The sequence below is a fragment of the Cotesia glomerata genome, linkage group LG2, assembly GCF_020080835.1.
Source record: "Cotesia glomerata isolate CgM1 linkage group LG2, MPM_Cglom_v2.3, whole genome shotgun sequence".
Lineage (NCBI taxonomy): Eukaryota > Metazoa > Arthropoda > Insecta > Hymenoptera > Braconidae > Cotesia > Cotesia glomerata.
This window is the reverse complement of record NC_058159.1, coordinates 10,448,806-10,678,197: the sequence shown is the minus strand read 5'-3', so window position 1 is coordinate 10,678,197 and position 229,392 is coordinate 10,448,806. Positions and strand designations below refer to the sequence as shown.

The 229,392-nt window shown below is 30.7% G+C and overlaps 7 protein-coding genes and 2 non-coding genes across 23 annotated transcripts; 6 read left to right on the top strand and 3 right to left on the bottom strand.

The window, feature by feature from the left end:
- Positions 1-3,340: 3,340 nt before the first annotated feature.
- On the top strand, positions 3,341-12,050 carry LOC123259917 (hemocyte protein-glutamine gamma-glutamyltransferase-like). 2 transcript variants are annotated; one of them, XM_044720734.1, is made up of 9 exons: positions 3,374-3,488; positions 6,477-6,550; positions 6,625-7,090; positions 7,182-7,408; positions 9,201-9,826; positions 10,815-10,912; positions 11,007-11,297; positions 11,387-11,547; positions 11,639-12,050. In XM_044720734.1, exons 2-9 carry the CDS (start codon positions 6,533-6,535, stop codon positions 11,918-11,920), a joined length of 2,169 nt encoding a protein of 722 aa, XP_044576669.1. In that variant the 5' UTR covers positions 3,374-3,488; positions 6,477-6,532; the 3' UTR covers positions 11,921-12,050. The 2 variants fall into 2 exon arrangements, with proteins under 2 accessions (XP_044576670.1, XP_044576669.1); XM_044720735.1 differs by lacking the exon at positions 6,477-6,550 and having other exon boundaries at positions 3,341-3,488.
- A 3,185-nt stretch (positions 12,051-15,235) lies between these two features.
- Positions 15,236-16,996, bottom strand: LOC123259920 (40S ribosomal protein S6). The gene is made up of 5 exons (XM_044720739.1): positions 16,881-16,996; positions 16,291-16,495; positions 16,065-16,210; positions 15,584-15,784; positions 15,236-15,483 (listed from the first exon to the last, which is right to left on the bottom strand). The coding sequence occupies exons 1-5, from the start codon at positions 16,884-16,886 to the stop codon at positions 15,286-15,288; spliced, it is 756 nt and encodes a 251-aa protein (XP_044576674.1). The 5' UTR covers positions 16,887-16,996; the 3' UTR covers positions 15,236-15,285.
- An 878-nt stretch (positions 16,997-17,874) lies between these two features.
- Positions 17,875-23,419, top strand: LOC123258571 (importin-11). Of its 3 annotated transcripts, XM_044718661.1 has the most exons (12): positions 17,875-18,328; positions 18,568-18,779; positions 18,861-18,961; positions 19,513-21,019; positions 21,109-21,273; positions 21,368-21,560; positions 21,636-21,879; positions 21,964-22,066; positions 22,181-22,440; positions 22,671-22,824; positions 22,899-23,040; positions 23,100-23,419. In XM_044718661.1, the coding sequence occupies exons 2-11, from the start codon at positions 18,657-18,659 to the stop codon at positions 23,001-23,003; spliced, it is 2,955 nt and encodes a 984-aa protein (XP_044574596.1). In that variant the 5' UTR covers positions 17,875-18,328; positions 18,568-18,656; the 3' UTR covers positions 23,004-23,040; positions 23,100-23,419. The 3 variants fall into 3 exon arrangements, with proteins under 3 accessions (XP_044574596.1, XP_044574593.1, XP_044574595.1); XM_044718658.1 differs by having other exon boundaries at positions 22,899-23,419; XM_044718660.1 differs by lacking the exon at positions 17,875-18,328 and having other exon boundaries at positions 18,501-18,779; positions 22,899-23,419.
- Positions 23,420-24,419: 1,000 nt separating this feature from the next.
- On the top strand, positions 24,420-49,169 carry LOC123258572 (endophilin-A). Of its 11 annotated transcripts, XM_044718664.1 has the most exons (15): positions 24,420-24,535; positions 24,590-24,926; positions 25,018-25,059; positions 28,807-28,906; positions 32,435-32,503; positions 32,574-32,790; positions 32,923-33,056; positions 34,205-34,271; positions 34,533-34,604; positions 35,224-35,324; positions 35,391-35,494; positions 45,154-45,272; positions 45,689-45,781; positions 46,238-46,353; positions 47,628-49,168. In XM_044718664.1, the coding sequence occupies exons 4-15, from the start codon at positions 28,862-28,864 to the stop codon at positions 47,745-47,747; spliced, it is 1,257 nt and encodes a 418-aa protein (XP_044574599.1). In that variant the 5' UTR covers positions 24,420-24,535; positions 24,590-24,926; positions 25,018-25,059; positions 28,807-28,861; the 3' UTR covers positions 47,748-49,168. The 11 variants fall into 11 exon arrangements, with proteins under 11 accessions (XP_044574599.1, XP_044574598.1, XP_044574600.1 ...); XM_044718663.1 differs by lacking the exon at positions 24,590-24,926 and having other exon boundaries at positions 24,430-24,535; XM_044718665.1 differs by lacking the exons at positions 24,420-24,535; positions 24,590-24,926; positions 25,018-25,059 and adding an exon at positions 27,878-27,902.
- Positions 49,170-57,531: 8,362 nt separating this feature from the next.
- LOC123258561 (SKI family transcriptional corepressor 2) lies at positions 57,532-185,526 on the bottom strand. 2 transcript variants are annotated; one of them, XM_044718646.1, is made up of 7 exons: positions 185,321-185,526; positions 160,123-160,219; positions 159,435-159,736; positions 155,304-155,887; positions 154,900-155,234; positions 68,967-69,081; positions 57,532-57,805 (listed from the first exon to the last, which is right to left on the bottom strand). In XM_044718646.1, exons 2-7 carry the CDS (start codon positions 160,216-160,218, stop codon positions 57,705-57,707), a joined length of 1,533 nt encoding a protein of 510 aa, XP_044574581.1. In that variant the 5' UTR covers position 160,219; positions 185,321-185,526; the 3' UTR covers positions 57,532-57,704. The 2 variants fall into 2 exon arrangements, with proteins under 2 accessions (XP_044574581.1, XP_044574582.1); XM_044718647.1 differs by having other exon boundaries at positions 159,435-159,727.
- A 2,269-nt stretch (positions 185,527-187,795) lies between these two features.
- Positions 187,796-187,957, top strand: LOC123260233. The gene has a single exon (XR_006508422.1). It is a non-coding gene; the product is annotated as a U1 spliceosomal RNA (small nuclear RNA).
- Positions 187,958-190,744: 2,787 nt separating this feature from the next.
- LOC123260232 lies at positions 190,745-190,906 on the bottom strand. Its single transcript, XR_006508421.1, has one exon. It is a non-coding gene; the product is annotated as a U1 spliceosomal RNA (small nuclear RNA).
- Positions 190,907-197,202: 6,296 nt separating this feature from the next.
- Positions 197,203-202,571, top strand: LOC123275503. Its single transcript, XM_044743655.1, has 4 exons — positions 197,203-197,726; positions 197,829-199,142; positions 199,280-200,040; positions 202,566-202,571. Exons 1-4 carry the CDS (start codon positions 197,246-197,248, stop codon positions 202,569-202,571), a joined length of 2,562 nt encoding a protein of 853 aa, XP_044599590.1. The 5' UTR covers positions 197,203-197,245.
- Positions 202,572-227,781: 25,210 nt separating this feature from the next.
- Positions 227,782-228,848, top strand: LOC123258565 (piggyBac transposable element-derived protein 4-like). The gene has a single exon (XM_044718653.1). The coding sequence runs from the start codon at positions 227,997-227,999 to the stop codon at positions 228,777-228,779; it is 783 nt and encodes a 260-aa protein (XP_044574588.1). The 5' UTR covers positions 227,782-227,996; the 3' UTR covers positions 228,780-228,848.
- The last annotated feature ends 544 nt before the right edge of the window (positions 228,849-229,392 follow it).

Genomic DNA, 229,392 nt, shown 5'->3' with positions numbered 1-229,392 from the left:
TTTAAAAATATTTTGTAATTAAAAAGAAATTTTTAAGTTTATAATGATACTAAAACATTTTTGAATTAGTTTTCTAAATTTTTAGGAATTTCTCAAGCTTAACTATTATTTTACACAAAACAAAGTAGATAAATTGTTTTTGATTTAATTTTTAAATTGCCATAATATACAAAAATAAATAAGTTAAACAGGGAAAGTTTAATTATATATTTATGATAATTATCGCAGGCATTAATATGTATTTTTTCTTTATTTTTTTAATTGAGAAACACAAATGATAAAGTTGATGATTAACGATATTGATGATAATGATAATAATTATAATCATAAATAATGAATATTGGGAAAGCTGTTTTGACTGTGATAAATAATATGATTGAGAATAATGGTTTAATGAGAGTTGGTTTCATCCATCTAAGAAGTAAATAAAACGATATAAAGATAATTTAATAAATTTTGTTAGTAAGGGATTATAAAATAAAAAAGTGCTGTTATATTAAATAGTTATTATAAGTATATATTATTACTGCAATTTTTTCTCAGATATGCATTGGAAAGTATAATTAATTAATACCTTGTGCGTGGTTTACATACATATTTTTATTATTGTTACATTTTTTAATCGTTGCATGGTCATCGTCTTTGTTTAACTTATAAGCACTTATATTATTCGAAATAATAAATAAATAAATATTAATTATCTATTTTCCCACTAAGCTGGCTTTGTACGATTACTTGAGATCATGCTTTTGCTAAAATTTTAATTAGAAGTATTTAATATACTTATAATAATTTATTGTAATAACGAATAACTTTTAATCGATCTTAGTTTAAAATTTATAAAAATCTGATTTATATCTAAAGAAAAATCAAAAATAAGATTAAAGTATAAAAATTTATATTTTTTTTTGTAAAATATTAAAGTATAAAGTATTAATTTATAACCGTTAAAATTATATTTATTTTTTAAAATCGGTTTGAAGAAAAAAATCCGTTGTGCCAAAATTTAGTTGATTGTAAAAAACCGTTTATACAATTTTTAATAACAACAAAAGTATTAAATTAATAAAAGTAATTCGTTATTGCAATAGACAATTGAATTAATATTTTAATTAAAAATTAGTAATAAATTATTTAAAATGTAAGTCCGACTACTTGCCTTAGTAAAAAAATGATTTAGTATTTAAGAAGAGTGCTCAATTCTCGGTCCATATTTTTAGATTAACACTCTTATTGAATTAAATAATACTTTTACTGTAATAATTACTTATTTTTATTTCAATTGCATTTACTGAGATTCCAATTGCTAAATTTAGTAATTAATACAGTCAATTGTAAACTTATTGCTCATTTATAAAAAAAAACTTATTAATTAGAAAATTATTTTAATCGTCCCCGTAGTGAATCTAAATACAAAAATGTATATTTCTTGAATTAAGGCAACTATAAGGACTAAAAAAATAAATAAACAATAAACGATAAATAATTGAATTAAATCCAACTGTTAATTATTACGTTAAAAAACTCAGAGTTGTGTTTTCATAGTCGTATTATATTATTTAGACACATGGAAAAGATCAATTAAGAGTTGAAAATGAATAGTAATATAAATTTTAAACGAGAGAGTCATCACAGACATACTATGTGTAGCAATGTACATAACACAATAAAGTGTAAAAGAAGTCCTAATTTTATGCATTTTATTTATTATCATCCTTTTTCTTTCAACTTTTTATTTTACTATAACAATAGTCAAAAAAATTCCCACAAAAAATTTAATGAAATAATAAATTTTTAATAAATTAGATAAAACTCACTATATAATTTATTAACAATAATTTGATAAAATTTATATTTTAATTAATATTTAAGTTCTCGTCCATATTTTAAAATATTTAAATGATTAGATCTTGGGAATTGGGACAATAAATGAAGATGTTAAATTATAGAAATTGCAACGTTTCGCTGATTTATTTCAGCTTCATCAGGCAAATCTTATGGTTAACATCCTTGTCTCATTTTTACACAGTCAATAGATGTAATAGAGTAAAACAGCATATTCATAATCTCAAACATTTTTTTAAATTACAATTTCAACAACTTGTTAAGATTTCTCTCAAATACCATTCTAATTAGTAAATTAATTATATAAAATAAACATTCAACAACGTCTAACCGTCAAGCGTGTTTATATTTTAATAATATACCGTACTGTAACATTTTTAAACGATAGGATTTTTAGGATATTTCTTAACAAAAAAATTATTAAAAAAAAAAATTTTTTTTTAATATTTTTTTAGTACACTAATTTATTTGTTGAAAAATAACATATTCTTAATCACTCGGAAGTTTTTTTTTTTATTTTTTATTTTTATTTTTTATTTAATGATTAGACGAATAATTCATAATGCTAAAATAAGGTATGAAAATCAGTGCAGTGATTTATTGGAATTTGCATTTCATTATGAGCATGTAAAATTTATTTTTGAAGTCAATAAGACGACTTATCTTTTCGCTTCCATTGTGCATTATTGACGTGGAAGTTCGCACAATCAGTGTCATTTGTTTTATTAGAACAAATTTTTGTAGTTTTTAACTTTTTCATAAAAAAAATTTATTTATTTAATAAAAGAAAAGTTCTAAGAATAACATATTGGAATCATTAGGCATTTAATATTTAATTTTGAAATGAAAAAAGTCTCGGCTGATTTCGGTATTATTAAAAAATGCGTCATATTTCAAGTGATTTGATTAATAATGAATTTTTTTTTCAAAATAGAATTGAAATTAAGTTGATTAAGTTTACTTAATTGTAATGAGTAAGCGAGTTAATTTCAACTTTTTCTTATCAGTTTTGATTAAAAATTTCGATTACTCAATAATAATTACAATGATGAATTATTATATAAGTTACTTGGCATGATTTCAATTAGTATTACCTTTTCTTTAATACTAACAAGCATCAAAAATAATCGGCCATATGGTTTAAATTTGTATTAGCAAGAGTAAAAAATAAAATTTATAATGCACTCTTTATACAGTACAAATTGAAACTCATATAAGTTTGTAAGATATATGATTAATCAAAGCGTACTTAAAATCTTAAGTTTTTAAAATTATTAGAGTATAACTATTAACTGTTTAATTCGTTAAAGATGTTGATATGTTATAGATCTATAATTAATTCATTATAATGTGATTTAAGCATGCATTTTTGTAAAAATTTGGAGCAGTTGTCATTACTGATTTGTTTGTCGAGAATACAAATTGTCAGTTATTTTATGCTTTAAACATTAGCATTTACTTGTGTGGTGGGGAATTTGCGGTGCCTTTTCGTAGGAAGCTGAAACAAGTATAAAAGCCAACTCTCGTTTCCTGAGGCTTTCAGTGTCATCAAATGCAACGGTGTAAACGATAAACTTTCGGATAATACCTATACTTTTATATTTTATTTTGTGTCACTTACAGAAGGAACATAACTTCTAAAGGTAAGTTAATTTTATTTTCATTCATTTTACTCAAGTGCGATTATTAGTTATATTATTTTAATATTCATTTAAAAAAGAATATATATATTTTTTATCAAATTAATTAAAATTTAGTCGTAAAATCTTATAATAACTTTTCAATAATTGTTAAAAAATTTCGGCACTATAAAAATAAATTACAGTAAATTTTAATAATACTAAAGTTAGCCGACATTTTTTATTTTTTAATTTTTTTTTATTTATTAAATTAGAACTAAAAGATATTTTTAAAAAAATTTCACTTATAGTTTTTCAAGTATTTACAAATGAAAATTTTTTTTTTATTTTTTTGTAATAATTTTTTCCATAAACAAAAATTCTAAAAATTTTTAGATGTCGGCTAACTTAATTTTGATTAAATTTTAAGTTAAATGCACTAATTTGAATAATAATTTATATTATTTGTTTCGATCAAAATAATTTTATGCGAAAAAAAATTAGATTTTAAATATTTAAAACATGATATAAAATTTTCTTAATTTGTAATTAAAAAAAATTGATCTAAAGATTTGATTATTATTTTTAAAGACAACGCTAAAAAAAAAAAACTGGTTTCGATTTAGGAGAAAAAAAATTTAATGTCAATTTTTTGACTTATTTTTAAATTTCTTTTAAAATCGAAAATTGACACAAAAAATTTTTTTAATTATTCTATTTTTTATAAATTAAAAAAATATAATTGTTTGCAAAAAATTCAATTTACAATAAATAACATCAATAAAAAAGCTTTAGCTTTACGTAATAGCTATTATTTGAAATTAAAAATAATGCGTTTGTTATAATTACTTAGGTTGTTATGACAAGTACGGCGCGTGAATTAATAATGTTATGAATAAAAATGAATTATATATAGAAATCGAGTCAGTTTATAATTAAGTCATTTTTGATTAATAGAACATACACTTGAATTAATGTGACAGAATGTATTAATGAAAAATCATACGGTATTTTTTGTTACCTTGGATGGTTTAAGATTTATTTGTAAGCTCGTGATTCATTGTATGTCTACACTGTGATGTCGCGACCATTTGGGGCAAATGATTGTTATTCTTACATACTTACATTACGCGCGTATTTGCCCAATAGTTCGCGAAAGGATTTTCCCATCGAAGGTTTGATGCATCCGTCATCGATGATTCAGTTCCGGATGTGATACATAACATCAATTTGTTAAATTTATATTTATATTATTTATACTTACAGTACCCTTAAAATAATTTATTAATATTATTTTCTTAAAATAACTATGACGTTCTATTTTAAGATAATTATTCCTAATACTACCATCACTATTACAATTATTAAAATAACTATTACATTATTACTTAACTATTTTATTTACTATGAATAATTATTTTTAATTATGCTTCTTTAAATCATTAATCTTTATTTTCATACGATTTGTAATTATTTATTTTTTATTTTTTATCAATAAAAGTTATCTATCATTTTAATTGTTTATTGCTTATAATTATATTTTCTAATTTGTAAAGCTAATAATAGTTATAATTATCGTTAAGATTAATGGTCGATAATATACTTTTAACATTATTCTTAACACATTTTTTATCAAGAATATAAGTGATCAAACAAATCAATGAGATATTATATTCTATGTTATGTGTGGATAAAAATGTTATATAGCATGCTTCAGTCAATATCAATACATCTTTTTTCTTTTTTTTATCAAGGATAAAATATAAGTATCTGACTATGTCATGGTCAATTTAATTTTTTATCTGTTATTTTTAACAAGTTTCGCAAGGGGAAAAAATGTGTATGAAAAATGATTATACCTGAATATGCAAAAAACGGTTTTAAAATTTATTACGCGCAAATTTTTCTTCCACTTTAGAATTTAAAATCATTTAGTCAATAGCAATACTTTGATACAAGTCGTACGTAAAATTTAATTTTACGCCAAGTGTTTAATTATTTAATTGTAAGTTCACAAATATCTTCCTTTTTTTAAATTCGCATTGTATTGAGTCGTTGAAAAATACAATTTTTGATTATTTTTTCAGCTTCTGAATATTTAGAAAAATTTTATCTAATAAATTATAATAGATACTAATTATTATTAATTTAGTATGAAAATTTTTACTTGAAAGAGTTGTTGATATATTTCTCATATTTTGGTTTAATTTCAGCTAAAAAATGTAGTAATTGCATAGTAAATTTTTAAAAAAATTGGTCAAGTCTGAATCAGCAAATTTTAATAGCACTCTATTAAATGAAAAGAAGAATATCAATGAAAAACGAGACAAGCAAGTTTCTTTTTTATTTTCAAACTACGAAAAAAAAATAAAAGTATAAAAGTTTTGTAAATATTAATAAAAGATTCATAAATTCGCTGTAATGAAGAACGAAATCAAAACAAAAAAATTTGTAATACCCTTAAACAATTACTGAATTGCACTAATTATGGTTAATGAACTTACAAATTTTTAATCACAATATACATAATTTAGGTACTTTTAGAAAAATTTTTTAAAAATAATATCTCTAAGACAAGATTAATTTAATCACCGATAATTTAATATAAGATATGATGAAATCGACTTATAGAAGCAAAAAATATTAAAAACTCTTTCAAAAACATATAATAAAATATTAACTAACACTACAAAACATATAAAATAATGCAATGATATAAATCCAAGTCATGAGCATTCTGATGGTACCAAATTTAATGACAAAAACCCAATTTATAAAAAAATATATGCTCATCACATAATTTTCCTTATTTTTTGAACTGTATAGATTGTAAATCTTTTTTTTCCTCAGTAAATTAGAAAATCTTATTTCGAGGATTTAAAAAAAAAAATTAGAAAATCTTATTTCGAGGATTTTTTAAAAGAAATTAGAAAATTTTTTTCTACATAAAGTGGTCTTTTTCTTTCCCTGGTTTTATTAATTCTAAATAAAATAACTTTTTTTTTTTTTTAGATTCGCCATCGGTATACTTATAATACAAGCTTTTAGATTTTTCATAGTAACATACCATGAAATTTACTATAAAAGTTTGTAAAAACTGTAGTTTTTCTATTATTTGTTAATTAGGATTTGTATTTTCAATTACTTTTTTTTTTTTTAGATGGAACCATTAGTTGTTGACACAGTTTACATGTACGAAAAAGATAATGCTAAAATTCACAATACAATAAACTATGAATTAGTTCATCTGGATCCACCGACACCGATTCTTCGTCGTGGACAAACTTTTAACATTGCGATCAGATTTGATCGGGAGTACAATGATGAAACAGATATTGTGAGATTATTATTCAACTTTGGACCGAATCCAAACATTTTTCGCGGAACACAAGGAGTAGATGTTGTAAAATCGCGTGATTCATATTTAACAGACCTTGAAGCCTGGGGTGTCAGGATGATTGGTGTCAGTGAAACAGATTTGTCAGTTGAAGTAAGAAGTCCCGTTGACAGTCCGGTTGGTGTATGGCAACTAAATATTGAAACGACTACTACTGACAGTAAAGATGCACCAAACGTTTATCAGTATGACAATGACATTTACTTGCTTTTCAATCCTTGGATAAAAGGTATAAATAGATATAAAAAAGTTTTAATAACTAATATTTATTACTTTGTAAACACAGTATTACAAATCATAATCTTTTTTTTTTCTTATAGAGGATTTGGTTTACATAAAAGATGAAACTTTACTAGATGAGTATATTTTGAATGACGTCGGTAAAATTTGGATTGGACCACATGGAAGTACTAGAGGAAGAGAATGGATTTTTGGACAATTTGATGCCAGTGTTTTACCAGCTTGTATGTTAATGTTTGAAAAATCAAATACTAAGCCAATATTACGTGGAGATCCTGTTAAAGTCGCACGAATCATTTCGAAAATGGTATAAATTTATTATTCTTATTTATATTAATTCACTGTAAATTCTCGATGATCAAATGAAGTACCCAGGATATAATTTTTTAATTAAATTTAATTAGGCCATTTCTAATTAAAAATTTTATTTAATTTCATTGTTATTTAACTTTCAAGAAAAAAAATAATTTGCAACAAAAAATGTAGAAAAAAAAAACAATGAGAATCAGAGCTTACATTTTATCATAGTAATTGATTAAATATTTGTAAGCAAATTTTGAAATTTTTATTTGATAAAAATTATGGTTATCTGTAACGCCGTTTAAACATGAAATGCTTGGATTCTTATAATTGATTTCTTTTGATTTAAATGAAATAAAAATTTTAATTTAATTTTATCAAATTTTTTGAAATTCAATGGATTTTCATAAAATTTTATGTAATTGAAATTAACAGGCATCTCAAAATTTTTAGGATTTTTTAAACAAATAAATTATGAATGAAAAGTTTTTTTAAAAAGTTGAATATGTAGAAATTTAAAAAATCATGAATAAAAATTTTAAAATAGTATTTTTTAGTACAATGCCTTTCAATGATTCGTACCGGTCAAGAATTTTACGGAAAATGGAAACATCAAAATTTGGCCAACTCTAAATAAAGAGATCACTAAGTAAAAAATTTCCAGGAAGTTGTAGGTTATTTTTGATCGATTGTCTTTTAGACAACCTCTTTTAAACAGAGTAAAATCTCTGTCGGTTTTTAAAATTACAGGACAATCGATCGCAAATAACTTTACAACTTCCTAAGGCAGCGGTGACAGGAGCTGTTGGTAGTTTCGAGTCTACATAAATATTTTTTACCAAGATTAAAAGCAAAATCTTTGTGTATTTTTTAGATTACAGGACAATCGAACGCAAATAACTTTACAACTTCTTGGAGCAGCGGTCACAGGAGCTGTTGGTAGTTCCGAGTCCTTGAAAATATTTTTTACTAAGATTAAAAGCAAAATCTTGGTGTGTTTTAAAAATAACAGGACAATTGATCGCAAATAACTTTATAAGTTCCTGGAGCAGCGGTCACAGGAAAATTAATTAATTTTTAGCTATCTTTTGTATTTTAAATTTCTTAGTACTTATTTTGTATGATTACTATGTTTTTAATCGTCTTTGTTAAAAATTGTAAAAATTTATATTTGTAAATATTTAGAGATGTCCAAAATTAAAGATATCTAAATTTACTGGTCTATATTTAGAGATGGATATTTTTTAAGTTTACGAATAATTAAAACTGTCAATTTTTTTATATTTCTAAATTTTCAGTTGTCTTTTTATTAACTTGTCTAAATTTATTCTTCTTCATTTTTTTAAATATCTGTCATTTCACTTGTTTGTTTTATGATTTGTCTAATTTCATAGATATCTTATTTTTAAATTTTATAATTTTATGCTTATCTTTTTTAAAATAATTCCAATTTTTCTGGTGACTAAATTTTTACATTACTACCTTTATTGATATCGAAATTTTGAATTATCCTTATTTAGACAAATAATTTTTTTATTATTTCTAATATAATATTTATATAAATTTTTTACTTAGTGATTTCTTTATTTAGAGTTGGCCAAATTTTGATGTTTCCATTTTCCGTAAAATTCTTGACCGGTACGAATCATTGAAAAGCATTGTACTAATTTAATTGATAAATAAAACAAAAAAATGATTAGATTTCTGCTGATTTTAGTATCATAAAATTATATAAAATCTTATGAAAAATTTTTTCTTAAGTAATTTGAGACAAGAAAAATAAAGTAAATAATTTACAGGTCAATTGTTACAATATAATAGACGATAAAGAAGTATTTAATGGTATCCTGTTTGGTCGGTGGGACGGTAAATATGAAGATGGGACCGCGCCAGCAGCATGGACTGGAAGTGTACCGATTTTGGAACAATATCTTGAATCAGGCGGCGATTACGTAAAATATGGTCAATGCTGGGTATTTGCCGGAGTTGTTACAACTATTTGTCGTGCTCTGGGATTACCATCACGTGTAATTACCAATCTGGTATCAGCTCACGATGCGAATGCATCGCTTTCGATAGATCGTTATTACGACATTAACATGAAACCGCTAGAACGTGATCCAAACAACTTGACCAATACTGATTCGATATGGAACTATCACGTTTGGAATGATGTATGGATGGCACGCCCAGATTTACCGAAAGGATACGGAGGTTGGCAAGCTATTGACGGAACACCTCAAGAAGCTTCTGATGGATTTTATCGTTGTGGACCGGCATCTGTGGAAGCTATCAAACAAGGAGTCGTTGGATTAAATTACGATATCACTTTCTTAGTTGCTACTGTTAATGCTGATGTAATTGGCTGGAAAGAAGATCCCAATAGCATTATTGGATTTTCACGTATTAATGGTGATACCAAACAGTTAGTATTTTATTTTTTTCATCAATTACTGAATATATGTTTGAAAATTTTTGGAAAAGAACAAACTAATCAATTTTGATACAACTTATGGTTTGGAATTTCAAAAGCTTTTAAATTACAAATAATCATATAGTTATTACAAAAAAAATAACTAAAATTTAAAGTAGATAAATATATTACATGGAAAAATTTATTACTCATAAACATTTCAAATAATAAAATTTCAGTACCAATTTTTAATTGATAACATTCATTATTCGCATGTTAAAATTTAATGAATCCGAAATTAATAGCCATTTTACCATTTTTTGGATTTTATTTTACACATGAATTATCAGAGTGAAAGTTTTAAAGAAATTTTACTTGTTGAAACTTTCAAAAACTATAAATGTTTTTTAAATATTTTCTTAATACTTATTTATTTTTTAAAAAGAACCAAAAAAATTAAAAAAAATTTTTTTTTACTTAAAATTTATATTATGCATTCCAAATTTTTTTGTATTTACAATTTCATTATATTAATTACAATGATTTTTTTCCTATGTTCAATTCATTTTAATTTATAAACAAAAATTGAGTTTTTAACATTTCAATATCTAAAATGTAAATTTACAGTATTTTTTTCCGTGTATAATTTTTAACTGCATTGCTTGCTATTATATGCTATTCCAATTATAATTTATAATTAACAAGTTAATTAATGATTAATGTCTAATTAAATAAGCTTTAATTTTTAAAAAATGTTTTATATTTAATTATGAATAACTATTAAATATTTAATTATATAATTATAAAAATATAATGATTTAAAATTTAATCATCACTATACTGATTTATAAAATTTAGAAATTTTTTTTATAATTCCAAGGCGAGCTATGAAATAAAAAAGTAGTAAATAAAAAAAGAAAACCTAATATAAATTTTATTACTATTAATGGTGTGAAGTAAATAAATTATGCGTTACTAATAAGCATGTAATTTATTACAGTATTGGACGAATGATTCTTACAAAGGCACCTTGGATCTTTGATCCGAATGGTGATAGAGATCGTGAAGACATCACATTACAATACAAATCCCCAGAAGGTAAAGGAACATAATGATAGTGATTATTGATGGAGCATTAATAAATATTCAATTTTTATTTAAGTAATAAAATATCTTGATAATTAAATGTCAGGTTCCGGAGATGAAAGATTAACCTTGTACCGAGCCGTACGTAGCACTCCGACCGCCAAAAGATTTTTTTCAGTACCGGCTCCTGAAAACGAGGACCTTGAATTCAAGCTAGTTGATTTAGAACGAGTTAACATTGGTGAAACATTCTCCATCACCGTGAATATTGTTAACAAAGCAGCTGTACCAAGAACTATTAAAGCTGTACTTTGGGCTGGAAGTGTTTATTACAATGGCGTCAAGGCAAACCTGGTAAAAAGAGCTGAAGGCAATTTCGTTGTGCAACCTAATGCTAGTGAGGATTTTTATAATTACGTCTAATAATTATTAAAATTATTATAATTTATTTACTTTAATTTAAAATTATAATATTTTTATTTTCAGAGGAACAACTTAGATTAAAAGTTACTGTTGATGAATATTTAGATAAATTAGTTGAGTATTCAATTATGAAAATAAATGCCATTGCAACAGTAGAGGAAACCAATCAAACCTGGGCAGATGAAGATGATTTCCAAGTTATTAAGCCAACTATTAAAGTACAGGTATTTTATTTATTAAAAATTATTTTTAAAAGTTTGAATAATATAAAATATCAACTTAGTTTTTTTTTTTATGTATTTTAATTATTTTTAGATCGCGGGAGATCCGATGGTCGGCCAATCATCAACAATTACCTTAAGTTTTAGAAATCCTCTGAAAATAGCTTTAACTAACTGTGTGTTCAATTATGCTGGACCAGGAATTTCGAAAAATAAAACATTGAAATTTCGCGATGTTGGTCCATTAGAAGACATACAAGTGGAACATGAATTAGTACCACAAAAAAGTGGACGACAACAAATTATCGCAACTTTCACATCAGATCAACTTGTCGATGTTACTGGTTCTGCTACGGTCGATGTTTACGAAGAATAAATTTTTTTTTTTATTTTAATCATTATATTACATGTTAGTTTTCTTCATGTATTAAAAAGACATATATTTTTTACCTCTCAAATGAGATGTATCTATCTTTATAAATAAAAATATAAATTTTCTATGTTAATTAATGAAACTTTTTTTATTTAGCTTAATTTATTTCATAGTAAGCAGAAAATTGAAGTGACCAAAATATAAATGAACAAAGTGTCCCGTAAATTATCGGTAAAATTGTTCTTTTGGATATTATGGAATGCATTGAAAGATTTAAATTTTCAGTATTCGATAATGAAGATGATGATGATACTGACAATAATAATTCTGATGAATTACCAGAAGATAGTTCATCTTTATGATTCTTTAATTTATCTTCCTTTACATTTATTGTTTTTTCTTCTATTCCATCTAAAAGTTTTTGTACAATAAATCTTATTTCTTGAATTCCAGAATCAGAAATTTTTTTTTCAATTAAATAATTAGATTTTATTTCTTCACATACAGTACCATTGAGTAAAATTTTTTCCGGGTTATTTTCAACAAGATTATTATCAGATTCTTGTTTATTTTGTTGATATTCTTGGTAAATTTTATATGCTTGATACAAGTTTTGCGCACGTTCAGTTGCTATTTTAAATGCTCTGATCACTTCTGTGGGAATATTATTCAAACTTCCACAACTAACAACATCATAATCTGAAATCTTACTAGTGCACTCTTGTAACGATTTTTGTGATGATATTAATTCACTTGAAAGATTAGAAACAACTTGTTCAAAAGATATCGCGGACGCCGCATTAGATGTTCTATCAAAATCAATACTAGCTAAACAATTTAACTTGCTAACCTGACATTCAACGTCATGAGTCGTGATTTTGAAATCTTCTGATGACAATCCATAAAGATGATTATCTGTATTGATTGATTGCGAATCACAATTGAAATTCTGAATATAAAGTGTATCTCTTCCAGTTGCTGTATCAATTAAAACTACTTGGTCGGTATTTGTATTTTCACATTGATATTTTAATTTTATTGTTTCAATCGAAGCGTCTTTTTTTTTTGCTGAAAAATATTTCAACAATAATGTTTCAGAAGTTTGTGTATCAGCAACGCAGTAAGATTCATGACCAAGTAAATCTTCGAGAGATTCTTCTTTGATTGTATCAATCAACGGAATATTGCAAAAAACTTCAGCATCTATAAATACTTGACTTGATATTTCATTGGTAGAAATTAGAGACTTTAAATTGTCACAAGAAGTTTTTACATCAACTGACTGAGTATTTTTGTGCTCGCAATCAATTAAATCAGTTTCTGTATAAGCATTTATTTGATTTAATTGATTGATTGAAAATTCAGTTTCTGTAAAAGTATCGACTTTACTCAATTGACTAAACCATTTAGTTTCTGTGAAAGTATCAACTTGATGTAATTTATTATCTTTTAATAAAACTGCGGTATTTAATTCTTTTAAATCGTCATTGAAATTTATTTTTTCGTTTTTATTATCATTTAAAAAATCAATTTTTGAATTATTTGCAACTAAATTATTTAATTCATTATCAGAAGTATTTTTTAATGTTTTATTTACTTCAATTAGCTCACAAGAGTATTCTTTTTCAGAAAATATTTCTTCTGATATCAATGAACATTTTGAATTTATAACATCTTCGACATTAATTCCTTCTCTATAATTTTCTTTTTTTAATTCTACACTATCAGTTTTAATTTTTTCATTTACTTCTTTTCTTGCTACCAAGTCTAATTTTTTTTCCATAACAAATGTCTTAGATTTCACTAGTCCAGTTTGTGGTTCATCTTTATTTTTGGTAATTTTTTTATTTTGTGATTTCAATTTTTGAGAGTCACAAACTACAATATTATTTCGTGGAGATATTTTATTTGAAACCGAAGATTTTTGAGTTGGATGCACATGACTATTGACCTTTTGACTTTTTAACTTAAAAGTTTTTAAATTTTCCGGTGATGATTTTAACTTATTATTTTTGTGATTATTACTTACAGTTTCGCGATCTTCTGGAAGATCATTCATATGCATAAAGGATTGAAATAGAGCACGTCCGCGAAAATTTTGAGGAATCAACATTTTTGATGGCTTAGCAGCTGTTTTGAACTGGCCTGTCAGCACTGCGCTCAACTTGTTATTAACGGGATTTGATTTTGAATTATTTATTTTTTTATCCATTACATTATCTGCTGTTTTTAGTTGTTTGGATTTAATTAATTCACTGTATTTTGAATTATTCAAGTTATCAATCATATTTAATTCATCTTTTGATCTGCCAATAATTTTACTTTTAAATCCAATACTTGTTTCAATTTCTTTTTTACAGCTAAATGTTTTCTGTCTATCTATTTTTATTGTGTGAAGTAAATCCTGCTGCACAATATTTTCATGAGTGCTTTTAAATTTTTTTAGTAAGTCGGGTGATTGATAATAATTATTAATTGAAAAATTGATTTGATGGTACTTTTCATTTTTATTTTGTTGGTTAGCGTCTATGTTAAACAAAAATTCGTCTTTTGATGTATCAATTTTTACCGGTATTTCATTGAAGCTTTTATTATCTTCTTGGGCTAGAATATGTTCTACATATTGACGAATTTCTTCTAGTCTTCTTTGATTGAATGGAACTGGTGTTGGATTTTTATCAATAGAACTATCAACTTTCTCATTGGATGATTTAAATTTTTTATGATTATTGATCCACAGTAAATTAACTTTATTCGAAGAAATGTTTGGATGAATCGATTCATCTAAATTTGACTTACCCCCGAGAACAGTATCAAAAGATTCATTACCAATTTGTTGAATATTATTTCTTGATTTTATATCTTTCTTTGCAAAACTATTTTTATAAAAAAATTTACTTCTTGCTTTTGAATTAAGTTTCAACTGCTTACTGACATTATTTAAACTTTTAGGTTTTAATTCTGAATATGTTAAAGAACCCGGTAATTGGTGTTGATTAACATTTATCGATTGGAAAATAGATCTGATAATTTCGATTCCTTGTGACTCCTTAGGTATACTTTTCATATTTGAATTCCACGAATGAACCATTTTTTAAAGTTATTGATTATTCAACAACCTAATTACTATTTTGTGTTAAGTAAGTCACATAACTAAATTTTGACAGTTAAATAATAATAAGATTTAAAATTATTATCATTTGTTTTCAATTATAACTTATAATAAACGAATAACTGAATAATAAATGTTGACTAATAAAAAATATGCATGACTGATATTAAAAAATTAATTTCAATAGATTAAATAACAAAGATTAGTTACGGATAAAAATTATTTTATTTCTTGTAATACATATCCGTTGTTAAATTTACTTGGTAGCAACAGGAGCTGATTGGCTGGATGATTTCGAGTCACGCATTGAAGCGCTGCGTTTTCTCTTGATTTCTTCAGCACGCCTGGCTTTAGCTTCCTTCTGTCTTTGAGCCAAGAGCTTGGCATACTCAGCAGCTTGTTCTTTGCGTTGAACGCAACGTCTCTTCTTCAAAGCAACTCTATGACGTTTGCGCTACAAATTCAAATAAATAATTAGTATACAAATTATCGATAATAAATTCAACAAAAAAAAAAAAAAAAAAAAAAAAACAATGTTAAAAAGTAGTCATTACCTGAAGGGTAACCGGAGTGATGAGACGTTGAATCTTAGGGGCCTTGAAGCACTCTTTTTTGCCTTCTTTTTGAACAGGTCGCTTGACTACGAATTCACGTACATCGTCTTCTTTAGTCAAATTAAACAATTTACGGATTCTTCCGGCTCTTTTTGGTCCCAATCGACGGGGCAAGTTTTTGTCGGTAAGTCCGGGAATGTCCTTTAATTTAAGTTAATAAAAAAAATTAATAATCAACACATAATTTTTTTTTTAAATCATCAATTATTAGTAAAGAAAAAAATGTTAAAATGTCGAATTCCTACACTGAGAGAAAATGTATTAAACTTAGTCTCCCAAATCTTAAAACTCAGATAATCTTCCACGACCATAAACATATCCAAGATTTTAAAATCACACTTGGACACTTGTTGGGTACCATGGAAATCAATAAGTAAATTAATAGTGATAATGAAAAAATAATAATAATTATAAATATTACCTGTTCCCCTTTTTTGACGATTACAAGAGCCAAGACCGAAAGGTTGGCGTCAACAATGCAACCACGAACAGATTTACGTTTACGCTCACCATCACGACGTGGTCTGTAGCAAGAGTGACCCTTGGAAAGTAATAATCGTACACGGCCTAAAGATAAAAAAAATGAATAAATAAAAAGTACGAAACATAATTTAAAAAATAATTATTAAATAAATATTTATACAAACCATTGGTCAAGACTCCTTGTTTCATGGGAAATCCTTGCTTGTCATTTCCACCAGCAATACGTACAACGTATCCTTTCCATTCATCGCCAAGAGAATCAGCTTCTATCTCAGCACCCATACGCTTCTCGTAGAAGATTCTGACTTTGTGCTCGTCAACGATTTCAATCAATTTTTGGCATCCCGTTGCCGGGTAAGAAACGTTAAGCTATAAAAAAAGTTATAAACGTAATAACGATTATTCATTATTATCACTCACAAGCTCTATAGCAAAGTGAGGTTAAGTTAACCTCCAATGATAAGTTGGTAATTAAAATTTAATTTTAGAAAAAGAATATTATAATTATTGACAATGGCTTAGATAAATAATTTATTAGTGGAGTTATTTGTTTGTTTATTTAAAAATTTGATTTTAGTAAATTTAGGAGCGGCAAGTGACACTTATTTGTGAACTCATGCATTTTAAGAACAATAATATTCAACAAAGTATTAAAATATTCACATCAACATATTAAAAATAATTCACTTTTTCCGTTAAACTATTTAGATTTTTATCAATTGTTAAGATTAAATTATTATTTTCGGATTTGTACCTTCATGATGACAACGATGTGAACGTTTCACGAAACTTAGGAAAAAGAACCAACACGCGTTAATTCTTAGCCTCTTGCGCAGCACAACTCACGTTTAGCGGTTTAGATGGAGAAGGTAAAGAAGGTAAAGACTATTTTACGCGGGAACGTATGTTTTTTTTTTAATTTCAACTTCTTGATTACAATTTTCAAATAAATTAAATTTACTTAAAATAATCATTTTTATTAATTTTATTTTTATTTTTATTAAAATTTACTACAAAAATGATTAGAAAAAAATTTTTTTTTATCGTTTATATTTGAAAATTAAGAAAATTTGTATTTATTATTATTAATATACATAAATCATTAATCAAAAACATTTGTAATATTGTTAGGTAAAAATTAAAATAATACTAAAATTTATAGATTTATGATAATTTTTTTAACGAATAAGTTAGAAAAAAAAAAATATAAAAAATTTACCTATAGAAATGTAAAAAATAATCAATACAAATTTTTAATACTAATTGATTTATTAAATGAAATTATAAAATAGTCAGATTTCTGTCCATTCATCCGAAAAGTTGTTTTATCATATATTAGTTTTGTATTCTTTATTTTCAATTGATAATTTTTCGTTAAGTAATTTAAAATTTAAATATTTTTTTTTATTAGATCTTATTAAATTTCAAGTGAATAATCAGATTTAATGAATAGAAATAAATATTATTCAGTATTTATATTTTCATAAAAAAGTTTAGTTTTCTCCAAATTGTTTGCCGGTATTTTTTTTTTTTGTTAATAAATAATTCGAATTAAACAACAGGCGAGTTGTCGGAAAAAATTTATAATTTGCCATGAAAATATTATATTTAAAAACAATAAATGTCGATGTATGTATTTTAAAATAAAAAATAAGTTAATATAAACACAATAAATGAATAACCGGCATATTTACTATGTGCGATATGGGTTACACCTATATCTATATGTATACTTAACTGAGAGTTAAGAGAAACGAGTACACGAGTAGAGCACACTCATGTGCACCTTCATTATCTTCGATCGTTTTATTTTTTCTTATTCCGCAAAGATACATTCATTGTAATATTGCAGTGTGATGATTTTTATATATATTAATGGTGTTGTTTTATTATTATTGTATAATTGACAATTAAGCAAAGAGGCTGTTTGAAAATAAAATAACAACTAGCTTGAAATATATATATATATAAAAAAAAAAAGAAAAAAATATATAATAATTAAAAAGAGACAACACGAGAAGTCAGAGGATATTGCGTATTGAAATGTCGACACAGATTTTCTATATATTTAATTTATTTTTTTAACGTATAACTCATCAAGATTTAATTATTTATCATTTTATTCTGTGGTGTATATATTCATTAATATTAATAAGTTATGTCAATATAGTTTATTCATTTTTTGTGACTAAGCTATTAGTTGTAAGTAATAATAATTTATTGTTTCAACGTGCAGCTGTCTTATAGGTTAAAAATGCTCGAAACCTTTTAAGATATTAGCTTTTATGCTAAAACACTATCAATTATAATGTCAAAGTTATAAAAAATTATTTGAGTTTAATAAAGTTGAAAAAAACTTATAATTAACAAAAAAAAAAATTGAAACTATTTTTAAAATTCAATGTAAGTCCTAATGATTATATTTACTACCGCACTTTTAGTTTAGGTTCAGTTGTGATGGTTGATGTGGATTGAAAATTATATATTCGATGCTTGAAATTTTAATAAATAAATCGTCCGAACGTAAGCCATGAACGCGGCTGTGATTGATGTTCTCCAGCGTGCTGGTAGTCAGGATCCAAGTGTCTTGAAACCAGCTGAACAAATGCTGAGAGAATGGGAAACACAGAGTGGATTTTATACTGCTTTATATGTATGTTGTTTGAACATAAATTGACCAATTAATGAGATCACATATTACTATAATTATTAACTTATTGATCATTATTTTCAGAATGTCTTTTCTAATCATACACTACCTGTTAATGTGAGATGGATGGCTTTATTATGTTTCAAAAACGGTGTCGAGAGATATTGGAGGAAAAACGCCCCAAAGTAAAAATTTTATTTTTTTTATTTTTATTTTAGTTGGATAGTAATAAGCAGTTACCTTTTAACCGACATTTTTGAAAACAACTTTTTTGAGAGTGTATTTATAGTAAACAAGCATTTCTAAAACCAAATTTGCTATCTACAAAATTTCGAAATAAATGTTGGTTAAGGTGTTATTGCTTACTATCATCCAATTATGGTTACATATTTTATATTACTAGTCTAAATAAATTTATTTAGTATTAAAAATATCTTATTTATTTAAACTAGTTTAAATAAATAAAACTTTTGATGTCTGAATTTTAGTTTATAAGATCTTGAAAAACAAAAATCAAAAATTTTAAAGTTTTTTCAAGTAATAAATATTTTAGTAAGAATTAATTTAGAAAATACTCAGTTATTTTTACTGTCAGTACAATTATATTTTGATCATAAATAACTTAATATAATTGAATTTAAATTTTACAATTAATAAAAAATTATCCTAAGCTTATGAAAGTTATTACTCATTGTAAGTAAAGAACCAAATTAATAAAAATATTTAAATATTTCAGCGCAATAGCAGAAGAAGAAAAAGAATTTTTACGACGTAGTCTCATAGCAAGTTTTGATGAGCCAATAAATCAATTAGCAACTCATTTAGCAGTTGTGATTGGAAAAATAGCCAGGCTGGATTGTCCACGTGAATGGGGCACATTAGTACCTACTTTACTGGAAGTGATACGCGGAGAAAATTCAATAGCAAAACATCGTGCGTTGTTAACACTTCATCATGTTGTAAAAACCTTAGCGTCTAAACGTTTGCTAGCGGACATTAAGTTATTTGAACAATTAACGACGAATATGTTTAATTTCATTCTTAATATATGGAATACATATACTGAATCATTTTTTATATTGGCATCGAATGCAGCAGTACCAGAAAATCAAATACAAGAAGCATTAGAAATGGCATTACTGTCCTTAAGAATTTTACGAAAACTAACAGTTAATGGTTTTTACAATATTTCAAAGTCTGAAGATGCAATGATGTTTTTAAAAGTCATCTTTTCAAAAGCGAAAGTTTGTTTAGAGTGTCGCAAAACATTAATGTGCCGCGGATTCCAGGTTGAGTCACTTGAAAAATTTATTATACATTTGACCAAAGTTTTAAATGGAGCATTAAATAATCATCCAAAATGTTATGTTGAATTTATACCAGCTTCATTAGAATTTACATTTTTTTATTGTTTTACCGAGGATGGAAAACCATTGACATTTGAAAAATTTGTTATTCAGTGTTTGAATCTTATGAAAGCTATATTAATTCATTCAGACTACAGAAAAATTACCGCTGCCGACGTTAATTGTCAAAAAGATGATGTTGCCCAGCGCGTACATCAATTAAAACAAGAATTTTTTACTCCAGAAGTATTAAAAGAAATCTGTTCAAAACTAGTTACTCATTACTTTTTACTTACTCAAGAAGATTTACAAATGTGGGATACTGATCCTGAAAATTTTGCTGTTGAAGATTCACGAGAATCATGGAAATATAATTTACGAGTGTGTACACAAACTGTTTTCTTGTCAATATTCCCACAATCGATTAATGTTATGTCATCTGTGTTAATGGATTTAATGCAGAGATATCATCAGCCCGTAGATCCAAATGATTGGCGGGCAATTTTAATGAAAGACGCAGTTTACCTTGCCGTTGGTCTTGTCGCATTCGATCTTTATGATGAAGTTAATTTTGATCAATGGTTCTCGACAACACTTAGACAAGAATTAGAAGTTAAAAGTAATAATTATAGGATTATAAAAAGACGAGTTTGTTGGCTCATTGGTCAATGGACAAGAGTTAAATTGAGCGAAAAATTAATTCCTGAACTTTATAAACTGATGATTAAAGCTTTGAGCTCTGATGAGGATCTGGTTGTGCGATTAGAGGCTAGTAACACATTGAAACAAGCATTAGATGATTTTCAATTTCATATTGATGAATTTATGCCCTTCCTCGAAACGACATTTTTATTACTGTTCAATCTTTTACGAGAGGTTACTGAGTGTGATACCAAAGTATGTTCCATTATTCTTATTTCGTATTACAAAATATTTTAATCTTTTTTATTTAACTTTTTTTTTTTTTTTTTTTTTTTTTTTTTCAGATGCAAGTTTTATATGTGTTGTCATTTGTAATAGAACGAGTTGGTAACGATATTCGGCCTTATGTTGGACCACTTAGTGCTTATTTACCACAACTTTGGGAAATTTCAGAGAAACATAATATGATGAGATGTGCCATAATTTCTACTCTTGTACATTATGTAAAAGTAAGTTGGATTTTTAATAAACTATTTGTGGGAACCACAAGATCCTGAAAAACAAAAATATTTTTTGACAATAATATGATATATGCTATTTTAGGCTTTACGTTCAGAATGTATTATTGTTGAACCAATGATTGTAAGTATGGTGGGCTTAAGTTGTGATCTCAATCAAGATGCTCATGTGTATTTAATGGAAGATGGTTTAGAGTTATGGCTGGCACTTCTTGAAAATATTGCTACGCCTACACCCGGAATTATGGAGCTTGTTCAAAATATGCCGGCTCTTTTAGGTAAATATGATCTTTTTATTTATTTTTAAACTTTTTCATTAAACTTGTTCATCAATAATTTGCTGTAATTTACAGATTTTGGACTAGATCAAGTAACTTTTAAGCCGGCTATTAATATTATTCAAGCGTATATATTATTAAGTCCGCAAGACTTTGTAGGGGAATTAGGAAGTCGTATAATTGGAGGTATCAAATCTATAATGTCTGACTTGAGATCACAAGATGCCTTACCGGTAATGGAATTGTTAGAAACAATATTAAGGGTTGCTCCAGAACAAGGAGCTCAATTGATTAAACCTATCTTAACAAAAATTTTCAAGTTAGTTTTTTTATTGTTTGTATTTTTTTTTCAAATGTTATTATTGATAAAAAAAAAATAATTATTATTTGATATTAATTTCAGACTCGTTTATTTGGGTGAGGAGGATCAAGTTATAATGATGATGAGTATGGGTCTTATCATTACGTCTCGTGTATTACTCAATGCAAGAGATATCTTCGCTCAGGTAAATTCAACATACTTTTTTTTCATCTGTCGAAATATAAAATAATTGTAGAGGTAATTAATCGATTTAAATCTTGAAATTAGTACTATCGATATTAATTTTTTAATGTTATAGGTAATAAGTGAATTAGTTAAAGAAATCGGCGGTGAGGAAAACGAAGAAACAGTAATGGCTCGAATAATAGATGTGTGGCTTGTTCATATGTCATATGTCACTCAATCTGAGGGAATGAAAATTCTTGCATTAGCTTTATGCTCTCTTCTCAATGCCAATAGTCCACCGGTTGTGTTTCAAAATTTTTCAACAATTATTGGCAGTATTGTTGAGGTTTTAAATGATATCATGAGACTTGACGATATGGAGCTTTATATTGAGTAAGGAATATTTATTTTAATCTTAAATTGAAAGATTTTATTTTTTTATTTATTTAAATCTCTAAAAAATCGATTAAATTTAAACAATCTCTAAAAGTACAAGATAGCTCTCGATTGACCAATTAAGAAAATTATCAAACTATTACTCTTACTAAATTTAATCATAAATCATAATATTTAAGATTCATGTATTTATAATTGATAAATAATTTTTTTTTTAATTATTTCAGTTCATTATTATTGGTTAATAATGTAGCAGATGAGCATGCATCATCTGTTGAAGAGAATGGACAGCATAAGACTGAACATCAATTACGATTAAAACGATTAGACTTTGATGATCCAGTTCGTACTGTTTGTCTAAAAGAATTTCTACAAAATCAAGTAAGTAATTTTCGTTAATACAATTTTTTTTATATTAATGTCTACTACAATAGTTAACACATTTGAATTTATAGCTGAACACACTGCGGAGAATCATGAGTAGCAATCAATTTGATCAAATGATTGCTACATTAAGGCCAGAAACCGATCAACAATTACGGGAGTACATTACTCTTTGAATAATATTAATAATCGATCAGGGATCGAATAATGAATGTAAGAAGAAATAATAATAATATTAGTTATAAAAATAATCATTATCATAATAATTACAGATTAAATAATAGTACTACTAATATTAACGAATGATGAGAGAAAGCGATAAACTAAAATTAATTTGATAAAAAAAAAACATTATTAATGTTAATATTCAATTAAACCGTGTAAAAAGCTTCCACGAAACCACTTCACTGTAAAATGGCACTATTTTACTGTACAATAATTGTCTGTTTCACTATATTGATAATGTTGATAATAATAAGAAAAATAATAATAATGAAAATAAAAATAGAATTTCATCACGATTTATGTTTTCTATTACAATCAAATATGTGTATTCAGTAATGCAATCGATTAAAAATCTATTATAGACTTATTTATAAAAACAAAGTTATTTTATAATTTTAACCTATTGTGGTGTTTTGATAACATCTCATTTTTGAAAACAAAAATAACGCAAGAAATTTTTATTTATATAATATAGAATTTGTAATTTATTTGATATCAAAATAAAAATTTTGAATTATTTCTTTTCAGTATTGTTTTGTGTTTTTATTTAAAATTGAACAAAAATGTAACTTAAGGTGACGATGTTAATAAAATTTTATTTACGTTCAATAAATTTAAGGTATTTTAAAAGGATGATTTCCGCAATTGATATAAAAAAGTCATTTTATGAGGTCACAATGTATCTCTTAATATCTTCATTAATATTTTATGGAAAAATATATGGTCTTATAAAGTAGCCATCAGTGTTACTCACATAAACTTTATATCTTCATGATTTTTTTTTATTAAGTATCACAATATTCATTATATATTTTATATTTGGAATTCAACTAAAAATTAAACCTATTTAATAAATATTTTCTCCCGTAAATTTCAAAAAAATACTTAGGAAATCTAATGGTCAAAAATTATTTGTAGTTTCCACTTAGGTTTATCATCCATACTTATAAACAACTGAAATATTGAAAAAAAAAGATGAAAAATGTATCTAATTCAATTCTTTTTCAATCTTTTGAAGTAATTGTCATAGAAATAAAGGAGTGTTTTTAGATATTTCTTCAGTGTTTTAAATTTCAAGAATGAAGTTTTTCTATTGGACATTAAGATACAATGATACGTATTGATTGCCTCCGAATTAAAACCAATTTTAATCTCACGTAATGTTAATACAGCATTTAATTTATATTTTTCAAAGATTAAATAAAATAAAATAGTGGATCAACTTTTCGAAACATTATTCGAGTATAGAAATAAAAACAATATTTTTTTTTAATGTAATAATACAAAGATGTATGTGTAATGTTAATGTATAATGCATCTTTGTTTATTACGTTTAAAAAAACTATCATATATCGACCCCTCACGTCGAAATTTCGAACTTGCGCCAGATGTGTGGAGATTGAGTTTGTGTCAAATCTTTGTGGGAGGTTAAAAGCCATAGTGCATTACTCCAAATATCATACAATTAATACGTTAATTAACAGTAAGTAATTTAATAACAATTATTGTTAAAGGATTAAATATAAATTTATTACAGGGCCTTGTATACGAAAACCATAACAAAAATTAACATCTTCGAACACAAGAGATTTGAAAATACGAATTAATGTTCGAAACTGTTCATTAAAGATACTTTTATTTGATTACAAAATATTTTGTACATCACTCAGTTACTAATTTGCATTACCATCAATTAAATAAAATATTTTATCGCTTAATAAAAATTTATTGATTTTTATTGCAATTTTGATAAATTCGAAAAATGACAAGTTCTGTCATTCATCGTATTGGTTCATTCATCGATTAATGCTGATTGGTTGAAAATTCAACACACACGACCTTGAATTTAAAATCTACAATTACCACATCATATTGTAATTAATTTTTTTTTTTTAACATTCAGATGATCCAAAGAATTTTTTGATGACGAGTTACTACTTTTTATAACAAATTTTTCTGTTTTAGGTTTTTCAAACTAATATTTATTGTGACGCTACGCTAAAGCCGGTGAGTTGAAGTTTTTTGCATTACATTTTTTAGAATTATTAATCTCTTATCAAAATAAATATATTTATATTTATATTTATTAATTTTTAATTTTCATATACTTGCTTCTGCATTTTTCTGTCACATTTTTATCTCTTTCTTTTGAAATATTTATTAACACAATTTGTGTAATAAATTTATACTTTTTTCATGGTTAAATAAAAAATTTTTCTTATTTTTTACTCAATTAAAAAGAAAAAAGTCATCAATGTCAATGAGAAATTTGTTTGAATCAATGATAATAAGAAATGGATGTATTTACAATATGATATATATTTGTTAAATGATAAAAATAAAAAATGCGCGAGCAGACGATCTTATTTTAGATGACAGGATTATTGATTACATATTTAAATTGTTTATTTTCTTTGCTGTTATTTGCCAATTAAATTTTACCGTATTAAGGATAAAATTGTAAATAATGCATGTGTCAATATTAGGAACTATTGATAGAAGTAAATGAATTTATAAACAAGTAATTTTTTGTGAGTTGCATTCGAAAATTTTTTGGCTTTTTTTAACTGATAAATTATCAAAAAAAATTTACTTATTTGTAGAAAAAAATAACTATAAAAAATTAAGGAATGTCTGCTTATTTCGATATCATAAAGTATTACATTATACAAATATAATTTAAAAAATAAAATTATAGTAAAATTAAAAATAATTTAAGTCAGACCACTTCCTTTGGAGTAAAATGATTTATAAGGCGTACAATTACATTTTATATTACCTTCTTCTTCTTAGAATATAATAACTAACAATTGCTCTTTCATGAGGATTTCTTTTTACTAAGGAAAAAAAATACAAGTTCTACGGCAATAAAAATTATTGTGTATTAATAACCTTGAATTTCTTCATTAGAATCGACGAAAATATAATAGTTACGACTATCTATTGTGTGATATCTTTAAATTAGTTTTATTTTAATTAATTTATAGATGTTTTTTTTTTTTCTTTAATTGATACGCTAATTGATTTATTGGATTTATTTTTTAAAGTCGAAAAAAAACTTTTTATAACTCTAAATTATTTATAAACTTTTTGATATTAATTCTAAAAAACTTTTTTCCATCAAAATACGATTAAATTAACAATGACGATCTAGAAACAATGACGGTATTGATGCTTTTACTGAAGAAAATATAAAACGTATTTAAGCGGAAAAGTTAAAAACGGGGTAGAAAAAGAATGTTAAAAATAATACAAAATTTAAACTTCAACTTTAACAAATAATAATTCAATCAAAGTAATACAGCTTTATTTTCTTATTTCTTTGTTAATTTAGATTGTTATTATTATCATCATCGCTATAGAATTTTGATATCAATCGTATTTAGTTTGCCGTTTAACGTTTTATCATAATTGCTATTAATTATAATTAAGTATCATGGGGGAGGGGATTACGGGTTTAATTGTCTTCTATACAAACGGATGTTAAAGTTGATTTCGATGGGGGCGGTGTAGTTTCCAAGAAATGTTATCAGAAGATAGTCAAGTTTATTTAACCATCCGGACGTTTATTTTAAAATTATATTTGAATTATTTATATTTCATCACAAGTTTTTGATTATTATTATTAATCAATGAATATTAAAAAGTTTATTTTTATTTATATATCTTTAATTTTGGTTTGAGAATTTAATTCATCATATTAATAAAAAGTGAAGATTTATAATGATAACTGAAAAGCTTTCGATAATTTTTTGGAAATGGACATTTCCTTATTTTGGCAATAAAAATAGGCATTTTTTAATTTTATTTATTTTTCCAAATTGTTCGTTTTCATGGCATATTTCCAAGATAAATTCCATGAAACTGGTCAGAAATAAATTGTTAAATTAGTTTTGAAATTTTTAATGTTCGAAAAAAGTTAAAAGTTTTTACTTACTGCAAATGGCTGATGAATTTTTTCCTAATAAATGTAGTAGTTTTTAGTATTTTCTTTTATATTTTTCATGTGAAAATAAACACAAAAAATAATTTTTTTAATTTTGGAGTTTTTGCGAGCTTTTTTTTTAATTCAACAATGATATTTTTGTCAATTTTTTTCCTCAAAAAAAAAAAAAAAAAAAAAAGTGTTTGTTCAAAAAAATTCTATCATGTTGATTTTATGGTCGAAAATAGGGTGGTCTCTACTTCAAAACAATAACCGCCTCTTTTCCCAATGAGCTTATTAAAATCAATTAATTGAAAGAATTCATTTCGTTATTAAATTTAGTAAAAAAATTATTTAATCGACTTAATTTATTCTCTTATTATTCATGCGGTCAACGATAAAATTTAATTAATTTTGTTACTCTTGTTAATACATGAGTTAAATTTGTTTTTCAATTTATTTCAAAGCCATTAGCGTTTGTTGATTTACTATAAAAATATATAATTAAATTTAAACATTGCGATAAAAGTATAATGTTATTATATATTATTTCTTGAAAAATTCTCAGTACAATACAATTAGACTAGCATTCTATGAAAACAATAAAAAAAATATGAGCTAGTTTCATGGTGTCTAGTGTTGTAACGTAATTTTTAATGGAACATAAATAACAATATAATACAATTTTTAAAGGTATCATTTATTAGCATATATTTATTTATTATTATTACTTGAATATAAAGTCAGTATAGAATAAACTTTAATAGTAATTTATAGTGTCACCCAGTAAAGCGAGTGAGTAAGCGTGTTTGAGAGGGTTGTTCGCGCGCATAGCAGTCACACAGTCAAAAGAGGGTGGTGAATATAGGAGGTAAAAGCTTGCGTGGGTATCGATCGTTCAGCTAGGAACTACCCTTCGAAGAAAGTAAGGTCGCAGTATTCTATCTTTTATTGTGTGCACAGTACAAGCTCTAGTATCCATTGAGTTACCACGCGGGATAGATTTACTCTCAATTTTTCCTTTAAGCTATTTCCCCCTTTACTTTTTATTATTATTCTTTATTATTTTGTTGGTTATTTTTTGCACGCTAACATCATTTTTGTAATACTCTGCAACACAATAACGATCATCATATTAGTTTACGATCAATATTTCCACAAGTCCCAAGAACAGAAGCAGTCACAGAGTCTTCTGTCGATTTTAAGTGTGTCGCGCGTGTGCAAGCGTTAACAGAAAAATATATTTTTTATTATTTAAGTGTCTGGATAAATTAAGTTTACAAGTGAGACATTTGTTTAATTTCCAATTAATTTATTAGAAAATAATTAATCATTTTTATTTTATTTTATTTTTTTATTTCTTCACTCACTCAATTTCATTGATAATCTAAATAATTCCATTTATTTTTATTTAACTAGTAGATTTATTTTTTTAATAAATCTTTTTTTGCCATACTAAGTGACGCTTTTTTAATAATTTATAATTCTCATTGAACCCATCATCAAACAGATAAATGGGTCGACGTGTGCGTGACATACCACGCGTGGTTCTTTCAATCATATTTCACGATCTTTACAATTAGTTATCATTTTTAATGTTATTATTTTATTAATACCTAAGTTGTTTCTATTTATAGTTAGCATTGTATAAAATATAATTGATAAGCGCAATAAATAGTACAAAAATATATATTTGAGTAAAATTTATTCAAAAAAATTTTTCAAAATCCATTTGCACTTCGTTCATATTGATAATTTTTTAAATAAAATACTAAATCAATCAATTCAGTTTAATAAAAAAATCAAATTGATCATTTTTTTTGTTACAGATTTTATTGAAAGTCTAATTGTTAATTGTTCAGTGAAAAAACAGCAATCGTCAACATGGCGTTCGCGGGACTTAAAAAGCAAATTAACAAAGCTAATCAAGTAAGTATCCCAATTGATATTTTTATATTAATAATTTTTTCACCATTGATTACTATTTTATTTATTATGAAATGATTTGTCAAGATAGATATGACTTAATAATGCTAAATAATAAAAATAGTTGATAAAAATTACTGATTTTTATTGCATTCTATGGACATTGTTCTCACCGCGCAATGTTTTAAAACTTTTTCAATAGCACCATTGTAAGGACATGGGATTATTTCCTGAAAGGAAAGCAAATTACGAATAGAATTACAAGTTTTAGCCAGCCAGTATTTTTCAATTTCCAAATATAAATAAAAAGTGCCATAATAAAAAGTTTTATACAAACAAGATAGTCGTGTTTCGAATGTGGGTTTAATAAGCGTCAGTCATGCGTGGGTTGTACAGCGAGATCATATTCTATATAACGTTCACATTTAAAACATTACCCTTTAGCCTTTGATAATAACTCTGGTGCTAATGAAAGTATCATAAAGTACAATGACTAATCGCCAATGATGAATAAAATAAAAAAACAATAAATAAATAAATGTAAAAAACAGAACTTAGCATTAAAAATATTTTCAAGTTATAAATATAATTATATTTTTCTTTTAATTATCAAGTATTTTATCTAAAATTAAATTGTTAATTATTTTATTTAACATTATTTTAAAAACCAAAGTAAGGACTCGAACCATAAATCTCTAATTGCCGTATTTACATGCATTTGACTTATAATTTGAGATACATTCTAGGGTACGGCATAGTTTTTAGTAATAAAAATATTATAAACAGATGAAAATTTCAATAACCTTGCATTATATTATTTAATGCAATTTGAATTTAGAATAGTTTACACTTTTTTCTCTCTCGATCTCTGTTGGATAAATGGTAGCATCTTTGTTGAACTTGCACAATAAATGAAAATTTTAGGAGTGAACTGCCCATAAATAAAGTAAACTTTCAAAAAAAGCGCTTTATACTTCGATAGATCATTATGTTATCTACTTATAACTTATAATTATGTAGGTTCATATTTGGCGTTCTATTTAGCATGATGTCCTGATTCAAGCGATATCGATAAAAATAAAAGAAATACAAAAAATCGAGACTAATTCTCTATTGATTCTGAATATGAATCAAATAATTAAATTTGTATTTTATAAATTTATAAGTCCAACAGTGGATATATTTTTTCGGCCACTATCAAGAATGTCATTAATCATTTCAATTTTGAGAACAAAGTTATTAATATGGATGTAAGTAAAATTTTGATTTAGAATAAATTGTAAAAACGTGCAGTCTGGCGTTGAATGTAGTGAATCGTATATCAAAATATATATAGGTCAACCTTGAGGGATATCGGTCAAGGTCTGTCTCGTAATGGTGTAGGGAAACAACAAGGGGTGGATTGAGGGATAAAAGAAGATCTGGAAAATGGCCGCTGATATATAAGCGATAAAGTCACTATTATTGATGCTCGGCGTAATTGTTGCTCAATAAAAAGCACAGCTTGACAATAAAAATAGGAGAGTTAATATGAAGAAAAAAAAAAAATTTAAAAAAAAAATGGAAAACTCTTAAATCGTTCTATTGTTAACTTCTTAATGATTTTTTTGTTCAAACTTCTAGCACCGCTGTTATGTAATTTTTCTTTTCATCTATTTTTTTTTTCATGTGTGAAAAAAAAATTCCGGAATAAATTTTTTTTTTCTTTTTTAATTACTAACCGACTTTTTTTCATGTTAATATTTTCGTCCGTAAAAAAATGTTTAATATTTTCATATTTTAAGTTTTTTTTTATGGTAAAGTTATTTTTGAAAACGTAGATTAAAGTTGATCAGTCATAATCATATTTATAAATTATAGCAGACCAACAATAAAGAAATGAGTGCTACTGGCCTGCCAAGACTGTGATTAGTTACAAGATACCAGTTACGTCATTCAAAAGACGCCTTACTGGCGCACCAAAACTTTTAGTAATTTTTTTTTATAAATTTTTCCAATCCTTTGGCCCTTATCCAAGACCTTTAAATATTCACAGTCAAAATAGTTCGTGCTTTAATTTTATCATTGATATTTTATATTTTCCAGTGGTTGAAAAATTTTGTTAAATAACTTTTTTAATAATAAAAAAATGTACCGAAAAGTTTTTTGTTATTTATAATCTGTATTTTCTTAAATTTTATCACTGAAATTATTTATTTAAAATATATAATTTTTAGACTTGCAAAAATGAAAATCCAAGGCGTAAACTAGGCTGTTTTATAATAAGGTCGCATTAAAATTGGTGAAGACCGTGTGAATATTGATCCATTTGCTCTCTGATACTTAATAAATATCTTTACACGTTTTTCATTGCTGGTTGAATCATATTACTAAAAGCTTTCTTGGAATTTATCCATGATAATTCTCGATCTCAAAGATCAGATTTTTATGCCTCAGTGTTGTATATAAATGAGATATAATGTTATTTTAAATTAAAATGCTATTTTACCGTTTTCGTTATCTATATTCCTTTTTTATTTCTAATCAATAATATTAGTTTAGGCTTGTTCAGAAATACTTTTTTTTTCTCTATAAGAAATTGAATTTAAATAAAGATAATTTTAAAAAATACGGTAGTCATATTGGAAAATTTTATTTCGTATTTAAAAAAAAAATTTAATTGATTAAGGGATCATTCTGGTTGTAACTTTTGAAAAAATTAATTTTTCTTTTTACATTTTTCGAAAGTGCATGTATCTACAAGTATTGTGTTAAAATTTTTAAGTGATCGGACCATTGTAACTATAGTACTTTACAAGGTTTATGTGGATTTTCTAGTGAAAGAAAATCAAATTTTCAAACAGGCTGATGGAATTTTGTATAGTGCTGGCATTACTGATTGACTTTAGGTAAGATTTTTTTTTTTTATTAAAAAAACTTTAAACGGGTTTATCTCAAACCTATGTTTTCCTGGTTTACGTAAGTTATATTTCCGGAACCACTGACTCAATTTTAATGAAATTTGAACCACATATTCTACATAGTAGTAGTCATGGCACTATAACCAAATCAAAATGTTAATTTTTATTATTTTTTTAGGACTAAAAACTAGGAAAAAAAGGCTCATTTTTTTTTTTTCATTTTCAGCCATTTTGTTTTTTATCAATAAATATTAATCTCCGTAGTTTCTACCATAACTACTTATATATTAAAGGTATATAATTTTGGATTTTGTGTTTTAGATGAGCCGTTATCAAGTTATCATTTATGTCAGCAACATATCAACTTTTGGAGGAACTTCATTCACCCGCCGTTTATTCATATAAAAAATATTTTAAAAAATAAAGTTAGATATTTTTTGTGTTATTCAAGAGTGTTTGTGATGAGCTGAATAAAGTTAATATCAATATCTATAATAGTTTCTGTATAAAAAAATAATTAATATTTGCTTTTTTTCGAGCGCCAGAACCAGAATGATCCCTTAAGTAGAATTATTAAATAGTGAGATATGCAATGTATGATTTTATTATTATTATTATTATTTTTTTTCAGTATATGACGGAGAAGATGGGCGGGGCTGAAGGAACAAAGCTTGATGTAGATTTTGTTGATATGGAAAGAGTAAGTTAAATTATCTTCAAACTTGAATTAACATTGATTAGAACTTGAGTTGATGAATATTTTTTTATAGAAAACAGATGTTACTTGTGAACTTGTTGAAGAACTACAAATGAAAACAAAAGAATTTTTACAACCGAATCCAACTGCAAGAGCTAAAATGGCAGCAGTTAAAGGAATAAGTAAGCTAAGCGGTCAAGCTAAAGCTTCAACTTATCCACAACCTGAAGGTGTTCTTGGCGATTGCATGCTACTTTACGGCAAAAAAATGGGCGAAGATAGTATTTTTGGTATGCTATAAAATTTTTTTTTTTACTTAATCATATTTACGATTAAAATATTCATAATTATATTTATCATTAAATTATTTTTGGACATCTTTGATTCTATTATTAATGTATCCTAATTCTATTTAAATCTAGCTCAAGCTTTGATAGAGATGGGTGAAGCGATGAAACAAATGGCTGACGTAAAATACTCTCTTGACGATAACATAAAACAAAACTTTTTAGAACCTCTGCACCATCTGCAGACCAAAGATTTGAAGGAAGTTATGGTGAGGTCGATTTATTAAAAAACTTTTGTTCGTATAAGAAATTTTTTCGGTTTTGACTTGTGGCTTGTACTTATGAATTATTAAAAAGAAGAAAAAAAAATCTGGAGAACGTTTGACCCTGCAGGCCATCCTCGGAACTTCCTGCTATGTATAAAACGCTTAAGAAATTATCTATTCCGGGTTGAGCTCTCTGAGCTCGAAAGCAAAACTTTTATTCTTTTTTGAGCTCTTGGAGTTCGAAATTCTAGTGGTTGTTGAGAACATACTTTTTGGAAAATTTTTAAATGCGATATCTTCCGAACGAATCAATCGTTTTTTATGGGACTTGCAACATTCGACGCAGTTTTTCAAGCTCAAAAAAATTACCTACCAAACGATTCGACGTAAAATTTTGAAGTCATGTTAAAATAAAAAAACACTTTTTTGAAATTAAAAAAAATTAAATATCTCTCAAAGGAATAGATCGATTTTGATGCGATCTGCAATAATCGACGCAATCTTTCAAGCATAAATAGATTATTTCTCACAAGCTAAACGATCCGAGAAGAAATTTTGAACATGTAAGAAAAACGATTTTTTCCAAATTTTTTGACGATTTCTCTTGAACGAATGAACCGATTTCGATGCGGTTTACGGCAATCAATGTTGTTTTCTTAGATTAATAGCTGATTAGTTTTTTTTTAATTGATCGACACATTAGTTTAAAAGTTATCTCAAAAAAACATTTTTTTGAAAATTTTATTTTTGAAATTTCTGAAAATCTACCGAGCCGAATTGATTCAAATTTACGTGAAATCTACTGGCAAAGGAACCCTTTTAAATGCTGCCAACCACGTTTTAATCGGTCAAAGCGTTCAAAAGTTATAAGGAGCTATATACATACATACATACATACATACATACATACATACATACATACGAAGAGACATTTTCGCAAGAATAGTCAGATTAGCTTTCTAGGACCTCGAAACGTGGAGATCTGATGAAAACTCGATTTTCAAAAATCGGGGTAAAACCAATAACTTCCCGATTTTTTTTTTTAAATCATTGATTTTCATAGCGGGAAGTTTTTTTATATTTTTATAAATAATAGTTAAAAACTATAGTACGTAAGTAAATAATAATTTAAAAAATGATCTTTTCTTTAGCATCATCGAAAGAAACTTCAAGGACGCCGGTTAGATTTTGATTGTAAGCGTCGACGGCAAGCAAAAGGTAAGGAATAATTTTTTCTTCTTTATTTTGTTTATTTATAATTTAAATTATAACCGATAGAAAAATGATAAATTATAATGCTGAATGATATATTAAAGATATGATTTGTAATGCATGATTGCATAACGATGATTTCATTAGTATAATTTTACTTTATAAATTATTACTGTTTATATACAATTATAATCTATTGACGAAAATGTTATTCATCAATTTATCAATTGACCTTATTATGCATGGCTCACTTGGCACTAATTATAGCTATGGTCAAAAACTCGAGCAGTCCACACTTTGGTAGCCCAGCGAAGTCAAGTTTTACGTCAGCTCACGTGGGTATGTCTACAATACCCGAAAAAATTTTAATTTATTTGATAATAAATGAGAAATAATTAATTATTTTTATAAATTTTAATGAGTACAATATGAAAATTTCTAATTTAAATTATGGGCTACTAAAACTTAAAACTATTTGTTCTTAATAAAACTTAACTATCTGCTATCTAGAAAATTTTATTTAATGTAAAAATATTATTGAGCTGGTTATTCTACTAAACTTTGGTCAAGTTAATTAAAGCATGCTTTTTAATTTAATTGTGTAGTATAAGTAAACTTCTGATAGCTTGTGGAATTTTGTATATTGAATGAGTATTATATTTTAGTTATAGTTCAACTTGTGATATGAATAGAGATCTATCTCTAGAGAGATATATTGAGATATTTATTTTAATAATCATTTAATTTTTATCTTTGCAATGTAATTTTATTATTTTGAGTTATAGTAGAAGCTTATGACTGTAAATGCAAATGCAATTGACCTCAAACTCCCTTAGGCCTCAAGATATTATTTTTAAAATACAAGATAAAAAGTAATTAAGAAAATAGTTTTATAGGACTGAGGCAAGTTGTGTTCCTGTAGTGCATTTTTTAATAAAAGTACGAACGCAACGTACAGGTTCTCATGTTTCAGACGACGAGATTCGTCAAGCTGAAGAGAAATTTGCCGAAAGTCTTCATTTGGCCCAGATGGGGATGTTCAATCTCTTGGAAAATGATGTAAGTTATCGAAAAACTCATCTTTTCATTTTCAGTTAATATTTTTCTTTGATTTATATTTTTTAGGTTGAGCAAGTGGCCCAGTTAGCTACTTTCAGTGAGGGTTTGCTCGAATATCACCAACAGTGCATTGAAATACTTAAAGTTTTAACCGAAACGCTATTAGAAAAGTAAGTTTTACCATTTTATAATAATTATTTATCAATCACAGTAAAATATAAGCGATGGTAAAAAATTATTTTACGATTGAAAAGATTTGCTTTTTAGGCCAATTCGAGGAGGCTCTTCTTTATTTTACTATTATTGTATTATTCAAAATAATCTACTAAGATTCAATAATAAATTAGTACGTTAAATTTTTAAGTAGTAGCTAGCTTACTCTAACGTAAATTCTTTTATGTAGCATAACTATTTTACTACATTATTCATCATACTAATTTAATATTGCTCTAAAACTAGTTCCACTATTTCAAATGAGGTCTTTTGAATAAAACATACAATATAAAGTGTTGAACAACGCACACTTTTAGCAACAATACAATATCACAAAAAACTTAGAAAAATAAGGTTAAAAAGAGCTTTCCCGCCGATATTGATCAGTAATGACAATGACGAATATTTTTGAAGTTAGATAATTAAATTTTATCGAAATTGATTGATAACATGAATTTTAAGATTTATTTTAAGGCGCGCAGTAGCCCTATCGGATCCGGCCCTTGCTTACCAAAGCATTGTATTGTGGTTCGAGTCCAGCGTACACCAATGAATATTTTCAATATTTAAGTGTATTATTCTGCTCAGCCCAAAAAAATGAAACGAGTTCCAATCTCAAAAGTTTACATCCTACCGTAGTCGCTCATGACCTTAGTAGTTTATGCGACTTTAAACAAATAAAAAAAAAAAAAAAAAAAAAAAAAAGATTTATTTTATTATTATTTTCAATAATAATTGTAGTATTTGATTTTTTTTTTTCAAATTTTTTTCTCAACAATAGTGTTTAAACCAGCAATATGATGATTGATTTTGACAGAAATCGAAATAGAATTAAAGAAAACAAAGATTTGAGATACTTTTTAAAAAGTAAAAATATAATATGAATTATTGGAAAACTATGAAAAAAATTATAATTTTCAGATTCTTTTGTCAATCGGTTAACTTTTTTATATGTAACTCTAAAGAGTTAAAATTTCGGAAACGTTCCCGTGTTTTTTTTACTCACACTCATTGAGAGAAAACGTACTATTTTTGTTGCACTTGTAAGGTAAAAGCCCCAATATATGATCATGTACCAGCATATGATCACTCCATGTATTTGTATACCTATATTTGTGAATATAGATATATAAATACATGGAGTGATCATATACTGGTACGTGATCATCTATTGGGGCTTTTACCTTACGGTAAATGGAAACCAAGAAATCAAATGGAAATTTTCCAAAAAATTGCTTCTTTAGGAGGTAGATTTATCCGGAGGCACTGTAGTGCCTCAAGCCAAGTACACGTTCAACAACATATGTAATAATGTGTGTGAACGTGTAGGCGTGAGGCTACAGTGCCTCTATTCTTGAGTCAGATGTCAACATAACCTCACCATATTTTTAACTTGATTTATTTTATTACTACGTTCATATCAACACTTTACACTCGCTTTAAATAGTTTAATTATTAGTTTTTTCTATAAAACACCAAAAACTATATTGTTTTTTTTTCATTATTTAGCGTTATCCTAATTTATAAAATTTTCGCTCCCCCGTTTTTCGATTCTACAAGAGATTTTACTAATTTCGGTCGAATTTTTTATTTCGAAGTTGGTACAGTTTAATTTTCTGCGGATAGTATACTACTGTATAGTGTTGTATAGCCCCGAATTGGCTATAGTAAATTTATTGAGTTCTTTTAATTCGCCCGTTGGAACGTGGTAGGGCGTTCAACTCGCAGTAAATAGATTAAAGCGGGAGAATAGATTTAAATTTGAATAATTTAAAATGAATTATATAAATATTTAATGGATTTAAAACGCTCAGATTATTTTAGTTTAATTTAGATTTGCCTTGCGCGCAAATCTATTATTTATTATTCGATAGGTTACAAAATAAAAAGTACCGACAATAATTTCGAAAAAGAAAAATTTGTGTAGTGTACTACAGTCTTGCTTTTTGATAAGTCCCTTCTTGTTCCTTGGTTTTCGACTCCCCTGGTTGAGATGTTCGTAGCTTTGGAGTGGGAGAGTCCCAGAGGGTAGTGAGGGTAGTTGCGTGCGCCTTTGCGACTCCTGTCTTCAGCAAGCATCCCTTCTCGAGTTGGCAAAAATGGGACTGTGCTGCGATGACGTCACGGCGACTCGAAATTCCCAGACTATATGCAACCCGTATGGATGCTTGGTTTTAATGACCTAGTCTTGAGTACTCGAGCAATCCCTTTTTTAAGCGAACGTTTTGGAAAATAATTTACTTAAAGGATTATGATAATAAAAAGAGTAATAAATAAAGATCTGCGGGGTTTTCCCAGCATTGTAAAGAGTATTTCCAAAACGTTCGGCATCTTATCCTAAGTGACCATTACAATTAACGTAGGTTTATTTTAACAAAGAAATTTTTTCTTAGCATGTCTAAACTAACTGGACAGTACTAAAAGTTTTTATAAGTTTTTCCTTGGGAATTTCCGGTAATTATAAATTCGTCTATACCCTAAAATTTATGATAGAAAATTTCCCATACTTAACAAAAGAATTTAAAATAGAAAGGTTTACAATTTTTTAAAGATTCTTATTTTTCTTACCGATACTATTACAAATAAAATACATATATTTTAAATCTTCCTGGGTTTTTCCCGCTATCATTTATTGCAGCCATCTTTTTTATATGTAATTCTATATTAATATATAGAGAGCGTTGTGATTAATCCTTTCGGATTCACAACAATAGTATCAGAGTTATTCCATTTCCATTGGAAGTCTGACAAAATAGGCGGTTAATTCAAATTTGAATTTATTTAAAATTTTATTGCGGGTATTTGTAAAATAATTGAATGCAATTTTATTCTATTTAACGTATTATTATTATTATTATTATTATTATTATTATTATTATTATTATTATTATCATAATTATTTAATTTAATAATATTATAATGAATATTTGTTGTAGATATTTGATATAAATATTTATTGTGGATTGTTTTCATTACTTTTCCGGCTGTGAACTGTTATGCCCCTAGATTCATCCAGCAGGTGACACTACGTGTAAGAAAGCCGCGAATTTAAATTATTTCAAATATTTTATTAATTTTTCATTCAAATTTATTTTACTTACATTATTTCGTATTACTTGTTCGGTTGTTAACTGTATTGCCTCTAGATGTACCCAGCAAGTCTGACAAATTAGGCGGTTAATTCAAATTTAAATTCATTTACTATTTAATTTCGGGCATTTGTAAAATGATTAAATACAATTTTATTTTATTTAACGTTTCATTATTTTATTATTCACATTATTTGTATATTATTATCATTAGTATTATAATTGTTGTGGAAATATTTCTATAATTATCATTATTACTATTATTATTATTATTATTATTATTATTATTATTATTATTATTATTATTATTATTATTATTATTATAATTATTAATATTATTATTTAAATAATTAAAAAACTGGCTCTCAGTCGAAGTAATATTGAGTAAATACAGCGCAATGACTAACATGAATTATTATAACTATGATTTTAAAAAACGCGCGGCAATTTAAATTCAAAAATTCAATTAAAATTTTATTATTATCAAAACAATAATAATATTAATAGTAATTATTTTTTCTCTTTTAAAAACGATGCGAAATTAAAAGTTATTACTAAAAATTTTTATTTTTATTTTAAAAAGCGTGCGAAAATTCAAATTTCAAAATTTCACTTATAATTTTATTATTTCATTTATAATATATTATTATTCCATCATTATTATTATGATGAATATTATTTAATTAATTAAAGAATTGGCTCTCAGTTGAAGTAATAATGAGTGAATATAGCGCGATTACTAATATGAATTATTATTATCATGATTTCAAAAAACGCACGGCAATTTAAATTCAGAAATTCAATTAAAATTTTATTATTATCATAACAATAATAATAATAGTAATTATTATTTCTTCTCTTTTAGAAACCATACGAAATTAAAAGTTATTACTAAAAATTTTTTATTTTTATTTACAAAAGCGCGCGAAAAATCAAATTTCAAAATTTCACTTATAATTTTATTATTGCATTTATAATATATTATTATTTCATCATTATTGTTATGATTAATATTATTTAATTAATTAAAGAACTGGCCCTCAGTCGAAATAATATTGAGTAAATACAGTGTGATTACTAATATTAATTATTATTATCATGATTTTAAAAAACGCGCGACAATTTAAATTCAAAAATTAAATAAAAATTTTATTATCATAATAATAATAAGAATAATAATAATAGTAACTATTTTTTTTTAACTTCCCGCTAAGAAAATTGAAAATTTTCAAAAATCGGGAAGTTATTGGTTTTACCCCGTTTTTCGAAAATCGAGTTCTCATCATATCTCGAGGTTTGAGGTCCTAGGAAGCTTCCCCGAATGTTTCCGCGATGATGTCCGTATGTCTGTATTTTTTTTTTTTTTTTTTTTTTTTTTATAGAGGAGGTCAAATACATTTACGTATACCAGGACGAGATGTTTGTCCTGGGTATGTCGGACTCGGAAGTCAATATTATTGACAACAATACCGACTAAACATCCTCCTCTCTCTTTCCCCATAGATGTTACGGGGAAGACTGGATCGGGACCGCGTTAGCATTACTTCAATCCAGTCTGTGTTGCGTCTCACGACGGTTGCTCCTAGTTACTAGTCTCTTTCTGCGATTTTTTCCTTCAAAAGACGCTGCGCATAGGCTGCGACAGCTGACCAGTTATCTTCTTTTTTGATCATGCAGGTTACTAAGCTCTCAGGGGAGAGCGTGGTGCCAATAGTTTCATCAGTACTGCTTTTGTAGTCCTTCCACCGGTCACACTCAAAGAACGTGTGCTCGACGTTGTCAATTTTGTCTGGGCAGTATTTGCACGTTGGTGTGCTGTGCAGTCCCATCTTAAGAAGATAGGCATTGAACTGCCCATGTCCCGTCAATAGCTGGGTCAAGAAAAAGTCCGTTTCTCCGTATTCCCGAGAAAGCCAGACGTTGATGTTTGGGATCAGGCGTGCCGTCCATCTGCCCGTCTCTCCCGATGTCCATCGGTCCTGCCACTCTTGTTGCGTTTCCGCCTTTATCCTCGTTCTTGCTTCCTTCATGTTTTCGTCACTGTTTTTAGCGTCATAGAGTTTCGCTCTCTCAAACGCGAGTAGGTCGATGGGTGCGGCTCCCGCAATGACCAATATAGCTGCCTTGGAAACCGTTCGATAGGCGTAGGCAACCCTGAGAGCGCCTCGCCGCTGCACTGCCGCTATTTTTCGTCGGTAGGTCTTCTGTTTCAATATGCCTGCCCATATTTCTGCTCCATAAAGCAGTACCGAGTGGACTACTTCTAGAAGAACTCTTCTCTTTTTGGTTCTTGGTCGCATAGTGTTGGTCATGATTCTTGCTAGGCTAGACACCGTCTTGCTGGCTTTCTTGCATGCACTGTCAAGGTGTTCGCGGAAAGATAGTTTCTCGTCTATCATTACCCCTAGATAGCGCAGGCCCCTTGTTGACGTCAGTGTTGTTCCTTCCATGTCCACAGCGAATGGTTTTGGGAACCATTTTTGACGTGCCAGAACAACCATCTCGGTTTTATGCTTGGCGAGTTTCAGGTGGTGTTTATCAAGCCAGGTCTCGATGGCGTCAATGGTTTCCCGAATCAGTAATTTGGCCTCTTCTACGCTGTCTACTACTATCGTGGCCGCAACGTCGTCTGCAAAGCCCGTTAGCTCTACTTGCTTTGGTAACGAGATTTCAAGAAGCTCGTCGTAGTCCGCATTCCATAGATCGGGCCCCATTATTGAGCCTTGCGGTACGCCAGCCGTTATGGCGTATTCTTGTGGGCCTTCCGTAGTTTCCGCTATTAGCTTTCTTCGTCCAGGTAGTTGTCGACTAGTGCCAGATTCTCTGGCTCCGCGTCAAACTTGTGCTCCAGAGCATCTAAAATGTCTCTCCAATTTGCGCTGTTAAATGCGTTTTTGACATCTAGCGTGAGGAGGAGACATACTTTACGAGCTTTGAGGCTACCAGACCATGCTTGTGTTGCTGTTTTTATAACTTTCTCGATCGCTCCGACTGTCGAACGACCTTTCCGGAAGCCATGCTGGTTGGTGGCAGAATCTCCAGCACGGTCGATGTCGTTGCGAAGTCTCCCTTGTATGAGCTTCTCGAGCAGTTTTCCAGCAATGTCTAGCATACAGAGTGGTCTAAACGACGAAGGTGTTACGGGGGTTCCCTTTCCTTTGTCTAAGAGAACTAATCTCTGCCGCTTCCAGACCGCGGAAAACGTGCCAGTTGCCAAGCATGCGTTGTAGTTATTCAGGAGTATGTCTAGATATTCCAGGGCTACAATCTTGATTACCGCTGCCGGGATGCCATCAGGTCCAGGTGCCTTTCCTATTTTAAATGACTTGGCCACGTCTTGTAGTTCCTTGGTTGTGAAGGGCGTTCCTTCGCTGTTTTTAGCGTAGTGTTTCTTCTCCCGCGGCGGGTGTTTGGGTAAAAGCTCCGCTACAATGCTGTCCATTTAGGCAGGAGACTTCGGCGCTTCTGGTGAAGCCTTTCCAAGTCGTTTGGTGACAATTTGGTAGGCTTTGCCCCAGATGTCCTTGTCGAGATCATTACAGATCTGTTTCCACAATATCGCTTTTCTTGCTTTAATGGCTCGGTTCAGTGTCTTTTTGGCCTGCTTGTACTCTTTTGAATACAAGTCCTGGCTTGGGGAGCGTTTGGCGGCTCTCGTTGCGCGGCGACGTAGTTGATGGCACATTTTGCGAAGTTCCGCTATGTCTGTTGACCACCAGTACGCCGGCCTGCGAAAACTCCGGTTTTTCAACCGCGGCATAGAGGCGTCACATGCGGCGGAAATCTCCTTCATCGTATTTAGTACTGTCCTTTCTGTCTCGCTGCAAGTATCCGGAGTCGGGTTGTTCTGAAGGGTAGACCAGCTCCGTGCAAGTGAAGCTCGCAGTGCCTCTGGATCAAGCTTCCTGACATTCCACTTTCGCTTAGAAAGGTCGTGTTGTGGTACCGGAGCAGATGCCAATCCAACGTTAAATGTCACGAACTGGTGATCACTGCCACTGTATTTTTCGGATACTGTCCAGTTTTCAATCATGTTGGCAATTTTTGGAGTCGCCAACGAAATGTCGAGGATGGACTTTTGGTACCCCGGTCTTCTGAAAGTCGTTGCCTCTGGTGTCGGAGAAATCAGCGCCCCATTCAGCCGATTTAGCATTGAAGTCACCAGCTACGATAACTTCGCCGTCGAACTTAGTGACCGCATCTTCTATATTTGCGAGTTTCTGTCGGAACACACTAATCCCTTCGTTAGGTGAGAGATAGACGCTCATGAAGTAGGTTGTGGGGGTTTGAATCCAGACAAAACCTGCTCCACCTCCGCTGTTGTTGACGGTAACGTTCTTTGTGTTCACAATCCAAATTGCTGCCGTGCCCGTTTCGTCTGCGAACCATATTTTACCTTCGATGTTTAGATATTGCTCGCAGATAAAGCAGACGTCAATTTTATCTTCGAAAACACGCTGGCGCAGCAGGTTTTGCGCCAAGGCGCACCTATTCAGGTTGCCTTGTAGTATGCGTGTCATTTCTGACCTTTCATGGCTTCTGCAAGTGCTTTGCGGAATGCCTTACACGCTCCAGTGCCAGAAATATGGCATAGACTATCCTGGGCATCTTTGTCCGAAGCACAAAGGAAGCATTTTAACTTCTCCGTGCAGTTTACGGCCTTGTGGTTCTCTCCGCCACATTTGTAGCAGCACCTGCTTCTGTCTGGTCCCGCACACTGACGTGTTTGGTGTCCATAACCAAGACATTTAAAACAACGTGTTACTTTTACTACTGGGCGTATACGACAGTTCACCAAACCGATCCGTATACGGGCCTTGTCAAGGGCCTTAATCGCATTGGGCTCGTCTAGTTCGCAGAAGGCTGCCCGATTACCTCGTGGTGTGGGTTTTGTCAAATTTACCCGTTTGACCTCCAGGTTGTCAGTGAATTCACGTTTGAGTGCTTCACGGACTTCGCTCTCGGTAGAGATTTCATCTAAGTCGAGGATCTCGATCGTTGTTGTTGGTGTTAGCGTCTTGACTGTGCCGATGTTTGCAGTGGCTGCCCTTACTGCATCGGTGAATGCCTTGCTGTCTTCGGACTTTCGAGCCATTTCAAGGAGAACGCCTCCGTGTTTCGTCTTTTTAATAGACCTTATGTCTACGCCCGTCTCGACAGGGCTTACCTTGGCCTTGATTTCCTTCAGGAGATCGGCGTATGTTCGCCCTTCAGCTGGTTGGACTAGGACAGCTTTAGTTCTTGTCTTCTTCCTCCTTGGTTTCTTGGAGCCACCGCTGTTTGGCTGGTCTTGGGCTGTAGCAGTTTGAGTCACTGGCTCCTGTTCTTTCTTTTTCTTGTTTTGCCGAGTCACTTTGGTCCAGGTATCATCCCAGGCTGTCTTTTTCTGTGCTGGCTTGTCAATATCTGAGGAAGGGCTGGGCGTGGACAGCGGCCTCTTCTTGTTGCCATCTCCTTGCTGTGGTAATTTCTTAGGAGTGGTCAGAGGTGGCTGTGATTTTTTGTTCAGACTCGGAGATGTTTGAGTCGTTGACGCCGACTTCGTTGGTGATTTGTTGGCCAGCCTATATGCCGTACTAATAGACGAAACCAATTTTCTGATCTCATGGTGGAGATTCTTTTTGTCTTTTATGAAGTCGGCTAACTCATCAATCTTGTTGCCGAGCCTCTCCATTGGTGACTGTTGGCCGGTGACGGTCGGTAGAGAGTTCATTCTTCCTCGGTGGGTTTGATTAGTGGCAGGAGCAAAAGGTCCTCCACTTTTTGAAGGAATGTTGCTCAGCTGTCCGTTCTCTGCCATCTGGGCTGATTTCGTACTCCCTGTAACCTTGCTAGCATTGCTAGACAGTAGAGCCATGGGGTCTACTCCACTGTTCAAACGGTCGCTTGATAACGACAAGTTTAGGCCCGTTTGCACGCCTTCTCTCGCCGGCACTGAGGTATCCATCCTCTGTACTGTAAACGATGTTTGAAAATCTTCTGACATTTCCATATCATCTTTTGCTAGGTTTTGGTCCACCCCGAGTATTCTGTTTCCTCGGTACCCGACGCATCTGACGTGTAGATATGCCGGGCATTCCCCTATCCGCCACCTGAGGAGGCGCCCGATGCGGGACTCAGCAAGCCCGACACGGGGTGTGTGTGTGTGTGTGTGTGTGTGTGTGTGTGTGTGTGTGTGTGTGTGTGTGTGTGTGTGTGTGTGTGTGTGTGTGTGTGTGTGTGTGTGTGTGTGTGTGTGTGTGTGTGAGCCTTCGATCTCGATCACGATCGAGATAAGTGGCGATCCAAAGAGTATCATTGTCTTTTGTTCAGAAATTTAGTTTAGAAACTGTTTTTGTTCAGATCGATAGTTCATCGAATATCAGAGTATTTTTTGGGAAATTTTTATTTGTTTAAAAGAAATGTGAAACTAGACTGTCTTAATAAGAAATACGAAAATTGAACTATAAACATAGACTTTTTTAAAATTTACACTTTTTCAGTAGTAAATCATAAGAAAAATAACATATAATAATTGTTGAATTTAGGAAAGACGAGGCAGCCAATCGACCAAAATTGGAATTTGTTCCCAAAACATTAGCAGATCTACATGTGGAAGGATTGTCCTTGGGAGACGGAATGAACGGTGGGAACTTCTTTCTTCACGGTAAAACAAATATTTACACACTAAATTCGGATAAACTTACAACGCTAATTTACATAATTGTTATACGTGTTGATTTATTTTATTTATATTAATCGTATATCTTTTTCTTGCAATGTCAGTTTGGTGCCCTGGTTTCCTCACTTCTTTGTCAATAAACTTTTTCTTATTAATTAAATAATTAATTCAATTTTCATCAAATTTTTGAACGATTGACACTATCATCAAGCTGATGGATTGTTTTATCATTAAGGTTATTAATCAATAGGAGTATAAGATGCAAAAGAGAAAATAATAATAATATTAATACACTAAACACTCACTCGACATTCTAATTACTTACGTATACTTTTTTTTTTATATCTGTTTTGTGTATTATAATTATCCCATACTTGAATGTCTATCCTGATCCTCTGTAGGAGCAAGTCGAGCTGGGTCTCCGGTTCACGGGGACGGGAAGCGCTCTCAGCTCGAGCTATTTCCGGCCGGAAACCCACCGCAATCTACCAATGGTAAATTTTGCATGGGGATAATTATTTTTTGCATCATTTCACTGTAATATCGCTTCAATTGATTATGTATTAATAATTTAGTAATATGACATTCTTTTAATTTACATTATTTCAGGGTTAATTAATTATTTATCTTTATCATATTCTCGTAAATCCCATTTAAGCTCTAATGTAGATCTTTGGTTCATCTTTGGCATGGAGATTTATTTTAATTCAAATTTTTTTAATTATAGATCATTGATATTTCAATTATTAAATTAAATAGATATACCTTTTATTTGAATAGAAAATTATAATTTAATTTTCAATTCAACCGATGTAGCTTTAATTACGAGACCTCAATTGATGAGTTATTATTTCTACTCTTATTCTTGAGTGCTTTTAAAAATCAGTTAAACCAAAAATAAAATTTATTCTTTATTGTAGATATTTTATTATTTTTTATTTAAATTTCAGCGTCTCCATTGCCATCTCCTAGTAAATCACCAGCAAGAACGCCAATGCCTAAACAGCCTTGTTGCACGGCACTCTATGATTTTGAGCCTGAAAATCCTGGTGAACTTGGATTTAAGGTAAATTTTCAACTATTATTTTATAACTAAATAATATTAATAATATACAACTAAATAATAATAATAATAATATACAACTAAATATTTCATTAAAAATTTATTGTTTTTTAAAAATGTCCGTTAACAAATACGGCCATTCGGTAACTGTAATGAAAGTTGTTTTTTCAATGTTTCATTTTTTACATTCAATTGTAGAGTAAAGTAATGGGAATTTTTATTTTTAGTATTGCCAAATACCTTTTTATAAATAACTTCAATTCTAAAGAAGTAATAAGCAATGTAAAATTTGATATATATTACTACATTTGACATCCTTTCATTTACAAATAAAATAAATGTACTTTCAAGTTATCAACCTTTATTTTAAAGTTATTTGAAAAAAAGTTACAAGTGTAATATATTTTACTAGCCGATCTACGCGAATATTTCGCACAATATCGTGATCAAAGAACGAGTGTTTATTTTATAATGTAGAAATGAGACTGATTTTTATCACTATTCTTGAAAAAAAAAAAAAATTATCCTTCATTGATTTAATTTTCATTTATTCATTTTCTCATTGTAATATGACCATTAGTTTTTTCATCACGATGTTGTAGTAATATTATGTTGATTAATTTATTTAATTATATTAATTTATAAATAAACTTAGTGAATAAAGCTTTTAATACCCTTGTGTTGGCGTACTCAGTTCGCTCATTGCGCCAACAAACCCATAGCCGAAAATCCTATCCGGTTAGATTTTATTATAAAAAGTTATTTTTTATTATTTTTTTGACTGAATTATTTTTACAAATTTTTTCGTCAATAGTGAGAAACATAAGCTTTAACATGGCATTTCAATTTACAGGTTTTATAAAGAATTTAAAGAGATCCAGACGTGTCACGAAAAATACCTTTGAGAAATAATATATATGATTATTTTCAAAATTTTAACCGACAATTTGATTGATTTTTCTTTTCTACTAATTTAATCAAAATAATAATATTACAATCATAATTTTTATAAAATCTTCAAGTAAATAAAATAAAAAAATATTGACAGAATTTGAATTTTGTAATTGACATGTTCATCCAAGTTTTATTTTAGAGAATTTTCGATTATTCTGTTGATCATTTTGCTACCGAATAAAAAATAATTATTCTCCAAGTTCAGCTTTTAATTTTAAGCAGTTTAACAATTTATTATAATTTGTCAATGTCACTATACTATAATTATACCGAAATAAAATTAATAAATAAATGATGGCTAATTTTGAAAATTATTATTTCAGGAAAATGACACAATTACATTAATCCAAAGGATCGATGACAATTGGTTTGAAGGAAGTGTAAATGGTCGTACAGGATTTTTCCCTGTGTCATATGTTCAGATTGTTCAGCCATTGCCATAAATTAAGCACGACTACATCGATGCCAAAGATAGATATTAGTCTAGTGAAATTCCATCTACACTATTGAAAAGAATGTCCAAGATTTAAAATGAAATAATAATTAAAAGTACTAAGGAGTTGATAAATGAAATGACAAATACTCTTAAATAGCCTAAACAGATACTGATTCGCATAATGATTTTAAGCTTCCTTCTTTTCATTAAAGCTTTCGAATGAAAATTTTATGAAATTATATATCAACATAAGTTATTATGATATATCTTTTGCAGATAATCGTTCTATCCATACTTACGTTAATGTACATAAATATATAATATATAAAATATTATAAAATATGTTATCGTGTCATTTATTGAGGTGAATAATTTTTCGATAATCACGCGAGAAAGAACATTTTATTCAATGCATAAGACATATAATAATGATAATAATAATAATATTATATTAAAATAAGTAAGCATGAATTATAAAATTGTAATGTGAGTAATTCTTATTAAGACCGATCAATATTCATTAACGATGCTATTTAATTTAAATTTAATCATTAAAATATAGGAATGAAGATTGATTGGTCAATGTAAGGTCTACGCTCATTACAAAGTAGACCGATCACTGAAATATTAATTGTGAAATCGTAATTACAGATTTATAAATTTCTGTTTAAAAAATCCTATTGATTCTGATTAAGCCAATTTCATGTTAAACTTTCTCTTTCTTTCTTCCACAATATGGCTGTTTATACAGTAAAGATGAAAAGAGACAAATTTAAAAAATACTGACTATATTGAGCATCTGTAAAAAAATTTTATTTATATACAGAATAATAAAAAAAATGTAAATGAATAAAAAAACAGCTTTGAATGGTTTAAATACTTAATAAAAACGAATGTTTGATATAAAAACCACTTTTGTGATGTAATTAAACACTAAAGTATTGAAAAGATAAATGTGTAATTTTTTAGTTTGAATAATTCAAAGAAGTTAGAAAAAAAGTTAATTTTATCTGATATTAATTTTTTACACTAAAAAATCTAGTCAGTATTTCATATCTTGAAGTGAGAAGTAGAAACAATACTAATTATACTCAGTTATTAATAAACATTAACCGTTGGTTTTAATTGGATCTTTTAATCAGGGTTTAGGTTTTTTCTTAAACTTAAAACGTTCGAGTAGTGTACAATTATGATGATTTAAAGTATAATTTAGCAAAATGATTTTTTTTGTACATTTTTTTTAGTTATTAATAAAATGAAATATTGTAATTGTAGGTTGTATATTATAATAGTTTAGAGTGTATCAGCGAGTGAACGACCTAGTAAATTAATGTATATGATTAATTAATCTACAGTGAAAAACTAATTTTTATGTCGATTTTTTTATTTTGATAAAATTTTTTTGTTGTTGAAAATTTGACATAGCCAAAAAAGTTGAATTGTTGAATTTATTTACTCAATTACTTGTTAAATTTTCAAGTATTTTAGTTAATAGAAAATAATTTTTTTTAATTAAATTTACAATTTCTATTTCCAATTACGTAAATTAGTTTTTCTTTTGTTGTAATTTTGTTAGCTTCGTTCGGTAATAGTAGTTGTCTGATTATGATTATTGTAAAAACAAATGAAAAAAATTGTAAATTAGTTGGTCGTTCTGTTAATACGATTTTTATATATTAATAAGTTTTTAGATTGATGATTTTTTTTCTATAAATATTAATTAATACCGTAGAGAGGACGATAAAATTGAAATTAAACTTATTAGTAATCTGATAGATTCTTAAATCAATTGTTGAATTTTACCTTAGATTGTTGATTTCTTTAATTTTTTGTAATCGAAAGAAAGAAAAAGTGAAAGAAAGATTGAGAAACATAATAATGCATACAGAATAAATTTTGAAATTATTAGTTATGCATAAAAATTTTGAAATAATCTAAATAATTAAATTATTATCGTTAACAAAAAAGTATCCAAGTTATTCACCTGAAATTAAATATTAAAAAAATGAAAGTAAATTTATGAATTTGGTTAAAGTAAATCTCTTATCATATGGTTTTAAATCTATCTTTTCAATCAATACATTTCTTAATTGTAAAAAATGAAAAATAAAATGAAGAGCTACTTTAGAGTGCATTTATAAAACATAATATTATAAATATATATGCAGGACGTCATTTACATAATTATATATCATGCTCTATTGAGTCACAAGAAATATTTCTTATATAAAATTGAGAAAAAAAATTTTTGATTACTTTTCCTCTTTATTTATTTAGAGTAACTTTTTATATATCTTGTTTTAATCATTGACATAATATTATAAATAATATTTTATTTTAATTAACTTTTAATTTTTAAACTACAAGATTGATTTAAATGACTGAATTAATAATTTTGATTATACGTAAATTAAAAAAAAAATAAATTAATAATTTTTATTCCGTATTTTATATAAGAAATATACTAGTTAGTTTTTGAACGACGATTTTAGAAATCTGTATCGTGTAACATCGTATATTATGTTATTTATGAATTAGAATTATTTATTCATGAAAATGAAAAAGTGACGATGTTGGCAGTGATGAAATAAATTATCATTCCTAATTAGAAAAATAGTATTATTGTTATACAGAAGTGAAAAATTAGTAAAAAAGGCAGATGATAATTTTAAGTTAATTGGAATAAATATTTACGATTCCATGTGTTTTACGTATATAAATATGTATTATTAATAGTAATAAACTGATTAAAATATAAATGAATTTATGTTGTCGTTAAATTTTTAATTTAATGGATGGAGTGTTATGGCATTTATTAAATTTAAACGAAAAATTAATTTCATTAGTATATAATTGTATTACTATTTATTTTGTTAACTATGTATTACATGTAGAAAAAGTATGAGTTTATAAATGAGTAAAGATGAAAAACAAAAACATTATATGTCTTGAATGATAATTACTTAAGGTGACAGAGATGGGCCCTTTTTATTAAATTTAAAATTCAGTATATTTAATTATTTTGTTAATTTTCTTGAAATCAATAGTTGATGGGTATTTTTTTAATAAAATCATAAATTTCACAAAATTACGTATAGACGTAAGTAATGAAGGTATAATGTAAAAAATATATTAATTGTAAAATGCAAAAATTTTAAATATTGTGATCGTTAAATAAAATTTGTGAAGATAATAAAAACAGAAAAATTGTTTAAAATATTTGAATTTTATAAATAATTTGAAAATAAATTATTTTTGAGTCAATAATTTATAAAAAAAAAAAAAAAAACCTATTGTATTAAAATGATAGAACTTTTCAAATTAACTCAGATAGAATTGTATTTGTTAAAATAATAAAAAAAAAAACAATATAAGTGAAATATTTTTAAACGGTCTAAATATAAACAAAAATGATTAGTTTGTTAAAACTATAAAGTTACAAAATATCTTACACCTTGTTCGGCCCGCCTGTCTTACATCTATAATGTTTTGTGAAAAAAAAAAAAAAAAACCAAGATGAAGTTCATACTCTGTCAATTAAGAATAAAGGTAATATAGAAAATAAACAAAAAAGTGGAAATTCAAATAGTAATAATAAAGAATGAACAGCAATAAGAACTTTGCATTGGAACATTTGCAATTCTGATGAAAAATTACTCATTGTAGTAATGATGAATAGAGCCATTTGCAATTAATGACTCGAATAAATTATCTGGTATATATATTGAAATCAAGTGTGTGGGTAGAAAAAATAATTAACACCTAAATAACAAAATAACGATGTTATTATAAATCTAAAGAAGATTCAATTAAATATAACTAAAAATTGGTATTCTATTCTATAAATGTTGGCTATTGTTAAAATTGTTCAACGCGAAGCTTTGTCGTAATATATAAATAAGTATAAATGAAGAAATAAATAAATAAATAAATAAATAAATACACATTTACACATATATTTATTTATTTACTTATGTCTATTAATATATTCTTATTATTGGAAATTCTCTTTCGCGTTTTACTTTAAAAATATCAATTGAAAGTGGACATATATACATAATATTTACGACTTAAAGCTATTTTTACGTCCAGCGAAAAGTAATTTTGAACGACAAAGTTTCTCGTTATTTTAATTATAATGTAAAATGCATGTTCTATTTATTTGTCGTAATAATTTTATTTATTTAAAAAAAGGAGTATGTACGACAAATTTTTTAGAACATATTTCTACTGTAAGAAAATCGAAAGAACCTAAGTTCATTCGATTTATTGCATAAAAAAATCGACACTCTGTACTTGCGATCGAAATCGAAATGTTTGTCCCGTCACAATGTTAGAACTACATATATGATTTTTAACACTATCACAGGGCAAACTTCATGGCTTCGCTAATAACCAACAACACTTAAGTTTTAATGACTTAAATTTCATTTTGGAATTATAAAATGATTTTGGAATTCAATTCGAAAGTAAATTGCACATTTTTTTGAATATCGCTATCCGTCTTGTTTGTTTACAAATTTACTCTGTTTAATTTGTCATTATATATCTAAAAAAATTAATGATCGCATGATACAAAAGAGTCGCATTTTGAGACAATACTACAATTAGTTACACTTATACTTCTAAATTTAATCTAAATGTAATAATATCAGATTCCGAATAATAAATTATCGGTCAATACTAAAATGAATATTACGATTACAGTAATTTAAAAATAAACTGTACTCTATGTCCATTGTGAATTTTTTATTTTGCCTTCTTTCATTTATTCATTTTAAATTTTATTCTTAATGAGTTTTTTAGAATAATAATATCTTTATAATAAGTAATATTGATCATATATAAATTATTTTAACAATTTGATTTTATTTATTAAAAAGTAGTGGGCCTAACATAATCACTTACAGGGTTCTATTTAGTATCAGAATAGGAATTGAATTTCGATTTAGGTACGGATTAAAAAAAAAAGTTTTTTTTCTCGGATAGATAAAAAAAGTGAAAAATTAACATTCTAATAGGCTAATAGAAAAAATTGAGAGATCGAAAAAAGTAGCCAAATTTTTTTAGTGGACTTTAACAAGGGTTAAAAAAATATTAAAAAATTTTTAACGTCATAGTTTTTGAATCTTTTGTTAATAAAGTTATGTATTATATGAATTATTGCTGAGTTTTATAAGATAAATTTATTTTTCGGTTCAATCGACTGCTTTTGATTGTTCCCTTCCGGAGTAAGTTCTACAAGCCAAATACGATAATTTTATTATGCTAGCAATATGCGAGAATTTTTATTTTATCACATTATTATTATTAATATTATTATTATTATTATTGTTAGTATTGGCCATTTGACAATTTTTAACTCTCAAAATTTTCCGCGCTGCCATTTTAGCGTGATAATAAATGTTTTAATGTGTAAATTTATTTTATCATTAAAATTTTTATTGTTGAAGTTTATAAAATGATATTAATTTTTATAATTTGTTCTTTTCAGTACCTGATGAAGATTAATCTGAAAACTTATCCGATAAACTGTAAACATTATTATTTATTAAAAAATGGTTATGAATAAGATTGATATAATATTTAAGAATAATTAAGTGGCGAAGGATATTGCCGTTTGAAAGTTACGAAATTATTAATCGCACTCGAGGACTGTTGCACTTATGATGTGTAAAAATTGTGTATGTATTAACAAAAATGGCTTGAGAAGAAATAAAAAAAAAAGTTCATTGGTTATGTACAATACAAAAAAGCAATAATAGAATCGTATTCTCGTAATAGAATCCTATTCTATCATTTGTAGAGTTAACCAAGCTTGAGAGTCTGATTCAACTGACAGGGGTATGGAATATGTTGCACAATATATGGCTCTCTCCATTCTTTAGACATAATTGTATCTCATATTACCCATGGGAGTTTGATCACCGACACAGTAACAAGGCATACCATCATCATGTATGATATGACATCACCCTCGTATACTTTATCTAAACATAATCTAAACTACCCTTCCATTTCTGTACGTAATTTTTTTGTAATCTGGTAGATGGCACTGTAGTTATTATGTGATACGTATGACAATCAAACGTTTTAATTCTTAAATTAAAAATTTTACTTTAAAGTATTCTCAAGCGTATAAGTGTAAAAAAGGACTACTTGGACTTACCTTTGATAGAAAGTAAGTTTCATTGAATAAGACTATTTTCATTGTTTTATTGAAATCCACGAGTTTGTCAATTAGAAATATAATAATTTGCTTGTTAATAAAATATCGTGATACTTGAAATAAATTTAAGCCTCCATAAAATTGGTAAGTCGTGATGCAGTACAACTTGAATATACTTACGATATGTTGAAGATAATTTCAACTAGGTCACTGTTTTCTTAAAAAATATGCTATCTCTTTTTATTTAAACATTATTTGAGAAAATAGTGATAATAGTCTAAAGATGAAGAGTTTCAAGTTCCACCAAGATCGATTGAGAATTCTAGGTTCTATTCTGATGACAAGGCCGATTATATTATTTATTTATACTAACGCCCATCGGCAATATACATTAAGACTCACAGAATTTATATCAAGTATCAGGGAAAAATTCGAGTGATTAATTAATTAAATTGTTTATTTAGTGGTAAGTGAGCAGCAAGTTCTTCATGGTAGTGATGAAGTTATTAAACGTTCCTCCGTAGAAATCCAAATCGTTGTGTAGGGAATTTACAAGATTGGCAATGCGATTGTGTGGCCCATTAATGACGTAATTTTTGGTCAATTTAGCAGTCTTGAGCAAGCGTTTACGTCTCAATGGTAGATCAGTGGGTGCAAATTCGAAGCTACTTTTGATTTCAGGCGCGTCGATTATAAGCATACATTTTTTAGTCAATGGTTCTTTTGACTAACTTAACTACATAAGACATATAATGGCAAAACTAGTTAAATTTAATTAAGAGAATAAAATTTACTAGATAAAGTTTTATGAAATCTATCTAAAAAATTAATTTACCGATTGATTAAGAGAAATGTATAAACTTCTTCTTCTTTTTTTTGTGAAGACAAAAAATAATGATTAAAGCTTGACATTATCTCTAATCGATAAAGAATTTGAGTAATTTATTTATAAAAATTTTAAAAAATTTAATTGGTTGTTATTCTATTTGTCTGACGCAATTGAAATAAGTATATTATATAGTGATTAATGATTATATCAATAAGAAATGTAACAAAAAGACTGAGATGATTTCTTTTCGATAAGAGAACCGTTTATTATATCTTTTTTTTTATGTTGAGAGGGTATACTTTTTTAAATGTGCGTCTAACTAGGGGACGGCAAATGCAGAGTCGCGGGAGCATCAATATAAGCGGCTTACCTGCCGCAATCAAAATATTAAATACCCGCTTAGAATGGTTCTATTGTCAAGAGAAACTTTTTATATTTATAAACGTATATTACTATTTATTTCGGTTCTTTTGTCAGATTTAAAAATAACGTATTTGTAATAATTAAAGATAATTCTTTTTTAATTACTCAAATTACTCACTTTTATTTAAATGGTTTTGTATTTACTATGAAAGCAACAATGTGTCAACTTGCCTGGAATTGTTCTAGAATAAGTAATGTTTATATTTGTGAACTCAATTTACCAGAACATTAGTCGTAATACGTTTTTCCAGGGTTTTATACTGTTCAAAGATTTTATTGTCAAGTTCCAATAGTATAGGTGATATATATACCTTTATACTGAAAACTATAGTTCATTTATTTTGATTGATAATTTTATGACTTATTTTTTGATAATTAATTTTCGGGATGTTCTTGTTTACAATGGATATTCTTTTTGCTATAAAAATACGTTATTATTGACATATATTGTAATTAGAAATTGTTTGAATAATTTATTAAAAATAGTTTACTTATATTGCTAGAAAAAGTAAGTGCAAACTTAAGGAAAGGTAGAAAGAGGGACAGCGGATGAGGCAAATAAACCACTCAAATAAACTAATGAAAAAAAAAGTGCGTAACTAGTTTTGTTATATTTTATTTAGTTTTGATTTATTTAACAAATATGAATTTATTTGGTCTCAATTTAGATGTTTCACCAATTTTTCTTTATGTAGAAAAATGAATTCTTGTTATATCGTCATGAAAATGATTTCCATGTTACGATATCGATATCAAGGAGAAAAATAAGTTGGAGTCATGACATTGAGTTCGAGGGATAATATGAGTTCTGAAGCTACCTTAAAAAAAAAGATTAAGAGGAACGAGACGTAATTTTTGTTCTAAGATGGATGCAAAGGATCAAATTGAGTTAAAACAAATTTTTTTAAAACACACTTTTTGTGTTTTTATAGTTATTTAATACATGATATATCTGTTATACGATAACGATTTTATTATAATTTTTATTACATCGATATGAATTATTAACATAAGTGCTATTTATTTATAATGGATGTCTAATATAATGAATAGGTAATAACTATTGAAGATGAATAATAATGATAATAATAATAATAATAATAGTAATAATAATAATAATAATAATAATAATGTATATTTAATATATGAAGATCGGTGTTTTAAATTTAATAAATCAAAGATAGTTAATATTATAAGCCAGCTATCCGATCCAAATTGTTGGAGAATGACTAATTTTTCATTATTAATTGTTCACCATAATATTTTATCGGTATGAAGTCTCAATACCATCAGAGAAAATTTAGGTGACGATAATAATTAAAATTTGTTTAGACAATTATTATTAGAGAAAGATGTAATTTTTTATTCAGTGTAACTTTTTTCAGTGACTGAAAAAATAATTCGGACAGCCCAGACCAGGACTCGAACAGTCATTCTCCAACAATTTGGATCGGGTAGCTGGCTTATAATATTAACTATCTTTTATTTATTAAATTAAAAAAAACCGATCTTCATATATTAAATATACATTAAAAATTCCTGGCCAAATGAAAATTACTCAGTCTAACTTAATAGGTAACTGAATAGTAATTACGGATAGGTCTCGGATAGTTTAACGGGTAGAGCATTTGGCGCGTAACCAAAAGATCCAGGTTCGAGTTCTGGTCTGGGATGTCCGAATTATTTTTTCAGTCACTGAAAAAAGTTACACTGAGTAAAAAATTACATCTTTCTCTAATAATAATTGTCTAAACAAATTTTAATTATTATCGTCACCTAAATTTTCTCTGATGGTATTGAGACTTCATACCGATAAAATATTATGGTGAACAATTAATAATGAAAAATTAGTCATTCTCCAATAATTTGGATCGGGTAGCTGGCTTATAATATTAACTATCTTTGATTTATTAAATAATAATAATAATAATGGTATTTATTCGACTGATTTACCTATACTCGGCAGTTTATCACTTACAATTTGATTGCTAATATGAGCTTGATGAGAACTTATTAAATTCCTCATACGTGTTCATACATTTTTCATAATACTCTGAAGTTTATAATTAATACTATTTATAAATTTTCAATAGGAATTCGACTACTTGTTAGCTCATAAATTTTTTAATAATTTTTTTTATGTATTATCATAGATAAATTGTCTAGAATAAGCTAGAATGAAGATTTAAATTGAATTATTAATAATAATTATTCTTTTCATTACGATTATATCGATAAAATAATATTTACAATAATAAAATATCTACAAGTTAATATATATTGTTTGATAATAATAAATGATCAATGACTAGGATGACTAGAAATCTTGAAAAATTGAATTTTATTTAAAACAATTTGCTTTAGAAAATGCATTGTTTATATAGTAAGAAGTTTTAATTTAACACGCCAATTTTTGAAATTTTGTTTTTTAAAAAATTTGAAATCAACGTTCATGTCTTTCCGGTTAGTATTTTAAAAGTTATATTCAACTTATTTATAATTTACAACGTAACAATAATGATAATTTTCACTAGTATTTTACATTAGTTTGTTGAAGTTGGGTTATTGTTTACTAAGTCATAAAACATTGTTTTTGGTCGACATGCTGAGCAATCTGGAATATTTAGTTCTCGTAGTTCTGTTCCTGTAACAAAACAAGTTCATCAATTAGGGGAGAAGGGAGACAAAATAATAATTAAAAAATAATTTTTAAAGAATGTGGACTCAGTCATTAAGCTGAAAATGAGTTATTTCAGCTCAATTATTGATAAAAATTTTATTTTTTTCAAGCATATTCAAATTTTATGGAAAAATTTTGATTCATTCTTTTAGGGGGTAGGTTATTTTGTCCACAAAAAATGAAAATTTTTTTCTACTACAGCTGAAAATTTGATGAATTTTCTTTAAATAAAATCACGGAAAACCATTTGTAGTGGGAGCAACAGCGACTTTAGTTCCATTTACTACACATTGGAAATCTCCATTGAAGTCTCCCTATTCTATTACATTCTGTAGTAAATGGATACTACAGCCGCTGATGTTTCCACTACAATTTATTTTCCGTGTAATTAAAAAAAAAAAGATTTACTATATTTGGGTCCCGAAAACTGCATTTTCTTAAGTACCCCCTTTACACCCCCTCCCCCACTGTAAATTTTCTTATTTATGTACTTTTAAAAAAACACTTGGCTGAAGTATAAATTATTCATATAAATATTCATAATTCACACACAGTAAAAAATTTTGCGTCATTGCGTCAAAAAATTTTGTGTTAAAAATTTTTATGTTAAATATTTAACACTTTTTTGTGTTAATTTAACATTTTTCTGTGTTAATTTAACACAATTAATGTTAAATTTACACATAAAAGTGTTAAATATTTAACACAAAAATTTTTAACACAAAATTTTTTGACGCAATGACGTAAAATTTTTTACTGTGCAGTTAAGAAAGTTTCATTTAATTGAGGGAAAAATTCTTGGTCTAAAAAACTGCATATTTCATTCGAATGATCAAGACAATTTTAATTTTTAGCAGATTTCTATAGAATCTTACTATTGCATCGGTCCTCATGACGGAATTTTTGAAAAATTTTGCTATATTTCGACTCAGCTCGTCAAGCGGATTCAGAAAATACATATGATTCAAAAGTTTATGTATATATATATATATATATATATATATATATATATATATATATATTTATATACGATATTACCGGCTCTGTCTCTTCTAAAACTCTCTTAATTCTGAACGGATTTTAATGAAACGTAACACATTCATTTTTTGGACAATTTCTGAGGTTAAGTTCTAAAATGAACCAAATTTGTCAATTAGTTTAGAAATGACAGCAATTCAAAAATTTCTTTAAATCGAAAAAATTTTCACTTTTACCGTATTTCCGTACAATAACAATTAAATGCGATATCCTATCAAATTTTTTGTAAATTGCATCTAAAAGCTTATTAAATAAACTTTAATTTGCATACCTCACCATCAGTCTAGGCCAAAAATTACTTACTCTCTTTGTCTATTTAATGGAATTTTACTCTTGCATTCGTTTTGGAAATGATTATTTTAGTATGTTTTCAAGTCAATTTTTAACTTCCCGCTAAGAAAATCGAAGATTTTCAAAAATCGGGAAGTTATTGGTTTTATCCCGTTTTTCGAAAATCGAGTTTTCATCAGATCTCGACGTTTTGAGGTCCTAGGAAGCTTCCCTGAATGTTTTCGCGATGATGTCCGTGTGTGTGTGTGTGTGTGTGTGTTTTTTTTTGGCGAGAGGAGGGAAATCTTCATAAGACACCGGCTAGATGTTGATGATTTGGTTGCCGGTAGTGTGAGATTTTTACTCACTAAAACCCTCTCCTCTCTTGTACCTGATACTGCGGGACCGCGTTAGCATTACTTCGTAGTACCAGGCCCCCTCCAAGCTACTCCTGTAGCTATTTCCTCCTATAGCTATTCCTCCTATATAATCATGTAGCTATTCCCTCCGCTTTTTTTTCCTCTTTCCTTTTCTCCAGCAGGACCTCACGCGTCAGCCTGCAAGGCCTCGACATATGGGATTTTTTACGTCCCACCTACTATTCCCTCCGTTTTGCAGCTGTGGCCGACTTACAGTCTGTACCCGCATTTGCCTGTACCCCGCCCATTAGCACAGGGGTACAGCGACCGAGGAAACCACAGAGACCTGGTCAAAGTACAGTCGGCAAGGAAGCAAGCCCCGGAAAATCGCAGAAAAATTGCGACTGCCAGGGCTCGAATCCACGCCTGAGCGACTGCTGTACGGCAGTTTAAGATTTAAACCGCTCGGCCACGCAGTCGCCTTATGTGTGTGTGTGTGTGTGTGTGTGTGTGTGTGTGTGTGTGTGTGTGTGTGTGTGTAACCCTTTTATAACTTTTGAACGGCTTGACCGATTTCATCGCGGTTGGCGTCATTCGAAAGGGTTTGATCAAACTTAGATTTTGAATACACTTTGGACTGATTCGGACTAGTAGATTTTGAGAAATCTCAAAAAAACTACAAAAAAAATTTTTTCAATTGTGGTTTTTTTGGAATAACTTTTCAACGGCTTTATCGATCGATTCCAAAAACTAATCAGCTCTTAAAATAAAAAAACCACGTCGATTGCCGTCAGTCCGATCAAAATCGGTTGATTCGTTCATGAGTAATCATGAGTAATAAAATTTTCTTTAAAATGAAATCTAACATTATCTACATTACATATACACAAATTCACAAATTCAATATATTTATTCACCCATTTTATTGAGTTTCAATAATGATTTATTAGTTTGTTATGAGTTATAAATATTAAAAAATTATTTAATGACATTATCTTCTCGATAAGACTAAATGTATAATAAATTTATCAGATTGTACCTAACATATAATATTTGGCAGTTGTGGTTGTAGATAATAAATTATTAGTTTTCGAGGTAGGTGCTCAACTATCGGAAGTATAAATGAAACATTTGTATGTATTTAAATTTACGAACGCGTCATTGAACTGTCAATAACAAAACCATAATCTGCGCAAATATTGATTGTAACGTTTGAATTCACTATTTTTCTAATGAAGTCAAGGATTTTTTTGGAACTGTGACATGTATATATATAAAGAGATTTTGGGCGTATCTGTCAGTAGACTTTTTCAAAAGTAAAACGACTACTTTATATTGTTGTCTAATAACAATAATCAAACTAATTATATTTTTTTAAATGAGTTCTAATAATTTTATTAAAAATATAAAAATACTTTGAAGAAAGCAAAATTTTATCTGTCAAAAGTTGAATCTTCAAAACAGGTAAATTGATATTATTTCATTTCTTTATGCATTGAATTTACCAATAATGTGAATATATCATGGATTATATAATTTCAGAATTTAAGATATCATTGAAGATTATTCTTATTTTTGTCGGGAGTCACAAACAACGGAAAATTAAAAAAAAAAACAATGTGCAAGCAATCGAAACTTGGATGTTTCTTTCTTTTGACTATAGTTATGATGACAGTTTTTAATTCAGTGATTTCAATGTCTGTGATGCAGTTAGTTTTTACTATACATTATCATCTATGGATTTTAGTTATTTTTTATTTGTGCTGCAATAAAACTATGTAAATTTTTTTTTTCAGTCAACAAACAAATATACTTCATTCAAGCTTAAATAGTAGTGTCTTAGATAGTTCACAAGCTGAGAATCAAGCTGCTAGAGATGTAAACACTCAGCATGATTTAAAACGAAGGTATTTTGAAAAACATATTTTTGTTATTCCGTGAAAATGCGAAATTATCTACTTCCGGCTTTTTAAATATTTTTCACTCGAGTACAAAGAGAAAAAACCTCAAAAAATTCAACTCATCTTCGAAAATACTCTTGTAATTTTTAATAAAAATCAATAGTATTGCTAACTTTATAAGTAAATTGAAAAAAAAGTGAATATTTTTGAGAATACCGAAGTAATATCTGTCATCAGATAGAAGCAAATTTTAAAAGCAAAAACAATATTAAACATCTACTGAAAAGAGAATATAATAAAAATAAAATTCAAAAAAGTGTCTCAGTATGCAAGTAAATGAATATTTTTATTTTTCGTCTTTTTTAATTAAAAAACTATTTTTTTTTTTTTTTTTTTTTATAGTAAATGTTCATATTCGTACGATTTTGGATTAAATCGAGGTTATACTGGTGCACTCCATAGTAAACAGTTACTCGGAATGAGTGCAGCAAATGATATTTATGGTCCAGGTCGATAGCGCTAACAATTATAGCAGAAAAAAATGATAAATGTAAGATAATTGTTCAGATTAAAAAAAAAGTATTACGATATGATTAAAACATTTTAAAAAAATTTGTGCATAAATTTTATTGGTCGACAATTCTAAGAATTCACGTATTGACTCACTCATTTTTTCAATATAAATTTTTTATTTTTGCTGACACAAAGAGAAAAAAGTATAAGAATATTGAAAAATTAATGTTTCAGTTTCAAATCGTTGAGCATAAGCCAAAATTTAAAAAATTTTGTTAAATTCATAAAAAATGGTTAAATTATGAAATTATGGTATATTTCTAAATTTGTTTAGTTTTACATGATCTTCAAAAAAATAAAATAGCATTTTTACTTTAAAATTGATGTTACAAAATTTTAATAAAAAATGAAGCAGTAAGGAAAGAAAATTATGGAAAGCTTTCCGATGTATTATGAGAATTATTTCAATAATAGTATAGGAATGATTTCTAAAATATTATAGGAATCATTCCCATATAAGGTAAAAGTACCCATTATGAGACAATGTCTTTATTTATGATTCACAGCTGAAATATACGAAAAAAACAAAAAAAATCCCTGAACTGTACTTAAATATAAAATTTTTTATTAGTACATACTTTACTAAGTTGCAAAAATAATCAACAAATTTTGCTGTTTACTTATTAGATATGTTTTTTTTTTAATTTCTAATTGCTGGTTTCATAATCCGAAATCAAATTCACAACTAAAAGGAAAGAATTGATGATGACCATCGAATTTTTCATTTTAACCAAATAACATTGTTTTTTCCGAGAAAAAATAGTTATATATCTATATAAATAAAAATAAAATGCCGCATGTATGTCCACGCATCACTTGAGAACGGCTGGACCGATTGAGCTAAATTTTTTTTTGTTGCCTTTAGAATTGTTAGGAGAAGGTTTGTATGTAAAAAAATTTTTAAAAAATCCTCCCCCAAAGGTGATTGCGGGGGCGTTAACAATGATTAATTCCCGTTTTTGAACTATAGCTCCTATAGTTCCCAAATTTGATAGGAATCTTCTGTAAGAGGTGGATATTAACAATGAAAATTTTTAACTTTCAAATTGTAGGTCCTACAGACGGCAAAGTTAGGTGGAGTCTTCCATATGTGATGCGGAAATGATCTAAGAGCGGATTTTACCCAACCCACCCTCAATAAGGATTGCGGGGGTGGGTGTTAGAATGTTAACTTTTAATTTTCAAACTGTAACTTCTACAGACTCAAAATTTAGTAGGAATCTTCGTGAATGATGTTAAGTTCAGCTAAGAGTGGATTTTATCAATTTCTAACCCTAAAAGAGATTGCGGGGGCGTTGACTATGAAAAACTATCATTTCCAAACGATAGTTTCTATGGAGTCGAAGTTTTGTAGGAATCTTTTCTTTATAATATAAAAATCATCTCGAATAGGATCTTACGAAATTCCTCCCCTATATAAGAGTGCGGAGGTATTAATTGTCAAAAAATTCATATTCTTCAAATACAGTTCCTACAGATATAAAATTTAAAGAATCTCAAGAGATACAGGAAATTACAGGGATGGCCTTCAAGGTCAACCGATTTAAATATTTTTCTTATTCAATGATTTGATTTCAACTAAAAACGGATTTCGTGATAATTCAATTGATATGTAGGTTGTGTCAAAGTGGTGAGTAGAATGTAAACAAATATCCGAACAAAAACAGTTTCACTGTAAAAAAAGTCGCGCCAAGTCCACGTTCATAAGACTATTAGGAAAAAAAAATTTTTTTTTCTTTACAAAAAGATACAAAATAAAAAAATAAAAAAATCCGAGTAACCGATATGATTGTTTATGATTTTCGGAAATTAAAAAAAATTTTATTGTAAATTTAAAAATTAAAAAATTTTAGAACGTATTTAGTGTGCGCGGTTGCAAAATATTTTACTTTTAATGAAATTCGTAAAATCTATTTACTAGGACTTTAAAAAATTGAAATACACAATGATGCACACCAAGTAACGTTCTAAAATTTTTAATTTTTAAATTTACAAAAAATTTTTTAATTTCCGAAAATCATAAACAATCATATCGGTTACTCGGATTTTTATTTTTTATTTTGTATCTTTTGTAAAGAAAAAAATTTTTTTCCTAATAGTCTTATGAACGTGGACTTGGCGCGACTTTTTACAGTGAAACTGTTTTTGTTCGGATTTTAGTATTTTTGTAATTATAATGAAAATTTACAATTGATAACAACTTAAATCTCGTGTTGACTGCATTTTTTACTGCAAACTATCCCCTTGAAGCTACAGTTTATGTAGATGTAATTCCAGTGCACCCTGGCGGCCATAGATGCAAGCTATGAATCACTTTTTTTTACTGTAGTTGCGTGTCTATAAGAAGGATTACTACACATTTTTATTTTATCTAGTCTGTGGCGCTGATATTCCCCATCGAAAAAAAGTCAGGATCGAAATTTCTGGGCTTACTATAGTTTGTGCTGATAAAATTTAATAATTTTAAGTGAATTAAGTGTTATAATTGATTATAATTAATTAATATCAGTAAAATAAAGTATAAATTACTTTTATAATATATCATTTTGGAAAAAGGAGAACCATATAATTAAATAAAATTTTGCAACCTCGAAATACCGTTCTGCTTACAGTAAACACAGTCGGTAGTCTGGCGCTCCGTTTACAACGGATTTGAACGGAACTTGGCGCCAGATTCTACCGAATCTGTGGATTTTTGTTCATAAACTAGGACTTTTTGAACTTTCGAATGAATCGACCGATTTTTACGCTGTTAGCGGCGATCGATGTAATTTTTTGAGCTCTATAAATAATTTGGGACGAAAAAATTGATCTGATGAAACATTTCGGAGTTATTACAAGAAAACACTTTTTTCAATTTTTTTCGACGATATCTCACGAACGCATCAACCGATTCTGACGCTTTTGGTGGCGATCGATGCGGGTTTTAAAGGTTAAGAGCTGATTAGTTTTTGATGTCGATCGGTTCAGCCAATTCGGAGATATTTTAAAAAATAAATCGCTAGGCCAGTCGTTGAAAATTTGCGGAATCAAATCGCAGTTTCTCTGTTTCGTGCATGGGAAATTATACGTCCTGTGTTCGTGATTCGGAAAACCATCATCTTTATATATTTACGCACCGCAAAAAAAAAGATAAAAAATGTAGTCCATCAAAAAGCTTTAAATTGATTAAGTGTATAACTATGTTGCATTGAATGTAAATAAAAATTTTGTATTAAGTTTTGACTATAGTTTTCACAAATATATGTAGATGATACGAAGTTCACCGGGTCGTCTAGTATTTATATATAAATTGGTTATATATGATTATATATGAAAAATGGCCAAATGAATTATGATAAAAGTGATATTAAGGAAGCTTTAAAAGCCATCAAGGACACAGGACTCTCTATAAGAAAAGCTGCTGCTGCATATGGAATTCCAGTAGCTACATTAGGAAGAAAAAAATTTTGCGACCCTGAGAAAATGAAAAGAAGAACAGGCCCTGAAACAATTTTATCAAGAAAAGAAGAAGATGAGATTGTTAAGTGGGTGCTACATCGAGCAGAAATCGGAGCACCAATTACAAAGACTGATTTATTGGATTGCATTCAACAGTACGTCCAAACTAATTCCAAAAAGACGCCCTTCACTGATGATCGTCCTGGCCGCCACTGGTACGAAGCATTCAGAAAATGACATTCTGAACTTTCAATTAGGAAACCTCAACAATTAAGCTCTAGTAGAGTGGAAGTTAGTAAAGAAGAGTTGGAGGATTGGTTTGAAAACACCGAAAAATATTAAAAAAAAAAAGAATTTATTGAATATTTCTCCCAATAGACTCTATAATTGTGATGAAAGTAGCATACTTTTATGTCCCGATGCTGAAAGTGTGCTGGCTGGAAAAGGAACTCAAGCTGTATACACGGTTGTAGATGGAGGTAAAGAGGCTTTAACAGTACTGTTCATGTATAGTGCTGAAGGTGTTCGTGCTCCTCCTATGATTATGTATTCATACAAGAAAAATATACCGAAAAAAGTTGTTAAGAATACTCCAACTGGCTGGGGTATTGGAATGTCAGATAATGGTTGGATGACAACGGAAACATTTTACGAATATATAACAAACGTGTTTTACCCATGGTTAGTCCAATGGTTAGTCCAAGAAAATACCAAGTTTCCTGTCATTCTTTACATGGACAATCACTCATCACACTTGAACTTACCGCTGGTAACTTTTCGTCGAGAAAAGCAGATTGAATTGATTATGTTACCTCCAAACTCCACTCATATTATGTAACCACTCGATACATCTTTTTTCCATCCTTTCAAGGAAACATGGAAAAAATCTGTTCTTAAGTGGAAAAGTCAACAAAGAGTGACACATATTAAAAAAGAAGATTTTCCTCTGGCTCTTCAGTTTACTCTAGAAAATATGAAAAATGCAGAGAAGGTGGTTAAAAGTGGTTTTCGAAGAACAGGACTATATCCATTTGATGCGTGCCGTGAATTATGATGTTTTAAACCAGGGTAAAAAATCGAAGCAAAGACTCGAAACTAATGACACAAAATATTCCGATGAGGCTATTGAAAAAGAAGTTTTTACAACTTTTTGAGAAAAATTTACCAGAGGAGTTAGTTTCTGATTTTAAAGAAGCAGCCATTAATGGATCATGGACCGGTGATATAGAGAAAAAAGCTTTGTTTGATTACTGGTTTGGCATTGACAAAAAATCGACGGGTATTTAAAACGAATAATTGCATAAATTTAATTGACAATTTTCAATTATATACTTATACATTTTTTTTACTATATTTACAATCGATATTTATAAGTAATTTGATCAAATTTAAAAATTACAATTTATTTTTACAATTTATTTTAATACTTACAATTTATTTTTACAATTTTTTTGTACAATTTATAATATTCGAGATCAAACCTAAGTTAAATGAATTCAATTTTTTTTTATTTATTTTTTACTATTGCAAATATTAATTTTTTTTTTTTTTTTTTTTTTTTTTTTTTTTTTTTGTAGATAAGTCGGATGAATAATTTGTTGTTAATTATTTTTATCATAAATGTATACATTTTTTGCAATAGGTGATACTCCGAAGCAAAAGCCAGTAATAAAGAAAATGGAAATTCTATAAATGACCGTAGTATTCTTGATGCTTTCAAAAATAGATCACGCATTAATCGAGGTGATTTATGTACAGATATTGATTCAAGTATTAATACAGGTATTGATTCCGGTATTGATCTTTTTAAAACAAATGATCAAGAAGGTACAAATGATCAAAAAGGTTTAATAGATGTTGAAGTGCACCCTAACTTAGTGAGCAATGATGAAACAATGCAATCTGTTATTATTTTAAACAATAATTTTGATACGTTGAATGGCAAACAAAATGTGATTAGAAATTAATTTAATTATGAAGTTCTATACGAGCTTCCGGTCAAAATCGGTAATGAAGAACCAGTTCAAATAATTAATGAAGAATTGAGTGATACCAATACAACGAAGACTCTGACTACTTGTAACGAAAACGTAACTGATAGCTTTCATGAGACAATTGCTATTGATATCAGTAATGCTCATTTACTCTCTCAGAATGATTCTAGCAATCTACAACTGACAGTTGAAAACCATTCTACTAACCAAAATCATCAGACAGGTATGTAAATTTTATTTTGTGTTAGTTATAATTCAATAACAAAAAATTATAAATTTAAAAATTTTTCAGGACTTATGAAAGAAAATTTGGAAAATGTTTGTGAAAGAAGTAGTGGACAAAGTTCTAGCAGATAGGAAATTTCATCAGTTACTGTAAGAAGAGGTAAAGCAAAATTATTTTTGACAAATTATTCATTATGAAATAAGTTTTTGATGAAATTATTATAATTTCAAATTTTAGATAAAACACCACTCAAAGAGATCTTCACATTGTCGGTAGAATATTTATCTAAAAAAAAAGGACTAGAATTGAAAATTTGGGTAAATCCAAACTACCTTCAGTAGGAACCTCTCATTAATGGTATAACCTTCAATTAGAAAAAGAACATTTAAAAAAAAGCAAGAAGAAAAAAAAACAGAATAAGAAAAAATTACAAGAAGAAAAAAAATTATTAATGGAAAAAGTAAAAGAAATTCAGAAAAGAATAAAAGGAGAAAAATAAAGTTAAATTCAAATTTTTTGTGAGTTAATCGTTTAACTAATGAAAAATTGATAATTTGCTGTTAAGCAAATGTTTTAATCACATATTTTGTAAAAAAAATGATCTCATAGTAATAAAAGCTAAATATAAAAATTGTTTTATTTATTTTTCAGCTGTCTCAAAAATAGGAACCTCTTTTATGAGACACTAGGACCATATGTCTTGAAGCTGTCTCATAAAGGTTGTTCCAAAAAATTGCATATTTTTATTTACTTTTGAGTAAATAAAGAGTATTAACATGAAATATCTATTAATTAATCATAAAATAATCGTATAATGCTCATAAGATTGTATTTTTCTCTGAAATACATTTTTAAATGGTAAAAATGTTCGACCTACTATGAAATACGTCCCATAATGGGTATTTTTATCTTACCATCATAAAAATATTTATTGTTTATTGTGTAGATGCAAAAATACATGAGTGAATTCTCTTTTGACACAGGTTTATTTGAAACGCGTGCGCAGATTAAGAACATTTAATCCCGCCCCTATATAGTAAATTCAAGCTAGAGAGCTGTTCTAAAAGACAGCTCGATGCCTCGTTATCCCTCTACAGCGCTATCAAATGCTCTTATCATCTCTCCAGTAAACACTTCAGTTCTGACTAATTACACCGGTTAAATAGCAACTTGGACATGCTTTCTTGTATCTCTTTGAGTATCAAAATGAGACAGTAGTCAAAGAGAAGATCAGTAATGAAATTCCAATTAGAGCACCTTTTATTTTAATCATTGATTAATTTTAAGTCAGTTCGTTATTTTTTGTTCAATTTATCTACATACCTTTAATTATGTTAATATTTCGGTAAAATGTGTTTGTGTTCCAATTATCTAAAGCTTTTGGTTTTACGTCACGATTTGAGAGATTTTCTTCTGTTATTTTTTCTGCTTCTCGTTCCTGCAAATGAAAGAAAATTTTTTTTTACTAATTTTATTCTTTTAATAGGTAAACGAACAGAAATTTTTTTATATTTTTTAAATACAGCATGCCTTGAATGCAAGAACTGAGGAGTGTTCTACTTTTTCTTTATTAATATAAAATTGAAGGCTCTTATAAGTTGGATTTTCAGATGAATTTTTTTATAATTCCGCCAATTATGGACGATCTCACGTCAAAACTTACAAAAAAGTTTGATGTAATATGTTCTGTTTTGTCAAGTTATGTTAAAGATAGTACGTCTTTAGTTTTTTATGATAATTTATTAACAAACACTTTAGATAATTGATATGAAGTTTAAAACTGTAAATATAGCTTAGATTATTAATTAATTTTATGATACTGAAGTTAATAAACATCTGACAATTTTTAGAATTTCTCGACAAATAAATTATTGTAAAGAAAAATTTGTTTTTAATTTTACATGTAGAAATTAAAAGAAAAAAAAATAATGAAATTTTTTAAGAAATATTTTATTTGCTTAAAAACATAAAAAAATGATCAGATATTTGTTTATTTCAGTATCATTTACTGAGTTGTTTTCTGTCAAATTTTTATAGGATACTAAGGACATTATAGTCGTATTTATACACGTGTATATACATTATACACATCTACATATTTGAATAGAAAAACTCTTAAACAAAGTAATTTTTTTTGGTTTAAGTAAATTTGAGTTGATTCAAGAATTTTACGTCTTGATTCTAGACAATAAAATTCTTTACAATTATTTCTCTTGATTATATGCAGCTGACGGTATATGCTATAAGATAGATCAGTTTTTATTTTTTTATTGTTAACTTCTCGCTACGAAAATTGTAAATTGAAAAAATAAATGTTTGGAAATCATCAATTGCAGTCCGATTTTCTAAAATCTATTTTTTATTAAATCCCGATGTTATTAAACCCTAGGAAGCTGTTTTGACTATTTTTATGATGGTGCCCTGATGTGTATGTGTATGGACGTGAATGTGAAAATAAAAATTTGTCGATCGTCTTTTCAAGAACGAATCAGATTTAAGTTCAAAGAAATAAAATGAAAAAAAAAATTATATGTTGAAATGCCAAATTTCAACTATATATATATTAGCTGTTACCCGCCCGCTCCGCTGGGCATTTATAGAATTGTATTTTTAGATCTAGACTTGAAATTTAATTGACTTACACCGATTCTAAATTCCATCGGATTGGCCTTTACCTTCTATCCATGTGATCATTCTAGCTAATATTTATTGTAACTTTTAATGTGCAATTAATATAACATTCCCGTGGCTTTCTTCAAAAAATGAATAATAATTGATACGAAGAAAAAAATTAGAAATGAGCATTGAAAGTTTCAGTTAAAGTTATTGTAGGTCTCATAAGTGAAATTGAAATCTGCCTAGCTCATAGTGCAGCGAATTTTGCTGTTAATTAAAATTTCCTCCGTAATAAGAGCAATTCATCGGTTAGTGATCAGCAAAAATAAAATGTATTTTAATCTTTTAGTCCGTTGACTGAATAGCTACATGTAAAGTAAAATTTTGGAAACGTTATAATGACTTTTTAGTTGCTGCCAAAGAGACGATTGTTGTAAGAAAATATAATTATTAAGAAAGAAAAATATTTAAATCGGTTGACCTTGGAGGCCATCCCTGTGATTTCCTGTTTCTCTTGAGATTCTATCAAATTTTATATCTGTAGAAACAATATGAATTTTTTGACAATCATCACTCCCGCACTCCCATGTAGGGGAGGAATTTCGTAAGATCCTATTCGAGATGATTTCTACATTATAAACAAAAGTTTCCAACAAAAGTTCGAGGCCATAGAAACTATTGTTTAAAAATAAGAGGTTTTCATTGTTAACGCACTCGCAATCCCTTCTGGATTGGAATTCGAGAAAATCCATTCTTAGCTTAACTTGACATCATACACAAAGATTCCCACCAAATTTGGAGTCTGTAGAAGTTATAATTTGTAAATTAAAATTGTAGATTTTAAAACCCAGCCTCGCAATCCCTATCAGGAGTAGAATTTGTTAAAATCCATTTTGAGATGATCTCTTCATTAGAAATGAAAGATTCCTACCAAATTTATAGTTTTTAGAAGCTATATTTTGGAAATTAAGATTTTTTATCGTCAACACTCACTCTCGCGATCCTCATTAAAGATGATTCGTTGCAAAATCCGCTCTTAGATCATTTCTATATCACATATAAAAGACTCCTACTCAATTTAGAGCATGTAGGAGCTATATTTTGAAAACCAAAATTTTTATTTGTTAAACACCCACTCCTCAATCCATATTTGGATTAAGTTGTCATAAAATCTACTCTTAGATCATTTCTACCACACATATAGCAGATTCTTACCAAATTTGAAACCTATAAGAGCTACAGCTTGGAAATTGAAAATTTTCATTGTTAACACCCACCCCCGCAATTCATATTTGGAGTAAGTTGTCATAAAATCCACTCTTAGATCATTTCTACCACACATATAGCAGATTCTTACCAAATTTGAAACCTATAAGAGCTATAGCTTGGAAATTGAAAATTTTCATTGTTAACACCCACCCCCGCAATTCATATTTGGTGTAAGTTGTCATAAAATCTACTCTTAGATCATTTCTACCACACATATAGCAGATTCTTACTAAATTTGAAACCTATAAGAGCTATAGCTTGGAAATTGAAAATTTTCATTGTTAACACCCGGCCCCGCAATTCATATTTGAAGTAGGTTGTCATTAAATCCGCTCTTAAATCATTTCTACCTCACATGTAGCAGATTCTTATCAAGTTTGAAGTTTATGGGAGCTATAGCTTGGAAATTAAAAATTTGTATTGTTAACACCCACCCCCGTAATTCCCTGTCAAGTGAACTATCGTAAAATTCGTTCATAAATGATTTATACATCACTTACAGAAAATTTCTACCAAATCTGGAGTCTGTAGGAGCTATAGTTTGAAACTTAAAAATTTTCATTGTTAATACCCACCCCCGCAATTCTCTGTGAGGTGACCTATCGTAAAATTCATTCATACATTATTTCTACATCTCTGACAGAAGATTCCTACCAAATTTGGAGTCGATAGGAGCTATAGTTTAAAAACGGGAATTTTTCATTGTTAACGCCCCCGCAAACCCTTTTGGGGGAGGAATTTCTTAAAAACCGTTCTTAGCTGACCTCTACATGGCAATAGTAATATTCCTACCAAATTTCAAGTTTCTAGGTCTGATCGTTTCCGAGATATCGTGATGAGTAACTATATAGATAGGAATCTCTTATAATAATACTAGCTGTTACCCGCCCGCTCCGCTGGGCACTTCATAGAATTGTATTTTTAGAGATCTAGACTTGAAATTTAATGGGAGTATTGTTTAGATTTGTACTGATTTCAAATTTCATCAGATTGGCCCGTACCTTTTATCCCTGTGATTATTCTAGCTAATATTCATTGTAAATTTTAATGTGCAATCACTATGACATTCCAGTGCTTTTTTTCCAAAAATGAATAATGACTGAAACGAAGAAAAAAATTTGAAATGATCATTGAAAGTTTCAGTTAAAGTAATTGCGCATCTCATAAGTGAAGTTGAAATTTGGCTAGCTTAAAGCGTGACGAATTTGGCCGTTAATTTAAATTTCCTCCGTGACATCAATTTTTCATAGAAACTTATTTGTAGATGTTTGTAACGAATTCTCTTAGAATAAATAGCCAAATTCCTTTTTCACATCTCAAGTGCTTAGAAAATGCATTCATTTCAATCTGTTACCTTCACGCGGTCCGGTAATAAGAACAATTCATGGGTTATGTGATCAGCAAAAATAAAATGTATGTAAAATTCTTAGTCCGTTGAGTGAATAGCTACATGTAAAGTTAAATTTTGGAAACCTTACAATGACTTTTTTTGCCGCTACCAAAGAGACGATTGTTGTGAGCAAATATAATTATTAAAAAAGGAAAATATTTAAATCCGTTGGCCTTGGAGGCCATTCCCGTAAGTTCCTATTTCTCTTGAGATTCTATCAAATTCTATATCTGTAGGAACTGTATTTGAAAAGTATAAATTTTTTGACAATTATCACTCCCACACTCTTATATGGGAGAGGAATTTTATAAGATCCTATTCGAGAAAATTTCTACATTATAAACAAAAGGTTTCAACAAAACTTCAAGTCCATAGAAACTTTTGTTTGGAAATGAGAGATTTTCATTGTTAACACCCCCGCAATCCCTTCTAGGGTTAGAATTCGAGAAAATCCATTCTTAGCTGAACTTGATATCATACACGAAGATTCTCACCAAATTTAGAGTCTGTAGAAGTTAGTTTGGAAATTAAAATTTTAGATTTTAGCATCCATCCCCGCAATTCCTATCGGAAATAGTCTTTATTGAAGTTCATTGTGAGATGATCTCTACATGAGAAATAAAAGATTTTTACCAAATTTAGAGTTTTTAGAAGCTATATTTTGGAAATTAAGATTTTTTATTGTTAACACCCACCCCCGCGATCCTTATTGGAGGTAATTCGTTGTAAAGTCCGTTCTTAAATAATTTCTATATTATATGTAGAAGACTCTTACTAAATTTGGGGTCTGTAGGAGCTATAGCTTGGAAAATAAAAATTTTATTTGTTAACAACTACCCCCACAAACCCCTGTGAGGTGAACCATCGTGAAATTCGTTCGTATATTATTTCTACATCTCTTACAGAAAATTCTTACCCAATTTGGAATATATGGGAGCTGTAGTTTACAAACGGGAATTTTTTATTGTTAACGCTCCCGCAATTCTCTTTGAGGTAGAATATCGTAGAATTCGTTCTTAAATTATTTTTCCATCACTTACAGAAAGTTCCTACAAAATTTGGAGTCTGTAAGAGCTACAACTTTAAAATTCAAAATTTTCATTGTTTATACCCATCCCCGCAACCCCTGTGGGGTGAGATATCGTAAAATTCGTTTATAGATTATTTCTATATCTCTTACAGAAGATTCCTACCAAATTTGGAGTCGATAGAAACTATAGTTTAAGAACGGGAATTTTTCATTGTTAACGCCGTCGCAAACCCCTTTGGGGGAGGAATTTAATAAAATCCATTCTTAGCTGAACTTGACAGGAAAATTATACCGGAAGATTTATACCAAATTTAGAGTCTATAAAAGTTACAGTTTGGAAATTGAAATTGAAAATTCTCCCACTCACCCCCGCAATCGCTATTGAAGGTAGAATTTATTGAAATCCTCATTTAGATCACTTCTACATCACACATAGAAGACTCTCACCGAATTTGGAGTCTGTAGGAGCTATAGCTCGGAAATTTAAAATTGTAGGGGAAGGACGGGCAAAACGGATATGTTAATTTAAAAATGAAATAACAAATATATATTATAATCATATCCATTCTTAACTTTGGCTAATAATTTTTTGGGTAATTGAAGTTTATAATTAAAGTAAAATAAAAATAATAACAAAGAAATTCTTCTTCGAAATTAAAAAAAAAAGTCAACATTATCCGTTTTGCCCTACCACGGGCGGGCAAAATGAATACTCAGGTCGCGTAAAACGAATACTGATTGGAAAATACATTTCAATCAAAACAATCGTCGCAAAAATATCAACCGCGTCCTGAATATGAAGAAAAAAAATCAAATCTGCATCGTCCTTAACAACATTAAACTAAGTACTGTATACTTACGATTTAAAATTTTTTTTTTTTCCTAAATTTCAATATTTATAAAAAAAATTCCCACAAGTATGCAAAACCAATGCTTTATCGATAACGGTAAGTGTAGTTACATAATAGATTGATAGATTGCTGTCTAAAATATTTCTATCGACCGACCAGCGATTTAAAACGATTATTCATTTTACCCGCCCTCTCCGTCTTGCCCGTCCGTCCCCTAATTGTTAACACCCACCCCCGAAATCCATATTTGGAGTAAGTTATCATTAAATACGCTCTTAGATAATTTCTACCTCAAATATAGCAGATTCTTACCAAATTTAGAGCCTATGGGAGCTTTAGCTTAGAAATTTAAAATTTTCATTGTTAGCACCCACCCCCGCAATCCATATTTGGAGGAGGTTGTTATAAAATCCACTATTAGATCATTTCTGGATCACATATAAATGATTCTTACCAAATTTGAAACCTATAGGAGCTATAGTTTAGAAATTTTTTATTTTCATTGTTAACCCCTACCCCGCAATCTTTATTGGGGATGAGTTATCATAAAATCCGCTCATAGATAATTTTTACATCACATATAGGAGATTCCTACTAAATTTGGAGTAAATAGGAGCTATAGTTTAAAAATGGGAATTTCCCATTGTCATCGCCCCCGCAACCCCCCTTGTGGGTGGAATTTCGAAAAATCCGTTCTTAGCTGACCTCTACTCGGCGAAAGGAATATTCGTACAAAATTTCAAATCTCTACGCCTTATGGTTCCAGAGATATCGTGATGAGTCAATATATAGGTGGAAATCTCATATATATATATATATTTATATATATATATTATATATATGTATTAGGGCGTTTCAAAAAAAAAAAACATTTTTTTTTTCTTGGAACCAGGCTCAAAGTTTCGTTTAGATGCCAAAATAGGCCTCTGAAAATATGAGCCCTTAATATTAATATTAAGGTGTTCCGCATCGCACTTTTCGATTTCCCATAAGAATAACACAGGAAAAAAGGTTTTTTTTTTTCTGATTTTTGTAACTAATAAACCATAAATTTTTCTGCAATTTCTATTAAATATTTTTGTAGAGAATTGAACGCTCTACAAAAAAGTACTGATATCATTTTTCGATTAATCAACTCATTCAAAAGTTATTCAAGGTCAAAGTTGAATTCATTATCAATTCAGCCGTTTTCTTCATAATCCTCCGAAATTTATTTTTTCTGATTTTTTTAACTCATGAACCATAAATTTTTCTGCAATTCCCATCAAATATTTTTGTAGAGAATTGAACGCTCTACAAAAAAGGTCTGAAGTCAATTTTTGATAAATCAACTCAGTCAAAAGTTATTCAAGATCAAAGTTTAACTTACCCTCAATTCAGCTGTTTTTTTTATAATACTCTCAAATTTATAAGTTTACGGGTTTCAAAACAACCGAAAAGTTTATTTCTAAGTTCTTAGAGTTAAAAAAAATTACAACTATTATTTTTCGTTCTCGAATATTGCGGTAATTTTATTGAAAAAATATTTTTATATAATTTGCGCTTGAAAATAACTGAAATTTTATGTATTTTTTGAAAAGTTATCAGTGTTTTTAAGTTTTTATTGCTTATAACAATTGAGATATATATTTTTTTTAATAAATTTGAAATTTTTTTATCTAACAATAATTTTTATACATTTGCATTAAATTGATCTTGCTGTAGAGTTGTCTTATTATAATTAGGATATCTCAGCCGATGTTCGCGAACTACTTGCAATAAGTATTGCAGTTGTTCTTCATCTTTTGTGAGCCAGTTGTTGTATTCCTCGATCAAAGCGACCCCTCGTTCAGCTACGTCATTTGTCACTTTTAAGGTATTAAAATGTTCTAAACATTCCTTATATGAATCATTACTGCACCATGTTGAAACATCATCTTCCAAAAAATCGCATGGCAAATCGAATTTGCTGAACAACTCTACGGAATTTTTGGAGACAAATTCACTCAAATCTTTTTGCAATAAAGATTCTAGATTTTTTTCAGTAACTTCATACCGTTGACGCATTGGTGAAGAACTTTCTCGATTTTTAATTGCCATAACAATTTTTTTCTTCACATCAACTGATACGTTACTGTCAAATAATGAGAGTATGACCAATTCTTCATTTAAGTACCACAAGTGCTCAATCATTTTCTGACAAGCTCGTTGTAACACCGGTGGATCTACGTTTTTAGAGTGAATCAAATTCTTCATGAACTCTAAGTCATTGTTCGGCGCTTGGATAGCAGAAGTTGAATTATACCATACTCTAATATAAAATGAAATCACAAAAATACAAATTCGGCGTAAATTTTTCTCTTCTTGAGCTAAAAGATTAAACTGATGGCGAAACAAAAATATTTTCAAGCTATAGATGGCCTTTGACATCCATCGCGCATGGTGCATGGCACCAGGTCGTTTAAAGGAAAAATTTTCTTCAGAAAAACTATCAAGGAATACTAAGCATAAGAGTAAAAGCTCTCGATAATCATCTCGAGGCTGTGACATCTGAAAAAAATAAAAAATAAATAATCAACTGAAAGTTAGGGATTAAAAAGTCTCAATAAGAGCAATAAAAAATTTGTACCTGTAAGCAATTGTTAATGAAAGTAACAATTGCAGCTTTTTTTCCTGTCAAAGTATTTGCGATAATTTCATCTTCCATTCCGCTTTTATAATTTGATTGGTCAACCTTGTTCCAGTAACTTTTGAATCTAACGAATATTGGAACATTAGGACCAGATGTCGTTTTCCAAAAAACTTCAAAAACTCCCCTCAAAATAATCTCCATTATATGATGGCGACATGGAAGCCAAACTAATTTTCTGCCAAGTGCTTTTTCGATCATAACACAAGTTCCTTTGTGAATACCTGAATCAAAAAAAGATACAAAGGTAAAATCAAACATCCGAGCTTCATAAAAATTATAAACATTAAATGATTTATACCAGTATTTACAGGTGGCGTATCAAAACACATTGCTTTTACATACGGAGCAACTTCCCACTGGTTCAAAGTGTCAATAACAGCTGAAGCTTGTTTAAGAGCACTTCCATCGTCAGCTTTTGGAACTCCGAGAAGTTGATCAACCCCAGAAACTGATAAGAGAACTGCAATACGGTCTACAGTTTCTGAACCTTTAATATCACTGAGAATTTTTCCATCCCAATGCACCACATAACGATCGTCTTTGTGAAATTCTGATTTAAGATCCTTAGTAATATTTGATCTATATTTATTTCGCGCTCGGTAAATTGTACTGTAACTCAGATTTAGAGTTGACAAATCAATTCCAACACTTTTGTACGCAGCAGCTAAAATGAAAATGGCATTCCTATGAGTGACTTTTTGATCGATCGAGTGCAGCACAGAGTTCAGGTGTCATTACATCAATTTTTGGAATTTGTTTTGGTTGGCTGAGTTGACTTTCAAAATCAGATACATCAGTAGATACATGACTTGTTGTAGCTGACAAGTTCGATCGAAATATTGCAGATTTTTGGGTTGCTAGAGCGACGTTAGGCTCAGGTTCATTTGTATCTGAAAACATTAATTCAAAGTATATGATAATAGTAATAAATGAATAATTAAAGTAGCAGTTGGTTCAGAACTTACCAACAGGCTCTACGTCCATAGCATCGTCAGGATTTTCCTCTGGATTTAATCCAACACTATTATTTATCAAACCAAATCTACTTTTTGAACGTTGACCGGATAAAAACAATTTTTTTTCATCAGTGAGATATTTTTCGACATTTACTTTGGCAATATCGAATAACTTTGTCAATTTTTGATGAAAAACTGCTTCATTTTTTATCTGTGTAGCAGACCGTCTTCGTCGAGAACATTTTTGTAATTTTTTGTCTTCCTCTAATATTTTTTCAAATTTTTTTAAGGCATATTTTTTCCCACACGTTGGGATGCCAGCTTCAGACCATATAAGATCAAGTTTATCAATCGTTATTCGTATACTTTTTTTATAATCTAGTTTAAGAATATTTTTTTGATAAAAAAATACCGCTATAACCTCTTTTATTGTAGGAAGTTTATGTCCAATAAAATTCTCAATTAGATCACCAATAACATTAATCAATTGATTCATTTTTCACGTAATAATGTAATTCACAGTAGAAATGTATATTTTAAAATTATTAATACTCACTAATTACTCACGAATGCCCATAACTTGTGTAAACAATACGTTTAATAAATAAAATAAACATCAAAACAATAAATTAAACTAATGACATGATGACATTTACCCTCAGCGCCATCTAGTTATGGATTTTGAAATGACATCGCCAAAATAATTGTACTACCAATATACTTGACAAATTTAAATCACATTTAAATAAATTTTTCATCGATTAATTATCAAAGAAAAACTTTTGATAATTGATATAACATAGGACACCTGCCGTGAATTATTTTATTAAGAAATGTTTAAGTCGAATTTTTTAAACTGTTGTTTAGTTTAAATAATTTTCAAACTAATTTTGAAAGAAACTTCAAACTAATGTTAACTAATGTTAAAAAAAATGATCTCAATTTAACGATTGATGTTAATTTTCAACAACCAGAATTTTTAAATGTCGGGTTAACTGTCAATGATAATTTGTTTTAAGTACCCTGTCCACATTTACTATAAAGCAGGAAATAAAGATTAACAGTTTTCAGAAGTCTAATTTATATTTTGTAAAATGTTTTGGTTTCAATTTTTCTAAAAACATAATATTTTGCCAAATCAGTCAATAAAACAGCTGAATTGAGGGTAAGTTAAACTTTGATCTTGAATAACTTTTTGACTGAGTTGATTTATCAAAATTGACTTCAGACCTTTTTTGTAGAGCGTTCAATTCTCTACAAAAATATTTGATGGGAATTGCAGAAAAAATTTATGGTTCATGAGTTAAAAAAATCAGAAAAAATAAATTTCGGAGGATTATGAAGAAAACGGCTGAATTGATAATGAATTCAACTTTGACCTTGAATAACTTTTGAATGAGTTGATTAATCGAAAAATGATGTCAGTACTTTTTTGTAGAGCGTTCAATTCTCTACAAAAATATTTAATAGAAATTGCAGAAAAATTTATGGTTTATTAGTTACAAAAATCAGAAAAAAAAAAAACTTTTTTCCTGTGTTATTCTTATGGGAAATCGAAAAGTGCGATGCGGAACACCTTAATATTAATATTAAGGGCTCATATTTTCAGAGGCCTATTTTGGCATCTAAACGAAACTTTTGAGCCTGGTTCCAAGAAAAAAAAAAAAATTTTTTTTTTTTTGAAACGCCCTAATATATATATATATATATATATATATATATAGATTTATTGGCACCAGATGTACAGCTTGTCTAACAAACTCTGATACATCTTTCGCTTAAATCTACTTTTCTTACACTAATTTTATAATTTATTATTTTATTTTAGTATTCCAACTTGATAGTTAATCTATATTTCAATCTATAACGCTAGTAAATACTTTCTTCGACTTTGGGTCGTTTCCTTAGTTTCAGTTTATCGCATATAGCAGATTCTTTTCAAATTTGGAGCTTATAGGAGCTACAGCTCGAAAATTTAAAATTTTAATTGTTAAAACCCACCCCCGCACCCCCCTGTGGGGAGGGATATCGTAAAATTCGTTCATAAATTATTTTTACATTACTTACAGAAAATTCATACAAAATTATGAGTCTGTCGGAGCTGTAGCTCGGAAATTTAAAATTTTCATTGTTAACGCCCACCCCCGCAATCCATATTGGGGGTAGGCTGTCATTAAATCCGCTCTTGAATCATTTCTACATCCCATAGAACAGATTCTTACCAAATTTGGAGCCTATAGGAGCTACAGCTCGGAAATTTAAAATTTTCATTGTTGACCCACCCCCGCACTCCTCTGTGGAGTGGGATATCGTACAATTCGTTCATAAATTATTTTTACATCACTTACACAAAATTCATACAAAATTAGGAGTCTGTAGGAACTAAAAGTCGAAAATTTTTAATTTTCATTGTTAACGTCCACCCCCGCAATCCATATTGGGAGTAGATTGTCATAAAATCGACTCTTAGATCATTTCTACTTCGCATATAGCAGATATTTATCAAATTTTGAGCCTTTAGGAGCTACAGCTAAAAAATTTAAAATTTTCATTGTTAAGACCCACTCCCGCATTCCTCTGTGGAGTGGGATATCGTAAAATTCGTTCATAAATTATTTTTACATCACTTACACAAAATTCATACAAAATTAGGAGTCTATAGGAGCTAGAAGTCGGAAATTTTTAATTTTCATTGTTAACGTCCACCTCCGCAATCCATATTGGGAGTAGATTGTCGTAAAATCCGCTCTTAGATCATTTCTACATCACATATAGGAGATTCCTACCAAATTTAAAGTCGATAGGAGCTATAGGTTAAAAATGGGAATTTTCTATTGTTAACGCCCCCGCAACCCCCCTTGTGGGTGGAATTTCGTAAAATCCGTTCTTAGCTGACCTCTACTCGGCGAAAGGAATATTCCTACCAAATTTCAAGTCGCTACGCCTTATGGTTCCAGAGATATCGTGATGAGTCAATATATAGGTGGGAATCTCTTATATATATATAGATAGATATACATATAGATTTTGAATTTTTTGCAATTTTAATAAGGTTAACACGTAGTTAGACTTATAAAAGTGGATTGACAAAACCGTTGCCATAGACAATAATTCATATCACAATGTTGTAGATGCGTGGGTGGATGCATGGAAGTGCGTGGGTGGATGCGTGGGAGTGCGTGGGTGGATGCATGGGAAGATGTGTGGAAACGCGTTTAAAAACGTTCAAGTGACGTTAGACATTTTGCCGATCTTTATGAGCTCAAATATGAAGAAGAAGAAGTGATGTTCATTTGTTTTATTAACAGAAACAAATGACTATTCACGTAAATTTGAAAAAAAATGGTAAAGGGTTGATGGAATTTAAAAAATTAATAGTCTAAAACATTCTACAATTAATTCTGCGTCGAATGGTCATGGTCCCATGTCGATCGGTCCAGTAGTTTTCAAGTTTACCGCGGTGGAAAAAAAAAAGTTGCTTATATATATTATAATATACATATATTCTTCTATATATATAGAAGACTTTCTATAGATATAGTCACTCATCACGATATCTCTGGAACTATAAGACCTAGAGACTTGAAATTTGGCAGGAATATTCCTTTCGCCAAGTAGAGGTCAGCTAAGAACGGATTTTACGAAATTCCACCTACAAGGGGGGTTGCGGGGGCATTAACAATGAAAAATTCCCGTTTTTAAACTATAGCTTCTATCGACCCCAAATTTGGTAGGAATCTTCTGTAAGAGATGTAGAAATAATCTATAAACGAATTTTACGATATCTCACCCTGCAGAGGGTTGCGGGGGTGGGTATTAACAATGAAAATTATTAATTTTCAAGCTATAGCTCCTACAGACTTCAAATTTTGTAAGAACTTTCTGTAAGGGATGAAAAAATAATTTATGAACGAATTTTACGATATCCTACCTCAAAGAGGATTGCGGGGGCGTTAACAATGAAAAATTCCCGTTTTTAAACTATAGCTCCCATAGACTCCAAATCGGGTAGGAATTTTTTGTAAGAGATGTAGAAATAATATACGAATGAATTTTACGATAGCTTACCTCACAGGGGATTGCGGGGGTGGGTGTTAACAATTATAAAATTTTTTATTTTCAAGTTATAGCTCCTATAGTCTCTAAATTTGGTACACTAAGAAAAAAGTATTTTGATAATCAGGATATCAGGTATTTTGATAATCAAAATTCCACGTCCTGTGATTATCAAAATATAAGTTAGTTAAAGACCTATACACTGATAAAAAAATTGACTTGACTCAAGAGCCAAACTCTTGAACCAAGAATTCCATTTTGAAGAAAATGATTTTCTTGAGTCAAGAGAATAAATTCTTGAGCTAAGAAATTATTCTTGGTCTAAGAAAATTTTCTTGAGTCAAGAATTTATTCTCTTGACTCGAGAAAATCATTTTCTTCAAAATGGAATTCTTGGTTTAAGAGTTTGGCTCTTGAGTCGAGTCAATTTTTTTATCAGTGTACTCTGCGCAGTAATACTATAATATATGCGCTGTCATTTTCATCGACGTTTTAACACTAACAGTTAGTTTATTTGATTTATGCACTGGTAAAAATAGAATTCAACTAATATTTATTATATTAGCTTGAAAAAAATGTATTACTACACTTTTAATTTTAATTTTAATTTGTTTTGTTAGCTTTATAAGTCAATTGATTTGTGACAGTAAAGTGAGGTTATAAACATCTAATAGTCTGTTATATTGGTATACTGATAGTCAGTATACCTAGGTATTGTGATAATCAGTAAACTTATTGTGATGATCAAAATACCACGTTTTCTTAATAGCACAATACCAAGTATTTTGATTATCAAAAAAAATATCTTTAGTAGCAAAATACTTTTTTATCAGTGTAGGAATCTTCTATATGTGATGTAGGAAATAATCTAAGAGCGGATTTTACGACGAACCACCCCTAATAAAGATTGCGGGGGTAGGTGTTAACAATAAAAAATCTTAATTTTCAAAATATAGCTTCTAAAAGCTGTAAATTTGGTAGGAATCTTTTGTTTGTCATGAGAAGATCAACTCAAAACAGATTTAAAAAAATTCTACTTCCGATAGGGATTGCGAGGTCAGGTTTTAAAATCTAAAATTGTAATTTCCAAACTGTAACTTCTGCAGACTCTAAATTTGGTAGGAATCTTCGCATATGATGTCAAGTTCAGCTAAGAATGGATTTTCTCGATTTCTAATCCCAAAAGGGACTGCGGGAGCGTTAACAATGAAAATCTCTCATTTCCAAACAATAGTTTCTATGGACTCGAAGTTTTGTAGGAACCTTTTATTTATAATGTAGAAATTATCTTGAATAGGATCTTACGAAATTCCTCCCCCACATAGGAGTGTGGGAGTGATAATTGTCAAAAAATTCATATTCTTCAAATATAGTTCCTACAGATATAAAATTTGATCGAATCTCAAGAGAAACAAGAAATTACAGGGATTGCCTCCAAGGTCAATAGATTTCAATATTTTTCTTTCTTAATAATTATATTTTCTTACAACAATCATCCTTTTGGCAGCGGCGAAAAAAGTCATTGTAAGGTTTCCAAAATTTAACTTTACATGTAGCCATTCAGTCAACGGACTAAGAATTTTACATACATTTTATTTTTGCTGATCACATAACCGATGAAATGTTCTTATTACGAGATCACGGGAAATGTAACCGATTAAAATGAATGCATTTTCTAAACACTTGAGGTGTGGAAAAGAACTTTGGCTACTTATTTTAAGAGAATTCGTAAAAAACATGTACAATTAATTTTCTATGAAAAATTTATGTCACGGAGGAAATTTTAATTAATGGCAAAATTCGTCGCACTTTAAGCTAGGCAGATTTCAACTTCACTTATGAGATCTGCAATTAGTTTAACTGAAAATTTCAATGCTCATTTGAAATTTTTTTCTTCCTGTCAAATATTATTCATTTTTGGAAGAAAGCTACCGGAATGTTATAGTGATTGCACATTGAAGTTACAGTAAATATTACACGCAAAAAAAAAAAATTGGGGCTGCCACATGATACATTCCTGTGGCAGCCATATGATTTTTTCATGGGTGGTTGCGGGGGCGTTAACAATGAAAAATTCCCGTTTTTAAATTATAGCTTCTATCGACTCTAAATTTGGTAGGAATCTTCTGTAAGAGATGTAGAAATAATCTATAAACAAATATCTCATCCCAGAGAGGGTTGCGGGGGTGGGTACTAACAATGAAAATTTTTAATTTTCAAGCTATAGCTTCTATAGACTCCAATTGGGTAGGAATTTTCTGTAAGAGATGTAGAAATAATATACGAACGAATTTTAAGATAGCTCACCTCACAGGAGTTTGCCGGGGTAGGTGTTAACAATTAAGATTTTTAATTTTCAAGCTATAGCTCCTATAAACTCGAAATTTAGTAGACGTCTTCTATATGTGATATAGAAATGATCTAAGAATGTATTTTACAACGAATCAACTCCAATAATGATCGTGGGAGTGGGTGTTAACAATAAAAAATCTTAATTTCCAAAATATAGCTTCTAAAAACTCTAAATTTGGTGGGAATCTTTTATTTCTCATGTAGAGATAATTTCAAAATGGATTTCAATAAAGTCTACTTCCGATAGGAATTGCGGAGGTAGGTGTTAAATTCTAAAATTTTCACTTTCAAACTGTAACTTCTACAGACTCCAAATTCGGTGAGAATCTTCGTGTATGATGTCCAGTTCAGCTAAGAATGAATTTTATGAAATTCCAATCCCAAAAGAGATTGCGGGGGCGTTGATAATGAAAAATTCCCGTTTGTAAAATATTGCTCTTATAGACTCCAAATTTGGTAAGAACCTTCTATATGTGATGTAGAAATAATCTAAAAGCGGATTTTATGACAACCTACTCCCAATATGGATTACGGAGGTGGGTGTTAATAATGAAAATTTTAAATTTTCAAGCAATAGCTTCTATAAGTTCCAAATTTATTAAGAATCTGTAATATGTGAGGTAGAAATCATCTAAGAGCGGATTTTATGACAACCTACTCCCAATATGGATTGCGGGGTTGGGTGTTAACTATTAAATTTTTTAATTTCCAAGCAACAGCTCTTATAGTCACTAGACTGTGCCAAATAAATCGAAGATTTTTTTTTTTTCGGTTTCATATCAAAATTTCGTTTAGAGTTACGAAAAAAAAATTGTGTCAAAATTTGAGCGCTTTATCTTCATTTTTTAATTCGCGCTCGCAAAAAGATGAATTTTCGCCAAAAAAAGTTTTTTTTCACTTATTTTTTGATTATAGAAAATTCAATATACCAAATATGAAAAAATTCTTGGTATGGTTTTGTAGGAAATTAAATTCTCTACAAAGATGATTTTTTGTCGAATTCAAAGAATCAACAGCTTCTTTTTAATAGCTAATTTAATTAAAATTTGTTCGATAATTTTTGTTTTTAATTATCGATGGACACGTATAAAACTACTTCTTAACGAAAAGAACTGACTTATACAATTTTTTTAGGAATATTTATGATCTAAAAAAATAGTTTTTATGCTTTAATTGATTATAGTATGGTACCATAGAAGTTAAAAATAATTTTATTAACAAAAATAATGAAGATAAAAAAATTAATTTTTTCGTAATTTGTTATTCATAAGTCTCATTGACTTAATTAAAGATTATTCATGCTTCACAATTAATAAAATATATTTTTTTCTGTCATTTTTATTCGTCAAAGGATTCTTCTGTAGCGCTCGTAACTCAAAACGGTAGTTGTAGTCTAGCCAACAAGTGCTTTTTTGGTTAACTTTTTTCAGCAGTCTCCGAAATTATTATTGAGCTGTCATTCGATTCGGAATGGTATCTAGATGATTTTTGAAAAAAAAATGAAGTATTTCGTTTTTTGAAAATATCTCAAAAACTAATGAAGATTTATTAAATTTAAAAAAAGATTCAAAAATAGAAAGAAATTTCCCAAAAAAAAGTCTCGATTCCCAGAACTGTAGGACCAATATTTTAAAAAATTATGTCTATGCAGCTTCTGACAACATAAAAACGGATCATTAAGGAAGTACGAGCACCAAGACAACTTTTGATAAAAGGCTTGATTTTTCTTTAATATAAAGTTTAAATATGTCTAAACAAATTCCGAAAATTTGAAGGAGATTGCCCGATTATTTAAATAAATAATTAACTTTAAAGTTGAGCAATTTAACATTGGTCTTATGGGTAACCTCCAAACATTGATAAAAATAAATATATTAGTGATAAATCTAATTCAAAAAAATTTACACTTGCCCGACTTATTAAAGTGTATTAATTAAAAGAAAAATAAATGCCGTCATTAGCCAATGTTAAATCATTATCTATATATTGAGAAAAATCATATGGTTACTGCTCTCCCCTTACCGCACTAGAGTCGGTACCTATCCCCACCCCGTCTAGCGCTCGTACTTTTTTATTAATATTTTGAAGAAAGAATTTTTTTCGACGATTAATTTAAGTTTTTAATTTTGCTACAACGAAAATTATTGATAAAAAACTGAAAAATGAAATTTTTTCAACGGGGATCTATTCTGAAAACTGCCAAGAATTGCTCCACCCGTGTAAAAAAAAATCGTCTTAAAATTGTCTTAAAACTGTCGTTTGTTTAGGATCTTAAGCGTCACACAAACAAAGACTATTTTAAGACTCTTTTAAGACGCTAAAAAAAATTTCCGAGAACAGATTTTTGAAAATTTGGTTCTCGAATTTGGTGGGAAAATTAATTTTTAGACATTTTTTAGACGATTTAACGACTTTTTAAACGCAATATTTTTGAGTAAGATGTTATTAAATTGAATTTATAAATATTAAAAAATTATATCCGACAATTTTAAGACGTTTCGTTTTAATGTTCCGGGGCTCTATCGCTGTTAGCTCATCTCAAAATAGTCTCAAAATTTCTGTTTAAGATTTTTTTGAGACTAATTTATTTAGATCATTTTAAGACTATTTCAATTAGATCATTTTAAGACTATTTCAATTAGATCATTTTAAGACTAATTTATTTAGATCATTTTAAGACAATTCAAAGACGCTCCATAATTATGTTCCGGAGCTCTGTCGCTGTAAGATTTTTTAAAGACTATTTTAAGATTTTTTCAAGACGATTTTAAGATTTTTTTAAGACTTCTTGAGATATTTTCAAAAAACTAAATCCCCTTTTTTCAGTTAATTGTTAATAACTTTTGCAATTTTTACAAGCGGAACTTCATTTTTTTCAAAAATCATCTAGATGCCATTCCAAATCGAATGACAGCTCAATAATAATTTTCGGAGACTGCTGAAAAAAGTTAACCAAAAAGGCACTTGTTGGCTAGACTACAACTATCGTATTGAGTTACGAGCGCCACAGAAGAATCCATTGACGAATAAAAATGACAAAAAAAGATACATTTTATTAATTTTGAAGCATGAATAATTTTTAAGTCAATGAGACTTATGAATAAAAAATTACGAAAAAATTAATCTTTTAGTCTCCATTATTTTTGTTAATAAAATTATTTTTAACTTCTATGGTACCATACTATAATCAATTAAAGCATAAAAACTATTTTTTTAGATCATAAATATTTCTAAAAAAATTGTATTAGTCAGTTCTTTTCGTTAAGTTAAGAAGTAGTTTTATACGTGTCCATCGATAATTGAAAACAAAAATTATCGAACAAATTTTAATTAAATTAGCTTTTAAAAAGAAGCTGTTGATTCTTTAAATTCGACAAAAAATCATCTTTGTAGAGAGTTTAATTTCCTACAAAACCATACCAAGGGTTTTTTCATATATGGTATATTGAATTTTCTATAACCAAAAAATAAGTGAAAAAAAACTTTTTTTGGCGAAAATTCATCTTTTTGCGAGCGCTAATTGAAAAATGAAGATAAAGCGCTCACATTTTGACACAATTTTTTTTTCGTAACTCTAAACGAAATTTTGATATGGGACCGAAAAAAAAAAAACCTTCGATTTATTTGGCACAGTCTAATAGTCACCTAATTTGGTAGGAGTTTTCTATTTGTGATATGGAAATGATCTAAGAGCGGATTTTACGACGAATCACCCCTAATGAGAATCGCGGGGGTGGGTGTTAACAATAAAAAATCTTAATTTCAAAATATAGCTTCTAAAAACTCCAAATTTGGTAGGGATGTTTTATTTCTCATTTAGAGATCATCTCAAAATGAATTTCAATAAAGTCTACTCCCGATAGGGATGGCGGGAGTGGATGTTAAAATCTAAAATTTTAATTTTCAAACTGTAACTCCTACAGACTCCAAATTTGGTAGAAATCTCCGTGTATAATGTCCAGTTCAGCTAAGAATGAACTTTATGAAATTCCAATCCCAAAGCTGAAAATGGATTTCCTCGAATTCTAACTCCAAAAGGGATTGCGGGGGCGTTAACAATGAAAAGTCCCCTTTTGTAATAGCTCTTATAGACTCCAAATTTGGTAGAAATCTTCTATATGTGATGTAGAAATAATCTAAGCAGATTTTACGATGAACGACTCCTAATAAGAATCGCGGGGGTGGGTGTTAACAATAAATAATCTTAATTTCAAAATATAGATTGCGGGGGTGGGTTAACAATAAAAAAATCTTAATTTCCAAAATATAGCTTCTAAAAGCTGTAAATTTGGTAGGAATCTTTTATTTGTCATGAGGAGATCATCTCAAGACGGATTTCAAAAAATTCTACTTCTGATAGGGATTGCGGGGGTAGGTGTTAAAATAAAAAATTTTCATTTCCTAACTGTAACTTCTATGGACTCCAAATTTAGTAGGAATCTTTGTGGATAATTTCAAGTTTAGCTAAAAATGGATTTTCTCAAATTTTAACCCTAAAAGGGATTGGCAGGGGCGTTAACAATGAAAATCTCCCATTTTCAAACAATAGTTTCTATGGACTCGAAGTTTTGTTGAAACCTTTTATTTATAATGCAGAAATCTTCTCGAATAGGATCTTACGAAATTATTTCCAAACATAGGAGTGCAGGAGTGATAATTGTCGAAAAATTCATATTCTTCAGTTCCTACAGATATAAAATTTGATAGAATCTTAAGAGAAACAGGAAATTACAGGGATGGTCTTCAAGGTAAACCGATTTAAATATTTTTTTCTTCATGTCAATTATTATTCATTTTTGGAAGATAGCTACGGGAATGTTATAGTTATTGCACATCGAAAGCTGCAATAAATATCAGCTAGAATAGTCACATGAATAGAAGGTACAGGGCAATCCGATGGAATTTGGAATTTGTGCAATTCAAAACAATATTTCAATTAAATTTCAAATCTAGATCTAAAAATACAATTCTATTCAATTCTAAATATAATTTTAAGTGCCCAGCGAAGCGGGCGGGTAACAGCTAGTTATATACATGTATATATGAAAAATATATAAAAATGCATGTGGGTACTCAAATGAAAGCTCTTGATGAGTGTAACATCAGGAAGAGCTTATATCTTTAAAAATATCATTAGTTAACAAGATAACAATGTCAGTACTTAATAATTGACATTTTTAAAGATATAAGCTCTCCCTGATATTACACTCATCAAGAACTTTCATTTGAGTACCCACATGCATTTTGATATATTTTTCATATATACATGTATATATAATATATATATATATTAATATATGAAAAATTGATGTGGGTACTCAAATGAAAGGTCTCGATGAGTGTAATGTCGGGATGAGCTTATATCTTTAAAAATGGCAATAGTTCACCAGATGCAAGCTCAATTCTTAATTATATATCTAGAGATAGAGCATTTTCGAATGCAGCCTTAATTCTTATCATAGTAAATTGACTATTAGTGAGAATGATATGAAACCTTGAAAAGGCACAACTCCGGGTCAAGACCTTTCTAATGGTATCAAATTTAACCCTAAAAACCCATTTTATCATATATATATACTGGCCACAAAATTTTTCTTATTCTCTTAATAATATAGATTATTATTATTATCATGATAATTATTATTTTTGTTGTTTTAACTGTTATTATAGTATTGCCTGCCACATGAAAATTATGTTGCTGTTACATGAAAATCATATGGCAGCCACATGAAAAAATCATGTGACTTGCACAGATTCCAAATTTCATTGGAGTGGCCTGTACCTTTTATCCATGTGATTATTCTATATAGCTACACGCAAAAAAAAATTGGGGCTGCCACATGATACATTCCTGTAGCAGCCCCAATTTTTTTTTTGCGTGTAGCTATATAGAATAATCACATGGATAAAAGGTACAGGCCACTTCAATGAAATTTGGAATCTGTGCAAGTCAAAACAATACCCCAATTAAATTTCAAGTCTAGATCTAAAAATACAATTCTATAAAGTGCCCAGCGGACCGGGCGGGTAACAGCTAATATATATATATGATATAACGCGGCTTATCACGACGATAGCGTTGTCAATTTACAACGGATCTTTACCAAACTCAAGATAGATACCGAAGTCAAGTTCGAAGATGAGCTTAATCGGTCAAGTAATTTAGAAATGCCAGGATTTAAAAATTTTCAAAATTATAAAAATTCATATTTCTTCACTTTCTAACTTGAATAACTTTGGAGTAGGATAACTTATTGAATCTCTGTAAATTGCATCTGAAAGCTCTTTAAATAAGCTTCAATTTGAGTATCATATCATTTCTGTAGTCTCAAAATTATGTCTTATTCCGCTATGCTAATTATGAAATTTGCTATTGCATTCGTTTTATAAAATTTTTATTTTATTTTTTTCATTAGAACACTTTTATTGTAATGATTACAATAAAAATCATACGTTAAAATTCAATTGTAATTTTGATTGATAAGTAATAAAATGAAATCTACTTCCATTTCGGCTGCCGAATGGTCTTTTTTATTCTAATTATAATACAGCTAATTATTTTACAGCTATTGAAATTAGGTCAAAAAATAATTATTTTAACAGGTTTATGATTAAATACCATTTGAATTACCCATCGTATATTTATTCTGTAAAATGGATGTTAAAGCTTACATGCAAGGTATAATTGTTTATAGTACTCTATAATAGGGTGGCCAAAAAAAACTTTTAATTTTTTTTTCTTTAGCTACCGCGAAAATATCGTCCAAGATGACGAAAAAAAAATTTTGGTAGAGTTTGAGCTCTTAAGATAGTACGGTTATGAAAGCAATATTTTAAGAAATCCTCGAAACTTTGAATATACTCTCTAAACATGAATTAGTGAAAATTCGCTGGAATAAGTGAATATTCACTTTTTCTAAGTGCCAATCGAACCACTTTGGTTTCAAAGTGGTTCGGGTATGACTAAAGTTACTCGGGTACGACTAAAGTTAACCGTCGGTAAAGTAGAATTCTAGTTTTGGCAAACGCGGCCTAATAACACAAAGCTAATGCCCCCTTCCTGGTGACTCGTCGTCCCCCAGGAGTCCTACACTCTACCCGGGTACGAGCGGATAGTATCCTTCTCGCACCACCTTCTCGAATTTCGTCACAGTACACATGCATAAGGCATAAGCACTGCAGAACGGTTAATCCTGATCAGTGTATGACTAACGTCACAGAAAAACCAAAATTAATCGGTTAATTTAATCAATCTTACCTTACAAATATCCCAGCGGACCAAAGTAAGGAAAGAAAGATAGAGTTTCGTAATCCAGCGACCACAACACTCATAGATACAATCCTAAAGAGGAATGATTTTTCCGTTATCAGTTGCGTTTATAAAAGTACGGAATAAGAATCGTCAAGCGAACGAATAAGTATTTTCGGCGCGCTCTAGCGGTGGGACGGGAACTAAAAATAATGCGCGCGGATTTAATATTAGTTTTAAGATATTTTAATAATTCAAGCAATAATAATGATAGTAAAACAATAGTAATTAATGGTAATAATAATAATAATAATAATAATAATAATAATAATAATTAGTAGCTATAATGATAATATTAATGGTGTTTTCACACAAGTCTGAAACTTACGAGTTTATTTATTTACAATTTTGGTAATGAAATAGCGATAATTGCACCAATTTATATTAACAGCGATATGGACAATTGGGTTGTTGATAAATTACTCGAGTGGAATCTTGAAAAACTCGTGTCGTTTTTTGAAGGTCTAGTAAAAAAATAAATCCTCCTATGTTAACTGTGTTAATGCTGTGTCCGTGGTTATTGTATATAATTCTACTGCGTTGATAAAGAAAAACAATGAACATTATGTATTGTATTAAATAAATAACATTTGTGTTTTCATAAAAGGTTTTTTTAGCATAAACAATTTGATCCCATACTACTTTACGCAAAAATATGTTATTTTTTTTATTAAGTACATGGAGTAATAAAGAAGTAAAAATTCCATTAAAAAATATTTTTCTTATGATAAAAATAATTGTGTATTTTTAATGAATATATCAATAATACAAATTTCTAGACTAATATTTTTAAAAATAAAAAAAAAAGTCATATAAAATAAATTCCAACTGTTGTCAGTCATTATTTAAACATTTTTAAACCTAACCTAATTCTTGACTGTCATATAAACTACACAAAAATTTTAAACTAATCAAGCTATAAAAGGAATTCATATTTATGTTTAAAACAATAATATACGAAAAAACTAAAAAAAAAAAATAATCTGCAATAACATATAATTAACATTTAATCAAAAACAACTAATAATCATCTATAAACTATAGCAATATAGACATTCGATATCCGAATCCATGTGGATCGTGATAATCACGATCCACTAGATTGGACATATGCGCATCTAAAGTATAGTCATACGTGGATCGTGATCATCACTATACTGTATCGTGATAATAGCAACACTTTTTTCTCCGTGTTTTGAATGTATGAACCGATTTTCACGCGGTTGGCGGCATTCGACGCAGTTTTCAAAGCCCCATGAAGGAACATTAAATTTGAATTGATTGAGCCAGTAATTTCGAAGTAATTCTGAAAAAACACTTTTTTCGGTTTATTTTCGACAACGATAATTCACAAACGAATCAACCGATTTTGACCGGGCTTGCGGGGATCGACATGGTTTTTTGATCTTAAGAGCTGATTAGATTTTGGAATTGATCGGTAAAGCCAATTAAAAGTAATTCCAAAAAAATCACATTTCAAAAAAATTTTTTTTGTAGTTTTTTTGAGATTTCTTAAAATCTACTGATTCGAATAGGTCCAAATGGTATTCAAAATCTAAGTTTAGTCAAGTCCTTTCGAATGGCGCCAACCGCGATGAAATCGGTCAAGCCGTTCAAAAGTTATGAGAGGTTTACATACGGCCACACACACACACACACACACACACACACACACATACAGTTGCAAAAGTAACACGCTGTTTTAAATGTCTTGGTTTTGGACACCAAACACGTCAGTGTGCGGGACCAGACAGAAGAAAGTGCTGCTACAAATGTGGCGGAGAGAACCACAAGGCCGTAAACTGCACGAAGAAGCCTAAATGCTTCCTTTGTGCTCCGGACAAAAATGCCCAGGATGGTCTATGCCATATTTCTGACACTGGAGCTTGCAAGGCATTCCGCACAGCACTTGTAGAAGCCACGAGAGGGCAGAAATGACACGCATACTACAAGGCAACCTGAATAGGTGCACCTTGGCGCAAAACCTGCTGCGCCAGCGTGTCTTTGAAGATAAAATCGACGTCTGCTTTATCTGCGAGCAATATCTAAACATCGAAGGTAAAACATGGTTCGCAGACGAAACTGGCATGGCAGCAATTTGGATTGTGGACACAAAGAACGTTACCGTCAACAACAGCGGAAGTGGAGCAGGTTTTGTCTGGATTCAAACCCCCACAACCTACTTCATGAGCGTCTATCTCTCACCTAACGAAGGGATTAGTGTGTTCTGACAGAAACTGGCAAATATAGAAAATGCGGTCACTAAATTCGACGGCGAAGTCATCGTAGCCGGAGACTTCACCGCTAAATCGGCTGACTGGGGCGCTGCTTTCTCCGACACCAGAGGTAACGAGGTCGCTGACGTCGCGGCTAGACTCGACCTTATAGTGCTGAACACCGGGAGCACCACGACCTTTAGAAGACCAGGGTACCAAGAATCCATCCTCGACATCTCGTTGGCGACTCCAAGGACTACCAACATGATCGAAGACTGGACTGTATCCGAAGAATACAGCGGCAGTGATCACCAGTCCGTGACATTCAACGTTGGATTGGCATCTGCTTCGGTTTCACAACACGACCTTTCTAAGCGGAAGTGGAATGCCAAGAGGCTTGATCCAGAAGCATAGCAAGCTTCACTTGCACGAAGCTGGTCTATCCTTCAGAACAACCCGACTCCGGATACCTGCAGCGAGACGGAAAAGGCAGTGCTAAATACGATGAAGGAAATTGCTGCCGCATGTGACGCCTCTATGCCGCGGCTGAAAAATCAGAGTTTCCCTAGGCCGGCGTTCTGGTGGTCAACAGACATAGCAGAACTCCGGAAAAAATGCCACAGACTACGTTGGCTAGCAACGAGAGCTGCGAAACGCTCCCCCAATCAAGATCTACATTTAAGCGAGTATAAGCAGGCCAAAAAGAACCTAAACCGGGCAATCAAAGCAAGCAAAGCGAAATTGTGGCGAGATCTGTAACGAGCTTGATAAAGATATCTGGGGTAAAGCCTACCAAATTATCACCAAACGACTTGGAAAGGCTCCACCAGAGGCGCCGAAGTCTCCAGCCTTAATGGACAGCATTGTAGCGGAGCTTTTCCTTAAACACCCGCCGCGGGAGAAGAAACACTACACTAAAAACAGCGAAGTAACACCCTTCACAACTAAGGAACTACAAGACGCGGCCAAGTCACTCAAAACAGGAAAGGCACCCGGCCCTGATGGCATCCCAACATCGGTGATCAAGACTGTAGCCCTAGAATATCCAGACATACTCCTGAACACTTACAACGCATGCTTGGCATCTGGCACGTTTCCCGCGGTCTGGAAGCGGCAGAGATTGGTTCTGCTAGATAAAGGCAAAGGACATTGCTGGGAAATTGCTCGAAAAGCTTATACAGGGAAGACTACGAAACGACATCGATTGTGCTGGAGGCTTTGCCGCAAACCAACATGGCTTCCGGAAAGGACGTTCAACAGTCGGCGCGATCCAGACAGTCGTAGGGACAGCGAGAGAAGCATGGACTGGTAGCCTCAAAGCTCGTAAAGTATGCATTCTCCTCACGCTAGATGTCAAAAACGCATTTAACAGCGCGAATTGGGGAGATATCCTAGACGCTCTGGAACATAAATTTGACGCAAAGCCAGAGAATTTGGCACTAATCGACAACTACCTTGAAGAAAGAAAGCTAATAGCGGAAACTAAAGAAGGCTCAATAATGGGGCCCGATTTATGGAACGCCGACTATGACGAGCTTCTTAAGATTCTGTTACCAAAGCAAGTAGAGTTAACGGGCTTTGCAGACGACGTCGCGGCCACGATAATAGTAGACAGCGTAGAGAAGGCCGAACTACTAGTTCGGGAAACCATTGATGCCGTCGAGACTTGGCTCGATAAACACCACCTGAAACTCGCCAAGCACAAAACCGAGATGGTCGTTCTGACTCGTCAAAAATGGTTTCCAAAATCATTCGCTGTGGACATGGGAGGAACAACACTAACGTCAACAAGGGCCCTGCGCTATCTGGGGGTAATGATAGACGAGAAACTATCTTTTCGCGAACACCTCGATAATGCATGCCAGAAAGCCAGCAAGACAGTGTCTAGCCTAGCAAGAATTATGACCAACACCATGGGACCAATAACAAAAAAGAGACAAGTTCTTCTAGAAGCAGTCCACTCGGTACTGCTTTATGGAGCTGAGATATGGGCAGACATATTAAAGCAGAAGACCTACCGGCGAAAGATAGCATCAGTACGGCGAGGCGCTCTCAGGGTTGCCTGCACCTACCGCACAGTTTCCGAAGCGGCTGTATTGGTTATTGCGGGAGCCACGCCCATCGACCTATTAGCGTTCGAGAGAGTTAAACTTTATGACGCTAAAGATAGTGACGAAAACATGAAGGACGCAAGAACGAGGATAAAGGCGGAAACGCAGCAAGAGTAGCAGGACCTATGGACATCGGGAGAGACGGGCAGATGGACAGCGCGCCTGATCCCAAACATCAACGTCTGGCTTTCTCGAAAGCACAGAGACACGGACTTCTTCCTGACCCAGCTATTGACGGGACATGGGCAGTTCAATGCCTATCTTTTCAAGATGGGTTTGCACAGCACACCAATGTGCAAATACTGCCCAGACAAAATTGACAACGCCGAGCACACGTTTTTCGAGTGTGATCGGTGGAAGGACGACAGAATCAGCATCGAAGAAACAATAGGCACAACGCTCTCCCCTGAGAGCTTGGTAACCTGCATGATCACAAAAGAAGAAAACTGGTCAGCTGTCGCAGCCTACGCGCAGCGCCTTTTAAACAAAAAAATCGCAGAAAGGGATTAGAAACCAGTAGTAACAAGAAGTAGGTGTCGTGAGACACAACATGGACTGGATCGAAGTAATGCTAACGCGGTCCCGATCCAGTCTTCCCTGTAACATCTATGGGGAAAGGAGAGAGGAGAATGTTTAGTCGGTATTGTTGCAAAATAATATTGACTTCTGAGTCCGACATACCCAGGCACCAACACCTAGTCCTGGCATACGTAAATGTATTTTACCTCCTCTATGAAAAAAAAAAAAAAAAAAAAAAATTATACAGACATACGGACATCATCGCGAAAACATTCAGGGAAGCTTCCTATGACCTCAAAACATCAAAATCTTATAAGAACTCGATTTTCGAAAAACGGGGTAAAACCAATAACTTCCCAATTTTTGAAAATTTTCAATTTTCTTAGCGGGAAGTTAAAAATAAATTTGGCTAATTATTTAAATAGAATTTGTAAAAAACATGTTAAATTTATTTTATATAAAAAATTGATGTCACTGAAAAAATTTTAAATAACAGAAAAATTCTTCGCATTTGAAGCTAGATAGATTTCAACTTCACTTATGAGGCAATGACTTCAACTAAAACTTTTGTTACGTCCGAAAAATCTCTCGATATTTTTTTTTTATTATTTAATTTTCTCAGAAAATAAGTTAAACTTCCGGTGACCATAAGATTTAATCTTCATTCTTTAGACTTAAAATTTTTTTTTAAGAGAAATCTAAAGCAAACAGTTAATGCATCTTTAATGACCTTCATCTGAGACCCTCTTAATAGTATATTACACACCTGTGGCAAGAAAATGAGAAATGTCTCAGAACACATATATGTTGCCCGAGGCGAAGCCGAGGTCGACATATATGTGATCTGAGATATTTATTATTTTGCTGCCATAGGTTTGTATACTATTTTTCTGTCCGACAGAGGCGGAAAGCGGCAATTTCGTTTAGCGCAGCGGGCCGAAAGTTGCCACTTTCCGCCTGGAGGGCAGAAAAAATATTTTTAAGCCCCTAATAAAATTCAAAAATAAAGGCCCCGAAAGACGAAACTCAGAACCTTATCTAATACGGGGTCATAAAAGGCTCAGACTAAAGGGACAGGGTATTACCTCGAAGTAATAAAATCGAGAAAATATCTTATCCAGATGTGCATTTAACAAATAAAAAAAAAAACTAAGACCATTTTTTTTTATTTTTAAGATAAATAATTTTAGTATTTCACTTAAAATAAAATTCTATCTTTTAAAGAATTAATTTCTAAGAAATAACTAAAATAAAATTCTATTTTTAACTTCTAAAAGAATACCTAAAGGAAATTTTATTTTCTAAAGAAAATAATTTAAATAATTTCTATAACCAATTTTAATCTCTAAAACTATCTACGATAAAATTCCATTTTCTAAAAATTTGAAATAATTTCTAAACCAAAATTTCAATTTCTAAAAATAATTGAAATCATCTCTAATTTCTAAAATCATTTCTATAATAAAGATAATTAAAATAAAATTTACACCAAAGATTTTAACTTCTAAAATAATTAAAATTATTTCTCTAGAAAGTTCTAACTCGAAAGATAATTAAAAGAAATTTCTATAAACAAAATTAAAATCATAGAGTCAAAAATAATTATATTCCCGATGACTAAAACTTCACATTCGTTAACAAACGATATCCACCTGTGAAATAAAATGAGGGAGTCATCTAAAACAAATTCTTAGGGAATAAATCTGATAAATTCTCATTTTCTCTTCTTCCTTTCTTAAATAATGAAATTTTATCATTGATTACGAAATAAATTAATTAATAAAGACATGAGACTATGCAATCTTTATTATTAAGATAAAATCAAGTTTGTTGTAAAACCGATTGTCATTAAGGTTGTTGGGATAAAATTTATATCGCTATTGTCATTACGAAATATTTAGATTTAATTTATATTTTTAAGACTATTTTTAAATAAATAAAGTAAAATAACCCGTACATGCCGGTATGTGTGTGGGTGCGCACACACACAGGCCTGCATTAGGGCGTGTCCTATTCGCTTTTCCGAAGGGAATGGGACCAGAGTCCGGAAAACTGCATCCTCATTGGATGGAAGTTCTCCCAGAACATATACAAATTGGGTATGACTACTAAACTATAAAAAGAGACGTTTTTCTCAAAAACGGACTACTAAAATTCTGGAGGGTCCGCTAAACGGATCGACGTCTAATAAATTTTTCGAGTCCTTAGTGAACGGTTCAGTTGCTATAAAAAAAAAAAAAAAAAAAAAAAAAAATATTTGAAGCTCTAGTGAATAATTCAATTGCTATTTTCGAGTTCGATTACAAAAAAAAGATTTCTTTTTTTTTGCTTCTAACGAGTGGTACAATTCATATTAAATTCAAATTTCTCATTGTTCTTTTTAAATTTTACAAAAACGTGGTCATTCCGTTTATATATTTTCAAAAGTTTAATAAGTAATCAGTGTGAATTAAAGGTACTGTACTAGTTGTAAGCTGTTTATTGTTCAATTAGATCAATCTAAATTTTGCCTTTATATACTTTGAATTTCATTAGTTTGTGTTAAATATATTTTATAACCAAAATTCTAATCGTATTAATTAACATAACCTTTCCAGACAAAATTAAAATTAAAATCCCGGTCTATAGGCCGAAAGGCTTGGGCCAAAAATAAATTAATTAATTAAATCCAAAATTGGACGTAACACTTTTAATGCTCCATTTGGAATCTGTGCAAATCAAAACAATACTCCAATTAAATTTCAAGTCTAGATCTAAAAATGCAATTCTACAAAGCGTTCAGCGAAGCAAGCGGGTAACAGCTAATTAATAAATAATAGATATAATCGCATCAAAAATCTTTACAGTACTTCCTACTGAATTGAAATCAGTTTTTCTTGCTCTCCTAGCCGAAAGTACGCTCTTCCTGGCAGCAATTTACTCCAGGAAGAGCAACTTTTATGGCCTGCTCTAACGCATGCGCGCTACGCATATTTTCTGGCTCGGCAGCACAGAACCTCGCTTTCTTTCGCATTTTCGTGGCGCGACCGGCCTATACAGCGAGTTTCAACTGTATATATAAAAAATGTCAAAAAAATAAAAATAATTTTTAACTAGATCATTGTTAATGAACTATTTAATAATAATACTGCACAAATAATTTATATAAAAAGTTTAAAAAATAAAACATAATAGTTTTGTGAATTTTATTTGCTTTTTTTTATATTTTGATAGTTAGTAAAGCAATGTTTATAAAACGATCCATGTACTCTACAAACTTGTAATAATTCAATTTCAATCTTTCTTAGTCGTCGAATTCCAATTAAAAACTAATTTTTAATCAACTTAAAAAAATAAATTCTGTAATTAGAATGAGTTTAAATATTTGTGATAAATTCTGTGCATGATATCACTCAATCAGAGCATTTGTTAGTAAAGTTTAAAATAACAATTTTTTTCAATTTATTAACTTTTATTTTTTTTTTATACCCGCCCCGACCAGCAAAGCCTCGGCTACGCCTCGGCCATCATATCCCATACGCCAGGAAATCCAACTTTCTGGCCTTGGGTTGTAATATACTATTTAACGCTTTTATTCGAATTATGTGCACGGAAAAAAGTAAACTGTAATAAATAACAGTCGATTTATAATAAGTAATGATCAACTGCTAAAAATTACCATTTCAAACAGTAAAATAGTAATTATACTATTCACTTTATAATATTTACCATTTAAAAGTTACAATTTACTCTTTACATGGAAGAAAATACTATTTCAAACAGTAATACTCGCTATGTAAATGTCTAAAATGTTAAAGTATAATAATTAAGAATTCAGACTTTGATATTTATCATTTCGCACCTAAAAAATGATCTTATGATATGTAAAAAGTATAAAATAAAGTTAGTAAATTTCTAATACAAGCAACGTCAATATTTACAAAGTAAAATGGTAAATTTTAAACGCAACGCTAAAAATCAAACTGTAATTATTGACTTGCTTGAATTGGTAAAATGTATATTTTAAAAATATAATTTTTACTGTTTCAAATGTTAAATTTTCCCAGAGTGAGACCCCCTTCTCTTTCATCTGAGTTCCCCTTCTCCTCATAATATGGACTATATATTGAAATGGCAATTTTTACTGATTGAAACTGTAATTTTTTAAGATGAAAGAGTCGTTATTTACTATAGTGACAGCTACTAATCACTTATTTTGGATATTAAATTATAAATTGTGGCTTTTATACTTTATACATTAAGTTGCCACCCCAATGTCCGCTTTACTGTTTGAAACTATAAAAATTAACCGGAATCCGAGTGAATATTACAGTTTACTTTTTACCGTGTGCTTTATAACATAAGTTTTTCTCAATAAATTTGGGAAGAAAAAACGAGAAAAATCACGAAAAATATGTTGTTTTATGATTTTAAGCCGTTTTTTTTGTAAAAAAGTATAAAAAATTGTGAAAAATATCGTATATTATTTTAAGTTGAACTTTAACAGCGAATAACTTTTAACCAAGTTGATTTAGCGAAAAATTATATCAGACCTTTTTGTAGGCCGTCCAATTTCCTACAAAAATATCTATTTATTTTTACCACACAATAACTCGTTGAGATACATCAAAATTAAAAAAAAAAAAAAATTCCTATGTTATTTAAATGGGAAATCAAAAATCACCATGTGACACCTCTAGATATTGATATTAAGAGCTCAAACTCTACCAGAATTTTTTTTTTGTCATCTTGGACGATATTTTTGCGGTAGTTAGAGAAAAAAAAATTAAAAGTTTTTTTTGGCCCACCCTACTCTATAAGTAGCTTTAGCAATTTAATAAAGTTAAATTTGTAATTTCTTCATATCCATTATCTTAATTTAACACTTTATTAAGTATTAAAATTAAGAATTCGATCGATATAAGTCTTATTAAACTTTCATATCAGCTAAATTATCGATGCAAAGTTTTATTAATGTTTTTTTCATTTAAATGTCACTTGAAAGTTTTCAATCGTATTTATGATCAGTTAATTTTCGATTAAATTTACTTCAATAAGGATTACTGATCGGATCCAAAACATAAAATTAGACTTATTAATATTTAATTAACAAATTAACAACTACACGCTTGAGGTTTTGAGATAACGAAATGCTGCTAATAGGTCACCGGGTCAAACTAAAACTTTCAATTCTTCGCATAAAATTAAAATGGTTATGAAAAAAACATTCTAACTCATGAAGCTTAGAGCTTGGAGGTAGACGTTTTGTTGGTAGTAAAATTAAATTTTACTCCAAGTGGTAGAATAGGAGTTGTGATTATTCATTGTTATTTCATTACTAGTATTATTAAAGTTATTTTTTTTTTCATTTCAAAACATTTTGTTATCATCATAGATGTACAGATTATATTATGAATGTTATTTGTCTCTCGGACCTTGTTCGACCATCATTTGAATAAATTACATTATTATTAATATTGAAACTTTTAATTAATTACATGAAGCACTTCATCGATAAAAAGATGTAATTGTGTAATGCATTTTGCTGATTCTTTTATTTACATTAACTGACATAGATAATTGAAGATAATAATGATGGCGAATGATCAGCTTAATTAATCATAAAGTTTATTGTAACATTTTGATTAATCTTTATGCTACGACACGTTAATTTTAAGTAATACTTGAAGGTGCTTACAACTTTTATAGAAAAAAAATATAATTACTTAATGTTTAATTTTCATAACAATTAATTAGTTTAACATTGAATTTGTAAAAAATTAAGAAAATAATATCATGTGAGACAATAAAAGAATGAAATATTATTTAATTATTTTATGTGTTGATTATTTCTTACTGTTGTAAAAATTATTGCCATGAACTTTATTTACGGAATTATAGCTGTGCGTTTGATTGTAGATGTAAAAATGTTAGTGTGGTTACTATGTCCTAAGTATGAATAATAAATAATAGATTGTTCCGGTTTTACTTCAGTCACGCAACGATTCATTTTTAATGAAAACCATCGCGCTTCACAATTGAGTTCATAAAGCTTTCACACAGATATTTGATTTTCAAGCGATTTTTGTTATTAATTTACATTTTTAAAAAACATTCTAAAATTTTTGCTGGAACAAAATATTAATATCGTAAGCATATATTTTTCTGGATTTATTCGTCTGTATTCTTTTTTTCATATGTTTGAAGATTATTATGCTTACTGTGATGCACGAGCAATGATAACGGGGTGGAAACGCTAGTTAAAGCGAATTATGGCCGCAACTTCGGTATCGTTATTAATGATTCAGATATTTGTTATCATACAGATCACTATTTTTTAAGTTTATGATTACACTTTTATTTCGCTTTGGATGAAATTTAACGTCTGGTAAATGGAATTTGTTAATTTTGTCGAGTAATTTTTCAAATTTATTGCTTTTTGATGTAGATTAGATGTAATCTGAACAAAATTTGAATCTTTAAAAGTTGGCTGAAAAAAAATAACCAAGTTGAAAGAATCAAACTTATCACAGCAAAAATTAATAATTAATTCTAAACATCAGAAATATTTCTCTTTTTTTTTTAATTTTTATCAACGATAATTCAATAAAAAATCATTGTACAAAGCTCTATTCCTAATGTCTGCTTCATTTTTTAAACGGACGAAATCATTTAGAAAATCTTTATATATATATATATATATATATATATATATAGGGGAGGGTGGGGTATAATGGCCCCCTGCGGTATAACGGCCCCCCTTCAAAATTTGGTCAAAAAATAATTTTTTTTTTTTTTACCAAATTATCTTAAATCTGATAAGATAAAAGCCCCAATACATGATCATGTACCAGTATATGATCACTCCATGTATTTGTATACCTATATTTGTGAGTATAGATATACAAATACATGGAGTGATCATATACTGGTACATGATCATATATTGGGGCTTTTACCTTATCTAATCTAATATATAAAATTCTCGTGTCACAATGTTCGTTCTCATACTCCTCCGAAACGGCTTGAGCGATTCTCATGAAATTTTTTATGCATATTCAGTAAGCCTGAGAATCGGCTACTATCTATTTTTCTAACCTCTAAGTAATAAGGGGTGTTCACCCCAAAAATTTTTTTTTTTTTAATTTTTTTATTATGTGACATCAAAAAATACATACAACTCTAAATTTGCACTTTTTTATCACCAACACTTGCTTTTTAATAGTCATTTTCACAATTTTATCATTTTCTATCTCGCTCGATAACATCAATTATTATCACTTAGTAAGTTATCCCCTCTATGTGTCTACCGGTGTCACTTCTCACCCTGTAAACAGCACGGAGTAGGGATGTTACCTCTACAGTTTTCGGCTATTATTAGTGTTTATGCTTCAAGCGTAGTAGTTCAACATTTTTACTATCTCAGTGTAACTCTCATATCAAATATATTCTCGATTAACTTTATTATTTATTTATTATATATATATATATATATATATATATATATATATATATATATATATATATATATATTTTTTCTGACTCAGCTCGACAAACTAAGTCAGAAAATGGCTAAATTTTTTAAAAGTTGCGCCATGAAGACGGCTGCAATAGTTAGATTTTTATAAAATCTACTAATTAAACATACGAATTTTCAGTTTTTACATTTTCAGTTCAACATTTTTGCTTAATCATAAAAAAATTATATATAGGGGAGGGTGGGGCAGAGCGGCCCCCCTAAGCCGATTATTAATTTTTGTGGTTTTTTAACATCTTATTAGTTTACCTTTGATCAACGATGAACGAATTTACAAAAATTTTGGAAAAATTCTTGAAAAAAAAATTTTTTTTTTCTTGGGCATAACGGCCCCTACCAAAAAATGATAAAAAAAAAGTTTTAACTTCCCGCTAAGAAAATCGAAGATTTTCAAAAATCGGGAAGTTATTGTTTTCACCTCGTTTTGCAAAAATCGAGTTTTCATCAGATCTCGACGTTTAAAGGTCACAGGAAGTTTCCCTGACTATCCTCGCGAGGTTGTCATTATGTGTGTGTGTGTGTGTGTGTGTGTGTGTGTGTGTGTGTGTGTAAGTATGTGAATCGCTTATAACTTTTGAACGATTGAACCGATCGGAATCTACCAAACGGCGTTCTAAAGAGTTCCCTCAAACTTAGATTTCCTATGAATTTGAATCGATTCGAAAAATTTTTTGTAAAAGTGGTTTTTTTGGAATAACTTTTAAACGGCTCCATCGATCAACTCCAAAAACTAATCCACCCTTGAGCTTGAAAAACCACGTCAATCACCGCTAATCCGGCTAAAATCTGTTGATTCGTTCGAGAGATATCTGAGCAAGGCCTCGTGACGTTGTTAAAATTATTTGGCAACGCAGGTAAGCTCAAAGATTCGGGGACTAGACTAGACAGACGAACGAACGAGACTCTTGTAAGGGGAGATAAGTGTTATGGCTCAAACAGGTCTTACGGCTGCACCTCCCCGCATGGGCCCCGCTGGTAACTGGTCAGGTTGTCATTATATTACCGATTAGGCTAACGCAGTCGTTGAATGGGTTGATACAGTTAACTGAGTACGAGGACAGATTGACATTAAATTCAACTCAATTCACATCTGTCCTATGATAGCGTAAATGCTTGAGGGCAGGGTTTTTCCTTGCCGGCAAACTTGGCTGTGTATTTCCTATGTGAGGGTAGGATAGATATACGTGCGTGTATAGCTCTTTTGAGCCCAGTAAACGGCCTCTTCGAAGGTATGCGAAAGCCTCGCCATATATTCTTCGTTCGAGAGATAGCGTGAACGAAAGAAAACCGAAAAAAGTGTTTTTTCGGAATTACTCCGAAATTTTTTGTCCTATCAATTTGAACTTGAAGATTCTTCATGAAGCTTAGGAAATTGCGTCGAATGCCACCAACCGCGTGAAAATCGGTTCATTCATTCAAAAGTTATTGCGATTTGAAAATTGAAAAAATAGTGTTTTATCAAACTTCTATCAAATTTTTGAGCTCGAAGAGCTCAAAAGCATACAAAAGCTATTTTTTGAGCTCGGAGAGCTCAAAATAACACACACATTGTATTTATGAGCTCGGAGCTCAAAAACGTCATAAGTGCAATTTCAAGCGTTTAGGTATATATAGAGTTGGCGGGAAGTTGCAGGGATGGCCTTCAGGGTCAACCGTTTTCCTAATTTTTTTTTCCACCATTAACCCTTACCGGCCACACGGGGTGACTAGTTACCCCAGGCTTAAAAAAAGTGGAATTAGAAGTCTTGAAACTTTTAAATAAATACAATAAACGGCATATGTCGTGAATCTGAAAAGTGAAATTTTTTGTAAAAAAAACCATTTTTCCAAAATTTTGACTTATGTGACCAGTCTTTAGAACGCCATCTATAAATTAACCAAGTTTTAAACCATTAGAAATATTGAAGAACTCGTCAACGAACATGACACAATTAGTTAAAAGTCTCAAAACATGTACACATCTTGTCCAACCGGGGTTTTCAGCTTGGGGTAATGAGTTACCCCATGTGGCCGTTATGTGGCCTGGGTGAGGTGTGGCCGGTAAGGGTTAAAAATACTTTGAAAAATATAAAAGTATTTTCTTATTTTTATCACTCTCTAGATTTCACTATCATTCGAAGAATAACTGCTATACCTAATGCACCTCGTTTCTTTCCGCCCCTAACCTCTTTTATTTTCTAAAAAATAATTATAATTATAATGGTTATTCAATTGCCATGAAAATCATCATACTCCTGCTAAATTTAAATTTGAAATTGTCGCTGAAATGTGAAAGAACTTGATGAAAGAAAAAATAGAAGTGAAGCTAAGAAGAAAGTAACTCAAAAACAAAAGTCAAATAAAAAAAAAAAAAAATTTTTTTAAATAAAGGCTCAAAAAATGGAAAAAATGATTGTCATTGCCTTTACTGCAATGGACTTTATTCAAAATCCACTGCAAAAGTTTATGCAAGTTGCAAGAAATGGACCCATGATTCCTGTGCGGGAATCAATGAAGATTATTCTGAAGGATATATTTGTCACTATTATGAAAAATAATTAATTAATTGTAAATAATTTACATTTGATGTTTTGTTAAAAGCTTTTAATTTTGTTACGTTTTATTAAAATTTATTATAAATAATCTAATAATTAATAATTTTCTTAGGATTTAATAATATAAAATAGATAATTTATTAATTGTAAATAGTTTACATTTAATGTTTTGTTTAAGCACTTTAATTTTGTTACGTTTTATCAAAATTTATCATAACTAATCAAACAATTAATAATTTTCTTAGGATTTAATAATATAAATAATAAATAATTTAATAATTGCAAATAATTTACATTTGAGACTTTATTTGAAAGTATTAATATTGTTACGTTTTTGAAAATTTATGATAATTTGGTGAAAAAAAAAAAAAATATTTTTTGACCAAAGTTTGAAGTGGTCCGTTATACCCCAGGTATAATATATTAGCTCAAAAATATATAAATACTAGCTGACCCGGCAAACGTTGTTTTGCCATGTGAATAATTTCTAGAGAATTTCTAGTGTAGAAAAAAAATTACTAACTTATTGGAAGTGTATAAGGATGTGGAATATAAGTGAAAAAGGCCTGGAGCGCTGTGAACGATGAAGGAATGTTGTTTAAAAATAACAAAACACCAAACATTAATTGTTTTAATTTATGAAAAGTAATAATTATTTATATAATTAATTAATTACATAATATTAATCTCTTAATGCTGCAGCGTGAACAATATTTTTTGTTAGCCCGTCTTTAGCTAATACAAACAAACTTGATGGTTTACCCACTCGAGAGCATGCAACGTATAATTGTCCGTATGAAAAACATGGTGTGCTCAAATCTGAGCCACAAACAGACATTGTTTGGCCTTGGGATTTATTAATAGTCATTGCAAATGCCAATCTAATCGGAAATTGAATACGCTTAAATTGAATTGGCACATCTGTGGGTATAATAGGTATTCGTGGTATCAATATATTTTCACCTCGAAACTTACCATTTAAAATGGTGCCTTCGATAACGTTTTTCATTAATTTTTCAATGACTAATCGCGTACCGTTGCATAGCCGTGGCGGGTTTAAATTACGAAGCAAAATAATTGGAGATCCAACCTTCAATTGTAAGTTATGTGGTGGCATGCCTGGCAAATCTAGTGAGTTATATGAGATTTATATGATACCAAGTCCCCTGGCAATAACTGTTGTATCTTCAGATTTAAAATGTCAACGTCCACATTTTTTGCAGCTAACATTGCTCTTTCTGCAAGCCACTCGAGATTTATGTAATTCGTGTGTACATCGGGAAATATTTGTTCAATGAGAGCATCTTGCGAATCAATGATTGTGCAGAAATCATTCGCTAATTTTATGTATCCAGTTTCAGCTATAGTGACTTTTCCATCGCCGATATCTAAGAGTTGTTTTGAGAATGTTTCAGCGGATGGATCTTGAAGCATTTGAACGCGCATATTTACTTTCAGCTGTACTATTTCAACATTACGCCACAATGTCGATGATTTTAAGCAGGCGTTGATTTCATCAGCGTATATTGAACGTGTAATGACGGGAAGTGTTTGTCTGAAGTCACCTGAAAGGACTAACAGAGTGCCACCAAATAGTTTGTCGTTGTTTTTAATATTTTTCAATGTCCCGTTCAACGCCTCAAGCGAATGTTTGTGTGCCATGGTACATTCATCCCAGATGATAATTTTACACTGTTTCAGCACTGTGACTATGGACGATTGTGTTTTTATGTTGCACACTGCGTCAGGCTTATTTTGAATATTTAGTGGTGGCTTAAATACTGAATGAGCTGTTCTGCCTCCATCCAATAAAGTTGCCGCAATGCCCGATGATGCAACGGCCAATGCGATGCCATTATTGGATCGTATTTTGGCGAGAATTAGCGAAATAAGGAATGTCTTGCCAGTTCCACCTGGTGCATCTAAAAAGAAGAACCCACCTTGTCCTGCTGAAACTGCGAGCATAATGCGGTCATAAATGGTTCTTTGTTCCTCATTCATTAGTGGGACATTGCGAGTAACAATCGCCGTTGTTTCTACAGTGTTGTACTGCATTTCACGATTCATTTCAGTGTTCATTAAATCAGTTACACCTCGATTTGGCGAATTCATACCGAAATGACTGAGTGGTAAGTTAGCAATGATAATGCAAAGATCCTCAATAGCAATCAATGCTTCATTGTACATATCGTGGCTGAATGTTATCGCTAGATCGTAACACCGTGTACGATGTTGATGCAATATATCATCAGTCATTGAATCTTTGTGATTATCCCACAATATCTCTGCTCGGGCTGGAAAACATGTAGTCAACACTATAGCGAATAGTAGACGAATTTGTATTGCTGTATAGTTCAATGCTGCTTCAGCAAGCATACATTCCCACTGATTGTCATCTTCTAGCAAGCCGAGAGCAAGGCATGCATCTTTATACGTTGTATACTGTTGCCCATTCACTTTACGTATATCTTGAAATGACAATGGGCCAGTAACATTAACCAACAATAGTCGGAGATAAAAGCACTCAGTCTATCTTGGATTCACTGTAAATACTCGCCCCAAGGCGTTTGATTTGAATAAATTGGGGCATGCTTCAACTGGTGAGCCTTGCTTGCGGGGTATCCATTGTTTTGTTTGAGCCCATGTGAAATAGCGTTGTACTTGTAAATAGAGTAAAGTACGTGCAAAGGCACCAAAATCATCCGCACGATTACACAATTCAAAAAATTCAGTGAGTGTAGTTTTTGGTGGATTTATAGCACGATCAATCGCTGTCTCGTTCGTGAAATATACACGCTGACCATTTTCAAGATGAACGGCTAACTGAACAACTGCTGGATCTTGTTCATGAATTGGAAAACCAAAGATACGCCAAACAGCTTCATTGGAGCTGATGTACCGACCTATTTGGTAGAGCGTTATTTCATCGTTTTTATTTACTGGAGGAGCATTCACATTGGTATTTTCCACTCTAAACACCGCCATGGCACTGCCTTTATGGACATACCTGAAGATGTATTTGATGCTCTTCACAGAACTGCAGAACTCAACATTAATATGAGCATTGTATGTTTTGCTCAGCAGAGGCGAATATGGCACGACCCAACGATTGTCAATATCAATGTCTGTGTTGCTGATGTTTTTAATAAATGATTGTCCGCCATTATCTGGATTCCTTCGACGATATATTGGATATCCGTCGACATTTGTGATTGTATCGTTAGTGAAATCTTTAGGGAAATTTTTTGTACATTTTCCATCTGACATGCAAGGCGATGAACGATTAAAAGTACCGCATGGGCCATGAATCATGTTTGCTGTAACAATATCAAACAGCAATTGATCAGTAGACGGATCGGGAATTTCTGCAGAAATTATATTATCTATTTCTTCAGGACGGATTTTGCCGATTAACCAAACCAAAATGTGGGCATGAGGTAATCCTCGCTTTTGCCACTCAACCGAATACAGCCAGCAACGTGTGGGACCGAATACATGTAATTTAGTAATAAAATTTATTAATGACTTCAGCTTTTGTCTAAACACACGTGCTGTAATGTCATGACGATGTATTGCATTTTGGCCAGGCAACAGCAAAGATGTAATCTCTGGCCATTTTGGATTACATGTGAACGTGATAAATAAACACGGTCGCCTATATTCGCGCACGAAAGTCTGAGCATCCTGTATATACTCTTGCATATGACGTGAACTGCCTACGTACGATGATGGTAGAATGACAGAGTTACCAATTTCGGCGGCGTCGGCGTTGTTGACAATAGCGTCTCGCAAGTGAATGTACTCTTCCACACGTAGCTTGAGTTGATTATATCGTAAGTATCGTAGTCGTTCGCCTTCTATCTTCGCGTACATGTCGACCATGAATTGTTGACAAAGCTCTCGAAATCGTAGAATGACGTTATCCAGCCCGCGTCTAATCATCAATCTATACGCATAATAATCCTTCGAGCTAACGTTCTTGTTTATTTCGGCTCCTGTAATAATATATTCATAAATATTAATTTAGGTTAATTGCGTTTAATAATTTAATTGTTTTGTTAAAAGTGTAATAATCAAATTCATAATAAATGAAGTACCTGATACGGGATCTCGTTGTTTAATATTTATGCTATATCCGTCTTGTCCCTTACAGAAGATTAGCGGATATTGGAGAGCGTCATATGAACGGTGTGTATCAGCAATGAACTGAAGATTATTATTTCTCCTACGAATCACAATTTTTCGTGCACCTGTACGATCGCCAACCATGATTCCAGCAACGTCGTCAGCAACAGGTGCATTGAATCTACGAATGTGTTCTCCAGCTGGTGTTTTATCAGCATTAATAACAATAGCGTGATTATCGCTTTCTAATTTGTGCATGTGGGATTTGAATATTTTCAACAATTCATTATGCTCATTCAATAGAGCATCCAGCTCGCTGACGATGCGTCTAGCAAAGAATGAATCAAGGTTATTGTAGCCACAACGTGCATCCACCCGATTGGCTAGTGCGCTTCCGGAGTCCTCGCCGCCCATAAAGTAGATTTGTAAAAATTTATGTGGTTCGTTTGGCATTGGCAGCAATGAGCCTATTTTATGATAAATTTGGCCTCTGATTTTAAATGTAGATTTGTATTGTTAACCATTTGCATTAGTATTTTGAACTATTTCTGTTGCTCCGAACGATGTCATTTGAAAGCATGAGTTGAATGTTCGAATGGACTTCAGGAACACGTTAGAATCTGGATCTGTGCCGATAAGCAAACCGTTCAATGGTTCCGGTGGTGTTTCAATTACAGGTAGTTGTACCTTCCCTGACGTGCAACACATCCCGGCTGGTTCATTTTTGAATTTCAAAGCATGACAATACGGGCATTCTTTGTCCGTAGCACCAATTACTACTTTTGAATGAGCATAATATTCAATATCGGGCTCATACTGGAATGCTAGACGCAGAAATGATGTAGCTACAAATGCTTGATGTGCCTGTTGGCGTTGTTGGTCATTCGCTCTGCGTCTATTGACAGTAAAACGGTGTGATTGTCGTTGTTCTAATCATGATTTCATTGCGTTCAGCTCGTGTATCGTCTGATTGTTCTTGACGCAATTGCGCCATTCTCACACGCACTCCAGTATTTTCTTCCTGAACTTGTTCTTCGGTTTTTTGGGCTCTTCTATTTCGAATGCTTCTAGATTTATTTGTATCACTGCTCAAATTGGCCCCTTTGCGTTTCGTTGGCATTGTTCACTGTACAATACAAAACACACATGAATAGAACTGACTGAATTATTTAATTATTATATTAATCATTTATTTTATCTTTGAGTACATTAAATATACATGTAAAAATTAGATAGTTTCACGAAAGCGAAAAATTTTATGTTTCTTAATTATATCAAAAATACATATTGTTAGAAATAGTGAAAAAAAAAAAAATTCTGTCGAAGTTAGAGCTCTTATAAAAAAACACAAAAAAAAATTTCCCAATTGTAATAAAAATCTAACTTTCACCGAATTCGTTTTTCACCATTCCCAACAATATTTTCGTTATAAATAAGAAAGAATAATTTTTGATTTTATAATAAACGTAAAAAGTAATTTATACTTACAACTCAATAGCCGTTGTTTGCGGGAACTCGTGACACGTGTTGAGTATTTTAGAGGTTATGTAAGTCACTCAATTAACTGATCGTGCGATTTACACTCAAAATTAATAATTTTATTAGTTATTAATAATTAATTATATTCAATAATATTAGTTATTAATAAATAAATAATAAAGTTAATCGAGAATATATTTGATATGAGAGTTACACTGAGATAGTAAAAATGTTGAACTACTACGCTTGAAGCATAAACACTAATAATAGCCGAAAACTGTAGAGGTAACATCCCTACTCCGTGCTGTTTACAGGGTGAGAAGTGACACCGGTAGACACATAGAGGGGATAACTTACTAAGTGATAATAATTGATGTTATCGAGCGAGATAGAAAATGATAAAATTGTGAAAATGACTATTAAAAAGCAAGTGTTGGTGATAAAAAAGTGCAAATTTAGAGTTGTATGTATTTTTTGATGTCACATAATAAAAAAATAAAAAAAAAAAAAATTTTATCAAAAAAATAAAAAAAAAATTTTATCAAAAAAATAAAAAAAAAATTTTTGGGGTGAACACCCCTTATTACTTAGAGGTTAGAAAAATAGATAGTAGCCGATTCTCAGGTTTACTGAATATGCATAAAAAATTTCATGAGAATCGCTCAAGCCGTTTCGGAGGAGTATGAGAACGAACATTGTGACACGAGAATTTTATATATATATACATATATATATTCGATATAACGCGGCTTGTCAGCACGATAGCGTTTTCAATTTATGACCGATTCTTTTCAAACTCAGCATGCTTTATCTATCGATCAAGACCAAGGTTAAGTTCGAAGATGAGCTTAATCGGACGAGTAATTTGGAAATGACAGGATTTTAAAATTTTGAAAATCGTAAAAATGGATGTTTTTACTACTTCAACTTGGTATAATTACTGAACTAGACGAGTTATTGAAATTCGGTAAAATGCATCGTAAATCTCTTTTAATAAGCTTCAATTTTCACTACACAGTAAAAAATTTTTCGTAATTGTGTAGAGCGTTAAAATTTGTGTGTTGAATATTACACTTTAGTGTGTAGAATTTAACATTCTAGTGTGTTAAATCATTAAATCAACACATGAGAATGTTAAATTCTACACTTTAGAGTGTAATATTCAACACACAAATTTTAACACTCTACACAATGACGAAAAATTTTTTACTGTGTACTCAGAAGTGGTAGTAGCCTCAATATTACTCCTTTTAGAGTTCGTTTAATGAAACAGTTTTACTGTTGCAACCGTTTTAGAATTATTGTCTACATCATAGCTTAATCATGATGTAAATTCAATAATTACGATATTGATCAGTCTTTCGTGTAATGTTTTCGGGTAGGTTGTCAGTAAATATGTCACAAATTAGTTCTAACCATTGTTTTCTTCAACTAAAATTTTATCCGGTTGCAAAATTCTGATTAACTTGGAAACTGTTGTTTCTAAGCAGTTACTTAAAATTTGGACATTCATAATTCAAATCTTATAATCTGTGCAATTCTTTGGTAAATATTTGAGAAACTTTTTCTTCACAAGATAATTTTTTTTCCAAAATTTGTTCTAAATAGTTTTAAATTTATTATTGAATTTTGTTTTTAATTCATGAATTAAGTTATACATTATCAATGTTATTATATTATTTTATTAAAAATCAATTTTTTTTTATTTGAAAAATCTACTTCCATTTCGGCTGCCGAATGGCCTTTTTTTCATTTTGTTTTCTCATTTTTTCCAAGTTACGACTTTTTTTTAGAAATCACTTAAAAATTGAAGTTTTTGATGCATCTTTTAAAGAAATTAAAGAATGCACCCGCTGTTTTCCAAAGAGCCATAAATACTGCTCTCGGAGAATTGAGATTCAAAATAGCCTTAGTGTATGTCGACGACATTCTAGTTACAGGCTCAAGCATAGAAGAGGCTTTCAAAAATCTAAGGCTTGTTTTGAAAGCACTCAGGAATTACAACTTCACGCTTAATTTAGATAAGTGTAAGTTTTTTCAAACAAAGATCGACTATTTGGGCCAGGAAGTATCCAGGGATGGAGTTCGTTCAGGCGCTCATGAAATCGAAGCCGTTAAAAATGCAGAAATCCCTAAAGATGTGAAAGGAGTGCGTTCATTCCTTGGCCTTGCGGGATACTTCCGGAAATTTATTAAACACTTCGCCCAAAAAGTCTCGCCACTAACAGATTTGTTGAAGAAAAACAGCCCTTGGAGTTAGACTGAAAAACATACTGGAGTAATAAACGAAGTAAAAGAAATATTAACAACGAGACCCGTTCTTGCTATTTATGACCCGACCCTTGAAACTGAGGTTCATACAGACGCTAGTTCAATAGGTCTTGGAGCCATGCTCATGCAAAAGCATGGGAACGAAAAGAAAGTTGTTTCTTACGATAGTCGTAAAACAACCCCGATAGAACAAAAATATCATTCATACGACTTGGAAACTCTTGCGGTCGTTGCAGCCCTTAAAACCTTTCGCGTATACCTGATAGAGATAAACTTCACTGTAGTTACTGACTGCAGTGCCGTGCGGGCGACCGCTGTAGAAAAGGATATACAACCACGTGTTGCCAGATGGTGGGTATATTTACAAGACTACAATTTCGACATTGTGTATCGGCCGGGCGTTCAAGGCGCGCATGTTGATTATTTAAGTCGGTATCCCATTGAATGCTTAGCTATTGATGTCACTCCCAGCGAGTGGATCAAAGTTGCTCAAATGCAAGATCCCGACATTGAGACAATCATGAAGATTCTGGAGTCTGGAGATAATCAAGCGAGTACAAAACATTATTTTGAAATTTATGACCTTAGAAACGGAGTAGTTTTCCCAAGAACCGAGAATGGTAATAGATGGTTAGTACCACGAGCTTCTCGTTTCCACGTCGTGAAAATGTGTCATGACGATCAGGGATACCTCGGAATTGATAAGACTCTCGAGAAACTGCGCGAACATTATTGGTTTAAAGGCATGAAGAGATTTGTTTCAAAATACGTTACTGCATGCTTACAATGTCTGTATTATAAGTCTACCTCTGGCCGCAAGCCTGGCATGTTACACCCCATAGAGAAGGTTGCCCTTCCTTTCCACACGATTCACATTGATCATGTGGGTCCGTTTGTCAAAAGTAAACGAGGCTATACCCAGATACTAACTATAGTTGACGGGTTTACTAAATTTTGTATTCTGGAGCCAGTGAAGGACGTTAAAGCCAAGTGGGTCATTCGAGCACTGACCCAACTCTTTTCACTTTTTGGAGTTCCTACTAGGATCATCAGTGACAGAGGCACGAGTTTTACGTCACAACTGTTTGCTGCTTTTTGTAGAGAATACAATATCAAGCACGTCCTCAATGCAATCGCAACACCAAGGGCGAACGGACAGTGCGAGCGTATGAATCGCACGTTGCTTAATTCATTAGCAACTTCCAGTGCAGGGGCAGACGAAGACCAATGGGATAAATTTGTGAAGATAGTCCAGAGTGGTATCAATAGTGCTACTAATCGGACTACACAAAAAACCCCAACTCAACTTTTACTTGGTTACAGGCCCCGCAGTATGGCAGATTCTGTCCTTTTAGATTCAATTCAAAGCTCGTTGGACGCCCTGGATCTCAAGGAGATGCGAGAACAGGCGAAAGCAGCTACGGAAGTTGAACAGAAAAAGCAGAAGGCCAGGTTTGACGCCAAGCGGTCCAAACCACCACAGTATGCTGTCGTCGACATCGTTGTGGTTGCTACCAATCAAGTCGCAACTAGACAGAGCAACAAACTAGTCGTCAAGTCTAAGGGTCCATTCAAGGTTACTGCAGGGCTGCCCAATGACCGGTATTAGGTCCAAGATTTGCGTGAGCTGCAGAAATCCAGGGGACAAAAGACTGTCGTAGCGGTTGACAGGATGAAAAGATGGATATTCTTCAACGCACTGGAATAAATTAAGGTGAGATCATGATTCTTAATCAATGTTTGTAGTTTACAGATCTCAGAAACGTGTCTTTGGGTCGTGTAATGGGCCAAAGAGGGTGACCAGAACAATAGCGAGTACTCCAGCGTTGAGGATCCATGATGGGTCTCCAGGATGCTCGACGGTGAGCTGACTTCCCAGGGACAAGCAACGAGTTGCGTCGTCTGGATTCAGTAACCGTGCTGGTCTTTCTGAGAACTCCGAGCCACTGGGTCAATCGGACAAGGTAGTGGATGCTCGATCTAACCTACTGCCAAGGCAAGAGCTTCTGGATAGAGAGACTATGGAGGTTCCAGGCTAGTCAGTCGTGGACTGTTTTTGCCGAGTCAGTCGTTCTCTTGGCTTCTGGCCACTGGTCAAGGCAGGTTCGGGGGACGTTGGCCTGAGGTTGGACCAGTTGGCCGCTAGTTAGAGTATCATGCTGGGCTTCAGTCAAGAGTCTTCAGAGACGTACACTCTAGCGCTAGGCCCAGACAACTCAGTATGTGTATACCTAACTGAGGTCTCATCTTGAACAGGCATCCGTGAACCGGATCGTTTGGTAAACGCGGAAGGTTTCACGGGGTAAGGACCTGGAATAGTTGAAAATCCTATTTTTCCCTATCCCTAGGCGCCTCTTGGTCGCTATCGCGGGTCGATTCATACTCTTGGGAAGAGCTGATCACTCTGACTAGAGGAGTGTGGATTGAGCGGCAATAGTTACCTTCTTGTAGTTTTAATACCCTGATCGGGTCATTAATAAGGATTTGTTTGGATGAATTTTTCAGATCCAGGTAGTCAAAGCCGAGGACGGTTTGTGTGGTCAGGAGAGGCCGAATGTGGGAGTACTTTTCCACTCTCGAAAATTTTGCGTCAACCACCGTACTCTTTGGGCCATAAAATCCCTTCCCCGGCATTCAAGAGGTTCATGACGTCACGGGACCCCAAGAACAACGCTAAGTGTTAGCAAAGGCTAACACCCTCAAGAGTCAAGCGGCACGAGGCAGATTTTCCTCAGCCTCTGAGATACACACATCTACTGGTTACTACACTTATCATATTTTCCTTTACTTAACGTATCGTATTATTGTAACCGCGGAGTACCATCTTGACATTAATACTTATACACGAACTCAATCTATTGTATCGTTTTACTGATAACTATATTCTACGGGATTGATTAATTATTGTGAAACTTTATTAACTTTATTCGAATATTGTAAAGAGTATAGTTATAACTTGAATAAATTATTAAACTAAAGAAATAGACTACTACAAATAATATCAGTGTATTATTTATTCACGATTTCTGAAAAGTCACTATTAAATTAGTGAACATTGGAGTCATTAATACAATCAGTGACAAAATCACTGACAACCGAGTCGAAACAACTGCGTAATTAGTGAATTCTAAAACCACTAGTAGAATTAGTGACAAAGTAACTGCTAATTGATAAAAAAGACTTTTGAATTAGTGAAATTTAAAATTACTAATTGAGGTAGTGAAAAGTCCACTGATTAATGTAGTAAAATCACTAATTTTACAGTGAAAAAATTTTCACTACCTGAATTAGTGAAAATTTCACTAATTTTATTTTAGAGAGTATGAATACTTATTAGCAATAATCTTTTTTTGGTATATATGGGTAAGGATTGTAAATTTTTTCTTAGTTTGGTAATGAAATCTTTGGTAAATAATATTAGTTCATTATTAGTCCTGTATTCTACTCCGTAACAGTTTTTAAGTTTTTTAAAACTTAGTGTACATAAAATTGTAACTATAAAAATGAATATAATTTTTATGCGATAAAAAATATAATGCTTTTATTCTAAAAAGTTAAACATAAATAAAAATAATAAATGTAATGGTTTAAAAAGAAAAAGTTGCAGTTATTATCCGTAACATATGTTTTAAAAAGGGAACACGAAACATGCCACCTGTTCTAAAAGAGTAGAGTACGAATAGGTCGAGAATACGATTCATTTGATGAGCGATATGTTTTGACGGGAAAGCCAAGTATAACCAACGAGGCTCTGTATATCTTTGCCGTGTCAAATTACATCACAATAGATTGTATAAGCCACTATGAGTAGGATGGAAGGAACGAAATGGAATAGAAGGGTGTAGTAAGCAATGCCCCCTCAAGCTCCTTCCACTTGTTATACAAAAACATAATTACTTCAAATCCCACTCTATGAAAGTTTTATCACGGTTATATTAAGTCTATGTGTGTACTATATAATACACAGCACTAGTTATTCAGAATTTACGAACTACTATTTCAAACTGGTACTCTCCACGCAGTCCATTAGACAACTACGATAATTAATATTTGCCCGGGTAAACAGTCAATCCTTATGTTATAGAAGATATTATATTATAGGTAGATTACTTTGAATACGTAGAATACACAGGAAGTCCAAATGACGCCTTACTGATAATCTTTTATACTAAATTAAAACGTCATTTTATTTATTATATGTATGAGATGATTACATTTTAATTATTGATCTGTTTGTCCTCGAAATTACTTTTTTTAAATAAATAACATAATCATTCAAAGGAAATTTTTTGGACTTTACTATTTATTATTTCAATCAGGTAGTTAATGTTATATTCAAAATCAGCTATTGTAAATTATTATTATTATAAATAATAATTTCAAAGATTTTATGAAATCCATAAAATTATAATAAATATAAAATTTAATTATAAACGGAAAATCTTGATATTGAAAGCTATAAACGAAGTAATACTAGTAACAAATTGCATTGCAACAATTGTTTGTTTTGAATGATGCATCGGTGAATATTCAATTTGAAAACAGTATAAAGAATAATAACAAATTTTTCAATTATTTTAAGTGTCCAAACGTGGAGTTTCAAGAAATTGTAAGTCAAATTTACAAGGTAAATATTAGAACAACAAAGTAATAATATTTATACTCTTTAAAGTACCTTTCAGCCTAGATCCGGATCATATTTTCAGTTGTAATTTTCATTAAACCTTGAAAATTATTTTTGTACCACTAGCAATGAAACTTGACATTTGAACATCAGTTTATTCAGTTAAACTAAAACAATTTCAGATTGATGCCATTGTTTTCTTCCCAAGGGAAGAAACTCGACGGTAGAACCATTTTCTGATTTGTCAGAATTGTGTGTGTTTATTGTTAACCTCTAAATACTCATCAAATTGACAGTTTAAAAACATCAAATTTTAATACAATCGATACGAAATAGTATATTACACACCTAGGGAAGTAAAGTAAGAAATGTCTCAGATCACATGTAATTGTCGGCCGAGGCGAAGCCGAGGTTGACAAACATGTGATCTGAGGCTTTTTTATTTACTTCCCGTGGAGTGTATACTATTTTTTTGCTCGGCGAAGGCAGGAAGCGGCACTTTCGTTTAGCGCAGCGGGCCGAAAGTTGACGCTTTCTGCCCGTCGAGCAAAAAAATATTATAACGTATACACTGAAAAAAAAGTTTAAGACTTATGGGTATACTCTTTTTTAATGAATTGGTATTGCGAATATGATATAAAAAAGTTTAAGTATTATCGCAATACTCTGTTTAAGTGAGTGACTTATATTTTCCGTACGATACTATTGCACGTTCAGAGAGTATAGTAAAAAAAGTTCCCGCGTAAGACTCAGCGCGTACTTCGCTTCTTTCTTCCCCGTATTTATACTTTTAACCTAAACATCGTTTTTAAGAGCATAAATAAAAATATTTATATAATTAACATTAAAAATAATCATTTATGGATCTGTGGGTAAAAAATAAATTGACTGAGTGGAATTAATCCTCCTATCATCAAGTGTATGAAGGTATTACCTTACATATATGTAAGGTATAATATAAAATTACATATATGTCATTTTATAATATTGTAAAATTTAAACACATTGTCAACCGAGGTTAACCTTTATTACAATAATTGTAACATCCTAACATTAGTGTTTAATCATTATTTTTTAATAAATAAAATTAAAAAAATTAAATATATAAATTAATAAAAAATAAAAAAAAATTGACATATTTAGGTGTATTGTGGTTATGAGTTTTGCGGTGGCGCTCAAAGTCGGTTTAAGTGTATGACTTAATTAAACGAGTTTCAGTGTAGCGCTTAAAAATATTGCGTTGAGACTCAAATATTGTTTAAGTATATTCGCAATACCAAGTATTGTAATATCACTGAAATTTATTAGTGTGAGACTCATACTTTTTTTTCAGTGTATGATGTAAGAGACCAAATTCTAGGACGATACCTAATACCCGAACGTATTGTGTGGTACTACCTTAAGCTCTCAAAAAGTGAATAAAATAAGTTATTAATTCGTTTTTTTCATGTTTATAGAGAAATAGAATGGGAATTTTCAATAAAAATTTCTTAGAGCTCGAAAAAATTCATCTGTAATATTCATAAAATTTTATTACTCTATTAATTACGGTGCTTATCTATTGGTCCTCGAGAATAAGCCGGTATTACCCAATATCGGGACATTCAGTCATGTTTACTCTATTAACTGACAAATAAGGTGTATTTTATTGAGTGACTGAATCAAGTATAACAAACATGTTTTTTGAGATATAATATTTAATTCAGCAACAATGTTGTAGAAAATGTATCAAAGATACATGAACCTTAACTTAAACAATAAAAATAAATTATCTGGGTTAAACATTTTTCCTCTATTTTTTATTTTAATAGTGTGAGGCACGGAATGAAACACGATTTCAAACGAGGGCGATGACAGACCTCATCAGAAATCGGCTTTTGTTTCACTTCATATTACACAATATACCGTGTTGCCGTATTTTATAAATTGAATTTTGAAAAAATTGTTCAAAAACCGAAAAATTAAATTAAAAAAAAAAAAAAAATTTCTTATTTTATTTATATGAAAATTAAGTTTTTTAATGAGCTAAGCTCCCAATTAACTCAGAATTTTTTTTCTACCGGAAATATATCTCCTCCAATAAATTATCAATTTTTCATGTAGGAGAGAAAAAAAATGTAGCTCAAAAAATAAAAGACCCTAATGTAACCCGTATAATAATCGGACTTGGGTCATTATTGCCGACGTTACGTGAGGTTTTCAGTCTTTGGTATGTCTCTCACAACGAATAAAGTTTGAAAAAAGACAGAAACAAAAAAAAAATAGCAAGAAAAATTTCTAGAGAAGGAAAGAGATAGGTACTACCCATGTAAGCTATTGAATCACTGGATTACCACGCGCGAAAGCTAAGTCTAGAATTTCCACTTGTGGATGAGTTTCGCGTCCGCCCATTTGTAACTTCGCTCACCCGGCAAAGTAGGTATAACAATTCAGCCCTCTCCTCTCAACATTCGAATATATACCCCATGTCGTTTCATCCCCTCCAAATTCTGCAGCATCCCTTGCTGCAGAGATTTCCTCTTTCTCTACTCGACATCGCAAATACATCTCTTTACTCTAGCGTTCTCACTCTTTTAATCTATCTTTGTTTCTCTGGTATTCTGTCTACCTCTCGAGCAACCCCCCGGGGCCGCTCAATTGTTTCAGCCCCGTTGATCCAATAAAGGATTATGGCGAAACAATTGTAGCGTGCGCACCAGGATAGATTTTACGTAAACGATAAAAGTTTCTCGGGCGTCTGCATCATTCGACGTTTTTTATTGTATTTTTTTTCTTTTTGCCTATCGGTGCAGATATTTTGGATGTCTATATTTATATACTCAGCTATGTGTTATATATGTACCTATATATAAAATACATAAAACATATCTGCCGAGTAGTACAAATATCAAGTTAAATTTCCCGGTTGAAAAACTCAATTTTGTCGGCATTGTATCTGTAAAATAGTAGAGATCGTGAATTAGTTACAATGACGCGGTAGTGGTCTACCGACCAACTGGAAATACACATTTTTCAATAGTATTTTTCATCCTTTTATATCAAAATGATATCATTCATTTTTTATATTAATTCCAAGAGGGACCTTCAATATGTGATTGATGAATTTAATACCATTCGTTATAAAAATTAAATTTTATTTGTTAAACCAAAAAGTTTACATTTTCTTGTTTTACTAGAGCAAGTTTAATAATTAAATTTTTAATGACAATTACTCATAAATTTAGATGATATAACTTTATATTAATATAAAGTGGTCGAAATAAAAAATTTAATCCGTGTGCTCAATTATAATTATTTAATCAATTTTTTGGTATGCTTACACAGGAAAAAAATTTACTTGAATCAAGTAAATAAATTTGAAAAACTTGATCTTCTTGATGTGAGTAAAAAAGTTATTAAACTAAGAAATTTTTCTTGATTTAAGTAAATTTGACTTGATTCAAGAATTTTTCTAGTGATTCAAGTTAATTTTTTTTTAGTGTATAATTGTATTTTAAATAGTTGATAAAAAATTTTATAATCCACATAGAATTTAATTTAAACCACCAAGTAGACCTCTCTTGTAGAGCGGAAATATTTTAATATACAATCGTATTAGTCATATCAATCCACTTGAATAAACTCATTCTATTATTTTCATTTCATTACTATTGGAAAATATTAATTGTACTCTAAGGATTATTGTGATATTTATATTCAAAATGATTAAGCTTCTTCAATTATAATTATTTCAGTTTATCGAGCTTTTGGTTATGTTTTTCATTATATAGTATATAGTATATTAGTTACAATAATTAATACTAGCTGTTACCCGCCCGTTCCGCTGGGCACTTTATAGAATTGTATTTTGAGATCTAGATTTGAAATTTAATTGAAGTATTGTTTTGATTCGCACAGATTCCAAATTATATCGGATTGACCTGTACTTTTTAACTATGTCATCTTTCTAGCTAATATCCATTGTAACTTTCAATGTGCAATCTTTATAATGATTTCATATACATTTCAAAAATGAATAATAATTGACACGAAGAAAAAAATTTGAAATGAGCATTGAATGTTTCAGTTAAAGTAATTGCAGGTCTCATAAGTGAAGTTACAATCTGCCTATAGCTTAAAGTGCGACGAATTTTGCCGTTAATTAAAATTTTTTTCCGTTACATCAATTTTTCATAGAAAATTATTTGTACATGTTTTTTGAGAATTCTCTTAAAATGAGTAGCCAAATTTCTTTTTCACATCTCAAGTGTTTGGAAAATGTATTCATTTTAATCTGTTACATTCCCGCGATCCCGTAATATGAACAATTCACCGGTTATGTGATCATCAAAAATAAAATGTATGCAAAATACTTAGTTCGTTGACTATATAGCTACATGTAAAGTTAAATTTTGGAAACCTTACAATGACTTTTTCGTCGCTGCCAAAGAGACGATTGTTGTAAGAAAATACAATGATTAAGAAAGGAAAATATTTTAATCCGTTGACCTTGGAGGCCATACCTGTAATTACCCGTTTCTCTTGAGATTCTATCAAATTTTATATTTGTACACGGAGAAAATTTTATAGTAGAGTTTACTATCTAGTTATGATAAAATCTATTAACTGAATTCGATAGTAGTAAATATTATTTAAATAATTATGTAAACCATCTGAATTGTAGTAGTTACCATCCTGATGGTAACTACTACTATTATGATGGTAATCAGTAATAATAGCTATTATTATTTTAACTAGTTACTACTATTATCAAAATCGTAATTTCTAATATAACCTGATGGTTACAGTTACCATCAGTAATAATAATAGCTACTATCTAAGCTAGTAAAAAATATTAAAAAAATTAAAACTTTGCGTTAGCGTGAATGCATTTCTGAATGAACTAAAAGCAGTTGTAGCGCAGTGTAGTACACAAAAAATCGGGATTAAATTCGGATTGAATGTATGTTTAAATTTTTGTTTGTCTGACACAAGTTTCAACGCCAAATTTTTCAAAAAAAATTTGAAATTCCCAAAGAAATCAAAATTTTCAATAAAATTCAAATTTCAAAAAAAAAGTTTTAATCTTACAAAAAATTTTTAAAAAACATAATTTTCAAAAAATCTAAGATTTTCAAAAAAAAATGTTGAATACAATGAAGCTTTAAACTAATTATTAATCATAATTATCTAATTATTTAAATTAAATTTTTCCCTTTAACAATTGCAATTAAAGAGAGCATACTCTTTGCTCCAGTTGATGGTATCGTATTTTGAAATGCACCGAATCAGCTTGACTACATGTAATTTTTCTTCTGCATTGAATTAAATGATATTCTTAAAGCTAGTAGATGAAATAAACTCATTGACCTGTTCAAGTTATGCATTCTGTTGAAGAAATTCAATGCACAAATTATCAAAACTAGCAAGCTGCAGTCTCTATGTGACTGCCAAGAATTGCGAACTATAATAAATAAAATTTTGCTTAATTGTATAATGATTTTCGTTAAAGTGTACTTTACTTTCTTAACTATCGACATTTATAAAGATATAAGCTCATCCAGATATTACAATCATAACGAGCTTTCATTTGAGTACCCACTTGCATTTTTGATATATTTTTCATATATACATATATATAATATATATAAATATATAAAAAATTCATGTGGGTACTCAAATGAAAGGTCTCGATGAGTGTAATGTCAGGGTGAGCTTATATCTTTAAAAATGTCAATGGTTTACAAGATACAATGTCATTTCTTAACTATTGACATTTTAAAAGATATAAGCTCATTCCGATGTTACACTTATCAAGAGCTTTTATTTGAGTACCCACATGCATTTTTATATATTTTTCATATATATATATATATGAAAAATTGATGTGGGTACTCAAATGAAAGATCTCGATGAGTATAATGTTGGAGTGAGCTTATATCTGTAAAAATGTCAATAATTCACAAGATATAAGATCATTTATTGATTATGAATCTAGAGATAGAGTTTTTTTCTCTCAATGATATTCTCTTAATAATATAGATTATAGGATAACAATTAATTCAATCATAATGGAACCATCAAATAATGTTTCATTATTTTATCTTGTGAAAAAATATTAATAATTGATAATAATAAGATTTTTTTAGTAACCCAAATCTTGGATGATTGTTATTTTGATAATCATAGTCAATCATTCAAAATAATCAATAACAGCTCTAATATTTGGAAATTTTTATCATATATGGATTTAAACGATTGTGTTATTATTTGTTTTAATATTTTAAAAGAAAAAATGTTCATAACTAAAATATGGATGCAAATAAAGAATTAAATAAAATAAATTTATATTATTTTTTCTTTCAGAATTTTTACAATCTGAGATGGTTACAGTTACCATCTTCGATTATAGCAGTTATAATTTTCAATAATTGCAGCTAGTTAAAATTGCAGTTTTATTTTGTCTTGTTCTACGTTTACTAGTTTGATGTTCAGTAAAAGGAAGTATACTTTGCGGCGAAATGTTGAAGCTGTCAATCTTTCTTTTTTTTTCTGGTTCTACATCTGAAGAAGAAGTATCAACAGTTAAAGCTTCGCGAAAAAATTGTCGCTTGTACTCATCAGCAGTAGTTTTTGAAGAGTGAGCGACAATTTCTTCTTCCGATTCAATTTCTCCATGATGAGCTTGAATTTGAGAATTGCTTTGTCCCATCTGATCCGTCAAGACAGAAATTGAGTTTATTCGTCGACTAAGGTATTGCAATTCGGGTCCATCAATGTTATCATCATCATCATCACCATTATTAACATCATATCATCAACATAAGCATCACCATCATCTACATTAGCATCGTTAATATCTTCACCATTTTCCAAATCGTCATTACTATTGAGATTAGTGCTATTATCACCACCACCATCATCATCATCATCATCATCATCATCATCAGTAGTAGTAGTCGTAGTATTAGTAGTAGTCGAAACACTTGATGAATTTTTAGGGCTCATAACACCAGATGCTACAAAATCATCATCACCGTAGACTGATCTATTAAAAGGCCACATTCCAGTTTTTTTGAATTCATTCTTTATTGTTTCCGGATTGGCTGCAGATTTGAAAGATGCATTGTAGATTTGTGGAATATCATTAGCTGTTACAACACGACCTGGGTGCTCCCTGAGCCACTTCTTTACTTCTTCGGAGTAAGCCATCGAAGTTGGACGCATGACGCTTACGTCAAGAGGCTGAAGTCGATGAGTAGTGTGTGGTGGTAAACATAAGATGATCACATGATTTTCCCTAGCATATTCCACAACTTCTAAATTTTACGTGTGAGTCATGTAGCCATCTAATATTAACAAGACAGGTTTTTTTTTTGTTGGTTTGACATTGTCAATAAACCAAACAAACTAATTAAAAAATATTTCACGAGTCACCCAACCACTCGAGTGGCATTGAGCCCAACAATTATCAGGAAGAATTCGGGACGAATTAGGAGGTAATTTCTGACGAGGAAGTACAAATAGCAAAGGTAAATAATTTCCTGCAGCTGATACACATATTTCCACAGTAACCAGTTGCCCTCGTTCAGCAGAAATTAACACTCCAACTTGTTTTTTGCCCTTCTTAGCAATAATCTTTGGTTGATGCTTAGGCACTGTTATTACCCCGGTTTCATCTACATTGAAAATTTTTTCAGGTGTTAAATTATATTTAATTATAATTGATTCTAATAAATTATAGAAATTATTGGTTGCAATTTTATTGAAATCAAGAGCGCGATATTTTGACATTGCTTGTGGCTTGCGGATTGTTAAATCTTTCGCATGACGCTTTAGAAAGGCCTGACACCAGTCATATCCAGCCATGCCATGCTGAAAAGGATGCTCAATAAAATTTTTTTCAACTAATTGGTATACAAGTGTACGTAATTCTTTTGTCGTCAAGCCACACAAGCGTTTTTATTGTTCTTTCAAATAATCTACCAAAATTTTCTCTTGATTGGGACTAAAAACGGGCTGAAATCTTCCTAAGCCTACAATTAACACAATAAAATACAAATAAATTAAAAAATACATTGAATAAAAAAGATACTTCAAGAACAAAAGGAATTTGTTTTCATTACCTTTTTCAATGCTATGTTCTAAATTTGAATTAATTTGATAAACTTTAATTCGACGTTGTAAAGATGATCGGGGAACATTGTAAGCTCTGGAAGCAGCTTTTAGACCCGAACGTCCACTGACAACATCTGTGATTGCTTTTTCCATTGATATTTGATTCCATGACTGTTGTCTACTTTTTTTTTTTATAATTCCACACCATATTCAATAAATAACTATCATTTGTTTTTTTTTATTTTATGAATTAAAGCTGAATTTGCACCCCGTTTTTTTATTGTTTACCAAATAATGTCAACAAAACATAAATGAGGCTAAGCAGCTAACGCGCATGTGTGATAGAATCCAATCAGAGCGTATGTGCTCCCGATTGAGAAATGTTGAGAGGTTGTAAAGAGGTGCGAAAAAAGAATTTTTTAAATTTTATATAATTAATTGTCAAAATAAATTACAGAATAAAAAATATCAATTACGAAATTTTTTTGGAGGGCCCACTTTGCCCCTAATTTTCAAATTTTTAATTTTAATGGACGTAGCATTGTGAAGTAAAATTAAGTATCGAGGATTCAAAAAAAAGTAAACGGGTAAAAAAAATTAATTATATTATGATTATTTCCCTTAAGGGGCCCACTTTGCCCCCTCCTCCCCTATCACCTCCGCACTCCTGTGTGAGAGAGAAATTTCGTAAGATCCTATTTGAGATGATTTTTACATTCTAAATAAAAGATTCCAACAAAACTTCGAGTCCATAGAAACTATTGTTTTGAAAAGAGAGATTTTTATGAACTTGACATACACGAAAATTCCCACTAAATTTGGAGTCTGTAGAAGTTACAGTTTGGAAATTAAAATTTTAGATTCTAACACCCACCCCCGCAATTCCTATCAGAAGTAAACTTTGTTGAAATCCATTTTGAAATGATCTCTACAGGAAAAATCAAAGATTGCTATCAAATTTAGAGTTTTTAGAAGCTATATTTTGGAAATTAACATTTTTTATTGTTTTTCATTTTTAATACCCACCCCCACAACCCTCTGTGGGGTGAAATATCGTAAAGTTCGTTCATATATTATTTCTACATCTCTTATAGAAGAATCCTATCAAATTTGGAGTTGATAGGAGCTATAGTTTAAAAACGGAAATTTTTCATTGTTAACGCCCCTGCAAACCCCTTTGGGGAAGGAATTTCTTAAAATCCGTTCTTAGCTGACCTCTACATGGCAAAAGTAGAGAAATGTCAAGTTTCTAGGTCTGATGGTTCTCGAGATATCGTGATGAGGACTTTATAGATAGGAATCTCTTATAATAATATAGATTTAACGAATAATAGTAATAATATAATAACTATGTTCACAGGAATTCAGGACAAAATAAAAATTCAAACCATCAATTTGATCTATGTTGTACGTTTCGTCCTTTATTAGGACTTCATCAGCAACTTAATCATTATGGTTTACAATCTATTATATGCTATTATATAAAACGTAAGAACCATTGGTAATAGTGTTATAATGAATCCAATGTCAATTAACATTATTTTTAAAAACATAAACAGACAAGTTATTTAACAAAATTATTACTAAATGTATCAACATCAATATTAACTGTAATACTGATTAATAGTAATAATAATAATTGTTTGACTTAAAACAATTAAATTTTGAAGACACTTAAGTACGTCTTAGTGAAAAGCCTTGAAAGTATAAGTAGAGAAACTTTTAATTTTGTCCGACTGCATTTAGAGAAGTGCTGTGTAAATGGAAAGCTTCAAAACAAAGTTCTAGTAATAATCCGATTGTTCGTCATATGTTAAGATTTTTAACTTAAAAAGGATTAATTTAATTCAATCATATATTTTCCAAAAGTTTTAATTATTCTAAAATGATATATAACCGTATTAGTTCAACTTACGGCAACTATGCAGATTTTAGACTACTCATGTGATATTATAATAGCTTCGTATACAAAGCAATAGAGAGTGCTTTACTATCGAAAAATTTTTAACTTCCCGCTAAGAAAATGGAAGATTTTCAAAAATCGGGAAGTTACTGTTCTCACCCCGTTTTTCGAAAATCGAGTTTTCATCGGATCTCGACGTTTTGAGGTCCTAAGAAGCTTCCCTGACTATTCCCGCGATGGTGTCTGTATGTATGTATGTATGTGTGTGTGTGTGTGTGTGTGTGTGTGTTTTTTTTTTTTTTTTTTTTTTTAGGGGGGGAATCCTTTTTGCGGATTCCAGGCATAGCTGTTTGGCCTGGATATGTGACGACTCGACGCAGCGTCATACTAAAACTCGACGCTAACGCCCCTACTCACTAAACCCTAAACCCCTTTTCTTCTTTCCTCTAATCCCTCATGGAAACCGCCGTCAAGCATTACTTCGTGAAGGGAGAAACTAGCTACTGCTCTTCCTTCTGGTGGCTAATGTGTTAACTTCCTTCCTTCTGTCTTCTGGTATTTGCTCTTCTTCTTTCGGTGGAACGCAAGTCTTTAAGGACTTCTGTTGCAAACATGTTGGTAGCGTTCCAGGCAGCTTCTGACGACAACATTGCTTCCATTAGTGAATCTGGATGCATTCTTTGGTTCAGGATCCTCTCCAACTTTTCACGTTATGGTTCGAAACGAGGACATACAAAGAAGACGTGCTCCGCATCTTCATCAACTCCTGGGTAGGACGGGCACTCCGAAGAATCATCGTGCTTAAAGTGGTGCAGATACTCTCGGAAACACCCGTATCCCGACAACATCTGTGTGAGATAGTAACTGACCTCGCCGTGATTCCGGTTAAGCCAAATGTCGATCCGAGGTATGAGGCGGTGCGTCCACCTACCCTTCTCTGCAGCATCCCATTGTAGTTGCCATCGGCCTATGCTGTTTTGCCGTTCTTCAATTCTAAGTTCTTCAGGGCTCAGTGTAGTTGACCTTTTTCGTTGGTAAAGGGCCCGTCTTTCCTCTGCTAGAACTCTAAGAGGTAGTGTTCCGGCAATGACGCACACTGCTTCTTCTGATATTGTGCGGAAGGCACTAGCTATTCGTAGGGCATGTGTGTGTGTGTGTATGTATGTATGTATGTATGTATGTATGTATGTATGTATGTATGTATGTATGTATGTATGTATGTATGTATGTATGTATGTATGTAAACCTCTCATAACTTTTGAACGGCTGGGACGATTATATAAATATAATTAAAAAAAAAATATGTGTGTGTACCAGAGTACACAGGTAAGAAGTGAAACTTCTTTATGACATATCATTTTTTTGCTACTTACAACTTCACAGAAATTGGGTCGATGAGGCTTAAGAAAAAAAAATTTTTCCGTATTAAATGAAAGTTATTTTAGTATTATAGGCATACATACAAATAATATGAGTAATTTATTTTATCATTGCTCTTATTATAATTACACCGGCACACAAAAAAAAAAAAGTTGTCTGTACTTGGGACGCGCCACATATATTCCCATGTAATTTGACCCGCTGAACCCGAATTTGAGGTCCGTTTGGCCCCTACACCCTAGGATTTTGAGAAAACTGTAAAAAACCGAAAAAAAACGGGAAAATTGGGGGTTTTGGTGATTGAAAAATTTTTTTAGATTCTAACTATGCATGATTTTCATGTATTTCGATCTGCTTTATACTTATCTGAAGTGTACTCAGACCAGCAGCCATTAAAAGTCTAAGTAAATCCCGAAAAACCCATGAAAATTGCGAAAAAAAACAAAATATTCCCAATATTGTGATAAAAATGTATTGAGCTAAATATATGATGATTTTCATGTAGGTTTATCGACGACATATAAATCTCCAACTTTTATAACTCAGACGTCTCGAAAACATCAAACAAATGTGCAAAAACCCCGAAAATTGGAAAAAATCAAATGTAATATAATAAAAATCGAGTTATTATTCAAAATAAATAAAAAAAAATCATATCATTCGATCTGTGGTGCATAAAAAAAAAGTATTTCGTCCTAAGACTTAAAAAAAATTAATTTTTTCGGAAAATATCATCAAAACCCTTTGGATTTGAATTTTAATTCGTTCTCCGCTTATATCTCACCCTTTTATCTTCAAACGTCCTGCATAAAGGGTTTCTCTTTCGTTTCCTCTCTTCTTTCGGGTAAAATCTCTTCAGAGTCCAACAATGATCTGCCATCATATTTACATCCCACGTTCCTTGATATCGTTTTTCCATCACACTAATGTCTTGATGGAATCTCTCACCTTGCTCTTCACTAAAATCACCAAGATTTTCAGGAAAGTGTGAAAGATGAGAATGTAAATAGTGCAATTTTGTATTCATTAAGCAACCTAAAGTATTATAGTTGTATAACAACTCGTCAACTAAAGTTGCGTAGTTATCACTTTTCGTATTCCCTAAAATTGCTGTGATACTTCCTTAAAACTTCCCCAAGCTGCTCTCTCAATCTCGTTCATCTCATATTCAAGATTAGCATCCTGGAATAGAGTCCGAATTTGGGGTCCATCAAAAATTCCTTCTTTTTAATTTAGCGTCACTTATAGCTGGAAATTTTTCGCCCAAGTACTTAAAACAGTTTCCATCTTTATCCAGAGCTTTGACAAATTGCTTCATAAGGCCAAGCTTGATATGAAGTGGGGGCAGCAAGTACTTGGAAGGATCAATTAGAGATTGTCGCGTAACATTGTGAGAACCAGGATTCAAATTTGTTCTTGTTGGCCATTCTTTTTGAATGTAATGATTCTTTCGGTCTCGGCTATCCCACAAACATAAGAAGCAGGGGTACTTTGTGAACCCTGATTGTTGGCCTAGCAATATTGTTGCAATTTTCAGATCACCACAAACCTTCCATTGATGTTCTGAATAGTTTATTTTATCTAATACAACCTGTAAATTGTCATAAGTCTCCTTTAGTTTAGTCGAATGAGCTACTGGAATCGGTGCCAATAAGTTTCCATTATGAAGAAGCACAGCTTTAAGACTTCGCCTAGAGGAGTCAATAGCGAGCCTCCATTCTTCGTCTTTGTAAGTGTTTGGCTTCAACTCATCGATCAGTCCTTTTACATCTGAACAGTACACAAATGAATTTTCGCTGTCTTTTGTAAAATACTTCCGGAACTCTTTTTCCCTATCACGATAAAAATAAGCTGTTGTATTTTTAGCTAATAAATTTTTTTCCTTAAAGCTGAGGCTAAATGTTCAGCTTTTACCTTAGATAGTCCTAAGTCTCGTACAAGGTCATTCAATTCAAGTTGATCGAAGACTTCAGGGTCTTTACTTCTAGGAACACCACTCGGGATGTATTCTTCATCCTCAGAATGGATCTCTTCGGGTTCAGGATCGATTTCTTCAAAGTTATCTTCAACTTCCATCTCTTCATGTTCATTCACTGGTTCAGGAGCTGCAGGTTCTTCGACATTCAAAACTTTTTCTGCTGGCACAACTGATGTTACGTTGGCATATTGAATTTTATGTTTGGTTGTCGAAGAAAACCTGAAACTTCCGTCGTGCAAAAATAGCAGTTTTTTTTTGACTCGTTGGTGCAGACCAAATCACAGGTTTTGAAAATTTCAAGCACTGTTTACTTTTCGTCTGCTCCCAACGAGTAAGCATCGTGTGACACCGATTGCAAAGTGAATGTGGTACCCAAGTTGCTTCCCAGTTCGTAATCTGGATACCGAAGCAGGTTTCGTAGACATTTTTCAATTTGTTTGAAAAAGATCTACGACTTTTCGTTACTTCAAATTCTCCACATATGTAACAGAAGCAATTGGAGTTTTTGTTACATATGTGAGAGACACTTCTTGTCATATTAAACGCTTCAGAAGCCAAGTCACCCACTAATGAAGAGCTGCAGTCACTTGATGACGACGCCTGCGAGCCTGCTTTCTCACTCTGACCAGACGCCGATACTGGGATTCCGGGTCCCTGCATCGTAAAACACTTATTACTTGTGCCTGCCATGACGGCATTCAAGCCGTTAACCCAGGGACTATGCCAGACGGTCCTGTTGCCCGCCGTCACCACGTGGAGGTGCCCTGGTTACAGGCACAAGCATTTAAGCAAGAAATCGATTCTGAGCCCAAAAAGTTCCTAGAAGTGAAAACCCTGAAACATCAGCTTAAAGAAAAAAATTTATTAACTAAAAATACAACAGCTTATTTTTATCGTGATAGGGAAAAAATCTGATAACATTTTTAAAACGGCGAAAATTCATTAGTGGACTGTTCAGATGTAAGAAGTTTGATTGATGAGTTAAAGCCGAACACTTTCAGGACGAGGAGTGAAAGTTTTCATTGCTTTGTCTAAGCGAAGTCTCAAAGCACCGACTCCAGTAGCTCATTTGACCAAAAATCATTGAAAAGTTTGTGGTGATCTGAAAATTGCTACACTAGTTAAGCCAACAATCTGGTTCACAATATATCCCTTCTTGTATGTTTGTAGGATAGTCACGATCGGAAAATTCCCTACAGTAGAAAAGAACGGCCAACAAGAAAGAATTTGAATCATGGTTCTCACAACGTTATGCGAGAATCTCTCATTAATCCTTACAAGTACTTGCTGCCACCACTTTATATCAAGCTTGACCTTATGAAGCATTTTGTCAAAGCTCTCGATAAAAATGGCAACTGTGTTAAGTACTTGGACGAAAAATTTCCAGCTATAAGTGACAATAAATTGAAAGAAGGAATTTTTTATGTACCCCAAATTCGGACTCAATTCCAGGATGCTAATCTTGAGTATGAGATGCACAAGATTGAGAGAGCAGCTTGGGGAAGTTTTAAGGAAGTATCTCGAAATTTTTAGGGAATGTGAATACAAAATTGCACTATTTACAATCTCATCTTTCACACTTTCCTGAAAATCTTGGTAATTTCAGTGAAGAAAGAGAAGAAACATTCCATCAAAACATGAGTGGATGTCAATATGATGGTAGATCATTGTTGGACTCTGAAGAGAGATTTACCCGAAGAAGAGAGGAAACGAAAGAGAAACCCTTTATGCAGGACGTTTGAAGATAAAAGGGTGAGATATAAGCGGAGAACGAATTAAAATTCAAATCCAAAGGGTTTTGATGATATTTTCCGAAAAATTAATTTTTAAGTCTTAAGACGAAATACTTTTTTTTATGCACCACAGATCGAATGATATGATTTTTTATTTATGTTGAATAATAAGTTGATTTTTATTATGTTAGATTTGAGTTTTTTCGGATTTTCGGGGGTTTTTGCACATTTTTTTGATGTTTTCGAGACGTCTGAGTTATAAAAGTTGGAGATTTATATGTCGTCGATAAACCTACATGAAAATCATCATATATTTAGCTCAATACATTTTTTTTATCACAATATTGGGAATTTTTTGTTTTTTTTCGCAATTTTCATGGGTTTTTCGGGATTTACTTAGACTTTTAATGGCTGCTGGTCTGAGTACACTTCAGATAAGTATAAAGCAGATCGAAATACATGAAAATCATGCATAGTTAGAATCTAAAAAAATTTTTCAATCACCAAAACCCCCAATTTTCCCGTTTTTTTTCGGTTTTTTACAGTTTTCTCAAAATCCTAGGGTGTAGGGGCCAAACGGACCTCAAATTCGGGTTCAGCGGGTCAAATTACATGGGAATATATGTGGCGCGTCCCAAGTACAGACAACTTTTTTTTTTTTGTGTGCCGGTGTTATTGTATTTCATCAATTATGATCGCATCATTATTACCATTGTTGTCATTATTTAGATTCTGCCATTATTTAATCTAAAAATTAGTTAATCAGTTTACAAAAATTATATAACGAACTTTAATATTCATATTTCATACCATAACTTAGCAAAAATAATTCAAGGCAGATATTTAATAACTTACTTAATTACGTAAGTTATGAGTAAATAATTTGAATTATTTACTTAAAATAATACAATTATATAACGACAGTTTATCTTGTAGCCATGCCATGGTTTTATAGAATTCAAAATGAATAAACAAATCATTAGAAACGAATAATTAAAAAAGATGTACTGTAGGGTGGGCCAAAAAAAAATTTTAATTTTTTTTTTAAGTTATACTTCTTTTGGCGCGTTAGGCAAAAATGATGAGGGTAAATTTTTACGATGCGCGCGCACACCGTCACGAAAAACCGACACCCTGAAGTTAGCTACGCAACATTTTAGTTTTTTAAAAAAAAGTTACCAACAAAATAAAAATAAGTACATCTACGTATGTTTGCGTGAGAACTGGCAACTGTATTCACGATATTTCATATAAGTATATATTTTTAACTTCCCGCTAAGAAAATTAAAAATTTTTAATAATGGAATGTTATTAAACCTTTCCAGGTTGCCCAGGAAGCCATTCTGATTATTCCCGCCGAGGTGTCCGGCCGTGTGTGTGTGTGTGTGTGTGTGTGTGTGTGTGTGTGTGTGTATGTGTGTGTCAATAAATTTTTGTCGTACGGTTTCTCAAAAACGAATCAACCGATTGAGTTCTACGACACGTTATTCAAGAGGGTCTATCAAAACGTAGATCTGATTAGAATTAAGAGTTAATTCATCAAGCCATTCCGAAGAAATTTAAAAAAAAATTTGAATTTTTATGTTTTTTAAACATAACTCCGAAAAAAACGTGCGAAAAAAACATAACAAAATAACGTATCATAACTATGTATACATTTTTTGTTCTTAAAAAACTGCGTCGAATGCTTTTTTGAAAATAAAAATCGAACGACGCATTCAAAAGTTATAGTTCTTTAAAAATTCATAAAATTTTGTTTTTCGGTATTCTTCTATGATATCTTCGAGATCTCTCAACCAATCAATATAAACCTGTACATTTTCTTATTGTGCTTCAAAAACTGGGTCGAATGATTTTTTAAAAAAGAAAATCGAACAACACATTTAAAAGTTATCGGTGATCAATAACTACATTTTGAGCTCGAAGAGCTCAAAATTTGAAAAACTGTGCTTTGAGCTTGAAAAGTGCAAATATTAATCAAAAAACACATTTTTAGGTGCTTGAAATGCAAACTTAGCAGGAAGTTCTAGGGTTGGCCTGCACGGTCAACCGATTTTCAGATTTCTTTAATTACAGTGAAAACCGTTTATAACGACATTGAAGGGACCTCCTGTTAAGTTAATGGTCGTTATAGCCGACAGTCGTTATAAGTAAAAATTAGCAATGCATAGATTATATTCGAAAACAAAAATGCACGGATTAAATTAAAAAACAATACTTGATGAAAGTTTATTTAACATTTATTAAACTACACATAAATTAATTTATTCAACACTTTAATAAAATGGTTTTTAATAAAACCACGTATAAATTTCAATACTACATTTAATAATATTTTTTTTTTTTTTTTTAACCCCGCTTTTCAGACTTCTGTCTCGATGGGGGTCCGGCCGAGACCGGAAGGGGACTCCAGGCTGATCGGTACATTAAGTTTTGGCAGAATAAGTTTTGGCGGTATTACATACATTTTCAGCCTGGAGAGTAATGCGGCGATGGGCCGACTTTGGGGAAACTGCACGCATTTGCCTGTGCCCCACCGGTAGCACAGGGCTTGGGGAAACCATCGAAAAACCCAAACCTGTACAGCCCGGCGTGAGTTACGAGCACCGATGTTCACTGAAAATTAAATTTCAGCTCACACCGGGATTCGAACCCACGCCTCACCAGTCCCAAGCAAGCATGACAAGCATTATACCGCTTAGCCATGGGACTGGCTACATTTAATAATATAGATTTAATAACATAATTATTTTTGAAAATAATCAGTTACTTTGTCGGAGAATTATTTTAAGATTGTAACAAAATTGTTTTCTACAACTTGTAAGACCATTAAGGTAGTTCTTTCCCAACCTATAGTTTATGCTACTGCTGTCTTTGTCACTCGCTAGTGTCGCCTCTTTTACGGGCTATTGGTCACTTACTTCCACGCATGACTTTATTTGTTTACTTTACTAGTTTATCAATGATTTCTCAAAAAGTACATGGTAGGGAATTCCAGAATTTTGTAGGGTAATTATACATGTATTAATCTAAGTAATATTAGTTTTTCGTGAAATTCTTAAAATTTCTTCAATACAAAAATAATAAAACTTTGCGGTTTTCTCTCTCTTCTCCCATACCACCTGTGTAAAAATGTCATTTTCAATTGCAATTATCTTCGGTTAGACGTGGTAAATCGTTTCTAAATTTTAACAGCGTGTGTATTATGTATTTAAATACTTCTATACGGAGTTTGGGAGATTTCTTGAATTTTTTACTTTTTGGGCCCAACTACCTTAACTAAAATGAAAATTGTGATTCTCATTAATTTGAAGCTGCAAAAGAATTTGATGACATCATAAGTATATTCACTGCAAAACGAATGAAAGTATTTATCAGGCGCTATAACTAATGTATTTTACTATGAGTTTACTACTATAAGTACTGTGAATTCGGTTGCTATAAACGATTTGTCGCTATAAGCAATATTGTTATAAGCGGTTTTTGGCTTGAGAATTTTATATGTAATAGAGACGGGACTAAAATATTTCGTCGTAATAACCGACACGTCGCTTTAAGTGAAGTCGCTGTAAACGGTTTTGACTGTATGTAGGAATAATTTTTTTATGGTATTTAAATAAACTTTATTTAACTAGATAATGCGTTATAAAAAAACTGTCAATGTATTAAATACCTTTTTTTCTATTATAAGTGTCGTTTTTTCTACAAACGTAGGATAACACGATAGATGAAATAATTAGAAAGATTTTTATCTTGTTACGTCAAAGAAGTATAACTTCTAACGTGCGTACATAAGTACACACACACTTTTTTTTTTTTTAGCTACTACGAAAATATCGTCCAAGATGACGAAAAAAAAATTCTGGTAAAGTTTTAGCCCTTAATATTAATATTAAGACGTGACTCATTGTGATTTTTAATTTCCCATTTAAATAACATGAGAATTTTTGTTGTTTTTTGTTTGGATTTTTGATGCACTCGAACGAATGAATTTCTCGTAAAAATCAATACATATTCTTGTAGGAAATTTAACGATCTACAAAAAAGGTCTGATATGATTTTTTGCTAAGTTGACTCTTTTAAAAGTTATTCGAGGTTAAAGTCCAACCTCAAATAGTTGAGGATAACCTTTACAATTTCTTATACTCTATCACAAAATAATGACTCAAAAACATAAAATATCTCAGTTTTCGTAACTCTTATCAAGTGTTTTTTGATGAAACAATCAAATTTTTACAAAATATCGATAATCGTAAGAAAAATCGATATTTTTATACCTAATTAAAAAAAAATAACTCGGAACTGTACTTTAGCTGAGTAATGACTTGAAAAAACTAATCATTCCCTGAAAAATTAATGTGCTTTATTTGCACTTGACTATTAAGTAATGTAAAATGTTAAGAATCAAGTTTCAATAGTTTTTCAATTGTAATAAAACAGTTTACTTTATAATTTGCCATTTTTTTATTCTCAAAATGAAACTAAATTTTTAACTTCCCGCTAAGAAAATCGAAGATTTTCAAAAATCGGGAAGTTATGCCTGTATGTATGTGTGTGTGTGTGTGTGTGTGTGTGTGTGTGTGTGTGTGTGTGTGTGTGTGTGTGTGAAAGTATGTGAACCGCTTATAACTTTTGAACGGCTGATTCGATTTTATCGTGGTTGGTGCCATTTGAAAGGGCTTGGCCAAACTTAGATTTTGAGTATAATTTGAACCGATTCGGATCAGTAGATTTTGAGAAATCTTGAAAAAACTAAGAAAAAAAATTTTTTCAAATGTGGTTTTTTTTGGATAACTTTTAAACGGCTCCACCAATCGATTCCAAAAACTAATCAGCTTTAGACAATAAAAAACCACGTTGATCGCCACCAAGCTGGTCAAAATCGGTTGATTCGTTCAAGAGATATCGTGAACGAAAGAAAACCGAAAAAAGTGTTTTTTCGAGATTACTCCGAAATTTTTGGCTCGATCAATTAAAACCTGAAAATAACTTATAAGGACGATAAAACTGCGACGAATGCCGCCAACCGCGTGAAAATCGGTTGATCCATTCAAAAGTTATTGCGGTTTGAAAATTCAAAAAATAGTGTTCTATGAAACTTCTATCAGACTTTTGAGCTGGGAGAGCTCAAATGCATAGAAATATTATCTCTTTGAACTCAGTGAGCTCAAAATATCACATAAATTATATTTTGAGCTCAAAAATCTCAAAAATATCATAAGTACAATTTTAAGCGCCCAGGTATGGAATTAGCGGGAAGTTGCAGGGACGGCCTTTAGGGTGAACCGTTTTTTTAATTTTTTTTGTTACAGTTGGGAAATTTTCGCCTGTGATTCTTAACTACTTGCAATAAATTTTGCAACTGTTCTTCATTTTTGGTCAGACATTTGATATACTCTTCTATTAATGCAACTCCTATTTCTGCTATTGATTTACTTACTGATTTCATGAACAAAAATGTCCTGAACAAAAATCACTAGAGAAATAATTTGGATATTTAAAAATGTACAAATAAAATATTTCAAATAAATTTGATATTTCAATTAAAAGAAAATCAATGAAATATCAGTCTCCTGATAATTACAGTCTTAAAAATAAACAATATCAAATAACTATAGCTAAATATAAAGACATTTACTAGGCTGCCCGAGTCAAAATTAAAAACATATTTTGAGCCTCCACAACCTACTCGAGAAGTTATAGGCTGAAATTATGGTTTTAGATTTTTTCGACTATGATGACGCGTATATCAGAACCGTAATTTCAGCCTACAAATGGTATTTTTGTCCGCTTTTACCAAAATTAGGCTGAAATCACCGTTTTAGAACCATCAATTGAGCCTACTGAGCCTACATCTCTACCGTAAAAAAGATCTTTATTGATTAATACGATGTAGGCGAAGGGAAAGAAAGGAAAGGGGAATTGATTCAGATAAAAATGGCTGCTGTTAGCGGCATGCTATGTCCGGCGCATGCCATTTGATAAAAAACGATAAAAAAAAGGATTTTGCCAATGTCATATCTATATTTTATTTATATTGAAGAGCTATCGCAAATTTAGACTGTGTGACTCTTAATTTAAACCTAACATTCGATAATTATAGAAATAACATGAAAATCCGTTCTAACCGAGATTCGAACCCGAGCCGCGCGCTTGCCAGACCGATAACTAACCCCTACACCGTAAGACCGATGAGTTGATTTACATATCATTCTCATAAGCTAAATTTATATGGTGACGATTTTTCTGAAATTTTTGTATCTTTCTCTACCCTATTGAAAATAATTTTCAAAATTTTTTCAAATTTTCTTTCCCAACCAAAAAAAAGTTACGAGTTATTTAAAGAAAAATATGTTTTTTAACTTCCCGCTACGAAAATCGAAGATTTTCAAAAATCGGGAAGTTATTGTTTTCACCCCGTTTTGCAAAAACCGAGTTTTCATCAGATCTCGACGTTTGACGGTCACAGGAAGCTTCCCTGACTATCCCCGCGAGGTTGTCACGGCGTCTGTATGTGTGTGTGTGTGTGTGTGTGTGTGTGTGTGTGTGTGTGTGTGTGTGTGTGTGTGTGTGTGTGTGTGTGTGTGTGTGTGTGTGTGTGTGTGTGTGTGTGTGTGTGTGTGTGTGAAAGTATGTGAACCGCTTATAACTTTTGAACGGCTTGACCGATTTCATCGCGGTTGGTGCCATTCGAAAGGGCTTGACCAAACTTAGATTTTGAAAACTATTTGGACCGATTCAGATCAATAGATTTTGAGAAATCTTTAAAAAACTGAAAAAAAAATTTCTTTCAAATGTGGTTTTTTTGGAATAACTTTTAAACGGCTTGATGGCTCAATTCCAAAAACTAATCAGCTCTTAACCTCAAAAAACCACGTCGATCGCCACCAGTCCGGTCAAAATCGGTTGATTCTTTCGAGAGATATCGTGAACGAAAGAAAACCGAAAAAAGTGTTTTTTCGGAATAACTCCGAAATTTCTAGCGCAATCAATTCAAAATTTAAAATTCTTTGTGAGGCTTAAAAAACTGCGTCGAATGCTGCCAACCGCGTGAAAATCGGTTTATTCATTCAAAAGTTATTGCGGTTTAAAAATTCAAAAAATATTGTTTTATCAAATCTCTATCAGTCTTTTGAGCTCGAAGAGCTCAAAAGCATAGGAAAACAATCTCTTTGAGCTTGGAGAGCTCAAAATAACCCATAAATTGTATTTTTGAGCTCGAAGAGCTCAAAAACGCCATTGGTGCAATTTTAAGCGCCTAAGTATGGAATTAGCGGGAAGTTGCAGGGATGGCCTTCAGGGTCAACCGTTTTCCTAATTTTTTTTTTTTTTGTTAAATAACCTTAACTTTTTTGAAAATTGACTTATTGGGATGTTTTTTTTTTGAAAATTTTTGTTTTTAAATTTACTTTTTAGAAAAAAAATAAAAATAATAATTTGGATTCATATTCAACGTTTTTTTTTAAACTTTCGGAAAAAAAACGAAAATTTCGGGATAAATGCCATTTTTGATTTTCGATTTTTTTTTTTATAAAATATTTCAGCATTTTCTGCGAATTTCCTGAAATTTTAAGAGTGGCATTTTTTTTCTTACTATTTTTTTTTTAGAAATGAAAAAAAAATTTTTTTTTAATGTTTTTTTTTTGTTATAGCACTAAAAATTTTTCAGCAGATTTAGAAAACTTCAAAATCCGAGAAAAAAAAATAAAAACTAAAATTAAAAATAACAATCATCGAAAAGATTTGATTATTATTTTTCAATGAAGTCAGATCAAAAATTAAAACAAGCATTCAATTTTTTTTTGGTATTTTTTTTCCAAAACTACATGCAACAACAAAAAAATGAAATTGTTGTTTGATCCATTTTGGAGCAACGCATGAACTTTCAAAAGTTTTGAGGCAATTAATTTCAAACAAAATTTGTTTGAAATTATTTTCATTTACACAGCAAAAAATATTTTTGTTGAATGAATTATAAACAGTAGACTTGAATGGAATGTGATTTCATTTTTTTACACGTTTAAATAATATCCTAAATTCAGGAGAATTTGAGTATTTTCTCACTATCAGACTATAGTTTTGAAAAAAAAAAAAAAAATAATCCAATCTTCTCGATGATTGTCATTTAAAATTTTTTTTTTCTCGGAATATGAAACAGATAAAAAAAATAGAACTTGAAAGTTAAACAATTTAAAATAACCAAATATTAAATAATGAAATTCTAAAATAATGCAACAAATTTATAAAATGATAAAACAGAAGTATTTCTACAAATAAATAATTAAATTCAAAAAACGTAAGAGATGCTAGAATCAAGTACATATCTATTTATTCGATTTAAATAAATAAATTATTGTTAAACAGTACAAATATTCTTTATCTTTGCCTTTGTCTTTGTCTATACGTAAATGCGCTTACGTATACACAAACATATAGATGTTTAATAGAACATAAGAGTAAGTAAGAAAACTATATTGCACTCTGACCCAAGTAGAGGGGACTCATGCGATATTTTTGAACAACTTAAGAAAGAGGGTAAGGGCCCAAGAAAATAGACAAATAATTGGACATTTGGTTCCCCCAATGAGTGGAAATTAGTAACGCCCTAAAATTCAACACCCTACAATTTTCACAAGAAAATCTCTCTCGTTGTCCTGACGTCCTAGTGTTAACATCACCTAAAGTTTTAATAAGTCTGAATAGACCACGTGTTAAATTTACCGAATAACGAATAAAAGATTGTAAAATTAAAAGTATAATTATGAAGTGAATCAAATCTAAAAAGTAAGTCAAATCAACAAAGTTCATCATTTTTATCAGGTACATTTTAAATAACTAATATTTGTGAATTTAATAATATCGTAAAATAGTTATATGAAAAAAAAAGTTAACTTTGAATCACTGTGTAATAATTGTAATTATTGTAATTTAACTAATGATATTAATTTTTGATTTAAACAATATATGTATTAAAAATATTCAACGTCCAATTTATTCAACAAACCTATCATTCTCAATAAATAGAAACTCGGAAGTTCCCGGTCTATTAGCCTAACACGCTAGGACCGAATACTTAAACACAATAAATAATTTAAATGTAAAATCAATTAATTTTCCTAAATTAATAATTCTTACATAACAATAAAAATATTATATGTTCTAAAAAATAAAAAGATGGAAACAACCTACAGACCCTCGAGGTAGGCTCTTTAGGCTCAAAATACAGTTTTAAATTGTGATTTCGACCTCAACAGCCTATTTTTAGGCCGATGAGGGTGAAAATACAGTTTTAAATTTCCATGCAAACCCAACAACAAAAGAAAGGAGGCACAAGAGGCTCAAATCATTTTTTTAATTTTGACTCGGGTGGCCATAGCCTAATCGGTCCGGTACCTGCATTTCGAAAAAGTGGGACCAGGGTTCGATTCCAGCACGCACCACTATTTTCAGTGATTATAAAATAAAGAGAATATGTGCGTTACGTTGCCAGCCTCTGTACCGACCGGGTTTTCTGTGGTTTCCCCGTGTATTTATGGAAGTAAAAATGTCATTATATAAGTACTCCATACTACTTAAGGTCGTAATGCAAATGCAGGTACTGATTATAACGCGTAAGTCGGCCACAGTCGCAGCACAGTGTGATTATAAGTGGAAAATAATATGTTGAACGCAAAGAAACCAAGTGTTAGTTGAAAGGGCGAAAGCCAAAAAATTATAACATTAAGAGAGTTATATGATAACAATAGAGGCACTTGAGTGGAATTACTGTGGTAATAGCAAAAATGTGGAGAATACGGTTACAGTCTTGTAAAAACCAAAATAGGTATACAAGTAAAAACGATATAATAATATAAAGACATTTACTAAAATATTAGATCATATCATTATACAAAATTAAAATTGAAAAGGCCTAAAATTAGAAAATAGTCCATCAAAGCAATTTAAATTTTTTAAAAATGGAAATATAAATAGAAGAAACAAAGGAAATTAAAAAATAATGACAAACCTAATTCAGACAATTCGAATAAAAGACATCATCAAGGTTATTTGACATATACACAAATGAACAACTCTGAATATAGAAAAGCTTTACAAATGAACATCTTTTATTATGGACAAGAAAATTCGGAAATCTCTCCATATGGATATCTCTCATTAAAGAAAACAAAAAAAAAAATACAATATTTATAAATTAAAAAATAAGTAATTGTTCAAAAAAAACACACTTTAACATAAAACCAAACTAAAAAGTAGGAACTTAATTTTTTTTGGATAACTCAAAATTAAGTTATAGTGATTAATAAAAAAAAAAATCATTTTTATGTAAATAAGTGTGGGGATCAGATAAAAACAATTATTCAAGGGTAATAAACTCTGCACCAAGACATCTTCTTCGGAGAACTTTACTGAAAAATTAATTTTTATTAATCATAGGTAATGTACGATTTTTTAATTTTTAGGTAGATTTTTTAGACATCTATCTATCTATTAAACTGATCTTTATGAATTTTATCATAGTATCACGTTAGTAGTCAAGAAAGAAAAGTTTTACATGAATAACCCTCGTCATTGACTCTAGTCATCAGCGATGAACGCTGCATCAACCGCGTACTCCTACGACCTGGACAATTTGAGCGACGACGAGATGGCGGGCGACTCGTCTCAATCATCAAATTCAGCGCATCATCAAAACGGATCATCGTGTACCGGTGCAATGGCAATTACAACCGCGCAATTAGCCGCGACTCTGGCACGTGCCGGTGCTGATACTCAATCGGCACCACACCCCTCAAAAATCTACCTAAAAATTAAAAAATCGTACATTACCTATGATTAATAAAAATTAATTTTTCAGTAAAGTTCTCCGAAGATGTCTTGGTGCAGAGTTTATTACCCTTGAATAATTGTTTTTATCTGATCCCCACACTTATTTACATAAAAATGATTTTTTTTTATTAATCACTAACTTAATTTTGAATTATCCAAAAAAAATTAAGTTCCTACTTTTTAGTTTGGTTTTATGTTATAGCGTGTTTTTTTGAACGATTACTTATTTTTTAATTTATCAATATTGTATTTTTTTTTTGTTTTCTTCAATGAGAAGTCCATATTGAGAGATTTCCGAATTTTCTTGTCCATAATTACACTGAAAAAAAAGTATGAGTCTCAAACTTATAAATTTCAGTGATATTACAATACTTGGTATTGCGAATATACTTAAACAATATTTGACTCTCAACGCAATATTTTTAAGCGCTACATTAAAACTCGTTTAAGTCATACACTTAAACCGACTTTGAGCGCCACCGCAAAACTCGTAACCACAATACACTCAAATATGTCAATTTTTTTAAATTTTTTGTTAATTTATATATTCAATTTTTTAAATTTTATTTATTAAAAAATAATGATTAAACACTAATGTTAGGATGTTACAATTATTGTAATAAAGGTTAACCTCGGTTGACAATGTGTTTAAATTTTACAATATTATAAAATGACATATATGTAATTTTATATTATACCTTACATATATGTAAGGTAATGCCTTCAAACACTTGATGATAGAAGGATTAATTCCACTCAGTTAATTTATTTTTCACCCACAGATCCATAAATGATTATTTTTAATGTTAATTATATAAATATTTTTATTTATGCACTTAAAAACGATGTTTAGGTTAAAAGTATAAACACGGGGAAGAAAGAAGCGAAGTACGCGTTGAGTCTTCCCGGGAAAAAATGATCAGACCTGACCATGCCTGTTCATGTATGATCAGGCCTGAAATTAGACCTGATCATGCCGGTTCATGTCTGACGGGTTAAATACGCTCAGGTCTGATCAGGCCTGTTCATGTCTGATCAGACCTGTTCATGTCTGAAGCGTTAAATACGCTCAAGTATGATCATGCCTGTTCATGTCTGAAGGGTTAAATACGCTCAGGCCTATTCATGTTTGAAGCATTAAATATGCTCAGGCCTGTTCATGCCTGTCCATGCCTAGAAAAGTTAATTAAATTACAAAATACTTTTATTTATTGAATAATAAAATGTACCGTTTATTGATAATTTACAAATTTATTAATCGAAATTAATGTACATACACTGAACATATTCAAAAAATTTTTCTTAGCATATTTGGTCCTTACCATGAATAGGCATGGACAGGTATGATCGGGCCTGAGCGTATTTAACGCTTGAGATATGAACAGACATGGACAGGCATGAACAGGTATGATCAGGCCTGAGCTTCTTTAACGCTTCAGACATGAACATGGATGAACAGACATGGGCAGGTATGATCAGGCCTGAATGTATTTAACACTTCAGACATGAACAGGCATGGACAGGCATGACCATGTTTAATATCAGGCCTGATCATACATGAGCAGACATGAGCAGGTCTAATTTCAGACCTGATCATACATGAACAGGCATGGTCATGTCTGATCATTTTTTTCCGAGTAGATCTGATCAGACTTGCATAGTCAGAGATGTGATAAAAATTTTTTCTTTGACCAAAAAAATTTTTTTGGTCATCACAAAAAGTGCAAAATTATTATTATGATTACGTTTAAATAATTTTGAAATAAAAAATTTGTTACATTTCCTATGGGATGTTTTGGTCTGCTCTGCTTCTGCCTAATATTAAAATCATTACTTATTTTATTATTTAAATAAATGTGATGTTATAATGAGATTCGGTTAACTAAATAAATTAGGACTATCAAAATATATTATAAAATCAATTTTTATATTATATTTATGATAAACTTATTCGATACGTTATGTACTTAATAGAATTGTTGTCACATAAGATAGCAGCACAGCAGGCGGGAACTTCAAGGCGCACGGATATCACCAAAGTTAAACAGCATTGAGCGTGGTTAGTAGTTGGATGGGTGACTGCTGGTGTTACAGCCGTACAATTATAAGTAATCCTTTTTTTTTTTAATTTTAATTCATTATAGAGAATTGCGTATGACTCTATGAAATACTATATCCATAAAATTAAGCAAAATAATTAATTAAAAGTAACAATGGGCTTTCAGACCTGACCATGTCTGATCAGGTCAATTCATGCCTGATTAGGCATGGTCATTTTTCATGTCTGATCAGGCATGAAGAGTCTTCATTGAAGACTCATGCCTGTTCATGTCTGATCATTTTTTCCCGGATTACGCGGGAACTTTTTTTACTATACTCTCTGAACTTGCAATAGTATCGTACGAAAAATATAAGTCACTCACTTAAACAGAGTATTTCGATAATACTTAAACTTTTTTATATCATATTCGCAATACCAATTCATTAAAAAAGAGTATACCCATAGGACTTAAACTTTTTTTTCAGTGTAGAGATGTTCATTTGTAAAGCTTCTCTATATTCAGAGTTGTTCATTTGTGTATATGTCAAATAACCTTGATGATGTCTTTTATTCGAATTGTCTGAAATTAGGTTTGTCATTATTTTTTAATTTCCTTTGTTTCTCCTATTTATATTTCCATTTTTAAAAAATTTAAATTGCTTTGATGGACTATTTTCTAATTTTAGGCCTTTTCAATTTTAATTTTGTATAATGATATGATCTAATATTTTAGATAATGTCTTTATATTTAGCTATAATTATTTGATATTGTTTATTTTTAAGACTAATTATCAGGAGACTGATATTTCATTGATTTTCTTTTAATTGAAATATCAAATTTATTTGAAATATTTTATTTGTACATTTTTAAATATCCAAATTATTTCTCTGGTGATTTACAATAAAGGAATTTTTTATTTTTAATTATTTCTATGTATAGTACTTTTTCTTTGGTTAAAGTTCTATAATTATAAATTTATGTATGTATTTTTCAGAGCCTGATGAAGACTCAATAAAGAGTCGAAACGTCGCAATAATAACAATAACATGACTGTTTAATTCGTCATTCATTTTTTCCAACTACCTGCGATTTTTTCATATTGTTCTATAATTATGTTTGTCTGAGCTTACAATTATTTATTTTATGTAAATTTTCTTCATAGTTTCGTTTATTTTTTTTATTTTTCAAACATATTATTAATTGAAATTTTTAGTGAGAGATGTCCAAATTGAGAATTTTTTATTTTACTCTAATCATTGCCAACCGTTACAATTCAATGACGACGACTGTACGTATGCATAATTTTATTTTGTAATTGTGTTTTGTTTGATTTTTAAATTATTTAATTTATTTTTTTAAATTGTTTTTAGAATTAATAATGTTTACTAGATTTATTATTTACGTTGCTATACTGAACTTTGATAAAAAAAACAACATGGCGCGTTACCAAAAGTCGTGACGATTTTTTTTACATTGCAAATCAAAAATTGTGACGATTTTTTTTACATAAAATTTCTCTCATACGTCGATAAAGAAGTTTCACTTCAAAAAAAGTAATAATTTAATAGTTAAAACTCCTAAAGAGCAAGTTTTATTGTTGTAAAGGTCATTCCGTGACATTTAGTTTTTGAAAAGCAATCTTTAATTTTATTGATGTATTTTATGAAATGCCAAAGCAATAAAAAATGATGTAAAATAGAAAAAAAATTTGTGTCGACCCGAAACTTTTCTTATAAATAGAAATATTTATAAAGAAACAGAGTCCGAAAACGTTTCTAGGTGAAAATAACTCATTAAAAATTTTTTTTTTTCAAAATAAAATATAATTTTAAGAATAATTTCTCTGAAGTAAAAAATATTATTATTGTTCGTTCCTATTAAAGTTGCTACTGTGTGATATTTATAAGTAATTAATTTATAAGTTTTAATGTTAAGATATTAACGGGTGTCATCCGTTCAAAATGTTGAATTGATCAAAGATTCTTGAATTTTCTGTATGAGGTTTCTACTGGTAATTCATTCATCAAGCTTCATACTAATGTTATATAAATGTTCGTGCTGGTTAGTTAAAAATTGTTAATCTGTACTTTAAACACGGTTTTAAAAGTAGTTGATGGGATAAATGAGTAAAGACAAAAACGAAAAAAGTGTACTTCTTATATGAAAAGAGAATTTAAATACCTCTGTAGACGAACAGGGTGCAATTAAAAGTTAAAAGCTGTGGTAGAGAAACTACCTAAAGTGAGATGGTCCTTTGATTTAAACGTTCATACCACAGTCTCCCTCTTAAACTGCAAGTTCTGGGAATGAAGCTCTCGATCTCGACTACGTGACATCAATTAATTGCATTCGAATTACCGTTCACACTCATTTATACAAACATATGAGTGAAAAAAAACGCCAGCGTTTATACGTGCTATTTTTTCTCTTCTAAGATATAACTAGAAGAAAAATAGTCGTACAACAAATCTAAAAAAGCAAATTGTAGACTTTAGTGTTCATTTTTTAATTTACGATTGATATATTTTTTCAAAATTGGAATTTCTCTAAAATTCTGATTATGTCAAATTAACGGAGATTGTATTATAAACTCACTAAAAGAACCCTATAGCTTCCTAGGACCTCAAAACGTCAAGATCTGATGAAAACTCGATTTTCGAAAAATCGGGAAGTTATTGGTTTTACCCCGTTTTTCGAAAATCGAGTTTTCATCAGATCTCGACGTTTTGAGGTCCTAGGAAGCTTTTTTGACTATTTCCGCGGCGATGTCACCGTGTCTTTGTGTGTGTGTGTGTGTGTGTGTGTGTGTGTGTGTGTGTGTGTGTGTGTGTGTGTGTGTGTGTGTGTGTGTGTGTGTGTGTGTATGTATGTAAATCTCTCATAACTTTTGAACGGATCATCCGATTTGATCGAAATAAGTGGCGTTCTGAAGAGTTTCTTTGCCCCTAGAATTTTGATAATAATTTACAGAATTTGAGTCGATCAACTTTGAGAAATCTCAAAAATAAAATTTCCAAAAATTCGTTTTTTTGAAATATCTTTTAAGCGGCTGAACCGATCAATTCCAAAAACTAATCAGCTCTTAACCTTAAAAAACCACGTCGATTGCCACCAGCCCGGTCAAAATCGGTTGATTTGTTCGTGAGATCGTTGTCGAAAAAAATTGGAAAAAATGTTTTTTTCAGAATTTCTATGAAATTTTTAGTCTGACCAATTTACGCTTAAAGATTTTTCAAAGAACTCAAAAAACTGCGTTGAATGCCGTAAACCGCGAGAAAATCGGTTAATTCATTTAAAAGTTATTGCGGTTTGAAAATTCAAAAAATAATGTTCTATAAAACTTCCATTAGCCTTCTGAGCTCGAAGAGCTCAAAAGCACAGAACAGCGATGTATTTGAGCTCGGAGAGCTCAAAATTACACAAAAATTATATTTTTGAGCTCGAAGAGCTTAAAAAATAAGTGAATTGTTGAGCACTTAGGTATGGAGGTAGCGGGAAGTTGCAGGGATGGCCTTTAGGGTCAACCGTTTTCCTAATTTTTTTTTTTAGATTGTTCTGAAAATACCCATGTTAAAATTTTTCAAGGCCAAATCTGAAATCTGGATACTCAAAGCTACAATTTCCTTTTTTCAGATTTGTTGTATGACCATTTTCTTCCACGTTATAGCCTGTTGAGAATCACCAGTTAATTTGGATTTAATTCTATACCCCTCGACTAGTATATATTTAATTGTTTTGTTTTCAATGTTTAGAATTTATTTATTATTGAGTTCTGCCTGTAGAAAGAACACTTGAATTAAAGTCAACAGAAGTGCTTAGAGATAACGTTAAACTGTAAATAAATAAATTAAAAAAAGACGGATAAAAAATATTTATTGCATTGTAAGATTAGAGAAAGAGGTCTCCTTGATAATGTCCAAAAACGCCAGTACTGTTATAATAAAAGTAGATACTCTCTCTTACGGATTCATCGAAGCGACAAATAACTCCAAATAACGTTTGGGGATTACTTAGTTACCGCAATACAGTTGTGCCCCATTCGTAACACAGGGTGGTAACTAGGTTTAAGGCCAAGTACGTATGTACATACACATAAATTTAGTATCTGTGCGACGATCAACAAGGACCAGGATACCACCACTACACGTGTTCCATGTACACTTGGGACTTTATGGAATATATATACACACATGGACATCAGGCTCTTTATCCCTCACATTCGACACGTTCACCGACAAGGGGAATTGAAAAGCCGTCTGGCCATCCGGGACAGCTTATCCGGGGGTTCTTCGCCTCTTCGCCTATATCATTCTACTGTACGGGTCCCACAAACCTTTACGTAGCAGGTTCTTTTCAGTTTGCTATTTAAACAACATCCTATGTTTATTTTGTTTTTTTTAATTTTTTTTATATATTACGACAAATCTTTTATAAATTTTGATATGTTCAGGATGTACAAATGCTTCTAAGCAAGATTTTTGTAGTTGAACCGTTTTTATTATACAGTGTACACCAGGACCGGTTCAACAATCTTTATTGGGTAATTATTATTTTGTGAGTCATGCACCCGTGCAAAACAAAATTCTGATTCAAAATGAATTTAAATCTGAATTTTAGATTGAAATTCATGTTTTGACGCAAATATGAATTACTCTAGACCTCAAATTTTAAGTAAATAATTATTGTTTGATTATTAAAATTGGCCACCGTTAATTTATCATGAATGTGAATTGATTTGAAATAAATTTAATATAATTTACTTATATATAATGAATTCTTTAACAGCAAATCAAATGTGATTCGGCTTGAATTTAATCTACATTTAAAATAAGATTTGTGAGTATACGATAATTCTCAATAACAGAAAAATTCTCGAACCAAGAAAATAATATTGAAGAGTTTCATTGTTTTAGATCAAGACAAAAAACTCTTGGATCAAATAAAATTTATTTAAACCAAAAAAAATTTCTCAGTCAAAGAGCTTTTCTGCTCAAATCAAGAAGATGAAATTCTTCAAAATTATTTACTTGATTCAATTTAATATTTTTTCTGTGTATTAAAACAATTTTATCCGTAATTTGAAACAAAATTATAAAAAATTTATCCTAAATATTTTTAAGTCCTTGTTAAAATTCTGAAGCAGAATCGAAAGTTCTACAGATGTGCTAATTTCTATCTACAAATCAATTTCAAATTTGGATTTACCTCAAGACTAATTGATATTTATGTTAAAATATAAATGTCAATCTAAAATTCAGATTTAAATTAATTTTTAATCAGAATTTTTTTTTTTGCACGGGCAGAGGTTACTGGTGAAATATGATGCAGGAGACATCAAGTTAAGAAGCAGTAAAGTTGGGTACTTTTATCTGATCTTGTTTGAGAATGAAACGATATTTTGATAAGGCAATTCCTTTGTGAGTTTTCCCCATGCCAGATAATAGTAATTTAGAAATGAATTCAAATATCACACATCAATTATAATAGCAAATGTAATATTTGAGAATAAATATTTGTTAATGTGATCTATGGAACAGTCCATACAAAATTTGAATAGATTGGTACATTTACCTAGACAATAATTATCTTGATTGCTCGTTGGTCAGATTAAGCGAGCAGTTAGACCGCAGGCAAATTCTGCAGAGTGAATATGCTCATTGCTCTTTGATCCTTTCATTTGCTCGTATACTTTTAATTAATTATTCACAATGTAATTTATTCTAATAAAATAAAATTAAATAAATGATAATAATCCATTGTAAATGAAATGAATAAAATGAAGAAAAAAGTGATAAAAAATTCATTAGGTTATTAAGATTTTTTTCCTTGTTACATTTTGTGCAACATAATATGTAAGGAAGGGGATGAAATTCATTCAGTTAAGTAGTAAAAACTGTTTACAGTAGAATAGTGGATGGGGTCAAAGAGTTTCCCAGTCATTGGGAGTGGTAAGTTTCTAGTTACATGTCACACAAACACTCGATCATTGTCTGACGCTTCGAAGTAATCGAGTGTATCCAAAAGTATCTAAAGGACGATAATATCAAATTTACTAGAAACAATTGCCGCATGCGCTCGTATATTCCTCAAATAGATTCTATATATTCTCCACTTTTATTTTATTATATTTATTTCACAGGATAATAGTTTTGTCGTGAATGAGGTCGCGTGCTAAAGGGTCGCATGCGACACTTCTCTAGAGTACTGTCAACCGTCACATTGACGTGATTATTCGAGTACCAAGTACTTCATGCCGGTTACATTGTAAAGAGTTTATAATTATTATGTAATTTGTTAAGCATTCCTTAGTATAAATTTATCTTTAATCAAATCTACAAATATTTACTTGGGTTCATTTATAAAAAGGCCTATGTTTACTACAAAGATTTTTAGAATTATTAATATTTATCTTATTAACAATAGTATCATGCTATATTTTATATTTCGGTTTATTTGATTAATGTTTCTGAAAGTATAGTTTTTAGTCAATTTCGTTATAATTCTAACTATTGTATTTGGTCTGATGACAAAAGTTTCTGAAAATTTTGTAATTTTATGTTGCCAGTTGTTATACATACGTATGTATGAATTTATGTGCGTTTATATGGGACATTTCACGACAATCTACCACTTTAAAACTCGAGCCCCCGAAGGAAAATTCTTAAACCAAGAAATTGTTCTTCGTTTGAGTAAATTTCACTTGGATCTAGAAATTTTTTGCTTGATTCAAGACAAAGAAATTCTTCAAAATAATTTTCTTGGTTCAAGAATGTTTCTCTTGATTCAAGTTAATCTTTTATTGATGTTGGTTTGTCCATTAGTTAGGCATCAGGATTTAGAAAAATACACGCGATGGATTGATGTAAATTTCACTGAATAAGCTTCTAATTATGCTCAGAATGAATGCTATCAATTTTTTTTATCAAGCTCATAACCATTTAAAAATATTAACTAAAGTCAATTGATTTTTTTACTTTTTCGGTAAAATTAGTTATTTTCGTAATTCTAATATCAAATTCACATTTATATAGGTACATTCTATTTCTTGTTTAAAGTATTTCTCATTTACACGCTCAACTAATGTTACGTAAAAAAACTATACAGTCAATATTGTGGAATAATATCTTTTTTCCTGATTCAAACAGCATTTTTTTTTTTTTTGTTTTTTATTATCTATTGATCTTTAAAAATTATCAGTAGTCGCTGAATTTCATTCTTTTTTCTGTTCATAATAGAATGAGCGTACAAAATGTGTATTTTTTAATTTTTCAAAATTCAAAAAAGAATAATCATGCGAATTTTTCTTAAAATAGTTACTCTTTAACGTAAGTAAATTTTTTATTTATATCAAAGGAAAATGCGGATATAAGATGTAAAAGTATATATTTTATTAAAGCTCACCGTTTCTCGTGGAGGACTCCAACATTGTGGCGACAAACTTTTCTGTGAATTATTATTATTAGATGCTGGAGTGGTAGAGGTGATAGTATGAATATTTTGCATTGATGTAGCCGAAACATCATCATCCTCGGTGGTTTCTATATCGACTTCATCATCGGAATCATCGGTTTTGTCGACAGTAACCTCTGAAGTAGAATCTTCTCGTTGTATCGGCTCAACTATCGGTGATGGTCGGATTACTGGACGGAAAGCCGATTGGTGAAGTGATGAAGTTGCTACAGCTGGCATTATAGCTTCAGTTGTTCCTGTACCACTCAATGGGGATGGTAAGTGTCCTATATTTTGTATGAATAAATAAACAAATAATAATAATGATATGGATGCAAAATATAATGATTGCTTACCTGGAAATAACGTGGATGTCCTTTTATATAACCAAGAAATTGCAGAAGACGGAAAAGCGAAACCTGGCGCTTGTTGATGATGCCACATATCAGCAAGACTTCTAGGTAAAGCAAGTGGCAATTCCGGAAACGGTGGTACTCGTGGTAATACAAGGTGTGCAGGTGGTGTTGGCAATGACGGAGTAATTGCTGGTGGAGTTGAAACAGTAGGTGATGCCCTTGCTCGTTTAGTTGGAAGAATTGGTTCACGGGATCCATGACTAGACAATAGACGTTTTCTAGTTCCACCATTAAACATAGCTTTTACATCTTCCCAGGCGTGAATAATATTGTCTGGCGGATTTCCCGAGAGTTTCATATGACGTCTCCAAGAGTTGAAGTTTGCGGCGTTAGGTTGCACATATTTGCCATTGGCATGGTTCTCATGAGAATGGAAGATAAATTTGTTCGGAGAAAAAAATAGATTACAAAACCTGCACTTTATACATTTTGCACGTGAACTGTTATAGCGGGACGGAACAAAGTCGCCTTGACAGCCGTAAGTGCATTCATGATGGACAGGGAATGCAAAATTGTCTGGAAGTCTGGAAATTTATCATTGTTTCATCAGATTCAAACTTTTTTAAACTAAGTATGTATTACGCTATTATATGGGGTATTCTATGCCGAATAACCATTTTTTACGCGACCCTTTTTGATTACCGATTTTTGGCTTCTTATTCGAAACCATTATTGAGTTTTTTTGTTTTTTTGAGCAAAAAATTTTTAACTAATAATAGCGTAAGTGCATTGAAGTAAAATTAACTTAACTTAAGAAAAAAAAAATTAGGAAAACGGTTGACTCTGAAGGCCATTCCTGCAACTTCCCGCTACTTTCGTAGTTAAGCGCTCAAAATTGCACTTATTACGTTTTTGAGCTCTTCAAGCTCAAAAATATAATTTTCGTGTAGTTTTGATCTCTCCGAGCTCAAAAATCTGGTAGGAGTTTGATAAAACACTATTTTTTGAATTTTCAAATCGCAATAACTCTTGAATGAATGAACCGATTTTCACGCGGTTGGCAGAATTCGACGCAGTTTTTCAAATTCTATGATATGTTTTCAAACACAAATTGATCAGACCGGAAATTTCGGTTTAATTCGATAAAAACACTTTTTTTCGATTTCTTTCGTCAACGATTACTCACGAACGAATCAACCGGCTTGGTGGAAATCGACGTGGTTTTTCGATCTTGAGAGCTGATTAGTTTTTGGAATTGATTGGTCAAGCCGTTTGAATGTTATTAAAAAAAAACCGCATTTGAAAAAATTTTTTTTCGTAGTTTTTTTAAGATTTCTCAAAATCTATTGGTCCGAATCGGTCCAACTTGTATTCAAAATCTAAGTTTAGTCAAACCCTTCCGAATGGCACCAACCGCGATCAAATCGGTCAAGACGTTCAAATGTTATGAAAGGTTTACACACACACACACACACACACACACACACACACACACACACACACACACACACACACACAATCGCGGGAATAGTCAGGAAAGCTTCCTAGGACCTCAAAACGTTGAGATCTGATGAAAACTCGATTTTCGAAAAACGGGGTAAAAACAATAACTTCCCGATTTTTGAAAATTTTCAATTTTTTTAGCGGGAAGTTAAAAATTCTTAGAAAATTTCTCAGCTCAAAAATTTTTTTACTGAAATAGGACGATGGAGCTGTTCAGAATTATTTTCTTGGTTTAAGAATTTTTATGTTAAATAGATTTTTATGTTGTGTGTGTGTGTGTGTGTGTGTGTGTGTGTGTGTGTGTGTGTGTGTGTGTGTGTATGTGTGTGTGTGTGTGTGTGTGTGTGTGTGTGTGTGTGTGTGTGTGTGTGTGTGTGTGTGTGTGTGTGTGTGTGTGTGTGTGTGTGTGTGTGTGTGTGTGTGTGTGTGTGTGTGTGTGTGTGTGTGTGTGTGTGTGTGTGTGTAGGTCGTGCGTGTGTGTGTGTGTGTGTGTGTGTGTGTGTAATAATAATGTGTGTGTGTGTGTAATAATAATAATATTAATATGTGTGTGTGTGTGTGTGTGTGTGTGTGTGTGTGTGTGTGTGTGTGTGTGTGTGTGTGTGTGTGTGTGTGTGTGTGTGTGTGTGTGTGTAATGTGTGTGGCCAATGTGTGTGTGTGTGTGTGTGTGTGTGTGTGTGTGTGTGTGTGTGTGTGTGTGTGTGTGTGTGTGTGTGTGTGTGTGTGTGTGTGTGTGTGTGTGTGTGTGTGTGTGTGTGTGTGTGTGTGTGTGTGTGTGTGTGTGTGTGTGTGTGTGTGTGTGTGTGTGTGTGTGTGTGTGTGTGTGTGTGTGTGTGTGTGTGTGTGTGTGTGTGTGTGTGTGTGTGTGTGTGTGTGTGTGTGTGTGTGTGTGTGTGTGTGTGTGTGTGTGTGTGTGTGTGTGTGTGTGTGTGTGTGTGTGTGTGTGTGTGTGTGTGTGTGTGTGTGTGTGTGTGTGTGTGTGTGTGTGTGTGTGTGTGTGTGTGTGTGTGTGTGTGTGTGTGTGTGTGTGTGTGTGTGTGTGTGTGTGTGTGTGTGTGTGTGTGTGTGTGTGTGTGTAATGTGTGTGTGTGTGTGTGTGTGTGTGTGTGTGTGTAATAATGTGTGTGTGTGTGTGTGTGTGTGTGTGTGTGTGTGTGTGTGTGTGTGTGTGTGTGTGTGTGTGTGTGTGTGTGTGTGTGTGTGTGTGTGTGTGTGTGTGTGTGTGTGTGTGTGTGTGTGTGTGTGTGTGTGTGTGTGTGTGTGTGTGTGTGTGTGTGTGTGTGTGTGTGTGTGTGTGTGTGTGTGTGTGTGTGTGTGTGTGTGTGTGTGTGTGTGTGTGTGTGTGTGTGTGTGTGTGTGTGTGTGTGTGTGTGTGTGTGTGTGTGTGTGTGTGTGTGTGTGTGTGTGTGTGTGTGTGTGTGTGTGTGTGTGTGTGTGTGTGTGTGTGTGTGTGTGTGTGTGTGTGTGTGTGTGTGTGTGTGTGTGTGTGTGTGTGTGTGTGTGTGTGTGTGTGTGTGTGTGTGTGTGTGTGTGTGTGTGTGTGTGTGTGTGTGTGTGTGTGTGTGTGTGTGTGTGTGTGTGTGGATGTATGTAAACCTCTTATAACTTTTGAACGGCTTAACCGATTTGATCGTGGTTGGTGCCATTCGAAAGGGCTTGACCAAACTTAGATTTTGTATATACTATAGAACGATTCGGACCGGTAGATTTTGAGAAATAGCAAAAAAACTACAAAAAAAATTTTCTTCAAAAGTGGTTTTTTTTAAATAACTTTTAAACGGCTTTACCGATTAATTTCAAAAACTAACCAGCTCTTAACATCAAAAAACCACGTCGATTGCCCCCAGTCTGGTCAAAATCGGTTGATTCGTTCGTGAGATATCATTGACGAAAGAAAACCGAAAAAAGTATTTTTTCAGAATTACTCCGAAGTTTTCCGCTCTATTAATTTAAACTTAAATAATTTTTATGAATCTTAAAAAACTGCGTTGAATGCCATCAACCGCGTGAAAATCGGTTCATTCATTCAAAAGTTATTGCGATTTGAAAATTCAAAAAATAGTGTTTTATCAAATTTCTACCAAACTTTTGAGCTCGAAGAGCTCAAAAGCATACAAAAGATATTTTTTGAGCTCGGAGAGCTCAAAATAATACACAAATTGTATTTATGAGCTCCATGAGTTCTAAAACGTCATAAGTGCAATTTCAAGCGTTTAGGTATAGAATATGCAGGAAATTGCAGGGATGGCCTTCAAGGTCAACCGTTTTCCTAATTTTTTTCAGTGTATTGATCGTTAACATCTATTTAAAAATGAAGTATGCTTTTTTTTCGGTTTCAAACGTGGTTATAAAAAAAAAAAAGTTATATGAAAGAAGAACCTCCACAAAAAAAAAATATGTATGAAAACATTATGCAAAAATAAAATGGTTTTACTTTCATATCATGAATTAGTAAAGTCATAAATTCAAGGATTTTCTGTCTTATTGATATCAGTTTAGTATTTTTTAAGTGATCTTCTAATCTTTCTTTCACTGCATTAAATTTTTAAATTGTTAACAAGCACCTAAAGATAACCGAGACGAATATAAGATATCGTAAAATTTTTTCCATAGAAATAAAAACTAACCTTGGTGGAGAATTATCACTTAAAAATGATTTACACAGTCGTTCAGCTTCACGTCTCGTTATCATGCCGCAACGTCTAGATGATGGAGGCATTGCACCAGCTCTCCTAAGAATCTCCAATTGTACGGGCGTGCACTGGACACATGTGATTCCCAAGGCAACTCTTCTATTGTGGATTTCATTGTAGCTGAATTGCTTAAGAAGAGTGTTGCTGATTTGAGCAAGGCAAAGTCGTTCTTGTCCTTCAATCATCAATGATACTATATGGATTCCATACAGAGATACTGAGCCAACCTGCAACTCCTAAGAGCTATAGATGCACCATGTTGTTCTAGTTATCCTTTTTTTTTCTACATAAATTAAGTACTTGTCATTTATTTACAGTATCTTTATTAGTATTCATTTGTGAGTATTAATTTTATTTTAGCGTTCATTATATTCATTAAATGTGGGTTATATTTATGAATGTGTTTATAACAATAGTAGATTAATTAATCATAAAGAACATCCAAATTTACATGAGAAGAGGGTTTTCTAATTCATTTTGAAATTTTTTAAAATAACACAAACATTTTTCTACTTCTAAGAGAAATTATAGTAATCTTGATTTTCATATCCGATAAAAGTCTGAAAGATGGAAATAACAAAAGAAAAGAAAAAGCACAAAAAAGAAAGCCCGAACAAATTACCTGGTTCGATTTCGAATGGAGTTGTGGCTGGGGACTTGATTGTGACGATTTCTGGGAGTTGAGGGGTGTCAGCGACAATATCGTTGGTCCTTCCATTCTGTGATAAAAAAAAATGTATTTTTTAATACTCGTAAATACTCGAGTGATTAATTTGAGGTCACTGAAACGGTTTAACTTTTATTGAATTTAATAAATTGAACGAGCTTGTATAGACTAATACTTTATGCTGGTAATTTAATAGTAACTTTTTTCAATCATTTTATTATTGATATATGATTAAAATATGATTTTTGAAATTTAATATCTAAGTAACTAAACAGTGAATTTTTTTAAAATTTTAGGGTTAGATAAATGACGGATTTATTAATAAATATATACTGTAATTATTACAGTAATTAGGGGAGGTGGGAGGGGGGGCAAAATGGGGTAGGGGTGGCAAAATGGGATACCCCCAAAATTTCGTAAAAAAAATTTTTTTTTCCAAAAAGCTCTTTTAGCTTTCTAAAATATATTTTTACGTTATTTCCTACAATTTCAGAGGAAAAAAATTTTTTTAATTAAAAAACATGAAAAAATTTTTTTTTTCTAATTTTTTTTGCATACAGTAAAAAAATTTTCGTCAAATTTAACACAAATATTTGTGTTACTGACTGTTTTTACACAAACTAATGTTAATTCTACATTCTAGTATGTTAACTCAATACATGAGAATGTAAAATTCTACACACTAGTGTCATTTGCTACACAAAAATTTTTACACTTTACACATTGACGAAAAATTTTTTACTGTGCAGTAATTTTTATCGTCATTGTGCATTGTAATAATTTTTTTTCACATCTAAGATTTTTTTTTCTAAATTTTTAAGTTCTCACTTTACAAATAAATAATTTAAAAAAAAAAAAATCGGGAAGTCATTGGTTCCATGCCAGTTTTCGAAAATCAAGTTCTAATCTGATCTCCACATTTTTAAGGTCTTAGGAAGTAGCTCTTAATATTCTTACGAGGATTTCTATCAGGGTGTGTGTGTGTGTGTGTGTGTGTGTGTGTGTGTGTGTGTGTGTGTGTGTGTGTGTGTGTGTGTGTGTGTAAACCTCTCATAACTTTTGAGCAACTCCACTGATTTGAATGACAATCGCGTCATTCGATAAGGTTCAGCGAAACTTAGACTTACTCATAAATTTAAAATAACTTTTTTCTTTTAACAGCTTTTAAACAGATGTAACGATCAATTCCAAAATCTAAACAGTTCTTTAATTTAAAAAACGACGTTGACTGCTGCAAACCGCATCAAAATCGGGTGATGTGTTGAAGAGAAATCGTACATTAATTATTTTAAAAAAGTATGTTTTTCAAATAACATCGAATTTATTCTCGAATTATTTTTGATGACATAATTTAACTATGAATGCTCAGAAAACTGAGTCAGAGGCCGCCAATTTCTTCAAAATCATTTGGTGTGCTTGTAAGATATTTAATTTAAAAAGTAAGATCTTCAGGCCTACAAGATTATTCAACTTGAAAAAAATTTTCTGAATCCCTAAACCAAGAAAGAGAGTGCAAAAAAATTACGAATCTTTTTTTTCAGGCTATTATTTTGAATTGCGTGAGAACTATGAGTCTAAAAATTTTTTCACCGGAAGTTCCAAAAACTAGAATTTTCTCGAAAGAACTCTTTTTTTTATCTTAATATCATTTTTACTCAAGCGAAACCCGTCAAAAATTATTACAAAGTTTTAAAATTTTTTTTACTACCTCAATTCCTGTTAGGAGTATATTGCTTCAGCTAACAATGTCTTTTTTTTAGGTGATTTGTTCCTCTCTTTGGGTTCTTTCGTAGACTTATCGATAAGAAAATGTTATTTTTTTAACGATATTTCATTTTCGGATGAAGAAATTTTTTTTTTCAGTTTTTCAGGGAGTACCCCATTTTGCCCGCAAAAAAAAAATTTTTTTTCTACGGCAACTTGAAACTTGATTATTCTTCTTTAATTACGACTGAAAATGAGAAAAGTCAGCGTATTTAAGTCCTTAAAATCATAACGATTTCTTAAGTACCCCATTTTGCCCCCCCCTCCCCTATTAATAAATTTATACGTATACTTAATTTCAAAGCTCAAAGTTGGAAATTATTTTTCATATTAGATTCGCTGAAACCTCCTTAGTACGATTTTCTTTTGTTTTTATTAGATAACCGTAATATTTGATTGATTTAACGTCATTTAAAGAAAGTTTAAGAAAGAAGTTAATTATTTCCGGTGAACAAAGTGTTGAAAGTTTATATTTATATGCTGACTGTGTGTTTGGTTATGATAATTGGTCCCATGAAATAAAACAAATAATCGGTAAGTCATCATTTAACAAAAGTAAAAATATATATTGATAGAAATTTTAAAGATTCTTTGTGTGATATCATTCAAAGTTTAAAAACAAAGATATAAATCTGTAATCGTTGAACTAATAATATAATAATGTGAATTATTGATAGATTCTTAGAAAAAAAAAAAACGACACACTTTTAAAGTCAGAGAAGACACGCCTTTCCAATTTCGGGTCTTTAATGTTGATAACTTCAATCCCACCAACTTATATTTTGATCCGGAAAACGAGACATGTGAGAGGCGAACAGTTGAAATGGTAATGGACATCAATTGATTATTTTATGAAGAATTCTAATTAAGTTTATTGATTCATTAATATGTTATTGTGTTAAGTGAATAATATTTCATTAATTTTAATGATTAAATTTTAATTATTAAATAATAATTGTTCTTAAAATTAATATTTTTTATAAAATTAAAATAAATAATAAAAATTAAATTAAATGTGAAATAATTTAAGAAAAAAGAAATAATAAAAAAATAATGATAAATTAAATTAAATTAATTTTATTTTATTTTTTTTTATAAAATTAAAATAAAAAATAAAAAACAAGAAATAAAAATACATGTAAAAAAATTTTTTTAACAATTATAAAACAAGAAAATAATAAATTAAATCAATTTTCTCCTATAATTCACCCAGCAAAGCGGGCGGCAACGGCTAGTATATGTATATAAAAAATAATTTGGTATATAAAACTTGTTTCAGTTACATAAAAAATTTATTATAGTATAAGAACTCCGTACTTGGATATTTTCCGAGTGATGGGAGTGAATGCGGAGTACAATTCACTCTCAATTTTTTTACAGTGTAGATTTTAATCATTTGTTGATTGACGAAGTTGTATTGAATAGATTGTGAAACAAAAAGTGTTGAATCAAAGTTTTCAATTACGCTTCAAATGGTTAAAACTGATACTACAGTCTTCGTTATCGATCCAGAATTAATAAGAAACTATAAGGTTCTTTATGCTGATTAATGAGAATCTAAAAACTCTGTTAAACGGTAATTGTAATTGAAAAACCTTCATTCTTTTCTTTTCTTCTGTTCATCATTTATGGTTAAATCGTTTGTAAGAAAGATTCATTCAAATAAGCTTAAAAGTTTTTAATTTAAGACGTGTGTACAGAACAACATCTGTCGTGAGCGCTAGTATGTACATGTGTGTGTGTGTGTGTGTGTGTGTGTGTGTGTGTGTGTGTGTGTGTGTGTTTTTCTCGAAACTACTTTTTTTGAAGTGGTTGACATGATATCTTAAATTCCACCTAACCGATTCTTTTGAAATTTTGTGGGAATCTTCTTTATATATCTCTCTATCGCGTCTGCTTTGGATTAAAAAAAATTTTGATTTGAAGTATTTTTAAAAAATTCGAAAAGGTTAAAAAAAAGGAGTAAAAAAAAAAGTTGATATTTCATGTCGACGCCATTTTGTGAAATTTTTTTTTTTTTTGGTTAAGGTCAATGCGATAGCGACATCTTCACTAAATGAGAATTTTTGAAATTTTTTTGTTTCAGATCACTATAAGGGCTGGAATCATGTCAACTAGGATGCACCGTTTTTTTTGTAGCCCCTACTTCACCGGTCTGTAATTTTTCAAATTTCCCATTTTTTTAAAAGTTTTTTTTTATATTCTTTAAATGTCAATAAACATCATATAAAAAAACGGATGGTAAAAATGTTTTTCATTTTTTTTTTTTATGTTAGTTTGAAAAATGCCTAAAATTTAGGCTTCTAGACCAGAATACCCCCTTAATACTAGTTTGGTTTAACATAAAACAATTAAAATCTAAATATATTATAATCTAATTCTTTTAGTAGATTCTATAGTGGTGAATAAGCCTGGGCTTGCTTTGGCTTCAAAGCTTGGGCCAGTCTTAGCAACTAAGCTTGGCACCCTGTTATCACTCTAGACTTCTACCAAGGCTGGGCCAAAGCTGGTTTACAAGCCAGGGCCAGAGTGTTACGACGTTGCGCTAAGCTCGAGCCAAGTCTGGCCCGGTCGTAATCACCTGTCTGGGGTAAAAATTCTAAAAAATGTTGTTCTCAAAAATTAATTAATTGGTTAATTTTCGAGCAGTCATGATCTCAAAAAAACTATAGTTTCTATATTATTATTATTATTTATTTATTTAATTGGCCATGAAGTCGAAACTCCTTGCGGCCATCCAAAATTGATACAAAAAATCTTAATATAATATATAAAGTATATATATAAAGTCGTATATATAATGTAGTGTGTTAAACACTACCATTCTATAGTTTCTATTCTATAGAAAGCTTCAGAAATATCGCATTTATGGCAATGAATAAAGAATAGAATTATTATGATAAAGAAAAGCTCATTAAAAAACTGCATCCAAACTGTTCGTTTAAAAATGTAAGGTGGCACATTGTCACAGAGCAGGCTCACCTTAATTTAACGAGTAAAGAAGATTTAGTTTATTGATGCTACAGAATGACAAGGAAATAAGTAAAATAAGGATAAGAAACTCTTCAGATGTTGATTTTAATTGAAAACGCCTTGATGAGGGCAAACAACTGTGTGCGTACAGAAATTCTACTCCTGGATATCACGCTTTTGCTTCTGTATTATATATGTCTACATTTATGCAGTGTATACTAACACAGGCGACCTCAATATGTGTTATGTGAAAATACTGGTGTACAAGAGAAACTCAGGAAAGCTCAGAGCGCGAGCGCAATGCTGGCAAATGTCCCGGGAGGCCAGTTCAACGGAGGGGGTTAATTCAATTTGACATTCCCTCCTACACTTAAGCAAGGTACTATCTGTACAATTCTCTCCGTCTTGCTCTTGCTCTCATTCTCGTTATTATTGTCACACTTACTCCCTCACAACGCACCCCTCAGCCTCTTTATCATCTTGTGCAAATTAAATTCTCATCCACCGTGAAACAACGCTGGAGCGAGAATGGCCCAGCAACACGGCAACAACTAGACTACTAACGTTCCTATCTCCTCCTCTTTTTCGTTCTCGTGCCACGATATTCACCCTGATAGGTCATTCTATAATTCCAAACGCCATTGACTTTAACACCCGTGTTAATTATCCATTTAAATTATTTTTCAGTAACTCGTCCAAACAAAATATTGAAAATTTTTTTTTGTTTTTATTTCTTTTTTCGTAGCTGAATACTGATTAGCAATTGTCATAATTACTTTTCGAATATATTTTTTTTAATCTACTGTTACATTCTTGCTAAATTAAAATTAAAAATAATTACTTTTATGACTTTGGTAATTCTCAGAATTATTACTGCTTCGTTGATGATAAGTAGAATTCATCACCAGCGATGTAGCAGAAATCGCTTCTGTGGTACCGCTGGGCTCCAAGTCTAAGCGTCGTGAGAGCTGAATTTCGATACCGGGCTACTTGAAACGAATCATTAAGAAATAAAAATATATTTGAAATAAAAAATCTCGCTAGTTGAAGAAAGAAGTGAGAACAAAAACTGCAGAGAAAACAATCGAATCACGTGGTTTTGATCTACGAAACAAATTAAGTAGAGAAACGAAGTTCACTATCATTAAAAAACTAAAAAAGACTATTCAAAATTAGAAAAAAGGAACGTTAAAAATTTTATTTTCAAGTCATAGAAATTGAGATAATAACTGTAACCAAAATATATTGTACTATTAATTCTTAATGTAAAAATAACCCCTTACATTGCATAAAGTCGGGAGCGAATTCGGAATGAATTTTCACTTCCACAACTTAGATTACTGGAGTGAAAAAATAAAAAACTCCGCTTATTAAGTAAACATGAAGTTTTTTTTACAGTTGAGTGATTTCGTAGTGAATATGGATTTTAATAAAAAAAAAATTTGAGAGCGGAGTTTTTACCATTAATAAGTTGCTTTACAAAAACAAATCTTAGATGATGAATTACTAACAAATGCTTAAGACAATTGATCTAAAGTTTGAACCTATAAAGATTGCTTGGATTTTTAAAAAATTTTGACTTTTTTTTCAAACTTGTTGATAATTTTCGAAAAGTGAAAAATTACTAATTTTATTACGATTAATTAATTGAAATTAAATATGTTGATCTTTCTAAAATTAGCAGATAAGATAACTAATCATTTGTATGATTTTTAAAAAAATGAATTATTGTCGTGAAAACCTTCATCAAAATTTTACTCGCCGAAATTAAATAAAAAATCAATCATGCAATTTTTATAGAAATTATTAACTCGTTTGAAAAAATTAAAAAGTGATCAGATGTTCGCTGATTTCGGTACATTTACTTTGTTATTTTTTAGCCAATTTTAATAAAAAACGGAAGAAATTATAGCATTATCAATATATGTCTATTAGCGTAACTGATTTTTAATTGCTTGATTTTTTATTTCCAGCTATAAAAATTGAAAATTAAAAAAATCGATTTAGAAGCCGAAATGGGAGTAGATTCTTCAAAATTATCAAAATTTACAGAATCGTGAAATCCAATCCGGACAATCTAACAGAATAAAATGTCATGAAATTAAAGATTATTCCATGAGTTTTCAGATACAGTTTACAGATATTCGATAAATTGTTGCATTCACCAGCTATTTCAGGATAAACCCACGTTGCAATTTTCTAAAAATTTTTATTTACTGTGATTTCTAAATCAACTGACGAATTCAGCTCATCTTTAAAGTTGATCTCTAGAATCGTCCATAGAATGACTATACTGAGTTTTATAAGGGTCCAATGAGGATTGTGGATGCCAAACTATATGTATTATTTGAATCAGTTTGATGAGCCGCGTTGAAAAATCGCAAAATTTTTCACAAGTTCCGTAATGAGAACAAATGCAATAGTTAGATTTCTATGATAAGAATTTAAAATTTCTAAACGGGAAGTTAAATTAAATTTTTTCAATGAATTTCCACAAAATACAAAAAGTTGAAAATTTCAAAAAATTGGGCTGTGATGGTGTTTTCAGTTAAATTTCCGAAAATCAATATTTATATATATATATTAGACTGCGGCAGAATAAAAAAACTTTTTTTTTTTTTGAGTCAATACATCTAAAAAGTTTTTTTGTTAGACCAAAAAAAACCTCCTAAAAGATGAGCTTGATATCTTAAAAATTGAGCTGGCGCATGGGGGCGGGGAGGAGGGGTCCCCTTTCTCATTTAAAATACATTAAAAAAAAACTTTTTTCTGTATTTTCATTGTAAATCGTCAAAAAATTTTTTCGTTATCGTGTAGGAAATTAAATTCTCTACAAAAAAGGTCTCTTCCATTTTTTCGCTAAAATGCATAGGAAAAAAGTTACAGGGCTTTAAAAAACGAAAATTATAAAAAATCAAAAATAACTTTTTTTTTTGTTTTAGACAACAAATTATTTTATTTCGTAAAATTCTTTACTTAATTTATCTATACTCAGCCGGTCAATCATATCTAAATTGGATCTATATATAGAAAAAAAAATTAGGAAAACGGTTGACCCTGAAGGCCATCCCTGCAACTTCCTGCTAATTCCATACTTTAGTGCTTGAAATTGCACCAATGACGTTTTTGAGCTCTTCAAGCTCAAAAATACAATTTATGAGTCATTTTGAGCTCTCCGAGCTCAAAGAGATTGCTTTCCTATGCTTTTGAGCTCTTCGAGCTGAAAAGTCTGATAGAGATTTGATAAGACACTATTTTTTTAATTTTTAAACCGCAATAACTTTTGAATGAATAAACCGATTTTCACGCGGTTGGCAGAATTCGACGCAGTTTTTCAAGCCTCACAAAGAATCTTAAAGTTTAAATTGATCGCGCTAGGAATTTCGGAGTTATTCCAAAAAAACACTTATTTCGGTTTTCTTTCGTTCACGATATCTCTCGAACGAATCAACCGATTTTGACCGGACTAGTGGCGATCGACGTGGTTTTTTAAGGTTAAGAGCTGAGTAGTTTTTGGAGTTGAACCATCAAGCCGTTTAAAAGTTATTCCAAAAAAACCACATTTGAAAAAATTGTTTTTTTTCAGTTTTTCGAAGATTTCTCAAAATCTATTGATCTGAATCGGTCCAAATAGTTCTCAAAATCTAAGTTTGGTTAAGCCCTTTCGAATGGCACCAACCCCGATGAAATCGGTCAAGCCGTTCAAAAGTTATAAGCGGATCACATACTTTCACACACACACGCACACACACACACACACACACACACACACACACACACACACACACACACACACACACACACACACACACACACACACACACACACACACACACACACACACACACACACACACACACACACACACACACAGACATAGTGACAACCTAGCGGGGATATTTAGGGAAGCTTCCTGTGACCTTCAAACGTCGAGATCTGATGAAAACTCGATTTTTGCAAAACGGGGTGATAACAGTAACTTCCCGATATTTGAAAATCTTCGATTTTCTTAGCGGAAAGTTAAAAATTATATCTATTTATATTATATATAGGACATTCCATGCCAAATCGACCACTTTTGAACCTGACCCTTTTCGATTTTTCTGAAATTTTGGTATCTTTCTCTACCCTGTTGAAAACAATTTTCAAAATTTTTTAAAATTTTTTTACCCAGCCAAAAAAAAGTTACGAGTTATTTAAAAAAGACAGCTTTTTTTTGTTAAATAACCATAACTTTTTTGAAAATTAACTTATTGGGATGACTTCTTTATTGAAATTTTTGTTTTTAAGGAAGTATAGGACGTACAGTCCGTTCACTGAGTTTCATCTCACAATGCAATTATATAGCTATACTATAGTACGTAACTTGAGAAGGATAAATTTTGTTCGAGACTGTACTTTCAGAAAACTTAACAAGTTTTTACTAGTGATTTAATGAAATTTAGCTTACCGAAATAATCTTTTATGCATTAAATAACTATATTATTATCAAATAATTGATAATTTATTTAAAATTTGAATAAAATAATAAGTTTTTTAATTTTAAATATTTTTTAAAAAGTTTGGCAACGCAATAAATTTTATCGCGGTTGCGCATGCGTTGACTGCTCTATTCGTTTTTGTGATGTGTACGTGTGTATTATGTTTACAAGTAATGCTATTAAAAATATTAAAATATTAAAGCATTAAAATATTGATTATTTAATTATGTTATGTTTTATAATAAATAATAACAATTTTATAATACTTTTCTTAACCTATTTGATATTTCTTTTAACCTATTTCATTGAAGCTTTAAATTTCCCGCGCGACCCACCATGTACGGCGTTGCCGTCAACATAACCTACATTTTCTATGGCTGACGATTTTTTTAAAATTTAGATTTTTCAAACTCAATTATTTTTATAACTAAGTACCCTCAACTTAATTTTATTTTTTCAATAATTTTTGAAAAATTTTTTTTTTCTTACAATGAGTTTGTCGAAGCTTTCTCATTATTTTTTCATCGTGAAATTTATTAAAACAAGAGTAGTTGTGAGATTTGGTATGTCATTACAATGTTAAATGACTTGTTTTAAATCTTGTTTTCTAACTAAACTATGAACCATGGCTCTCTGAAATTTTAACACAACACGTATTAAATATATTTCTATCGATCCTAAAAATTTTAAATTGATCTCATTATTTCGACTTAACTCCCATACCTCCTTAAATGTACTTTTTAGAAAAAAAAAATAATAATAATAATTCGCATTCATATTCAGCGTTTTTTTTTTTAATTTTGGAAATAAACGAAAATTTCGGTATGATTGACATTTTTGATTTTCGATTTTTTTTTTTTTTATAAAAAACTTCAGTATATTTTTAGCAGATTTTGAAAACTTTAAAAATAAAAACAAAAATTAAAAGTGACAATCATCGATAACATTTGATTAATTTCCAATAAAGTTAGATAAAAAATTAAAAGAAACATTGAATTATTTTTTCGTACTTTATTATTTTCGTATCTAAAAATTCTATAAACAATAAAAAATTCTATTGTTTTCAATAGAATAGAGAAAGATACCAAAATTTCAGAAGAATCAAAAAGGGTCGGGTTCAAAAGTGGTCGATTTGGCATGGAATGTCCCATATATAATATAAAAATATAATATAAATAAATATATTTTTTTTTCTTCTATACATAGATCAAAATTAGATATAATTGACAGACTGAATATAGATAAATTAAGTAAAGAATTTTACGAAATAAAGTAATTTGTTTTCGAAAAACAAAAAAATAAGTTATTTTTGACTTTTTATAATTTTCGTTTTGTAAAGCCCTGTAACTTTTTTTATGCATTTTAGCGAAAAAATGAAAGAAACCTTTTTTGTAGAGAATTTAATTTCCTACAAGATAACAAAAAGCAAAATTAAAAAAAAAACATTTTTTTGACGATTTACAATGAAAATACAGAAAAAAGTTTTTTTTCAATGTATTTTAAATGGGAAAGCGACCCCCCCCCCCATGCGCCAGCTCAATTTTCAAGATATCAAGCTCATCTTTGAGGAGGTTTTTTTTGGCCTAACAAAGAATTTACTCAAAAAAAAAAAAAGTTTTTTTATTCTGACGCAGTCTAATATATATACATAGTCACATCTTTTTTTGAGAGTAAGTATGTCTGATTAATTTTCAACTGCTATTACTTCAGCAAAAGTATAATCACATAAAATAAGACTTTTCATTTACATTGTAAGTACTAATTACACTTTTAGTAAAATAATTGACACAGGATAGTTAATAAATAAGTTGAATAAAGTATAATTGTAGTACATCATTATGAAATTTGAATTACTGAGTAATATGAATCAGAGATGTAAAACGAAAAATATGAAGCCTTAACATATTGTAGATTATATTCATATATAGATACACAAAACGGGAGATAAAATGTATTTGCAGATTATTTAAATGCAAACATAACGTCAAGTGCATTGTTCCCCATCTCTCGGCTATTTTGCGATTCAATCTGCGAAGTCGGAGTCTTGTGTCAGATGGGAGAATGAGAGATAACTCGAGGGTACAAAGAGTGAGACAGATGTCGGTTTTGAAAGAGAACAGTAAAACATGGATAGAAGTGACAGAGAAAGAAAGTTAGATGAATAAAGTGAGTAAGCAGTGCAAAACAAAAGTGTAGGTTTATTTTGTAACATTGTTAAATCTCAGAACTTCTATTATCATAGCGCCACAATTCTTCCTGCTACCTATTTATACCTTTAAAACCACTTTTAAAAATTTTCTACCTTCAATTTTAACTTTATCTGTTCTGTATGTTAGTTTCTATTTATTTGTACGTAAATACACTTTCTTTTTTCTATGAAAAATTTTCAACATCCGCGAAACTTGTAGTTTTTTCCACAATAATTGTAATTAGTACTTTCAAAATGGTTTTTATTTCTTATTTTTAACTTCCCGCTAAAAAAATTGAAAATTTTTAAAAATCGGGAAGTTATTGTTTTCACCCCGTTTTGCAAAAATCGAGTTTTCATCAGATCTCGACGTTTGAAGGTCATAAGAAGCCTCTCTGACTACCCCTGCGATGTTGTCACTATGTGTGTGTGTGTGTGTGTGTGTTCCCTAAAGAGTTCCCTCAAACTTAGATTTCCTGTGAATTTAAACTGATTCGAACCGATAGATTTTAAGAAATTTTTAAAAATCTCAAAAAAACTAAGAAAAAATTTTTTTTGAAAAATGGTTTTTTTGGAATAACTTTTAAATGGCTTTAACGATCAACTTTAAAAACTAATCCGCCCTTAAGCTTGAAAAACCACGTCGATCGCCGCTAATCCGGTCAAAATCGGTTGATTCGTTCGAGAGATATCGTGAACGAAAGAAAACCCAAAAAAGTGTTTTTTTCACATAACTTCGAAATTTCTTTTTGGATCGTTTTTGATGAAATAGAATAATTTTTAGAGCTTAAAAAACTGCGTCGATCGCCGCCAAGAATGTGAATATCAGTTGATTGGTTCGAGAGATATCCTCGATGAAATATTTGGGAATGTTTTCTTAACATAACTCCGATATTTTTTGGAATAACCTTTAAACGGCTTTACCGGTCAATTTCAAAAACTAATTAGCAATTAACATAGAAAAATACGTCCATTGCCGTCAAGCCGGTCAAAATCGGTCAATTCGTTCAAGAGATATCGTGAACGAAAGAAAACTCAAAAAAGTGTGTTTTCGGAATTACTCCAAATTTTCTTGTTTTATCAATTCAAACTTGAAGATCCTTGATGAGGCTGAAAAAACTGCGTCAAATGCTGCCAACCGCGTGAAAATCGGTTGATTCATTCAAAAGTAATTGCGGTTTGAAAATTCAAAAAATATTGTTTTATGAAACTTCTATCAGACTTTTGAGCTCGAAGAGCTTAAAAGCGTAGAAAAGCTATCGCTTTGAGCTTGGAGAGCTCAAAATTACACATAATTTTTATTTTTGAGCTCGAAGAGCTCAAAAACATCATTAGTCCAATTTTAAGCACCTACACGGAAAAAAATAATCGGTAGCTGCTACCGAAAAAAATCGGTAGCAGATACCGATTTTTTTTCGGTAGAGGCTCCCGATTACCAATTTTTGAAAATTTCTTATCTTCTTAACGAGAAGTTAAATTCTCACTTCTTAATGAATAAAAAAAATGAACTTCATTTGAGATACGAATAACACTTACTTAAATACAAAATATTAAAAATGAGGAGTATTTATTAGGTATTTTTTTATTATAAATTTTTATTAAATTAAATACTTTTTGGTAGCTGCAATCGAAAAAATCGGTATAGATTCTGTTTAGAAACTAACCGAGAAATATCATCCAAGTCCTAAAAAATTATTTTTTAAATTATTTTGTATGTGAATATACATATATATATATATATATATATATATATATATATATATATATATATATATATATATATATATATATATATATAAATATAAAATATATGAAAAGTTGATGTGGGTACTCCAATGAAAGATCTCGATGAGTGTAATGTCTGGGTGAATTTATATCTTTAAAAATGTCAATAGTTTACAAGATACAAGGTCATTTCTTAATTATTGATATTTTTAAAGATGTAAGCTCATCCTGATCTCACACTCATCAAGAGCTTTCATTTGATTACCCACATGCATTTTTGATATATACATATTAGGGTGTGCCAAAAAAATCGGATATTTTTTTTTTTCACTTTCCGCTCAAAATATCGTAGAAGATGTCGAAACAAAAGGCCTGTATAAAGGAGAGTTCTTAATTTCAATTTTAAGAGGTCCTCCATCGATTCTGAAGTTTTTCCCATTTAAATAAAACGGGAAAAAATTTTTTTTTTCATTTTTACTGCCGCAACGTCTGAAGATTTCATTTTTTCATAAAATAAACTATTAGACCTCATTTGGGATTAAATTTTGTACAACAAATTTCATTGGGTCCTATTGCTACCATCGAAGCCTGACTTTTATAAAGCTTTACAGTATCAATTTTCGTGTTTTTCGTAATTTTTAACAAGCCTGATAAGTCATATTTTCATAATTTTTCAACTATATTTTCTAAATTATTGACGATAAATGACAAATTTCAATTAAAAATTTAAAGTATATTTAATTCTCTAAAAAGTTAGCCTAGATTAATTTTTACATTATAACTTGCTTAATAAGTCAACAAATATTATTGTTATTTATTTCGTTTTTGGTCCATTGAGGTTATTTAACCAATCCTCAAGACAACCCTGATTAAGTAAACATATTTAAAATGATTTGACACATTCCACTCCCACAAGATATATTATTAAAAATAAGAAAATTGAATGATTAACAAGTATTTAATATAATAAAAAATCTAATCCTTTCTGATGCTTTTTATTTCTTTTTTCGCATAAGAGAGTATTACCGAAAAATAATGTTTTTTTTTAAATACCTCAACATTTTCATGATAGTATTTTTATTTTTATTGTGCGTTTCTATTGTTTTTTAAGTTATTATTTTTTTTTCGTATCTATTTATTTATTTATTACCATTGCTGCAAAAAAACATAATTGTTCATCAAATTACTTTAGTCACATAGTAATCCAGGATAAAACCTTCCATATCTAACCTTTCACAATTTTACATTGTAAAACTTATTACATTTTTACTAATCTTTACGACATATTAAATTATAAAAAAATTTTTTATATTCCATATTTACGTGTTCATATTAATATTAACTTTTGTATGGAACTTTTCACTTTCTGTTAAAAAGAGTTATCATTACTGGCTGAGGTTTAAAGTCAAATTCAAATTTTCTACAGAATTCTCAACTAACGCCCTCTGAGTATTTATTGACTTTTTGCGTAATTGATCAATTATCCGCTTGAAATCGGTAATTAGATGACTCTATTGTCTTTCATTATAATTGGTCCTTAATTGAGGTTGGTTTTTTAATGAATCATTATTGTATCATCAACTATACCAGTTTATTGATGAACAATGTCTTGTGAAACAAGTAAAAATTACATTAACTTGGTTGGGTTCGAGTCAAAAACTTTAAGTGATTTGAAATTACCCACGAATCGTGATGTTTTATGTTTATTTTTCTATAAACATTGAACAGATAAACTATTCATTCGCGAAAGTGCTAGATTTGTTCTGTGTGAGATTATCAAAGTGTGGAATAAGTTCACATTACCAGGAAACAATTCACATCGTTCAATTGGAAACATTGAAAAATTACATAAAAACTGGCAAAAAATTCAAGTACATAAAGCTCGCAAAAAATCTCCCGTACAACAATTGGCCGAAAAAACTTTTATCAATTCTCTCGACAAACTGTTCGATATTGCACCGCAGAATGTTTTGACAACATTAAGCTCACCACAAAGGAAAGTTTTGATTGCTAGTCGGGAAATTTGCAGACGTAGTCAGTTGATAAAGATTTCAGCCAATATTGAAGATGTACAAAGTACATCGACCTTTTGTGTGGAAGACAATTCAAATTTTATTTCGATGGAAAGTGCTGGGACAAATGTAAATACTAATGAAGTTGATGAAGCAGGTAAAATCGAATGGTTACTCGTTGCTTTTATTTTTAATAATCCATTTTAAAGAATTCTTCTCACAGCAATAACTTTACAATTAATTTTTAATTTATCATTCTGTGAATGATTTTTACACAGTAAAAAAATTTTCATCTAATTTAACACAAATATTTGTTTTACTGACTGTTTTTACACAAACTAATGTTAATTCAACATTCTCGTGTGTTAAATCAACACATGAGAATGTGAAATTCTACACACTAGAGTGTTAATATTCTACACAAAAATTTTTATACTTTACGCAATGACAAAAAATATTAAATACTTGTTAATCATTCAATTTTCTTATTTTTTAATAATATATCTTGTGGGAATGGAATGTGTCAAATCATTTTCAATGTTTACTTAATCAGGGTTGTCTTGAGGATTGGTTAAATAACCTCAATAGACCAAAAACGAAATAAATAACAATAATATTTGTTGACTTATTAAGCAAGTTATAATGTAAAAAATTAATCTAGGCTAACTTTTTAGAGAATTAAATATACTTTAAATTTTTAATTGAAATTTGTCATTTATCGTCAATAATTTAGAAAATATAGTTGAAAAATTATGAAAATATGACTTATCAGGCTTGTTACTCTGAGCTATCGCAAAGACAACAAATCTTTCTTATACAATTTTGTAGCAAATTTGATGTACTAAAAAATAAAAACCAAATTTTTTGTATTTTTTTCGATGGTTCACTTGAACAAAGCTAAAAATTAGAAAAATAGGATTTTGTTGGTCTGTAACTTTGAAAATATTGATGATACAAAAAATGTATCTAGATGTTTTTTGTAGTGCGTCAAATGGACTACAAAATTGTCCTTTGACTTTTTGTTCTATCTTGGATAGTTTAGCTAAAAATTACGAAAAACACGAAATTTGGGGAAAATTGATACTGTAAGGCTTTATAAAAAGTCAGGCTTCGATGGTAGCAATATGACCCAATAAAATTTGTTGTTCAAAATTTAATCCCAAATGAGGTCTAATAGTTTATTTTATGAAAAAATGAAATCTTCAGACGTTGCGGCAGTAAAAATGAAAAAAAAAAAAATTTTTCCCCTTGACTATTGATGAGAATGATATGAAACCTTAAAAAGGCGCAAATTCAAGTCAAGACTTTTGCAATGACACTAAATTTCACTTAAAAAAACCCGATTTTATCATATGACTATCCTGGAGACAAAATTTTTTTATTCTCTTAATAATATAAATATACTTTTTTCAATACTCACTCTTATGTCAAACATTAGAATGTTATTATATTCTGACTCTAAAATCGAAAAAGTTTAGTTTTTTATACTTCCTGTGTAGTTTTTATATGATTGCAATCATGATGATTTTAACTATCTCCGATGGTAAAAGTAACCATCTAGATAATAAACCGTATGATCATAATTGTAGGAATTAATATATCGTCCCCTTTCTGTGTAAACCCGTAACTCCATTTTTTTTTGAAATTGAGATTTTTAGCGAAAACCACTCCTTAGCATTCTTGTAACGTAAAACCAAACATGCAATGTTCATAATGATGATAAAATTGTTTTTCGAGGCTTTTGATTTTTCTCGTATTTACATGTTCGAATTCAAAAACCTCGTATCTACTGTAAGTATCGTCGAAAACGTTAAGATGGCATTGTTGTCTTATTACTGAACGTTTGTAAACATGTTCACACTTAAGTTGACTGTATTTTGTTGATTGACATTTATTTTTTATTCATATGAATCCATACAAATATTATTTAGCTCTTCGAGCTCAAAAGTCTGATAGAACTTTGACACAATACTATTTTCAAAATTTTCAAACCGCGATAATTTTTGAATAAATGGACCGATTTTTACGTGGTTGGCGGCATTCAACGCAATTTTTTAAGCCTCATAAAGAATCTTCAAGTTTAATTTGATCGAACTACGAATTTCGGAGTAATTCCGAAAAAACACTTATTTCGGTTTTCTTTCGTCAACGATCTCACAAACGAATCAACCGATTTTGACCATACTGGCAGCGATCGACGTGGTTTTTTGATGATAAGAGCTGATTAGTTTTTAAAATTAATCAGTAGAGCTGTTTACAAGTTATTTCAAAAAGAACCACATTTAAAAAAATTAGTAAAACGGTTCACCCTAAAGGCCATCCCAGCAACTTCCCGCTAATTCCATACCTGGGCACTTGAAATTATACTTATGACGTTTTTGAGATTTTTGAGCTCAAAATATAATTTATGTGATATTTTTAGCTCGCTAAGCCCAAAGAGATAATATTTCTATGCATTTGAGCTCTTCGAGCCCAAAAGTCTGATAGAAGTTTCATAGAACACTACTTTTGGAATTTTCAAACCGCAATAACTTTTGAATGGATCAACCGATTTTCACGCGGTTGGCGGTATTCGACGCAGTTTTATCAGCCTCATAAAGAATTTTCAGGTTTTGATTGATCGAACCAAAAATTTCGGAGTAATTTCGAAAAAACACTTTTTTCGGTTTTCTTTCGTTCACGGTATCTCTCGAACGAATTAACCGATTTTGACCAGCTTGGTGGCGATCGACGTGGTTTTTTATTATCTAGAGCTGATTAGTTTTTGGAATCAATAGGTGGAGCCGTTTAAAAGTTATCAAAAAAAAAAACCTCATTTGAAAAAATTTTTTTTCTTAGTTTTTTTAAGATTTCTCCAAATCTACTGATCCGAATCGGTCCATACTCAAAATCTAAGTTTGGCCAAGCCCTTTCAAATAGCACCAACCGCGATAAAATCGGATGAGCTGTTCAAAAGTTATAAGCGGTTCACATACTTTCACACACACACACACACACACACACACACACACACACACACACACACACACACACACACACACACACACACACACACACACACACACACACACACACACACACACACACACACAGTGACAACCTCGCGGGAGTAGTCAGGGAAGCTTCCTATGACCTTCAAACGTCGAGATTTGATGTAAACTCGATTTTTGCAAAACGGGGTGAAAACAATAACTTCTCGAGTTTTAAAAATCTTCGATTTTATTACTGGGAAGTTAAAAGTTAAGTGCTAAGAAAATTGAAAATTTTCAAAAATCGGGAAGTTATTGTTTTTACCCCGTTTTTCGAAAATCGAGTTTTCATCAGATCTCAACGTTTTGAGGTCCTAGGAAGCTTCCCTGACTATTCCCGCGATGGTGTCTGTATGTCTATGTATATATATGTGTGTGTGTGTGTGTGTGTGTGTGTGTGTGTGTGTGTGTAAACCTCTCATAACTTTTGAACGGCTTGACCGATTCAGTCGCGGTTGGTGCCATTCGAAAGGGTTCGACTAAACTTAGATTTTGAATACAAGTTGGATCGATTCGGACTGATAGATTTTGAGAAATATTAAAAAAACTGTGAAAAAAAATTTTCTCAATTGTAATTTTTCAAATCGGTTGATTCCTTCGTGAGTTATCGTTGACGAAAGAAATAAAAAAAAAGTGTTTTTTTCGAATTACACCGAAATTTCCGGTCTGATCAATTTGTGTTTGAAAATTTATCATAGAATTTGAAAAACTGCGTCGAATGCCACCAACCACGTGAAAATCGGTAGATTCATTCAAAAGTTATTGCGGTTTGAAAATTCAAAAAATAGTGTTTTATTAAACTTCTATCAGACTTTTGAGCTCGGAGAGTTCAAAACTACACGAAAATTATATTTTTGAGCTCGAAGAGCTCAAAAACGTAATAACTGCAATTTTGAGCGCTTAATTACGAAAGTAGCGGGAAGTTGTAGGGATGGCCTTTAGGGTCAACCGTTTTCCTAACTTTTTTTCATAGTTTTTTTTATGTTTCTCAAAATCTACCGGTCCGAATCGGTCCAAATTTTATTCAAAATCTAAGTTCAGTCAAGCCCTTTCAAATGGCATCAATTGCGATGAAATAGGTCAAGCTGTTTAAAAATTATGAGAGGTTTACATACATCCACACACACACACACACACACACACACACACACACACACACACACACACACACACACACACACACACACACACACACACACACACACACACACACACACACACACACACACACACACACACACACACACACACACAGACATAGTGACAACCTAGCGGGGATATTTAGGGAAGCTTCCTGTGACCTTCAAACGTCGAGATCTGATGAAAACTCGATTTTTGCAAAACGGGGTGAAAACAATAACTTCCCAATATTTGAAAATCGTCGATTTTCTTAGCGGGAAGTTAAAAATAATTAAATCATATTATAAATAGTAATCATATAATTTATAACATATTTAATCAAAATCAAATGAATTTGTTTTAATTAATGAATATAAAATAATAATGAATTGAAAGCCTTGCATAACAAAATTTTTCGCCAATGATCTTATGGAAAAAAAAATTTTTTTTGTTTCAAAATCTCGTATCTGCAAAAAAATTACCAGGGTATTTGATGAGAAAACTCGTATCTACAAGAAATTGACAATAATAACAAGGTATCGATGCAGATAGCAGAAATTATGTTTAATTTTTTTAAGGTGATAAATGAAGAGTATATATTTCAAATTAGTTATAAATTTTTATCAAAATTAAGTAACTCTAAACGTTTTTATCGATTTACCGAAAATTACGATTTTGTAGATACGAGGTTTACACAGAAACGGGACGATATACTGATTGTAATAATTACAATCACCGGATAGTTGCATTTATCATCTTAACTTTGCAAAAATTAATAACCATCCTGCATAGTAGAAGCTACAAAATAAGGATGGTTACCGTTAACATAAAATTCTCTCGGTGTGGTAGTCGGTAGCCTGCACCGAAAAAATCGGTAGACTCTACCGAAAATAATCGGTATCTGCTACCGATTTTTTTTGGTAGCAGCTACCGATTTTTTCGGGAGCCCCCACCGAAAAAATCGGTAGTCTCTACCGAAAAAAATCGGTAGCTGCTACCGAAAAAAATCGGTAGCTGCTACCGATCACCAATCGGTAGCCTCTACCGATTATTTTTTTCCGTGTAGGTATGAAATTGGCAGGAAGTTGCAGGGATGGCCTTCAGGGTCTACCGTTTTTCTAATTTTTTTTGTTTGAATTATTTATCAAATTCAAGATTACATTACACCATTTATAAATAAATGTTATTTAATATCTTAAAATTATTATTATAATTCAAATTAACTTTTACTTTTTTAATATTTTTTTTTGTTATAATATTTTTAAATTATTTATTTTCATCAGATGTTCACATTTTGAAGTTCCATTAGATCATTGTGACCATTTCGAAAAAGATCTCCATATGTGTAAGTTTATGTATTTGAATCTTTTGTAACTCTTAACAGCCGAGACCAGTGATTGCAGTTTCAATCAGCTTAGCGAAACGAATGTAAATTTTGAAAAAACGTTTTTAGAGATAATAGATAATTTAATAAACTATTTCACCACAAAGCGTTTTTTTCAAAAATTTCATTCGTTTCGTGAAACCAATCGAAACTGCAATTGCTCTGCTGTTGGGAGTGCGACAGAGATAGTTCCGTTGAACTCCGTGAGAGCAAAGCGAGAAAAAGATGGTCTCGCCTGTTAAACAAATCAACCAAATGGCCGATTAAACGGTGTGGCACGTTTTGGGACCAAGACAATTCATCTCCACAACAATTCTTTTTGTTACTATTTATTTTCCGTTCTTGTTTTATTTTCTTAACAACAAAGCATTTGAGAAAGGAAAAAATTAAAAACTAAAATCAAATAATTAAAGTGAAACCTATGTTTCAAGGATTCAACAAACATCATAGTTCGAAGTATGCAATTATTATTGATAAACTTCCCATATTTTTAACTATCATTGTTATCATTATTTTTAAATAATAAAAATTTTGAATGAATGAGGGCGAGCAAAGTGAGCACGATATGTCTAATCAAACAAAAAAAATGATTGCACGTTTGAATGTAATGATAAAAGTTATTTTCCTGTTAACTCTTCAGTACCCGCGCTATGAGATTTTTATTCATGCTCAGTTTCAATCTCAATTATTTATTTAAATTCAAATGGAAAGGCCACTTGAAAATTTTTTATCTTCCTATAATTTTATATTCTTAAAATTTATGCAATAAAAAAGTATTAAATTTGTTTAGAAATAACGAAAAAAAATGATTTTTGGAGGACATGAGATTTTTTTTCATGGCAGAGTATTAGAGGTTGTTAAAAATCGAGCTGTTCGACTCCCTACGGCGTAGATCGGCTTTTTTCGATAAGCGCTCCACCGACATATTTGTTTAGTTTGGGCATTTCCGGTGAAAATTCAAAATTTGGCCGGAAGTACCCAATTAAATCTCCTGTTAAAAAATTCTATGAAAATCAAATACATCGTCTCACACCAAAATATCTCAGGAAATGCCCAAACGCAGCCCCTGTTAAAAGCGGAACTCAAAATTCCAATTTTAAAAGGTTCTCCACGGAAGTTACATTTTGGCACACCCTATTAGATATATGAAATCATGTTAATCGGAGTAATTGTCGTGATGATTAGTTCTCCTGTGGTTGTATTGGTGGGGATCTAATATCAGAGAATAAATTGTCATCGGGATGAATTGTCTTGGTCCCAAAATGCAGTGGACAAGTCTTGAAACAAAACAATTCTATTAAAGCATTTCTTTGCCTAAAATAAAATAGAAATTTTTTTGAATCTAGCGAAATTTGCTTAAATTAATAAAAAATTCTTGATTCAAGAACTTTTTTGCTTGATTCAAGGTAATCGAATTCAAAGTACTCAAACTTTTCACAATAAACGTGTTCGCTTAAGATTGTGGTTTTGAAATGAACTTAATTTATTATGTATATAAATTTATATGTTATTTAAACATTATATTACTTCATTTGCTGAGCTATTTGCCTCGTTGTTGCGTGCGCAACTTGTGTATGAAATTCTATACTACACTATATTACTTCAATTTTGATCCAATCTGTATGGTATAGTGTGGTATAGAATTTTACAACTGTCAGTTGCGCGCGTAACAACAAGGCGAATTGCCTCAGCCTATTTTATTATCTCGTGTTTCAGTAAAAAATTCGAAATTTGAACTCTTTTTTATCAAAAAGTTAACCTGAATTTATGTTGATTGTATGTTTATTAAAAATGTATACAGAAAAAAGTTGATTGATCAAATTTTGTAATTGCGTTACTGGCCCAGTGATTGATTAAAAAAAAAAACTAGTTTGTTATTGTAAAGGTAAAAACATAAAGTCATCTCTATTATTATTTAACTTTCGGTGAGTCCCCAAGCAAGTGTTTTTGAGGAAGAAAGAAAGTCATAAAGGGTCGATAATTATGTCGATGATGTTTCAAATTAAATTTTAAACCACCCTAAACAATCATGTTACTTTATGTGCTCCCTCGTATGACTGAGTCCCTGATTTAATCAACGAATTTACGCTAACGCCCTTCTAAATATAGTTTCAAGCCCCAGTTGTGGTTACTACCGACTGCGGCTGAATGATAATTAGTCTAATGAAGATAGCGCGTCGGGAGACATACATGCAAGTGAATGTATGTTCTCCAATGTATAATTAGATTGTATATATAATCTAACGTGTAAAGAATTTGTTGAAATCTTAATGGGACATGGATATGTATCGGAACTATGATTGGCAATAGCAAATCAATAACGTTTTATTGTTGATAAAAAGTTCTGTAATTATATTAACAAAGCTATAGCTTTTCAAAAATTGAAGTGATGCTTTTACCAATAATTTAAAAATTTTTTTTAGATTTTTGAACTCTAGAGATCAAAAATCTCAAAAAACTTTAAAATCAACACTGTAATATTTTTAAATGCCTTTAGCTTAGAACAACTCAACTTAGCGGGAAGTTACAGGGATGGCCTGCAGGGTTAACCACCATCCAGATTTTTTTTTATTTTTAATACTAAAAATGTAAAATTTAGATGTAATGATTTAATGCTTTAATAAAAAATATTTTAAAAACCACTGATCTTGCAGGTTTTCGTAGAACTTTCCATTATTTTCAAGCATTCAACTTAATTTTTCAAGATGAAGAGTTTAATAGATTTCAGAATTGATCAGTACAATAGTTTAAAAGTTGTTTCAAAAAATAATTTTTTCGAAAGTTTTTTTATTAAGATTTCTCAACATCTATCCAACTGAATAGGTTTATATAACCATAAAGTTTATGAGCAATAAAACATACACATGAAACGTACATAGACTTACATTGTACTCAAGAAAATGACTTCTTAAATGCAAAAATTTTTTCAATTTTTTCACTGCGATAAAAAACAAACTTGAATTAAAGAGAAAACATTTGGGTAGTCCGAATTATTTTTTCAGTTAATGAAAAATTCCTACTGAGTGGTCCTACCTATTCTTTCATCCTTTTTTCTTCCCCTTTTTGAAATTTGTTGTTAAATGACAAACAAGTTATTAAAATGACTCGGAAAAAATTCTGAAGAGCTTGATCATTTGAATCAAGCGGAAAAATTCTTGAATCAAGTAAAATTTATTTGAACCAAGGAAAGATAGTAAAAGACTTTGTCTCGAGTTATAAATTAATTTTGTTGCTGTTAATGCAGCGTGAAGTTAAGAGAATCGAAGCACTTAAAGATAATTTAAGCAGAGGGTTATTTACAATTTAATTTAATTTATGTGAAATTTGATGTCATTAATTTTTAGAGTCTATTGTCATTTTGAGCCACATTCATGTTCTCTATACTTTAGAAATTTCAATTTTTCATGTTTAAGAAGAAAGATGTGAAATACAATTCAAGATTGATTAAAAACTATAATATTTAATGATCAGTAAAATAACGATGATAAAGCACAAATTGTTAAATTTTAAAAAGTGTCTACAGTTGAATTAGTTTCACAATTAAATGTAAAATTTAATTTATTCCAGAATTTTTCAATTTCTATTTAAATAGAATTTAATATAAAAAATGATTATTCTTCAAAGTATTTTGTTGACGGAGGGGGGGGGGGGTTCTATCAAATCAAACGATTTTTATGATTCCTACGACATCATATTGTACTTTTTTCAGATCTGATAACAATTATATTTAGCAATAAACCGATCATGTAATTGAGAAGAAATTAAAAATTATATATATATTCCTGTAAGAAAAAAAAATTTTTTTGAAAAAAATCAGAACTAGTCAAATGGTGAAAAGAAGAAAAATTCAATGAAAATTTAATTTTTTAAAAATTGAACTGATTATATTAACCTAAAGTTTATAGAAGTTTCTTTTTTTAGCAAATCAAAAGGTAAGAGTAATTGTTGTGTTTTTGATTAATAAAAATGATATTCCCAGTGTAAAATCTAAAAGTATAATTAAGACCATCAATTACGAATGTAATAAATAGCACAATTATTTATTTTTTTCGAGGGCTAATTCTGTTCAGAATGGGTATAGTTTATGGTGTATAAATAAAAAAACAACTTGGGCACCCCTTGAATCAACGTCGACAGGGCGAGTGTCCCCACATGAAACGACCTGCACACAAGTATGTAAGAGTAGAGCAAGAACCCTCGACTCCCGCGGGACCAGTTTATTCGGAGCCGCGTGAATCGGCTATCAATTTATTTTGTCGCAATCTAGTTTTGAAAGAGTCTTTTTTTATCACCTTCTGTCCCCTCTTTCCCAGTCGTTGTTCATCCGAGCGTTAAGCTACAACGTGGAAATTAAGGACTAACAGCACAGAAATAAATCTTACGTTACGCGGCATTAATTATAAACTTAACTGCACATTATAGAATCAAATAAAAAGATTCATTTATAAACGGAATAATTATAAATTATTACTAAATACCTCTTTCAAACGATGCTGATTTTAAGTATTAACTTGGTTGCTAAATTTCGGGTAATAACTATTCACTTTGTTCACGAAATATTTAAACTGGTATACAAACAAAATTAAAATCACTAATATAGTTCAACTTTGAGTGAGATTATCACAAGTCGTGGTAGCTTACGGATACAACAGTGTCCAAAGTGTAGAACTTGAATGTTCGCGCAGCCCGAATCGGGCAAGAGAACTCACCCCGCGAAGTCAGAGAATAGTGAGTCTAGGTCGCAAAACGTTGGATCCCGCCCACTATTAAACTACCCCTATGTCAACCAATCAGACTACAATCTCTTTCACATCAAGGCGGAGTTTAATTTTCTCCTTTACTTTATCCAACCTTCACAAACAGAGTTTGTAGGGGTGGCTTACCTCTTTATGGGTAACTACAAACACGTACTTAAACTACATCATTATCATGTTTCTATTCTTCATTCCACTTGCTATTAGTGGTAGTTACATAACTATTACGCTACGGATATAAGTATTCTTACTATAAAGCTTACCGAACAAAGTTATCAAAAGATCACCTTTAAAATAATTTTATTCTCAGCGTACTAAATGTTTCATGAAGTTTTTTTTATAATAAAATAAATGGATTACTTCTCTTTAATTGGCTAAAAACTATTAGATAAGAGTGGAGTACACTGAAAAAAAAATGTTTGACTGGAGGATGAATTCTCTTGGCTCAAGAAAATATTAAGGAAGACTGAAAATTTCTTGAATGGAGTCAAAGTTTCTTGAGTCAAGAAAATTTCTTCATGCTCCAAATTAAAAATGTTTGGTGTGCCTGAATTTGCGACATTTGCTTGAGGAGTCATTGTAAAAAATATTATTTCGATGCGTTATGTGTAAAGTGCCAGTTTTCGGTGCATTTGAATTGACGAAACTAGCCATTAAGATTACATTTATAACCACGGGATCTGGTACGCTCATCCGAACTCGCTTTGTTCATCCTAATAACGACGTATTCGATCCCGTAGAGGATGCATCAAAAACTTGAAGGCTTATTCTACTTTGGATGCATGAAAAATGAAAAATATTGTTATGTTTATCGATGTAAAACTTGTTAGGCTCAACGCAAACATTCATAAACTACAAAAAAAAATAATAAATTTTATTGATTTTAACTCCTCTTTTAAAGTAAAAACGATAGTCAAACAGGACTCTTCAAAAAGTAGATAGATCCACGCTGTTGAAAAAATCTCAGATACTTTTGAAATTTTAACTGCAAACTGTATACTTATCGCTCTATCCGTAGCATCAGAATTATTAATTTTTATACAAAATATCAAAATGCCGGAAAAAAAAAAGAAAAACAAGTTTTTTTTGCGTGAATTTTCGCAGAGAAAATATATTAAAAATACAATTTTCGTAATAAGTGTAGAAGTATCACTTGAGAAAAAAAAACTAGAATTTTCATAATCACGCTTGTTTATAATCAATTATAATTATTAGTATTACAGAAATTGAATAGAAATAATTGTACTAATAATATTTGCGTGGAGTAGTTCATGTAAATATTTGATTCTGGCGCATTCAGTAGGTGATAATGAAAATGAAAAAATTTTTAATGAATTTATTGAGTGAAAAAGAATGATGAATTGTAGTATTAAAATGTCTGTATTAAAAAGTAAAAAAGGAAATATTGTTTGTCATAAAAAAGTATAATTTAGACCGGAAAATCATTCTAGACTCATACTTCTGTAGTTGGAAATACAAAAACTGTTTTATCAGTATAGTGAACGCTTGTCTAAGGGCCATGGTCCTTTTGAATTATTATTGGGCCATGATCCATTAATTACAATTAATCAAAAGAGAAAAAAATAAATAAATAAATAAGTAAATCTTACTAAGTTAACAGGAAAAATAAATAAATATCAATTGGAGATAATTATTTCCGTATCACGATAAGTTTTAAATTGGAAAGGAAAACCAAAATTCTTTTAGATTATACTGTGCTTAAACTAAACCCTATAGGGAAGTCTCCACGTTTTTTCATGATAACGAATCGCTATTTGTTAAGAATCTAATAAGGTCTGGAACTTCCCGCCTTTTTTGAACTCGAAAATCTTTTAACTGATTGATTTTTTAGCTTTTCAAGCTAAAAATTAAAAACTTACATAAAAAAAAAACTTTATTTAGAAATTTAAAAATGATTATTACTTTTGAATGTTTCATTCAATACCGAAATCAATAACTTCTTACTTTTGAAAATTAATCATTTTCAAAATAAAGAGTTAAAAAAAATAAAACATTTGACAAATTAGATAAAACTGTTGAAGAGAAGTTAGTTTAAAGTTCACAATGAAAACATCTGCTATATACGCAAGTCAGATAAGTTCATAAACCCACCGCTACGCTGCGCAGAAGTGGATTTTTCGTTCCCACTTAAATACTTGTTCTAGAATTGATAAAAGCAATTTTAACTGGGATTGAAGCATACTTACCTGGCGTAGAGGATACCGTGATCACAAAGGCGGTTCCTCCAGGATGAGGCTCTTCCATTGCACTACGGTTGAGCTGATCCCTGCGAATATCCCTAATGTGGATATCTCGGACGTACGATTTTTGGTAGTCGGGACTGCGTTCGCGCTATCCCGGGTGATATAATTCAAAGTTATTCATTTTAAGAAGAATTTGTAGCCTTTCTTGAATTAGATTTCCAAGCGATTACAAACATACTAAGCACCGGGGTATTATATTAGAAACGACTCTTATTTTAATTCGCTGACACTGAGAAACAGTGTTTCACACATAGAATAAATTTTCTTCAAAATATGGGCCTTTAAGGAGTTACATGGGTTTGGGGGCTCCAATAAATCGAATTTTTTTTTATATCAATAAATTCTATATGTCTTGAATATTGTCCTAAATTTTGAATTCGTTCGGAGTAAGGGTTTAGGAGAAAGAGCCTTGGGAAATTGGCTCTTACGATCAGTTCGGCTGAGCGCTTAGAACTTTAAACGCGTTTTTCTCGAAGCGCTATTTTCAAAGTCGGTCATCAAGATTGCTCGAAAACTATTTGACTAATCTGAATAAAATTTGGCACACGTTTTCGAGATACTATTAATAAGAACTTGAACGAAGGAATATTTTTTATGGCAACTATTTTAAAAAATCAGAATGTAATGTAAATTTTAGCGAAATTTGATTTTTTTTTAAACTCTGTCAAAAATCCAAATTTCAATTTTTGTTTTTTCCTTTGCGCAAATTCTAGTTTTAGGTATTAAATGAAAGACCCAATTTCATTTTTTGATTTCACATGAAGCTGCTATTAGTTATGCTGTCAACACCAAAGCACCTTTTTTCGGATGGGTCTCCGATAAAGACGATGCAATAGCTGAGTTTTAAATGTTTTTCAATGAAAATTTCAGAAAATGTTTATTGAATATGTATCTTTATTATGAAAAAAAGTTTGAATTAACAATTTTATTTTTTACATGAAAAAAAAATTTTTTTAAAATATGCTATTTTTTTACGGAGTAAATTCATGTAACCACTTAATTTGAATACTGCATATTTCCTGTTGAATATTTAATTTTGTCCATTAAAAAGCAAGTAAGTCAACTTAAGTATTAAAATTTACAAGCGCTGAAATTTATTTTAAGTTCTAGACCTCAAAATTTGTGAGGAAAAAAATCGGCTAAAATTAATATACACAATTTGATGAAGAATTTTACAAGCTGCATTTCCAATGTAAAAAGTACAATTTTGTTTGTGAATTGGTTAATATTGCAAAAATCGTGAAACACTTATTTTTATGGTAAGAAAAAATTTTTTTTTATTTTGACTACATATCGACGTTTTAATTAGCAAGTTGTCTAACTCTATTTTACAGAATCTTCCATTTGTACGAAAATAAAATAAGTTAGAAATTTATTATCACTTTAAAAAACCATTTAATATTTAATAGAGGTGGAATATTTTGGTTAGGAGCATTCAAGTAATTTATAATTGGACTATTACTACATCAAAGTGTTAAAAAATCACCTTCTAAGAAATAAGGAGTTAGACCAATTGCTAATTAGACCGTCGATATGATCGCTTAAATTGACAATTTTTCCTGGTAAATACAACTCTTGCTTGAATAAATAAAAAAAATCTAAAAAACGGTTGACCCTAACGGCCATCCCCGCAACTTCCCGCCAATTCCATACCTAAACGCTTGAAATCGCATTTATGACGTTTCTGAGCTCTTCGAGCTCAAAAATACAATTTGTGTGTTATTTTAAGCTCTCTGAGCTCAAAGAAATAGCTTTTGTATGCTTTTGAGCTCTTTGAGCTCAAAAGTCTGATAGAAGTTTAATAAAACAGTATTTTTTGAATTTTCAAACTGCAATAATTTCTAAATGAATGAATCGATTTTCACGCGGTTGGCAGTATTCCACGCACTTTTTCAGAATCTATGATATACTTTTGAACACAAACTGATCGAACTGAAAATCTTAGAGAAATTTGAAAAATTCACTTTTTCCGAATTTTTTCGACAACGATAACTCACGAACCTATCAACCACTTTTCACGTTCTTGGTGGCGATCGACGTAATTTTTTGTGCTCTAATAATTATTTCATTTCGTCAAAAATGATCCAAAAGCGAAATCTCGAAGTTATGTGAAAAAAACACTTTTTTCGAAATTTTTCGTTCTCGATAACTCTCGAACGAATCAACCGGTTTTGATGGGACCGGTGGCAATCGACGTGGTTTTTTAAGTTTAAGAGCTGATTTGTTTTCGGAATTGATCGGTAAAGCCGTTTAGAAGTTATTCCAAGAAAACGATTTTTTTAAATTTTATTTTTGAGATTCCTTTAAATCTAGCGAACCGAATCGATTCAAATTTTCACGAAATTTAATGGCAATGATACTCTTTAGATCGCCACCTATTTCGATCCGATCGGTCGAGCCGTTCAAAAGTTTTAAGAGGTTTACATACATGCACACACGCACACACACACACACACACACACACACACACACACACACACACACACACACACACACACACACACACACACACACACACACACACACACACACACACACACAGTTACACACACATACACACAGCCGCACGGACACCATCGCGGGAATAGTCAGGGAAGCTTCCTAGGACCTCAAAACGTCGAGATCTGATGAAAACTCGATTTTCGAAAAACGGGGTAAAAACAATAACTTCCCGATTTTTGAAAATTTTCAATTTTCTTAGCGGGAAGTTAAAAATTAGAAAAACGGTTGACCCTAAAGGCCATCCCTGCAACTTCCCGCTAATTCCGTTAATACCTGGCCGAATATAATACCCCAGTGTTTAACATGTTTGTAATCGTTTCGAAATCTAATTCGAGAAAGGCTCAAGATTCTCCTCAGAATGACTAATTTTGAATTATATCACCCGGGATAGCGCGAACGCAGTCCCGACTACCAAAAATTGTACGTCCGAGATATCCACATTAGGGATATTCGCAGGGGTCAGCTCAACCGTAGTGCAATGGAAGAGCCTCATCCTGGAGGAACCGCCTTTGTGATCACGGTATCCTCTACGCCAGGTAAGTATGCTTCAATCCCAGTTAAAATTGCTTTTATCAATTCTAGAACAAGTATTTAAGTGGGAACGAAAAATCCACTTCTGCGCAGCGTAGCGGTGGGTTTATGAACTTATCTGACTTGCGTATATAGCAGATGTTTTCATTGTGAACTTTAAACTAACTTCTCTTCAACAGTTTTATCTAATTTGTCAAATTTTTTATTTTTTTTAACTCCTTATTTTTAAAATGATTAATTTTCAAAAGTAAGAAGTTATTGGTTTCGGTATTGAACGAAGCATTCAAAAGTAATAGTCATTTTAAAATTTCTAAATAAAAGTTTTTTTTTATGTAAATTTTTAATTTTTAGCTTGAAAAGCTAAAAAATCAATCAGTTAAAAGATTTTCGAGTTCAAAAAAACGGAAAGTTCCAGAGATGGCCTGCAATACAAACAAATCAAACTAAATTTCGGAATAAAAATTGCGAAAAAGAATACATAAACAGTTAATGAATTAACTGATGAAAAGAGAACAGCAATTGTACAAAAAATATGTTGGTGAAGTCCTCATTATATTATTATTGATAATTAATAAATAAACAATTTTCAAAATTAAACAAATTAAAATTTTTGTCTTTTAGATTCATGCAGATATACTTTACACTAATGTCAGATGTACAATCGTGGACATTAATTTGAGTCAGTTTCTAAGTTTAGGGATTTATGGCCATCAATAAATTTGACCGTTTCTAAACTCTAAAATTGGAAAATATGAAATTTTCCAATTTGTAAAATAAGCAAACCATAAAAAATGATAATATAAAAATTTTTAAAATTTAAATAAAGTTAAAAGTAAATTATACCTGTACTAAAATGTGACAGATAAAAAGACAGCCAACTGTAACTGTAAATAATAAAATTTCTAAACGAATTCATTTTTAAAAATGAACAGTCAAAAAAAGAAGCATTAATAAAACCATATCAGATACTACGATAGTAAATGCGGAAAGAATTGATCTAGAAATCATCAAAGATTGATCTAGATCTGAGATCACAAAGATTTTAAGAGCTGAAATGAACTTTGCTTAAATTTCAATAAATTAATATTAATGTTTATTGACAGATTTTAAGTAACGATATCACTCATCTGACAGAGATAGAACTTTCTTGATTTAAAAAATTTTTTTTTCTTTCCAGTTTTTCAGTTTCTATATTTATAGGAAAAAAGTTATTACTTAAAAATGTAAATAGAGCATAGTTTTCAAATAAATTTGTTACAAAAACAGAAATTGATACACTTAAATAAAAAATAAAAAATGAGTTATTTTCAGACAGATTTTCTCTGGATGAAAATGATGTATAATTTTAATTCGATTTTCGATAAAAAATGTCTAATGTAAAACATTGAATACAAATAGTTGCATAATAAATGAAGTGAGCAGCAAAGAACGCAAAAAAAATTTAATTTGAAAATAGTGAATCAAATAGCTGACAAATATAAAATATCATTACATACTAATTTTCAAAAATAAGTCAACACTGTAAGAGAGCTGTTGGTATAATGGTACGCATATGAAAACATCGTTTAACGAACCGCAAAGAGGCTTGGAGAATTTACACCCTAGTTGGCCATTATACGATTTCTAGGAGCATGATTTCTAACATCTCTGCCCCATCTAGATGTAATAAATATCACTGGCGAGGGAGAGAGCCCCACCAATTATTCTTGAACTAGTCGTCATCGGCACGCAAAAAGTCAGGGCGACGATACGAACATACGGTAGCGTCAACGATGCCCTCTTGTACCCCATTGTCATTTTTATACCAGGGTGAACAAAAAAAAAAACGAATCGTATTCTCGTATTTGCATCAAGTGGTGCTTCCGTTCAAACCCGTGACGACATTATCATGTTAATAATTTCTAACACCTTATGTATCCAGTAAAATAAAAACGCCAGATTTTATTAATCGTAAAATTTTCTATTGTTATTATTCTTAATACTTTTTCTTAATGCAGGGCGTCATCACGCCCAGATAAAATTATTTCAGTTTGCTGATAGTTACATTAGACTTAGAACCCAGTTGTGTTATTGCAATGTCCTTTAGTAAAGTGGTTGTGGTGAACGCTACATTTCAAATTTGATGATAGACAACATACGTACATGTGTATAAAGGAATAATCCCAGTAAAAAAAGAAGAAAATAATATCTTCGATTTAAAAAAAAAATATAAATAGAATCATTTCAAGACTTTTTTAGAAAACGGTCGTAAGGTTGAACGTGATAAACTATGGGACGTTTTACTTTCATTGAGTGAAAATTTTTTGAATGAAAAAAATTAGAAATATTATAAATTTTCAGGGTAAAACACATTAAATTTTATGACGGTAGTAAATTAACAAGATCAATCTAAATAATTTTATTATTATTCAATTTCCAAATCTGTCTGATTTGATCGTTGAAGATAAAAATTCGAATTAAGTAAATCAATAATTATAATGATCCTCAATAGGTTAAATTTCTTTTAGCTATATTGGAATTAATGTTATTTATTCAACAAATAAATACACCATTTTATTTTGTCAAGTATAGTTAGTTCAATATATCATTATTATTACTATTCAATATTTAATTACTATTATATGCTTCAATCAAGAGCTTTCAAAAATTATTCTCTGTAATAATTATTCTATAAATCCTCTTATTACTCAATAATAAACGGTAGTAATCTGGTGATTGTTGGTGGTGATTAATTATCGAACATACATTTATACTTTTGAAAGAGAATTAGGGGATGTTCGGGTGAGATATTCCATCAATGTATGTAGTAGGGTGATTCAAAAAATAACTTTTTTCTTTATTTTCCTAGGAACCACGCTCAAAAGTTTTGTTTAGGTATAAAAATGAGCCTGTGAAAAGATGAGCTCTTAATTTCAAGATTAAGATGATCCTCATTGCACTTTTCGATTTTCCACAAGAATAAAACACAGGAAAAATTATTTTTGTTCTTTCCGATTTTTTTTAACTAACTAACGAAGGCCCCAGTGTAAAGTTTTTGACATATTTTTGTAGAGAATTGAACGCTTTACAGAAAAAGTCTCTTATGACTTTTTGATGAATTGGATCTAACAATAGTAATTTAAGGTCAAAGTTCAAATTATACAAAATTTTTGGGTTTTTATAACTTTTTTTGGTGAATCTACACGACTTATTTAAAAATTTTTGAAATATTTTTGTAGAGAACTGAACGCTCTACAAAAAAATTCTAGAATCATTTTCCGTTAAGTTATCGTGGTTAAAAGTTATTCAAGGTTAGAGTCAAATTAATCGTTGGTTTAGCCGTTTTCTTGAAAAAAAATCATAGATTTTTTAGTTTAAATCGCTAATAACGAATATGAACAATTTTTCACATGCTTGCTTATATATTTTCATATATTTTGAATATATCTGTGAATATATGAAAGAACTTTGAAATTTTACAAAAAACGGTAGGAGGTAAATGGCTTGTTCAGATTGTAAACTTGCCATTTTTTGTTCGTTTTCGATAGCAATAATTTGTATTTTTTTTTTTTTTTTTTTTTTTTGGTTAAATCATCAAGGTACATAAAACTACATAACAGTTTTTGAAGTTCCAGCAGATTTTTTTAAAACTCAACACAGCTTCATTGAGTGATGTGATCTCTTAAAAGAAAAAGTATTTTTTAAAATAGTTATTTCCATTTGTGAGAAAATGTCGAATTATTTGTGCACGTAACCGTACACGGAAAAAAATAATCGGTAGAGGCTACCGATTGGCGATCGGTAGCAGCTACCGATTTTTTTCGGTAGAGGCTACCAATTTTTTCGGTAGAGGCTCCCGAAAAAATCGGCAGCTGCTACCGAAAAAAAATCGGTAGCAGATACCGATTATTTTCGGTAGTCTACCGATTACCACACGGAGAGAATTTTATGTTAACGGTAAACATCCTTATTTTGTAGCTTCTACTATGCAGGATGGTTATTAATTTTTGCAAAGTTAAGATGATAAATGCAACTATCCGGCGATTGTAATTAGTACAATCAGTATATATTAATTCCCACAATTATGATAATACGGTTTATTATCTAGATGGTAACTTTTACCATCGGAGATAGTTAAAATCTTCATGATTGTAATCATATAAAAACTACACAGGAAGTATAAAAAACTAAACTTTTTCGATTTTAGAGTCAGAATATAATAACATTCTAATGTTTGACATAAGAGTGAGTATTGAAAAAAGTATATTTATATTATTAAAAGAATAACAAAAATTTTGTCTCCAGGATAGTCATATGATAAAATCGGGTTTTTTTAGTGAAATATAGTGTCATTGCAAAGGTCTTGACTTGAATTTGCGCCTTTTTAAGGTTTCATATCATTCTCATCGATAGTCAATTTATCATGATAAGTATTTAGGCTGCATTCGAAAATGCTTCATTTCTAGACACATAATTAAGAAATGACCTTTTATCTTGTTAACTATTGAGATTTTGAAAGATATAAGCTCATCCCGACATTACACTCATCGAGACCTTTCATTTGAGTACCCACATCAATTTTTCATGTATTTTATATATTTATATATATATATATATATATATATATATATATATATATATATATAAATAAATAAATATATATATCTAATATATAAAATTCTCGTGTCACAATGTTCGTTCCCATACTCCTCCGAAACGGCTTGACCGCTTCTCATGAAATTTTTAATGCATATTCAGTAAGCCTGAGAATCGGCTACTATCTATTTTTCTAACCTCTAAGTGATAAGGGGTGTTCACCCCAAAATTTTTATTTTTTGATAAAATTTTTTTTAATTTTTATTATGTGGCATCAAAAATACATACAACTCTAAATTTGCACTTTTTTATCACCAACCCTTGCTTTTTAATAGTCATTTTCATAATTTTATCATTTTCTATCCCGCTCGATAACATCAATTATTATCACTTGGTAAGTTATCCCCTCCATGTGTCTACCGGTGTCACTTCTCACCCTGTAAACAGCACGGAGTAGGGATGTTACCTCTACAGTTTTCGGCTATTATTAGTGTTTATGCTTCAAGCGTAGTAGTTAAACATTTTTACTATCTCAGTGTAACTCTCATATCAAATATATTCTCGAGTAACTTTATTATTTATTTATTAATAACTAATATTATTGAATATAATTAATTATTAATAACTAATAAAATTATTAATTTTGAGTGTAAATCGCACGATCAGTTAATTAAGTGACTTACATAACCTCTAAAATACTCAACACGTGTCACGAGTTCCCGCAAACAACGGCTATTGAGTTGTAAGTATAAATTATTTTTTACGTTTATTATAAAATCAAAAATTATTCTTTCTTATTTATAACGAAAATATTGTTGGGAATGGTGAAAAACGAATTCGGTGAAAGTTAGATTTTTATTACAATTGGGAAATTTTTTTTTGTGTTTACTTATAAGAGCTCTAACTTCGACAGAATTTTTTTTTTTCACTATTTCTAACAATATGTATTTTCGATATAATTAAGAAACATAAAATTTTCGCTTTCGTGAAACTATCTAATTTTTACATGTATATTTAATGTAATCAAAGATAAAATAAATGATTAATATAATAATTAAATAATTCAATCAGTTCTATTCATGTGTGTTTTGTATTGTACAGTGAACAATGCCAACAAAACGCAAAGGGGCCAATTTGAGCCGTGATACAAATAAATCTAGAAGCATTCGAAATAGAAGAGCCCAAAGAACCGAAGAACAAGTTCAGGAAGAAAATACTGGAGCGCGTGTGAGAATGGCGCAATTGCGTCAAGAACAATCAGACGATACACGAGCTGAACGCAATGAAGTCATGAGATTAGAACAACGACAATCACACCGTTTTACTGTCAATAGACGCAGAGCGAATGACCAACAACGCCAACAGGCACATCGAGCATTTGTAGCTACATCATTTCTGCGTCTAGCATTCCAGTATGAGCCCGATATTGAATATTATGCTCATTCAAAAGTAGTATGTGGTGCTATGGACAAAAGAATGCCCGTATTGTCATGCTTTGAAATTCAAAAATGAACCAGCCGGGATGTGTTGCGCGTCAGGGAAGGTACAACTACCTGTAATTGAAACACCACCGGAACCATTGAACGGTTTGCTTATCGGCACAGATCCAGATTCTAACGTGTTCCTGAAGTCCATTCGAACATTCAACTCATGCTTTCAAATGACATCGTTCGGAGCAACAGAAATAGTTCAAAATACTAATGCAAATGGTCAACAATACAATTCTACATTTAAAATCAGAGGCCAAGTTTATCATAAAATAGGCTCATTGCTGCCAATGCCAAACGAACCACATAAATTTTTACAAATCTACTTTATGGGCGGCGAGGACTCCGGAAGCGCACTAGCCAATCGGGTGGATGCACGTTGTGGCTACAATAACCTTGATTCATTCTTTGCTAGACGCATCGTCAGCGAGCTGGATGCTCTATTGAATGAGCATAATGAATTGTTGAAAATATTCAAATCCCACATGCACAAATTAGAAAGCGATAATCACGCTATTGTTATTAATCCTGATAAAACACCAGCTGGAGAACACATTCGTAGATTCAATGCACCTGTTGCTGACGACGTTGCTGGAATCATGGTTGGCGATCGTACAGGTGCACGAGAAATTGTGATTCGTAGGAGAAATAATAATCTTCAGTTCATTGCTGATACACACCGTTCATATGACGCTCTCCAATATCCGCTAATCTTCTGGAAGGGACAAGACGGATATAGCATAAATATTAAACAACGAGATCCCGTATCAGGTACTTCATTTATTATGAATTTGATTATTACACTTTTAACAAAACAATTAAATTATTAAACGCAATTAACTTAAATTAATATTTATGAATATATTATTACAGGAGCCGAAACAAACAAGAACGTTAGCTCGAAGGATTATTATGCGTATAGATTGATGATTAGACGCGGGCTGGATAACGTCATTCTACGATTTCGAGAGCTTTGTCAACAATTCATGGTCGACATGTACGCGAAGATAGAAGGCGAACGACTACGATACTTACGATATAATCAACTCAAGCTACGTGTGGAAGAGTACATTCACTTGCGAGACGCTATTGTCAACAACGCCGACGCCGCCGAAATTGGTAACTCTGTCATTCTACCATCATCGTACGTAGGCAGTCCACGTCATATGCAAGAGTATATACAGGATGCTCTGACTTTCGTGCGCGAATATGGGCGACCGTGTTTATTTATCACGTTCACATGTAATCCAAAATGGCCAGAGATTACATCTTTGCTGTTGCCTGGCCAAAATGCAATACATCGTCATGACATTACAGCACGTGTGTTTAGACAAAAGCTGAAGTCATTAATAAATTTTATTACTAAATCACATGTATTCGGTCCCACACGTTGCTGGCTGTATTCGGTTGAGTGGCAAAAGCGAGGATTACCTCATGCCCACATTTTGGTTTGGTTAATCGACAAAATCCGTCCTGAAGAAATAGATAATATAATTTCTGCAGAAATTCCCGATCCGTCTACTGATCAATTGCTGTTTGATATTGTTACAGCAAACATGATTCATGGCCCATGCGGTACTTTTAATCGTTCATCGCCTTGCATGTCAGATGGAAAATGTACAAAAAATTTTCCTAAAGATTTCACTAACGATACAATCACAAATGTCGACGGATATCCAATATATCGTCGAAGGAATCCAGATAATGGCGGACAATCATTTATTAAAAACATCAGCAACACAGACATTGATATTGACAATCGTTGGGTCGTGCCATATTCGCCCCTGCTGAGCAAAACATACAATGCTCATATTAATGTTGAGTTCTGCAGTTCTGTGAATAGCATCAAATACATTTGCAAGTATGTCCATAAAGGCAGTGACATGGCGGTGTTTAGAGTGGAAAATACCAATGTGAATGCTCCTCCAGTAAATAAAAACGATGAAATAACGCTCTACCAAATAGGTCGGTACATCAGCTCCAATGAAGCTGTTTGGCGTATCTTTGGTTTTCCAATTCATGAACGGGATCCAGCAGTTGTTCAGTTAGCCGTTCATCTTGAAAATGGTCAGCGTGTATATTTCACGAACGAGACAGCGATTGATCGTGCTATAAATCCACCAAAAACTACACTCACTGAATTTTTTGAATTGTGTAATCGTGCGGATGATTTTGGTGCCTTTGCACGTACTTTACTCTATTCACAAGTACCACGCTATTTCACATGGGCTCAAACAAAACAATGGATACCCGCAAGCAAGGCTCACCAGTTGATGCATGCCCCAATTTATTCAAATCAAACGCCTTGGGGCGAGTATTTACAGTGAATCCAAGACAGACTGAGTGCTTTTATCTTCGACTATTGTTGGTTAATGTTACTGGCCCATTGTCATTTCAAGATATACGTAAAGTGAATGGGCAACAGTATACAACGTATAAAGATGCATGCCTTGCACTCGGCTTGCTAGAAGATGACAATCAGTGGGAATGTATGCTTGCTGAAGCAGCATTGAACTGTACAACAATACAAATTCGTCTACTATTCGCTATAGTGTTGACTACATGTTTTCCAGCCCGAGCAGAGATATTGTGGGATAATCACAAAGATTCAATGACTGATGATATATTGCATCAACATCGTACATGGTGTAACGATCTAGCGATAACATTCAGCCACGATATGTACAATGAAGCATTGATTGCTATTGAGGATCTTTGCATTATCATTGCCAACTTACCACTCAGTCATTTCGGTATGAATTCGCCAAATCGAGGTGCAACTGATTTAATGAACACTGAAATGAATCGTGAAATGCAGTACAACACTGTAGAAACGGCGGCGATTGTTACTCGCAATGTCCCACTAATGAATGAGGAACAAAGAACCATTTACGACCGCATTATGCTCGCAGTTTCAGCAGGACAAGGTGGGTTCTTCTTTTTAGATGCACCAGGTGGAACTGGCAAGACATTCCTTATTTCGCTAATTCTCGCCAAAATACGATCCAATAATGGCATCGCATTGGCCGTTGCATCATCGGGCATTGCGGCAACTTTATTGGATGGAGGCAGAACAGCTCATTCAGTATTTAAGCTACCACTAAATATTCAAAATAACCCTGACGCAGTGTGCAACATAAAAAAACAATCGTCCATAGCCACAGTGCTGAAACAGTGTAAAATTATCATCTGGGATGAATGTACCATAGCACACAAACATTCGCTTGAGGCGTTGAACAGGACATTGAAAAATATTAAAAACAACGACAAACTATTTGGTGGCACTCTGTTAGTCCTTTCAGGTGACTTCAGACAAACACTTCCCGTCATTACACGTTCAATATACGCTGATGAAATCAACGCCTGCTTAAAATCATCGACATTGTGGCGTAATGTTGAAATAGTACAGCTGAAAGTAAATATGCGCGTTCAAATGCTTCAAGATCCATCCGCTGAAACATTCTCAAAACAACTCTTAGATATCGGCGATGGAAAAGTCACTATAGCTGAAACTGGATACATAAAATTAGCGAATGATTTCTGCACAATCATTGATTCGCAAGATGCTCTCATTGAACAAATATTTCCCGATGTACACACGAATTACATAAATCTCGAGTGGCTTGCAGAAAGAGCAATGTTAGCTGCAAAAAATGTGGACGTTGACATTTTAAATCTGAAGATACAACAGTTATTGCCAGGGGACTTGGTATCATATAAATCTATTGATACAGTTTGCGATGACACTGAAGCTGTAAATTTTCCAACAGAGTTTTTGAACTCACTAGATTTGCCAGGCATGCCACCACATAACTTACAATTGAAGGTTGGATCTCCAATTATTTTGCTTCGTAATTTGAACCCACCACGGCTATGCAACGGTACGCGATTAGTCATAAAAAATTAATGAAAAACGTTATCGAAGGCACCATTTTAAATGGCAAGTTTCGAGGTGAAAATATATTGATACCACGAATACCTATTATACCCATAGATGTGCCAATTTAATTTAAGCGTATTCAATTTCCGATTAGATTGGCATTTGCAATGACTATTAATAAATCCCAAGGCCAAACAATGTCTCTTTGTGGCTTAGATTTGAGTACACCATGTTTTTCACACGGACAATTATACGTTGCATGCTCTCGAGTGGGTAAACCATCAAGTTTGATTGTATTAGCTAAAGACGGGCTAACAAAAAATATTGTTCACGCTGCAGCATTAAGAGATTAATATTATGTAATTAATTAATTATATAAATAATTATTACTTTTAATAAATTAAAACAATTAATGTTTGGTGTTTTGTTATTTTTAAACAACATTCCCTCATCGTTCACAGCGCTCCAGGCCTTTTTCACTCATATTTCACATCCTTATACACTTCCAATAAGTTAGTAATTTTTTTTCGACACTAGAAATTCTCTAGAAATTATTCACATGGCAAAACAACGTTTGCCGGGTCAGCTAGTATATATATATATATACATATATATATATATATATATATATATATATATATATATATATATATATATATATACAGGGTGTCCCAAAGTCACGGACGCCATTGTAGCATCTGATGAAAAAAGTAATTCTGAGAAAAGTCCTTAGCCATTGTTCAATTAACCGCATAGATAATTAATTATTAATTAAAAATAACGTCTCTTTATTTGTTAGAAAGAGAGCGCCAGTGTCCAGTAAAGTATGTGCCAAACAAAGACACAACTAACTGTATGACTAATTAGTTTCTATAGCTAACGTAGTCACACATATTTACTTACACATTCACACGTGCAAGCGTCTTCGTTGGAATGCACTTGACTTGACACTAGCGCTCCCTCTCTAACGCATAAAAGGATGTTATTTTAATTAATAATTAATTATCTATGCGTCTGATTAAAAAATGGCTAAGCACTTTCGTCTCAGAATTATTTTGTTTATCAGATGCTACAATGGCGTCCGTTACTTGGGACACTCTGTATATATATATATATATATATATGCTATATATATATATGCTATATATATATATATATATATATATATATATATTTATATATGAAAAATATATCAAAATGCATGTGAGTACTCAAATGAAAGCTCTTGGTGAGTGTGACATCAAGATGAGCTTATATATTAAAAAATGTCAATAATTAAGAACTGACATTGCTATCTTGTCAACTATTGACATTTTTAAAGATATAAGCTTATCCCGACATTTCCTTAGAGGAAATGACAATCGGCCCGAGCTTGGCCAAGGCTTGGCGCAATGCTCATTAACTCTGAGGCAAGCTTGAAATCCAAGCTTGGCCCAAGTCCGTCTGAGCATACAAATGATAACTTCCTGCCAAGACTGAATATCAGTACTGTGCCAAGACTGAGAATAAGTATTGCGCCAAGGCTGAAAATAAGTATTGTGCCAAGACTGAAAATAAGTATTGTGCCAAGACTGAATTTTAGTATTGAGTCAATACCGATTTTCAAGTCTGACCCATGCCTGGTTACCAGGACTACAGTTACTATTCAAGTCTGGCCCATGCCATTTGATAAAAAGTGATAAAAAGGAATTTTTTAATTGTAATTTTTTTTTATTTTAATTTTTATGCAGGGCTAACGCAAGTTCAGACCATTTGACTCTTTATTTAGACCTAACCTTTATTAATTATGGAAATAAAGTGAAAATTGCATTTGCCCTAACCGAGATTCGAACCCGAGCCGCGCGCTTGCTAGACCGATAACTAACCCCTACGCCATACGACCGATAAGATGTTCTACATCTCATTTCTCTTATAAGCTAAATCTATATGGTGACAGAGTGTGGCGGTTTATTATTTTCATAATTTATGTTATTTAATATTGTATTTTGATGAAAATTAACGATTTTTTAGAAATGTTTATTAATTTAAAAAAATACAAAAGTCAAGTCCTTATATTACTTTAGAATTTGTACATCGTTCTGTATACTTTTAATATTTTATTATAAATTTTAATGTTTAAAATTATCAATACTAAAAATTCCACTGTAAATTATTATATTTTAACTTTTTTAAGACCATATCAATCTGGACGATATGTAATTATTTTTGTTAAATAATAAATTTTCAATTTAAGCATTTGAAAAAAAAAAAAAAAAACAATAAAATGATAGAAAAACTGTCAAATTTACAGTTTTAACAATGTCAGTAGTGGATGGCTCTTGTCTCAAGTCTGGCAAGCAAGACTTGTTACAAAGATATTGGTTAGATCTTGGATCAAGACTGATCAACTAAGACTTGTTAATTGGATATTGGCTGGGTCTTGGTTCAACACTGGCAAACAAAGACTTGTTACATAGACACTGGCTAGATCTTGATCTAGGAGTAGCAAACCAAGACATCAGTTGAATATTGGCTGGGCCTTGGGCCAAAGATAATAAGCCAACACAGAAAAAACAATTAACGTGAATCAAGTAAATAATTTTGAAGAACTTCATCTCCTTGATTTAAGTAAAAAAAAAACTTAACTCTTGAAACAAGGCATTGGCTAGGTCTTGGTTCAAAACTAGCAAACCAAGACTTATTACATTGACATTGGCTAGATCTTAGTCCAGGAGTAGCAAACCAAGACTTGTCAGTTGAATATTGGCTGGGTCTTGGTTCAAGACTGGCAAACCCAGACTTGTTAGATAGATATTAGGTGGATCTTGGCTCAAGACTGATCAACCAAGACTTGTCAGTTGAGTAGTGGTCCAGTCGTGGGCCAGTATTGTTCAACCGAGTCTTGGCAACCCAGTATTGTGCCAAGACAGACCCCGTTGTATATAATTTTTTTCCTACAAGGGTTACACTCATCGAGACCTTTCATTTGAGTACCTACATCAATTTTTCATATATTTTATATATTTATATATATTATATATATGCATATATGAAAAATATATCAAAAATGCATGTGGGTACTCAAATGAAAGCTCTTGATGAGTGTGACATCAGGATGAGCTTACATCTTTAAAAATATCAATAATTAAGAAAATGACCTTGTATCTTGTAAACTATTGACATTTTCATTTGAGTATCCACATCAACTTTTCATATATATATATATATATATATATATATATATATATATATATATATATATATATATATATATATATATATATATATATTCACATACAAAATAATTTAAAAAATAATTTTTTAGGACTTGGATGATATTTCTCGGTTAGTTTCTAAACAGAATTTATACCGATTTTTTCGATTGCGGCTACCAAAAGGTATTTAATTTAATAAAAATTTATAATAAAAAAATACCTAATAAATACTCCTCATTTTTAATATTTTGTATTAAAGTAAGTGTTATTTGTATCTCAAATGAAGTTACTTTTTTTTATTCATTAAGAAGTGAGAATTTAACTTCTCGTTAAGAAGATAAGAAATTTTCAAAAATTGGTAATCGGTAGCCTGCACCGAAAAAATCGGTAGCCTCCACCGAAAAAAAATCGGTAGCTGCTACCGAAAAAAATCGATAGCAGATACCGATTTTTTTCGGGAGCCTCTACCGAAAAAATCGGTAGCCTCTACCGAAAAAAAATCGGTATCTGCTACCGATTTTTTTCGGTAGCAGCTACCGATTATTTTTTTCCGTGTAATCTTACAAAAGGGATTTCCAAAATCATAATTTTTCAAATAATTTCCAAGGTATTGTTATTTAAAAAACTAACATATTTAGAAGCATGCAATTAGGAGGCTCACTCATTAGATCGCAAAGATCCCTTTTAATTAAACTACTTATAAGTATATGTGAATGTAAATCATGTATGAAATGTTGCATTCAAGTATGTTAATAATCGTATTATATATTGTTGCGAGTAACTATATCATTATCATAAAAAGAATTATCTATCAATGTGTTTGTAAATCATAATTCTATTTCTATTACTAACGCCCAATTATACTTTATCTATGAAAATAAATGTAGACGGATTTATTATAAAGTTAGAGGGATGATTTATAATTGGGACGTCGATAAAAAGATATTCGATTTAAAGGGGCAGATATCAACTTACTAAATGCGTAGATTTTTCATGAGTACTGTAGATGGATACGCGTGCGGTCAATGGGGATTAAGACCTTTTAGTTGAGACTCTCTGTATAAATATTATATAGGGTGTTTTAATCATACAAATTTTCTTGTATTTATGTTATACCGATCTATTATAAAAGTTTTAGCTGTATTAATAATATATGTGCATCGTTAAGGATGCAATTAATCAGTTACTCTATTAATATTGTGACTGATTAATTCTGCATTGTTCAACATTAGCATTTAAATGGAGTAATCAATCGTAGTTGATTAGTTTAGAATTTATTTGCATTGTAACTAGATAATTAGTCGAGTTATATAATTGTTTGCTTGCTTTCTTTTAGCGTATTGTAGCGTATTGATATAAAATTTAATTAAGCAATACAATGATGGTAAATTTATCTGGTTTCGGTGAATGCAAGATGATGATGGTAGCGGGGTCGTTGTTGATTTCGGCTAGAGGTTCTGCGATGTGTGATGTTGGGACGTGCCAGGTAAATTTCTGATGATAATTGGAGATTTGTCGCCTTTACAGGTGTGAATGGACTGTATTCTCGTGTGAACAGTGATTTTGGCTCGTTCAAAATTATCCCTGGGAATTGAATATCCCATTGTAATGAATTTGCGTCAGACATTGGTTTAGATAGCGTAATAGGTCGGAGAGCATAGCGGACTGTATGAGAATGAATTTGATTTGACTCCAGAGGAGGTCCAAGTCGAGATGCCTGGAATAGCTCCTTCCAGTGGCTGAAGTATTGAGATGAAAGTAGATTATAATGCCAGGGTCGATTCAGGCTTGTGTAGTAGTGCCTGAACAGCCTACTTCTGGGCTTGAGAGTTACCAGAGTCGATTCAGGCCTATGTAATAGATCCCGCATGCATGCATAAAAATTTATAGTTGGAACGAAATATTTTGTAGTTTAGCATTTATTATTTTATTACATACGGGACATTTTTTTAAAATGAGAAAGATGACGTTAACAAATATAAGTTAATTATTTAATCGATAATTTGTAGATTAGCTAAGAATTCAACAATAATCAATTTTCCAAATAAATAGATGACAATCAATTAAAGATGCATGGCTAAAATGAGGTACTATAAATATATTTAAAAATTGTTTTTGATTTAAGGTGTCCAAAAATCATGTATAGGAAAATTGTTAAGTAATTACGTAGAATTCAGTTTTCTCTCCATTCCTTTATTTTCCTTTCTTCTTTGATAGACACCATACATGTATTTAAATGATGTGTCTTAAATTAGTGCGAAAAAAAAAAGAAACGATAAAAAATTTCGTAAAAACGTATCATGTAAAAATATACATTTTTATGTTAATTATCTTTTGTATTTTTTATTTTTTTTAGAATATACTTTTTTACTTTATGCTTGGTTAACTCGTCTGAAACAAGCAATCACACTTTAAAGATATTCGACCATGACAAAGAGAAATATCCAAAGCGGATAATGTGACTGGGTAAAGTTCTACACACATCAATACCGTGTATAATAAATTAAGGTGAGTACATGTATACAATTGTTGCGGTGCTGACATACTGCGCAGTCAATTAGTTTAATAGGCCGACAGTTGTCTACCAGCACAGACGACGGAGGGTGATATGTTTCTGCTATATGTATATATGCGTCGTCAAATCCCTGGTACACTGAATTCATAAAAACAGACAGTGACATAGCCCTGTGCACACCGAAATTATCTAAATACATATAAGTATTCCACTACATATATTTTTGATTACCCCTTATTTCTGACAGGTATTAAAAAATGTTTACTTATGAGAACATAAAATATTCTTATCATGACGTATAACGTTATACATGCTTTTTGAATCGTAAAAATATTGTTATGCTTGAAGATAAACTTTGTCATAAAGACAATACTATCACTTGGAATCCAACTAATATTATGTTTAACCTCTACTCAATTGTAAGTATCGATTTAAATGCTACAAAATTTGATATACATGTACATGTTGGAAACAATATTGTACAGAATTAAACACGAGCGTTGATAATATATGAAACAGTCGGAAGATAATACAGATTAGATTAAATGAGTTTTGTTTCACTCGCACTATTCGGAACGTATTCGCATATTAATTTTTTTTTTTTTTCAAATTTATATTAATCGAAAATGCGTCAAATACATTGTGAGGTTGATAAATAAGAGTGAAAGAGGAAGAGCAAATGGGATTCTCTTAAAATGATATAATACATTTTTTATAGTTTATGGAATGTACAAAAATAGATTGTAACATTACTTTGCACTATTTGAAATTGAAAATAAATTCTGATTCGGAAAAATTGAAAAAGGGTTTTTTTTTTTTCTCTTAATTGTTTCTAGCATGGTAAAAAAATGTTTGATACAATACGTATTTTTTGCATAAGAATATAATTTGATGGTAGAAAATAATACTTTGGATTACTTATCTACGAATAATCTACTCATTCGATCAAAATACAACCTAAAACAATCAGTTTACGTAAATCCACCGATTATGTTACTTCCGCGTGGTCAGCATCCACTATCCTTGTTTCGCTTACTGCTTCGTCTAAAACCCACAGTTGGAAAATTGATTTTCGATTAGTTGAATGAGAATACGGGATCTAGTCACGTATCCTTGAGCCTCCATATACTCCTCCGCGTACCGGGGATTAATACAATGATAATAATTTAATTGAATTGAAAAAAATGCGCACCATTGAAAAAATGAATAAAGTCACTTCGATCAAGTGGTATGATATTTATTAACCACTAGAATTCTATTAAAAATTATGCATTTTCGTTAATAAATGTAAATAATACAGATAAATAAATAAAATTAACTGTAACTAGAGAAACAGGCGGAATAATTATCAAATTTGAAAATTTATGATCCACAGAATGTTAATGAGACTTATATTATTGTACTTTACATTGTGTTAGTAATATATAATTACGAATCACAGCATAAATCTCCGAAATGAATGAATCAATATGGAATCAGTATTAGTGATAAATATTTATTTGTGGGTGCATCAGATAATCGACAGTAGTTAACGAGCAACCAATAATGCGAATTTTTCGGATTGATATTGAGGGGTCTATGACTATTATTGGGGCCAATTATTATTTCCTCGTTTTATTCGGGAACGGTGGGTCGTAAAAGCAATAATATCTCCAATCAATGATGGTATTGTACGACCATTGATAGTAAATTATGTTGTATTAAAGTGTTATAATGTAACGACCACAAAATTTACCTATTTTATGGAGAAAAACTGTTTCTAATCTATGAATAACAAAAGAAATTATCAACGACAAAAATAAATAATATAAATCAGTGAAAAAGTATTCTTCTTTTCTCAACGAACGAGAGACTAAAACAAAATTAAGAAAAGAAGGAGTTTATCATTACTTGAAATGTTTAAAATATTACAACTATTTTTTCAAATGTAGAATCAACACCATGTAGACCTTATTGAAAACTATGAAAAATTTTTCTGAAGTTGGCGAGTTATAGATATCATTCCAGTTTTCGAAAATCGAGTTAACGTCATATTTCGATATTTTCAGGATAAAGTTCAACTTCGGAGCAAATCAGAATTTAGAAACGACAGGAATAAGAGTATCTTTTGTAAAAAATACGCTAATGATGATAGAATAATTCGGGAAACCTTTTTTTCATCAATGAAGTCCTGCACAATTTTTAACTTCCCGCAATGAAAATCAATGATTTTCGAAAAATTGGGAAGTTCTTGGTTTCACGCCGTTTTTCGAAAATCGAGTTTTCATCAGATCTCAACGTTTTGAGGTCCTAGAAAGTTTCCCTGACTATTCCCCCGATGGTGTCTGTACGTCTGTACGCCTTTGTGTGTGTGTGTGTGTGTGTGTGTGTGTGTGTGTGTGTGTGTGTGTGTGTGTGTTTGTGACATGGTTTTTCAATGTAATTTTTCGATTATTTATCAGAATGGATTTCTTTCTGAGAGTTTTGGTAAAGCTCTCTTAACAGCGCTAAATGCCGCCAAGCGTTCTAAAATCGGATGATTTGTCCAAAAGTTATTGCAGCATAAATATTTTGAAAAAAGTTTCTTATTGAATACAAACAAGACGTTTGAACTCAAAGAGCTCAAAAACGTCGTCACAGGTCAAATTTGGAGCGCTTTGCATTTAAATTCGCGGAAAGTTTGAGGGATGGCCTGGTTCCGATTATGGAGACTGTACACGGTATTATTCTCGCTGAAATATCGGATTTTAAATGCAAAAAGATCATTTCGACTTTGACCATCGATAGCTCAGCATCGAATGATTGCACAGAAAATTGAAGGTGGGTATTCAAAAATTGGATAAATTTCCTTCAAGGATTATTAAAAAAAAAAAAAAAAATGTTCTTGAAAAATTTTCAATTAATTATTTTTTTTTAATTTAAAAAAAAAAATTCTCTTTAAATATCCAAGAAATTTCATTGTCTTAAGATTTAAAGACTAGGCACTTCAAGCTCGAAATTGCTTTTTTTATGACTCCGATACGAATATTCTTAACGAAGATACAGCCATCTAAAGAATCGCTAAAAATTTGGAATTTCATTCTGATCCCTTAATTTTTTCCACTAGTGATATTTTTAGGAAGAATTTTATTACAAATATATTATTCTCGATGTTGCCATAAATATATCTTTATATAGGCAATATGTAACTCCATCTCTAAGTATTTTCAAGAACTTCTATACGTATAGAATAGGATAAATACGAGTAGAATATAAATTACTCTGAGTAAATTATTTATATAATACCGACGTTCTAGGGTCCTAAAAACCGATTTTTTGTGCTATCACAAAGTTTTGCTTCTAATGAGAAATATTAATGACGTAAAGAATATATTCAAGTAAAGTTTAAGAATGTTCGACGATTTAGCTTTTATCTAATTCTTATATCTTCCTGACAAGGAGTTAAAGATTATTATTAAATAAAAATAGTATAATAACAAAATAAGTAAATATAAACGTAGATAAATATTTGAATTCTATTCGTAAATTTCCGTATCTGTAATGCGAATTTCTACATTTGAAAAACTCTGTCTTACCGATATTGTTACCGATAATATTGCTCTGTGACAAAACCAGCACTTCAAAAAGTAGAGACTTTGTGATATTACAGAATATTAGATTGACGCCAATCTACTGACGCAGTTTGGTATCAGTGTGAGGCGCAAATTGGTGGCAAACTTACTGCAAAAGTATGAAAACCAGAAAATTTTTTGTTTAGTAACTTTTGAGTTGTTGGGGTGTTGTTACTATTTCTGAAATACCATTAATTTTGTGTAATATCATAAAGTTCCTACTTTTTAAAGTGCTGGTGGTTTTGTCACAGAGCAATATTATCGGTAAGACAAAGTTTTGTAAACGTAGAAATTCGCATTACAGATACGGACCCTGATAGCCACAGTTTCAGACCAACCAAGTTGGTGTCAGATAGTTGCCACCAACTTAGCGACAACTTGCGGTCGACTTCCGAATTTGTAACTATTGGTGTCAAGTTGGCTACAAGTTTCTGAGAAAAACAAGACCAATATACTGTTGCAATATGTCGCCAAATTTCTTGAGAAACTTGTCGTCAACTTGGTGCGAAAGAGTTTCGGAAGCAATTTTTGCCGACAACTTGGTAACAACTTGGTGAACAACCGAGTTCATTTCCACGACTTGCCGCCAAGTTGGTGACAAGTTGCGGCAGTAAATCGACGGAAAGTTGCGACCAACTTGGCTATCAGGGGAAATTTACGAATAGAATTCAAATATTTCTCTACTTTTATATTTACTTATTTTGTCATTATATTATTTTTATTTGATAATAGCATTTAACTCCTTGTCAGCAAAATATGAGAATTAAATAAAAGCTAAATCGTCGGACATTTTCAAACTACTTGAATATATTCTTTAAGTCATTAATATTTCTCATTAGAAGCAAAACTTTGTGATTGCACAAAAAATCGGTTTTTAGGACCCTAAAACGTCAGTATTACCCTGATAGCCACATACTATAAGTGATTGCAGATAAGTTAGAGACAAGTTATCGTTAAGTTAACGTCAAGTCCACAAATGCCCATCTTCATATGCTAGTACGGATATTTAAAGTTATCTATAAGCTAATAATAAACTTGAATAGAAAACTTCGGTCAACTCAAGGTAGTACCTCCGCGACAGTCCAGACAAAAAATTTTGGCTCACTACACGGAAAGAACAATAAGTCACTGCACATCCTCGCATAGTATACTCCGTGATATCTATAGTAAAAAAATTTTCAGACTATAGTCAATATCCTTCAAAGTATACTAAATTATTTTTGGACTGTACTCCGTGAAGTCTCCGAATCAATCGATTAATTTTTCTGGTTATATCGCGTAAGATTTCACGGGATATAATCTGAAAAATTATTTCGTGTAAATTAAATTATACTCGGTTGAAATTTTGATTATGCCCACTTCATTTTTAACTTCCCGCTAAGAAAATTGAAAATTTTCAAAAATCGGGAAGTTATTGTTTTTACCCCGTTTTTCGAAAATCGAGTTTTCATCAGATCTCGACGTTTTGAGGTCCTAGGAAGCTTCCCTGACTATTCCCGCGATGGTGTCCGTGCGGCTGTGTGTATGTGTGTGTAACTGTGTGTGTGTGTGTGTGTGTGTGTGTGTGTGTGTGTGTGTGTGTGTGTGTGTGTGTGTGTGTGTGTGTGTGTGTGTGTATGTGTGTGTGTGTATGTATGTATGTAAACCTCTTATAACTTTTGAAAAGCTCGGCCGATCGGATCGAAATAGGTGGCGATCCAAAGAGTATTCTTGCCATTAAATTTCGTGAAAATTTGAATCGATTCGGTTTGCTAGATTTTGAGAAATCTCAAAAATAAAATTTTCAAAAAATCGTTTTTTTGGAATACCTTCTAAACGGCTTCACCGATCAATTTAAAAAACTAATCAGCTCTTGAGCTTGAAAAACCACGTCGATTGCCATCAGTCCCATCAAAATCGGTTGATTGGTTCGAGTTATCGAAAACGAAAAATTTCAAAAAAAGTGTTTTTTTCACATAACTTCGAGATTTCTTTTCAGATCGTTTTTGACAAAATAAAATAATTATTAGAGCTCAAAAAATCACGTCGATCGCCACCAAGAACGTGAAAATTAGTTGATTGGTTCGTGAGTTATCGTTGTCGAAAAAATTCGGAAAAAGTGAATTTTTTAAATTTTTCTAAGATTTTCAGTTTGATCAGTTTGTGTTGAAAAGTATATCATAGATTCTGAAAAAGTGCGTGGAATACTGCCAACCGCGTGAAAATCGATTCATTCATTTAGAAATTATTGCAGTTTGAAAATTCAAAAAATACTGTTTTATTAAACTTCTATCAGACTTTTGAGCTCAAAGAGCTCAAAAGCATACAAAAGCTATTTCTTTGAGCTCGGAGAGCTCAAAATAACACAAAAATAATATTTCGAGCTCGAAGAGCTCAGAAACGTCATAAGTGCAATCAAGCGTTTAGGTATGGAATTGGCGGGAAGTTGCAGGGATGGCCTTTAGAGTTAACCGTTTTCCAGATTTTTTTTTCTAGCGCTTGCGCGTAAAGTGCTGTTTATAATTTGTGAATTATAGTCTATCAGCATATTGGACATTAATTAAAATATAATCAGGGAATCATATGAGTGTGTGACTATTTATATATTTTGATATGTAAAAATATTTTTTTCTTAGCCTAACATTTTTAAGTTCGAAGAGTCTAAGAAAAGAAAAAAAAAATTTTTAACCCCAAATTATCGGAAAAATTGTGCTTTAATGCTCCTTAAATGTTTTTAATGTATGTAATAATTATTTAAAACAATATTTGACAAACCTAATATTCAAAATACATAATAGATATGATAATGCTAAGTGTGCAGGCGCTAGAAAAAAAAAAATGGCGGAGTCACCGTGGGCATAATTCAAATTTCAACCGAGTATAATTCAATTTACACCAAATAATTTTTCAGATTATATCCCGTGAAATCTTACGCGATATAACCAGAAATATTAATCGATTGAATCGAAGACTTCACGGAGTACAGTCCAAAAATAATTTAGTCCTCTAAATTAAAATACATGAAAGTCTTGAAGTTAGTCAAAGGTCGAAACTCGCAAAAAACGGGCCACGATTCATTATTAATTAAAATTGAGGCGCGCGCGTAGCGCGCTATTCAAATTTCTAGTATACTTTAAAGGATTTAGACTATAGTCTGAAATTTTTTTTTACTATAAATATCACGGAGTATACTATGTGAGGATGCGCAGTGACTTATTGTTCTTTCCGTGTATCCATGTTATACGTATCGACAGAGTTAAGTTTTTTTAACGTTACTGTACTCGTCGCTACTATATTCTCTATACATATACACACACACACACACTACGGTTTCAGTGACAAGCGGCTGTTTTTCGCTTAGCCGATATAACGTTTAATTTAATTGTGATTGAACAAAAAATATGCACATCGTGAAAACCATATATTTTGTGTAAAAAACTCTGATCTTTCAGAAAAAAAAGTCAAATTGGATGTACCTTGCACCGCACACCGGTGCAAGGTACATAATTAATTATGAATCTAGAGATAGAGTATTTTCTCTTAATGATATTCTCTTAATAATATAGATGATAGGATTACAATTAATTCAATTATAATGGAACCATCAAATGATGTTTCATTATTTTATCTTGTGAAAAAATATTAATAATTGATAATAATAAGACTTTTTTAGTAACCCAAATCTTGGATGATTGCTATTTTGATAATCATAGTCAATCATTCAAAATAATCAGTAACAGCTCTAATATTTGGAAATTTTTATCATATATGGATTTAAACGATCCTGTTATTATTTGTTTTAATATTTTAAAGGAAAAAATGTTCATAACTAAAATATGGATGCAAATAAAGAAGTAAATAAAATAAATTTATATTATTTTTTCTTTCAGAATTTTTACAATCTGAGATGGTTACAGTTACCATCTTCGATTATAGCAGTTATAATTTTTAATAATTACAATTATCATTTTCGATAGTAATCGTTACCATTATTAATAGTAACTAGTACAATTGTCAATGATAACACCTATTATTTTGTGACTAATTAATTTTATTACCATTTCAGATAGTAGGAGTTAATATTTTCGTATAGTAAATACTATTATTAATTTTTCTCCGTGTACTCGTATTTATCCTATTCTATGCGTGTAGAAGTTCTTGAAAATACTTAGAGATGGAGTCACATATTGCCTATACCAAGATATATTGATGGCAACATCGAGAATAATATATCTGAACAAAAACAGTTTCACTGTAAAAAATTACACCAAGTACACGTTCACAACTTTTGATTTACAAAAATACCATGGAGAAATTATCACTTTACAAAAAGATGTAAAATCGAAAAAAAACAGACCAAGTAGCCGTTATGATTTTTAATAATTGAAAAAATTTTGTGGTAAATTTAACAATTAAAAACAATTTTTTAAACGTACTTGGCGTGCGTCATTGAGTACCCCAAATTTTTTCACGTCTGATAACCAAGGCCAAAGAACTGATGTGAAAAGCGATTTTAGGGACAACAATTCTTTCAGCCCCTCCTCACCAAGTCATTGACCCTACTGATAATATTTTGATGCAAACATATGAATCTATAAGTTTTGAACAGCTCGATCGATCGGATCGAGATAAGTGGCGATCGAAAGAGTATCATTGCCATTAAATTTGTTGAAAATTTGAATCGATTCGGTTCGCTAAATTTTGAGAAATCTCAAAAATAAAATTTTCAAGAAATGGTTTTTTTGGAATAACTTTTAAAGGACTCCACTAGTCAATTTCAAAAACTTATCCACTCTTAAACTTGAAATACTACATCTATTGCCGTCAGTCCCGTCAAAATCGATTGATTCATTCGGGAGTTATCAAAAACGAAAAATTTCGAAAAAAGTGCATTTTTTATATAACTTCGACATTTCTTATTGGATCGTTTTTGATGAAAAAAAAAAATAATTATTGGAGGATTATGATTAAAATTGAATTTCTCTTGACGAGATAGGAAACTTGATTTTTAGGTGCTAGTAGAGCTAGGCCTAAGGAAAAGAACAGGAGTTAAGATAATTATTAAACTAATGACGGTTAAAATAAATGAGTTATCTGAGTGATATTGTGACGTTATTACAATATTTCTGAAAAAATTTGGGGTACTCAATGACGCACGCCAAGTACGTTTAAAAAATTGTTTTTAATTGTTAAATTTACCACAAAATTTTTTCAATTATTAAAAATCATAACGGCTACTTGGTCTGTTTTTTTTCGATTTTACATCTTTTTGTAAAGTGATAATTTCTCCATGGTATTTTTGTAAATCAAAAGTTGTGAACGTGTACTTGGTGTAATTTTTTACAGTGAAACTGTTTTTGTTCAGATTTTACATCTTTTTGTAAAGTGAAAATTTCTCTTCGGTTTTTTTGTAAATCAAGAGTTGTGAACGTGTACATGGCGCAATTTTTTACAGTGAAACTGTTTTTGTACGGATAATATATTATAATTGCAATAATAAAATTATAAGTGAAATTTTGAAATTTGAATTTTCGCGCGCTTTTTAAAATAATAAAAATTTTTAGTAATAACTTTTAATTTCGCATCGTTTTTAAAAGAGAAAAAATAATAATTACTATTATTATTATTATTGTTTTGATAATAATAAAATTTTAATTGAATTTCTGAATTTAAATTGCCGCGAGTTTTTTAAAATCATGATAATAATAATTGATATTAGTAATCGCGCTATATTTACTCAATATTACTTCAACTGAGAGCCAGTTCTTTAATTAATTAAATAATATTAATAATAATAATAATGATGGAATAATAATATTTAATATATTATAAATGCAATAATAAAATTATAAGTGAAATTTTGAAATTTGAATATTCGCGCGCTTTTTAAAATAAAAATAAAAATTTTTAGTAATAACTTACAATTTCGCATCGTTTTTAAAAGAAAAAAAATAATAATTACTATTATTATTATTATTGTTTTGATAACAATAAAATTTTAATTGAATTTTTGAATTTAAATTACCGCGCGTTTTTTAAAATCATAGTTATAATAATTCATATTAGTCATTGCGCTGTATTTACTCAATATTACTTCGACTGAGAGCCAGTTTTTCAATTATTTAAATAATAATATTAATAATTATAATAATAATAATGATAATTATAGAAATATTTCCATAATAATTGTAATACTAATGATAATAATATACAAATAATGTGAATAATAAAATAATGAAACGTTGAATAAAATAAAATTGTATTTAATTATTTTACAAATGCCCGAAATTAAATAGTAAATGAATTTAAATTTGAATTAACCGCCTAATTTGTCAGACTTGCTGGGTTCATCTAGAGGCAATACAGTTAACAACCGGACAAGTAATACAAATAATGTAAGTAAAATAAATTTGAATGAAAAATTAATCAAATATTTGAAATAATTCAAATTTGCGGCTTTCTGACACCTAGTGTCACCTGCTGGATGAATCTAGGGGCATAACAGTTCACAGCCGGAAAAGTAATGAAAACAATCCACACTAAATATTTACATCAAATATCTACAACAAATATTCATTATAATATTATTAAATTAAATAATTATGATAATAATAATAATAATAATAATAATAATAATAATAATAATAATAATAATAATAATAATACGTTAAATAGAATAAAATTGCATTTAATTATTTTACAAATACCCGCAATAAAATTTTAAATAAATTCAAATTTGAATTAACCGCCTATTTTGTCAGACTTCCAATGGAAATGGAATAACTCTGATACTATACAGTGGTTACTATCCTTAGAAAATTGAATTGTACCAACTTAAAAATCTGGAGCAGAGTAACTATCCGAAGAGGATCTCAGACGCCAAACGGAAACGGACTAACTGTGATACTACACATTAGTATACTATCCGCAGAAAATTAAACTGTACCAACTTCGAAATAAAAAATTCGACCGAAATTAGTAAAATCTCTCGTAGAATCGAAAAACGGGGGAGCGAAAATTTTATAAATTAGGATAACGCTAAATAATGAAAAAAACAATATAGTTTTTGGTGTTTTACAGAAAGAACTAATAATTAAACTATTTAAAGCGAGTGTAAAGTGTTGATATGAATGTAGTAATAAAATAAATCGAGTTAAAAATATGGTGAGGTTATGTTGACATCTGACTCGAGAATAGAGGCACTGTAACCTCACGCCTACACGTTCACACATATTATTACATATGTTGTTGAACGTGTACTTGGCTTGAGGCACTACAGTGCCTCCGGATTTGTAATAAAATTATTCCTAAAAATATCACAAGTGGAAAAAAATAAGGGATCAGAATGAAATTCCAAATTTTTAGCGATTCTTTAGATGGCTGTATCTTTGTTAAAAATATTCGTATAGGAGTCATAAAAAAGCAATTTCGAGCTTGAAGTGCCTAGTCTTAAAATCTTAAGACAATGAAATTTCTTGAAGTTATTTAAAGAGAATTTTTTTTTTTTAATTAAAAAAAAATAATTAATTGACAATTTTTCAAGAACATTTTTTTTTTCTTTTTTTTTAAAATAATCCTTGAAGGAAATTTATCCAATTTTTGAATGCCCACCTTCAATTTTCTGTGCGATCATTCGTTGCTAAGCTATCGGTGGTCAAAGTCGAAATGATCTTTTTCCATTTAATGTCCGATGTCTCAGTGAGAATAATACCATGTAAAGCCTCCATAATCGAGACTTTTCGGGCGATCTTATGTATCTAGTATTTTTTTGATTGAAATAAAAAAAATCAGAAAGGATATTTATAAAGACTTTAGTTTCTATCCTTGTTGTAAGAGGTTTACTTCTTTCACATAAGAGGTAACTAATGATATTAATTTTTAGATGATTACATCAAAAAATCTGGAAAACAGTTGACTTTGCAGCCCATTTCTAAAACTTTCCGAAGTTTTAAGCTCTTTGAGCAGTAGAATTCCGAAGTAGAATTCGATTTATTCCGAAGTTTTAAGCTCTTTGAGCAGTAGAATAATAAAAACGAAATTTCTTTTAACCTTTCACTATGGAAATCAATGTTTATCAAAAATTTGAAAGTCATTGGTTTTACTTTGATTTCCAAAAATTTAGTTCTCATGAGATCTTCGACAATGAAGATAAAAGAGTTCTTTTTAAAATAACGTTAGTTAGCACTAAATCAACTGTTTTGCATGCTTTTTCTCCAGTTAGTCACACAAGTACCAACGTTATAAGTCAAAACAGTTAGTCCTTGGTCAGGTTATGTGACCTCCTGGCTAGATACTCAATGTCTCGTGCCAGAGATCTTTCTAGACACTATCAAGAGAAACACAAGATGGAAGGAAGCTCAGCCTCTTGGAACCGAGTCTCCTTTTGCCGGAGTTCACTCTCAGAGTGTGGGATAATCCGCTATTTGGTCACTGAATATTAATTTTAATTGAGAGCAGGAATATTTTGGTTGGAACAAGACTAGGTTATTTGAATTAATAAAATTAAATTAACAAAGACGGAATTTTATTATCAAATATTTTTCAGAAAATTAATTGAAATTTTAATTCTAAAATAAACTCAAAACTGAAGTTGTAAATTAAACGAATTTAACAATTTATTTTAATTTAGTTTAACAATATATTTTTACTTTTAATGGAATTTAATTTAACAATATATTTTTACTTGTATGACGTTCTTGGTTTTTACAAGGCTGAGTAGATGGTAGCTGTCGCATTCAGCGAGTGCGCCACCAGCCTGTGTTTTATACTGTCCTTGTTCATTCTACGTTTTGGACCCCAGCACATCCCTTTTCACTCCTGTATTTCACTGCATAATCAATCTTATTTTTCGCACATTTATTCTCAACTCATCATTATTACTGCGGCTGTGGACCGACTTGTGCTTTTTGTACTGCATTTACCCTATTCCTCACCCTTTCTATCGGTTGTTGGAATAATGGCGATGGGGAAACCACAGAGAAAACCTATGTCAGTACAGTTCGACTACCGGAGCGACCCCCGACGGTTGGTGTTGGAACTATTCGAACATCCGTCGAGACTTGAACCCTCGCCTCACGACATGATGTGCGAACTTACTACCGGGATAATGACTTAGTCCGCTCGGCCATCATGCCGCTGTTAAACAACAAATATTTACTGTTCAAAATTCTATCAGTCAATGATTAATTAAGTTTGGATTTCCCATTGAATGGATTGCCATTCAACGGCCATGGCTAGGCTTCCCAGTCTTGACTAACGCTTGACTAAGGTTGGATTCCTTTGTCTCGGCCATCCTATGGCGAACCAGTCTTGGCCCAGGCTCAAGTAATCATTGGGCTGGCCAAGGTTGATTACCCAAGCATGGGTCAATATCGGTGCGCCAAACTTGGTCGCCCAGTACAAGACCAAGCAAGGCCCCGTCATTCAACTCTGGCAGTTCCTACATGGGTAACCAAAATATAATCATTGATTTAAAATTTTACAAACTTTTAAAAATTAATTACTAAGTCAACAAATGATGTTAAAATACGGATATTACTTATAATAAGTATCATGATTTTGTATTAATATTAATTTCAAAAATCTGTTCAATTATTGGTCTCATTTTTTACGGTGTTCAAGTACTAGGTATTTGACCTTAACTAACTGAGCCGATCTCGTCTTCGCGAATACAACTGGCTCTACCTTGTTGGTAATTTGCCCCTTTGATTCTTTGGAAATCCACCTGGTTGTACGCTCGAAGATCGACTGCCAACAACTCAACTCACTGGAGCAGGGCTTTGAGCTTCCCACTCCAAAAACCAATACTACCAACTCGGACTGACAGTGCCAGCAAGTACCTAAAAATTAAACTGACGAAGGCCGGTACATAAGGTTTCTCCACGAGCACGAGTATATTCAAAATGCACTGTTACAAAAGGTGACTTGTTTTAATGAAAAAGAGAATGTATGTCAACAATTCGGCGGACGTGAACTTGTGTTTCGGCTCAGCATGATGTGGTAATTAACGAATATGTAGATAATTTCTTTGAATTTAAAGTACTTGAAAAACTATAAAAAGAAAGTAATATGCGCATGCGTTTCTGTTAAAATGAATAGAGATTATTATTCAGAGCGTTCATCGACTCAGGTCAATTAAAAAGGAGTATTTTAATTACCAATTTATCTGATTCAAATTGATGACAACTTACTCTTCTAACTGACTAGATAACCGTAGTATATTTACCGATAATGTATGTTTTAACTATCCCAATAACCACTTAGTATCAAACTGACATCTATCTGTCATTGCAGATTGACTTTTGTCACTCGGCCGTGCCGATGCTAAAATACGGCAGCAGTCGCGCGGAACGCTATTTTCAAAATAGAATAAAAATTGTTGTTTCTGAAGCTACACGGAGAGAAATTTATAGAAACCTTTCCAAAGCATTATAGGAATGGTTCCTATAATAAAATGATCATTATAGGTATCACTCCTATGCTCATTATGGGAACCATATCCATACTTTATTGGAAAAGTTCCTGTACAATAATGGAATAGCTTCAATATATTATGGTTATGGTTCCTATATTGTATGTGCGTCATCACTATAATATTATGGGAATGGTTTCTATAATATTATGGGAGTGATACCCATGATATTATAGGAATGGTCCCTATAATATTATAGGAATGACACACATAATAATAGAAAAATGTTTATTTTCATAATAATAATAAAGCAATCACTTAAAAAATATAAAGTAATTATTATATATTTTTTTGCTAATAAATTTTGTTTTGTAAATGAAACTTGATCTTTCACTAGAGTTAAAAAATTTCTGTTTCATAATTTTAATTCACGTGTGTACTTAATCTTAAATCATTTATTTTCCAACTCAGTTATGATTGTGTTAGTTAATATTGAAAAATATTGTAGCAATTCTACAGTTTTTCTAATAAAAGGGATATTTTCTCACTATACAATTACAGGAGCAAAATAGATATGGAAATTCATTGTTTATTTTTACAATTTCATTTTATTTTTAAAACAAATTATTCATTTACAATACATACGTTGAAAATTAATTAAATCCAGCACCTTTTAGGTATGTAACTTTTATTGTTTATATGAACAATATTAGTTATTTTACATATCTCAAATGATGTTATTGGGAAGCATGTAAAATTATCGAAATTACTAATAATTTCAAATGCTTCAAACTGGTGAAAATTATTTATTTATTTATTTTTATTTATATATTTATTTATTTTCGATCATGGAGATAATTCTCCTTTTGACCACAAATCCAAATGATTACAAAAATTACAAAAAATTGTTGAGAATACATAAATTCAAAGAAATTAAAGTAATAATAATAATAATAATAATAATAATAATAATAATAATAATAATAATAATAATACTATATTTTTACAAATATAAATAATGCAGTGAAGCGGGAAAGAGTAGGAGTTACGGTAATTATTACGTGAAGCGTTCCATATTCACGTAACAGGATATTGGTAGGAAAGGATTGAGAAAGGAATGTGGAGAGGGTCATCTTAATGTGAGTTTATAGAATATGCGAGAAAAAATTATTAGATAGCTCGACTATACTATATTAGTCGACTGATCAATAAAATATTTTATTACGAGTGTAATAACATTAAATTTTCAACGTTACAGAAACTTTATCGTTTTTCTATAGATTAAAAAAGTGATTCTTGTACTGTTGTGTGAAAAAATATTACTTCAATATTATAGGCATCATCACTATAATATGATGGGAATGGTTCCTATGATATTATAGGAATGGTTCCTATAGTATACGGGAATGGCTTCTATAATATCTATCATTTATTCTTATAATTATGGAAATCATTCCTATAATATTATAGAAACTATTCCTATATATTATAGGAACCATTTCTATATATTACGTGAATCATGCCGATAATATGACAGCTACAAGTATAGGTATCGTCCCTATAATTATAGAAACATTTCCCAAAAATTATGGGTAAAATTCCGATAATCTAAGTAATCGCTCCTAAAACGGTATAGGAAAACATTTCACTAAAATTATAGGAACGATTTCCATATTTTTCTTTCCGTGTAGAGTTCCGGGAGTCAAGACTTTTTTCAGAAATTTCCTCCTCTTTAAGGATCTTTTTTCCGATTTATGATATCACCTATAGTCATTGAGTTATTTATGAAAAACTGAGGTTGTTTTTTTGTTTATGTTTTTTGTTGATGACAAATTGAAATTTTTATCAAAAAAATTAAAAAAAAAACTTTATTTTCAAAATTTAATTCTGCAAAGAGTGGTTGTTCATTAGACTGTACCAAATAAATCGAAGATTTTTTTTTTTTCGGTCCCATATCAAAATTTCGTTTAGAGTTACGAAAAAAAAATTGTGTCAAAATTTGAGCGCTTTATCTCCATTTTTCAATTAGGGCTCGCAAAAAGAAGAATTTTCGCCAAAAAAAGTTTTTTTTCACTTATTTTTTGATTACAGAAAATTCAATATACCAAATATGAAAAAACCCTTGATATGGTTTTGTAGGAAATTAAATTCTCTACAAAGATGATTTTTTGTCGAATTTAAAGAATCAACAGCTTCTTTTTAATAGCTGGTTTAATTAAAATTTGTTCGATAATTTTTGTTTTCAATTATCGATGGACACGTATAAAACTACTTCTTAACGAAAAGAACTGACTAATACAATTTTTTTAGGAATATTTATGATCTAAAAAAATAGTTTTTATGCTTTAATTGATTATAGTATGGTACCATAGAAGTTAAAAATAATTTTATTAACAAAAATAATGAAGACAACAAATTAATTTTTTCGTAATTTTTTATTCATAAGTCTCATTGACTTAAAGATTATTCATGCTTCAAAATTAATAAAATATATCTTTTTCTGTCATTTTTATTCGTCAACAGATTCTTCTTGAATCTGTATTATTCATATTTTTATCACAATTTCTAAGATTTTTCCCATCAAATTTACACAGGGTTCTCACAAAAATTTCCGTTACTATGTAACATGGTTATGGTTACCATTCTACATAGGAATGAAATCTATTCTTTTTTCTCTGTGTATAGTTTTTGCTGTTCTTTCAATGAAAAATGGGTAATTCAGGTTAAACCAGAATGCCAAACATTGATGATTATTTGGAAGCAGACTGACAACAGATTCTGACTTTCCAACTTTTGCAGTCAGTTTGTCATCAATCTGCACCGCACACTGACATCAAACTGCATTAGCAGATTGGCATCAATCTAACGGCAACATTTGAACAGTCTCGATATGCAGTCAACTTGACTTCCGATTGATACCAATCATTGGATAGCAACTTCTGCACTGCAACTTTAGTTATTGGGGTATGCTTACCCTGATAGCCAGCGCTTTCTCAGGAAGTAGTTGACTTCCAGCAGCTACGGTTAACTTAACATTAAGTTGGCGGTAATTCTTCACTAAATAAGAGTTGTAAGCAAATTGATGAAAATCTACGGCCGCAACTTGAATACAAGTTAACAAACAAACTTGTAGTTAAATTTCCTTTCAACTTTACTACAATTTGACTGAAATACTTGTACAGCAAGTTTTGACGTCTATTTGCAGAATAACTAATGGGTAATCGCTTGCTTTGCCAACTCGTTTCCGTCAAGTTTGCTTCAAATTGCGGTCGTAGATTGACAGCAAGCTTCAGGTAAGGTGGCTACCAGGGTAAAGTTAAATGCGAGTTTTGACCAACTGTTCGTAAGTTAGAAGTTACTTCAAGCTATTATAGCTTTCAACCCTCTCCTAGAATAACTGGGTTAGTGAGTTTTTTTTTGTTACCTACACATCATGGATAAGATAGACCAACTAAATTCAATTTGAAGTTAATTTCTGTATACCAGCTTTTGCAGCCTATCTCCCATTAAACTCTATCATCAACATGTTAATTAAATCTGCATTTTGACATCAGTTTTCCAGCAAGTGGTTATTGGTACAGATTTCAGCAACGTTTTCTGCATCATGTTATTATTTAATATTCACAGCGGAATATTTGCCATCTTTTTGTACGTGAAAATTCTGATTTTTTTTTTTTTTAGTCAAGATAGAAAAGTATTTTGATAAATAAAATTTATATTTATAAACTCTTCGATTCCCGTTGAGTTAATCTAATTGCAAAATCATTCATAGCACTGGACAATTATGCCAGGAGACTTGACACGAACATCAGGACAACAATCAGAGTGAGGCTCTTGAGCTATATAACTACATACAATAACGATTCAATGTGTACCAGTGAATTTCATTGTTGGTGCTCACCCCAGTTAAAATACTCACAAAAATGCTTTCAACCATTATCGTCATCATTTAGATCCAGCTTCACGCCCTGCTATAAAAGCCATACAACCAAAAGAAGTATTACTAGATTACCACCTTTTCACGAAAATACAAATACATAAATATGAAATATTAATTTCAATTTCATTTTCTTTTTCATTCCAATCAAAGAAGTAAACCAAAAATATTTATTTCTTTCATGATAAATTTATGTTTTTCAAGAAAATTAAGTGCTTTATTATAAGTCTTAATTGCATAAATTTATGTCACCCAATAGAAATCATTTCTTATGAAACCATGACTTAAATATTGATCTATTTGGCATGACCTTACTTTTCAGTAGAATACTAAAACTTTTACTCCTATATTTTTTAAAGAAACTCAATAATATTCTACGAAAATTGATCCACTGTTAACAATTCTTGATAAATTTACTCCTTGATGGATTTTCCAAAATGAAAAATTTATTGGAAATAAATTATATTCTCATGCTTTAAAATGATTGTTATTACTCCAAACAAATCAGCTATTCTACTTCAAAAATAATTTCGAATTCCTTATCTAAATCATAGAAAGTAGAAAAATTAATGTAACAAATTAAAATCTATATTCATGTATGAAATTTTTTTTTTACTTAATTTATTTCTAGTTTATGACTAGTTTAATTCTAGTCATAATTATTAAATTAATCTTAGAAAATATGAGATGTAAGTTCATAAAATTTTCATGGTTACATTATTTACTTTCATGTATACCCATAAAAAAATTTCCTGTTACGGTCAATTTCCGTATCAGGTTATATCTTGCCTGTATGGGTATAAATAAAAAATGATGTATAGATATATATCAGGTTTAATCAGAAAATTTTTTCAGTGATAATGAATTCTTTTTAACAATATAAATAAAAAAAAACCTTTACATTAAATTGATTGTATTCATTTATTTATAAATACATCGAAAATTTTACGGACGCAATTACGTATATCTTGATTTTTAAATATAGAAAGTTTCAACCGAGAAAATAATAATTTAATATTAATTTACAATTAAAAAAGTTTATAAAAAAATCTGGAAAACGATTGACCCTGCAGGCCATCCCTGAAACTTCCCGCTATTTACAAAACACTCGAGAAATTATCGATTCCGAAGTTTTGAGCTCTTCGAGCTCGAAATTCTAGTGGTTGTTTTAAAATTGTTTTTAAAATTAAATAATGTTGTTAAGCGGGAAAGGACAGGAGTTACGGTAATTATTACATGAAGCGTTCCAACATTCACGTAACAGGGTAATTGGGGGAGGAAAGGATTGAGAAAGGAAAAGAAAAGGATCTTCTTAAAAAGAGTTAATAGAATATGCGAGAAAAAAGCGCCATTCGGCCTCACCCGACATAGATAGGTAGATTTTTTGATTGAATATTGAAAAAAACACGTTATTGAAAGGCAATAATGTTCGAAAATTTATTTTTGGTCATATATTGTTCTAAAATTTATGAACGTTATTTGACGATATAAACTAAAAATTAATTTTTCATTTTTTTTTAATTTTCCCAACTACGAAATAAATTGAAAAAAGTATCAAAAGTCGACGAATAATAGCTTAAATTGAAGATAATTATGTTTAACATAAATTTAATAGATTTAAGCTATCTTTTACGGCTTAAAAATTATTTAAAGAAAAAGGGCCGAAATACATGCATTGAAAAATTTTTTCAAATTTTCAAAATCACGGAATTAATTAAAAAAATTAGGAAAACGCTTGACCCTAAAAGCTATCCCTACAACTTTCTGCTAATTCCACAACCTAAGTGCTTAAAATTGCATTTATGACGTTTAAAGCTATCCGAGCTCAAAAATATAATTTATATGTTATTTCAAGCTCTCCGAGCTTACAGAGTTAGCTGTTCTATGCTCAAAAGTCTGATAGAAGTTTAATAAAACACTATTCTTTAAATTTTCAAATTGCAATTACTTTTGAATGGATAAACCGATTTTCATGATTTCACGCGGTTGGCAACATTCGCAGCAGTTTTTCGAATCCTACGATTTACTTTTAAACATAAACTGATCAGACCAAAAATTTCGGAGCAATTCGAAAAAGTAACTTCTTTCGATTTTTTTCGCCAACGATAACTCACAAATAAATAAACCGATTTTGACCGGCTTGGTGGCGATCGACGCGGTTTTTTGATGTTAACCCTAGACTGGTCACCCTATGAGCGTGACGCCGCGCTTAATTTTATTTTTTTTATTACGACTTCAATATTCACTGAAATATTCTGAAAAAATTTCAGTTTGTCCTTTGATTATTTTAGAATACACTAATAATTTTTTTAAGCATGTTCAAAATTGTTAAACTGTGAAAAAAAAAGTTAAAAAAAAAAATGACGGATTTACGGGACTTTTCTCATCACTCGACCAGAGTCGTTAGTAGATTTTCGCTTGCGGCGTTGTCACCTCTCAGTGTATGTCCCTTCCTACTGACTATTTGTGTTGGCGCGCAGGCGCAGACCGTTACCAGCTGTTATCGTGCATAGGAAATTATAATGAGGTAAATATTTAACATAAATAATAAACATTTTTAAAAATTTTACAATTAGAAGTAACTATTAAATTTGTTTCATTTTTTTAATGTCCAATGAATTTATAAAAATATTTTCTTGCATTTACTAGTAATACATTTATGTCGATTGTCGAAGGCTTTAACCTATTTTCGAATGTTATTGTTATTTACAAAAATTATCGTAATTTTAAAATTTCTTATCTTGAAAAAAATTGAGTGTTAAAACAATGATATACATAAAAAATTTTCGAAATATTAACCGGGATGTTTATTCTTTTACTTTTTAAATATTTGATTTTTTTTTAAATGTAAAAATTGTCAATTGTAAAAAATTTTTGTCATTTTTATTACTAACATTAAATTTCTTATTTGTGCATACCACATAAATTATTTATAAAATATTCTTTTTTAAATATAGTTAATTTGAAAACAATAATAATGATACGAATGAATTAAAACGAAACAATTAAAAAAATGAAGTTGTTCTATAAACATTTTTGATGAGGTAAATTTTTAATTTTTTTAAATAAATTTTAGATACAATGGCACGTAATAATAATTCAAAGGACAAAGATAGTTGGGAGTTCGACAATGACAATGACTACTCTGATGCAGAACCTGATGAATCTGAAGACTTCTCTGATGAAGAACTTGAAGCAACGTCTACGAGTAGTTCAAAAGAAACAAGAAATCAAGTACTTAATGGTAATGAATCTGACGATGATTTGGAGCAATTATACTTCAGTAAAGATGATTCTATTGTCTGGTCGTCGAATTTTCCACCTATTAGTAAAAGGCAAGCCGCCAATATTGCAACTGAAAAATCGGGTGTAAAAGGACTCGCTTATCATTCTACGACTGTGTTGGAATGCTGGGAACTTTTTTTTTCCAACTGAATTGATAGCAAAAATTGTTCAACATACTAACGAAAAATTATCAGTTATAAGACTTAAATATGCACGTGAAACAGATTGCCTTGATACCGATGAGTGTGAAATGAGAGCTTTTTTTGGATTATTATATTACTCAGGACTTCTTAACTTGTCCCATGTCGACATCCATGATTTATGGAAACCTAATGGATTGTCACCGGAATATTTTAGAGCTGTGATGAGAGAAAATCGTTTTAGACTACTGCTTCGTGCTTTAAGGTTTGATAATTCTTTAACTCGAATTGAAAGAAAAAAAACCGATAAGTTGGCTCCAATTAGAGAAATCTGGGATCATTTTAATAAAAGTTGTTTGAAGTATTATTCCTCTGGAGTAAACGTAATCATTGACGAAATGATTGCTGCTTTCAGGGGTCGTTGTAGCTTCAAGCAGTACATTCCATCTAAGCCTGATCGCTATGGCTTAAAGATTTTTGGAATGGTGGATACTGAATCATTTTATACATCTAATATGGAACTTTACGTTGGCAAGCAGCTTTCAGAAGAATATCAAGTGAGTAACAAGCCGTTTGATGTGGTTCAAAGAGTTTGTCACTCGATTTTGAATACCGGACGTAATATTACGATGGACAACTGGTTTTCATCACTTCCTCTCGTTATTGATCTTCTCGAAAAGCACAAAATCACAGTGGTTGCAACGTTAAGAAAAAACAAGCCTCAAATACCTCCTGGGTTTGTGACTGTTAAAAAACGTGATCCTTGTTCGTCATTATTTGCTTTTTACCGCAATATAACAATGGTATCATACATTTCTCAAAGCAAAAAAAAAAAATTGTACAATTTTGATTTCATCTATGCACAGATCGAATGCCATAGACGAAGAGACTGATGATAAAAAAAGCCTGAAATAATTACCTACTATAATAAGACTAAAGCAGCTGTTGATATTGTGGACCAAATGCGAGCCAAATATGATGTAGCTAGAACTAGTCGTAGATGGCCTCTAACATTATTTTTTATAATAATTAACGTTGCAGTAATTAATGCTATAGTTATTTACAACTGCAATTCTGTAACTAAAATTGTGCGCAAAGAATTCATAGAAATGCTTCATCATGAATTAACAAAGCCACTTTTATTAAAAAGAGAAAACAAATCTGAACTTAATACTAACCTACGACAAGTTATTCGAAACTGTCTGCAATTGCCTGTGCAACCACCCGTACTGAAAAGCCCGAAAAAATCTTCGTCAAACTGTTGCGCTTATTGTCCACGTCGTAAAAATCGGAAAACGCAGACACGTTGTAGAAGCTGCTCAAATTTAATTTGTGGGGAACACACAATAAAGATGTGTCAATCGTGTTTCAAAAATGATGAAGATTCTACTGAAGAGTAATCGAGGTCCCGAAATAATTAAATAACTAAATAACTATAAAGATTATTTTATTTTAAGTTTTTTCTTTTTTTTCTATAATTATATAAACTATAATTTCAATGTTGGA

Excerpts from the sequence above, each read along its gene's own strand:
- LOC123258561 (XM_044718646.1), bottom strand. The coding sequence starts at position 160,218 with ATGGAAGGACCAACGATATTGTCGCTGACACCCCTCAACTCCCAGAAA. Across the intron at positions 159,737-160,122 it reads TCCATTCGAAATCGAACCAG|GAGTTGCAGGTTGGCTCAGT; the intron begins GTAATTTGTTCG and ends TATAGCTCTTAG. Across the intron at positions 155,888-159,434 it reads AGTGATAATTCTCCACCAAG|ACTTCCAGACAATTTTGCAT; the intron begins GTTAGTTTTTAT and ends ATAAATTTCCAG.
- LOC123258571 (XM_044718661.1), top strand. The coding sequence starts at position 18,657 with ATGAACGCGGCTGTGATTGATGTTCTCCAGCGTGCTGGTAGTCAGGAT. Across the intron at positions 21,020-21,108 it reads TTACTGAGTGTGATACCAAA|ATGCAAGTTTTATATGTGTT; the intron begins GTATGTTCCATT and ends TTTTTTTTTCAG. Across the intron at positions 21,274-21,367 it reads CTCTTGTACATTATGTAAAA|GCTTTACGTTCAGAATGTAT; the intron begins GTAAGTTGGATT and ends ATGCTATTTTAG.
- LOC123259920 (XM_044720739.1), bottom strand. Across the intron at positions 15,785-16,064 it reads TCGTCAAAAAAGGGGAACAG|GACATTCCCGGACTTACCGA; the intron begins GTAATATTTATA and ends CTTAAATTAAAG. Across the intron at positions 15,484-15,583 it reads TCACTCCGGTTACCCTTCAG|CGCAAACGTCATAGAGTTGC; the intron begins GTAATGACTACT and ends TTGAATTTGTAG.
- LOC123258572 (XM_044718664.1), top strand. The coding sequence starts at position 28,862 with ATGGCGTTCGCGGGACTTAAAAAGCAAATTAACAAAGCTAATCAA. Across the intron at positions 28,907-32,434 it reads AAATTAACAAAGCTAATCAA|TATATGACGGAGAAGATGGG; the intron begins GTAAGTATCCCA and ends ATTTTTTTTCAG. Across the intron at positions 34,605-35,223 it reads TTTTACGTCAGCTCACGTGG|GTTCTCATGTTTCAGACGAC; the intron begins GTATGTCTACAA and ends CGCAACGTACAG.
- LOC123259917 (XM_044720734.1), top strand. Across the intron at positions 7,409-9,200 it reads CACGAATCATTTCGAAAATG|GTCAATTGTTACAATATAAT; the intron begins GTATAAATTTAT and ends AATAATTTACAG. Across the intron at positions 9,827-10,814 it reads ATTAATGGTGATACCAAACA|TATTGGACGAATGATTCTTA; the intron begins GTTAGTATTTTA and ends AATTTATTACAG.
- LOC123258565 (XM_044718653.1), top strand. The coding sequence starts at position 227,997 with ATGAGAGCTTTTTTTGGATTATTATATTACTCAGGACTTCTTAACTTG.
- LOC123275503 (XM_044743655.1), top strand. The coding sequence starts at position 197,246 with ATGCCAAACGAACCACATAAATTTTTACAAATCTACTTTATGGGCGGC. Across the intron at positions 197,727-197,828 it reads ACAACGAGATCCCGTATCAG|GAGCCGAAACAAACAAGAAC; the intron begins GTACTTCATTTA and ends ATATTATTACAG. Across the intron at positions 199,143-199,279 it reads TGATTTTGGTGCCTTTGCAC|TGAATCCAAGACAGACTGAG; the intron begins GTACTTTACTCT and ends GAGTATTTACAG.